Source organism: Schistocerca gregaria, chromosome 4, assembly GCF_023897955.1.
Source record: "Schistocerca gregaria isolate iqSchGreg1 chromosome 4, iqSchGreg1.2, whole genome shotgun sequence".
Lineage (NCBI taxonomy): Eukaryota > Metazoa > Arthropoda > Insecta > Orthoptera > Acrididae > Schistocerca > Schistocerca gregaria.
This window is the reverse complement of record NC_064923.1, coordinates 446,675,022-446,963,379: the sequence shown is the minus strand read 5'-3', so window position 1 is coordinate 446,963,379 and position 288,358 is coordinate 446,675,022.

Sequence of the window (288,358 nt, the reverse complement as noted above, 5' to 3'; positions counted from 1 at the left end):
TAAAATTTTGAAGAGTGCAGTCCAGTCAACATTTTCAAAAGCTTTCCTTTCTTCAACCCGTCTTCTAATATAAGTGTAGTCAATATTTTTTCTCGTCTTTTCTCTGACATCTAAACTGCTTTTTTTAGGTCGACTGCTGTGAGTTTTTACATCCTTCTGTAAATAATTCGATTTACTGTTTTGTGGTCATGACTTTATCCGCCTGATAGTTCGGCAATATTGTCCCTGGTCACGGCTCGCGCGGATATCCCCCCCCCCCCCCCCCCGTCGAAGGTTCGAGTCCTCCTCGGGCGTGTGTGTGTGTGTGTGTGTGTGTGTGTGTGTGTGTGTGTGTGTGTGTTGTCCTTAGCGTAAGTTAGTTTAAGTTAGATTAAGTAGTGCTTAAGCTTAAGGACCGATGACCTTAGGACAAATTTCCAAATTTTTGACTTGTGTCAGCACCTACCTTCCTTGAAACTGGAATTATTACATTCACCTTGAAGTCTGAGGATATTTCAACTGTCTCATGTATTCTGCACACCAGGTGGCACTGTTTTGACACAGGGATGTCACTAAGGGAATGCCAGACACCTTGCTTGTAATTATGTCTTTCAATCTTCTGTCAAACTCTTCTAGCAGTATCATATGTCCCATCTCATATTCACCTATTTTCTCTTCTATTTCTACGATATTGTCCTGAATTTTGGTTTCCTTATATAGGCCCACTATATATTTATTCAGCTTTTCGACTTTCCCTTCTTTTCTTAGAAATGTCTTGTCACATGTGCTTTTGATATTCATACAGCTGCTTCTCTTTTCTCCAAAGATCTCTTTTATTACCCTGAAGGCAGCATCTACCTTTCTCCGACTTATGCGTACTTCTACTCCCTTGCATTTGTTCTCTAGCCATACGTGTCAGCCATTTTCTACTTTCTACGGTCTCACTTTTTGTACGTCTGACTTTCCTTCCACCTTGTTCTTCTACTGCGTTTATATAATTTCCCCTTTCATCGTTTAAATTCAGTATCCCCTGTGTTATCCAGGGATTTTTTAGCAGACTTCGTCTTTTGACCTATATAATTCTCTGCTACCTCCTCTCAGGGCCATGCATTGTTATTCGTGCACAAGTACTTTTTGTGCAGTTACGTCTGACACTCCGCATAATGGCTGATGATAATGGCAATAGATGGAAATTTGTTTACGGTTACTCCCATAATTCATTGCGCCGAGTGTCAACTTGGAGTGTGCGAATATAAAGTGTCTGAACATCCAGGTTTAATACTTTCAACGTCGCAGCCCAGTCAGCAATCGTGATAATCTAATATAATGGGTGATCAATAGGTCAGTATGAATTTGAAAACTTAATAAACCACGGAATAATGTAGATAGAGAGGTAAAAATTGACACACATGCTTGGAATGACATAGGGGTTTTATTAGAACCAAAAGAAAAACAAAGTTAACAAAATGTCCGACAGACGCGTGAAAGATCTCTTGCGCGCGTTGTTTGGTGATGATCGCGTGCTCAACTGCCACTTTCGTCATGCTTGGCCTCCCAGGTCCCCAGACCTGTGTCCGTGCGATTGGGGTTACCTGAAGTCGCAAGTGTATAGTGATCGACCGACACCTCTAGGGATGCTGAAAGACAACATCCGACGCCAATGCCTCACCATAACTCCGGACATGCTTCACTGTGCTGTTCACATTATTCCTCGACTACAGCTATTGTTAAGGAATGCTGGTGGACATATTGAGAATTTCCTGTAAAGAACATCTTCTTTGCTTTGTCTTACTTTGTTTTGCTAATTATTGCTATTCTGATCAGATGAAGCTCCATCTGTCGGACATTTTTTGAACTTTTGTATTTTTTTGGCTCTAATAAAACCTCATGTCATTCCAAGCGTGTGTGTCTGTTTGTACCTCTCTATCTACATTATTCCCTGATTTATTCAGTTTTCAAATTTATACTGACTTTTTGATCACCCGGTATATGAAACTATCAGCCTCGATTGCGGCAATGAAACCAGCGTTGGTTTCATTACCGCAATCGAGGCAGATAGTTTCTTATATATCCAATGGTTTGATTGGTTTCCCTTAATCGCTTAAGAGGAGTGTCGGAATGGTTCCTGTGGAGAGACTACTGCCGATTCTCTTCTTCATCCTTGTTTAATCCGAACTTAAACTCCTTCTCTAGTGACATAGCTGTCGTCGGGACGTTAAGCTTTAACTTCCCACCTTTCTGTTTCGGTGTTTGTTAGAAGTGGAGCCCTGGCATAAGAGAACATAGCAACACGACACCGCAGGATATGCTGGAATTCCTCGCGACACACTGGCACAGAGCACAACAAATAGCGGTGCTTCCGCCCTCGTGTCGCGGCGAGTGAGACTAATAATGTAGGGGTGGGTACCCCGGCGTGCGGCTTCTGCAAGATTCAGGTGGCACGCGAGCCGACCCTTCCGGATCTCCACTGCTCCTGGGGGCATGCTCAAAGGCCGCGCAGACACGATCGGCGGGAATTTTGCTGTCAGAAAATCCGATATTAGATGCCCTTTGTGAGCGGTCCGGGAGAGGTGGCCCTTCTTAAACCAACCCTTGAAAAGCTTCCGGCCTTATTTATTCACTGCCCGTCACTCCGGAACCTCTTCGATTCTGACAAGACGTTTAAGCACGGAAACTAAGGTGATCCGAATCTATTGTTCAATAATACATGCTCTCATTACAGTCTATCTCGCTCTCGTTTGAGGCGCTTTAACTAGCATCTTTGCTGAAGGAATATTCCCATTCCTCGTCTGCTTAGGCTAGCCACAGATTTGTGGTCTGTCGCGGCCGGTGTCTTCAAAGATGCTTAAGAAATAATTCGATCTCAAAGGACAACTGGGAATAGCAACTAGCTACCGCGACGGCAGAAGGAAGGAAAGCGGTCAATAATTGACAACCTGTTATTACATGGTAAAACCTCATCGTTTCTTCAGTTATTAGCACCGACACTGCCAACGTAAAGTTTTAGATCTTTCTCTCCGAAGTAATTCCACCCGCTACTCAACAGGTAACAATCAGAAAGCAGTAAGACAGGTCTTTAGCATTAATGAACTTACCGCGCTTACTCTAAATGTTTCAGACAAAATATATTCAGAACGGTTTGAATTTACTGTGTTATCGCATCAAACATTTTCTGTCAGCCGGACCTTTTATATGAACAGTCTCTTCCCTATCTACATAAAGTGATTATTAGCTGTGAAATTAAAACCAAAAGAAATTACTGTACTTTATATTACCAACTTCTCAGTGTCATGAGCACAATTAACTGGTTTAGAAAAGCCGGAAACCATTCTTGAAAGTACACCCCGTCATTCGTAGAGGGCTCGTTAAATCACTCATAATTTTTCAGCCTATGAAAATCCATAGTAGTTCGTTCAAAGGCATAAGACATTAGAACGAACCATGCCTTTTCCGTTACATGGAATGACGAATATAGCGACTGAGCGAACAATAAATTTATCGTAAAATGGGATGAATGGAAACAGTTTTCAGTTTCAAAAGGAAAAATTTATAATTTTAAGAATATATGCGAAAATCAAAAGTATATGTGATTATAGGTCTTGTGCCTAACTTTAAGCTGATAATTACGTTTGGAACTTAGCTCATGCTTTTATAACACATAAAAATGAAAACTTCGTGTTTCTATGCACCCCAAATAACACATTTTATATCACTAACTACTTTATTATAACATTAATTGATAAACTAGGTACGTTTACTAATACATTAGGTGACACTCATCATGTATAAAACTATGTGTTCGAAACTACAAGTCGTATCCCAAAAGGAACGAAGAGTTTTCGAACAACATCGTCTTCACTAAAAAATGACTCTTCATCTGATAAAATAAAAGTGTTGATTTGGGCTTCTTTTGTAGGAAACATATCAACATAGCCTCTCTCTTTAATACAAATTTTACATGGATAAAATGTAAATGACTGTTTACGTTTTTCAGTATACTTTAATCACAGCATAATCTCCTGGGTTGGGAACAGTGTCAGGAGGTTCTTCATTTCCGTCAAATTCTTGGTCTGCTTCTGAAGAAACACTTAAGTTTACTGTTTCTACTCATCCCACAAATTCCGAAAGGAAAATCCTGTGTTTTCAATTAGCCGAAACACAGATAAGGTTATATTATACATTAAAACTTAACTTTTGGTTAATGATACGTGATTGCGTATTTTCGTATCATCTACTTAAACTACAACAACACAAATTTAGGTTGGCGCTCACAAATACAGTTCGAAATAAGCACATTCATCACCACATCAAATGTTTGTTATTGAGTGAACAAAACATCAACTGACACTGTCGTCAATTTCGAAATTCGTAACTTCTCTATTAAACTGGCTCACTACCAACCTACACGAACAAACCTTTTAATTTTATGGCCATTTGTGTTCCGAAACGATAGCACTGAAATTTTTTGGAAGTTTCTATTCACTCTATTCTGTGTCTTCAGCAAATTTTGCAGTATTTTGTTAAGCAACCAGCTGTTGTGGACGTATATTGAGCACTAACAATGCTTAAGTGTGCCCATGGCGAAAGAGATAAACAAAAAAGTACCTTATTCAAAGATAAGAAGCAGAAATTTGGAAAGGTAATTAAAGTTCAGTGAGGAGATTTAAAAACGTTAAGACTTGCCGATGACATTGTAATTTTGCCATAGGCAGTAGAAGACTTGGAAGAGAAGTTGAACGGAGTGAATGATGTCTTGAAAACAATTTGGAAGATGAACATCAACAAAAATAAACCAAAATAGTAATGCAATATCGACGAATTAAATCAAGCGATGCTGTGGGAATTATATTAGGAAATAAATAAAAGTAGTCGATGAGTTTTGCTAAATGGGCAGCAAAATGGCTAACACGAATGGCCAGTGGACGAATAAAAGACAGTAGAAACATGTGTAAGTCGGGGAAAGATAGATGCTGCCTACGAGGAATTAAGAGAGATCTTTGGAGAAAAAAGAAGCAGCAGTGTGAATATCAAGAGCTAATATGGCAAGACGTTCCTAAGCAAAGAAGGGAAAGCCGAAATGTGGAATGAATACACAGGGCGTATCATAATTAATGGCGTAAACGCATGCAGTTGAAAATACAAGATATTAGAAGCAAAAAAGTCCCAGTAAACGTAGGGTCGAAAATGAATACCTTAAGAGCTATGAGCAATCTTCGATACTGTGAAGCAAATCTCTTCTACTGCAAACTCTTTGAATTCCACATTTGGGGAAGTAGTAGTATGGACCAAAACAAGCAAAAAATTTCCAGTAAACATTTGCTCTAAAATGCATACCTTAAAAGTTATGAGCAACTGTTCATTAGAAGAGTTGTGTTTCGAAGTAGCGAAGATGAGCACGTGCTCATAGCTCTTAACGTATGCATTTTAGAGCACACGTTTACTGAACATTTTTTTCTTCTTTTGATCCACATTACATTTCCCAAAATGCGGAAAGCAAAGAGCTTGCAGTAGAAGAGACTTGCTTCACACTATCGAAGATGGAAAAATTGCTCGTAGCTCTTAAGGTATGCATTTTCGACCCTATGTTTACTGAGACTTTTTTGCTTCTAGTATCGTGTACATTCAACTGTATGCCTTTACGCCATTAATTATGATACGCCCTGTACAGCTGGTCTTTGTAAGGAAACCACAATTGATGTGAGGTACGTAGTGCAGCAACTAACTCGTTTCTGCATGAATGGGATCGTGTAATATCTTGCTGAAGATACGTGGCATTTGGGAGAGGGAGAGGCGGGGACGGGGAGATGGAGAGCGGTACTGTAGGTGAAAAAATGGAATTGCGTGATTCGACAGTAAGTTTGTTTATTGTTCGCGAGGGAAAGGGTGGCAGGCGAGTCAGGTGTTCTACATTGATGAACGGAACACTATGACCACCGTTTACTGCAAGTCTGTGTGGCCTCTGGCGTTGGGACACGAGACGTAGTAAATGCAAAGACGAGCGATGAATCATTCTACTGACGATACGAGCGGTAAATGGAAAAATCCACTGGTGTAAACGACTCTGACAAAGGGCAGATTCTCATGGCTCGTGACTAGGGAAAGACAATCTCGGAAAAGGCGAGCTGGTCGGCTTTCCGCTTGCTGCTGTCGTGAACATCATTGGGAAGTGGTTTAAGGACAGTGAAACAACGAGTAGGCAACAAGGTGTTGGACGCTCATGTCTCACCAACATGGAGGTCGGAGGCTTGCCTGCTCTGAGAAAAAAAAAAAAAAAAAAAAAAAAAAAAAAAAAGTAGGAGGCGCTCTGTAGCGGATGTGATGACAGAGATCTACACTGGCGCGGGCACAACGTTCCGGTGTAACACCGTTCCGCGCAAATTATTGAACATGAGCATCAACAGCAGTCGACAGCTATCTGCTCCCAACGACGTGGAGTGGGCGCAGGGTCATCAAGAATGGACCGTCGATAAATGGAAGCTTGTCGCCTGGTCGGATGAATCTCGTATCTTGTTACATCAGGTCGATGGACGTGTCACGCAGGCCAGTGAGGGCAGAATTATGCTGTGGGGGACATTCACCTGGACTTCCACGGAATCTGTAGCAGAGATCGAGTGCACTATCCAAGCTGTGGATTACGTGAACAGTAGCAATCTATTAAACTTGGGGTGTGGAACCACATAAATCCTATTTCTTCTTCTAATATTTCTTCCATATACGTTTCAGGCATCTCCAGAGTGAGCCAACAAACTACATGTCTTTTTGGATGACCGCAGTTGTAACCGCTCTTTTAGCGAAGGTTACATAAATAGAAACGATATTTTAAAATACACAAAAACAGATAACAATATGAGATATTTAAGAAACACATTAGCAGACAACATTTATGATACATAAAAAATGATGGCTGTAAAGGATATGCGAATGCGTGGTTTCGTGGCGATACATAGTGATAAAATTCCCCCGAGTTTCCAGCCGTGTGAAGTGTTTTAAAATCCACGTGCTTCCGACCGAGTACTCCTCGGCCATTGCTATGTGGTTACTGTATTTTGGTTGCTACTGCCTTCCTTACATAGCCGCGCTGCCTTTTGTCACGCATTTGGTGCTCGCTCGGGCGCCATATAGGGTAATGTTTTCATTGCGCGCTCTCGTCAGCATTCCTACGGCCGGGTCCCAGCTATTTGATTGGACATATTTAAGTGCAGGAATAATATTTTAATCAATCTGACGGCGTCGCGAAGGGGAGGCAACAAGGTGTTGAGGACATCGTCCTTCACACGGCTCCTGCAACGATTAGTTGTTTTATAGTAGCGTCGGCGACATGTTCGTTGTCTCGTCTCATTGACGTGAAAAGCTGGGAGAACACATCAACAATATCCATGACAACATAAAGTTCCAAATGGAGTTACACACCGATGGTGCCCTGTCTTTCCCCGACCTCTTCGCTGTAAAACAACTGGGTATCTCAGCTGCAGTGTTTGCCGATAACCCACCCATACGGACCGATATCTGCACGCTGTCACCTCCCGTCATAGAAACTTCTGGTCTGAGGACCTTTGCGCATCGAGCGGAAGCCGTCTCAGATGCTGAAAACCTACCGAAGAAATTCAGCCACTTACGGGAAGTATTCAAGGAAAACGTCCGCCTGCTAAGCTGGGTGGTAACATGCTCGCCTTCGATGCAAGTGGGCCCGGATTCGATTGCCGGAACGGGTTGGACATTTTCTCAGCTCGGGGACTGAGTGTTGTGTTGTCCTCATCATAATTACATCCTCATCAGCGGCGCGCCAGTCTCCCAACGTGGCATCGACTTGCCGGCCGAATTTCCCCGGTTGACGCCTCCCGGCCAACGATGCCATACGCCCATTACATTTCTTTTTTTTTTCCTTCAAGGAAAACGGCTACAACAATGGTCAGAATTCGCAAGCCATCGTTCCGAAAACTAGGAAGCAGGAGGACTCTAATAAACTTGCGTGTTTGCCGTTCTGTGGCTCAGTAAGAGCAAACATTACATAGCTTCCAGAGAGCTAAAATAAGGTAAATCAGAGCTAGCATGGAAAGATATAGTTGATCATTTTATTCGCGCGCTGTTTGAGACTGTAATAATAGAGAACTTATTGTGAAGGTAGTTCGATGAACCTTCTGCCAGCGAGCGCCGCTACTGCCAGCAACATAAAAGAGTCAAACTACTGAAGGCACTAACTACTGATAGGCATAGTTAGCAAATGAAAGATTTTGATAAAGAACAAACAATGTATTTACCTTAATAGTGTTCAAAAGTCATAATATATATAGAAGGTCATGACATCCACTCTTACAAATGTACTGTTTCTGATGGACACGCATCCAGATCATCTCAAAAATCCGCCATCTCACTTCCCCACATCCACCAGTGCTGGCGGCTCACCTGCAACTGCGCAACGCTACGCGTCGCTAACAGACAACTGCCCAACGCTACAATGGCGAGTATTACAACAATGCAAACCAGCCACAGACTGCACACAGCACAGCCAGTGATTTTCATACAGAGCGCTACGTGGCGTTACCAACATAAAAAGCTAAACATATGACTTACTAAACTGCTGTGTGGGTTTCATGTCGGGCAGACTGCGCATACTTGTGAACCGCGGTGTGTAAAACACGAGATATCAGTGGTAGCGAAGCATGGTCTAGAAAAAGAACATCGTGCTGGATTCGAAGCGACATCTGTCATTACAAGGATTTGCAGTTTCTGGAATAGCGTAATTAAAGAAGTGATGGAGATAAAAACTAGTAACAGCATCCTCAGTAAAGACGGCGGCCTGCAGCTGAGCATGGCTTGGGACCAGACCATCAGAAGGTTAAAATAGTGCAGCGGGGGCGCAACGAAAACATTACCCTATATAGCGCTGGAGCAAGCAGCAGTGACGTCGCAGAAGTCAGCGCGGCTGTATAAGGATGTAGCAGCAACCGAAAGGCAGGCACCACTTGGCCACGATCGAGGAATACTTGGCCGAAATCTTGTGGGTTTTAAACCGCTTGACGCGGATGGCAGCCCGAGAGAATTTAATCAGGCGATAAAGGATGTTTTAATGGATAATATGATTTTTAAAACCGTTTGATGATAATGTGGATAATGCTATGATGAAATAGTGATGCTGCTGGTTCATGAAATTGATCATAGTCTTCATGTAGAGAGGATTATGAGTATGCCTAGGGAGCCCTGTGGAACCGAACGTAGCGACTAACAGCCATTGAGACGGATGAACGAGGAGGGGTGAAAATGGAAGCACGGAGTGAGGTTGGGCTGCAGCACTCGCTCCGTCCTTTCAAATTCGAAGCTCCCTCCACTACGCTTGAGGTCACATTAACACAAACACCAGTGGCATAAGGAACGACGAAGAGCAAAATGTTTCAAATGGCTCTGAGCACTATGGAACATCTGAGGTCATCAGTCCCCTAGAACTTAGAACTACTTAAACCTAACTAACCTCAGGACATCACACACATTCATGTCCGAGGCAGGATTTGAACCTGCGACCGTAGCAGTGGCGCGGTTCCGGACTGAAGCGCCTAGAACCGCTCAGCCACAACGGCAGGCGATGAAGAGCATATAATGAGACTTAAATCCATGGTTTTCCTGTCGTATGTGGGAAGCTTCAAATTAGTCATTCCTCGCCTTCCAATGGGTTTCGTCATAGATGGTGTTTGCAAGATTCTTTGAGAGTGTGGCCTTTCGTACATCGTTCATAAGACTGACATTTCGTGAAAGAGGGACGGAATACTGTAGGCCCACCCGGCTATTACAGCCCAAAAGAAATCAGCCGCGGCAGAACAATGCTTCAAAACTACCCACTCCGTGCTGTATGAAAATGTCGAAATTTTAGAGACGACTTCCTTTTTTTTTGACGGTGGTGAAAGAAACAGCTGAAATTCGTTTAACAGAGTAGCGCTTCCATCTTGGGCATACCATGGAGACCGCTCTGCCACTGCGGCCGACTAGAGCTGATGAAATTTCTGATTTTCTACGCATGAAGTTTATCCTTTACCTCAGGCCAGTATTTTGTGGTTCATATTCAAATGTCGGATGTTGGAATCGATTTCCTGCTTCGTTTTATCCCTTTCTGTTGTTCTGTGGATTTAATGTAGTGCTACACCCGTAATTTCATAAATTCTGATGACAGTAGTTGGTCGTTAGCAACCAGTCACAGCGCGTCTGTTCTCATTCAACTCCTTATCCACCTGTTTGGGATGTGTGGAATTCCGCCAAACTGGTGTTGCATATTCTGCTGCAGAAAAGCATATTGCCAGGGCAGATGAACGCACCACGTTTGGCTATGATCTCTAGGTGATGCCAGTAAGTTTACGGATGATGGTTACCGACAGATGCTTTTAGCTTTGTGTTTGACAATGATGTTTGAATGTGAGGCCTCGATCCAACCTTACTCCCACCTTTTTGGAGTATCGTTGTGTCATAGCTGTTACACTCTCCAGATAATATTTACTTCCTGCTTACAGGACTCGCAGATGGAAGGCATCTTTCCAGAGTTTGGGTTAGGTGATTATCATCATAATACTTGCTGAGATCTTTGAGGACTGCTGTAAGCTTCATCCCCATTTCTTGACAGGTTTTCCCTTGAATGGCACTTGATGTGTGATCAGCATAAAATTTTCTTATTCTAGAGTTGATTGGTCGGTTGATCGTTTGTGTAGATATTGTACAGCAGGGATGCCAATACACAATTCTGAGGGAGACCATTGTTGAATGTCCTTCATCGGCTCTTCGTATTATGCAGAGCGAGAAACACCTCCGGTTTTGCAGCAAACGCTGTACAAATTCTGTTAAACAGTAGTTTTTGTGACTGAATATAATCTTATAATCAGTTTTTGTGGTTGATAGTGTCACTTGTAGCTGATACATCTATGAATGTCCCTTGTAAGTTGACCTTTTTCGTATCCATCTTCTATATACTGAGTAATTTTAGTGATTTGACCTCTCCATGACTTTCCTGGGCGGAAATCTGGCTGCTCATTTATAAGGTTTTTATCAATAGGTTGTGAGATGAGATTGAGGATCATCCTTTCCAAGACTTTATACAGCTGGCGCAGAAGAGGAACTGGTCGGAAATGTTTAGGATGCGTTGGTTCTTTTCCAGGTTTCAGAAGTGCTGAGACTTTGGCTTTGCACTTTGCACCATATCTTAGGAATCTGAAATGCAAGCGTTCATTAAGTTTAAGATCGAAAATGGTTCAAATGGCTCTGAGCGCTATGGGACTTAACATCTGAGGTCATCAGTCCCCTAGACTTAGAACTACTTAAGCCTAACTAACCTAAGGACATCACACACATTCATGCGACCGTAGCAACAGCGCGATTCCGGAATGAAGCGCCTAGAACCGCTCGGCCACCGCGGCCGGCAAGTTTGAGATCCATCGCTTTGTTATTGGCCCAGGTATTTTATTTTGCTCTAATCTTAGATCATTTAAACCTGCAAGTTTCTTTATTCCTCGTAGATTGAAACGTCACTTCCAGTCCCCACTCCCCCCCCCCCCCCACTCATGGTGAAAGGCGTAACAACATAATCTTTCTCATCAGTATTTCTTTGAAACTTTCTACTTACGCTTCTTCTTTTAGTCTGTAACATGGGCATGCCATATTTATCTTCGTAAGTTATTGATGTGCGCGTCAGAGACAGAGAGAGATCGAGAGCAAGTTACGTCACTGTTAAACAATCTTTGGCCTTGTCGTGGCACAGTCTTCGGCTCTGTGCAGTCTGTTACATTCTTAGGTGATGGAAGTATTCAGTCTGCTGTGTTCACTTGGGACTGTATCTGTTAGATGACGAAAGATTTATTGTAAAGGACGACAAGGATGAATATATGTATTGAAATGCGAAAAGAATAAAAATTTTGATTCTTTTCAAGAGAAAAACTCTGAGGTAAGAGTGCAGCACTGCGCAGCTAGTTTGTCGAAATGATTGTCTGCTAGTTAGCTTTGTTCACTTGCTCAGAGCTGAGAGAAAGACCACCCCACTTCCCTGAACCATGCATTAAGATGTCAATTGATTAAGTTGTTAGGTTTTTATTGGAAATCTCTGTAAAATTGTACCCTTTTTAAATCATTGTTTAATTTCAGCATGGCATTGTTCAGACAAATGTTATAATTGAAGACCGTGCGAAGTTTTACTCCGTCTTTTCGGATAAATGCTTCATTCTAAATTCGTTGTCTTAGAATATCATTTCATAATAATAGTTACTCTTCTCATCTCATTGCTTAAAGAATGAGATCACGCATTACCACATTGCACCATGGGGTACGCAACAGTTTGAATATAGTTTTAAAATTTTATTTAAGAATAGAAATCTAGCTTGGCCGCTACCTGCTTGTTGGTTGTTGTTGCACTTTCAAGAAATCTGCAACAATGTTGACAAGACGCGAGGTAAGTGGAAATTTTGATTAGGTCACAGAATTTTTTTAATTCAGTTGCGCATTTAATATAAGGACAAGTTGTTTTCAGACCAATTACAGCCTAACTGAAATAAGATTTTCTTTAGTCGAAAGTTAACATACGAGCTTAAGTTGGATAACAATTTATGGGTACATAGTTTTGGTAATACGTAGACTTTTTGTAGAGTGGGAGGTAAATTTGGGCTAAATTTCATACAGGAGCGCCGGCCAGTGTGGTGGGGCGCTTCTAGGCGCTTCTGTCTGGAACCGCGGGACCGCTATGGTTGCAGGTTCGAATCCTGCCTCGGACATGGATGTGTGTGATGTCCTTAGGTTAGTTAGGTTTAAGTAGTTCTAAGTTCTAGGGGACTGATGACGCCTGATATTAAGTACAGTAGTGCTCAGAGCCATATGAATCATCATACAGAAACAAATAGTACGAAAGTTACAGGTTTTCCCAGTCAGTAGTACTTTATGTGTAATGTGATCAGGATTTACATGAAATAAGCTTGGAAGAACACATACTAGCATTGTAGCTGGCTGAATAGCCGACAGCTAATGGGTTAGTAAAAAAATAAATTAAAAGGATATTTCATCGGTAGGTCACCATTTCTTTCGAAAGTGAGTGCGTTTTTGTGTCAGTTGAGAAATGACGTAAACACGAACAGTTGTGACAATTTAAAATTTGCTCTGAAAGACAGCAATGCTCCGCCAAAGAGTAAGAAAATGTCATCTGAATAAATCAAACAAATATCTTCTCGATTCTACATTTACATGAAGCAGTGTCGTGTGCCACAGAATGCCCATATGTCACCACACAACCCCTCCACTTGACACGACAGTGGCGACTAGATCACTCAGCTGGGGCGACGTGGCGGCGTTGAAAGCGGGCGAATGCTCGTTCGCAGCCCAGGAAGCTGTTGACCCCGGGCTCGGCGTATGAATGGGACGGGAGGCGGCTGCCCCACGGCCCGCGCTCGTTGACCTCCCCCAGGATGAACCGGCCTTCCGCGGCGCTCGTCTCGCGTCAATGGACAAAAGCGACCGCGGGCCCCGCCCTGCCGGGGGATGCCTCTTCTTTGTGTCCACGCGAGTTGCGCATGCATTATTCACGCTTACAATGCCGGCAACTCTTCTGTTGTGTCGCTGAAAATGGGCACGGCGAGCCACGGGCGACTGGCACCGGCGCCCAGCAGGCCTGAGCTCCAGGGTCAGACCAGAAGGCACCCGCTTGCGGCAGGTCTTCCAGCCCGCGACGCTGCAGGGGAGGAAGAGGCCACACTACAGTGGCGACAGCGGACGCCTGTGCTGTGGCGCTGACTGATGACTCCAAGTGATACTCTCTTTCTACATCTACATCCATACTCCGCAAGCCACCTGACGGTGTGTGGTGGAGGGTGCCTTGAGTGCCTCTATCGGTTCTCCCTTCTATTGTTAGTGGAAAGAAAGACTCAAGGGATGCCTCTGTGTGGGCTCTAATTACTCTGATTTTATCCTCATGGTCTCTTCGCGAGATATACGTAGGAGGGAGCGATATACTGCTTGATTCCTCGGTGAAGGTATGTTCTCGAAACTTCAACAAAAGCCCGTACCGAGCTATTGAGCGTCTCTCCTGCAGAGTCTTCCACTGGAGTTTATCTGTCATTTCCGTAACGCTTCCGCGATTACTGAATGATCCTGTAACGAAGCGCGCTGCTCTCCGTTGGATCTTCTCTATCTCTTCTATTGACCTTGTCTGGTTCGGATCCCACACAAGTGAGCAATATTCAAGCAATGGGCGAGCAAGTGTACTGTAACCTACTTCCTTTGTTTTCGGATTGCATTTCCTTAGGCTTCTTCCAATAAATCTCAGCCTGGCATCCGCTTTACCGACGATCGTAAATCACTTCTAATGCCAACTCCCAGATAATTTATGGAATTAAGTGCTTCCAGTTGCTGACCTATATTGTAGCTAAATGATAAAGGATCTTTCTTTCTATGTGTCCGCAGCACATTAACTTGTCTACATTGAGATTCAATTGCCATTCCCTGCACCATGCGTCAATGCGTTGCGAATCCTCCTGCATTTCAGTACAATTTTTCACTGTTACAACCTCTCGATATACTACAGCATCATCCGCAAAAAGGCTCAGTGAAATTGCGCTCTTATCCACAAGGTCATTTATGTATATTGTGAATAGCAACGGTCCTACGATGCTCCCCTGCGGCACACGTTTCAATTTTGCGACCTTTACTTTTCGAACAGGCCTCGTATACACACGAGCCACCACTGGAAAGAGATAGTCATTTGCAACATGCCTCACGAGCTATCGAATGTATTTATCACGCTCCCTGTGGTTTTCTAGCGCTGTCTGCTTTCTGCTGAATGCGTATCCTTACTCGGACCTCACCCAATTGCGACATACTGGCTCGCTTCCTACTTCCGCATCTGTTTCTGGCATGTCTTTACTTTGTCTATGGCTATGTGACTAAGTTTTAATATTTTTTTCTAATTTCTACCTACCCCTTACTATTCTGTGCTATGACAGAAGTAACACTATCGAAAATTTCCTCACATGGTGGGAACTGGTAGTGGTGGTGATCCAACGACCGCCCACCCCTTGGATCAGCGCCTGAAAGTTAACTGTTTACGCAGAACAGGGAATTAGCGATCATAAAGCGGTTACTGCATCAATAATTTCAGGCATAAATAGAAACATTAAAAAAGGTAAGAAGATTTTTCTTTTTCGGAAAAGTGACAAAAATCAGATTTCATAGTACTTGACGGCTCGGCACAAAAGTTTTGTCTCAAGTACAGATACTGTTGAGGATCAGTGGACAAAGTTCAAAACCACCGTACAATATGCGTTAGATGAGTATGTGCCAAGCAAGAACGTAAGACATGAAAAGAGCCACAGTCGTACAACAACCGAGTTAGGAAACTGCTGCTTACTTCACAGTAAACACAAACATAGCCAAAGCCTTGCAGACAAACAAAAATTACGCGAAGCGAAATGTAGTGTGAGGAGAGATATTCGAGAGGCGTTCAATGAATTCGAAAGTAAAGTTCTATATACTGACTTGGCAGAAAATCCTAAGAAATTTTGGTCTTATGTCAAAGTGGTTGATGGATCAAAACAAAATGTCCAGACACTCTGTGACCAAAATGGTACTGAAACAGAGGACGACAGACTAAAGGCCGAAATACTAAATGTCTTTTTCCAAAGCTGTTTCACAGAGGAAGACTGCACTGTAGTTCCTTCTCTAGACTGTCGCACAAATAACAAAATGGTAGATATTGAAATAGGCGACAGACGGATAGAGAAACAATTTAAATCGCTCAAAAAAGGAAAGGCCGCTGGACCTGATGGGATACCAGTTCGATTTTACACAGAGTACGCGAAGGACCTTCCCCCCCCCCCCCCCCTTCTTGCAGTGGTGTACCGTACGTTTCTAGAAGAGCGAAGCGTACCTAACGATTGGAAAAGGACACAGGTCATCCTCGTTTTCAAGAAAGGACGTCGAACTGATGTGCAGAACTATAGACCTATATCTCTAACGTCGATCAGTTGTAGAATTTAGGAACACGTATTATGTTCGAGTTTAATGACTTTTCTGGAGACTAGAAATCTACTCAGTAGGAATCGGCATGGGGTTCGAAAAAATCTTGTGAAACCCAGCTCACGCTATTCGTCCACGAAACTCGGAGGGCCATAGACATGGATTCCACAAGGCGTTCGATACAGTTCCCCACAGGCGTTTAATGAACAGAGTAAGAGCATATGGACTATCAGACCAGCTGTGTGTTTGGATTGAAGAATTCCTAGATAACAGAACGCAGCATGCCATTATCAATGTTTAACCGCACTGAAAGAAAAGAACAACAAATCTGCAAGGTGTCAAAAGTTAGGGTTTCACGTGCCTTTGTGCTCTTATAAGCAGCCGTGACTATTTAATAAGTACACATGGCTAGGGACAGACACAGCAATTAACACCCTTTTACGTGAATATTCCAGACTAAGGAGGAGACATTCATTCATTACGAAGCGAGAGTTGTGTAACAGCCTCATGTTAGCTCCCTTTAAATACCCCATCTCTCGTCATGAGTTGATCATTGGGATTGATGGTATTCACAATAACAGCACTCTATGGCATGAAGACGATACTGTAATGAATCTATGTCCTAGATGGTCCAGCACAGTCTATGAACTTCTAACATTCATGGTGGTGTCTGTTTGTTCTATATCGTGTCTCCCTACCACTTTCGCGCAACGACGCTCTGAGCGTGTTTTTTAGGGAATTGACTAGTTTGAACCTGGGACCTGTTGCTGGTAAGGAGACGCCAGACCACACATGACACGTAGAATTCAGAAGAGTTCAGCGAGACTAGCGATGATATAACCAAATACTAAATGATCTCAGCGTCAGCTCCACTGCACTCCCTGTAAAAGAATTTTAATACTAACTAAATTTAGTGGAAGGGGTTCAAGGCTTTCCTATTTTTAGTTAGCCGGTAAAATAACGTCGAAAAAGCAGTTAAGTTTACTGTTGGAAACTTTATTCTACTCACAAAACATTGTTTATAAATTGCACTACTGACAAAAGGAAGTGTTTTAATACAGGATGGTAAAAACCAACTGCGTTCAACAAAAATGTGAACGAATATTCCCTGAATGGGTTTCCAAGTTCTACAATGGATCGAAGGATGACCTATGCCATATCATATCTATAATCTAGGTTTAAATTAAGTTTCACAAAAGAGGAAAAGCTATCAAAATGGTCTACAGTGACCCTCAATTATCTTTAATTACTTATCTAACATGTCGTAAATTACAGTGGCTGATGTGGCATCTCAATGTCTATATAACAGAAAAATCATCGCGTTTCAGATTTTTACTTCAAGTGGCAAATGTGAACACCATGAGCTTCAATTGGCGATCGACACTAGTATTACGCAAAAAGGAGGTGTAACAGATGAGACTTCTGCCGTTCTGAGTGAGGCTTTATACGCTCTTATGCGGCATCGCGTGCGTTCATTACCTTGTCGGTGTTCGTCAGGGGGCCGCGGCCGGCGCAGCAGCCATCCAGCTCGCCGTCTTGGAACTAACTCCCCTTCCTAACTTCTCCCTACTACCATTTACCGAAGTTGGTTTAAAAAAAAAACCATCTGGCTGTGTTTTCATCTGACCAATCAGGGTCTCAATGTTAACCTTAACCTCCGCCTACAAAAATTCTGTCTATCCAACGAGAAACGTTATACTTTTCGTGGTGGGGCAATGTTTTTAAAGTTTGCAACGTAACAGAGACGCGAAAAAGCCTCACGCTAAAACTTGCGGGTGATGTGGTCCTAGTGGTTAGCTGGCGACGTGGGTGTCCAGTCCGTCCCTTATCGTAGGGCCTTCTAGCTTAACACGGTTCTGCTCTCGGCTGCTGTTCTAGGTTCTCCCCTCGGAACTGCGTCTGTCTCACGGTGGGAAGGTATGACATGCATTTAGGCATCCTTGTGTTAGTCTGTGGTATTCCATTTGCTCACTCGTTACTCGTATTACTTTGGTTAATTTAATGTCACGATTTATTCGGAGCTATGTGACATACTACTGGATTTGCTTATCTTGTCAGGGTTTTCATGGAAGATGTTGAATTTGCCTGACACCTTACAAACTAGCCGAATATGTACATAAGAAGATGGTTATCACATGATGAGCTTAATGCCACTTACCGTCTACTGATGGAGAAACTATCCGTGTGACTGCAACACCACACCGCAGAATGCTGAAAGTGCCAGATTTCAACGAGGAAGGCAGCAATAGGGCCTTTTGGGGCCTAGGTTCCTGTGCAACACAGGTACCTGCGGGTGCTGAAACCTACTTGGGGTAGGGAGGAGAGCAACCGACCACACCAGGTACAGAGCGAGTGGGACGTCAAAAGTCATCTTAGAAGTCTGAGTGGGATCGAGTACACTCCAGCAGACAGCGCGAGAACCACTTTGTGCTGGGCAATGGCCGCCCCTGTTCGCCGCCAATCCTCCTTAGTGCCAGTGTCGCGACATCTTCTCCTGGGCCCACAATCGCTCAGCTGACTCGACGGACGTCAGCTAGAATCCAGTACACAGACGAATGAGCAAGAGCCGAGGCTGGTGCGAAAGAACGACGACTTTCAAACGTTTTGAATAAATATCTGAACTGTAATAAAGTTTTAGTGGCGTCATTGACGCTTCGCGGGTTCCGAATGACTATCCTAATTTCACGCAGAGGTGTCACCGGTCGGCCCGCTGTACTCCTGTGAAAGGAATTAGAGGGTGACCGTGATCGTGTGCTTTCGCGGATGATCCATGCAGGCAGAAATAAAAATATATCAGACCATCATCAAACAAGCGAGACATAGACCCTAACCAAAAAAATCACTTTCTAAAATGAAGAAAGTACTGAGAAAAATATATGGACCAATGAAACATAATGAACAGTGGAGAATAAGGAAAAACGGAGAACTCATAATTACACACCCTACCTGACATTGTAGCGAGCGTGAAAAGTAAAACGCTCAGGTGGTTCGGACACGTGAGGAGGAGAGGTGAGAATATGGTAATAAAGGCAGTGGTGGATGGCGAGGGAAAGAGACCACTAATAAGGCCGAGAATGGCATGGAAGACTAATTCCATGGTAGAAATGCAGACACAGGGTCTGGGAATGAAGACGCACCCGACGGGAGGGTGTGGAAGGCTGAAATGTGTGAGTGGATGATTGTGTGCTAATGGAAATTTACCGGAGAAAGTTTGGTCACCTGAAAGATTATTACTAAATAGGTGGTAGCAGTTATTTTGAAGTGAGTCGAACTAATGTTATTCAGTTTGTAATGTAATGTGGTATTTCATGCAAATAAAAGACAGTCGCAAGGCTAATTAGGTTAAGTGGTCCTGGGTAAATATCAAGTTAATCAAGAAGACTAACTGCTGTATGTGACTTTACTTGAGACTGAATTTTGTTTTATAAATTGTACAAGAAACGATTATTCGGTTCAGTAAGTGTTGGTAAGATAACTAGCCATGACCAACACAGACAGAAGCTTAATAGTTTGGTAACAAACTATCTCCCAGTAAGATATACTACCAGCTTTAAATCAGAGAAGTTAAGGTACATTACACAGTACCACTTAATGAGGGAGAAGAACAGTTTAGTTGGACATGAAGTGAGTTTAACTCTTTATTCTTGAAAGACAGTAATATAGAAATAATCATCAAAGTGTTGTGTTAATTAGCATGACTACTATTAGTTTACTGATAGAGCACGTACGTTTTGCGCTATATAGAATATGTTGTGTTCTTGATAGGCTACAGAGTCAATTATATTAACAAAAACACAAATGTCTCTAAAATTATAATATTTTCGTAAATATTTTCACTGTGAGAATTATTAAACTATTCAATTTTGGTAAACATTTTTGGAATACAGTGATCAATAGATTATTATATTTTGAGTAAAGTTCAGTCTTGATCACACCATTTATGTCTCAATGACATAGGTAACCGGTTTCGGTTATTTTTACATAACCGTCATCAGACCTGTGGATTAATTTTAGGAAATACTAGAAACCAATCTCTAAATAAAATGGAAGTGTCTAATGACGAATGACGTCAAAAAAATTTTTAACAGGACAAAATAAAATTAATTATACCCATAGTTTCCTTAGGATGGTAGGCGGAGCTCTCCTCAGCTGCTACGAAGTCAACTGATGGTTATGAGTGCTGAGCACTAGCTTAAGTATGCAGAGGCTCCGCCTACGTCCTGTAACACTACTTCACAACTGCCAATCAGCGTTCATAATATGACGCCATCGTCAAAGTATAAAAATAGGAAATACACTAATAACATAAAATTGACTCATTTAAAATGTCTGATTAACAGATAGTTAGTACGTGTACAGCTTATTTATATTTTAGATAAAAACCATAAACTACGATGTGTAATAGTTGTGCCCTCTATGGGCAACCTTAATACTATTACAGTGTCAGTTAGATGTGAAAGTCCTTGGAGTTTTGGTATATATTGATTATACCGAGTCGCCTACATCACAATTGCATCTTTGTTGGATGTTACAGAAACGTCTTACTTTAACTGTGTTTTCATAGCAATATTCTTTATAGCAGTAGGGTAGCAGCCAAGGGTACGTTCCACATTATGTATGTCTGAATAACTGATGAGACCGCTGATTAAATTTTTAGAACTCATCGATCTAATAGTTTTTATAATAATCAATGTCAATTTAATGACATTTTTATATGTTGTACAGCATATTTTCCATACATAGCTTTTGCCATGGGTATAACTAATCTTATATTTTAAAACAAAAGAGTAGGTGCTTTTATTATAAAATTTCGTCAAAAAGGTCGTAAAATTGTTCATTGAGCAGCATTGATGATTCGGTTTTCAAATGAGCATATATATCGATTTCTTCTAAGATATTCATAACTAAGCTTTTATTTGCACAATGAAGAACTTGTAAATCCTTTTCTACTGTCCCCTCATCATGGTTATTGAATGCTATATGATGGCCGAATACAGACTTTGTTCATGAGCTAACCGACGTATGTTCTTTGTACCTTACTGCAAAATGTCGACCTGTTTGGCCGATGAATATTTTCTCACAGTCTCTACATTGGATCTTGTACACTCCTGATCTGGTAAATTTTCCATTATCTTTACTTACAGTATGTCTTAATTTTTGTTGTAAAGTATTGTCAGTTGTTATTCCAGAATTTTTGAATAAATTAGCAATTCTATCTGATATTTTTCTCATATATGTCATCTTCATATATTTTGGATTACTTATTAGTGGAGTACTTTGTGATTGTTGCACTTTATTAAAAATGATATCTACCCGTCGTGTGTCGAAAGAGTTGGTTTTTGCAATTTGTTTTAAGATGGTCATTTCCTTTTTGGTCTCATTAGCTTCCAGCGGTAATTTTAGTATTCGGTGTATCATAGACTTAAAAAATGCTTTTTTATACTTGTCAGGATGACATGATGTGGCATTAATAATAACATCAGTGGTTGTAAGTTTCCTGTATATGGTGAAGAAATGTTTCCCATTGTTATTAGTTATAGTGAGATCTAGGTAGTTAATAGATTTTTGATTTTCATGCTCAACCGTAAATTGTAACTTCGGATGCATAGAGTTTAATTTTTTAGCAAGCTTCTCAATTTCATCTTTTGAACCATTATAAAGCAATGATGATGGTTACGTAAAAATAACCGAAACCGGTTACCTATGCCATTGAGACATAAATGGTGTGATCAAGACTGAACTTTAGTAAAAAAAAAAAAAAAATAAAAAAAAAACTATTCGTTCAGCATTAAGTGGGGTGGGAGTGAGGGGGGAGAGAGAAGACCCCGAAGCTGTTTATCTATTTAATAGGTATAGAACTACCATTTGAAAACTAACACAATTAAGATATATGCATAAATGGGAACATTAGAATCAGAGCACTATAACAAACCTGCAAAATAATGAATAACTGAGTAGGCTTTTCAATTGTAATGCTTTGCAAATACTTCTTATAGTCACAGTGATGTTCTGTAGCTTAAATACTGAGTAACTCTTTTGACAGGAATGCTAATTAAATATTGTAATTAGGCCTTTGTCTTTACAAGCATTCTACTGGAATACTTTAACTATTCTCTTGTGTTGACCACGCAGAGCCTTTTATAATGAGGACTAACTAAACACTTGAGGAAATTATCGCTCCAGGAAAGTTAATAAACAATGGTAGCGCAATAGTGATTCTGTAGTTCATTAGAAATCGGAAACTCGGAATTACATCACTAGGTGTAGGAACCTTCCAAGATACGTGACTGAGGACAAATCAACGTGCTGCCATAATAACGTCGGATATCTTTTCTCGTGAATCACCTGAGGACAAATGACAGATCCAGCAATGCATTGCCCTTTTATACCTTGTGTATGCGATACTACTGCCATCTGTACATGTGCATGTCGCTATCCCATGACTTTTGTCACTACAATGAACACTACTCTAAAAATAGTGGGACTAAGATTCCGACGCTCTACACATGATTTAAATATAAAAATAAGAATATTTTTATGTACATGGCAGCTGATTGCATCACTGCCTATAAGCGACGCAATGTTAAGACTTCACATTTTTTTCAGTGCTGCAGAACATAATATTACTCCACAAGTACGTAAAAATATACATTAAAAAAACCAATAGCTGAATATTCACAATCACACAATACCAAAACAAAACCTTATTATTAACATGGATACTGGCGCAGACGTGATTATCTCAAGTAACCTACACTTTTGCATCAGATTTGGCATGGTTGGTCGGTGTGGCTGAACGGTTTTAGGCGCTTCAGTGTGGAACGCACGACCGCTAAGATTGCAAATTCGAATCCTGCCTCGGGCATGGATGTGTGTGTTGTCCTCAGGATAGTTAGGTTTAACTACTTGTAAGTTCTAGGGGACTGATGACCTCACATATTAAGTCCCATAGTGCTCAGAGCCATTTGAATTTAAATATGGCACCCAAATCTAAATACTTATTAGCTAGTTTTATCATTAAGGCAAAGTCAGCATTCTTGTTCTAGGGTAGAAGTTCACCTCTTTTTGCCCTCAGGAACCTAGCTGCTATTTACCACTGTCTTCCTCTGATCTGCGAGTCACACCTTGTAATTCCTGCCTGGAGCTGGACTCCAAATATCAAGCATATACTCGCCTTTGTACAACCACTCTCTTCGTTTGCCTTGAACAACGTCTGTTGGACAGAATCCGTCATTATTTCGTTGCCTCTAATGGGAACAATAGCTCTTGTGATTTTGTGAACGGGTATTGCTGATCTCTCCACAACATTTCCACGTTCTTCCTCATCCCCATAAGAATTTTCTTACTGGTTTCTTCTTGCAGCAAAATGTTCTTCCTGCCGTCAGGTTACTAATTTTTTAAGACCTTAGTTGGTGCTGTGTTTGTTGAGTCACATGGCGGTTGGTTGAGTATCAATGCCAAATCTTTAAGAAACACATCCTAGGTGTCATATACATTCCTGAAAAGTCATTCTGCAGCATCGCAGAAGGAACACACAGCTTCTCGTAGCCGTATTACACGAACTCTTTCGAGCTCAGTGAGGTGTTGATAATGGTGTCTTTGTCGCCTTAGCCGGCTGAGTGGCCGAGCGGTTCTAGGCGCTACAGTTTGGAACCGCGCGACCGCTACGGTCGCAGGTTCGAATCCTGCCTCGGGCATGGATGTGTGTGATGTCCTTAGGTTAGTTAGGTTTAAGTAGTTCTAAGTTCCAGGGGACTGATGACCTCAGATGTTAAGTCCGATAGTGCTCAGAGCCATTTGAACCATTTTCTCGCCTTAAAAGCGTTCTTGACTAATATCAACTCACAACGTCCAGACTCAACGGTAGCTGTCGTTCACGTCGGTATTTAAAGCAAACCTGATTTTCATCCTCACAGTGGCCCAACTAGCGCCACTCTTACGCGACTGGAGCGAAATTTGAATAGACATTGTCTTTCAGATGTAGAAGCACTCCTACGAACTTTCGTTTATGTCGTACTAATCCTTCGTGCTGCGTTTTTGTTTTCCGCGAGTGTAGCAATGAAGAGAGAGTGAGGAAGAAATATCTGTATATATTGGCCATTCTGGGCTGATGCATTGAACACAACAACAAAGGTTTGCACTCACTCCCACTGCACTACATTTCTAAGACTTTGCGACGGGAGCTTATGAGAAACTAGAACGTAACACAACGCTGTGTGTGTGTGTGTGTAAGAGACAAAACGGGAGAAGCGCGTGCCGTGTGCTCGCTACGCAGGGCCCACACCTCGTGCGTCCCTCGCGGCAGCGGGGCAGAGGTCAGGCTCGCGCTAATGACAGAATGATTTGCGCGGCAGCCGGCAGCCGCTTTATACGGCGGGGGCGGATGGATCTTAATGGAGTAATTTCGCCAATGGCTTTGATCTCCGCGCTGTGCTGTGCGAGGCGCGCCGCCGTACGTAATTTGCGTTTCATCTTGTCGCGCCCCTTTCCGGCTGTGAGTGGCGGCCGCTGCCGCGGGCTCGGACCCTCCTTTGGCCTGGCCGGGGGATTAGGCGTCTCCCGGCTGTCGCTGACAATGATTCTGCCGGACCTCGCCGCATTAGCCGCTCTTTGCCGGCGACTCGCCTCCTGGTGTATGCTGGCTGAAGCGGCACTTTCCTGCTATGACGGGGCCAGTTTGTCGAAGGACACTCGGCCCGGGCAATCAGGATCCCAGTTTCCCTAACCGCTCTGCTCCACTCCTCAAGTCAGATACTACGAATATCACGAACTACAGTCCGATTAAAACTACTCGATAGTTGTCACTTCACATTGTCAGACGTGTATATTTCTACTGTCTATTGTCAAACCACAATTTATGAAAAAGATGTTTATATTTTACCAATAGGATTAAGTAGGAATAATTAATATTTGTCATGTTGGAAATAATTGGGGTAGCAAGGACCGCGTATGGATACATTTTAAGAAAAGAGCGGGAAAGACCGCGCATTGATACATTTTGTAATGGTAGCAGGGATTGTCTGCACCAGAAAGCATTGTTGGCAGGAGAGACCGCACTTTAGCGTTCGTAGGAAGTCAGTAGTAAGCGAGATGTGAAGCGAGTCGGTAGCAGGTCTGAAGCGAGAGGTTGAGAGGAGCGGTGTGCCTGCCAGTCACTAGCTATGATTCACAAGAGATTATGAACGGATATACAGAGACATCAGCTATCTATCATCATAAGAGGAAGTAATATTATTGAATTAATTTTTGAGAAACTCAAGGCTACTGAAGGTATGTTTGTGCAATCTTAGTTGTAAGATTATTGTAAAAAGTAAGTCCCATTTGAACGTTTGTAAAATCATGTCATTCAGAATATAATTAATTTTTGCCTGCAATATTGCATTACTGATTATAATCCATCCCAAAAACCATCAACGTAAAACTTTGCAAAATTTTATTGCTGTCAAGAAAAAGTTTAACTATGAATTACGTAACTTCAGTCAAATCGTCAGCTTTGCTATTAAAGAATAACGTCAGCTTCGGTAATAAATACAGCCACTTATTATGACAGACCACCAGCACCTAAAAGAGTATAGTAAAACAGAGTATGTATATTTATGTTGCAGTTCGATGTAGCACTCAGATGGCGATCCAGTAACAGTAAAAAAGGTAAGGAACAGTTTTGGGTTATTGCAGGTAACGACTGAGGGCTACGACGACGACACATTGTATGTTGCGTCGAAACAATCAGCAAATCACTTTTAATAAGCAGCATTTAAATTTGTAAGCGAAGATTGAGTAAGAGAATTAATTTCAAAGGGAAGATTTCATTTGTTATTAGTAAGCAAGAGGTAGAAATCCTAAGGGAAGGAATCATAGGTTATTGTAAAAGGGAAGGTTGCGTAACAAAAGAGATATAGAGGAGACGGGAAGGTTTCACAACAAAAGAGATATAGAGGAGAGGTTTCAACATGTTGTGGCTGGGTTCCTCCAATCAAAGCGCTCGACGTCATTCCCCGAATCGTTCGCCGTTGCCAAACTGACACACAAACACAAACACACGCACACACACAACACTACCATCACCACCGCCACCACCACCAAAAACAACTATAACAACGATGGTATGAAATACACCCGTTTCATGCGCAACACTAACCAGTCACTACCAAACCCTTGCCCGCCGCGGTGGTCTCGCGATTCTAGGCGCGCAGTCCGGAACTGTGCGACTGCTACGGTCGCAGGTTCGAATCCTGCCTCTGGCATGGATGTGTGTGATGTCCTTAAGTTAGTTAGGTTTAAGTAGTTCTAAGTTCCAGGGGACTGATGACCACAGCAGTCAAGTCCCATAGAGCTCAGAGCCATTTGAACCATTTTTTGAACCAAATCCTTCCGCAGAAGACGCGATTCAGCGTTATTTATATAGTTAGTTTAATCAAAAAGATCAGCTTACATTAGATAAGCTTCGCACGACACTGAGTGAAGCCGAATTTTTGAATGTTGTCAATTAAACGTTGTGACTGGGATACCAGAATCATAAACGTGCCACTCTTTTGCAGTGGGTAATGGCATAGCATATTAGTTAGTGGTTCAAATGGCTCTGAGCACTATGGGACTCAACTGCTGTGGTCATTAGTCCCCTAGAACTTAGAACTACTTAAACCTAACTAACCTAAGGACATCCCACACATCCATGCCCGAGGCAGGATTCGAACCTGCGACCGTAGCAGTCGCACGGTTCCGGACTGCGCGCCTAGAACCGCGAGACCACAGCGACCAGTTATTAGTTAGTGGATAAACGTAGTGTATAAAAGGTGGATTGTTCGAATCTCGTCAAAATCAGCACAGATTTTTATTTTCCTGAATCCAGTCAAAAGACTATGATTACCATTTTTATTCAGTTAACTGATTTAAGTGTTTTGTTGTTCCAAATACTTTTCGTCATCGTACTGGTTGTTTTATTTCCTCTTATTTTCCTTCCTGTCATCCTTTCTTCATTTCGAATATGTTTGGGTCGCCTATAAATTGCAACCAAGTGCCAACCTGGACCGCTCATAGGTTGGTAACGTGATATCCCACGTACCAAGTGTGAGGCTAGTTTCAGGTAACGAATGACAGCGAGAAATTACAGTTTGCTTTCAACGCTAAAACAGAAATTTCGCTGCGGAAGATGACTTTGCAAACAAACATATTACGAAATTTTCCTGTCTTCACTCTCCTCGTAGAGCTTACCCTTAAATGCTGTGAACAAAGCGATCGTGATTTTAGTTCTGCTACAGATCGTTCATCGCTGTTTTCTAGGGTACAGTGCCTGTCATTGGGTTAGGACAGGAGTTTGAGTTCAGGGCTGCGTAGCCCGTGGTCTGCCGTTGTCGAGTCATTGGTCACTTAAAATCGCCTGTCGGCAGAGCGTCTCCCGTTTCCGCCACACCCAGCGGCCCCCGCTTCCAACATTGCTTCGCGTTACACATTAACAGCATTTGTGAAGTGACCCGCCGTGTTTGTGTGTCACCTACAACAGAGTAACAGCCGGCAGCGGATGTTTCAGCACTGCAGCGGCAAGTGTTAGACGTCAACTGCCAGTAATTTTAATCGGACTATAGAGCAGTGCATGTCGTAACAGGTTCGTTACGTTAAACAAAAAGCGCCACGGAGTGCTTATTCACCTCTACCTACAAGGAGGCGTTCTGCATCGTGGTCTCGTTTGGCTTACTGTTAAAATCCCAGAACGTCACCCTCAGAAGTTAACCAGTATTTCATTTGTAAACGCATCGGTACAATCTCCCTCCCCCTCTCACCCCTATACTCACACCCTGTTAACTTCCACCAAGCAGTTCGAGAGAACGCAGTGCAAGTAGGTTTGGATCGTCGTTTGAGTCAAGTTAGCTGGCGCTTAAAACATTTATGGAGAGGGCACTTGTACCGACCGTAGCATAAAACGCGTCGACAGTCGATAATTACATCTGTTTTATATGAAGCGATACGTTGAGACAATAATTGGTTTGTAAAAGTGCGGTATGACATAGCCAAAGTGGAACAGTGAAATTTAGTGCAGAAAGAAACAGTACTCACCCAAAGACTGGTAATTAACAGTAGCGTCTTCAACAAGGAATGAAGTTCACTGAAGCGTCAAAGAAACTGACATAGGCATGCGTATTCAAATACAGAGAAATACAAACTGGCAGAATAGGGAGCCACGGTCGGCAACTCCTATATAAGACAAGTGTCTGGCACAGTCGTTAGGTTGATTATTGCTGCTCCAATGGCACGTTATCAAGATTTAAGTGAGTTTGGACGTGGTGTTATGGTCGGCGCACCTCCGATGGGACACAGTATCATCAAGGTAGTGATGAAGTGGGGATTTTCCCGTACGACCGTTTCACTAGTGTATCGTGAATATCAAGAATCCAGTAAAACATCAAATCTCTGACATGACTACGGCCGGAAAAAAATCCTGCAAGACCTACGACAACTGAAGAGAATCGTTCAACGTGACAGAAGTGCAACCCCTCCGCAGATTGTTGCAGATTTCAGTGCTCAGCCGTCAACAAGTGTCAGCTTGTGAACCATTCAATGAAACATCATCGATATGGGATTTCGGTGCCGAAAGCCGAAGGCCAACTCATGTACCCCTGACGAGTGCACGACACAAAGCTTTATGCCTCGCCTGGGCCCATCAACACGGACATTGGACTGTTGATGACTGGAATCATGTTGCCTGATCGGACGTGTATGGAGACAACTTCATGAATCAATGGACTTTGCATGTCAGCCGTGGACTGTTCAAACTGGTGGAGGTTCTGTAATGGTGTGGGGCGTGTTCAGTTGGAGTGATGTAGGACCCATCGTACGTCTAGATGCCACTCTGACAGGTGACACGTACGTGAGCATACTGACTAATCACCTGCATCTATTCATGACCGTTGCGCATGGTGTTAGGAAATTCCAGCAGGACAATGCGACGTCCCACACTTCCAGAATTGGTATAAAGTGGCTCCAGGAACACTATCCTTAGTTTAAAACTTCCACAGGTCATGAAACTCGCCAGACATGAACATTATTGAGCATATCTGTAATGCCTTGCAACGTGTTGTTCAGAAGAGATCTCCACCCCTTCGTGCTCTTACGGATTTATGGACAGTCCTGCAGGATTCATGCTGTCAATTCTCTCCCATACTACTTCAGACATTAGTCGAGTCCATGCCACTTCGTGAAGCGGCACTTCTTCGTGCTCGCTGGGCCCTACATAATAGTAGGCTGGTGTATCAGTTTCTTTGGCTCTTCAGTGTAATAGAATCAACACTGGATCAGAATCTAAATTTACTGTAAAGAAAATTTCATAGTGTTTAGTGACTGTTTACTTAACTTTACTAAAGATCTTGTGCACCGAAACATTTTCTCAAATTACCTGAAGTGTCAACAATGCAGCCAGGGCTCCTTTCAGACCGTATTTCCACAGAAGCTACATAATTATCATTTGGCAAAACCCCTCACCCCAAACCCTCCCTCCTTCAAACTCTAGTTGCCTTCCTTCAGCTCTTGGTAATACCATTGTGAAAAAGAGCTAGTTTTTGTTTCTTTCTTTTCTTTTTTTAAATTAACCTACGTATAGTCGTACAGTTCTCCGTAAATGACATAAATTTATTAGTCTTACTCCAGTGCTAAATGTTAAAAGAAGAAATAATTCAATTCCACTTAAGATCCTAGATCCTTAAAATCTTGAAAGCAGAAAGAAGTACACATATTGCATTGTTACAGCGTGAATAAAAGGGTGTTATCGCTTATATGGAAAGAAGTAAAATATAGAATTTCCGTTATATTTTTTGTTTGATAATGGGACTTTTTAACTGTATAATTTACAAATTATTTTACTTTGTTTTGGAAAGTAAGATATTGTCACAACAATCTGTAAAAAACGCACCAAATGTAACGAAAGCATGAAAACCGCCTGAAGATGAATCATAGCGATTCGAAACGGTTAACGGTACTCTTTGAATAAAGGAGCTGAAAATAAATTTGTGGCTGGTTGCTGTCTCAACATCATCAACATTTGTCTTAAAAGCTTCGAATTAGCTACGCTCGTGAGTGGTGCCAGACATTGATGGCTTAGTGGGAAGCAAAACAAGTAGAATTCATTGACATCCAGTGTTTTTATGTTTAACGTATGAATAAAATAGCCACTAAATACAAGCTGATGTCAATTTATGTTCCTCCGAGAATAACATTAGTAACAAATATCATGTTACGTGCTTAGCTGCTCCATGTTCTTCGCCTGATCAAATAAAAGAAATGTAAGTTACATTCCCTTATCAGTTTTCATTAATGTAGTGGCCTGAAGAAATCAGTTTGTCACGAAAGGTATTGATTAGCTGTAGAATCAATATCAGCGGTTGTAGAACAAAATGGTTGACCACAGTTTCTCGTGCCGAGCTGCCTAGGTTCGATTCCTCTTTCCCCTCCCCTAAGCTTCCCACCTTTTCCCCCACCATTAATGTCCGCAGGTCATGGTCTAGTGGCTGGCGTTGCTGCCTCTGGATCACGGGGTCCCAGGTTCGTTACCCGGCCGGGTTATAATCACCATCATCATTCGTGGCAGTGGCTAGACTTTATTGTGTAAAAATTGGACTGTGTACACATAGCGAATTTGTATGGGTGCTGATGACCGGGTAGTTGAGCGCCCCACAAACCAAACATCGTGTCCACCATTACCCGCCGAGAGCAAGCCTCTTGCTCACCACCGAGGCGTGAGTGGGAGCTAGCTCGCCCGAGTAGATCTGTGAACAGGCCTGCTCTAATGTATGACGACATGAGAAAAACGCAACTTGTGGTATGAGAGATGAGTACCTAAAAAGGTAAGTTTAAAAAATCCAGTGGCTTTAATATAAAAAATGAAACGCTTCTGAAACGTGTTTAAGTGCTATACTGCGAAAGGAAAAATATTTCTGAATTTATAAGACGAATTTTTACATAATCTCTGCAGAAAATGGCCACTCCAACAATCTTGTTGATGGGCGGTACGTTTCTCTGGATACATATTGAGGTGAATTTCTTTCAGATTTTACTCTTCTTGACGGGCAATAGGATGAGTGGCGCGCTCTGAAGCAACATCCGCGGCTGGTGTTCTGAAAACCTACCTCGTCATTTCTTTCGCACCAATACCCATGAAAGTTGCAGTCGGGACCAGGGAAAGTCTGGCAAGGGGGAGTTCCGAAATCTGGTTAACCGCCCTGCAGGACTACCCAGCAGGTAGGCAATCTAAAAAGTGAAGCACAACGTTATTACAGAGGCGCCATAAAACTCGTAATCTGTGATCGCCCTAGCAGTGGGCGCTGGCCCGGCCCTAGGTAACGAGAAGGGAACCGGCAGCCTCTCGCTCGCTTCGACTGCTGAATGCGTAATGGTCGCCGCCGTCAGAGGAAGACATTACTAATCCCGTCTCTTCGGCTGTTGACACTTTGCGATAGGAAATAAGCTCGTAAATGTATCGGTGATCCCCGGACTGCACCTCCGACCAGGGGTACATTTTTAATGGTCGCAGAGAGGGAGGTTTTGGGGAGGGGGTGGTGCTGGTGGTGGTTGGGTGGCGATGCGTGCAAGGGACGGCGGCAGCCCTCATCTTTTAAAAATCCTTCCGCGCCGGCGGCCCGTGTGTACGGACGCGCGAGTATTTGCTCGAGCTCCCGATATCGCATTTTGCTGAGTGCACACACGCCGGCATACCGGCCAGCGCGGACCTCGCTGGCAAATTCCATTAGCGAAGGGCGCGGACCGCACCGCGATGTCACGCCAGCGCAAATACTTTGTCGGCCGGCGGTGCGCGGAGGCGGACGTGCGCCCTGTCCTTTGGCGACGCCGCTCTCGTCCGGAGCGACTGTGTGTGTGTGTGTGTGTGTGTGTGTGTGTGTGTGTGTGCGTGTGTGTGTGTGTGTGTGCGTGTGTGCGGGCGCGCAGAGGACGTCCGCATTTGCTTTGCCTCACAGTCCGCTTTTATTTGTGCACCTGCGAACAAGGAAAAAGGAAAGCGCCAAGAAATAAATTAAAACGTAGCAGAGGCCAGCGCGTGTGTTCTGCGGTGTTACGCCGCCTCGCCGCCGCCGTGTGTACGTGTGGCGATACGTACTCGCACTGCATCCGTCATCGATGGCCGCGGCTAAGTTATCTGTCTGAAAGACGCTAGTCGCACTGTGTCTCCGAGAGCTATGTGAAGGGTGTTTGTTTAACTGACGTCACAGGTGAGGTACACTTATGCACACCGTAGAGTGGGGATATCTCTAGAGCATAGCGTTCTGCGCATGTTATCAGGATCTGAAATCGTTCAAATGGCTCTAAGCACTTTGGGACTTAACATAGAAGAACTACTTGAACATAACTAACCTAAGGACATCACACACATCCACGCCCGAGGCACAATTCGAATCTGCGACCGTAACGGTCGCGCGGTTGCAGACTGAAGCGCCTAGAACCGATCGGCCACACCGACCGGCTATCAGCATCTCCGGACGACGCCAGTTGACATTAGCCATCACGTCACGTCAAAACATTCCACAATGCATTTAAAATAGCGTCATTCGCAAAGGTTGTTAACGGAGCGTCACATCACGGCACGACACGGCACAGTTCCGTGGGGAAGAAAGTTTTTACGGTATCATCTGCTAACATCGTAAGTTAACCTATTTTCGCTGCTGTCACTCGTGTCATTGTAGTCAATTTTGTGCTTTTGTGTCTTCTTAATCTTTGTTTTATTATTGCGCTTCGTTTTCGTGGCAAACTGTAAATGTTCCCTGACGACTTATGATATTTTTTCCATTAAGTGGTCTCACTAGAGCGACGCCAAATATCTGAAAGTGAAAGCTATTTAGGTTTTACAATAAGAGAACAGAGCTGATGCCCATGATGTATATAAATAAGAACCTAAGTTGACGGAGCAATTTACATTATACAGCATATTAAGTGGTAATGTCAGCTTTAACGTTCAGAAAAATGCAATTGGTTATGACGTTATTAGTTATGTAGAAAAAGAAAGACATAAAGGATAATGTAACCAGGCCCCATTTACTCCTTTACAGCTATTGTTTGATATGTTTGTATGTACATATATTTCCCTAGCAAATGAATTTCGATGTTTTCAAATGATTCAAATGGCTCTGAGCAATATGGCACTTAACATCTGTCATGTGTCCCCTAGAACTTAGAACTACTTAAAGCTGACTGACCTAAGGACGTCACACACATCCATGCCCGAGGCAGGATTCGAACCTGCGACCGTTGCGGTCGCGCTTCCAGACTGTAGCGCCTAGAACCGCTCGGCCACACCAGCCGGCAATTCCGATGTTTCGAAATGTTGTTTCACGTCTCTTCACATTTGGTCCTTAGAAAATTTTGTCATTGTTAGCTCCTCAATTTCGATACTATACCTGACTTTTTGTATTACGAATAGTGACTCGTAACCTCATTTTGGCTGTTCGGGATTCCATGTATTAGATTCAATTGGTTATGGTGTCTACAAAACGCCTATATGAAATCCACAGTTCCTACGAAGAGAATCTCTCTTTACTAACGACATAATGACTTTCAAAATTAATGCCTTACGGACAGACCTATGCCATCTCGAGGTCACGTGACCACGGTGCCAATGTATGTTGACAACGCAAGATCATTTCTGCTCCCCTGTGTGTCCACTCCAGAGATATTTCTACTGTATGACGTAGGCTAGATAAAAGCTTTTTACCTTCTTCTTTACCTGAGGCGATCGTTGCCATTGACCCACAATCCAATCTCGAATATCCTCTATCCACTGCAATCGTAAGAGATGGTACTGTTGAGTCAACATACGAAAATGTTGGAGTCGTCAGTTACGGAGCGTCATGTTCAGTAATGTTTGCTGAACGGTGTGTTGCGAAACGTGCCTGCAAAAACATTGGACTCTAGTGACGTAGCGGCTTGCATCGCACTCATAGAAACCTGGAGGTTGCGAGTAGCTTCATACAGGCAGTGACGGGTCACATGACTTTAATGTTTAAATTAATAGTGTGATTTTTAAAATTTTTTATTAGGGCTTGCAAACACATGAAGTCAAGAGAGCACGTGAACACTTCTTTATTGATAATGATGACAGAAGCTGAAGAAATGGATTACAATTTATGCCACGGGCGAGACTTCAAGCCAGATTTCCTGCTTACTAGGCAGAAGTGTAAGCCATTACACCACCGCATGATTCGTGGAGCAACACCCATCCTCTCGTAGTGCGGTGGCAGTTGGTGTTCGGGTTTACCTGACGACTCCCTCTGCAGGGAGCGCGCGGTATGTGCCTTGTCAATAACGTGTCTGTCTGCGGTAGTAACCTGTCCCGATCTGCACCGCCAGATATCATAGGTGCCGTCACTTGTGCGTAACTAATTGGTGGAATCGAAGGAGGAACATGCTCATACCGCTTCTTCTGATGGAATCTGGGTGATCCGCTGCTGCAAACAATCAGAGCGAACATGACCGCCCTGTGCGTAACTAATTGGTGGAATCGAAGGAGGGACATGTTTATACCGCTTCTTCTGATGGAGTCTGGGTGATCTGCTGCTGCAAACAATCAGAGCGAACATGACCGTCCTGTTCGCATCCTGAGCATGTGCTCGGTTGTACATCGTAAAAGGTAATTACACGACAACCGGTAACATATTTGAAGGAACACGCTTCGTGAGTTCGATTTTGACCTGTCTTACTCCATTGAGTAAGGTATACGTTGTAAAAAGTCTCCCGCTCCTCAGCCACGTGGCTAATGACAGTTCTCTACGCTTAAGAGAGGAGGTAACGGAATCGGAGGATGCCTCAAAGGTAGCTCAAAAACAAGGAGGTTCCTCTTGTCTTGACCTGCGTGTTCAACGGTAATAGTGCCGATATGTCAATTTGTGTGCCTAAATTGGAGTTTGTCGGCAGCCGGTAACCACCTTCATGCACTCTTTTTCGTTAATCATCTTAACAATGACGACGCTGGCCGTGATAGAAAACTGAATACCAATGCTTAATTCCTGTGGACCTAGATGTAGTTTATCACGAAAGAAATTTTCTGCTACATATGCTCGCGCTCGTGGGTATTCGGCTTGTAACGTAATTTTGACAGTGCTTTTCCTATAGGAGTTCAACATGTTACTTCAATGAACTTGTAGTAAGCGACACGCGTTCGTGGGAAATAAACCAACTCGTGTATGCCACTATACCGACGGGACGCTAACCTTACGTCCTGGCCGCTCCTTCGCTTAGGCCGGTATTACACTATCAAACTTCTTTGTCAAAGATTTGATCAAAGATATGATGAAATATTCGTCAAATTTATTTGGCAAAGGTCTTTGAAGTGGCGCTAAAAAGGGGTATCACACTGTCACCATATTTTTTGTCAATGTTCAAGATGGCTAGCAACAACAACGTGTTATTAACCACAGAAGGTGCATGTACCACAATTGCACTGTGTGCACATGTGCGAGAGAAGCAGGGGAAAAGAAGGAAACATGCCGGGTGGAGCAGTGGTTTTTACGACAGGACGATAAAAGCATTCAACAAAACTTGTTATGTGAATCTGTAGCAGAGGACTTCAAGTCGTACATAAATTACTTAAGAATGGATCAGCATACATTTCAGTATTTGGTCAGTAAAGTGTATCCTCATATTACAAAGCACAATATTAACTTGAGAACGGCTATATATGCAGAAGAAAGGCTTACTGTAACACCCCCATTCCTTGCTACGGGAGAGAGTTATGTTAGGTCTCCAGTCTTACTAATCTATTTTTGTGTTCAGGGTGCCTCACGTTGTAAAGCACCTCATCAGCTTCATACAACTCTATTAATTTTGTGGTTTTCGGTACACACCAATTGTATTTACCAGCCATGTTTATAAACACACTACTGACGACAGAAAGCTGGAGCGATGCTAGTGCTCCACTTGGTTACGTGTCACATTGCACTGGAGAAGACAGGCGACTATTATGATCAGATCTACAGCGAGACCCTAGATTTGATCAAATTTCTTTGAATACAGACAAGATTTGACAAAGTGTCCTATTACACCATCAAACTTCTTTGACAAAAATATTTGAAATGGCTCTGAACATTCTGGGACTTAACATCTGAGGTCATCAGTCCCCTAGAACTTAGAACTACTTAAACCTGACTAATCTAAGGACATCATACACATCCATTCCAGAGGCAGGATTCGGACCTGCGACCGTAGCGGTAGCGCGGTTCCAGACTGAAGCGCCTAGACCGGCCACTACGTCGAGCCTAAAAATATTTGACATATCAGCCTTGACAAAGTAATTTGATAGTGTAATACCGGCCTTACCCCCAACCTTCCCTAGCAAAACAGGTAATACTGCTGCAGACCACCCTAATCCAATGCCCTCCGTATCACAAACTTCATTCACACCTTTGCCTATTCTCCCCTATTATTTGGATCGATTACTACTTTCGACCAACAATCTAGCCATCTTCAGATCTAAGAAATAAAACACACTTTTTCTCATGTTAACACCATATAATAGCTTACAGAACAGCGCGTAATACGGTAACAGGGTTCAATAGTATATACGCGAATTAATTACAGAATACATACCGTAAAACATTCTTCATTAGTACTGGTGCCATTACGGCTTCATACATCGTTAAAAATCTTTGTTAAAATGACAACACCAATACATGACATAATTAAAAACTTCTTTTCATCGCTCATGGCCAGTGTAATTGAACGACGGTCATAAAACTGAAAGTATACATTAATATAGAGAAGAGGAAGTGAAAATAAAAGAATAATATTTGAATAAGGAACTATCCACTAAAATGACTAAATGTAAAAGTTCTCGTCTTACCAAGGACGTTATTCGGTTAAAATTTAGCAATTGACACAATCAGTATTTATACCATTTCATAATATATATATATATACAGGGTGTTACAGAAAGGTAGGGCCAAACTTTCAGGAAACATTCCTCACATACAAATAAAGAAAAGATGTTATGTGGACATGTGTCCGGAAACTCTTAATTTACATGTTAGAGCTCATTTTAGTTTCGTCAGTAAGTACCGCCAGTTGGTCCAATTGAAGGAAGGTAATGTTGACTTCGGTGCTTGTGTTGACATGCGACTAATTGCTCTACAGTACTAGCGTCAAGCACATCAGTACGTAGCATCAACAGGTTAGTGTCCATCACGAACGTGGTTTTGCAGTCAGTGGAATGTTTACAAATGCGGAGTTGGCAGATGCCCATTTGATGTACGGATTAGCACGGGGCAATAGCAGTGGGGCGGTACGTTTGTTCAAAAATGGTTCAAATGGCTCTGAGCACTATGGGACTTAACATCTATGGTCATCAGTCCCATAGAACTTAGAACTACTTAAACCTAACTAACCTAAGGACAGCACACAACACCCAGCCATCACGAGGCAGAGAAAATCCCTGACTCCGCCGGGAATCGAACCCGGGAACCCGGGTGTGGGAAGCGAGAACGCTACCGCACGACCACGAGATGCGGGCAATACGTTCGTATCGAGACATATTTCCAGAACGAAGGTGCCCCGACAGGAAGACGTTCGAAGCAATTGATCGGCGTCTTAGGGAGCACGGAACATTCCAGCCTATGACTCGAGACTGGAGAAGACCTAGAACGACTAGGACACCTGCAATGGACGAGGCAATTCTTCGTGCAGTTGACGATAACCCTAATGTCAGCGTCAGAGAAGTTGCTGCTGTACAAGGTAACGTTGGCCACGTCAATGTATGGAGAGTGCTACGGGAGAACCAGTTGTTTCCGTACCATGTACAGCGTGTGCACGCACTATCAGCAGCTGATTGGCCTCCACGGGTACACTTCTGCGAATGGTTCATCCAACAATGTGTCAATCCTCATTTCAGTGCAAATGTTCTCTTTACGGATGAGGCTTCATTTCAACGTGATCTAATTGTAAATTTTCACAATCAAAATGTGTGGGCTGACGAGAATCCGCACGCAATTGTGCAATCAAATCATCAACACAGATTTTCTGTGAACGTTTGGGCAGGCATTGTTGGTGATGTCTTGATTGGGCCCCATGTTCTTCCACCTACGCTCAATGGAGCACGTTATCATGCTTTCATACGGGATACTCTACGTGTGCTGCTAGAACATGTACCTTTACAAGTACGACACAACATGCGGTTCATGCACGATGGAGCTCCTGCACATTTCAGTCGAGGTGTTCGTACGCTTCTCAACAACAGATTCGGTGATCGATGTATTGGTAGAGGCGGACCAATTCCATGGCCTCCACGCTCTCCTGACCTCAACCCTCTTGACTTTCATTTATGGGGGCATTTGAAAGCTCTTGTCTACGCAACCCCGGTATCAAATGTAGAGACTCTTCGTGCTCGTATTGTGGACGGCTGTGATACAATACGCCATTCTCCAGGGCTGCATCAGCGCATCATGCGACGGAGGGTGGATGCATGTATCCTCGCTAACGGAGGACATTCTGAACATTTCGAAACGCAACATTCGCTATATGCTAGTACATATTATGGCAGTTGGCTACATAACTTACATAAGATCTACATGTCCTAATAACATTTTTATGAACGAGATGTAAATGTATTTGAAATTAAACAGGTGACATAAATACAGCTCATCTGACAGCTGAACCAACAGGACCTTAACGACAGAAAAAGCCGAAACTTGTAACCCATCCAAAAAAAGATTTAGTTTCCAAAGTGGACTTCATGGATTTTCAACGAAAATAAAAAAAATTACAGTATATCGCGTAATCTCTTATCTCCTGGTTAACAATGTCAAAAACTTGATTAGTACGAATGATGGTGTGAAGGCACGGTAATAAGATAAACGAATGTTGTTGTCTCTCTTAACTGAGTAAATGAGAGTGTGAGGATTTTATCCGGGCAGCGGGAGTGAGTCATATACTTACGAAAATTTGTAATGTGTAATGCGCCAGTTTATGGTACCGGGTAAACAGTAAACATACAATTCAGTTAAGTAAAGAGGCAATTATTTTGATATTTGTTGGTTTTTTAAATTATTTCGTTTAGTAATTTACTCAGAAATGATATTTTGCGATCGAAAGACGCTGGACTGTGCGATTTAACAATGATAAGTGATTGACTATAATGCTTCTTAGCCAATCCGAAGAGAGAAAAGAGAAGATCTGTGCGTAACTTTTGGAGCTAGAGAATTATTTTTGGAGTCGATAACTCATTCTAGGTTCAGCTCTCATCAAGATCGAGCGCGTTTGCACGAGCTCTGCGGAATTATTGTTTTATACAGGTCGTCAAGTGCCGTAATGGGTCAATAGACGAACGAAAAAACTGTGCGAATTCCGGATTTTCTGTGTGAGCTGCGATTTCATGAGAAACGTAAATCAGCATGGCATATTATACGAGTTTCAACTGGGAAGTATATCTTCAGATTGACTATTCGTGTAATATGGACCTAGCATTCTATTTTACAAGACAATCCGTTTGCAGTCCTTCTGGTAACAATATTAAGATGCATACCTTAAGCTGTCTATTACGAGTGATCGACTGCGTGTGAATGACGAAACTGTAACTCCAGATTAACACGGTCTTAGCAAATAACTTGTGTCAGAGAAGTAAGGCTTCACTGTGACTAGTTTCCACTACAGCTTTCTCTAGCCGAGGAACATTACTCGTATTCTCACAGATCAGGCGTGGACTGCAGAAGAAGGATAATCCCAAGATAAGTAGGAACGTGGTGAATAATTGACCGGGAAACAAAAAAAGCTGTAGTATGTGCAAACCGCGTTCGGGAGGAATTTTGAAAGAGAACAGTGTAACTTAGTGAACGAAAGATAGCATGGTATGGCGCACAAGAAAACGCGATCGATGCTAAGAGAACTGTATTTTTAGAGCGGAAGCGGATGGCGAAGATCATCCATCCGACAGGGGACTCAGCGTAGAATTGGACGACGAGGCGGCAGATGTTACAGTTGCGGCCGGTAGAGCGTATCAGCGCTGACAACTTGTGTAGAGGACGGTGACCCGCAAAACAGATACCTAGCAGAGGGTGCAGTATGGACCGGCAAAGACACACCGCATCTACGGCAGACAACGGGAGATACGTTAAGTTTCTTTGCTCTGCTACGTGCTCATATTAAAAGACTTGCCAGGATGGAAGAAAGTCAAAGTTCTATAATTGTGATGCAAGATGGTGAGGTTCAATTCAGTGTGTCAGTCAGACAATCACTCCTGAGAAAAGACCAGCAGGAGACCTAGTGAAATATGATGTTTCAGTGGAAAATGCTGGATGTAGTCCTGTGGAACGGCTTGCCATGCCATTTCCACCTGGCGCCTCAGTTGTACCAGCGTTCGTGCTGGACGTGCAGACCGCGTGAGGCGACGCTTCATCCAGTCCCAAACATGCTCAATGGGGGACAGATCCGGAGATCTTGCTGGCCAGGGTAGTTGACTTACACCTTCTAAAGCACGTTGGGTGGCACGGGATACATGCGGACGTGCATTGTCCTGTTGGAACAGCAAGTTCCCTTGCCGGTCTAGGAATGGTAGAACGATGGGTTCGATGACGGTTTGGATGTACCGTGCACTATTCAGTGTCCCCTCGACGATCACTAGAGGTGTACGGCCAGTGTAGGAGATCGCTCCCCACACCATGATGCCGGTTGTTGGCCCTGTGTGCCTCGGTCGTATGCAGTCCTGATTGTGGCGCTCACCTGCACGGCGCCAAACACGCATACGACCATCATTAGCACCAAGGCAGAAGCGACTCTTATCGCTGAAGACGACACGTCTCCATTCGTCCCTCCATTCACGCCTGTCGCGACACTACTGGAGGCGGGCTGCACGATGTTGGGGCGTGAGCGGAAGACGGCCTAACGGTGTGCGGGACCGTAGCGCAGCTTCATGGAGACGGTTGCGAATGGTCCTAGCCGATACCCCAGGAGCAACAGTGTCCCTAATTTGCTGGGAAGTGGCGGTGCGGTCCCCCTACGGCACTGCGTAGGATCCTACGGTCTTGGCGTGCATCCGTGCGTCGCTGCGGTCCGGTCCCAGGTCGACGGGCACGTGCACCTTCCGCCGACCACTGGCGACAACATCGATGTACTGTGGAGATCTCACGCCCCACGTGTTGAGCAATTCGGCAGTACGTCCACCCGGCCTTCCGCATGCCCACTATACGCCCTCGCTCAAAGTCCGTCAACTGCACATACGGTTCACGTCCACGCTGTCGCGGCATGCTACCAGTGTTAAAGACTGCGATGGAGCTCCGTATGCCACGGCAAACTGGCTGACACTGACGGCGGCGGCGCACAAACGCTGCGCAGCTAGCGCCATTCGACGGCCAACACCGCGGTTCCTGGTGTGTCCGTTGTGCCGTGCGTGTGATCATTGCTTGTACAGCCCTCTCGCAGTGTCCGGAGCAAGTATGGTGGGTCTGACACACCGGTGTCAATGTGTTCTTTTTTCCATTTCCAGGAGTGTATTAATGGCAGACTAGGCATTGGATGGAAATTTCCTAGTTCGGTTGCTGCCAGTCTTTGACTAATGGTGTGGGATGACACAGAATGTTGTAGGGAGTCCAATGCTTGGTCTCAGAGGGTGGGCATAGAGGTGAAGGTGTTACGATGTACTTACTTCACAATAAGGCGATCCTCCTTAGTAGTGGTCAGATGTGGTCTACCAGAATCTTGAATGCGTATGTCTGCAGTCAAGTTCCCTTGCAGCCCAACATCGAGCCACTGTCACTTCTGAATGCCCCCGAAATCTGGATACTGCATGATTTGACCAGCTGTCCTAACGGACCTCTACAATGAGGTCCCTTTCAAAATGTGTCAGGTGGGTGATAAACTTATCTTACAGTAGTATGCAGGAAGGAAGGAAGGAAAATAGACGGAGCAGACGCCCGGATTGGTTCAAGGATTAGGAAGAAAACCGGCCAACCTCTACCAAAGGAACCATCCCAGCATTTACCTGGGGGATTTTGGCATATCACGATACATCCAAATGTGGATGGCGGGACATGGATTTAAAGTGTCGTCTTCCCAAATGAGAGTCCAGTCAGTTGTACCACCACGTACTTCATAGTGATCGTACAGAATCTGCCGTTATTCAAGCCCTCACTTACTGTACCAGTCCTGGTAAGAACACTAAATATGAAAAACACTATTACACTCTGGTGTGAGTTCTTTTGTCAACACAGAATTGTAGCTACAGTCATTTGCATACCTGTCGATGGCGTGTCCGAGTACGCCGTTACATTGACACCAAATTGTGTTCCCTGGGTGCTTTACTTTTCTTAGACAACTGTGGCATGTTAAAAGCAGTGGTTACAGCACGTTATATCTTTTGGGGAGGGGGAAATTGTAACAAACTGTGACCCCTCACTGAGAACCGAATCGTGGATCTGCCCCCACCCCCTCCTCTGGCTCTCCCTCATATTCTCCTGACATGGCTACTAGTGATTTCTTTGCCCATCCTCGGTCCGACACACAGTTTTAATCTGTCAGGAAGTTTCATATCAGCGTCCATTCCGCTGCAGAGTGAAAATTTCATTCTGGAGGCCTAAATGTAGGTTTCTGCACCCAAGATCTCTGGCAGTTCATCTAACGCTGTGAAAAGTGTGTCGCATTCAAGGGTGAATAGACGGGGAAAGATTAATACCGACACTGAGTTTTATGCTCGCAACTGACTGTACTCGTACAGCGCCCGAGGAGGTCTTGAACCTGCAAGATAGCAGACAGATAGCCGGCCGTATGCGTGGCACGCACCCGCGCCCTTCCGGCAGCGAGCGAAAGGATTCGCAGTCGGGTGGAGGCGCGCCTAATGCACCTCTGGGCGTCCCACGGGGAGACAATGTAAGTCAGCCGGTGGCACCATTAGCGCCTGCACGAGGAATCACTGCGCCGGCTGCTGGATATTTCATGGCCGGGGCCTCGGCGCCGCGCTCCACGCTTCTTTCCTGCCACGGCAGCGCCGGCGCCAGCGTGGGGGGTTGCTGGGGGATGCCGGCGCACGGCCTGTCAGCCGACGCGACGACTCCTCCCGCGCCTTCTGCAGGTGGCTGCACTCGCTACGGAACCAAACAAAAACGTTCCTCTCCGTCGTAAAAGTTCTTGGCTAATATTACCAGGTTATTTGCAGAATTTTCTGATCTGAGGGAGCGCACTTCTCTGGGACTGTACCCGTGATGACCCATATCACAGGCAGGAGCTCTTCAGCCATATGCCAAGCAAGATGATAGTGGGGCAGACGGAGTGGCATTCAAACTCTCCCAAGTACACTGAGGTGACAGATGTCATGAAATACCTCCTAAAGCAGCAACTCGACGTAGCATGGACTCAGTAACTTGTTATCAGTCTCCTACAGAAATATTAAGCCTTACTACCACTATTATTGTTACTCTTGTGGTCTTCAGTCCTGACACTGGTTTGATGCAGCTCTCCATGCTACTCTATCCTATGCAGGCTTCTTCATCTCCCAGTACCTACTGCAACCTACATCCTTCTGAATCTGCTTTGTGCACTCATCTCCTGGTCTCCCTCTACGATTTTTACCCTCCACGCTGTTATCCAAAACTAAATTGGTGATCCCTTGATGCCTCAGAACATGTCCTACTAACCAGTCCCTTCTCTTTGTCAAGTTGTCCCACAAACTCCTCCCCAATTCTATTCCATACTTCATCAGTACTTATGTGATCTATCCATCTAATCTTCAGCTTTATTTTGTAGCACCACATTTCGAAAGCTTCTATTCTCTTTTTGTCCAAACTATTTATCGTCCATGTTTCACTTCCATACATGGCTACACTCCATACTAATACTTTCAGAAAAGACTTCCTGACACTTAAATTTAAACTCAATGTTAACAAATTTCTCTTCTTCAGAAACGCTTTCCTTGCCATTGACAGTCTACATTTTATATCCTCTCTACTTCGACCATAATCAGTTGTTTTGCTCCCCAAATAGCAAAACTCCGTTACTACTTTAAGTGTCTGATTTCGTAATCCAATTCCCTCAGCATCACCCAACTTCATTCGACTACATTCCATTATTCTGGTTTTCCTTTTATTGACGTTCATCTTATATTCTCCTTTCAAGACACTGTCTATTCCTTTCAACTGCTTCCAAGACCTTTGCTGTCGCTGACAGAGTTGCACTGTGATCGGCGAACCTCAAAGTTTTTATTTCTTCTCTATGGATTTGAATACGTGCTCCGAATTTTTCTTTTATTTCTTTTACTGTTTGCTCAATACACAGATTGAATAACATCGGGGCCCGTCACACAGTTTTAATCTACCAGGAAGTTTCATATCAGCTCACATTCCGCTGCAGAGTGAAAATCTCATTCAAGATTAGAGTATACCATGCGTCGACAAGGAGGTCATTAGAGACGCAGACAAGTTAGGATTACGGAAGGATGGGGAAGGGAGTCGGCCATCCTCACATGAAAAAAACCATTCCTGTATGTATATTAAGGGATTAACAGTACTCACGGTAAACCTAAATCTGGATGACCGGATGGGAATATTAACGACCTCCTCCCAGGTGCGAGTCTAGGCAGCCGGGAGAGGCGCACCACCACGAACGTGGCACCATGTTGTCATTTCAGAAGAGCACCGCTACTGCATATACCAACAGGATGGAAGTATTCGCGTGTGCAGGCTCCGAGGAGAATAAATGTAACGAGACTGCATACATCATCATCATCATCATTATCATACTGGCCCAGCACCGGGGGTGATCGTATGGGACGCTATTGAGTAAACGACACGATCACCTCCAGTTTACGTTGCCGGTGATTACAACAGCAGGCATTAAACTTCCAGCCAGTTAATGACAGCTACTGTGTCTAATCTTTGAGATCTCCGTGTAGTTACCATTCAAATAAATAATTTTAGATCTTATGTTGCCCTTACTGTCCAGACCCAACTAGATAACGATGATACCAGGGTCAGCACCTTCTGCAAATCTCTACTCCACTTAAAACACTCGGGCTTAGGTTGTCAAAAGACTGACTCAACACCACCACTCACTACCCACCACGATTGAAGAACTATATACCATAGTTCAATGATATGAAGGTTGTTCCTACTTGTTTCTGGTTATTGCACTGACCACAGTCAAGACACAGGGTGGCGTAATTTGTAGCTGAGAGAAGTGGTTATTCAGTAGTCGCTCGCTATGTGTCGTATGTTGCTTCACCGTTGTCAGCAAGGTAGTTACCGAGACTCGAACTCGGGACCTTTGCCTTTTGCTGGCAAGTGCTCTCGCTCCGGCACACAGTTTTTAATCTGCCAGGAAGTTTCATATCAGCGCACACTCCGCTGCAGAGTGAAAATCTCATTCTTGAAACATTCCCTAGGCTGTGGCTAAGTCATGTCTCCGCAATATCATTTCTTTCAGGAGTGCTAGTTCTGCAAGTTTTTCACTCCAGATATCTGAAGTAAACAAGTCTATAAAGGAGAGCACAAACTGGTAAAGCACCAGGCTTAGATTACATCTATATGGAGCAAATTAAGAATATCGGCCCAGCGACAAGAAAATTGAACCTGCAGCTTTCCAACAACTGCATGAACCAGTCCCAGATATCAAAGATCTGGGGACAGAACAGGGTCATAGCTCTTCTGAAACCTGGAAAGGAAGCAGATCATCCCAAGAATTTCAGAGCCGTTAGCCTTTTGAGCCACCTTTATAAACTGTTCGAACGTATTATTCTGAATAGAATCTTATCAGTAATAGACCCTCTTCTCATACCCTAACAAGCAGGATTTCGACCAAACAGAAGCTGCACAGGGCAACTTTTGAATCTCACTCACTTTATAGGGGACGGCCTTGAAACCCGACAAGTAACGGGCGTGGTCTTCGTGGATCTCACAGCAGGATATGATACTGCTCATAATCGGTTACTCCATGCAAAATTATACAGTATAATCAAGAGCACCTACCTAATTAGATTAATCAGCACCGTCCTCCACAAACGCGGACTTTTGTTGAACTTCGAGGGCAGCGCAGTCGCTGGAGAGCATAGAAAAATGGTCTACTTCAAGAAAGCGCCTTGGACGGACTTCTCTTCATCATTTATACCAACGACGTGACATTGTCCATGGGCACGAGGAGATTCTTATAGGGAGATGACCTAGCCCTAGCTACCCAGAGCTCATGCTTTCAAACAGTGGAAAGAAACCTGACAACGGCACTTAGAACACTGTCAAGCTACTACAATCGGAACCAACTCAGACCAAACCATTTGAAGACATAGGTGTGTGCCATTGACCTACGGAACGGGGAAGCTAATAGTGAGCTACATGTTGAATGGTCAGGCATCCAACTGCAGCATCATCACGCCTTTAAATACTGTGGAGTCACTCTCGATAGAACTCTGACATTCAAAACCCTCCGCAAGAACATCAAAATGAAAACCTCCTCTCGAAGCAACCTAATTTGCAAACTCTGGGGCTCACATTCACAAACTATTCGCTCTTTTGCGACGGCACTGTGCTTCTCTACTGCCGAATATGCTTCTCCCGTCTGGTGCAGGTCATCTATTGTCAGACGAGTAGATACTGCTCTCAACGAAACCTGCTGGATGAGCACGGGTTGCTTAAGACCTACCCCAAACGATAACCTTTAATACCTGGCTGCAATAGCGCCACCATGGGTACGCGATGTCTGCCAACAATGAGAGACTAAAAGTGGAACAGAATAGCGCCCATCCACTGCATGGACATAATTCACCACAGCAACGGCTGAGCTCGCGAAAGAGCTTCCTGAGGACATCATCAGAGTAGGCAAGTCTGGAGTTATGGTTCAAATGGTTCAAATGGCTCTGAGCACTATGGGACTTAACATCTGTGGTCATCAGTCCCCTAGAACTTAGAACTACTTAAACCTAACTAACCTAAGGACATCACACACATCCATGCCCGAGGCAGGATTCGAACCTGCGACCGTAGCAGTTGCGCGGTTCCGGACTGCGCGCCTAGAACCGCTAGACCATCGCGGCCGGCGCTGGAGTTATGGAAGAAGTTGACGCCTCACCTGCGCGGATGGATATCAGAAGCTGAAGAACTTCCACCTGGACACAATGAAGTCTTTAAACAGATTACGATCAGGAGTTTGACGATCCAGAGAAAACCTGAAGAGATGGGGCTTCATAACAGAAGACAAATCCTGTGATTGCGGGCAAGGACAAACTGCAAGCCACATGCTTCAGTGCCCTTTGTACCCTGAATCCTGCACGAAGAATGATCTCCTGCAAGCCACTTCAATCGCCTTGGATGTTGCGAAGTACTAAGCACATATATATATATATATATATATATATATATATATATATATATATATATATATATATTGATGTGTATGGCTACTGTAAATCTGTATGTTTCTGACTCGAAAATATAATAATATTGGCAACCAAAGGTCGTTGCATATTTAGTCCACCGAGCACTACCATCAACTCCATAACTTTATTCCTTGACACTGAACCATCACTGAAACATATCAGAGCATCTGCCCACACAATTTCAAAGTATTTAGTCTTACTGGAATAGTTTTTGGTATCTGTTTCCACATACAGCTGTTAAAACTTTCATTTAGATTTTGATACTTCCATTATAGCAAAGGCACTGAATGCTTTTGTTTGTTGGTCTTGCCTTGACAACAGCCCTCTGGTAGCAACACCTTGACTCACTGTCAAGTGAAGGGGGTGGGGGGGGGGCGGAGTGCATGACACAGGTTGTCATCTGTGGATGTTTCATGAAAGAAGATAGCCTATTCTGTCTTTTTCATTCCATTACGTTGTTTTTATTTTGCCATATGACTTGCCCATAATAATACTGCAACCTATTTATTCCTCATCACTAATCCGACCATGTCCACTAATACACTTGCCGTGAGCTAATATTTTTCCTTCAAATTTCTCTTCAAATTTATCAATCTTGCACCTAACCTTCTCTGAACATGCCCAACACATTCAATTTTTTTCCATTTTTATGTCACTGTAACGTTTGGACTCTCAAACTTTATGGTATCCCTTTGAGTTTCTCCCACATAAGACGTATACATCACAACATACCCCTCACTGCCCTGTGAAATGCCTTCACAACGTCTTTAGACTCCATCCCTCCACTATAACCACTTAAAGTTATCAAATATTTATGATTCATGGTGCCATTATTAAAGCCATGATATAAATTGTTTATACATTCCATACTTTACCATTGTCCAAAGTAGCTGTTTCTAAAACATTTAGAGAACTATGGCCTCTTCATTGCCAAGATGCATCCAGGGCTGCAGTCTTGCAATTATTGCCATCATTCATGACGACAATTTCTTGAACAATATTTTTCATAGTATGATTTACTACTTCTAATAAACTCTGCAGCATAATTCTATTGCACCTGTCAAACCTTGATGGGAGAGGTAAGCATATAAGAGCACGGAACATTGGTGCACTTCTGTAGCCTCTACAGCTCATAACATAAGTATATATACTCTCTGACTGGTTAAACAACATGTATAACCACATTAATTTAAATTACAAAACTTACAGACAAAACTTACAGACAAATCTTAATTCTTATAGATAACCTTTCTATTCCGTCAAGTACTTGCAGACCACAACTACCACGTCCCTTAAACTGTCAAGCTTTGTCTATTGGTTTAGACAGAGCAATATGTTCAACAATTACACAACTTGAATCAATAGTGGTCATCTCTAAATTATCGTCATTAGTATTGACAAGCCAAATATTTTTAAATTTAAGTTTTTGTTTCGAAGCTCTTGATTATTTTGAAGCTGATTCAAAGTTTACATCATGTACTGATTCAGTGTTAGCCGAGATAATCTGTTTGATAAACCTATTTCCATAGAGTTCAGGTTGTTTAACATCAATCTTTTTAATTCCTGCTATATCTCTGAAGGAGAAGAAAACTTGCACGTGCACAATGACTTGTCCATAATAATACTGCAACCTATTTATTCCTCATCACTAAGCTGACCATGTCCACTAACACACTTGCCGTGAGCTAATATTTTTCCTTCAAATTTATCAATCTTGTACCTAAACTTTTCTGAACATGCACAACACATTCAATTTTTTTCCATTTTTATGTCACTGTAACGTCTGGACTCTCAAACTTTATGGTATCCCTTTGAGTCTCTATCTCCCACATAAGACGTATACATCACAACATACCCCTCACTGCCCTGTGAAATGCCTTCACAACGTCTTTAGACTCCATCTCTTCACTACAACCACTTAAAGTTATCAACTATTTATGATTCATGGTGCCATTATTACAGCCATGATATAAATTGTTTATACAGTCCATACTTTACCATTGTCCAAAGTAGCTGTTTCTAAAACATTTAGAGAACTATGGCCTCTTCATTGCCAAGATGCATCCAGGGCTGCAGTCTTGCAATTATTGCCATCATTCATGACGACAATTTCTTGAACAATATTTTTCATAGTATGATTTACTACTTCTAATAAACTCTGCAGCATAATTCTATTGTACCTGTCAAACCTTGATGGGAAAGGCAAGCATATAAGAGCACGGAACATTGGTGCACTTCTGTAGCCTCTACACCTCATAACATAAGCATATATACTCTCTGATTGGTTAAACAACATGTATAACCACATTAATTTAAATTACAAAACTTACAGACAAATCTTAATTCTTATAGATAACCTTTCTATTCCCTCAAGTACCTGCAGACCACAACTACCACATTCCTTAAACTGTCAAGTTTTGTCATTGGTTTAGACAGAGCAATAAGTTCAACAATTACACAACTTGAATCAATAGTGATCACCTCTAAATCATCGTCATTAATATTGACAAGCCAAATATTTTTAAATTTCAGTTTTTGTTTCGAAGCGAAGTGGTCATCTCTAAATCATCGTCATTAATATTGACAAGCCAAATATTTTTAAATTTCAGTTTTTGTTTCGAAGCTCTTGATGATTTTGAAGCTGATTCAAAGTTTACATCATGTACTGCTTCAGTGTTAGCCGAGATAATCTGTTTGATAAACCTATTTCCATAGAGTTCAGGTTGTTTAACATCAATCTTTTTAATTCCTGCTATAGCTCTGAAGGAGAAGAAAACTTGCACGTGCACAATTACTTCACTGTAAACACAAATGTTAGCGGCAAAACTGCGTAAAACGAAGACCAAAAAATCTGTATAAACAACAGCAAAGCCACCATGATGCTTTGACAGGTTGGTCAACAATAGAGACTAAAACCTTGTGAAACTCAAACGTCTGAGAAAAAATTCTGTTTTTGTAGTGCTTTCTGCGTGACAGAGGGGCGTCGCCATGTGTGCAGCCACTTTAAATGACATTAATTTTAGGGCTTCCTTCACTCAAACTTCCTTGAAGTAAACTTTTTCTTGTTCAGAAAATTACAGAGAGTTTTTAAGTCAATTTTTTAAAAATAAATTCTTTTATATTTATTCACATACTAGTCCCCTTACGTAATAGTGTCCTAACTTTGCAATGTGATATGCTGGAACACCTGTAAGATTCCCCCCCCCCCCCCTCGCCCACCTTTTTTACCAAACCTCAAGAAGGGTCCCAGTTTAGTTAGTGAATCTGTAGAGGGCGGCATAAGCGGCGTACAGTACGACTGGCTGTGGTTTCTCATCTGGGATCTGTAGAGATTGAGGCAATCAGCCCTTGGATTATCTTAGTGAGTCGTCAAGTAGGATTTCTCCCTACATGTTTTGCTGAAATGCTCTCGTAGTTGATGTCCCCTGCAGAAGCAGTATCAGCAAGGTTGGATTCTCTGGGAAGTGTAACTCTTCATCCTGTAATTTCAAGTGATGAAAGTTGGAACTAGGTTAGCTGAAATAGTGTTGTTAGATGCCCTCATGATATGTGTATTTACAAAAACATCGTTATCTGACAAAAATGGTACAATCCCTCTCTTTCAACTCGAAATTAGCTGTTTCGTGAGAGCCTGGTCTCATGACGAAACTAGATCGAAAGGCATCCTAGTGGCGACTGGCAACTGTGACGCACAGCCTAGATCTTGTACTTACAGTTGTGAAACTTCGTAACTGTAGTACAATTTTGCCGGCCGCTGTGGCCGAGGGGTTCTTAACGCTTCAGTCCGGAACCGCGCGACTGCTACGGTCGCAGGTTCGAATCATGCCTCGGGCATGGATGTGTGTGATGTCCTTAGGTTAGTTAGGTTTAAGTAGTTCTAAGTTCTAGAGGACTTTACTTTGTGTTGTAATGTTGTTGTAAAATGTGTTTATAACCTTTACGCTATTCCTTATATCTGCTGTGGAAAAAGTTTTTTTTTATTTGTAAATATTTGTGAAACAAAATCAATTTCTTCACACCAGAACGGCTGTGGTTTCCCTATGTATCACTCATTGGTCTAACAGACCTAGCACCTGACCTCCATAATCTATCGGCAACGCCAGATGGTCCCGCAGCTACATCAGTCAATGTGGGAACTGCAATCTTACTGTGTGGTATGCATTCGGCAGTGCTGTTTGACCTTATTGAATGCTACTGATATCTGAAGATACGATGTAAAATGTAAATATGAAAAATAAGGCAATAAAATATAATCTGATAATACGGTTACCTGACACACTCTTGAAATCAATAGCTGGCTTCATTGGAATATTGTACTTACGTGTTTTGGGTTGGCTTCTGATCATTGATGCTGTATGTTTATGTACTAAGTTTTGTTTTTATGTTTTTGTATGGTTTTGACATCGGTTAATGTATATTTCAGTTTTGTTTAAACATGATTCTTTTGTTTCACTCATATATTCCTGTTTATCCATGAGGATTACAACGTTACTTTTGTCTACTTTTGTAAGTTTGCCTCCCTTTTCCGAATATTTTCTTTGTTGTTCATTATCAATGTTAATTTGGTATCTTAGTTTTTGTTTGTGTGTGTTTTCTAGTTTCTGATTAACCCATTTACGTTTTGGTATCAGACTCTGATTAGTCCTGCGTTTATACAACTGCCTTGGTGTTTTCTTCTTGTACTAAAAGTAATTGTTTTTCTAGTATAATGTCCCTAATGTCTTCATTTTGTAATTCACTCTTCTTAATGTTGTATCTTTCTCTAACAAAAGTTGTTTCCGCTTGATTCAGTTATAAGTCAGTGAGATTCGCTATTGTTGGGCAAAATGTTTGTTTCTTGAGAAAACAGCTGCAGGATAGATTATTTAGCGTTCAAGCAAATAAAGAGAAACTTCCCTTAATAAAAAGAATTTTCTTAGAAGACTTAATGTATATGGAGAAAGATCTTTACTTCCTCGATATAATTTCGTCAGTATCAAAACTAATTATCTTTTTTGGGCTCAAGGAACGCCTGTAATTTGGTCGCCCTATTTGCCTACGATATGACACATCGATCTGGCACCGTTTCAATGTTTTAGACACCATGATTTCAGACGAGTCTAGTACAATCTCCAAAAAATTGTATTTGTGGACATTATAATTGCAACATCCTGGAGGTAGGACGGAAAAAAAGATCGAATTGACATGAAGTGCAGTAAGAGCTTAGACGTGTAAGTGATTAGCATTTCAACGCAACCATGCAATGTATGCAAGAGTAATTCCACCTACATTCTGTGTATAAGGAAAGAGTATGCAACCGAATTCCCACGCAGGAATGGCATTTGAACGTCATTTATATGTGAGCAGATCTCGTTACGCTCCATGTAGGAAAGAGGAATATGTCACATTTCGAAAGCGACATGAACGAAGGTTTTCGAGAATGTGTGATTCATCGTTTCGTGATTTTCTTACTCGCATCGTTTGGAACCTAAAAACTGTCAATTGTATATGCATACTATGGATTAAGGCGATCCATACCGAATGCGATTCAGGATCACAGTAGTCCCACACGAGTAGCACTCTAGAGGAAACAGGAAATGGATCTGTTTTCAACGAGACAAGTCATCTATGGCCAGTGCGACGACGTGCGGAGTGCTGTCAGCACGGCGGACACGGTTCCGGCTTCTCCTTTGGCGATGGCCATGAGAAAGAACGGAAGAAAGATTAGAGTATGAAACTTCCTGGCAGATTAAAACTGTGTGCCTGACCGAGACTCGAACTCTGGACCTTTGCCTTTCGCGGGCAAGTGCTCTACCAACTGAACTACCCAAGCACGACTCACTCCCGGTCCTCACAGAATTACTTCTGCCAGTACCTCGTCTCCTACCTTCCAAACTTTACACTCACACCAGAAAACACTTCAACGCAATACGGCATACCGCAATGTACCACAATCGACTCACAAACAAGATGACTAACATTTTCAAAAAGACGCAATTAATATGTACTTCAAGACAAATTGCACAATACGAAGGAACTAAAAACTCTGACAGAAAAGAAAGATAAATACAGCGTTTCCGGAAGACAATAATTAACATGTGATAGTTGCAACTCTAAATATAATGGGATGACTGCACAAAATTTTAATATCAAGTACAATGAACATGCAATATAAGGGAACTGAAGAGTGTTTGTACCCGCTCCACATATGTAGAACATCTTATAAAATAAAATCTGTACCACACTGAAATAAAACAGACATAACAGTCTTTGCCATAACAACAAAAGAAAGGAAATGTTCACCCTACAGAAAGAGTGTCACATACAGATTCCATAAATAAAAATGTAATATGCTCAAGTACCAAAAGAGCTAAAGCAGAAGAATATTCGAACTAATTCATAGTTTACAATAAGAAACCGGAGAAATGCGAGTAGGATTTGCACTCTGAGGCTGCCGCACAAAAAATAATTTCGTGTGGCTCAATTGCTGGGTACCGACTAGGATTCGATCCCACGACCTCTGTGTTTCGAGACACGCGCTTTACCACTTTCTTAATTTTTTCTTTTGATCTCTTTCTTCGTTGTTTTTCATCAGTGGTTCTGTGTGGATGTCACATGACTTCCTTCAGACTCCATTGATGATACCATACAGGTTCTTTTTTTTCGGCCGGGGTTGCCAGGGCCCTGACTGAACACTCTGATCTGCTGTTCCGGCAGGATTAGACCACCAGGTTCGACATGTATATAGGTACTTCATCAACAGGTTTTGATGAGTACTTCAGCGAATATAGAAGTATGTGATATATGTGGGCGTATCTTTTGATTGCGCTGACTAGGAAGCTTTAATTATTCACACCGCCAAAGCACTTTAGTTTTTGAGATAAATTACATCTTGATATATTTACCCATTCCTGAGAAAAAGTGGTCTTAATAGGGGGACGGACAACAAATACCAAAAAAAGTTAATGTGATATAATTAAATTAACAATATTGGAATTTTTCCTTTACTTGCACAATGAAATCTTACATTTTGTCGAATTTCATGATTCTAGGTCACCGGAAAGCATCCTACAGGTTCTGATGAGTGTGTTCGCGACTATCAGTTATGCGACGTAAATAGCCGTATCTTTTGATTTCATTGACTTACAAGTTCAAATTTTCTGCACCGCCAACGGACTTTAGACCTTAGAATTTGACAGTAGTTTCAACGTGATATTTCTACACGTTCCTGAGAAAAAGGACTCTTTAACAGTCGGATAGACAGAAGACAACAAAGTGGTCCCCGCCTGAGGTACGGAACCGTAAAAGAATAGAAAATTGAGGTACACACACACAAACGCACACACACACACACACACACACACACAGACACAGCGCCGCACAATCCACCTTCCCTCCACATCCACATCCACTCTCAATAACCCACTCTACCCTCATCGCTGTACAACTCCCTAAAGTATGTGACCAAGAATATGTGTTGTAGGACAGTATAGATTACCTACAGAGAAATATTTAAATATGACATATCAGTTGTAATAAATCTGTACCATAAGCGTCTAGTACATACAGAACAATAAATGGATACCTCAATGGAACATAACATGAATGTAAGTGTAAAAAATAAACACAATCATATAGTTGTAAACATAAATAGATTTTAATGAGTAACCGATGTTCACTACAGATCTTATATTAAAATATGCACAATATACTAATTTTCTTTCTTCGTTTTATAGACCATTGAAGAGGAGAAATATATATTGGAACAAACAAACAAATTCTTTTCCATAAGACAGAATTTTTCTTGTACATATGATAAAGCACAACTATTGAGAAAGTTTTAAATTCGGATTACATGCAACTGTGCAATCGGAAATACGCCTAGAATGAAAAGATGCCCTTATAGGTACAAAATTTAGAACCATGAATTCATATGGTACCGCTATCTGACTGCGTCTATAAAGATATATCACAGAAGAACAGGTGAAACTTACTTTATGGGTAGACTAATAATGGTCATAAAACAGACACTTGACTGAATTTCGTAAGCTATTAAGTATGAACATGGGAATGGCCTGATTTGTAAGTAATTTAGCTTATGTCCAAATCACGAGCTATGGTCATGTCTGCGCAGTCTGTGAGCATAGCCTCCCTATTCAGAAATCTGAACCTTTGCAGACACAAGCGATTATATCATACAAAAAACGACGAAACACCCGTGCCTTGTGGGACGCTAACTGATGATTTACGTCCTGTACAGTAAAAATCATACGCAGAAAAATAGATGAAGCATGTTGCTTATGGGTGTTTGAAGCACATGTATATTGATCGCAATGATAACTCAAGAGAACTACTGCTTTTGCTAAAGGCCCGATGACTATTACATGAAATAGTTCGATGGCAATTCCTAAATAGAGTTCGACCGCAAAGACATCAGAATTACAAGTGACAAGGTATCATGAATGAACACGAGAATATTTTAGTAAAAGATATTTAATTGTGTTTAAGCGTGAGTAAAATCATCATGGTGCACACAATGATCCGTCCGCAAATCACATGGTACAAAGAATCACCACAGGCAGAGTATTTCATCGCAAAGAAATCGACTTGTTTCCGGAATTATTGAAAAATTCTTTCCAAACCGTGATCTGAGAATTCAAATGTCCTGATATTCAGCTGGGTTAACATGAGCCGGATTCTGTACTGTGCTTCGACGTTCACACATCTCACCAAGCAACGGGGTTGTCTCGACACACACAGTGCTCATTAAAGTTCTGAAATTGCGATTATAAATCTTGCAACATGAAGCAGAAAAAAACGCACGCACTTAGCATAGTATCTGCAAATGTACGACGGAACGCGGACTTCCGTTGCTTGTAAATCTTATACAACTATGGTAATGTTTTAGCACACATGCATCTCCCGAGCATCAGCGACCGGCTAGATGTGTACCCTATCCATTCAAATCCAAAAGTTCTCTACCAGCCACGTGCCGCCTTAGGTTTTGCCTGGTTCACCGTAACCGACACCCTCTAATAGTATCTTACTGGCTACTTACTGCGCGCGGACAAAGACACACATGCTTTCAAAGATCGACAGCTCGATACAGAATAAATTTTGGCTAAGCATCTGCGATTTAACAACACCCGAAAGTAAATCAGCACTGAAAGTTGAGGATGTGTCAGACAACTTTCTTCCTGACAAATGAAGCAGGGGTTAATAAATTTATTATGTCTGCGTCTACCCTGCGGTGTTAAAAGTTTCTTTCATGACTGCGCTCAGCGAGGTTCCCGCACACAGCTACGCAGGAGATGTCACGTTTACAGCTCCCACCAGCGCGCCGACGACGACCTCGCTGTTTCACCTCTCGCTGTCTCTGATGGGGGGTGGGGGGTGGAGGGGGCGGGGGTGGTGCGCATATATGCCACCAGAGGATGCATAATTGTCATGAACTCACTGCCTGCGACTTGATTGGCCGGCAGGTCTTTTCAGGCAGCCGCAATTTAGAGCTTCACCGCCAGACTAAGTGAATTTTCTGCCGCGCGGAATTAGCCGAACGGTCTCAGGCGCTGCAGTCATGGACTGTACGGCTGATTCGGGCGGTGGTTCGAGTCCTCCCTGGGGCATGGGTGTGTGTGTTTGTCCTTAGGATAATTTAGGTTAAGTAGTGCGTAAGCATATGGACTGATGACCTTTTTGAATTGAAAAGGGAGGGAAGGAACCGTAGTAGGTGAATATGGATTGGGGGGAAGAAATGAATGAGGAAGCCGCCTGGTGGAATTTTGCACACAGCATAACTTAATCATAGCTAACACTTGGTTCAATAATCATAAAATAAGATTGTATACATGGAAGAACCCTGGAGATACTAAAAGGTATCAGATAGATTATATAATGGTAAGACAGAGATTTAGGAACCAGGTTTTAAATTGTAAGACATTTCCAGGGGCAGATATGGACTCTGACCACAATCTATTGGTTATAAATTGTAGATTAAAACTGAAGAAACTGCAAAAAGGTGGGAATTTAAGGAGATGGGACCTGGATAAACTGAACAACCAGAGGTTGTACAGAGTTCCAGGGAGAGCATAAGGGAACAATTGACAGGAGTGGGGCAAAGAAATACAGTAGGTGAAGAATGGGTAGCTTTGAGAGATGAAGTAGTGAAGGCAGCAGAGGATCAAGTAGGTAAAAAGACGATGGGTAGTAGAAATCCTTGGGTAACAGAAGAAATATTGAATTTAATTGATGAAAGGAGAAAATATAAAAATGCAGTAACTGAAGAAGGCAAAAAGGAATACAAATGTCTCAAAAATGAAATCGACAGGAAGTGCAAAATGGCTAAGCAGGGATGGCTAGAGGACAAATGTAAGGATGTAGAGGCTTATCTCACTAGGGGTAAGATAGATACTGCCTACAGGAAAATTAAATAGACATTGGGAGAAAAGAGAACCACTTGTATCAATATCAGGAGCTCAGATGGAAACCCAATTCTAAGTAAAGAAGGGAAAGCAGAAAGGTGGAGGGAGTATATAGAGGGCCTATACAAGGGCAATGTACTTGAGGCCAATATTATGGAAATGGAAGAGGATGTAGATGAAGATGAAATGGGAGATACGATACTGCGTGAAGGGCTTGACAGAGCACTGAAAGACCTGAGTAGAAACAAGGCCCCCGGAGTAGTCAACATTCCATTAGAACTACTGACGACCGGGGGAAAGCCAGTCCTGACAAAACTCTACCATCTAGTGAGCAAGATGTATGAGACAGGCGAAATACCCTCAGACTCCAAGAAGAATAGAATAATTCACAGATGTGAAAATTACCGAACAATCAGTTTAAAAAGTCACGGGTGCATTATACTAACGCGTATTCTCTGCAGACGAATTGAAAAAGTGGTAGAAGCTGACCTCGGGGAAGATCAGTTTGGATTCCGTAGAAATATTGGAACACGTGAGGCAATACTGACCCGACGACTTATCTTAGAAGCTAGATTAAGGAAAGGCAAACCTACAGTTCTAGCATTTGTAGACTTAGAGAAACTTTTGACAATGTTGATTGGAATACTCTATTTCAAATTCTGAAGGTGGCAGGGGTAAAATACAGTGAGCGAAAGGCTATTTACAGTTTGTACAGGAATCGGATGGCAGTTATAAGAGAAGAGGTTCATGAAAGGTAAGCAGTGGTTGGGAAGGGAGTGACACAGGGTTGTAGCCTATCCCCGATGTTATTCAATCTGTATATTGAGCAAGCAGTGAAGGAAACAAAAGAAAAATTCGGAGTAGGTATTAAAATCCATGGAGAAAAAATAAAAACTTTGAGGTTCGCCGATGATATTGTAATTCTGTCAGAGACAGCAAAGGACTTGGAAGAGCAGTTGAACGGAATGGACAGTGTCATGAAAAGAGGATATAAGATGAACATCAACAAAAGCAAAACAAGTTTAATGGAATGTAGCCGAATTAAGTCGAGTGATGCTGAGGGAATTAGAGTAGGAAATGAGACACTTAAAATAGTAAAGAAGTTTTGCTATTTGGGGAGCAGAATAACTGATGATGGTCGAAGTAGAGAGGATATAAAATGTAGACTGGCAATGGCAAGGAAAGCGTTTCTGAAGAAGAGAAATTTGTTAACATAGAGTATAGATTTAAGCGTCAGGAAGTCGTTTCTGAAAGTATTTGTATGGAGTGTAGCCATGTATGGAAGTGAAACATGGACGATAAATACTTTGGACAAGAAGAGAATAGAAGCTTTCGAAACGTGGTTCTACAGAAGAATGCTGAACATTAGATGGGTAGATCACATATCTAATGATGAGGTATTGAATAGGATTGGGGAGAAGAGAAATTTGTAGCACAACTTGACTAGAAGGAGGGATCTGTTGGTAGGACATGCTCTGAGACATCAAGGGATCACCAATTTAGTATTGGAGGGCAGCGTGGAGGGTAAAAATCGTAGAGGGAGACCAAGAGATGAATACACTAAGCAGATTCAGAAGGATGTAAGGTTGCAGTAGTTACTGTGAGATGAAGAATCTTGCACAGGATAGAGTAGCATGGAGAGCTGCATCAAACCAGTCTCAGGATTGAAGACCACAACAACAATAACAACAACTCCAATCCACCTCCCTAGGGAAGACTGCAGTGAGTAAATTACATCGACGTACAAAGATAAGCATTACTATGTGTTAGTGACTTATCAGATTATATCAGCATTCACGACTACTTGTTTCTATCACGAACGTCACTCATACAATGTATAACTCACGATGACAAAACGGCAAGTGCCATCAACCGACTTCCCAGGAACTTCGCTCAGTGGAAGAGGAGTCAAAATACGCCATCACGTATCTCGGCCTATGCATAGACTCTCGATCGTTCCTGAAAAAATGAAGACCAAAGTTTTCGAGGTACTGTACATGTCTTTTAAAGGGTGATATTGGGTTGGGTTGGATTGTTTGGGGGAAGAGACCAATAAAGCGAGGTCATCGGTCTCATCGGACTAGAGAAGGATGGGGAAGGAAGTTGGCCGTGCCCTTTCAAAGGAACCATCCCAGCTTTTGCCTGGAGCGATTTAGGAAAATCACGGAAAACCTAAATTAGGATGACCGGACGCGGGATTGAACTGTCGTCCTCCCGAATGCGTGTCTAGGGCGATATTCTCAGACGAAATGCTGGTACAGTGGTAGGAGTCCTACATTCTTAATTTTGCGCCCCATGTTCGAAACCGGATTATTGTTTATTTACTTTATTTTTATTGTTTTCGTTTATCTACCCCTGTCTGTATAAGGTTACTACACGAATGTTTCGTATTAAATCAGGGGATACAAGGGCGTCATATCAACGTTTATTCTTCAGGAAGATTTCGTCATTCTCTTGGATGGCAGTCATAGAAACATTCGAAACACAAATGTTCCGAATACCACGAGCAACGCTTTAAGCAGGTTTGCCACAGTGTGTACGAATATCACTCGGGAATGAAACATAGTTAAGACTGATGAAGATTTAGCACGTAGGTGGTAATTTCGCAACAAACGTGCATAATATTTTCGAAAACTGACGCTCGCAACTGATTATAAATCGCACTACAGGCATTTCACCGAAAACAATTTCAAATAATTTTCTCATTTTTTTTCATTTTATTCATCAGACATGCAGTTGGTAGATGAATGAAGACAGAGTTATCACTTTTGAAATAATCGTCTACAGACCATTGTGCCACCAATACATCTGTGGATATGGCGCTGCGAAAGGCACGTAAAGTACCACGAAAATACCTTGAAGACTTTGATCATCGTTTCTTCAGGAACGATCGAGTATCTACGCATAAGACGCTACTCGAGTTCGCTTATTTTGACCTCTCTCCCACTGAGCGAAGTTTCTGGGAATTTTGGTTAATGGCACTTGCCTTGTTCTCCTCGTCGGCACCACAAAAGAATTTCAAACTTACCGGTAAGCCAGTTGTTAAGCGTAGATTGATTGATGAGGCAAAACATTATGATCTCCAGGTCACTCTAAGCTCATTAGCCCAAAACATCGGGAATCCGTACCATCTCTTATCCTAAATGGAACAAATATTAACTTCTCTCCCTCAGAAAAGAGTTTGGGAGTAATAATTGATGAAAATCTAAATTGGAGAGAGCACGTGTGCAAAAAAAGCATCAGCATCCCTTCATGTCCTACAAAAATATAAAAAAAATTCCCTTTCGATCTGAAAAAGAAATTAGTACAAACGCTTATACTCCCAATCATTGACTACAGCGATATTATACTAGAAGGCCTCTCTCAGGAAAATTCGCGATGTCTGGAACTGGTCATGAATGTCTGCGTCCAATATATCTGTGACGTTCGACTTACTGATCACATTTCACCACCATATGCAAAATTGTCCTGGCTGGGCGCAGACAAACACAGAGATTTCCATACACTCTGTCTCATCTACTGCCTTATAAATGTACACTGTCCCTCATATCTCTCCTCGTCCTTAACGCTTATGTCGGAACAACATGATGGAAACACACGTTACCATCATAATAAGATCCTCTCTGTTCCACTGCATCGCTCAGTCATCTTCTCCAAGTCCTTTACAGTAGCGGGAATCCGACTCTGGAATAACCTCCCTCGTTATGTTAGAGAACTTAAAAACATGTTCGGCTTCAACAAATAGTTAATGACGTATCTACTTACGCAACAGTAATGCCTTCCTCTGTACATGAATGCACTTCTCCTCATTGCTTCCCTCTTTCCTCCTCCTTAAGTCTCCCTTCCCCAAAACTCGCTATACTAGTAAACATCTACTTTACACACGAAGATATTAATGTACATCTGCAAAAATCTTCATTACAATTGCCAATTTTTCTCATGTTTATCATTATTATTTGATTTTTTTACTGTTATCATTATTGCTTTTATCATAATTTGTGTGTATAGCACCTGTTGTAAAAATACTGGCAGCATTTACTTTATTAGGTCTTAGTTACTACTCTTTATTCATATTGTCGCTAGAGTAATCTAATTTTCTTATTGAAACTATTGCCATGATGTAACCATGCTGCATATGAGAAACACTGGTCCGCTGTAAGTGCGGGCCTGATGGCCCTGATCTGATCAGGTTAAATAAATAAATAATAACGTGTTTGAGCTTATTTGGAACGAAATATGCCACTGATTGTGCCTGTGAGGGATCCGACAGATTGTTCGCAGCTTTGTGAAGGTATGTGGCATTAGGTGTCTTCGGACAGATCATGTAATACGCGTAAATAACGGACCGCTGATATGCGTAAGCGGTGATGGCGCCCGATAGCGACCAAGAAGGTTCCATAGGATTTGGTCGCCGAGACATCAGGGTGAGTTCACAAGCACCCTCCTCAAACCACTGTAGCACAGCTGGGGCTCCGAGGCACAGACAGTTATACTGCAGATAGATGACATAGCCGTCGGGGACTACATCTAGCATGAAGGAATCCAGGTGATTCACAGCTGTCAGCATGTCTTTAATTACTACCACAAGTTCCATGCAAGGGCAGGAGAATGTTTCCCATATCATAACACTGCTTCCACCAGTCTTTGTCTGTAGCACGTGAACATTAGATGTGACCAGTTTCACCGTTTTCAAGATAGTTGTTCACAGACTCTATGTTACTGGTCATAAAAATTGGTACACAAAGAAGAAATCCAGATGATAAAAGGGTATTCATTGGACAAATATTATACTAGAACTGACATGTGATTACATTTCCACGCAATTTGGGTGCATAGATCCTGAGAAATCAGTACCCAGAACAACCACCTGTGGCCGTAATAACGGCCTTGATACGCCTGGGCATCGAGTCAAACAGACCTTGGATGGCGTGTACAGGTACAGCTGCCCATGCAGCTTCAATACGATACCACAGTTCATCAAGAGTAGTGACTGGTGTATTGTGACGAGCCAGTTGCTCGGCCACCATTGACCAGAGGTTTTCAACTGGTGAGAGGTTTGGAGAATGTGCTGGCCAGGGCAGCAGTTGAACATGTTCTGTATCCAGAAAGGTCCGTACAGGACCTGCAACATGCGGTCGTGCATTATCCTGCTGAAATGTAGGGTTTCGCAAGGATCGAATGAAGGGTAGAGCCACGGGTCGTAACACATCTGAAATATAACGTCCACAGTTCAAAATGGAGTCAATGCGAACAAGAGGTGACCGAGACGTGTATCCAATGGCACCCCATACCATCACGCCGGGTAATACGCCAGTATGGCGATGACGAATACACGCTTCCAGTGTGCGTTCACCGCGATGTCGCCAAACGAGGATGCGACCATCATGGTGCTGTAAACATAACCTGGATTCATTCGAAAAAATGACGTTTTGCCATTCGTGCACCCAGGTTCGTCGTTGAGTACAGCATCGCAGGCGCTCCTGTCAGTGATGCAGCATCAAGGGTAACCGCAACCATGGTCTCCGAGCTGCTAGTCCATGTGCTCCAAACGTCGTCGAACTGTTCGTGCAGATGGTTGTTGTCTTGCAAACGTCCCCATCTGTTCACTCGGGAATCGAGACGTGGCTGCACGATCCGTTACAGCCATGTGGATTAGATGCCTGTCATTTCGACTGCTAGTGACACGAGGCCGTTGGGATAAAGCACGGCGTTCCGTATTACCCGCCTGAACCCACCGATTCCATATTCTGCTAACAGTCATTGGATCTCGCCCAAGGCGAGCAGCAATGTCGCAATCGCAATAGACTAGAATCCGACCTTTATCAAAGTCGAAAACGTGATGGTATGCATTTCTCCTCCTTACACGAGGCATCACAACAACGTTTCACTAGGCAACGTCGGTCAACTGCTGTTTGTGTATGAGAAATCGTTTGGAAACTTTCCTCATGTCAGCACGTTGTAGGTGTCACCACCGGCGCCAACTTTTAGTGAATCTTCTGAAAAGCTAATCATTTGCATATCACAGCATCTTCTACCTGTCGGCTAAATTTCGTGTCTGTAGCATTTCATCTTCGTGGTGTAGCCATTTTAATGACTAGTAGTGTAAAAGTAATCTCCCCTTTGTCAGAGTCACTTATCTGAACGGAGTTCCCTATTTGCAGCCCTATCATCGCTAGGGCGATCCCTCGTCCGTGTCTGCTCCTCTTAAACACATTTTTACCGCGTCACGTGACATCAAGTGGTGTCTAACTCCTAGGTGAGCAGCGATCATAATGTTTTGGTTTATCAGTGTATTGTAAATAAACCTACTGTCTTTTTGTAGATGTCTTACTGACTTTATTGGCCACTTCAACTACCGACACATCATATACAGGGTGTTTAGAAGTGAATATCGGGATTTTAACGATTCATAATATTTAGTACCTTAAACTTACAGCTATAAATGATGTGTCAAATGAAACAGTAACTCAAACAGTTGTGTTTGGCACCAGTGCGCATGTGCAACGTGCAATGTTTCCGCCGCAATCCGCTAGACAGCGGTAGTTACGAAGATGTTGACTAGTGAACAGAAACCGTTTTGTGTTTTGCAGTTTGCAAAGACAGAATCTGTAGTTACTGTGCGTCGTCCGTTCCGGCTGAAGTTCGGTTGTCTTCCTACAAGTGATAATAACGTTCGTAGATGGTGTCATCAATTTGAAGATACCGGCTGCCTTTGTAAAGGGAGTAGAACAGGCCGACCAAGAATTAGTGAAGAGACTGTTGAGGGAGTGAGAGTGTCGTTCACTCGTAGACCAAGGAAACCAGTCCGGAAGGCTAGTCGTCAATTACAAGTTCCCGTGTCGACTGTTCGGAAAGTTTTAAGAAAACGCATGCAACTACGTTCTTACCATTTACAGTTATTACAGGCTCTAAACTTGGCAAACCATAGATTACGTGCCAACTTCGGAAACGATGAAGATTTTCTGGATCATGTTGTCTTCAGTGCTGAATCGACCGATCACATTAGTGGACATGTTAACACTCACAATATGCGCATCTGGGGCTCAGAAAATCCTCATAAGGTGGTACAAATGCAACGAGACGCCCCTAAAGTGACTGCTTTTTTTGTACCGTATCACGGCGGAATGTTTATGGGCCTTTCTTTTTTGGTAAACCTACTGTAACTGGCAGTTCTTACATTGATACACTATAGCAATGACTCTTCCCTCAGTTGGAAGAAGATGAGCCTGAGAACTTCATTTTTCAGCAAGATGGTGCGCCACCCCACTGGCATAGCGAAGTACGCGATCGGTTGAACTTCACTGTACCCAAGCGCTGGATAGGCCGCAAGGGGCCCAATGACAGGGCTTGCTTTGCATGGCCTCCACGCTCACCCGACCTAACGCCATGCTATTTTTTCCTTTGGGGCTTCAGGGGTCGAGTGTAAATACCTCTACTACCAGCAGATCTCCCTGAATTAAGAAACCGGATTGAAGCAGCTGTTGCTACAATCACTTAAGGCACACTTATCAACGTTTGGGAAGAACTTGACTATAGATTTGATCTGTGCCGTGTGATGAATGATGCTGAATTGGATATTTATAAGGTTCTTGGTGAAACTGTTTGAGTGGCTCTTTCATTTGACATATCCAATATAAGTGTAAGTTTAATATATATTATAAAGCGCAGAAATCCCGATATTCACTTATGTAGACCCAGTACGTCTTAAAGTACAGTACGGTGTGTGGCGGAGGATAATTCTGTTACTCTTTCCCCGTTCGATTCGCGAATAGCGCGCGGGAACAATTATTGTCGGTGTGGTTGCTTGTGGAGTATGTACGTATTTGTAGGCGTAGGTACACGAAGGGAGAACTGTGTCACGTTAACCGCTGAACGAGATCACAGAAGGCAGTTTTCCTGCAGCGTGTGTTGCGCCAGCTTAGGAGCGCTATCAATCAGTGTTGCGTGCCGACTGGAGCCCGCGCTTGTACTGCACAGGGTCCCTCCAGGCGCTTTGTTGCTGGAACCGGGGGGCGATCAGAGGGCCGTGACGGGAAGGCCGGCAGTCGCAACAACGCCGCCCCCACCCTCCAACCACAGCCCACAGCGCCGAGACAGGAGCGCCGCCGCTACATTATTGAGCAGTCCCAAGCCGCGACCGTTTCCAGCTCAGATTATGAAAAATGGCGACAGCGTTGTTCGGCAAGCGGGAAAATAAAAAAAAAGGGGTTCGGGAAGGAGGGGGGAAGGGCGAGGAAGCGGCCGGCAGTCCAGTCCGCGACCGGTAAAGCAACGTAAGCGGCTGCGGCCGCGGGCTCTGGCGCCATCCATCTTGTGGCCGCCATTACCGAATTATTCATCCGCCGGACGGCGGCGCACCTGCCCGTTCTCGCCGGCCGCCTCGCGTCCACGTCACTGTCGCCAGCGCCCCGCTCTTCCGACACTGACCGCTGCCAGCCACACGCGTTAAGTAACCTGCTTCACCCTGCTCAAAATACACTGACGAAAAAATGACAACACCAAGAAGGAGTTGTGCGACATAAACGATAGTTGGTAGACGTGTTTCTACGTCTGAAAGGGGACGTCTGCTCAAATTTTGCGCCAGTCGTGTAAGGGTGGCGCTAGTAGTGGCACTACGAGCAAGCAGATCACGTTTGCTTTACATAAACGCCGTAAAGACGTCGGCACACGGACCGAGCATCTGAACGTTGAGCGTTGAGCGCGCCGAGATTCTGACTTCATAGCGTGGAGTCTTTCCGAACGTGCAGAGCAATAACTGGCATGTCAGATATTCTGAGCGTGCGTCTGAGCGTTGACCAGTGAAATGGAACAACGCCACCTATGCCACACGCACGCCGTCTCCCTTCAGTACAGAGTTGTGAGGCGCCATATTGACATTCATTTCAAGCCTAAATGTATACAGGGTGTTACGAAAAGGTACAGCCAAACTTTCAGGAAACATTCCTCACACACAAGGAAAGGAAATATGTTATGTGGACACGTGTCCGGAAACGCTTACTTTCCATGTTAGAGCTCATTTTATTTCTTCTCTTCAAATCACATTAATCATACAATTGAAACACACAGCAACAGAACGTACCAGTGTGACTTCAAACACTTTGTTACAGGAAATGTTCAAATTGTCCTCCGTTAGCGAGGATACATGCATCCACCCTCAGTCGCATGGAATCCCTGATGCGCTGATGCAGCCCTGGAGAATGGCGTATTGTATGACAGCCGTCCACAATACGAGCACGAAGAGTCTCTACATTTGGTACCGGGCTTGCGTAGACAAGAGCTTTCAAATGCCCCCATAAATGACAGTCAAGAGGGTTGAGGTCAGGAGAGCGCGGAGACCATGGAATTGGTTCGCCTCTACCAATCCATCGGCCACCGAATCTGTTGTTGAGAAGCGTACGAACACTTCGACTGAAATGTGCAGGAGCTCCATCGTGCATGAACCACATGTTGTGTCGCACTCGTAAAGGCACATGTTCTAGCAGCACAGGTAGAGTATCCCGTATGAAATCATGATAACGCGCTCCGTTGAGCGTAGGTGAAAGAACGTGGGGCCCAATCAAGACAGCTCCAACAATGCCTGCCCAAACGTTCACAGAAAATCTGTGTTGATGACGTCATTGCGAAATTGCGTGCGGATTCTCGTCAGCCCACACATGTTGATTGTGAAAATTTACAATTTGATCACGTTGGAATGAAGCCTCATCCGTAAAGAGAACATTTGCACTGAAATGAGGATTGACACATTGGTGGATGAACCATTCGCAGAAGTGTACCCGTTAGGCCAATCAGCTGCTGTTAGTGCCTGCACACGCTGTACTTGGTACGGAAACAGTTGGTTCTCCCGTAGCACTCCATACAGTGACGTGGTCAACGATGCCTTGTACAGCAGCAACTTCTCTGACGCTGACATTAGGGTTATCGTCAACTGCACGAAGAATTGCCTCGTCCATTGCAGGTGTCCTCGTCGTTCTAAGTCTTCTCCAGTCGCGAGTCATAGGCTGGAATGTTTCGTGCTCCTTAAGGCACCGATCAATTGCTTCGAACGTCTTCCTGTCGGGACACTTTCGTTCTGGAAATATGTCTCGATACAAACGTACCGCGTCACGGCTATTGCCCCGTGCTAATCCATACATCAAATGGGCATCTGCAAACTCCGCATTTGTAAACATTGCACTGACTGCAAAGCCACGTTCGTGATGAACACTAACCTGTTGATGCCACGTACTGATGTGCTTGATGCTAGTACTGTAGAGCAATGAGTCGCATGTCAACAGAAGCACCGAAGTCAACATTACCTTCATTCAATTGGGCCAACTGGCGGTGAATCGAAGATACAATACATACTGACGAAAATAAGATGAGCTCTAACATGGAAATTAAGTGTTTCCGGACACATGTCCACATAACATATTTTCTTTATTTGTGTGTGAGGAATGTTTCCTGAAAGTTTGGTGGTACCTTTTTCTAACACCATGTGTATGCCGTTTCTGAGCACCACCAAATTGGGAATCACTGGAAAACCCGTTGTTATTTGTGTGATTCGATCCAATAAAATAATGAGAAACATCATATTCGAAGCCAAAGAATTATTATAACTTGCGTATTGTGAGAGTAGGCTATTTGAAGGCAGCGACACACTGGAGATCCACCCAAAACGCATTGTTCTTGGTACATTTTGTTATAATTAAATTTCAATAAGTCACATAATTATCTACGATTAACGTTGTTAGCGAGGGGTAACATAATATGATTAAATGCATGGAGCCTGTTGTTCGTTTAGCATAGTGAGTAGTGTCTCTGTCCATCCATGAGATGTTGATGGGGCGATGGTTCGCGTCGTAACACTTCCAAACTGTTTCGCTAACATTCGCGTTTTTATTAGGTTCTGATACTTTATTATTAGTTTATTATACAGAGTGTTTCAAAAATGACCGGTATATTTGAAACGGCAATACAAACTAAACGAGAAGCGATAGAAATACACCGTTTGTTGCAATATGCTTGGGACAACAGTACATTTTCAGGCAGACAAACTTTCGAAATTACAGTAGTTACAATTGTTAACAACAGATGGCGCTGCTGTCTGGGAAACTCTATAGTACGATATTTTCCACATATCCACCATGCGTAGCAATAATATGGCGTAGTCTCTGAATGAAATTACCCGAAACCTTTGACAACGTGTCTGGCGGAATGGCTTCACGTGCAGATGAGATGTCCTGCTTCAGCTGTTCAATTGTTCCTGGATTCTGGCGGTACACGTGGTCTTTCAAGTGTCCCCACAGAAAGAAGTCACAGGGGTTCATGTCTGGCGAATAGGGAGGCCAATCCACGCTGCCTCCTTATGCTTCGGATAGCCCAAAGCAATCACACGATCATCGAAATATTCATTCAGGAAATTAAAGACGTCGGCCGTGCGATGTGGCCGGGCACCATCTTGCATAAACCACGAGGTGTTCGCAGTGTCGTCTAAGGCAGTTTGTACCGCCACAAATTCACGAAGATTGTCCAGATAGCGTGATGCAGTAATCGTATCAGATCTGAAAAATGGGCCAATGATTCCTCTGGAAGAAATGGCGGCCCAGACCAGTACTTTTTGAGGATGCAGGGACGATGGGACTGCAACATGGGGCTTTTCGGTTCCCCATATCCGCCAGTTCTGTTTATTGACGAAGCGGGCCAGGTAAAAATAAGCTTCGTCAGTAAACCAAATGCTGCCCACGTGCATATCGCCGTCATCAATCCTGTGCACTATATCGTTAGCGAATGACTCTCGTGCAGCAATGGTAGCGGAGCTGAGGGGTTGCCGCATTTGAATTTTGTATGGATAGAGGTGTAAACTCTGGAGCATGAGACGATACGTGGACGTTGGCGTCATTTGGACCGCAGCTGCAACACGGCGAACGGAAACCCGAGGCCGCTGTTGGATCACCTGCTGCACTAGCTGCGCGTTGCCCTCTGTGGTTGCCGTACGTGGCCGCCCTACCTTTGAAGCACGTTCATCCGTCACGTTCCCAGTCCGTTGAAATTTTTCAAACAGATCCTTTATTGTACCGCTTTTTGGTCCTTTGGTTACATTAAACCTCCGTTGAAAACTTCGTCTTGTTGCAACAACACTGTGTTCTAGGCGGTGGAATTCCAACACCAGAAAAATCCTCTGTTCTAAGGAATAAACCATGTTGTCCACAGCACACTTGCACGTCGTAAACAGCACACGCTTACAGCAGAAAGACGACGTACAGAATAGCGCACCCACAGACTGCGTTGTCTTCTATATCTTTCACACCACTTGCAGCGCCATCTGTTGTTGAAAATTGTAACTACTGTAATTTCGAAAGTTTGTCCGCCTGAAAATGTACTGTTGTCCCAAGCATATTGCAACAAACGGTGTATTTCTATCGCTGCTCGTTTAGTTTTTATTTCCATTTCAAATATACCGGTCATTTTTGAAACACCCTGTAAGTATATACTATAATACACTCCTGGAAATTGAAATAAGAACACCGTGAATTCATTGTCCCAGGAAGGGGGAAACTTTATTGACACATTCCTGGGGTCAGATACATCACATGATCACACTGACAGAACCACAGGCACATAGACACAGGCAATAGAGCATGCACAATGTCGGCACTAGTACAGTGTATATCCACCTTTCGCAGCAATGCAGGCTGCTATTCTCCCATGGAGACGATCGTAGAGATGCTGGATGTAGTCCTGTGGAACGGCTTGCCATGCCATTTCCACCTGGCGCCTCAGTTGGACCAGCGTTCGTGCTGGACGTGCAGACCGCGTGAGGCGACGCTTCATCCAGTCCCAAACATGCTCAATGGGGGACAGATCCGGAGATCTTGCTGGCCAGGGTAGTTGACTTACACCTTCTAGAGCACGTTGGGTGGCACGCGATACATGCGGACGTGCATTGTCCTGTTGGAACAGCAAGTTCCCTTGCCGGTCTAGGAATGGTAGAACGATGGGTTCGATGACGGTTTGGATGTACCGTGCACCAGAGGTGTACGGCCAGTGTAGGAGATCGTGTGTGCCTCGGTCGTATGCAGTCCTGATTGTGGCTCTCACCTGCACGGCGCCAAACACGCATACGACCATCATTGGCACCAAGGCAGAAGCGACTCTCATCGCTGAAGACGACACGTCTGCATTCGTCCCTCCATTCACGCCTGTCGCGACACCACCGGAGGCGGGCTGCACGATGTTGGGGCGTGAGCGGAAGACGGCCTAACGGTGTGCGGGACCGTAAGCCCAGCTTCATGGAGACGGTTGCGAATGGTCCTCGCCGATACCCCAGGAGCAACAGTGTCCCTAATTTGCTGCGAAGTGGCGGTGCGGTCCCCTATGGCACTGCGTAGGATCCTACGGTCTTGGCGTGCATCCGTGCGTCGCTGCGGTCCGGTCCCAGGTCGACGGGCACGTGCACCTTCCGCCGACCACTGGCGACAACATCGATGTACTGTGGAGACCTCACGCCCCACGTGTTGAGCAATCCGGCGGTACGTCCACCCGGCCTCCCGCATGCCCACTATACGTCCTCGCTCAAAGTCCGTCAACTGCACATATGGTTCACGTCCACGCTGTCGCGGCATGCTACCAGTGTTAAAGACTGCGATGGAGCTCCGTATGCGACGGCAAACTGGCTGACACTGACGGCGGCGGTGCACAAATGCTGCGCAGCTAGCGCCATTCCACGGCCAACACCGCGGTTCCTGATGTGTCCGCTGTGCCGTGCGTGTGATCATTGCTTGTACAGCCCTCTCGCAGTGTCCGGAGCAAGTATGGTGGGTCTGACACACCGGTGTCAATGTGTTCTTTTTTCCATTTCCAGGAGTGTATTTGATGTTATGTGAACAATGTTCACCTTTTTTGAGGGGTGACTGTTCGATTGGCTTAATGTACAGTACAGCGTGCGCTACTTGTATAAAGATATTTTGCTCCCTTTTCCTTTAAGCTTCATAATTCACATGTTGCAAAGATTCTGCTACTGTGTAAGAACAGTGATCAAGTACGGGGTTTTATTAAAATGTGGAATGATGAAATAATGTTTATTTTATGCGGAGAAGCATTCCAAATTTGTACCGCACTATTTGTAATGGAACTTTTATAAGCCTGTGTTCTTATTGATTGGACATGGTACTTTCCTTTTCGTGGACGATGAAAGAAATGTGCGTTTTAATAGAGTTAACGTGGGAATTTTACGCGCGCCCGTTGAGTAAACAGTGTGATTTACGAACTAGAAACATCCCTCAACTGCCGCTGGAGAGCGTTGCTAACGCGTATACCACGGTGGGGCCCACGTACCGTATGCACGAGTCGCATCGTTACTGAGCGTTCAGCATCACTTTGAACTTGGTACGCTCAACGTTAACGTTCGACAGCACGGTCCGTGTGCCGACCGCTTTACGGTCGTGAACGTTACTTACCTTTGGTATTGGACGTGGTGGGTTGATGTTAGTAGTTCGGAACCGTGCTGCTGCTACGGTCGCAGGCTCGAATCCTGCCTCGGGCATGTTTGTGTGTGATGTCCTTAGGTTAGGGGCTGATGATCTTAGATGTTAAATCCCATAGTGCTTAGAGCCATTTTTGTTGATGTTAGTCAAGAATGCCTTTAGGGCGACAAAGACGGCATTATCAACACCTTGCTGGGTTTGAACGAGGTCGTGTAATGGTACTTCGAGAAGCTGTGAATTCTTACTGCTGTACTGTAGACAGAACTTGGCAGGAATGTAGCCACTGAATATGATTGCTGACGGCGGTGGTGAAGACTTATGAGAATATATGGTTCCAGCAAGACTAGGCTTCGGATTTCCAAGTGGTACTACCGAGATGGGAGACCATCGTGTTCGGCATATGATTCTGGTGCAGCATACTGCCTCTGCAGCAGCAATTTGAGCAGCAGTTGGCAGTACAGTCACACAACGAACTGCTACAAATAGTATACTTCAAAGATATCTCCGAGCCAGACGCGCTGTAGAGAGCATTCCACTGACCCCAAAGGACCGCCATTTACGGAGGAGGAGGAGAATCTTAGTGTTTAACGTCCCGTCGACAACGAGGTCATTAGAGACGGAGCGCAAGCTCGGGTGAGGGAAGGATGGGGAAGGAAATCGGCCGTGCCCTTTCAAAGGAACCATCCCGGCATTTGCCTGAAGCGATTTAGGGAAATCACTGAAAACCTAAATCAGGATGGTCGGAGACGGGATTGAACCGTCGTCCTCCCGAATGCGAGTCCAGTGTGCTAAGCCATTTACGACTTCAGTGGTGTCAAGTGAGAGCTCATTGGAGGGCATGGTGGAAGTCTGTTCTTTTTTTTTTTTTTTTAAGAAAGCTGGTTGTGTCGCGGTGCCATAGACGGCAGTGTTTTGATTATGTGGAAGCCTGTCGAAGGCTTGCAATCAACCTATCTGCGCGCCAGACACACGAGCTATGGTCTGGAGTGCGGTTTCCTATGACAGCTAGAGCCCTCCCGTGCTTATCACAAGTATCCTGACTGCAAATTTGTACGTTAATCTGGTGATTCGTCCTTTGTGCTGCAATCCTATGAACAGTATTTCAGGAGATGTTTTCCAATATAATAACGATCGCCCACAAACCGCTGTTGCAACCCTTCGTGCACTAGAGAGTATCGACATGTTTCTTTGGCCTGTCTGATCACCAGGTCTGTCGCGAATCGAGCACGAACGGGACATCATCAGCGTCCGTCTACTGATCGACCAAGTGCCACAGGCAGAGAAATCCCTCCCACAAACTGACATCTGGCACCTGCACAAAACAGTGCATGCACGTTTGCAAGCTTGCATTCAACATTATGGCGGCTGCACTAGTTATTAATGTACCGGCGCTTCTCATTTGCAACGGTTTATCTGGCGCTTACATTAACCAATGATCTTGCCATGTTAATCACTTAAATACGTGACGTAGGCAGATGCATTTCCGAAATTTTGTTGCTCTACATTAATTATTTCTTGGTGTTGTTTCCGTCAGTGTATTTCAGCATTTAAGTTGGATGAACATCACCGAAGATGCAAATACAATGCATTTAATTCAAGGTCCAAATTGCTTGGAAAATGTATACAACCGCCGTTAGACTACCAGATCAGAAGTGTCAGATATTTATAACTGGGCATTACGCCTAATAACTCATGGGTTGTGTCCACCCTTCGCCTTTATGGTGGCTTGAACTCTGCTGGGGACACTTTTAGATGGGTGTCTGAATGTGTGGAGAATTGGTATTCTGTTCTTCCTGTAGATCAGTTGATTTGGGCGCTGGGGTCCGCACCGAAGTCATTGTTCTAACTCAGCCCCAAAAGTTTCCGTTTTGTTCAGATCGGGACTCTGGTCATGCCAGTCCATTTCAGATTGGTTGTTTAGTTGATTTGGGGGAAGGGATCAAACAGCGAGGTAATCGATCCCATTGGATAAGGGAAGGATGGGGAAAGAAATTGGCCGTGCAATTTGAAAGGGACCATCCCGGCATTTGCCCAGAGCCATTTAGGGAAATCACGGAAAACCTAAATCAGAATGGCTGGACGCGGGTTTGAATCGTCGTCCTCCCGAATGCGATTGCTAACCACTGGACCACCTCTCTCGGTCCCATTTCAGGCATGTTACTGTCCACAAACCAATGTCTCACAGAAGCTTACTTACAACAGGGTGCATTGCCAAGCTGAAACAATCATCGTCTCCGGACTGTTCCTCTACTATAAGCAGTAAACAATGTTGTAAAACGTGTTCACAACCTTTCGAATTTAGCCTTTTCTTAAGCACAATAACGGGACCACATCCTAACCATGGAAAACAGCCTCATACCGTATAACCAACCACCTCTTCCATTCATCACTGTTGGCATCATGCACAGTGACAGGCAACAGTCTCCAGCCAATCGCCAAACCCAAAGACACAGGGTATAGTATCATTCCAAATCACTTCTTACCAGTCATCAGCTGCTAATTGACGTAGCTCTTTACACTACCTCAAGTGTCGCTTAACATTGGCTAGAGATGCACTTCGCTTATAAGGAGCTGCTCGACCATTTTACACCAACATTTTCAACTCCCTACCGCACAGCGACTGTGCTAGTTGGGCTAGAACAGTGGAATTCACTAGGGATCCGCTGTTGTTGTGCTCTTCACTACAGAGACTGGTTTTCAAGCTTCTTCATCTCAGATTGACTATCGCAACCTGTATCCTTCTGAATCTGCTTAGCATATTCATCTCTTGGTCTCCCTCTACGATTTTTACCCTCCACGCTTCCCTCCAGTACTAAATTGGTGATCTCTTGATATCTGAGAACGTCTTCTAGTCAAATATGCCACAAATTCCTCTTCTACCCAATTGTGTTCAATACATCCTCATTAGTTACGTGATCTACTCGTCTAACCCTCAGCATTATGCTGCAACACCACGTTTCGAAACATTCTGTTCTCTTCTTGCCTAAACTATTTGTCGTCCATGTTTCACTTCCACACATAACTACACTCCATAAAAATACTCTCAGAAAAGACTTCCTCATACTTAAATCGATAGTGGATGGTAACAAATTTCTCTTCTTCAGAAACTTTTTCCTTACCATAGCTAGTCTACATTTTATTTTTTATCCTCTGTACTTCGACCATCATCAATTGTTCTTTTCCCCAGATAGCAAACTTCATCTACTAATTTAAGTGTCTAATTTCCTAATCTAATTCCCTCAGCATCACCTGATTTAATTCGACTATATTCCATTACCCTCATTTTACTCTTGTCGCCGGCGGGTGTGGCCAAGCGGTTAAAGGCGCTTCAGTCTGGAACCGCGTGACCGCTACGGTCGCAGGTTCCAATCCTACCTCGGGCATGGATGTGTGTGATGTCCTTAGGTTAGTTAGGTTTAAGTAGTTCTAAGTTCTAGGGGACTGATGACTTCAGATGTTAAGTCCCATAGTGCTCAGAGCCATTTGAGCCATTTTTTACTCTTGTCGGTGTTCATCTTACAGACATAAAAAAGTTTTGCATCGTCCTGGTTCCCAGAACACCTGAAGATACTGATTGACTGTGGATATTGTATCACAGACACAGTCCGTTTGAGTGTTCAGAGATGTCATTAAAAAAAGTTTTGCATCGTCCTGGTTTCCAGAACACCTGAAGATACTGATTGACTGTGGATATTGTATCACAGACACAGTCCGTTTGAGTGTTCAGAGATGTCATGCAACCCGCGAAAAGATGTAAACAACCATACATGAGCAGCGCCTATTAGACGGAGGGGGCTAGACAGCCGACCAGTTCCAGTTATTGCACCAGAAAGGACGTACACGGCTCGTGTTGTTTGTAGTTAAACCATACCTAAACGGTTAATACCGCGGTGCGATCGCGTCCGCTTTGTTACTTTGTGCCAGGATGGGCTCTCAACAAGGGAAGTGTCCAGGTGTCTCGGAGTGAACTAAAGCAATATTTTTCCCACATGAAGGAGATACAGAGAGACAGGAACTGTCGATGACATGCCTCGCTCAGGCCGCCCAGGGGCTACTACAGCAGTGGATGACCGCTACCTACGGATTATGGCTCGGAGGAACCCTGACAGCAACGCCACCATGTTGAATAATGCTTTTCGTGCAGCCACAGGACTCCGTATTACGACTCAAACTATGCGCAATAGGCTACATGATGCACAACTTCACTCCCGACGTACCCAGTATCACATGTCCAATTTCATCTTCACCTACGTCCTCTTCCATTTCCACAATATTGTCCTCGAGTACATCGCCCTTGTACAGACCCTCTATATAGTCATTCCACCTTTCTGCTTTCCCTTCTTTGCTTAGATCTGGTTTTCCATCTGAGATCTTGATATTCATACAAGTGGATCTATCTGAAACTTTCCAGTGTCTCCAGGCCTCTTCCACGTATACAACCATCTTTAATGACTCTTAAACCAAATGTTAGCTATGATTAGGTTACGAGCTGCGCAAAATTCTACCAGGCCGCTTACTGTTTCATTCCTTATTATATCACCTACTACTTTTCCGTCTCTTCTTTTTCCTACTATCGTATTCCAAGCCGCCATGTCTATTAAATTTTGGTCTCCCTTAATTATCTGAATAACTTCTTTCATGGCATCATACATTTCTTCAGTCTATTCATCATCTGCGGATATAGTTGGCATATAAACTTGTACTACTGTGGTAGTCGTGGGTTTCGTTGGACTCGCATTCGGGAGGACGACGGTTCAATTACGCGTTTGGCCATCCTGATTTAGGTTTTCCGTGATTTCCCTAAATCGCTCCAAGAAAATGCCGGGATGGTTCCTTTCAAAGGGCACGGCCGACTTCCTTCCCCGTTCTTCCCTCATCCGATGAGACCGATGACCTCACTGTCTGGTCTCCTTCCCCAAAACAACTCAACGTGGGTTTCGTACCCATCTTGGCTACAATAATGCGTTCACTATGCTGTTCATAGTGGCTTATCCGCGTTCCTATTTTTTTATTCAATATTAAACCAACTTGTGCATTACCACTTTTTGTTTTTGTGTCTATAAACCTGTGTTCACTTGAGCAGAAGTCTTGTTCCTCCTGCCATCGAACTTCACTAATTCCTACTATGTCTAAATGTAACCTATGCATTTCCGTTTTTAAATTTTCCAACCTACCCGCCCGATTAAGGGATCTGAGATGCCACTCTCCGATCCGTAGAACGTCAGGGATGCTATTTTTACAACCACCCTCCGCAATGTCCGTCAGTACATGACGTCTACCAGGCCTTGATTTAGCTGTGGTTGTTCTGACACGTTCCTACGATACAATCCTATCAGCAACAGTTGACTTGGGCAGCTTTCGATGGATTCCCTCAATGATGTATATCTCAGATGACATTCAATGACTAGTCCACGTTCAGAATCAGTGAGTTGTTTTTGCTTCTCCACTAACAACGCAATACTCCCCGCTTGCTTTTAGACGAGGAGTTCGCCTCTTGTGGCACCTATTGGTCATTTCCTCATTACATCCTCGGATACTTTTCGTTTGATTCTGTATTTACTTACACTGAGGGGACAGAAGTCAGGGGAGACCTCCTAATTTCGTGTCGGACCTGCTTTTGCCCAGTGTAGGGCAGCAACTCTACATGCCATGAACGCAACAAGTCGTTGGAAATTTCCTGCAGAAATATTGAGCCATCCTGCATCTACAGCCGTCCATAGTTGCGAACGTTTTGCTGGTGCAGGATTTTCTGCACGAACTGTCCCATGAATATGCGATGGGATTCATGTTGGGTGATATGGGTGGCCAAATCATTCGCTCGAAGCCACCAGAATGTTTTTCAAACCAGTGGCACGTTAACGTGGCGCATTGTCACCCATAAAAATTGCGTCACTGTTTCGGAAATGAAGTCTACTTTGTTGACAAACTGAATATACGGCTTCTTGGGGTCTGCTACACACTCAAATCCTACAGTCAGCTATTACCAATCGAAATCAGGATCATCTGACCAGGCCACCGTTATTCAGTAGTTCAGGGTCCAACCGATACGGTCATGAGCCCAGGAGAGGCGCTGCAGGCGACGTCGTGCTGTTAACAGAGGCAATCGTGTCGGTCGTTTGCTACCATAGCCCATTAACAGCCCATTAACACACTGCTCTAGCTGATACTTCCGTCGGACGTCCCACATGGGTTTCTGAGTTTATTTCACGTAGTGCTGATTCTCATTTAACACTGATCATTCTATGAAAACGCCACTGCTCCCGGTTATTAAACGAAGGCCGTCGGCCACTGAGTTGTCAGTGGTGAGAGGTAATGCCTACAATTTGGCATTCTCGGCACACTCGTGACACTTTGGATCTCGGAATACTGAATTCTCTAACGATTTCCGGAATGGAATGTCCCACGCATGTAGTTCCTACCGCCATTCCACGTTCGAAGTATGTTAATTTCCTTCGTGCTGCCATAATCACGTCGGATACATTTTCATATGATTGACCTGAGTAAAAATGATAACTCCGCCGGCAAATTGCTCTTTTATATCTCAGGTACGCGATACTACCGGCACTTACATGTTGCATATCGGTAGCCCATGACTTTTGTCACCTCAGTATGTACTGCTGATAAAATATTGTACACAACTTGCTAATTGTATTATTGTAGCAAACAATTTACGAATTGTATAAACATTATGAAATCTGAAGTAAAACGAAATATATGTGTTGGGAGGAGGAGGAGGAGATTAGTGTTTAACGTCCCGTCGACAACGAGGTCATTAGAGACGGAGCGCAAGCTCGGGTGAGGGAAGGATGGGGAAGGAAATCGCCCGTGCCCTTTCAAAGGAACCATCCCAGCATTTGCCTGAAGCTATTTAGGGAAATCACGGAAAATCTAAATCAGGATGGCCGGAGACGGGATTAAACCGTCGTCCTCCCGAATGCGAGTCCAGTGTGCTAACCACTGCGCCACCTCGCTCGGTGAAATATATGTGTTATTGTTAACAGCTGCTGTACATTTGTTTTAGTACGATGTATATAATAAAGAAAAAATTAATTTAATCCTCATAAATTAATGACAGCGATTAAACTATCAATTGTGTCTAAAAAGGGCTATAACTAAGAGATCAGAGAGTATCTATTTGCAGGATTTTTTTCTTTTTTACCATTTTACTTTGTATTTCCTTGCTTTGACCAAGCTAATTGATTATGTCACTGAATTCAAATCTAGCAGCTGTGTCATATTCGCCGGCCGTTGTGGCCGAACGGTTCTAGGGGCTTCAGTCTGAAACACGCGACCGCTACGGTCGCAGGTTCGAATCCTGCCTCGGGCATGGATGTGTGTGATGTCCTTAGGTTGGTTAGGTTTACGTAGTTCTAAGTTGTAGGGGACTGATGACCTGAGAAGTTAAGTCCCATAGTGCTCTGAGCCATTTGTCATATTTTGTTGAAAAGATAGTTAATTTAACATTCTGCTTTCACCTATTCTCGACCATAAATGTAAGGGGAAATCAAATGAAAACGACACAAGCGGAATTTAAAATTCTCCTTTCATGTATACTTGATTATAAATATAAGGGGCAATCAAATAAAAACTACACAAATGCAATAAAAATAAGTCAACTGTTTCTTATTTCAAAAGCAATCGCCATAACTGTTAATATTTTTTCACTGCCTTCGTAGACGGTCTTTGTCTTCATAGAAAAATTTTTGAGGTTGAATGTGTCCAGGCGTCCAGGCGTGCACCACATCGTCCGAAGCAAATGGGGGGCCACGAATCTCTTTCATCACAGGTCAATAGATTTGGAAATCGCGTGGGGCGAAATCGGGACTCTATGGTAGATGTGGGCGGGCACACATGTTGCCAAGATTGTTTCAAGTACACTGCAAAAGTTTATCTGGGAAGCCCTTACACGTCATCCATACAGTCCCGATCCCTCTGCATGTTGTTGTTGTTGTGGTCATCAGTCCTGAGACTGGTTTGATGCTGCTCTCCATGCTACTCTATCCTGTGCAAGCTTATTCATCTCACAGTACTCACTGCAACCTACATCCTTCTGAATCTGCTTAGTGTATTCATCTCTTGGTCTCCCTCTACGATTTTTACCCTCCACGCTGCCCTACAATGGTAAATTTGTGATCCCTTGATGCCTCAGAACATGTCCTACCAACCGGTCCCTTCTTCTGGTCAAGTTGTGCCACAAACTCCTCTTCTCCCCAATTCTATTCAATACCTTCTCATTAGTTATGTGATCTACCCATCTAATCTTCAGCATTCTTCTGTAGCACCACATTTCAAAAGCTTGTATTCTCTTCTCGTCCAAACTATTTATCGTCCATGTTTCACTTCCATACATAGCTACACTCCATACAAATACTTTCAGAAACGACTTCCTGACACTTAAATCTATACTCGATGTTAACAAATTTTTCTTCTTCAGAAACGATTTCCTTGCCATTGCCAGTCTACATTTTATATCCTCTCTACTTCGACCATCATCAGTTATTTTGCTCCCCAAATAGCAAAACTCCTTTACTACCTTAAGTGTCTCATTTCGTAATCTAATTCCCTCAGCATCACCCGACTTAATTCGACTACATTCCATTATCATGGTTTGCTTTTGTTGATGTTCATCTTATATCCTCCTTTCAAGACACTGTCCATTCCGTTCAACTGCTCTTCCAAGTCCTTTGCTGTCTCTGACAGAATTACAATGTCATCGGCGAACCTCAAAGTTTTTATTTCTTCTCCATGGATTTTAATACCTACTCAGAATTTTTCTTTTGTTTCCTTTACTGCTTGCTCAATATACAGATTGAATAACATCGGGGATAGGCTACAACCATTTCTCACTCCCTTCCCAACCACTGCTTCCCTTTCATACCCCTCGACTCTTATGACTGCCATCTGATTCCTGTACAAATTGTAAATAGCCTTTCGCTCCGTCTATTTTAACCCTGACACCTTTAGAATTTGAAAGAGAGTATTCCAGTCAACATTGTCAAAAGCTTTCTCTAAGTCAACAAATGCTAGAAACGTAGGTTTGCCTTTCCTTAATCTTTCTTCTAAGATAAGTCGTAAGATCAGTATTGCCTACGTGTTCCAACATTTCTACGGAATCCAAACTGATCTTCCCCGGCTTCTACCAGTTTTTTCCATTTGTCTGTAAAGAATTCGCATTAGTATCTTCCAGCTATGACTTATTAAACCGATAGTTCGGTAATTTTCACATCTGTCAGCACCTGCCTTCTTTGGGATTGGAATTATTATATTCTTCTTGAAGTCTGAAGGTATTTCGCCTGTCTCATACATCTTGCTCACCGGATGGTAGAGTTTTGTCCCAAGGCCGTCAGTAGTTCTAATGGAATGTTGTCAACTCCTGGGGTCTTGTTTCGACTCAGGTCTTTCAGTGCTCTGTCAAACTCTTCACGCAGTATCGTATCTCCTATTTCATCTTCATCTACATCCTCTTCCATTTCTATAACATTGCCCTCAAGTATATCGCCCTTGTATAGGCCCTCAATATACTCCCTCCACCTTTCTGCTTTCCCTTCTTTACTTAGAACTGGGTTTCCATCTGAGCTCCTGATATTCATAAAAGTGGTTTTCTTTTCTCCAAAGGTCTCTTTAATTTTCCTGTAGGCAGTATCTATCTTACCCCTAGTGAGATAAACCTCTACATCCTTACATTTGTCCTCTAGCCATGCCTGCTTAGCCATTTTGCACTTCCTGTTGATCTCATTTTTGAGACGTTTGTATTCCTTTTTGCCTGCTTCATTTACTGCATTTTCTCGTTTCATTAATTAAATTCAATATTTCTTCTGTTACCCAAGGATTTCTACTAGCCCTCGTCTTTTTACCTACTTGGTCCTTTGCTGCCTTCACTACTTCATCTCTCAAAGCTACCCATTCTTCTCCTACTGTATTTCTTTCCACCACTCCTGTCAATTGTTCCCTAATGCTCTCACTGGAACTCTGTACAACCTCTGGTTCTTTGAGTTTATCCAGGTCCCCTCTCCTTTAATTCCTACTTTTCTGCAGTTTCTTCCGTTTTAATCTACATCCCTCTGTATGTGGTTTCCATATTTTTGAAGCTCTGAAGGGAAACATTCTTGGCCTTTGATATGCTTCGGACAAAGAGATGCACGAATTGGTAGGCAAACGCGAACGTTTTTCCATAAAGACATCGACGGTCTTGTCTCATTGTGGGATAAATGATGATCAATACTTTTGAAACACTTAGGTTGGAGCTTAAATAGTGGCAACAGTGCTGTGGAGACACTATGCAATGGAATCTACTATTGTCGCTGATTGCGACACGAGTTAAGTTAAAAAAAAATAAGATGATCATTACTGCTTTTTATATGCAACAGATAACTAGGATGAGCACCTTCTCATCACTTAACATGCATGTGGAGTAGAGGCAAGATGATTTCTTTAGCCGTGCCATTTTTCTGATTGTGCAACAAATTCACTTTCACAATACCACACTTGCCTTAACTCGTAACGCGACTAAAAGCAAACTTCTTAGTTGTACTTTGGGGTCTCAGGCAGAAAAGAGGAATTATGGATTATGGGGATGTGATAAATTATTAGGAGATTCAGTAGACTCAAGGTGAGTGTATTCAGCAATTATGGTTCAAATGGCTCTGAGCACTATGGGACTTAACTGCTCAGGTCATCAGTCCCCTAGAACTTAGAACTACTTAAACCTAACTAACCTAAGGACAACACACACATCCATGCCCGAGGCGGTCGCGCAGCTCCAGACTGTAGCGCCTAGAAACGCTGGGCCACTCTGGCCGGCTCAGAAATTATGAATCGTGAAATAAACGTGAAAGTGGTCACGGGATACAATCCCACAATACACGGACACAATGGAAAAATACTATTCTGCTAAGATCCTCTAATGAACGGTTATAAAATACTAAGAGTAGTGTACGATGTTCAAAGATGTGGAAACATTACTGGAAACGGAAGTGCAGAAATTAACTTATTCGTGTACAGATACATGCAGGGCCTCAGCAACTTCAATTCTACAGTATGCCAGCTTACTAAGACCCAGGGATTGTGTGGGAGAGCCAGGGGCCTGCATCTAATGCTGCACGCTGTATCTAGGACCATCACATAAATTAGGGTGAATATATAAAAATCAATAACTAATATCTAGGATATTTTGTTTGAACATTTTTCTTTGTTTCGCCACAGATGGCGGAAGAATAGAATGCTACACAATGGTAATTTACGACATAGTACCCAGTGGCCCTTGAATATCCGTGAAGACGACGGTTCAAACCCGCGTCCGGCTATCCTGATTTAGGTTTTCCGTGCTTTCCCTCAATCGCTTCAGACAAAAGCCGGAATTGTTCCTCTGAAAGGGGATGGCCAACTTCCTTCCACATCATTCCCTAATCCTCGCTGTTTGTTCCCCTCCCCGAATCAACCAACCAACCTTTAATTTCCAACAGCACGTGGGACGTCTCCTCGTTTCTGCGAGGGTAGGAGAGGACAGTATTTCATAACTTCTAATTGGAAACGCCATTCGCAACGTTGTCTTCCTCCAACAGGTGGCTACTCGACACGTCACTGTGGCTGTGGCTCGAGGCGAACGCTATTCTACTTTTCCAACAAGAGGCAGAGTTCACACGTAGTACCGCCAACACCAATACACATATTGATCCGCTTTTCAAATGACCGTACACAGGATAGAAGCTTATCTTCGGGAATGTCAGCACAGGAGTTTCTGATGCAGTATTCACTGCCTGTTCTACAGTAACTTGTCTTTTGAATAACCCACAGAAAGAAATCCGGCGACGACAGATCCGGCGACCTAGCGGGCCAATTAATATGGCCAGCTCCGTCGATCCACCGCCCAATGTAAACACAGTCTAGGACCACCCGTGCTTTAATTGCCTAATGGGCTGGGAAACCGTCAAGATGAAGCCACATACGTCGTCGAACATCCAGAACAACATTCTGCGGTAGTATCGGTAGTTCCTTTTCCAAAAACGTTCATATCTGCGTCCTTTCCACTTGCCGTCCATAAAATAGGAACCGATGAGTTTATTACCCATGATGCCACATTGCACATTAACCGACCAAGGACGTCGATGGTCAACTTGCCGTAACCAGTGGGGATTGGCTAGACTCCTGTGAAGCATGTTATGCCGGTTAAAGCTACCACGTTTTGCGATTGTAGACTAATCGTACAAAAGTGCGTGGGGGCCGTTTGCATTTGTTGACGTGTCCATTCACGAAACACTACCCGGTTATATAAATCGGCGCCGTGAAGTTCTCTGTGCAGTAACACGTGGTACAGGTGATACTTATGAGGGTGCAGTATTGTGCCAACGTTACCTACCGACATCCCGGAATCGCGGTGTAACTGCCGGGCGCTTATCTGCGGGCTGTAGTGCGTTACTACTGGTACAGCTATTTCATTACATTCTCTTGTAATACGTTTGCTTTGTTTTCTGTTGGCGGCCTCTCCACTGCAATCAAATATAAAGGCGTTCAGAACCGTGTAAAAGAACGAACGAGAGCGTGTTTTCTCTGGAAAACGCTCGGCGTATAAGGCAACAGCAGCCTCAACATTTCTCGTACATTTTACGAATTGCTGTGTGAGTCAAATTGCAGAAAGAGTAGACACTGCCAGCATGCTAAAGCGCAAGGCGCACTGTTTATGAAAAGCATTCTGTTGCCCCGTTTCGAGTGTTGGATGAAATGAGATATGGAAGAAATGGGCCTTTTGCGAAGTCGAACGGACTTCACTTCGATCTACTAAAATTCTTTTAACTGTTCTTTTAAAGGTCTTACCGAGAGGGCGAGTGGCCTTGGAAGGGTGTATATTGACTATTTCACATCAACTGTCCACTGAGAAATTTAGCCGAGTAAGCTAAGAAATGACAACGTTTATTAGTTTCTTCATCTGTGGGTCCACCACCTCGACGTAAGTTTTCACTGATGAAACTATTTGAAATATCCACTACAGGCTGTCAACTTCTTTACGTAAGATGACCTTCATTGTATGTTGTGTTACACTACACTGAGGTGACATGTCATGGGACAGCAATATGCACATATACAGATGGCTGTAGCATCGCGCACACAAGGTGTAAAAGGACAGTGCATTGGCGGAGCTGTCATTTGTACTCAGATAATTGACGTGAAAACGTTTTTGACATGATTATGGCCGCTCTACGGGAATTAACAGCTTCGAACGTGGAATGAAAGTTGAGCCTAGATGCGTGGGATAATTCATTTCGGAAATCGTTATCGAATTCAATATTCCGAAATCAACAGTGTGAAGAGTGTTGCGAGAACACCACGAAGAAAGCAGTGGCCGACGGCCTTCATTTATGGACTGAGAGCAGCGCTGTTTGCATAGCGTTGTCAGAAGAAACGCAACACTGAGTGCAATAAACGCATGTGAGGTGTCCAACGAAACGGTTATGGCAACAGACGATCGACGCGAGTGCCTTTTCCAGATGGCACGACATGGCCTGCAGCGCCTTTCCTGGGCTCGTGATCATATCGGTTGGACTAAAGACGACTGGAAACCCGTGGCCTCGTCAGATGAGACCCGATTACACTTGGTAAGAGCTGATGGTATGGTTCGATTGTGGCGTAGACCCCACCAAGCTATGGACCCAAGTGTCAACAAGGCACGGGGTAAGTTGGTGGCGGCTCCAAATGGCGTGACTGTGACTACATGGAATGTACTGGGTCCTCTGGTCCATCTGAACCGATCACTGATCGGAAATTCTAATGTTCGGCTACTTCGAGACCATGTGAAGCTATTCATGGACTTCATGTTCCCAACAACGATGGAATTTTTATGGATGAGAATGTGCCATGTCACTGGGGCACAACTGATAGCGACTGATTTGAAGAACATTTGGGACAGTTCGAGCGAGTGAATAGGCCAATGAGATTGCCCGACATGAATTCCATTGAATATTTATGGGACATAATCGAAAGGTCAGTTCGTGCACAAAATGCTGCACCGACGACGCTTTCGCAATTTTGTACGGCTGTAGAGACAGAATTCCTCAATATTTCTACAGGAGACATCCAACGACTTCAGGACGAGATTTTCACTCTGCAGCGGAGTGTGCGCTGATATGAAACTTCCTGGCAGATTAAAACTGTGTGCCGGACCGAGACCCGAACTCAGGGCCTTTGCCTCTCGCGGGCAAGTGCTCTACCATCTTTTTTTTACAACAAACATAAATTGCTTCTAGCATTTTTTTTAATATATAAGATGATGACTTCATAAAATACAATTATTCTGGGAAACGTAAATAAGTGGACTTTCCATTTTTTTACATAAGGGTGAAAAAAAAATCCTGCTTCTGTCAGGACAAAACAACAACGGTCTACGTTCCTCTTTCAGGCGCGTACCTCGCTAATCCCGTCATACCTCGCGTTGGTGCCGGGTACGTCTTCACGTGTGTTTGTGGATCCTCTCCACTGTCTCCTACCCGGGACACCCCAACTGGTTGGGGGATCAAGCAAGGCACTCCCTAAAAAATTTGCGTAATATGTTCGATATCTCGGATGTCTCATAAGCTGTGAGTGATGTTCCTGTAATAAGGCCCAGAAGTCAAGCACATTCTTACTGCCGTCTCGGAAAAGATAACGCACAGTCAAACCTCGAATCCAAGTCACTGCGTTTGTCTTTGTTCGGGGATAATATGTCCTATCTGGGAGAAGTAATGTGCGTGGTTCTACTGTTTGCGGCCCCACCCGAAGGAGGAAGGCGATCATTTTTTTGACCAAACACCATACGTCCGCCGAAGGACCGTATATCAGGCGATGCTCCTCTGTGTCTATAACATTGCACTGCGGACACAGTGGCTCGTCCGCCATATGAATTGTATCCAACCTGGAACGAGTCACGTATTTCCCATTTACCACCTGATACCACAGTGCGCTGGTTCCCGTATCACGGTGTGGATGGTGCACTGTACGCCATACCACTGACCACGTAACTGTTCGTTGACGGCGCTCTACGGCATTGTTCGGCCGTCGTCGAGTCAAGATGTGATATATATCACGTGCCGTTGCCGTTCTGGTAGTCGGTAGTTCCATATGTACATAACTGTGCATATGGGTAAGCGATGGTGAGAGTGAGCCACCGCTATCGGAGCCGAACGAGAAGGTGGAGCGAGTTCGTCTACCAAGGTGCCCGTCAGACAAGTCTGGTGTCGTGTCCAAATCTTTATCATTGTGGTTACATAAATAGCCACTGCTCGGTCGCGTACGTGGATTAGTCCAAGACCTCCACGACTACGAGGAAGGGTGAGGGTTTCGTATCCTACCTTAAAAAGGAGACCCGTGCTCACAAAATATCGTAGTGCCGCCAGGATTCGGCGGGCCAGCACCACCGGTATAGGAAGAACTTGTGCCAGGTGGGGGATGCGAGAGGCGAGATAAGTGTTGGCAAAGGTGACCCGTTGTATCATATCCAGTGCCCTTAACCTGTGACTTCGGACACTCGCACGAATTGTTTACAGAAGATGTCTGTAACTCAGTGCCGCCGTGCGTCGAACGTCTGTAGTGAAGATAATTCCTAGGCATTTCATCTTGTTGATCGCCTGTAATGGCGCTACACTTCCTGTCGGGAGTCCGCTCCCGATGTTCATCGCTCCCGACTTTGCCATGTTCAGACGACTTCCCGTAGCCATACAATACAAATGAATCCAATGCAAGGCCGCTCTTGCCTCGTCGCCTGACCGTGCTGAAAACACTAGGTCATCTGCCTATGTTCGGCATATAAACTTGTTGTGCCTTATCGTCATTCCTTGGAGTCGATTCCGGAGCCCGCAGAGCAGCGGCTCGACAGCAATGGCATACAATATCGTTGACAGCGGGCACCCTTGTCTGACCGATCGTGAGATGGTGATGGGCCCCATCAAACGTCCATTGATGAGCATTTTGGATGCGGCTCCGTGGAGTAGTCTCATAACGACGGCGACAAAACTTTCCGGAAACTTCATTTTTGTCATCACGTCCGTGAGATAAGCACGACTCAGCCTGTCAAATGCGCGATCGAAGTCTATCGATACCAATACACCCCGGAGACGACATGTTGATGCTAGTGCGATAACATCACGGTAGTCAGTGAGTGCCGTTTGTATATTGCTGTCTCCTCCTAGCTAGGTTTGGTCTGGTGAAATCACTTGGCGTATTACGCGTTTAAAGCGTGCTGCAAGTATCCTGGCGTAGATCTTGTAGTCGCAATTAAGAACGGTCAGTGGCCGGTAGGCCTGTATCCCTGTGCCGCCAGATGGTTTGTGGATGGGGATGATCATTCCTTCCACGAAGGCGGGTGGAAGAGGCACGTTGGGAGACATCAATTCGCAGTACATGGCAGTCCATCGTGGAATCATGAGATCTTTAAATGTACGATAGAACTCTAACGGGCCCGTGGGGCCCCGGCGATTTGTGCGACGCTCCCTTATCAATCGCTTCCATTACGTCGTCAACTGTGATTTCACCTGTTAACTCCAGGTTGGCCGACTCGTCGAGACACGCGGAGAGCGTTCGTCGGACCTCATGAAAGGCTGGCTGATCGTGTTCCGCTTCTTCATAGAGATGACCGTAGTGTTCCACGAAAGCGTTAACAATATCTTTTTGCGTTGTCATGCGGCGACCATCTGGCAGTACGACCGTCTGTATTAAGATTCTGCGGCTACGTTGTTTTTCTCTGATAACATGATAGATCGACGGTGATTCTCCACGGACTCGTTCAAAGGCCCTTGCACGGATTGCGACTCCCTCCAGACGGCGGCGCGTTATGGAAATTATTTGGGCCTGTGCTCGTTTTATATCGGCTCGACGCTCCTGTGAAGGTGCTTGTACAGAAAGTTCGCGGAGCATCGTGAAATAAAATTCTGTCGTGTGTCGCCTCCACATCATCTGCTCTCTTCAGTACGCAATTAACGCTCGGCGCAATGCAGGCTTAACGCATTCCAGCCACCACTGCAACGTCGTCGGATATGTCGGGAGGCGTCGTTCACACACGTGCCAAGCGTCTTCGACTATGCGTCTGCACTCAGGTTCCCTGAGGTGTGCTGTATTCAGTTTCCAAACACGGCGACTCCTCCAAACTTGTTGACGACTCAGGGAGACCGTGCAAATATATGCTATGTGATCTGAAAAGGCGACAGGCCACAATTCCGCATCGAGGATCGCAGGTTCGAGACGACGTGTTACGTAAATGCGATCGAGACGACTTGCAGAGTGACTCGTGACGTAGGTGTAGCCACGTCTGTCACCATGTATCTTCTCCCATTTATCAATGAAATTCATGTCCTGTATGAGTTGTCGCAGCTCCGGGCATGAAGTATAACGTGGGTGTTGATCTTTTGGTGCGAGCACGCAGTTGAAGTCGCCTCCAAATAAGACATGTTCATACCGAGCTAAGAATAGTGTTGCAATCTCCTCTGCGTAAAATCGGGATCGGTCGCGCCGTCTGTCGGACCCCGACGGTGCATAAATGTTAACGACCCGTACTCCCAGCATTGTGAGCGCGTTCTCGCGCTGACGGCAGGTACACCACGTCCTCGGCTACTATGCCGCTACGTAGAAGTATCGCTGTTCCGCTGCCGCCGTTGGTAGTAGGTGTAATGTATGTATCGTACTCATAGAGGTCGGCGAAGGTCTCAACACATACTTCCTGCAGCAGAACGATGTCGACGTCTGACGCATGCAACATGTCTCGTAATAATTGCAATTTTACAGGCGCTCTGATCGTATTAATATTAATAGAGGCTGTTCGATATGCCTGCCGCTGTTCCTCAGTGCGTAAAGCGCACATGAACGCTTATGTTAATTTGTGTGCTGTTGCCCGGTGACCTGCTGTCTGTGCGTCAGTCTGCATCTTCTGCGCGGTTAACATCCGGTGGACGCAGCACTCGCCATTGCGGATGCGTCGTCAGTGTGTGGGTCAGCATCGGATTTGTCGGCCCAGTTACTGTGCTGGAGGTCCAGCTCCCGTCGCGTTTCTACGGCCGGGCTGACCGAAGGCGGTGGCGTGGCTGCGGTGGGTGGAGAGTCTCCTTCCGTCGGCTTTCCGTCCGGTGTATCTGTATTCAACCCCTGTCTAGCGTGATTCTCGTCGTACTACTGTGTGGGGGGTAGAACCTCCCGTTGCGCATCCGGATGCACTGTATCAACGTTACACCCAAGTTCGTCTGACATGGACTGCAGTAAGCAGGTATCTGACGGCGCTAGCCGTCGTTTCTTGTGGAGCTTCGGCGACCGTTGTTTGCGCGTGTGCGACTCCGCATCCGAGTGCGGAAGTGACTCCAGGTGCTCAGGGACGAAAGCAGCTGTCGGCACAACCGCAGGATCAATTTCCATATCTCCTACCGATCCTTTCCGCTCGGTTAAGGGCGTCGTCGGCGCCGGAGTGGCAGAAGTGTGCGTCGTTTCGTCACTGGTGGCGGTCTCTGCTGCAGTCGGTTGCCATAAACTGTCAGGATTCTGTACCTGGTCATTCTTCGGGATGGGGTCTGTTCGAAATGCGTCCGCATACTTTAGTGGCATCGGCGTCAATGTGGACGTAGGTACGGGTTCGCCATTTGGAACTTGCACTATCCTCCGCTGCATACATTCGGAACGCACATGGCCCTCTTTCCCGCAGCCTGAGCATGTTTTGGGTTGTCCATCGTAGATGACTATAGCTCTGCATCCGCCGATGAACAAGTACGAGGGTACATGTTGTGTCAGTTCTATTCTGATTTGACGCACCCCATTGAGAACGGGGTAAGTCGTGAAGTTGGACCATTTTTCCTCGACGTGGCTAAGCACTCTTCCATACGGGCGTAAGGCGTCAACGACCAAGTCAGACGGAACCTCGAAGGGAAGTTCGAAAATGCGTATGTGTCGGAAGCCCAGTCCTGCATGATCAATAGTTACTTCTCCAACATGTCCATGAGAGTGACGAAATTTGAGTCCATGTTTAGTATCTCGGATGATTCTCTCACATACTGCATCGTTAATCAGCTTAACGTAAACGACACTGCTCACTATGGAGAGTTGGATTCCGATAAGTTCGTTGTAGTCAAGTTTAACTTCGTCTCGTAGGAACCTTTCTATTTCGTAGGCTTTCGGTCTCGCATGTACATTCGAAAAACTAATCTTGAGAGTCGACTTTCGGTATGCATGTGCCATTATACACTCCTGGAAATGGAAAAAAGAACACATTGACACCGGTGTGTCAGACCCACCATACTTGCTCCGGACACTGCGAGAGGGCTGTACAAGCAATGATCACACGCACGGCACAGCGGACACACCAGGAACCGCGGTGTTGGTCGTCGAATGGCGCTAGCTGCGCAGCATTTGTGCACCGCCGTCGTCAGTGTCAGCCAGTTTGCCGTGGCATACGGAGCTCCATCGCAGTCTTTAACACTGGTAGCATGCCGCGACAGCGTGGACGTGAACCGTATGTGAAGTTGACGGACTTTGAGCGAGGGCGTATAGTGGGCATGCGGGAGGCCGGGTGAACGTTCCGCCGAATTGCTCAACACGTGGGGCGTGAGGTCTCCACAGTACATCGATGTTGTCGCCAGTGGTCGGCGGAAGGTGCACGTGCCCGTCGACCTGGGACCGGACCGCAGCGACGCACGGATGCACGCCAAGACCGTAGGATCCTACGCAGTGCCGTAGGGGACCGCACCGCCACTTCGCAGCAAATTAGGGACACTGTTTCTCCTGGGGTATCGGCGAGGACCATTCGCAACCGTCTCCATGAAGCTGGGCTACGGTCCCGCACACCGTTAGGCCGTCTTCCGCTCACGCCCCAACATCGTGCAGCCCGCCTCCAATGGTGTCGCGACAGGCGTGAATGGAGGGACGAATGGAGATGTGTCATCTTCAGCGATGAGAGTCGCTTCTGCCTTGGTGCCAATGATGGTCGTATGCGTGTTTGGCGCCGTGCAGGTGAGCGCCACAATCATGACTGCATACGACCGAGGCACACAGGACCAACACCCGGTATCATGGTGTGGGGAGCGATCTCCTACACTGGCCGTACACCTCTGGTGATCGTCGAGGGGACACTGAATAGTGCACGGTACATCCAAACCGTCATCGAACCCATCGTTCTACCATTTCTAGACCGGCAAGGGAACTTGCTGTTCTAACAGGACAATGCACGTCCGCATGTATCCCGTGCCACCCAACGTGCTCTAGAAGGTGTAAGTCAACTACCCTGACCAGCAAGATCTTCGGATCTGTCCCCCATTGAGCATGTTTGGGACTGGATGAACCGTCGTCTCACGCGGTCTGCACGTCCAGCACGAACGCTGGTCCAACTGAGGAGCCAGGTGCAAATGGCATGGCAAGCCGTTCTACGGGACTACATCCAGCATCTCTACGATCGTCTCCATGGGAGAATAGCAGCCTGCATTTCTGCGAAAGGTGGATATACACTGTACTAGTGCCGACATTGTGCGTGCTCTGTTGCCTGTGTCTATGTGCCTGTGGTTCTGTCAGTGTGATCATGTGATGTATCTGATCCCAGGAATGTGTCAATAAAGTTTCCCCTTCCTGGGACATTGAATTCACGGTGTTCTTATTTCAATTTCCAGGAGTGTATATCGAGTCGTCTAAACGCGCGAGTACGCCGAAGAGGTAAACAACCGCACGAGCGCGAACTTCTCCGGCAGGGACGTAAACAGACGTCCGTGCCGTAGCACTGCCGTAGGCAGACTGTTATCTGGGCTACCCAAGCACGACTCACGCCCCGTCCTCACAGCTTTACTGCCGCCAGTATCTCTTCTCCTCTTGGGAGGCGGTAAGAAGGGGCCCTTGCTTCCCCTCTGCAGTACAGAGTTTTTATTCATTACAGTAGTCTCACACACTTGTAGAAGTAATTTTCGTGATTCTGTAAAACCTCTCGCTTAGCCAACTGTAGCGTTATGTGGCTGATCGCAGTGAAATAATATATGCTGGCCCACCAAAACCGGCCCCGAGTACAGACTACTTGCCAATTACGCACGATTTGTTGCTCGCTACGAACAGAATAGATAAACGTGTAATAATTAGGCAGTAAAGAAATAACAAATAAGCTAATGCAAACAGTAGCTTCAAAACAAGAGATAACGATTGGTGGGCGACAATGAGCAGTTTAGTACTTGGGGTCGATTTTTCGTGCGCCACGCTGTAGCACTTAAATAATATTGTCAGGTTATCATTAGCTCTTTACAAAATGTCACCAGAGACTCGATTATGGAGCGCGGGTTGTAAATAGGTCTGCCTTCGATATCAATGAACATGCTGTTTTACCTTGGATGAAAAAAAGACGGAAGATGGCACTCGTGTGTGTCGTGCCGACTTCCTTAGTACGTGTAATAACAAAATAACTTGCTTTTTTATGTCTTCGGTTGTTTATCAAAATAGTGAAGCAAGCTGATATGTCCTTCCGTTACCTGGAAAGATGTGTGATTACATACAACGTACTTTTTATGTAATTTACGTAATTATAAAACACATTTTAATTACTGGTCGTGGACGCCGAATAGAATACGAAATAACCAGAAGTCGAGAGTTCAAAAAAAAGTTTGAAACAGATCTAGAATGGGCGTGCGCAGCGAACGTAACGAGCAACAACTCGATACTGAACTAACTAGGAGCAGTCGGCAGTGGTTCAAATGGTTCTGAGCACTATGGGACTCAACTGCTGTGGTTATCAGCCCCCTAGAACTTAGAACTACTTAAACCTAACTAACCTAAGGACATCACACACATCCATGCCCGAGGCAGGATTCGAACCTGCGACCGTAGGAGTCGCACGGTTCCGGACTGCGCGCCTAGAACCGCGAGACCACCGCGGCCGGCAGTCGGCAGTGGAAGTGAGACGAGTGGCCATGCGGAGAAGGACGAGTCCGGCCGAGGGAGACCGACCTTTTCCCGTTCCCGGGAACTGTAAGTAGAAAGCCGCGACCGAAGTGAACTATGAAACACAGTTACTTATAATTCGTTACTCGCTGCTTCAGTTCATCTTGGTGAACCGTTCCTTTGGACCCGTTACTTCGCTAACGACCCATCTCTAGTTAGCAACTCTGAGACTTTGGTTGGCTATACTACCTACAATGTGTGCTCATGCATCTCCGGTGGCGAAAGTGTTTATCTGGCGGTGGACAGAACACGGAAGGCATCATTCGATCGCTGTCGGAGCCACGTGAGGAAAGGCGGTCGATTGATCGCTCGGGAGGAGCTGTTCCGCAAACCGTCAATGCCGATTGTTTGTGGGCCGGCGGCACACACAGCGTCAGCGGGTCTGCTGTCGTGTAGTGTCTGGAAACGGTATATCAGGAGCTTCCGCCAGTGACTACAGTATGTCTGCTGAAGTTTGAAGCACAAAAATTCATATATACTCTTGACTGAAAACGGTACTGTGTCTTGATATGTGCGTATCACCATTTTGTGATTTTTATAGGTAGTGAGCCAACAGACTTTGTTAACAGATTTTGACGACACATTCTGCCCTCTGGTTCTATGTAGCCATAGACTTCGCATGACAAACAGTTGTATGATTACCTTTAACGTCTATGAATGAGACGAATGTTTTGATATTGTATTCTAAATGTTCGATAATTGTTCTCCAACCGTAGCCTTGTACGACGGCAGGTGGTTGATGTGCAGTCGGCTTGTTAAGCTCCTATAAAGTGCGCTATACTGTCTGGCCATACCAAGAATTTCTACTTTCCTACAGTTAACACTCAGTTGTTGCTGGGTATTCTGTAAACTATCCTTGTATCTGCTGGGGGACTGAGTTTCAGTACTAAGGCCTATGTGACGGCTGTATTCTGACTGGAATTATCTGGGTTTCTGCCAAGGCATCATTCGTAATTGTTGAATTTATTGTAATTATTTTCCTTAACTGCTTGATATTTTTCTTCATTTGTTGTTTAACATGAAGGAAATATTCATTCTCTCAAATCAATGCCATTCTGACCCTGATGCACCATTTTGTCTTTTGCACTATAATTTTGAAAACGGTGCCAAATTTTAATTATTGTTATCTCTAGAATTTTGGAGGAATGCTATGTGTGAATGTAACTGCCGTTCTGAGTTTGCTGTAGCAACTTGTTGTTTAATGCTGTAATATAGTGTACGGAGCAAAAATTTTTCATTTAGTGTTCTTTTTTCATTGTTATTCTCTTGGGCTTATATTTTCATGAGCTGAAGCACCGTAATTCATTGTAAATCAAATTAAAAGTTTTTTGTTGTCAATAAATGGAAATTTTTTCACAGTTAATCAGTCGATTCAATCTTTTCATGTTTCCTGTGGGCCTGTGTACCATAACCACATCAGTAAAGCATTAATTTAAAATACAAGTAGAAAAAATATAACTGTATTAAAAGATGGAGGCCGCCAAGTGGAGGGAAATTTTGCTGTCAACATTTTTGGAAAAGAATGTTTCAGATCGTCTGCTAAGAAACTGAGGGCTGTCAGTGAGCTTCCTTTTCCTGGGTCCTGGGAATGCCGTGGCCAGAAGACTGATGAACATGCGGTGGAGTCGCGGGACAAAGGCCCAAACATCAAAGAGACCACAACTTTGTTGCAGTGCCGAAACAAGAAATTTCTTATAAAATGCATTCGTGAGTCATAGTTTTGTAACTTATTTGGATCGACGTAATTACGTCTGCGCCATGCTAGAGATATTGCTATTATTATTAACATTGTTTAAAACTGTTGGAAGGTTAGTATGATGAGGTGCAGGGCTTGTAATTTTCTTTAAAGAATATTCCGTTTTGTTTGTTCCCGGTATTACGTCCTTCCGTCGAAATGTTGGAACACGTGAGGCAATACTGACGTTACGACTTATCTTAGAAGAAAGACTAAGAAAAGGCAAACCTACGTTTCTAGCATTTGTAGACTTAGAGAAAGCTTTTGACAATGTTGACTGGAATACTCTTTTTCAAATTCTAAAGGTGGCAGGGGTAAAATACAGGGAGCGAAAGGCTATTTACAATTTCTACAGAAACCAGATGGCAGTCATAAGAGTCGAGGGGTATGAAAGGGAAGCAGTGGTTGGGAAAGGAGTGAGACAGGGTTGTAGCCTCTCCCCGATGTTATTCAATCTGTATATTGAGCAAGCAGTAAAGGAAACAAAAGAAAAATTCGGAGTAGGTATTAAAATTCATGGAGACGAAGTAAAAACTTTGAGGTTCGCCGATGACATTGTAATTCTGTCAGAGACGGCAAAGGACTTGGAAGAGCAGTTGAACGGAATGGACAGTGTCTTGAAAGGAGGATATAAGATGAACATCAACAAAAGCAAAACGAGGATAATGGAATGTAGTCAAATTAAATCGGGTGATGCTGAGGGAATTAGATTAGGAAATGAGACACTTAAGGTAGTAAAGGAGTTTTGCTATTTTGGAAGTAAAATAACTGATGATGGTCGAAGTAGAGAGGATATAAAATGTAGACTGGCAATGGCAAGGAAAGCGTTTCTGAAGAAGAGAAATTTGTTAACATCGAATGTAGATTTAAGTGTCAGGAAATCATTTCTGAAAATATTTGTTTGGAGTGTAGCCATGTATGGAAGTGAAACATGGACGATAACTAGTTTGGACAAGAAGAGAATAGAAGCTTTCGAAATGTGGTGCTACAGAAGAATACTGAAGATAAGGTGGATAGATCACGTAACTAATGAGGAGGTATTGAATAGGATTGGGGAGAAGAGAAGTTTGTGGCACAACTTGACTAGAAGAAGGGATCGGTTGGTAGGACATGTTTTGAGGCATCAAGGGATCACAAATTTAGCATTGGAGGGCAGTGTGGAGGGTAAAAATCGTAGAGGGAGACCGAGAGATGAGTACACTAAGCAGATTCAGAAGGATGTAGGTTGTAGTAGGTACTGGGAGATGAAGCAGCTTGCACAGGATAGAGTAGCATGGAGAGCTGCATCAAACCAGTCTCAGGACTGAAGACAACAACAACAACAACATTACGTCCTTGTTCTGTCAATAGAAAAGGTGGCAATTAAATACAAACAGACGTCTACAATAAGTTTCATTACGCAATGTACACTTAACAATTGTGTTATAAATAACAGGGAATGTTGTAAGTTCTTCTGTGGTGCTGAGGTGAACCGCCTAAAACTTGCACCGCATATATTGTGAAAATAGAAAGTGCTATCGATGTGCAATTTTCACAGAATGGATTGGTAGTTAGAGACGCGTATTGATAGCCTATTAACAGGTTATAATAATACTTAGAAAGTGAATTTTTTGTGCAAACATAGACTACGATTTCTTAAATAGAACTGTACCTATTGACATCAACAAACTAAAATTACGTTAACTTAGAATGTCAGTGAGAGACGGTTGTTGCAGGATTCTAGTGGGAGTCGTTTACGAGATTATGTAATTTGGAAAATTCCCACACCGATTCGTGTTCAATATCTGTGGTAACACACACTAAAGAACTACATGAAACGTCCCCTTAGAAAAATTATACAAGACTGTGCTTAAACTGACGCACAATATTTTTTAGCGCAACGCAATCTGATTTTCAAAAATCGCTACAAAAAATGGCCCTAACATTAACCTATACGTTTCACAAATCGCTTACCTCACAAAAATCGTGGTTACTCGAACTACTACAATACAGCGAGCGCCACTACTGCCAGCTAAATAAAAGATTCAAACTACGGAAGGCACTAACTACTGATTGGGATAGTTAGCAAATGAAAGATTTTAATAGAGAACGAACAATGTATTTACCTTAATAACATCAAAAGTCATAATATATATAGCAGTTCATGACATCCAGTCTTACAAATTTCAAAACTCCGCCATTTCTCTCCCCACATCCATCACTGTTGGCGGCTCACCTCCAACTGCGCAACGCTACGCGCTGTTAACAGCCAACTGCCCAACACTACAAGCCTACTTACAAGCATAGCTGCATATACTGGTTACATGAATTCTGATCAGTATCGAGACAACTGACCAGCACAGACTGTGTTCAAAATGACCACCGGTGGCGGCAATACACGCTTCCAGTCTGGTATGGAACGATTGCTGCACACGTGCTAGCATTTCAGTGAAGATGTCCGAGCGGGCTACAGTAATTGTCGTTGCTTATCATCGGGTGTAATTCGTATGTCCTTGTACACAGCGTCTTTCTGCTTTCCCCACAGGAAAAGTCTACAGGCGTCAAATCTGGGGAACGGACCGGCTATGGTACAGGTCGTCTGCGCCCAATCCAAAGATTTTGAGACAGTTCGCGAAGGCATGTTGTAGTTCTTCGTGCACTATGGGATGGACGTAGGTGATGTTCGTACCACAAGTCCCTCCGATCCTGCAAAGGGATGTCTTAGAGTATACGTGATAGAAGGTCTGTTAGGAGGCTGCGATACTTGTGCGCGTAGGGTTCCGCCTATGAAAAATGGGCCAAGCTGATGCATCACTCTCCCAAACCACACGTTTACACCTTTTGACTTGTCTGCTCGAAGCTTTGACTATTGCCTTCTCGCAATGTAACTTTACGGTTGCTAAAATTTCATTCTGATGAAGACATCCTTAGAGGTGTTGAAACCTAGCTCAATGTATAGAAAAAAAGATATGCATCCAGTTGGCTATGGTATTTCTCTATATACGGCTGACGAAATAAATCTCGGGTGAACAGCCTGGTATGAGTGTGCATAGGACACAATATTTCGGCAATCCACCACGTTGCCGTCATCAGGTGCGCTGAAGTACTGACCGACGGTATATATATATGACAATCCTTCTCCCACTCCTGCCTGAGGCGCTTCCTATGAGTCGGTGCAGTCCGCCCCGGGTCCAGTTGCAGCGTCCGTTCTCCCGCCGTCTGAGCGCTGCGTCCTAGGCGTTCTCGTTAAGGGGGGTCTGCCGGCACCGCTCTCGGTATTCTTCCCTCCTCCCCCAAAGTCGGTACACTCTGGGAAATATTCTTTTTCTTCTTATTTCACGTGATCGTTGGATCCCACGCCTTACTAAGGATGTAACCAGTGTCACGATTTAGCTGTGGCCCCTTTACTCTAATCTCTATGGCTTCTTTGATGACACAGTCCCAGTATTTGGAAGTCTGTGTTTGATCATAATCGATGCTGTCGAGTTCCGATAGGCAATGCTCAGCGATTGCCCACTTACTGGGCTGTTGCAGTCTAGTGTGCCTTTGATGTTCTCGGCATCGGCCCTTAATGGTACGAATGGTCTGCCCTATGTATACACTACCGCACTAGCAAGGTATCTGATAAACCCCTGATTTACGTAAACAAAGGTTTTGCTTGGAGGACTGAAGATGGTTTTCACTTGGTATTTACGTAAAATGCGTCCAATTTTTCCGGATAAGGCCCCACAAAACGGAATAATAGCCAAGTATACGTTAATGAAAGTAGTTATAAACATGAAACCAATTCCAAGCAATTGCGTTTCTTTCCCCAATTGAAAACTGTACTGAAGCAGTTTGTCTTAAAATTTTTCGAATGCTGATATATTTTAGCATATGGCAAAGTTGAGAGGAGTATTTATCATGTATTTATATGTTGTGATGTCCGGAATTAAAAAAAGAATTGGGGGGTGGTAATTTTTTGTTTTTGTTTTGTTGAAAGGAAAGAAAGAAAAAAGGGTGAATAAAGGTGAAGGGAAGTGGTTCTATTTTTACTGGAATGAACTTATTGATGGACATCACAAAAATTTATTTTACCTATATTTTTTTTTTTACTCATCGAAGAAGACAACACAACACATATAAAAGAAATCATCACACTAATATTATCCACAGAATGATCGTTTCACAAGACACTTTCTAGCTCGACTGACTCTTAAGACTGAACAAGACTCGACTGACTCTACTCTCTCTCTGGACCACAGCCTCTTCACGTCCCTCTGGACCAGAGATTTCGACTGTGATTAGCACGCCGATTATTTAATTAATCGTACAGCCGCTGGGCGCGCGCTTGGCGCGTCATTTAAATGGGGTTAAACGCACACCGCGAGAGGCGTGGGCTAGCTGTGTCTTACAGGTATCGCCACAATGTGTTTATCATAAACATACATACACAAACTGGATCATACTTAATCCAATTTTCTATATAATAAGGGTAGGACGAGTGACAATTGAGATATTTTTATAGTGATTTGGTCACTGTGAAGGAATCTGTACAAATAACATAACCTTCAGAGAATAAAGTTTTTACTACAGCTCAACAAGTAGCAAACCCATCTTAAAGCGCACAAAATTAATGCTGCTTGAATGATAGACGAAACTATAAATAAAAATTCGTTTCACTGTAGACTAACATGTAACTCCTGCCCCCCCCCCCCCCCCAATTCCCCCATACAATAAAAATGCCATATTTCTTAAAGTACCCACTTAGGATTAAAAAATAAACACCACTTTTACAGGTACCTATACACAGGTAAAAGGTAATGACTAGGCGCAGACTGTTACTGCGTAACACTCATATTTGAAGACATTGGTACCGATTTCTTAACTCATTACATTTAATATTTACAAACTATCATGCAAGTTTCTATAGCTGAGTAATATTACACTTTAATTTTTCTTTTGTATGAAAAGTGTGGGATCTGGCCCACTCGACTCGTTTAGAATGCCTAAAGAATGCAGCGTTCTCGGAATGCCATATAGCAAGTCAAGCAAATCACTTTAATATTTTGTATTACAATAAAGAAGACTGACAATACTTAATTTTGAGTTTACATCGGTGTCGCAAGCGATGGACAACATGTGAACAAGCCAGAGTCCTTTACTACATACAAGGTCCACGTAAGCTATTGATATGGATTACACGTCACTGTTATCGTAGCGCCGGTCTACTTCTGTGCTAATACTGTCCGCCAGAGGCTGGCAGGAGCGGCGCTTGTGTTCTCTTCGGCTACAAGGCTGTGGTGGTGCCGTCCTGTTCAGCATGCTATTGGCTGACGTCTTCTCGCCGCCTTCTTTGCTCTTGCGACCTTCGTCTTCGTGTCGGGCTTGTCGAGAGGCCGGAACAGAAAGGGAATTCTAAAAATCCCTATAAACAGTAATTATTGTTCCATACATCTCATACATGCAGTATCAAGTATTTTGTAAGAAATATTGTAAAAAGTTGCGTGAGTAGGTTAATCTCCCACAAGGTAAACACTACCAAATCCTCGGAGTTGGGGAAACATGGTGGACGATTCAGCCTATTATATAGCAGCTCTATGTCCACGAAGATCACGTCGATACCGCACTCGTTTACGTTAAAGTGAAATCATGTTATTTCGAATTAACTGCAGCGTGGGCAGTTTCTTTTTTATTAATTGCTGCCTGGAATTAAGACAGCTAGTTATACTTTGTAGCGCAGTTGCAAACAACGTGGCAGCATTTGAATCCCTCTTTGATTCCATGCCACAACGTCTAGTGTAGTTTCTGCACGTGGCGGCATCACACCGTACTGAATTTTCACGGCCCAAGTACAATTGCAAAAAAAAAGGGTCAAATGGCTCCGAGCACTATGGGACTTAACATCTGAGGTCATCAGTCCTCTAGAGCTGAGAACTACTTAAACCTAACTAACCTAAGGACATCACACACATCCATGCCCGAGGCAGGATTCGAACCTGCGACCGTAGCGGTCGTGCGGCTCCAGACTGAAGTGCCTAGAACCGCTCGGACACACCGGCCGGCAATTCAATTACAGTTCTGCAACAATGCTAATCATTTTTGTGTAGTCATATACCTAATCTGTGGGGTAAATTTCATGGTAATCTTATGTCTTCTTCTTGGTGCTGTAATTTATACAAACAGTATTGTATATCTACGAGGCAGATGTAACATTTGGATACGAAACTTTTGTTTACTTATGTATCCTACATTTCGTGACAATTATTTACGGATAGCGTATCTTTTTCAACAAATGGAGAAGAACACTACAAATAATTTTGCTACGTATTGGATTGCTTTTGAAATATTCTAAGGTTAGAGGTGCTTTGACTCCTGCACTGGATAATACGCGTGTATTACTGCAGTTTTATTTTGTCAGTAAATCATCTTTATTGTGAGGTACGGTAAAGCAGTTGAAAATGAGCTATCGATAGTAGGTAGCCCGGTGCGATATCGTGACGGAATCGAGTGGATGATATCCGCTTCCATGTGACGTATCCCTGCTAACATACTGAAAATAGCACGGTAACTGTATTGATACGGGCAGCAGGTGGACAGTGATTAACGGTGAATGAACTGTGAACTGTTTTATGTAACTAAATGAGTAACTACACTTTTTTGAGTGCTACGGTGTGACATAATGCATATGCAATGGTGCTCCATAGAAACATGTTTGGTACGTGTTCACACTTTTTGAGACTCGAAGCAATGATGCGAACAATCGAATGAAAATAATCGATTCAGACCGTTGTTGCGTAACAATCGACTCATTCGGTTGTAGTATCGTCTCGACTATTATTCATTCTGTAGGGTAACACCGTTCTATGGGAACAACAGAATGAAAACAACCGATACAGTCAGTTGCTTTGCTTAGTCACTGGATTACTGATTCTTTCTTTTCAGGAGAAGTAGTTTTTCTGTCAGTTGAAACAAGTATTCGATATTTTTTCAGCTGAAATGACTCTTATGTGAGTTACTTGTCTATGCTATCCACTCATCCTTTTGAGCGAAAGCACTCTTCTCACATTTAATGTTTATTAATATATTTCTTTGGGTTAAGTTCGTCCAAATGCAATCAACACACATCTAATGAAGCTAATATACTGTTTGGGTACAAACTAGAGCATAGAGGTTTCTTTCAGTGCGTAAAGAAGAAAGGAGTATTGTCAAATGCCAAAGCTCCCTTACGGGTACGTCAAGAACAAAGGAACATTGCCAAATTTTAACGACTGTTTGCGTTCTTTTATATGAAAAGATGTGCTAACGCCAATCAATTAAAAATTATCTGAATCTAGCATTTAAACACTTTTTCAGCTGTATATTTGTGTGGAAGATGAATACCTTGGGCAGAAAATTACGTTACGGATACGTACGTACAAATTATATCCATACACACAAACCCACGTCTTTACATTTTACAGTCTTTGAAAGTAGCAAGTATAGTACTTCATTAACATGAACAAATACCATTGACGTTCAGACATTAGTATTTCAATTTAGTAGCTAAGTATTCCTGTCTTCACCGCTGTGAACAATCTGCAACCACGTTCGCACCTCCCTGGACCGCTGGGAGCGACAATTGGAGTCGCCTCATATCCGGCGCATTTACTTCTAAAGAGGGAACATTCGATTCTTTTGGCACTGTTTAAATTATCGTTATTGATGCCCTCTGTTATCGTCCGTTTTTATATATTTTTTACACTTCTAGTTCCATAGGAACAAATCTCATACTCATCGAACGAGCCTTTGTCATTGTTATTGTTGTTCCGATATTCACTAATAATTGAGAGCCACAAGTAGCTTTTAGTGCACTTTTTTGTCCATGTTTGTGAATATATGTTTACTTAATAGTGACCTTTGTGTCTGTATCAAAATGCTGAAACGTCGGAGTGGCGTTCGAATGGAGAAATCATGACTGAATAAAAAATGATTAATTAATTTAAAAAATTAAAAGAAAATTAACGAATGAGGACAGGTACTTCTCGAGAAAAATATTCACTTTCTATAAGTGCATATGCTGAGAAAGCCAGTGATTAAGTCACCAAACAATTTAAAAATTTAATTTAATTTAAAGCATTTATGACGAGAGCGTTATCAACTACGGTTTCAAAGCACTGAGAAGAGAGAGAGATTTGATAAATTTAAATTAAAAATGTAAATGATCATCTATTTAAGAACAAATTTCTAATGTAGCACCACTTAGTAAGCTATTAAATCAAGCAAAAATCTGTATTTAAAGTCAGAAGTACGACAAAATAGTGTTCGAATCAATAACTACACGAACTTTTGTAACTGCATCATTTTTAGGACTATACTTTAAAATAAGGGAAGTTATTTGTCAGCCTGGTCATTGAAAAACATGAAATGATCGTATGGCATTTATTGGCCGCCGTATTGGAAGTATTTTAGCTGACGCCACTTCGGCGAATTGCATGTCAATGATGATGAAAACGATGATGAGGAACTCACAAAACCCAGTCCCCTGCCGGGAATTGAACCCGGGCCCCCTTGAGTGGTAAGCAGTTACCGCTGCGCTACGGAGGCGGACACTCTGGTCATTCTTCGTATATAAGTGAAAGGGATGAAAAAGTGTGTAAGTAAAATGACTCACCCGACAAGACTGAATGAAAACATTTATGCAACTGACGCGACTGTCGGAGATAGGCCTATAGGTTGTCTCAAACTGACAAGGGCAACACAGTATTTGTCGCTCTCTGACACAATTGACCCTTCACATGGTGGAAGAACAGTGGAAATAAAAGGACACTTCTTCTCTCTTGATGCCAACACTCAATAATTTCCGAGAAAATGACAGTCCAAGTTTTGATGCTACTTCATCCGATTGCACGCATGGCATTAAACCAAGCGAGTCTGTTACATAGTGGCTGAATGTACAGTTTCGAATTTTTGCGGTCCGTGTTCAAATCCAGTCACATGTTGTTCCTATTTTTCCCTTTGCTGTCGCAGAAATATGTAACGTCAATGTCATACATATTTTTTGTGACATCGAGAAATACAATTCGATTATTGCTGAAAGAAAAAAGCATTTCAGATCTTCTTAAGATGTAATCTTCTGAAATTACCAGTAACCGAAAATGAAAAACATATATATTATGGTACTTAATTGTTTTCTTTTATTTTTTACTTTTATTTTTCAAGAGAACCACTGCAATCCACAGGGTGATATACGAGGGGCATTTGAAAATTCTGTGCAAAAATAAAAACTACTTACTTGTTTGGGGTAAACCTTTTTTATTTTTCGACATAGTGCCCTTTTACACTTAAACATTTTGTCCAATGCTGTTCTAATTTGTTGATCCTTTCCGAATAATATGAATTGTCCAAGTCTGCAAATTAGCTATTAGTTGCTGCAATCACCTCCTTGTTTGAATAAAATCTTTGTCCTACCAGCCGTTTCTTCAGATTGGGGAACAAATTGTAGTCCGAGGGAGCCAAGTCTGGAGAATAGGGGGAATGTGAAACGAGTTGGAGTCCTATTTCCATTAATTTTGCGACCACAACTACTGAGGTGTGTGCTTGTGCATTGTCGTAAAGGACTTTTTTGCGGTCCAATCGCTGGCGTTTTTGTTGCAGTTCTGTTGTCAAACGGTCCAATAACGATGAATAATATGCACCTTTAATTGTTTTACCCTTTTCCAGATAGTCGATGAGGATTATCCATTGCGAATCCCAAAAGTCAGTCGTCATAACCTTTCCAGCCAAAGGACTGGTCTTCGCCTTTTTTTGGTGCAGATTCTCCCTTGGTGACCCATTGTTTAGATTGTTGTTGAGACTCAGGAGAATACTAATGTATCCATCCACAGGGACGAAACGATGCTTAAAGTCTTGCTGATTCTTCCTGAACAGCTGAAAACCATCCTTGCAACACTTCACACGATTCCGTTTTTGGTCAAGCGTGAGCAATCGCGGAACCCATCTTGCGGGTAGCTTTCTCACGTCCAAATGTTTATGCAAAATATTATGTACCCATTCATTCGAGAAGCTTACAGCGCTAGCAATCTCATATACCTTAACTCTTGTCATACATCACCATATCATGGATTTTGTCAATGGTTACTGGAATCGTAACCTTCACAGGGCGTCCAGAACGTTCAGCATCACGTGTGCCCATATGGCCACTCCGGTACTTTTGAAACCACTTATAAATCGTTACAATCGAAGGTGCAGAGTCACCGTAATGTTTATCAAGCTTCTCTTTAGTCTCCTGAGGCGTTTTTCCTTTCACAAAGTAATGTTTAATCAGCACATGAAATTCTACTTCGTCCTTGTTTTGACAATCACTCGACTTCCTTGATTCACACGAATGCCAAACACAAAGAAATAGACCAATATGGCTGAAACTTGTGTGCGTTCTCTCCAAAGATGCTACTAACTAAACATGGCCTCGATACGCGCCGGTGGTGCCATCTCTCGGACTTTGCACGGACTATTCAAACGCCCCTCGTACATCATATAAATATTCAAAGCATACAAATTCAGAGCACCACGAGCAACGCGCAAAGGAACGTATGCCACATTTTTTAGTGCGAATGTCGTTAGGAAAAGCAACCTCGTTAACACTGCTAAATACCTCGCACTGTGGCGAAAATTTCATGGCAAACCTAGCGTATCAAAGCATTTCTCGAAAGCTGGAACCTGAAAATGATTAAGGCTGCCGGCGTGTATTTTATTAATTGCATCGCTTCTGTTTGGAATTTTCATTTTGTGTGCGATGGAATAGGGTACTTCTGTAGTGGGCGGTAAAGTACACGTCGTAGGGTTAACATAGGGTTAACAATACGGCAAACACTTTGGTTGAATTACTTTTAACGAACACGTCGACATTCCGATTTCATCGACAACTGGGCCGTTGTATCAGGGCGGATAGCTTTGTTAATCCCATGAGTAAATAACATACAGTAACGCGTCCATTTTTACGCAAGGCTGCAAAATTTTGTCCAAAAACTTATGATAGAATATTTGTTTCATTTGGGCGACAGCTGTTTCTGTAACTTTCTCATTTCAAAACAATGAGGTTCTCTTACTAGTGTAGTGATACATTCTCTGTGATCCACGCTTATAACAAATTCAGAGTAGAATTCAGGAATTATAGTGGAAGTTTGAGGTTAGGTTGGTACAGTGTTGTTGTTCCCAATAATTCATCAGACGTACGCCTGTGCTTGTTACTGATGTACTTGGTGAAATGACGCTGCTGATTTGTGTGTTTCCCCTTTAGAGAACAGCACCAGGTGTTTCAGGCTTTGTATTCAGAACCTTCCTACAGCAGTGAAGCCGCAATGTTCGTTTAGAAACCACATGTCCGTTGTTTCTAGCTTCTGTAAAACGATCGAACGCCCTTGAGTCGATCGTTTTATATTAATCTCGATGCGATCCCGCTTGTCACTTTGGTTCTCTGACGTGATAGGTGTTCCGTATTTGCGAGTTTACGCTTTCGTATAGTGCCAGTACAGATTAACACTTTCTGGAAAACTGTTACCACAGTTTTTGTTTGTCTCCAAGACGTTAGTGGCAAATATAGTCCTCGAGTCCAACAAGGCGTAAACCAATAAGCGGAACGACATCGTAATGTATCCGCAACAGCTACAAAGTCTCTAAAGCTCGCAAAACTACCTATCATCAGTGTCTGGACAGTTTTGTGACCCATAAAAATGAAGACATTTCTGCACATTATTGACTTGTCGGATAAGCGAAGGTATGCCTCTTTATTCGACTGTGGTGTATGTGTCTTCACAAGTTCTCCATTATACTCTGAATTTTTATGCTTTGAATGTTTTTGTGATATATATTAGCCTGAGGATTGCACTAGTTCTGTTGAAGTGTACAAATAAAAAGCCGAAGAAAACAAGGAAACGCTAGAATTTATATGTTTTTCACTTTCAGTTACTATTAACCGTGTAAGGTCACATAAGTTTAGTGATTATAAAATCTGTTTTAGTGTGGTTTGAAATGCTTATTTCTTTTGCCAGTAATCTCAATGTATTTTTCGAGTTCACGAAAAATATGTCATTATCTTGGTAAATATTGAGGGTAGGCACACAAGAGATAATAGAAATCCCTTTATTTTCCCCCTTGGTTCACCATGTGCTGTGTCGGCTGGTGTGGGAGTGAGCTATGGCGGATTCCCTTTGTGAGTGAAATCTCTTACTCCAGGAAAGCGAGGCAAGAACATACATACAGCTGTCGCGGCCGCAGCGATTAGTTGCATTCGATTGGAAAAACTGACTGTATAAAAGAAAAAAAAAGAATTGTCTGGCCATTCAGTTGCTAAAAGAGACAACAGCTGGAACACTACGTGAAACAGACAGACAAAGAATCGAGGATCATCATTTTCCGCACCATGATTGTCAAAAGCCTGCTTCACGAGTCACAGTTAACACGGAAGCTTGGAATGTGTGGCAGGGGGTTGTCTAAGTTCACTTTCAAAGATGGTTTTTCTGCGTGTTGTTGTCGCTCGGAAAGGGAATACGCGTGAGGCAACAATTTCTATTTTGTGTGATAAGCAGCTTCCTCCCATTATAAACCCTCCATCCAAGTATAATCTCATCAAATATGAGTGTGTGGATGCACTGATTCAAATGTGCCGTCGAGGAAAACGGAGATTTTCTTGTACCCTGTGGTAGTTTAATGCGAACCTTGATAATATTCTCTGCAGAGTTCTGACAAAGTTCCTTCTTATCGATTCAGGATTTTGCTGCTTTTTCCCACAAACTATTGCCTATGAAATCTTTTACCACGTACTTAAAAAAAGTTGATCTTCACGGCAACCGCCGCTGGCTGGCGTTTTAGAGAGCCACTTTGGGATTCCGCCACCAAGTTGGTAGGAATGATTGAACCTCGGAACGTAATCTTGTGCGATATCAAATGGTTCAAATGGTTCTAAGCACTATAGGACTTAATATCTGAGGTCATCAGTCCCTTAGACTTAGAACTACTTAAACCTAACTAACCTAAGGACAGCACACACATCCATGCCCGAGGCAGGATTCGAACCTGCGACCGTAGCAGCAGCGCGGCTCCGGACTGAACTCCAAGAACCGTTTGGTCACAGCGGCCGACATGTGCGATATCCATTAATACAGATACATTAAGGTAGATGTCTTTGTGAGGATATCGCTTAATTAATTTTACTAAATGCTTAGGCTTTTTCTTATTTCAAATCGTGCAATTTTCCTGATCATTTTCTCTAGTGATGTTTGAAGTTGAGTTCTTCCTCTGTTCATCTGAATATCGCCGATATGCCACCAACACTGGTGTCTCTTTTCCTGGGAATCTTCCAGCAATTTTATTAAAAGGAGCGTTTTCTTCAATTTGCCAGTATAACGCTGCTGATATAAATTACTTTCCTCCAGTATAAGCAACTGAGGATTTCGTGTGTTGATCCTTGTGCAGAGCAAGATAAAGTCTGCAACTGCTTGGTGAAAGCTATCGCTTGCAGTGATACGCTCGTAGTCTTGATGCGTATTTACATAAATATGATCACGGGATTTGAAGTTATTTCTCTGTTTCTGACGTAGTGTATTTTGTGTATGGCAGGTCCCCTATGTGTGAACAAAGTAGAGATATTGTGAGCACAGACGTCATTCCTGTAGTGGAATAAATGATTTTAAGTGGAATGAATCCCAATTTTCATAATGTATTTCAAATATAAAGGTTGTTACGGAATTTTTTAACTTTAATGGAAATGTCCTGACACTGGCAGCAGGCATTTTGTAGCACAGTCTCTTTCACCGATGTGGTTCAGTGGTGGTGGTGAAGGAATTCTCCCTTTTAGTCACTATGACGTGGGTCATAGTGGCCTCCTAGTTTTCACGGCCTTGCCTCTGAAGTCATAGGCGTTGGTTCTCCCCTGTAATTTTATTGGAGTATGGTTATAATACAAGTAAGGGACAGTTTTATGTGGATTGTCGATCTTTATAATAGATCACCAGCTGTAATCAAGGTTGCTTTCCAAATATTTGCCCTCGTTATGCACTCCTGCAAGCTTTAAATGTTCCGCTGAAAGATAAGGAAAGCCTCGCGGGATTAGCCGAGCGGTCTGCGGCGCTGCAGTCTTGGACTGTGCGGCTGGTCCCGGCGGAGCTTCTAGTCCTCCCTCGGGCATGGGTGTGTGTGTTTACCCTTAGGATAATTTAGGGACTGATGACCTTAGCAGTTAAGTCTCATAAGATTTCACACACAAAGATAGAGAAAACAACTCCTTTTCGACTCAAAATAATATTTAGTGAGATTTCATGTGTAATGGGTGTTTATAAGATGTGTGCTACATCTCTGTATAGTCGAATTGCATCACACGGACTTCATAGCTGCAATATAAAAAAAATCAGGGTTTTCGCATGCCATCATAAAGACTTCCTACACTAGGAATGGATTGTAAACCATGAAGCAAAAGAAGATTGAGAAAGAGATGGCGAGACAGAACAGACCTTAGGCCCAAACCTGGAGTGGTACAAGAATCTACATTTGCACGTACATGGATACTCTGCAAAATATCATTTAAGTGCCTGGCAGAGGGTTCGTCGAACCATTCTCACAATAATACTCTATTATTCCAAACTCGTACAGCATGCGCAAAAAACGAATACATATACCTTTCCGTGCGAGCTCTGATTTTTCTTATTTTATTATGATGATCGTTTCTCCCTATGTAGGTCGGTGCCAACAAAATACTTTCGCATTCGGAGGAGAAAATTAGTGATTGAAGTTTCGTAAAAAGATTCCACCGCAACGAAAAACGCCTTTGTTTTATTGATGTGCACCCCAAAGTCTGTACCATTTCAGTTACACACTCTCCCCTATTTCGCGATAAGACAAAACATTCTGCCCTTCTTTGAACTTTCTCGATATATATCGTCAGTCCTATCAGGTAAGGATCCCACACTGCGCAGTAGTGTTCTAAACGGGACCGGACAAGCATATTGCAGGCAGTCTTTTTAGTAGATCTGTTACATTTTAAGTGTCCTGCCAACAAAACGCAGTCTTGGTTAGCCTACCCCACAACGTTTTCTGTGTGTTCCTTCCAACTTAAGCTGATCGTAATTGTAATTCCTAAATATTCAGTTGAATTTACGGCCTTTACATTTCATTGATTTATGGTGTAACCTAAGTTTATGGATTACTTTTATCACTCCCAAGGACGTCCTCTCACTTTACATTATTTAGGGACAATTGCCAATTTTGCACCATACAGATATCTTTTCCAAATCGTTTTGCAATTTGTTTTGATCTTCTGATGACTTTACTAGTCGATAAACGACCGCATCATCTGCAAACAACCTAAGACGGGTGTTCAGATTGTCTCCTAAATCGTTTATATAGATAAGGGACAGCAAAAGGTCTATAACACTACCTTGGAGAGTGCAAGAGCATGCTGCCATTTTTACACGTATGTCACCTTTTCCTAGCTAAACATTGAATGATGACTTAAAAAGCCGAACTAGTTGTGAAATGATAAAAAAGTCAAAATGAACAACAGACTAAGTGGAACAACGCTACATTCAGTCTCTATCTTCATAAATAATTCCTACTGAGAAGTATCTAACTCATCACTGATTCATACAGGACAATGATTTTCTACACTAGTTTCGCTGCAAAATTATATTTTGCCTAATTTAATGCACATAAACTTCGTGAGTGTATAACTATAAGTCCATCAATGGCTAGTACATATTGCCAAATGCTTCTTTGTAATGTGAGATGGCATCAAAACTTTATTTAAAAATGAATTGTTCTTGCAGTCATTGTAATTAATCTCCACTATTATTACGTACTCTGCCAGCAAAACCCACCGCAAAATTTAAACTTTCTCATTTGAAATCATACAACTTTTATGTCAGTTTCTAGGAAGAACACGTGCACTCTATCACTTAGTGTAAAATACAAAAACTGCCAGGTTGCGAGTTTGCGCCAATAAATATTTTCACTTTAGAGGCAAATAAAACTTCTGTCCACCTCTAACCGCTGCTCCCGATAGGCTATCATAAACCGTGTCTTATTGGATGTGAGCTGCAACAGGCACCGTATTCAAATTTGACAGGTCATGGACAAACGTTTGACTGTTGCTGTTTATATATTTACACGAGCTGTTTATCTTTTCCAAGTAACTTAAGATCACTTGTGATTGCATGAAACCATATTATCGATCTGTACTTGTGCTGTATCTCTTTAGCTAACTAAATTTACCGTCACTGCATAACATTTGTTTAATTTTTTGTTTCTTTATTTTCATGAGTGACGGACTGTTCTGATAGTCTGAGTTAGAGTGTAGAAAATGTGAGAGAATCAAGTTTTAACATTTCATTTTTTGTTGGCGAGGAACCCAACCAGCCAGCATTAACAGTTCTCACATTCTATGATGATCAAACTTTCAGTATTCATAAAACAGTTCATTTTTTCTTTCATTTATGGGACATCATCACTTTGATTAACATATTTAGCTACTTTCATTCAACATAAAAAACCAGCTTAGGTCACCGTCTACAAACACTGTCAGTTCCGTCATTAAAATTAGGTTTACCATTCACTTTTTGATACGTGCCCCGTAATCGCTCTCGTGGGTTAGAGGTGGATTTGAAGGTGCGTGCTGTATTAGGCGCGTGTATTGCTCTTTGATAGAGATAAAACTGAATGTCGAACGCTCTGGCGTTGATTAATAGTTATTTTGCGGAAGTTTAGAACAATACAGGACTGCATTTCTTTGTGTTTATTGTGGACCAAACATCAGTTGTTAATTTATGCCTAGACTTCATAGTTTCATAAAATAGTAACCTGTTCCCTGTAGGAATAGCTAATTAATCCTATCCCCGGGGGGCAAGAAAAAGTTGTAAGCAGCTTTATCACTGGATAGAATACAGTAGCTGGACTCATCCCTTACTACCTGGAAGTCAGCATTTCGATCGCTGCCGTCCATAACTGAATGATTACGTAATTGTACATTTAGTGCTGCACGAGCTCTAGAATAGTTAAGCAGCAGCACGGCTAGCTCAGGTCAAGTATTTATGATTTTCAGAGAAAGCCAGTAGGTGCAGGGCTGCAGAGTAGAAAAAGTAATAATATAGCATTCAGTTTATTAAGTACTAGACTGGCCGTTTAATGAAATTAATGGACTAGAGCAATAGTTGCTTAGAAATACGGCACTGTTTGCTATTTACGTTTCTCTTTGTTCTGTTCATAAGTCGTTAAAGGTCTTTCACACCTACTATCGTTTCGTTTCGTTGTTTCTGCTTTATTTTTATATCGTATATTTAGTAACTTTCGGTCTGAGTTATACAACGAAGAGCAAAGAAACAGGTAAACCTGCCTAATATCGAGTAGGGCCCCGCGAACAAGCAGAAATGCCGGAACATGACGTGCATGACTCGATTAACATCTGAAGTAGTGCTGGAGGGAATGGACACCAAGAATCCTGCAAGACTACCCACAAATCTATAAGAGTACGAGGGGGCAGAGAGCTCTTCTGAAGAGCACGTTGCAAAGCATCCCAGGCACGTTCAATAATGTTCATGTCTGTGGAGTTTGGTGGCCAGCGGAAGTGTTTAAACTCTGTTTCTGGAGCCACTTTGTAGCAATTCTGGACGTGTGGGGTGTCGCATTGTCGTGCTGGAATTTCCCAAGTCCGTCGGAAAGCACAATGAACATGAATGGATGCAGGTGATCAGACAAGACGCTTACATACGTGTCACCTGTCAGAGTCGCATCTAGAGGTATCATGGGTCCCATACCACTCCAGCAGCACACGCCCTATACCATTACAGAGCCTCCACCAACTTGAACAGTCCCCTGCTGACATGCAGGGTCAATGGACTCAAGAGGTTGTCTCCATACCCGTAAACGTCCATCCGCTCGACACAATTTGAAACGAGATTCGTCCGACCAGGCATCAATGTCGGTGTTGACGGGCCCGGGCGAGGTATGAAGCTTGGTATCGCGCAGTCATCAAGGGAACACGAGAGAGCCTTCGGCTCCAAAAGCCCATATAGATGATTTTTCGTTGAATAGTTCGCACACTGGCTCTTGTTGATGGCCCAGCGTTGAAATATGCAGCAATTTAAAGTAGGCTTAAACTTCTGTCACGTTGAACGATTTTTCTGCAGGCGTCGTTGTTCCCATTCTTGCATGATCTTTTTCTGCCCTCAGTGATGTCGCAGATTTGATGTTTTACCGCATTCATGATATTCACGGTACACTCGTGAAATGTCGTACGGGAAGATCCCCACTTCAACGCTACCTCGGAGATGCTGTGCCCCATCGCTCGTTCAAACTCACTTAAATCTTGATAACCTGCCATCGTAGCAGCAGTAACCGATCAAACAACTGGTTCAGATACTTGTCTTATAGAGGCGTTGCCGACCGCAGCGCCGTATTGCGCCTGTTTACATATTTCTGTATTGAAATACGCATGACCATATCAGTTTCTATTGCGTTCGGTGGATTATTTATAGATACATCAATTATAAATGTTTTTGTGATTCATTATTCAGGGATTTCTCTAGTATAACTAATTAATACTGTACCCACTTTGCAACTGTACATGTCAGGTTAAAGTGAATTCGGGAATTAAAAAAAAAAAGAATAACGGTGAACATTGGACAGAATGATCTGAGGTAGTGGGGCTACGGGTACGGAAATTTATTACTTTCGCAGCGAATGGCAAATAGTTTCGAGATTGCACGACAAATGTTTCAGGGAACACTTATCACTAGTCGGTATTCATCAGATTCTTTGCTTCCTCTAAACTGATACTGGGGCAAGATGCGAGTTCAGTGCGTAAAGGTTATTTTCCTCTTGAGGTGGCACAACTGCTATCGATGCCACCTCATCTCCACGCACGCCAGTCAGTACTGGATACGCCCATGGTAAGCATTATGTCGAAACTATGCGGGGTTTGTTTAGTACTTCTCCTACACGTGAAACAAATCGAGTGACTAATAGTCTGCGACTACTTGCTGCAGAATACGCGAAACTGTCGTCGTTGAGTGATTGTAGGAGGATACAGGAGGAGGAGATTAGTGTTCAACGTCCCGTCGACAGCGAGGTCATCAGAGATGGAGAAGAAGATCAGATGGGGGAAGGCTGCAGGAGAAACCATCCCGGTATTTGCCTTAAGCGCGTTAGGAAAATCACGGAAAACCTAAATCAGGATGGCCGAACGCGGGATTGATTAGTACGCGAATATGGGTCCAGTGCGCTAACAACTGAGCTACCTCGGTCTGTTAGGAGGATAAAGGATTACTTGAGCAGAACTTCTATTTTGAATTATGAATCTCAACTTTGGTCTAAATGTGGAGAAATGGAAGTTGATGCAAATGAATACGAAAAGCCGTCCTTTAATATTAGAATACAGTTAGACTGGCATGATGCTTTCCTTGTCGACTAAATATCTGGGTGTGACGTTGCATACCACCACCAAATGCAATGATCATGTAAGCTCGATTGTATGGAAGGCAAATGTTCCAGAAATTGGGAGTATTCTAGGAGGGTGTAGCTCATTCATAACGGAGGCCGTCCACAAAACACTTATGCGACTCATTCTTGGGTACTGCTCAAGTGTTTCTAATTCCCACCAGGTCGTGTTAAAGGAAGGCAATGAAGCATTTGAGATGCATGCAACTAGTTTTGTTAGTGGTTGGTCCGAACAATGGGAATGCTCCATTAACTCAAATGGAAATTTCTATAGAACATTACATTAATTAGTCTTTTTACCATGGATCCCACGGCGAGTGGTCTCTGGGACCTGTCAAGAAGTCAAGGATGTAAGTTTAATTTAAGGACAAACCAGTGAAGTGACGTTGCAGTACAGTATTACAGTGCTAATTCTAATTTTGCGTTAATTTAAAACACTAAATTTAAGAGTTCACTGGAATAGAAGGAGTTGCTTAATAGAAAGAGCTTTAATTTAGTCTTAAACTACACTACTTTATGCACATGACATTTAATGTTCTCCGGTAGTTGTTGAACACTTTTGTACTCATGTAAATACGTCCTTAGCCTCTAGAGCCGTTGTAGAGGTCTTAGCGTCATGTTTATGCTTTTCACTATTTTTTATTCTGAACAGAGTAACGACAAAGGACATTAATGAATACACAATGTGTGACAGCCAAGACCACCCCAAATATGTCAAATATGAATAAACATATAGACTTGCGGCTTTCGGCAATCTATACAGGACAATATGGCGAATTTCCTGGCGTTCGCAAGTAACTTTTTGTCGTTTATAATCTTCGAATTATGGCACGCATTTTTTTTAGTGGAACTGTTACTTTTTTTCTGACATTGGAAAGAATCTTCTAAGAGAACTTCAACAACAAATCCCATGATTTAATGAAATAGTATCAAGATAAAAGCGATGGTAACCACTGTCCCGTTGTCAGGAGAAGAGGTACCACAAACGTCTGCCCCATTATATCATACGTAAAAAAAACGTAACTCAGGTTAATATGATTCTTCTGTTTACCTGCGCCCTTGAAGCCCATCATTCTGTGTTCTGCTGTTGTGAAAATCGGGTAACTTACCCGCTAAGCTATTGAGACATTCACATTGTATATGACAGTCGAAAAAGTATCTTATATGGCGAAAGTTGCGAAACTCCTGGAGCAGCGGTGCGCTTCTATACTGGAGAGTATCCGGACCACGCCAAGCACTCACGATCTGTCTTTGCAAACAATATAAACAAATGTCCTAGGAACAGGAAGTATGGAGAATAAAATACGCCAAGGAAAAAGAGAAGCAACCGATGAAAGTAATGAAACTAACATTTTAGCAACAGTAATACACAGTGGTAACGTCACTAAGAGGCCTCAAGGAAGTAGGATAGGGATCAACCAAACGAGTGTTCTGCGGAAACTACATTCCATCGTATTTCATCGTCTTCGCATTTTGCTGAATCTACAACTTCATGGTAATGACTGTCATAATTGGTTAAAGTTCTCCGAATGGCATCTATGAAAAATGCGGAGTGATGTGGCATACCTATGCAGAATTTTGTTTTAAGGAAGAAGTGTTGCTAGCCAATCTTCGCAATATGCACTAATCGTCAGCGAAAATCTGTGCTGATTCAAAGAAGTGGATAAAAAAACCACTCTGTATCAGTGTCTGGTGCTTGTTTTTCAAAGTCGCTGATTTATTGATGGGAATATAAATAAAATCAAGTATCTCGAGTTCCTAAGATATGCTGTTTCCACAGTTACTGGAAGATATCCCACTGTACATAAGGCAGTTAATATGATGCCAACATGACGGATGTCCCTCCCATTTCTCACATGTAATGACAGATTCTCTTACGAGAGCATTTGGAGAGCATTGGAACGTCGGTCAGGGAACGCAAAATCCTCTGCACGGTGGCGAAAATTAAAATAAGTTGTCTGTTAGAAAACAGCGACGATTCACACAGGCATGAATTGCCTTCTGACACGGACCTGTGCTGTCGTTAACTGTAGATGAAGCGCAACGTACAGTATTGTTCTTCCATAGTAACTTTATAACTTGTAGCAACGACGAAGATCAACATTTTGAGCATCTGGTACGACAGCTGTGATAATATGTGCAGGAATCATACCTAACTACATGTTTGCTTACATTTCGTATAACAGGGCGGACATTTGTGGAACCTCTTCTCCTGTAGGAGGGACAATGGTTTTCTGCGCTGTTGCCTTGGTGCTATTTGATCAAGTCCACTATATGTGATGTCGTTGGAATTCTCTTAGAAGCTTCTTTCAAATGCCCCAGAAGAGGTATATACTTCAACCAGAAAAAAAGGCGTGTTGTAATTCGGAGACTATAACCGATAAAAGTTACTTGTGAACGTCAGGAAATTTGCCATATCATCCACTATAACTTGGCGAAAACCGCACTTCGATATACTTGTTCCTATTGAACGTATTTGGAGTGGCATGTCTCAGCTGCATCATCCTGCACATATTATGAAGCAGTTACCAAAGAACCCACCTTTTTGAAGAGGTCTCTTCAGGACGTTCTTGGATTAGCGCCACGTATAATTCTGATAACACGTGTCTGTATTCCGAAAACAGTAGCATGCTACCCAGGTAACTTGAATTTTTCCAGAAAATGATCCCGCAACTCATTCATAAATGGAAAATCGCTGAATAAGCTACTTCCTTCATTCTTAAGTCACCTATGGCAGTAATTGTGCATACTGCAAACACAGCAAGGCGATTCATTAATTTTTGGCACTGGGTTTTTCAACTGGAGTTGTGATCTACCTGTAGTCTCAAAAACTTAACAGTCTCTAATTTTTACATTCCACTGTTTGAAAAACTCTCTTGTAGCTTATAGAATTCAGCATGTATTGAGCCTTGTCAAAATTCAGTGATAATCAATTTATCTGGAACAATTTCTTCATATTTTAAAATATTAGTTAGTTGACTTTTCAATAAGAGAATTGGCACTACCATTCATACCTGTACTTATATCATCTTCAAAAAGTATAAAATTTGCATCTTCAGGAACTGAAAACGTAAGATCATTAATGTACATTGTAAATATCAGAGGACCCAAAATCGAACTCTCTGGTCAGTATGTCTACTTGCTTCGTATTTTGACTGCCTGTCGTTATATGATTGGCATGGAACTGATACATGTTGCTTTCTGACATTCACAAAAGATAAAAACGATGAACTTGTTCTATCTACTATTCTTACTATTCTGTAATATTTAAATTCTATGTTTACATATCATAGACCACAAATCAGTATTTGGAATGGTAGCAATTACAGAATTTTTTGTTTCTAGCATGTCAGCTGTCAAATAAATACAAGATTTTCAGGTGATAGGCCCATCTGGAATTCAAACTGTTTGCTGCTGAATATGTTTTCCTGTACTATGTGTGTATATAAGGTCTATAGCGCCCACATCAAAAAAAGTTTTGCATCACCTCAGTTCCCAGAGTTTCGAAACCTGTAGAGAAAATTGGAATAGAGAGCAACATAAACATCATTTCCGTCCTTTTTATTGCTCATGAAAGCCACACAATGGATCTTGTACCACCACACAGCGAGATCTTCACAGGTGGTGATCCACATTGATGTACACACCGCCGGCCGCGGTGGTCCCGCGGTTCTAGGCGCGCAGTCCGGAACCGTGAGACTGCTACGGTCACAGGTTCGAATCCTGCCTCGGGCATGGATGTGTGTGATGTCCTTAGGTTAGTTAGGTTTAAGTAGTTCTAAGTTCTAGGGGCTAATGACCACAGCAGTTGAGTCCCAAAGTGCTCAGAGCCATTTGAACCAATGTACACTCCGGTACCTCTAATACCTAGTAGCACGTCCTCTAGTATTCATTCATGCCTGTATTCGTCATGGCGTACTACCCACAAGTTCATCAAGGCACTGTTGGTCCAGATTGTCCCACTGCTCAACGACGATTCGGCGTAAATCCCTCAGAGTGGTTGGTGGGTCACATCGTCCATAAACAGCCTGTTCAATCTATCCCAGACATGTTCGATAGGGTTCATATCTGGAGAACATGCTAGCCACTCTAGTCGAGCGATGTCGTTATCCTGAAGGAAGACATTCTCAAGATGTGCACAATGGTGGCGCGAATTATCGTCCATGAAGGCGAATGCGTCGCCAATAGGCTGCCAATGTAGCTGCACTATCGGTCGGAGGACGGCATTCACATATCGTACAGCCGTTACGGCGCCCTCCATTACCACCAGCAGCGTACGTCGGCCCCACATAATGCCGCCCCAAAACATCAGGGAACCTCCACCTTGCTGCACTCGCTGGAAAGTGTGTCTAAGGCGTTCAACCTGACCGGGTTGCCGCCAAACACGTCTTCGACGATTGTGTGATTGAATGCATATGCGACACTTATCGGTGAAGAGAACGTGATGCCAATCCTGGGCGGTCCATTCGGCATGTTGTTGGGCCCATCTGTACCGCTCTGCATGGCGTCGTGGTTGCAAAAATGGACATCGCGGTGGACGTAGGGAGTGAAGTTGCGCATCATGCAGCCTATTGCGCACAGTTTGAGTCTTAATACGACGTTCTGTGGCAGCACGAGAAGCATTATTCAACATGGTGACATTGCTGTCAGGGTTCCTCCGAGCCATAATCCGTAGGTAGCGGTCATCCACTGCACTTGTAGCCCTTGGGCGGCCTGTGCGAGGCACGTCATCGACAGTTTCTGTCTCTCTGTATCGCCTCCATGTCCGAGCAACTTTGCTTTGATTCACTCCGAGACGCCTGGACACTTGCCTTGTTGAGAGCCCTTCCTGGCACAAAGTAACAAGACGCGATCGAACCGCGGTATTGACCGTCTAGGCATGGTTGAACTACAGATAAAACGAGGAGGAATGACTGTAACTGATCGGCTGTGCTACCCCGTCCGTCTAATAGGCGCTGCTCTTGCATGGTTGTTTACATCTCTGAACAGTCAAAGAGACTGTGTCTGTGATACAATATCCAGAGTCAGCGTCTATCTTCAGGAGTTCTGGGAACCGAGGTGATGCAAAACTCTTTTTGATGTGAATACATTAACTCCTAGATTTTTTTTGAATAACTGATAGTAACCAAATAGATTGGAATTATTTAGTAACTATTGTCTACATTTTTGTGAAATGGCTCTTGACAAAAGTATTTTTTCTCCATTTCTCTAAACTACATCTGCAAAAAGATTCATTATACAAGTAGCTCAATATATTATTATGTTCAGCTGAACAACATTTCATTATTTTACTTCTGAGTTTATCACAACCATTTGTAAATTTGTTACTAACTGTATTGGTAATATAAGAAACTTATTTTCAAGATGTTGAATAAAGTTGAATTTTGTCAAACTTGTTTTGAAACGTTTTGTTAAGAAGTGAAAGTTATCTGTAAAAGGAAGCGTTCAAATATAAGCGACCTGCTGCTCACAAAAAAAGTTATCAAAATATCTAAAGTTTTAGAACTGTCTTTGATGAGTTCAACACCTCCTTTAAAAGAATTTTCTTCACTCTGTTGACTTTTTCCTGCAACGTTTTATCTATGTTTCAAATAGGTTTTATTTTGTTGCTCCAAGGGTTTATTCTATCTTAAAAGTTCCTTGATGCCATTTATAGTCTTCTTTCAGTCTTTTCTGACATTCTGGTTCAGTTTGCAATTCAGGGGTTATTTGCAATTAATCTACTTCTGTTTTCTTAACTTCTTTCTAGCACGTATTTCCCACATTCTTCTTGAATTCCTCAGTCCGTTTTCATTAATTACTTTTGTGGAATGCGTGTGCTCTACGCTATTTAAATATCATATCATTCTGTTAGGAAGGCAAGAATTTCAATAATGCACCAGGTTGTTTCATAAGTAATTCATAATTGCCAGTTGAAGACCTGTATATTTTTACTATTATAAGATTTACCCTGAAAATCTGATCTAGAGCACATGCTTCAAAATGCTGATCACTGCAAAATCTCTTGCTCTCGATGTTTTGTAAGTATGTCATTGTAGTGTAAGCAACAACTTCTCGTTTCTGGATACTCAATCTACAGTAACTGGATGCTAAATTATATCTATCCATATTGAGGATTTTTACGTCTGTTGTCAAATAATATTCATAACCACATGTAGCTTCTACACGATTTGCAGGCTGCGGTTTACCTACAGAATTCAGAAGTTCATAGCTTTCATATAAGCGTCTAATGTTCTGATGTTTGTTTCGACATATGTTTTGGCTTCACGTTATTTAGGCTCAAAATTTTCGATTATATTTACTATTATTATACGGATAGCGTCGAGTGACCATATAAAACAAATTTTAGCAGAGTAGCTGCCAGGCCATTGCTAGAAGAATCTTAAGGAATTGTAATACATCTGCGAAACAAGTGGCTTACATACCAGTATTTCGAAAGATCCTCGTGTATTTTTCATCAGGCTGGGTTCCTTACCAAATAGTATTAGTAATGGAATCCAATAAAGCGGGGCATTTATTCGGGGGATCGTCTAGTCGGTGCGAGAGCGTTACGGAGATGCTTTATGTTCTCCAGGGGCAGATGCTACAAGAGAGGCGTTCGAAATTTCCAAAAAGAATCGGAAAGCTTATTACTTCCTCCCAAATACATTCCACGAAATGATTACGATCAGAAACTCAGAGAAATCGGATGTCATACTGAGTTTTATTGTCACTCATTCTTCGCACGCGCCATTAGTGAACGGAACAAGAAAGAGGGGAAAATATGAAGCTACCAGAAGTACTTCGGCCACACACAATAAGGCAGCTCACGGAGTATAGAAGTAGATGGAGAGATGTGGACTGCGTGAGGATTAGTCGATGCTGGTCAGGGAGCGAGCTTGAAAAGAGCGTGGTTGTAAGTTGCCTCGATTTTAGACATTCCGTCAGAGAGATTTCGTCGTTCAGTGATTTCCTCTCGATATTCTTTTTCTTCAAATGTCAGACTCAATCACCATTTTCATTGTGATAATGTAGATGGCATTTCTATTACTTTTGGTAATAGGTGACTATATCTAAATAATGAAAAACTGCACCAGTTGCGTAATTTTTCATGCCCAGCACAACGTGTTTGGAGAATTTATTCTCATTTTCAAGTAAATTTGCTTACAAAGTATTTCAGTGACGTTTACAAGTGTGATTTTCTGCACGTCTTGAACTTCAATTTCCTTTTTGAGGTTATACTGCAATCTTAAAATCGTATAAAATAAAACTTTGAATGTTTCATATATGCTAATGTTAGAAATGTCATTTTTGTTGGTTGGTTTGTTGATTTGGGTTGGTGTACCAAAATAGCGAGGTCATTGGTCCCATCGGAGTTGGGAAGGATGGGGAGGGAAGTCGGCCGTGCGCTTTCAAAGGAAACATCCCGGCATTTGCCTGAAGCGATTTAGTGAAAGCACGGAAAACCTACATCAGGCTGTCCGGGCTCGGTTTGAACCGTAGTGCTCCCGAATGCGAGTCCAGTGTGCTAACCACTGCACCACCTAGTTCGAAGGTACTTTTGTCCTCCGTAACACAAAGTGCCACATACGCAAATCGTCACTTACATTTTCTGTTTTTCTAATTAAAACGTGTTATTGATGTATCACTACAACAGAATTTCACAGTGTACAATCAGAGTTATTACACTTTCTGTGGATTACATTATTTGCATAAAGTTGAAAATTACAGAATTTAATTAACTATTATTATTGATTGTATTTATATTCTACCCTGTTGTACATGTTGAATAGAGTCTATGAGGAAATGAACATATTTATGGAAACTACTGCTATAATGGAGGAGGGAAAATACTTGTAAATAGATAGACAGAAATACTGTTTCTAACATTAGCATTCAATAAACTTTCTACGGTTTATTCTGCCCGATTTTCAGGTTGCAGTATATCCTAAAAAAACTGCAGTGCACGACAGCAGAAGATCTTAAACGCAGATGCACAAAAAGTATTTTTGTAAACAAATGCACTTCAAAATAAGAACAAATTCTCGAAACGTGTTGTGCAAAGCATGAAAAATTAGGAAAATGGTGCCGTTTAAATCATGAATGAGATACCTGCAGGCTTTCATAATAAATCGGTTATGATGTATGAAATTAAAAACTATGCTTCAAAGGTTTGTGCTATTTTGAGAGGTCTAGTGTAGGTGAGACGTATTCGAACAAAGAGGTTTCTCTTCTGCGTTACCCTGCAGCTGCGGCCGAGCGGTTCTAGGCGCTTCAGTCTGTAACCACGTGACTGCTACGATCGCAGGTTTGAATCCTGCCCTTGGCATGGATGTTTGTCATGTTTAAGTATTTCTAAGTTCTATGGGACTGATGACCTCAGATGTTTAGCCCCACAGTGCTCAGAGCCATGTGAACCATTCTTCTGCGTTGACTCCCAAAGCGCATATCCTGCTATAGAGCAGGCGAAAGTGCTGCACCAAGAGGTTAGTGCACACAGGAACACATGGTGTTTTTTGGCCGGTAATTCAGCCTAGTAACAGATTTTCCCCCATCTCCTACAGTTTGTGTTGGTGTTAGACATGAGGCATTTATAAATATTTCTGTTTCTATACATGTGACTGCTGTGTATTATGTTACAGCTGTTTGGAATATATTGTCAAGTCTTCAGATACAGAGTATCATGAAGAGTAAAATGCTGTATTTAGAACTATTTATGTAGCACGTGGACAGTTAAGCCATTCCTCATACGTCGTCCACTATCTTGTATTCTTGTATTGCATGGCTACTCTACATAATCCACATCCACAAAACTCAACAGCCCTTAAAATGGCAATTATTGTTAAATTATTCGACAGTTCTATCTCGATTTGAAGGAATAAGGTTCGGCGTGACTTCGTCCCTTCTCCATTCTTGTGCACTGCACTTCTACTTGGTGTTACTGCGCCGCCTAGCTAATTCTGACTGCGACCCGGAGGTGAATGTGCGTCTGAAATATTGAAAGGGTGCGCGGCTGTTCGGAGGAACTGCACGGCCGAGTAGAAGCACGGCGCCGCGAGAAATTGTCGGCGGTGGCGGGGCGAATGTTCTGAAGAGTGCTCGCCGGCCGCCTTTTCCCGGATTTTAGTTTCAATTTTTGCGCTGTTTGGGCGTCGCCATAAAGCGACGGGGGTGTGGGGGTGGGCGACCCTCCACCCCCGCGCGGCGCGGCCCAGGACTTCCACCCCCGCCCCGCCCCGCCCCGCCCCACTGCCGCTACCCCCGGCAAGACAAACTTTTTTACCTGTCCACTGAGAGAACGTTATAAAATTTCACGAGCGGCGCGCACGCTCGCGCGTGCTCTCCGCGTTAACGTACACGGCGTTAAAAGTAAATTTAAATTATGCACCGAGTCCTGTTCTTATCTCTCTCGCATATACCGGCAGTCTCTTGATGGCTAAGACCCGAGGCCCTTAATGTCGGATGAAAAAGAAGTGAAATAAAATAAAAAGAGGGCGGAAACTTGGGAGGTGGAAAGGGCGCCCCTGGCCGCCTCGCGGTCCCTCCTCCCACGCTGCGGAAGGTGTCGGCGAGACTGCATATTTCATCGGCCGGGCGCGAATTATTAAGGAGTCGCCCGTGAATGTGTGGATCCCAAAACGACAACTCAATTAGCTCTTTCATCCGGCATGTATTATTAGCGGGCGCCCCGCTGCAGGCCTGATAAATAATACAGGCGCCTCCAGAAAAGTAAAGCGCTCTGACTGACGCCTTCTTTCTGCTAATGAATTCTGCTCGCGGGTTTAATCTTGCCGCCGCTGCCACCGCCGGACGTAAAAAAGAGGCAACTGCCTGCCGGCTTACTTAAGGAATTAGCCGCGGCTCCGATACGCCGCCGCAGACGGACTCTCCCTCTCTCAGCGACACTGCGGGGTCAGCCGCAACTGGGACTCATTACTCAAGATATCTAACTGTAAACTGGAGCAACTGCGTATGCAACCAAGACGGACAGACTGAGCAGTACGATGGGATGAAGACCCATTTGTTTCAAGATCTGAGACCGAATGAAGATTATGATTCAATGTACTGTCGACAACGACGTCATTAGTAACAGAGCTCAAGCCTGAAAAACACTACCGGAAAAAAAATCAGTACACCTGGAAAGATGACGCCGATTTTGATCCGATGACGACGTATGCCACCTGGGGGACAGTAGACGTACTGATAATGGTTTCAACGTCTTCCGCCAACAGAAAGCGTAGCGGTGTAGCTACCAGAGCGTCATCAGTGGCTACCTGAGGCGCGGCACGTTAGTTTTTACCGCCCTGCCAGTGTCCAGCAATGTTCATTTGTCTAGTTAAAAGCTGTAGTAGAAAATACTAGACCACTACTGTCTATTGCAGGTCGCAACGTACATAGAATTGTCCGGTAAACGGGATGTGGCTAGGTACTGAAATAAAAGTTTCAACTTGGGAATGTAAATTTTCAGGTGTATTTTTACGATAAAGATCACAGTTAATACTGCCAAGTCCGTACTAAGTGGCAACACAATGTAAAGTTCACACGTACACCACAATTACACACGTAGCCAGTTTATGGTGTTTACACCCTTTACCGAAGTTAATAGAGTTCAGCGGATCGTGTGGTTATGAAAATGCTTGCTCAAATGTTGTGCACTCTGCTCTACAAGTAATACCTTTTCCAGTCTTAGATCGCACAACACGCCACGCGGTTTTAACTAACAGTCAAAAGCAATAATATTGATATTCCGTCCAAAATTGCACACGACTCCCACTATACCGCTCACTTAAATTCACTTTGTACTACTTCGCGAACTCGTAATTAGCATTTTCCCGCTATTTTACAGTACTTTCGTCGGACGTGCTTTCAATGAGATGTTACTAGTTTGAACCCTCAGCTCCGACTCCCCTAGATCACACCAAAGGCTTTGTTCCCAGCATAGATTGGCGCAAGCCTGCATTTTTCTGATTGGCTGATGTCACAAACAGCAAATCAGGTTGCAGTATTATCCTACGCTAACCCGCGCTTTACTTCAATGACCAATCATAGTGAAACATTTTTCTATGGCAATTGCTAAATAAATAAATTTAGAAAAGTATCAAATATAAAATACTCACGATTTATTAGTACCATAAACTGACTGCATATTTAATTATAGTAAATCCCCTGTATAGTTTAACTGGTACTTCGTGAATAAACAAAACAATTTTCATTTACTTCTGTTCTTCTTCACTCATACAACACTCACACTGCTTATTACTACACATTTAAAACAATTGTAATTATGCAAATACATTAAATATTAATCAAACGTAACTTTACAACATTGTTTTAACTACTACTGCTAGCCCTGTCCGTCAACTGGTGACCTCTGCCACCTACTAGTGCAACTACGTGCAGCTCTGTAACTCAGGTCCATGTCTGCTGGTGTCATCTGCGATGACTCATGCCTATAACGATATCGTCCTAACAAGTGACAGGAGCGACGAGAAGGCGCTGCGCCTCATACCCTTTAGTAGGAAACGCTGACAGCCACAAGGCTCTCAGTGTCTTGCAGACGTATGAAGCAAGCAGGCAACTACTTACTTCATGGAGTCACACTCGTGGCTCCTACCGCCAAATGAGCGAATTTGAAAGGGGTCAAGTTCCGGTCTTCCGACTGCTGCGTTGGTCCTTTCGCAGAACCGTCACACAGGTTGGACGTGCTGCGTCAGTGGTCACGTGAACATTCTCACACCGGTGGATGAGGTTCTGGACGTACACGCAGCACAGACGACGGCCAAGATCGTAGTACTGTAAGCGCAATAGTGGCGCATCGTACAGCTACCGCACAACACATACTGGGCTCGTGAGCCCAGATATGTCAACATGAACTGTTGTGAATTGGTTTCAGAAGTGGGACTAAGAGCATGCAGATCTCTAGTCCGTCTTCTACTCACGCCACAGTAATGACTTGCTCGGCTCTTCAGACGATCACTTGAGAAATAGAACGGCGCGCCGTTGTGTTCAGCGATAAAAGCAGATTCTGCCTACAAGTGATTGTCGTTCGCACAAACGACGTAGACATGTTGGGCACTGTCTCGTAGAGGGCATTCGTCCAAGACACACTGGTCTCAGGCCTTATGGTCTGGGGTGCAACAAGCTACAACGCTTGGTCACCTACGTTATGTCTGGAGGTGACACCAACCAGCGTTCGGTACGCGCACAATGTTGTTAGACCCCTTCTTGGAACAGATTAGGTTAGAGTACATTAGTTTTTCGTTCCATAGATCCGTGCTGAGGAGATCCTCGTGGATGTGGAACATGTCAATTTTTTTCGTTGTTTCGTTCTTTTAAAGCTGAAATAACAATACTAATAGTAAGAGTATATGCAATACATCATTTTTTTTAAGCTGAAATAACAATACTAATGGTATGAGTATATACAATACATAATTTATTTCTATTAAAAAATTCGTCAATTGAGTGGAAGGAGTTGGCCACTAGTAAGTCTTTCAGACTCCTTTTAAACTGATCTTTATTTTTTATGTGTGCTGGCAAATTATTGAAGATGAGTGTTTCTGAGTAGTGGACCCCTTTTTGAACTAATGTAAGCGCTTTTAAGTCCCTGTGCAGATCATTTTTGTTCCTGGTATCGTAAGTATGAACTGAGATGTTTGTTGGAAAAAACGATATACTATTTAGGACAAATTTCATTAAGGAGTAAATATACTGAGAGACAGTAGTTAGTATAGCCAGTTCTTTGAAGAGGTTTCTACAGGACGTCCGTGAATTTACTCCACAAATAATACGATTATGTGTTTTTGGACTCTGAAAACTTTTGTTTGACTTGAAGAGTTAACCCAAAATATTATACCATATGACGTTATGGAATGAAAGTAGACAAAGTATGCAAGCTTTTTCATTTTTATGTCGCCTATGTCTGCTATCACTCGAATTGCAAACACAGATTTGTTAAGGTGTTTCTGCAGTACTGTAGTGTGCTCCTCCCAACTGAAGGTGATGTGTTGTTCCAACAGGATAGTGGTCGACCACACGCTGCCCATGAGATTCAATGTACTCTGCAAGACGTGCAGCATCCTGCCTGTCCAGCACGATCTCTAGACTTGTTTCGAGTCGAAAATATGTGGGATATGATGGGATAAGAAGTGACTCGTGCCAGTTGCCAACCAACAACTCTCACCGAAATATGTGAATAGCTCGGGCAGGCGTGGCATAACGTATCCCAGGGCAGTATTCGCCATGTTCGGTAGACTAAATGTCAGAGTCAGCGTCTGCATTGCAGCCAATGGAGTCTACACCGTGTACTGATGTGGGCGTTTCAGCAGGGGTCGATATCTGGTACCTCAGAACCACCTGTTCTGTTGATCTGTAAATGTAGTCGTTTCATGTACTCCATATGAACTGTTACAACAATACATCTTAAGCGAATTGGAAACCTCTAAAGGGGTGTACTAATTTTTTTCCGACAGTTTGTTTCAAGAACGGGAAAGAAAATTGGCCGCACTGTTTCAAAGGAATCATTCTGGAGTATTCTTGGAGCGGTTCAGGGAAGTTACGGAAAACCTAAATAACGATGGTCGGACAGGAATTTGAGAATGCGAGTGCTGTTTGCTGCCCACTGCGTCATCTACCTCGGTAAAGATCTATGACCGCATAGGTGTCACTCCTTATGTCTGAGCTATGGGGCTGATGATGGTTTGACTACAAACTGAGTGCTACTATTCCAGCGAGAGGAAATTCCTGATAACACGACAGATGAAGAAATGGGTCTATGTAGAGAATGTAGTGGATCCAGTATAACAGTCGGAGTTTAAGAGAGCTTTGGAAGGCTTGCAATCAGATTAGGTGGAAGAACGTTCAAATGGCTCTAAGCACTATGGGACTTAACATCTGAGGTCATCAGTCCCCTAGACTTCGAACTACTTAAAGCCAACGCAACCTAAGGACATCACACACATCCATGCCTGAGGCAGGATTCGAACGTGCGACCGCAGCAGCAGTGCGGCTCCGGACTGAAGGGCCTAGAACTGCTCGGCCACAGCGGCAGGCTATGCGGAAGACATTTCTTCAGAATTTCTATATCGTTAGGTGAAGTGGCAACCAAAAGACAGTTCAGACTGATGTATATCCGCCACGGGATACCATCAGGCTTTCAGAAAAATCCCATCAGCAAATTCTCGAATAGAGCAATTGCAGAAAAGTGCGAAAACTATCGCACAATAAGCTTAACAACTTGTCTATGTGTTTTGCTATCAACAACGTCATACAGAATAATGGGAAAAAATTGAGGATTTGTTACATGACGATGAGTTTGGCTTTCGGGAAGGTAAAGATACCAGAGAGATAGGTCTGACGTTGCACTTGATAACGGAAGCAAGACTTTTTTGAAACACTATGGAGAAGCTGACGCAAAGGCTCTGAGATGAGCACCATGGCACAGGAGTGCGTTAGCAATCTCGACTACGATGGCAAGTAAGAACATGATGAACTGAAGAGATAGAATGGGTGCATTCATATTGTAATACGAATCGAGGCTGAAAACTACAGCTGCAGAAGGTGGAAGGAAAGAGTCGCGTGACAGATCTAAATATGTGAATGCAGGCAAGATTGTTCATGATGTGGGATGTGGCAGTTATGTTGAAATGAAGGGGACAGCTGGCAAGAAGCAGGGATGTTAACTTGGCCTGCATTAATTCAGTGTTAGGGATTGCTGACTCAGATTGCTAACCGAGTGGGTCTGATCAGCTTGCCCTGTGATGTTATCTGAATCTGTCTTCAACAGCTGCCTACGAAACGATATCGCACTTCAGAATGCGAAGGTTCATTCGATTTTGTTAGCGCAGGTGAGACCTACTCGAACTGTGATATTTTCTCATCTGTTCTGACTCCCAGAGTTCATTTCCACTTATGTAGGAGCTTATGGGCTCTTTATAGGCCTTTATTTTTTGCACCGACTTATCTGTGCAGACAGTATTTGCAGAGACATATCGTTGCTGTGAATCAATCACCGAATGAAAAATTTACCTGCATTACGGCCTGTGTTCGGCCTGTGCCAAATCTGGCGGCGCTTGAATTGAGACAGACCAGATGTAAAAACCAGATGAACTGCTTTAGTGCTTCATATATGGAATGACATCTAACCGGAATAATACGGCTCAACGATAAAGGTGATGAAACAGAGAGAACTTCAACTCATATGCTTGTTTATGGGATACTAAATACTGCTTCCGAATATATTTATTCCTTAATGAAATTTGTCATTAAAATATATCACTTTTTCAAACGAACGGCTCAATTAATGGAAAATACTAGAAATGAGAATAATCTTCAAAGCATTTAAAGCCTCTTACTCTTGTACAAAAAGGTGTGCATTGTACAGGAACACACATTTTCAATAACTGCCCAGCAGCCATAAAAAACTTAACAACTAATGAAATTCGTTTAAGAGAAGCCTAAAGGATTTATTAGTGGACAACTCCTTCTACTCCACTATGAATTTCTCAGTAGAACCAATTGATTTTGTGGGTGAGTGTCTGTGTGTGTGTGTGTGTGTGTGTGTGTGTGTGTGTGTGTTTTGTGTGTATAATGTACAATATAACTTCTGCACCATTTCAGTACAGTAATGTGTTCATTGTAAATAACAATTGTAGTAACTACATTATATGTTTATTACCTTATTTATTATTATTATTTTAAATTCAGTGCATTAATGCGATCTTAATAAATGAGTGTTGTAAAATGATTCTTTCATATAGGCTTCATTAAAAAATGACGATCATTCCACTTGGGACCTATGGAAGGTACATTAGCTTATTTGTTTTAGTTGTAAATATTTGTCATGTATTATTGTTTTTCTGACATGTTCTACATTTTGAAGCAACTCCTCACTATAGATCAATTGGAATGAAAGTAAATCTAATCTAATCTAATTTAATGACCTGCCTTTTACAGACGACCGCTTACTGTATAAATTCGATGAACTATTCGAAGTGAAAACAGTTTTCTGCAACTGCAATATGAAATAAAGCAGTGATTTAATTCCACAAGCTCAGACTGTGTTTTAATATTTAAATGCAAGCAGTGTTCCAAAGAATCATTTATTAACCGCATTCTGTAGTGTTACATATAATTATAACTGAATGGACTTATGCTGCTATAGAATCTGTGTAAAAATGCTATTCAAAAATGGGAACAAGGTCTTTGTTTCGTTCGCAACGCATGCATGGATGCATATATTGATATGTCAGGCTTTCTGCTAGTTTCTAGAGTAGAAAATATGGACTATTATTAGAACAATTTGCCCTTTTCGTGTGAAAACCACCTTGTCATGTTTGGTAGCAGTTTCGTAGGGGTAATGATACTCTCGACTTATCTAACAAAGTAGATAAGAGCGCAGTTTCAGAACACTGCCATGAGGAACAAGTCTAAGTTTAATTCAGGTTAACCAGAGACCAGCAAACTGTAAAAAACATATAATATCGGCACTGAAAAATATGAAAAGTAAATTTTTAAAAAATAATTACAAGATAGACCACTTCAAGGATGTGTTATAGCTAAACAGGAACCAAGCACAAGTTTTTTATATTTTGTCACGTTAATTTTTGAAATTCTTTACTCTCTTTGGGAAATCACTGTTATCAGCAGTGCAAAACATTCACATTGTTCACATTCTGTAGCGGTCATCATTTTTATGCTAGAACTATAGTATACTTTATTCATTAATATAGCTTAAAATTAACGCTGATAATGCTTCTTCTATGTAATTAATAACTTTAAGGAAATAATTTGCGAAGACTCAGTATCTTTCATAGCTTTTAAATGTGTTACTTGTGAATAGATCTAATTCCACGTTATGAATGTGGGTAATGGCTTTGAAGCAGGCCAGTCTCTTCATAATTTTTTGCAGTTGTCTCTTCCTTGTTGTCCAGCTTCAATAATTTCTTCTCGCTCTTTTTCCCTTCAAGATTCATCTCCATCCTACATGTACATGCCGTTTGTGAGCTCTGCTTCAAGCATTTCACCAAACTGTCGATTCTAGGACGATCTTTCCAATAAAATTATTTATTTTGTAGTTCCACTCTACGACAGCATCCGTCGTTCGTAGCGTTGGGGAAAGCGTAACTATGTAGACAGCATAAAGTAATCAAAAGATTTAGAAAGCCTTTTGTTATCAGGAACTTGCCCATGAATATCAACCCATCAATTAATTACGTCCTTAGGTTTTAAAAATACCCGCGCTGCACATATGCAGACTTGGAGTCATAAATCTGCGTTCTGCCGGTCCTCGTTAGTTAAACCAAGATCTTGACCTTTTTTCTATAAACTCTTCTCCAGATGCAAATAATATCCACAAATTTCCATTGAGGTGGAAACTTAAAGGGCCGATATGGTATCTGCCTCAAAATCAACATTCACTCACTACTGACGAACTGATTGTTTAATCAGACGAAACAGGCGAACATAGATGTATTTCTTCTTATTAGGGAGCACAGCAAATACAATGGCAAAAACATATGTTTCGTGAAAAAAGTACTTGCTGCAGTTCTTTAATGTTCCATCCATAAAAACTGGGAGACTTTTTGAGCTTTCTGTTCCTCTGCTTCCACTAATGATGATTATTTTCTCCTCTGACCTAAGGTCTTCTAGAAGAAATCTACTGCCAACGCCGATTCTTAAGCGATCTTCATGAAGATCGTTGTTGGGCTCTTGTTGGTTACCAGACTCCGTTGACAATGCAAGGCATTTTTCAAATTTTCTGGGTGAGGCATTATCATGACAAAATCAAAAACCCTTATCACGAAGATTCCCCATATCATCCACGTGATTCTCCCATAACTGGTAGTTTCTTAAGCAAGAAGGAAGATCAGGCTTTTTAATGATCTGTCAACATCATTAGGGGCGGAGTATAAGCTCTGATAGTTTCAAGCATATGTCAAAGAAATCTGTTGTTTCAATGGGATCATCCTGGGATTTAACTGGAACGATTTGGGGAAATCACGGGGTAATTTCCCCCCAACTTTCTTCGTCGTCTACAGTTGTTTCGCTTCTAGAGTTGCATTGTCAGTCCTTCCATAGAGGTGTTCGGGTACGTAAATCACTTCTCGTCATCGAAAGCATCTTACTTTTGCAATAATCGGACTTTTCACGAATTCATACCCATGTAACAACACTTTCTTTAGATTCCCTAAATTTATGATACGCATAAATGGTGTAATGAGCAGAAGGCCTGCCTTTAGTCGTTGTAAAACTTCCGCAGCGATAGGCACACTGCGCATTCCGGAAGCAATATATGTAAAGGCGCCGGTCAAGTTTATCAGCCATGTTAAAAGAGAAATGTTAGACGCCGTTTCACTAATTGTTAGTAAATGTGACAGAATACTGTCTAATTTTTGTTTGTTTTAAATATCTGTGAAATCTTGTTATGTCACGTGAAGAGTAAAAAAAGAAAATGTTTATTCACCAAGATATTAATCGATATTGATAGTACCTGTACCCGATCGTGACTGGGGCTCATCTTCAAACCTGAAGACAATATTCGTTTCAGACCTGTAACATACTAATTGTTAAATGTGAAACTGTGCAACACTTGAGGAGCGCACACGTACATATCCGTATTAATCACGCAGGAACGAGCTAGGAATTCACTGCTGTGTGTAGATCAAATAATACTTCTTGCAGCTGCTCGAGGTGCATATTATTACGTTAAACTACGTGACCGCGTATCTCCTGTGTCCGTATATGTCCAGACACTTTGTTTCTGACCTTCTAGTTAAATGTTAAATTTAAAATGTAGTGTGTTCTGAATGTGGCTGGCTTACTACATTTTTATGCATATGATCAGTGGTCCACAAAATCCTGGCATTATTTTCTCTTACTGTGCCTCTAACGAAGAGTTTTTGGGGACGGTTATAGAGTGCTGAAGATTTTATCGTCATTCAGCGTTTTACTGAAGTCGCGGATGATCACGGTTTTGTGTACCCTAACTGTCATTCAAACCATACTATGGGAGTCACAAGGCTACACAGAGTTTCAGACGAATAAGATTGAAATGCTTGTCCGGGAATACTGTTTCAGCTGTTACAGGGTTTCATAAGTGGATTATTTTTCAAAATTCATTTCAGGTGATACGTTGTTGCCGAGATGAGCTAATGCTCCGTCCTTTCCCTAATAACTTACACGTCAACGACAAGTTAAAGTTTGATTCTCCTTCCCGTGGACAGGTAACTGGGAGTCCGATTATATCTTTTCTTGACATACTTGTAATAAAAACTGTAGCCCTGTACCGATTTTGTTTTCACTTTCGTTCAGTGCAGTAGCAGAATTTGTTGTTTGGTCACCTTCACTACTGTATCTCGGAGAGAATACAATGACACCACTTAGTACAGAGAGTATCGCTGGACGTCCACAGATACTTTCTATGAATTGTAGTGTGTATAAGATGGCAGAAAATAAGGAAGCTTATAACACTAGTGTCTGTAACCGCTGTACCATAACCTTAAAGCAGGTTGTGAAATAAAACAATATTATTAAAGCAATTATGGTATAACGCAACAGAGCAGTGTTACCCTCTGAGAGGAATTTTGTTGTGTTGACCGTGTTGTACCTAACGGAGGAGGCTTATCGGAAGTGAAAGTCAGAATTACGGAAATATTTGAGCAGTAACAAACAAAATTTTGCCTATCTGCACTGTCTAACAGGTAAAGAAAACGATCGCCAGCCTAATTAGGCAAGAGAATGATTAACATTCTCGTTCAAGAAAATAGTTATTTGTAATTTGAATGGATAAACACAACCTATACTTTGTCACACGCGAGTGCAGTGAACTCTAGACACATACGCATGTGTACGGTAAGACTGAAAATGATAGTTAAAGCAGCACAAACTATTTGCAAAATTATAATAGATACCGAAACACACTATTACTTTCAGGGCTTACACAAACTGAATGGTCTTTATAACGTTATTATTTATATTAACTGCAGAATCATTAATTGGATATAGGTTAAGTCTCTCTCAGTTAAATACGTTACTATTTAAAATGAAAGTTAATTTGAATCCACTTACAGGTTGCTCCTCACTATCATTTGACTACAGAAATTAAGGTTTTCCTAATTAGTGGTCTTTCCGTTACTTGTTACCAAGCATTAACCCAATAGACAAACTGTGGATCCTGGCATACTATTCATATGCACTTCTAACACACAAGAGAGACAAACACTTAGCAAACATGAGTATATAACGTTTACACACTGCAGTTTTCTACTTTTACTACATTGAGAGACAAAATTAACATATATGTAAGATACTGACTCACCTTCTGCGATTTACAACAGGCAGTAATGTGATCATTTACTAAGGAAAACTTTATAAGCCTCAGTCTTCAGAATTTTTAATTTGAAGTTGGCAACAACACATTAATAAGCAGTTTTAATAGAAAAATTATTTTCTGCAAGCATCAATTACTTTAGTTCACTTTCTTGCCACTTTAACTTTCTTTTTACTATGTTCAAGAAGCATCAATTAGCAAAACACAGGGCTTTAATGTTCTTTCAGTAAGGACAGTCGGAAATGACTTTAGTTCAAACGGAGAGGAACCTGAGAGGTGTTATGACAAGGAGAAAATTCAAGGTAGGTCCATAAATGCAGTTATAAATTACCTTATATTTGAGCGCACTAACACATCCATTTAGCTGATCCTTCACTGTACATCATTATAGTATTCCTTTACAGTGATTGCGCAATGTGGTGGCGATTGCATGTCGGTAGGTGGAATTGCAGGTAGAATTGCTGGATTCTGTCATTTCTTGGTGGCGATGATAGATACAAATCCCAGAATAGTTCCAGCTATTTATCCATCCATCCGAGGCATTGGGAAGTAGCAGAAAAAAACCTCTCTCGGAACCAGCACAGTATGCAGCATTTACATGGCAGTGCACAATTTGGTAGCTCGTCCCCGACTGGTGCTCGCCCCCGACTGACTCTTGTTCCACCTTTTCCACCTAGGCCAACCACAATTTGAGCGCGCTACACATTTCCGTTCCCGAGGGGAACCACAACATCTTTTACATACAAGCTAACTAAGAACCCAAAGTGAGGATCAGCAGTTTACATAACAGCAACCAAATTCATTCAATAAAACAGAATATTTGCACATATTGACATTTCTACAAAAAAAAAATATTCACACAGAAATTACAATTATATACAGTAAGATTTGTTCCCTCCAAATGGGACAACGAATTTAAATGACAGATACACTACTTTGCATAGAACCAAATCACGACATCGAAGATTGTACAAAGAAAGGAGTATACAATTTTGTGTTATCAATTCAGTCAAACACATTTACAGACGCTTAACGACGTAATATTAAATGAAACAAAAGCAAAATAAATCCATACAGCATAAGAGCTGTGGTGTTACAAGCTGGCCGTCAAAGGAGCACTGAACAAGGGGTCAACCTGCATGCTACTTTTCATGTTAGTGAACACGCTGTGCAGGTGGAGAGATGGCAGTTGAAGTCAGTGACAACTGGCGGGTGACGGAAATGGCCGAAAAGAGCCCTCATCGAATTTGTGTGAAATTTTTCAGTAATGAGATCCGGTTATGATGCAATGCCTTACGAGCCTGATCGAACAACGTAAACGATACTGGAGAGTCATTCTGGAAACAATGGCTGTTGACTATGGTAGTTTCCAGACGAGTCAACGGTCGGTTAACTTAAGTGAATTTAAATGCAGTTCTAAGAAAATGATGGCTATAACCAATGGAACAATGGAACGGAAGTCTAGTGAGAGCAGCTGCAATAATATTGATAATGCTACTAGTATGCCTCTTATAGCACCTGCCCCACTCTTCCCGTATTAAAGTCTCCACCCCATTCTCCCTGGCCCTGCTTATTATTCATTGTATCTGTCTCTCTGACTCGCCATCGCACAAGCTAAACACCTCAGATGTGAAAAAGCGAGCAACTCATCAAACATACACGCAAAGAAAGAAATGACTATCATTTAGCTATAACAACACGTGAAATGGTGGCAGAAACCTTGTGTTTTTTCTGATAGAATATATTAAATGCTGCAGAACAGCTAAAAAGGAGAATAGGGAAACAGTTTCAACAAGTCACAAACAAGGACAGTAAGACAACAACATCACAAAACCGTAACTAACACGCTAACGTAAAATTTTATCCCCAGTTACACTCCCTTGTGTATGTAAATAGCTTTAAGCCGAAATTATTTTTACCTCCACAATATAACATATAAAAGAGCTCTGAAAATAACGCTGAAAGATGCTTGAGTACAATAAAATTAATCAAAAGGTGTCTTACGTAAGACTGAATTTTGCTCCGATAATGACGGTAATAAAATGGTCTTAGCCATGATGTAAGTGAATGGCACTATTTTAGTAACAGCACTGGTATGTAGCGAGCAATAATGCATTAAAATGAGGTTCACTCATGGCTGTAAATTCTACATTCGAAGGAACAAAAGTTAGGATTTAAATATCTCGTCGAGAACGAGGTCCTTAGAGACGGAATGCAAGCTCAGTTTGGGAAAGGAGATGAAAGGAAATAGATCGTTTGCTTCTAAAAGAATAATCGTAGAATTCACCTTAAACGTATAAACGAATTATTTTGTGCTGGTGGAGTTGTGCAACCAGTTGTAGCCTAGGTGGAGAAGCTGAGAGGTTAGTGTGACTGCAGGGTTGGGTGCCGGAGCCATTGCACAGTTAAGCTGGAAAAGGGCCGTGGATATCTCTGGCTACAGCCTCTACTGTGGAACGAAAGAGTAGTTGCGGTGACTTCGCTTTAGGATACTCGGACGGGGAGAACTGGAATGAACAGGTGTGTCCTTGCGATATTCTGTGTGTAGAGCTGTCCGAATATACTTAGTGTTTAATATTTAACAACCTTTGTTTCGGTCTTTCGGATATTAGGGAGAAATTATATTAGTTATTTTAGGCGGACTATCGGATTTTGGTTTACCATTATTTTTTAGGCTAACTATAGAAGTTGATTTACCATTACTTTTGGTACGGAATACCTTGTGTGTGTGTGTGTGTGTGAGAGAGAGAGAGAGAGAGAGATAGAGAGAGAGAGAGATAGAGAGAGAGAGAGAGAGAGGGGGGGGGGGGTACCACAAGTGAAGCAGTACACGGGAGATTTACTCTTGCATGTAGTTAGTAAAGGGAAATAGTTTTCAACATGTAGGATAAATTCACAAAATGTAAGTGCGAAAAGTGCAGGGTGCCACTTTATATTTTTCGTTAATTTTAGGGACTTGAAAGAAGAGGGCTTTGTTCAACTATAGTACAATGTTGGCGTTGGTGGGATTTAAGTCTATTCCTGTTTTGGCTTTCAGATAGCTCTTGCACCTTCAGTCCTTGAGTAAAGTATGTGGAAGCTTTTAAATGTAAGTTAATTTTTTTTGGGAATAAGTGGGTTTCCTTTGTATGGATCACGTCGTGCCCATGTACGCGTCCGTTTTATCTCGAGAAGATTTTGGACAATGTGTGGATACAAGCGGCCCCGGTAACGAGGAACATTATCTTGTCCTAAAAAACAACCAGTGCAATTACTGCCCAACATCCCTTGTCCTAGCACGTTAGGCAAGATAGTTAACCCTCACGTGGCCCATGAACACTCTCCTTTGTATTAATGGACTGAGATCCGCCTCGATTGCGAAAAAACACCTAGTGTTTACCTAGGTTTCGGTGTAGATAACTACACCTTCTTCAGAACAATAAACTCAAAAGTGTCTATAAAGACCTTTGTCAATAATTAAAAGCTCAGCATAGCTATATATTTATAAAAGAAAAAGATGACACATAAAAGTACATGTGAACAAAGTCAAAAGAATAACTTAACTTAATGGTGTACCGTTTGGTTGCCGCAGTTTGCGACGGGACACGGCCCATCGAACACATGCTGATGTGAGGTGGAGTGTACACCATTAAGTTAAGTTATTCTTTTGACTTTGTTCACATGTACTTTTATGTGTCATCTTTTTCTTTTATAAATATATAGCTATGCTGAGCTTTTAATTATTGACAAAGGTCTTTATAGACACTTTTGAGTTTATTGTTCTGAAGAAGGTGTAGTTATCTACACCGAAACCTAGGTAAACACTAGGTGTTTTTTCGCAATCGAGGCGGATCTCAGTCCATTAATATATTAACAAACGATTGCTGACGCGCTGCAATGTTGAAGGTTCTTATACTCTCCTTTGTACCATTTCTTACATCTGCGAAGTGGATAGCTGATCTCAATCAACAGGTGCGGATGCGAATTTTAGTATTTTTTTCACTCTAGCATTGTTTGTTGGGAACACTACTTTTCACATGTGTTTTACCATTTATCAGAGACTTCTTTATTCACCAGATTCCTCTCTTATACACATTTATGTGCTCTCTCTCTTCGAATACTCTCACCTAAATATTTAATGACAAGTTCATCTGCTTTATAATCTTCTATGTTGTATCCATTCTGTCATATAGGTGTTAAGATTTTAACCTGTGATTGCTTGTGTCACATTGTTTATTTTCTCTCTGTCTGTCTCTCTCCCCCCCCCCCCCCCCCCTCTCTCTCTCCAAGGTACACTTCTTGCCTGTTATGGTTGATTATGATGGTATGTTATTTATAACTAATATAAGGTGTATCTACATTTGATATTTCGTTAATGCTAATTATCATGTTTACTATTTGCCACACATATGACTTAGCTCTACATCACCCTTACTTATAAGCATTCACTATGTCTGGTAAGCCATGTCACTCTAACCTGTTCTCATTTGCCTCAGCTATGATTTATATTAACTGTGTATTGAGTGAACATAAGAAGTTTAATACGATATTGCAGTGCCTGTGTTGCTCTGAATTACGATGCAATGTTCCTCGGACATTTATACATGTCTGAAGGAACAGGCACTGCGGCAAGTACATATGTTATAAAATACATGAAATGTGTAGTTGCGAATCTGGACAACCGTCAGTTGTATAGTGGAATGACAACAGCGAAAATTTGCGTCGGACCGGCACAGGGATGCCGGTTTCCCGCTTATTACGAGCGGTCGCCTGTAGGCGCCATAGACTCTGTTCCTTCGGACAATCGAGCATGTTCGAAGGAACATAGAACCGCAATTCGGAATAACACAGACACCGCAATATGTATTTATACGCCGATACATGGCAAGCAACTTTCAAGTGAAATTTCTCCCCTGTACTGGAATGTCAGTAATGGATGTACGAGTACAGATTATTATAGATGCATGGTTGACGACGTATGGAAGTTTTGGTCCAGCCGTAAGCCATGCACGGATAGCCAAATGCGCAGTCGGCTTTCAGCCGTGACACCGTGCGGGCGGGTTTGACACGCCGAGCAGCAGCGCACCGCAGGCGTTGTTATTCACCAGTTACAGCCCGGTCGTGCGATGTTGTACTGACTTATAGTCCCGGTACCTACCCTCAATCGTGTTATCATATTGATAAGCTACAATCAAACAGTTCAACCCATCGTACACGAGACCGAAGGTCCGTGAAATAGAACGCTATCTTCGAGACGTGATGCACATAGAACCGCATTTGCCTATTGTTTCCATCATAGCGTGTCTCAAAGTGACTGACGAAAGGCCTGTGACAAATTTCTCCAATGATCTACCAACGGCTTCCACTTCTACCACGGTGACGGAAATATGAGGATGGAAGTAGTTGACCATGATGGTCTGGGAGTGCGTAACGTACGCATCTTTGTACTGCCATTCGAAGTTCCCACCAACGCGCTTCGGCCATATGGCACAGTTTTGGGTCACGCAGAGGAGAAATGGAATACATTTGAAACGTACCAACTTCTTAACAGGGTACGCCAACTGCGCATAGAACTTAAGAAGTACGTTCCATCATATGTTGGCGGCTGCAGCGCAGTTGTTATATACGATGGCCAACTGAGAACCTGCTCCGGCTGCGGCCAGGAGGGTCATGTCCGAACTGAGTGTTTGCAGCGCCGCTTCGTCAAGGTGCCCCGCACTGAACTTTCCAAGGTCAGGTCTTGGAGTGTGGACGAGTGGGTGCAAAATGGGAAGTCTATATTGACAGGTATAGTCAATTTCGTGATGCAGGTGCGACCGTGCAGAAAACATCAGGTAAAACAATTATGTAATGTGTTTGCGGGAAGAGAGTTACACGCAGAGAAAAGAAACATCTAACCCACTGAAGTGGGTACCTATTAAGCTACCAGTCATCACAATATGGGTACTTATAACCCTAACGCTCTGTATACACTCACAACCTGATCAAAAGTATCCAAAAACATCTATGTAATGTGTAACTGAAGCAGTGGTATAAAATGAGGTAGGGAAAATTGTGTTGCCAATAGGAATGCAGTAATAGCAGAACTGGTCGGTCACGAGAGCTGAGTGAGTTCGAAAGCGGACTAGTCGTCGGATGTCACTTGAGCAATAAATCCGTCAGGGACATCTGAGCACTACTGAAGGAGCCCAGCGGCGTGTGATTAGCATGGGTGTGTGTGTTTGTCCTTAGGATAATTTAGGTTAAGTAGTGTGTAAGCTTAGGGACTGATGACCTTAGCAGTTAAGTCCCGTAAGATTTCACACACATTTGAATATTTGAAGGTGCCCAAGTCGACTGTTGGTGACGTGATCGAGAAGTGCAAACGCGAAGGAACGACCACAGCTAAACCAAGAATAGGAGACCTTTACTTACTGATGGACAGGGACTGTCGAGGATTGCAGACTGTGGTTCTAAAAAGTCGAGCGAAATCAGCACAAGGAGTCACTCACGAGTCCCAAAGTACTACCAACGGTACAGCTAGCACAAAGATTTACGTAATGAGTTATGAAGAATGGGGTACAATGGTCCAGCGGCTTCGCATAAACCACGTAATTCTGTACATCAGTGCAAAACAACTCTTGAGGTGATGCAAAGAGTTACGCCAGTGCACAGTAGATTAGTGGAAACGAGAGATTTGGAGAGATGACGTGGCAATCCGATGGAAGGGTTTGGGTTTGCAGCACACCTGAAGAATGTTACGTGTCATCATGTCTAATGCCAACAGTGATATACGGAGTTGATGTTACGGTAAGAGTGTTTTTCGTGGTTAAGATATGGTCCCCTTGTTGCGCTTAAGAAAATAATATACGCAGAAGAATGTGAACGCAAGTCAGAGCGTTGTGTCCTGCGTCGAGTAGATGAAATGTATGAAGACAATGATCGTTTTTATCAGCATGAGAATACACCACCTGAGATACAGCAACCGGCCGGTGTGGCCGTGCGGTTCTAGGCGCGTCAGTCTGGAACCGCGAGATCGCTACGGTCGCAGGTTCGAATCCTGCCTCGGGCATGGATGTGTGTGATGTCCTTAGGTTAGTTAGGTTTATGCAGTTCTAAGTTCTAGGGGACTGATGACCTCAGCTGTTAAGTCCCATAGTGCTCAGACCCATTTGAACCATTTTTGAGATACAGCAGCATTTGCAATATATATATATATATATATATATATATATATATATATATATATATATATATATATATAGAGAGAGAGAGAGAGAGAGAGAGAGAGAGAGCTGCCCCTACCCAACCATCGATTTTTATGCAAGTATCAACGTCTTTGAATAGTATGTACAAGTTTTCATATTCTCTCTATTGCTATGTGCAAACTGTTAGTCCTGCAGAAGAAGTGAGTGGGATCTTATTCTAGTTAAAAGAGGCCATAGTTTTCGAATTATTTGTAGAAAAAAGAACAAAAATGATCTTCAGACGCTTGTTTGTTGAATGACTTGAAAACTGTGGCCTCCAGGGAGAACATATCCCTCTCCAAAATTAGGTTTCATCCAATTTCCTATAAAAAGGTCCTGTTCATTTTTTCTGTAGGACTAATAGTCCATAACGAACAAGAAAATATGAAAGTCTGGTGTGTGGTTTTTGAAGAGGTGCTGTGGGTTGAATGAATCCTGTCGATAGGGGCAGCTCAATTAACCTCTAGTTCTTAGATTTTAATGTAAACAACATAAAAAATCAACAGCCTTTGTACTTTTTCGCCTTTTAATAATATTTGCTTCGGCTTTGTTTGTGCAGCATTTTTGTAGCTCGCCTTTTAATAATATTTGCTTCGGCTTTGTTTGTGCAGCATTTTTGTAGCTCTTGGATGAAGAGTGGAATGTTGTATCGCTGAGGGCCCACCCCGTCACATGTAGGGCGAGGGAGATGAAATGACAATTAGGAAAATAACGTACCCCAAATGCTGACTACACGTATAAATAGTGGCCGGTTGTGTGGCCTATGTTGCGGAGTGTAATAAATTAAAGAAAACGAAACATTGCACACATTACGGTTTCCGGATAATCAGCAGCATACGTGCTGGGATACGGTGCACGGCTGGCTGCCGAGGAGGCGGCGAGCGGCCGCAAGTCTGGGCCAGGACGCTCCCCGGGCGCCGGTGTCGTCGCGGCGACTCGCGGCGCCGCTTTACGGCTGGGGCCACTTGCCACTTGCTACTTCATTTGCCGGATGCACGCCCATCGACGCGGCGCGCTTTATTGCTGCGATATATCTGCCGGCCCGGCAGAGCCGGGCGAAAAAAATAAAAAAGCGAAGCGAGCGCTCGCAGAGGAACCTCAGAGGCGGGCGGACCACTACACTCCCGGGCCGGGCTGCGCGCGATACACTCGCGCCCGTCACACTTGTTCCTTTGCCGTTCCGCGCTCCGAAGCGGCCAGCCAGTGAAAAAAGAGGGATTATTACTCTCCGGGAGATACCGGTGGAAGGGGACGGCATTACTTTTATGCGTTGTTGGGCGGCGGGATGGCGCCCTCAGAGCAGGCTTCTGAAGGGTCGTCGTCCGCTTTGGCGCCGGGTAATTGCTTTTGCCTGCATGTGTAATGCGGCTGATGCAATCTGCCCCCTGGCGACAGGTGGACGCGTGGCGGGCACACTCGGAATTCGGGAGGAGTGCCGGCGCCGGAGCACAAAGCGCCGTCCGCGGCCCTCAGCGCCATCAGACGGCCTGCGCTGGGCTGATGTCATCTGCTGGCGGAATTGGCAGTCGGCGCCCGGAGTCCAGGACGGTCACTGCCAGCGTAGCCAGGTGCGGCAGTGTCACGAGCATAACTGAAAGACCACCACGTCTTACACGTTGACACGCTTTCAGTGCTATGACGAGTTCGTTGGCGTACTCATTTTCGCAGAAAGTGTACAGGGTGATGGAAAGCGACCCCCAAAATTTCCTTTGCTACAGTTGAGGCGATATGCAAATGAATTATTTGCTGAACTCGAAATTCTATTATAAATTTCTCCTACGCAATACATGCCTCTGTTGAAGAATCGGACTGGCTCAGGTTGCTTGGCTCGAAGAAATTAGTTGTGGTTGTAAATTATTAACATCAAGTTAACATCAGAAAAGAATATTTGACTAGGCTGTAGGATAGGGTTGATATATCAATGTAGGTAGTCTGAAATATTGGGGCCGGCCGGAGTGGCCGTGCGGTTGTAGGCGCTACAGTCTGGAACCGCGCGACCGCTACGGTCGCAGGTTCGAATCCTGCCTCGGGCATGGATGTGTGTGATGTCCTTAGGTTAGTTAGGTTTAAGTTCTAAGTTCTAGGGGACTGATGATCACAGCAGTTAAGTCCCATACTTCTCAGAGCCATTTGAACCATTTTTTTTTTTTTGAAATCTTGGGAAAGATAATCAGATTTATCCCATCTGAGAATTTACATATGCCCATACACTGAAGAGCCAACAAACTGGTATACCTGCATAATATCGTGTGGGGCCCCCGCGAGCACGCAGGAGTCCAGCAACACGACGTGGCATGGACTCAACTAATGTCTCAAGTAGTGCTGGAGGGAACTGACACCATGAATCCCGCAGGGCTGACGGCAAATCCGTAAGAGTACGAGGGGGTACAGATCTGTTCTGAACAGCACGTTGCAAGCCATCCCAGATATGCTCAATAATGTTCTTATATGGGGAGTTTGGTGGCCAGCGGAAGTGTTCAAACTGAGAAGAGCGTTCCTGGAGCCACTCGGTATCAACTAACGACGTGTGGAGTGTCGCATTATCCTGCTGGAATTGCCCAAGTGCGTCAGAATGCGCAATGGACACAAATGGATGCAGGTGATCAGACAGGATGTTTACGTACTTGTCGCCTATCAGAGTCGTATGTAGACGTATCAGGGGTCCCACATCACTCAAACTGCACACGCCCCACACCATTACCCAGCCTCCACCAGCTTGAAGAGTCCCCTGCTGCCTTGCAGGGTCCATGGGTTCATGAGATTGTCTCCATACCGGTACACGTTCATCTGCTCGATACAATTTGAAACGAGACTTGTCAGACCAGGCAACTTGTTTCCAGTCATCAACAGTCCCATATCTGTGCTGACGGACCCAGGTGAGGCGTAAAGCTTTTGTGTCGTGCAGTTATCAAGGGTACACGAGTGGACCTTCGGCTCCGAAAGCCCAAATCGATGATTATTCTCTAATGGTTCACACGCTGACATTTGCTGATGGCTCAGCAGTGAAATGTGAAGCTATTTGCGGAAGGATTGCACTTCTGTCACGGTGAACGATCGTTGGTTCCCTTCTTGCGGAATCTTTTTCCGACCGCTGCTATGTCGGAAATCTGATCTTTAGCTGGACTCCTGATATTCACGGTACACTCGTGGAATGGTCGTATGGGAAAATATCCACTTCATCGCTATCTTGGAGATGCTGTGTCCCTTAGCTCGTAATACCACGTTCAAATTCACTTAAATCTTGATAACCTGCCATTCTAGCGGCAGCAACCGATCTAACAACCGCGCCAGTCACTTGTTGTCTTATGTAGGCGTTGCCGACGGCACCGCCGTCTTCTGTTTGGATACGCATGCCTATACCAGGGTTTTGGCGCTTCAGTGTAAATCGCATTAACAAGGTGATGTATCTTGAATGTGGGCAGATTAATAACTTAATAAGGACAAAGGAGTATAACAAGAATCTACAACTATGCAATCTAGCGATGCGGGTGGCATTTCCCTTTAAAAGATTCAGAGCACAAGATTCTAGGTCACGTACTTTCCATCTGTATCTAATCACAGTAATAATGCGTGAGTGGCTGCGATGCTCAATAGGTCAACAGCTACACGTTTTACTTCTGTGGACCGCAGGGATGATTGTGCTACAGCCGGAGCTGCTCGTATTACCTACTGTCCTATTCCATTCCAAGACAGGGTTCTCAGCTGGCTGTTGACGTCGTGATGTTATGCAGATCAGATGTGACATCTCTGCAACCACAGCGGCGAGCGTACGCGACACAATCCCTCGGAATTATCAAGAGTTCCGGATAAGGTACACAGCTACTCCGCAATCACTCTGTATCACCTGTTACGGAGTACTGCATCTTTCTGAGATGGAAGCTGAAATGCAAGTGTCTCCTTTCTACCAAAACCTAGTGCGGCGTGCCGCTGCGCTGGTGTGGCTGTCCTGTCCCAACATTTTAACAAATCTTTCACCAATGAGCACTACTCCCACTCGACCGTGAGAGCGCGGGACACGCCGCGTACGTCATGTCGATCTGTCCAATCACTGTCGCCTGTGAGAGCTGCCGTTCGTCCGAAGAACTTTCCATTCGTTTCCTTGGCGCTAGCGTCTAAACGGACAGATTCCACTCCTCTGTCCCACGCTAAAAAAAATATGGAGTGGGGGACTCGCAGAGGTACATTCCTTGCTGGCAATAAGCCCGCGACGCTTTTGTGAGCCCAGGGTGACACGGCCGAGGGGGAAACGACGTCTCCCTGCGTTATTCACTTTGGGGAGACATTCTGCTTGCCTCGCAATGCTTTGTCGGAAATACCGTCTACCTGTCGGCCTGGATCAAAACCCTGACATTGGAGACCACACAGATGGTGCCGATACCTTCTGGGTTGCTGGAGGTTGTAAAATTCGACCTTTGGGCTTACGCACTGCTGGTTTCCTGCCACCGGCACTCTGAGTACAATAGCACATCAAACTCTATCTCCAAACAAAATTTGAACTTAATGCAATGCCGCACATTCTCACTGCTCATCCCTTAGCCATCTATTACTAGCATAGCGCGATGAACCGCAAATTTTTTCATGCAGCTATTTTTTATTACTGCTCTAATTAGTTATACAAAAATGAAAAGTGGCGATTGATGTGGACGTTGCACTCCCAGGGCATAGCCAACATACGTTGCCACCTTGTAGTGTTCTTATTGCTGTTGTTGTTGTGGTATTCAGTCGAGAGACTGGTTTGATGCAGCTCTCCATGCTACTCTATCCTGTGCGAGCTTCTTCATCTGCCAGTAACTGCGACTTACATCCTTCTGAATCTGCTTAGTGTCCTACCAACCGATCCCTTCTTCTAGTCAAATTGTGCCACAACTTTCTTTTCTCCCCAATTCTATTCAATACCTGTCATTAGTTATGTGATCTACCCATTTAATCTTCAGCATTCTTCTGTAGCACCATATTTCGAAATCTTCTATTCTCTTCTTGTCTAAACTATTTACGTCCATGTTTCACTTCCATACATGGCTACACTCGATACAAATACTTTCAGGAAGGACTTCCTGACACTCAAATCTATACTCGATGTTAACAAATTTCTCTTCTTCAGAAACGCTTTCCTTGCCAGTGGCAGTCTACATTTTATATCCTCTCTACTTAGACCATCATCAGTTGTTTTGCTCCCCAAGTAGCAAAACTCATTTACTACTTTAAGTGTCTCATTTCCTAATCTAATTCCCTCAGCATCACCCGACATAATCGACTACTTTCCATTATCCTGGTTTTGCTTTTGTTGATGTTCATCTTATATCCTCCTTTCAAGACACTGTGCATTCCGTTCAACTGCTCTTCCAGGTCTCTGACAGAATTACAATGTCATCGGCAAACTTCAAAGTTTTCATTTCTTTTCATGGATTTTGATTCTTATTAACGTTTAAAAAACCACAAAGCAAAAGTCGTTCTTATTTTGTTTCTTTTCTTATGCCAAGTCTCTTTTATTGCTTATGGACTTTATTTAGTAAAGAAAACGTAGGTCTTGTACTGGTAGCGACGCAATTAGGAAGCTTTGAAATAAACCAGTGGAGAGGGTAAATCTTACCTCAATGTAAACTTATATCTATCTAAGCCAATGCAAAAAATATTGCCTGCCACAAGCAAGAGTCGAACCGAAAACCCTATGTACTACAGTCACGCACGTTGGCCCGGAGTCACACCGCCGTTAGTACTTGGGTTGCACTGATCAGGAACGACACGCCGACAGGCTCAAACGCTGCACGTGTGGCCAGATACGTCACGTGATGACACCACTTATGCAACATTTGTCATCAACGTTTGGGGTATTTCCTGACATTTTCATCTCCATGTGTCTTATGTCAAATTACTTGTCTCACTGTCGTCTATGTCGCTTAGAGGGCTTTTAAACGTTAATACGAATCACCCTGAATAAATATTCATTCTATAAGTGGCGGTCAAAAGGTTTCCGTTCGAAGTATGTACAGCCCAGAATCGGTACGCGACTTATGAATATCGCCATGAGCCATGACGCTTCAAGACCTTTTTTAAGGGACCGAAGGCGAGATAATCGCACGGAGGAAAGATCTGGAATGTAGGGCGGGTGCTCTAGTGTCTCTCACTTGAGTTGACGTAACTTGTGCTTTACGACATTTTCGTTACGATGACGTTCGTTATCATGAAACAGCAGCACCTTCATAACGGCGGTTATCGACAGACATGATGTCCCATACACATTGTTCATACTCCGATGGGTATCTACCGAGGTTTGTCCTACGCTAGCCAAGAAAAGAATAACACAACGTTAGTCCTGTTTGGATGCATTTGCTAATAACATCTTCATAGTTCACGTTTCCACATTGACTGCACGCACGTTGAAAATACAGGAATACCACACTAATCCCCTGATTACATGTCGGTGCTTATATAGTCGGGGTCGTGCTACTTTGCACATATGCTGCAGCAACCTCCTCAAACGGAAACTTTTTGATCGCTCCTTATATGAACTAAAATGCCTCGCCTACAATTATCCTTTGCCAGTTGATCTCTTTTCTCCAACTCCTCGCCCACATTGAACACCTCTATACCCACGGGGAATGCAACAGGAATAGGGAAGCAGAAAAATGCAACACATTACCAGGTAGGAAACCCGTTGGCTATCGAAACAGCCTCTCGGAATGGATAAAAACAGATGTTGTATGTTTTTCAAAGGAATCTTATACCATCCTTTCTGCAACTTTGAGGCAAGGTCAGGTAATGAACATGGAGATAGCGACCACGCATGTTTATCTCCAGAGTACACGACAATGAATTAATACTACTGAGATCTGGTGACTGTGGTGGACAGGGGAGATGCGAAATTCATCCCCGTACTCACAAAAGCTGGCCTGGACGATGCGAGTTGCACGTTACTTTGGAGCACAGTATCACCATTGGCAACGGACATTATACCGTGGGGTGGACTTCATTAGCCAGAACGATCACATAATCCCTGGCGGTCATGCAAACTTGTACAGTAACCATGGGGCCCATGGCATATTATGATATGTGTACTCAAATTGTCACCGAACCGCCACCATATTTCACCCCTGGAACGTAAACTCGACCACGAATTCGAAACAGTGTGCAACAAGATTCCACTGACTAAATGACATTCTTCCAATGTTCGATAGTCCAGATTTCATAGCATCGGCATCACGTTTTCCTGTCACGGCTTTGCGTCACTGATGAGTGGTTCTGGAATGTCAGCTCTCCGTACAATCGCTGCTTGTGGAACTGCCTTCATGTTTTGCTGCTGTTCGGGTTTGCGAGTCGACATTCTGTGCTGCAGCGACTTTTACAGCTTTCGTCCTCTTATTTGTCGTTACAGCCCACTTCAATGATCGTCTGTCACGACCACCCAACAGCACTTTCGTTCGAGTTGTAACGTAGCGGATTATGCTTATTTCCGCTTTTCCTGTATGTGGTATAAATCTTTTATACAGTACCTCTTGAAGCAATAAACACTTCGGCTACTCTGGTACGGAAGCACACACCATACGAGCACCAGCAATTTGCTCATGTTCGAATTCATTTAGATTCGACATCATCCACTCACAAGTACATCGAACAGTGGGTCGGGTAGCATTTACGTTCAAGGTATAGACGTGGGCAAGGAGAGGTGGGGGGCGGGGGGGGGGGGGGGGGAGGAGCAAGCGGGAAACTTGCTCCCTTCTAGAATTTGCGTGCAGTTTTTTTATTCGTTACAGAATTGTCTCGAATTTCTGGCAATCCTCGTCTGCGACTCCACTAAACTGCAGATTTAAAGATGGCGACAACGACCACAAATACTGCAGCTTTTTCAATCAATACGTCTCATTTTTTGTTAATTGTCACTCTGTTCACGAGTAATCATCTCGAGTCATGAGTGCAACTACGGTTGAGGTACTGGTCTACTATCAAAATGGTTTCGAACCTTTATATAACAGTGCTGAAGAACAATCTTTTTCTGTCGCTTCAGCGTTCAGCCTTTACCGAACTGCACAAAAGAGCCGGCCTAATACTGTGGAACGACGATTCCATACCTGATTCCCAACACAATAAATGTCGCAGAACCACACGTGTCAGTCATCCGTCCCTGATTTCCACAAGGAAGGACATCCCCTTGAAGCACAACGGAATAACAACAATACTTCAACCAGTTCTCTGTGGAAAAACAAAATGCGTGACGACTGTCTGGTTCTGAATTCAGTTTTACACAGCAGAGGTATTGTAGAACATTCGGAAGAACACCGCCATACTATACTAAGTGATCAAAAATATCCCGAAACCTGGCTGAAAATGACTTACAAGTTCGTGGCGCCCTACGTCAGTAATGCTGGAATTCAATATGGTGTTGGCCTACCCTTAGCTTTTATGACAGCTTCCACACTCGCAGGCTAACGTTCAGTCAGGTGCTGAATGGGAGCCCATTCTTCACGGAGTGCTGCACTGAGGAGAGGTATCGATGTCGGTCGGTGAGGCCTTGCACGAAGTCGGCGTTCCAAAAAATCCAGAAGGTGCTCTATAGGGTTCAGGTTAGGACTCTGTGCAGGCCAGTCCATTACAGGGATGTTATTATCGTGTAACCTCTCCAACACAGGCTGTGATTTATAAAAAAAGGTGCTCGATCGCCATCAATATAGGCCTGTGCTGTGATAGTGCCACGCAAAACAGCAAGGGGTGCAAGCCCCTCCATGAAAAATACGACGACACCGTAATATCACTGCCTCCGAATTTTAATGTTGTCACTATACACGCTGGCAGATGACGTTCACGGGCAATCGCCATACCCACACCCTGCCATCATATCGTCACAGTGTCTAACGTGATTCGTCACTCCATACAACGTTGTAACACTGTTCAGTCGTCCAATGTTTACGCTCCTTACACCAAGTGAGGCGTCGTTTGGCAGTTACCGCCGTGACGTGTGGCTTATGAGCAGCCGCTCGACCATGAAATCGAAGTTTTCTCACCTTCCGCCTAACTGTCATGTTACTTGCAGTGATACTGATGCAATCTGGAATTTCTGTGTGATGGTCTGGATAGATGTCTGCCTTCTACACTTTACGACTCTTTTCGACTGCCGGCGTTCTCTGTCAGTCAACGGACTCTTGCATGTGACTAGGGAGCTTCACCGGGACAGTCCAAAAGTGAATGTGTGGTGTGGAATCATGTGCAACCGAATAATTAGTCCATTTTTCTTCAAGGAAACAACAATTACTGCTAATGTTTTCCTCGACCTTCTGACCTAATACGTAGCACCACAATTGATAGACTGACAACCAACTATCGTTTTCCAGCAAGATGGTGCACTAACACATTGGGGACTGCATGTTCGTCGGTTCCTCAATGAAACATTTCCAGGCAGATGGATTGGGAAGGATGGGCCAGTTCCTTGGCCACCGCGTTCGCCAGATACCACACCTCTGGACTTCTTTTATGGGGGTATGTAAAAGATATCGTGTATCAAACACAGATACGGAACATTGCTGACTTGAAGCAAAGGATTCGTAATGCTATTGCCACCATTGATGACTCTACGCTGCAGCAAATATGGCAAGAAGTCGAGTACTATCTTAATGTGCTTCGTGCAACTAAAGGTGCCCAAATCGAAGTCTATGAAACACTGGCAAAAACTTCTGTAAACACTAATTACAATAAAAGAAATGTTGTTAAAATATTTCAGCAACTGCCATTGTAATAAAATTTTGAATTTGTAAAGGGCCTTTATGGACACCCTCTACTTCGCTGTTCAATGCAAGTCTCTGTCGGTAGTGCTAACACACTCGTCCACCAGTTGGGATTCTGAAAGGTGTGTGCCCGCAGGGTTTCTCGCCGCCTGATAATTTTTTTTTCGAACATAGTCACAGACGATGAAACTTCGGTTCATCATTTTGAACCGGAAACGGAACGTCAAAACATGTATTGGCGCAACATCACCTCCCCTCCGAAGAAAAAGTTCAAAGCCGTACCCTCATCTTTTGGGACTCGGATGGAGTTAGCGGTTTTTGTCCTCCCTCATGGTGCAACGACCGACTCTAAAGTTGAAGAAATGACTTCAGGGTGTTCGTCGTCACAGAAATGCAAATGAAGTTCTTCTCCCAGAAAACGTAACGAGTCAGACAAGTTTGCGCACCCTAGAGGAGTTCCAAACCTCACTGGACTTTTCTCCATTATCCACCCGACAGCCCGGATCTCGGAGTTCCCGCCTCCCATGTGTCTGGCGCACTCTGCAGGACGCAGTACTTGGGTGATGGGGATCAACGTCGATCATTAGGGTGGTGCCATGCGGGCATGTAGGCCCTGTAAGTGAGATGTCGTAAGGCAGTCGCACTGAGCAGAGATTATGTTGAAAAATAGTGTTTTGTTACCAAAAGGGTGGGGAATAATACAGGGTGATTCAAAAAGAATACTACAACTTTAGGAATTTAAAACTCTGCAACGACAAAAGGCAGAGCTAAGCACTATCTGTCGGCGAATTAAGGGAGCTATAAGGTTTCATTTAGTTGTACATTTGTTCGCTTGAGGCGCTGTGCCATTTCAGCCAATAAAGTTTTTGGTCCCTTTTTCTTCGAAGGTGCTACTGTAACTGGACTACAGTATCTGGAGATATTAGAGAATTGGCTGTTCCCTCAGCTCGAACAAGAAGCACAACAATTCATATTTCAGCAGGATGAAGCGCCACCACATTGGCACTTATCTGTCCGTAACTACGTGAACGTCAACTACCCGAGGCGATGGATCGGCCGCCAGGCAGCCCGTGACAAAGCACTTCATCACTGGCCTCCAAGAAGCCCTGATCTTACCCCCTGCGATTTTTTCTTATGGGGGTATGTTAAGGATATGGTGTTTCGGCCACCTCTCCCAGCCACCATTGATGGATTTGAAACGAGAAATAACAGCAGCTATCCAAACTGTTACGCCTGATATGCTATAGAGAATGTGGAACGAGTTGGAGTATCGGGTTGATATTGCTCAAGTGTCTGGAGGGGGCCATATTGAACATCTCTGAACTTGTTTTTGAGTGAAAAAAAAACCTTTTTAAATACTCTTTGTAATGATGTATAACAGAAGGTTATATTATGTTTCTTTCATTAAATACACATTTTTAAAGTTGTGGTATTCTTTTTGAATCACCCTGTATTGTGTATTGGAATTCTGGATAAAAATAACCTGCTTTCAGAAAAAAAGTGTTACATTACTTACAAGACAATCTTCGTATATGACGCCGCACAGTTGTAATTCAGTTGCACCTGTGGAAGCGGAGAACAAAAAATGCGTTTTGTTGCTGTGTTATGAGCATGTCGGCTATAGACTCATTATATAACGAACGAGTGAGTGAATAAGCTAGCAGTATCAGGGAGACCGCAGCATATTAGCACTGGAGCCAAAATTTAGTTTTGGTTTCGATGCGTAAGGTAAAATTCACCGTAACTTTCTGTCGTCTTTGATATAGGAGACAGCCTTCTGAAATGCGACGAATATTTTTAGAAATTCTCTGTTCAGCAGTCCAGAAATTAAGTTGAAACTGACTGCAGTTAGACGTTTTCATTTTTCTGCTTTTTTATTTTTGCTCCGTGGAAGTTAATAGTTCTATCAACGACGGGACGGAGACGGAGGCGTTCATTACTTACTGCAAAGATAGGTCTGAAAATGAGGTAGTTATTACTTACACTGAAAATATATTATTGCGTGAAAATTACAGTTCATTCGGGATTAGAAATATGTAACAGTTTAATTCAGTACCGGCATATTTAATTTATTCCAGATGATTTTGTCGGATTTGTACTACCATCGTTTTGCTCTGTTCTGGAATACTTGAGCGAGGTAAACAGAACAATTACGCACACTGAATTAATTATTCACAATCGTGGCCAAATTTTGATTTATTTAAACAGATAATCAGTTCCGGCTATACAGCTATCATCGAATCTTAAAAAACAGAAGTAACGCGCTGGAAGGGTAGTCATGAACTGTAATCGCAATTACAATATTATCTTCGGGTTCCGAGAAGAGCAGAATCCATAATAATATTGTAAATATAAAAGTAAATCTATGTGTTACTTTTAGATTGGTAACCTGTTGTATAGATTTTAATGACATTTGGTATGGAGATACCTTGAATGACAAGGAGGAACATAGAGTAGTTTAGAACGTGTGTAGTACAAGGTACTTCATAATTTGAAGAATATAACGCGAAATATCGAACAATAATGACTCTGATAAAAGTTATTTAATCTTTGACTTCTGATCTTTGTCATACTTCTGAAAATGCTTTTATTGTTTGGTATGTTCTGCGTACTACGGCTGAAAGTAAATGAGTAGCATGCTTATACAGTCCTCAACCTGTTTAATCCATACTCTCATACTAGAATCAGCCGCAGGCCCGTTGCATTCTAACCTCTGTTCCTCACGTGTCTTTTTTAGGGTCTGAGACGCTTGAGGAGTCACAGCGACGACGTCACTTAAATGCTGTACGACAGACAGAGATATTTCGTGCCTTTACATACAAAGCGTGGGAGAGGTTTAGTGAGGCAGCATCTGATTATAATATGCAGACACGTCAGCTAAATGGCGTTACTGCACGTACAAATGCAAAATTTACGCTGTACTGAACTACAAATTAATTATTTTCTTTCTTCGTTATTTTAACGCTATTTAATGATTTTACAGTCCGCAGTTCGTGGTATTGCGGTAGCGTTCTCCCTTCCCGCGCACGGGGTCCCGGGTCCGATTCCCGGCGGGCCAGGGATTTTCCCTCCCTCGAGATGACAGGGTGTTGTTATGTTGTCATCATCATCACTCGTCCCTATTACGGTCGGAGGAAGGCAGTGGCAAACCACCTCCGCTCGAACCTTGCCTAATCGGTGGTGCGGGTCTGCCGCATCTTACCCTACGCTCCTCGGAGTATGTGACATCATCATCATCAATACTTTTAGAAAGACCGAATTATTTTATTATCGTCACGATCACACGTCATATCACAACCTCTGATGTTCTTAAACAGCTCCTGGTACTGTGGTAGGTGTTGATGCCCCTCGTTCACGGGGTCGTGGATTCGATTCCCGGCCGGTTAGGATTTTCTCCGCTCGGTTCAAAAATGGTTCAAACGGCTCTGAGCGCTGTGGGACATCTGAGGTCATCAGTACCCTGTAACTTAGAACTACTTAAACCTAACTAGCCTAAGGACATCACACACATCCATGCCCGAGGCAGGATTCGAACCTGCGACAGTAGCGGTCGCGCGGTTCCGGACTGAAGCGGCTAGAACCGCTCGGCCACACCGGCCGGCTTCTCTGTTCGGGATTGTTTGTGTGTGTGTGTGTATGTGTGTGCGTGCGTGCGTTCGTGTGTGTGTGTGTGTGTGTGTGTGTATGTGTTGTTCTCGTGATCATCATTGACGCTTAGATCACCGAAGTGCCGTAAAATAAAAAGACATGCTGTAAGTTGCCGAACATCCCGAAGTTGGTCTTCTGGCCAATAAAGCCATGGGCACATCCTATTTCATTTTAGTGAGACGTGAGTGAAGACGCAGGTAGCAGGTAGAATACAATGCCTACATAAGCCTCATCTTGTTTGATCCATAATTCTATCCAATATTATTAAATGCGAAAATATCTCTGTGGGTTAAGTTTTCACGGCTAAACTGTTAAATCGATTTTAATGAAATTTGGTTTGGAGATAATTGTAACCCTGAGAAAGAACAGTGAGGCTACTTTAGAAAGAAATAGAATTGTCCCCGATCGGGGTGAAGTAAGGAACTGTACATATTTTTTTACGTGTGAACACAGACCGTGTTAAAAAGTTATTAAATTTGTTACATAATATACACTATGTGTATATTTCCAGACCGGTCGGCAAACGCTGCTCAGAAGCGGCACGGCGAGTGAAGTGTGGTCGTGTAGTAGGGTAAGCGAGCGGCCAAGGGGTGCACATCACAAGCTAGGGTCATCTGAACAGGCAAACACGTAAGGGGAGCTAACGTTATTCCACGTACTAGAACTTACATACTCACCATCACTTATTGTAGCAAAACTATTGATATGTGAGATTAGCCACGGGTAACAGCTAGTTCTTATTATGAAATGAGATGCTGTTAAATTAGCAAAGTATGAAAATGGAACTGACTACAGGTTACTGGTACAGCATTTGATGTTGTTACTCCTAAAACTTTTCTATGCATACCCTGAGAGGAAATGATGTGATAACTGGTCTTGCAGCATTAGACACATTACTGTGCTTGAGAAAACAGATATAAAACAGATAAACATAGAGTAAGAAAGGATGTGAATAAGAAACGTCTGCATTTTGTGGAGCAATTATATAATGAACAAATAATTTTTGTACCTTTCGCTAACGGGGTACAGCGAGAAATGCGCACGATGTCGTAGAATCCGTGGTGTCTGGCAAGACAGCACAATGACTCGTGACGTCATAGATGTCCCACGACCACCATTATTTTAGTAGGTAATTCTAAAGCCGAATAAACGAGGGCTTTTTTTAAAAAAATATAAATGCATCCTTATAAAAAATATATTTTTCTTGTAATAATTATACTACTTACAACGAGAAACAACTCTAGAAAATTGTCACGATCTCTATTATAGCATTATGAGGGATATCTCCGACGTTGTAGAGCAGTACGCATAACTGCAACGGCGACTATAACTATCATATTAGGTGAATACCACAAATTTCATAACGCACTGATTTCACGTCTAATGATATAGTGGTGGTGGTGGTGGTTAGTGTTTAACGTCCCGTCGACAACGAGGTCATTAGAGACGGAGCGCAAGCTAGGGTTAGGGAAGGATTGAGAAGGAAATCGGCCGTGCCGTTTCAAAGGAACCATCCCGGCATTTGCCTGAAACGATTTAGGGAAATCACGGAAAACCTAAATCAGGATGGCCGGAGACGGGATTGAACCGTCGTCCTCCCGAATGCGAATCCAGTGTGCTAACCACTGCGCCACCTCGCTCGGTCCAATGATATAGTCAGTCCAATCCCTGAATACATGTCCTGCTTCCTTGTAACTATAATAAATATTTTGGCTCCTGCTTCACTTATTATGTGAACCGATACGGTGCAGAACAGCTGACCTATCACAGATGGGGCAGTTTATTTTCTTTTTGAATGTTTACATTCGCCCTCTGGAAACCAATCCACAACGCATAGTAGGTGCTATTGCATCCCACACTGTTTTTTCGTGGTCCGTCGCGTCACGAACAACGCAGAATTTTGTGTCTGTATATTTCCACATGCGCTGTAATATTCGTTATGTCGTTGTTACTCGCCGAATGATACTCGTGTGAATGCAGTACAACTGTTTTATTGTCTCTCCGAAATACATGCTCCCTGAATTTACCCAATACGCACAAACCATATAAATAGAAAACAGTTATTGTTATACCAGTATTTGGCGGGCGAACATCAAACAAGACATTATTGTAAACGAACAGCGAGTAATTAAGAAATGTTAGCACCAGATCTACAATTCTATCTGAAAGACAGACACAAATTACTGAAATAACAACTTAATAAGATATTCCTATCTCAGATGCCTAGCCAGAAAAAGTAAAAGAAAAAGCAAATGGACTTTTGAACACTAATAGGTTTATATTGCCAGCCTTTTTTAAATTTCAGTCATAGACGTAATGACAACTGGAAAAAGTCCACCAAAACTGAATTGTAATTTTGTATTTTAATGCTGTCTACTGCCGTAAGTATTTTTACGTTGACCATTGTATAAATAAATGAGATAATAGACTACTTTAAAAGACATTACTCTGACTAAAACAGTTTGTAGAATTAAAAGTTTGGGGTGGAAATCGTAATAAAAATGCGTTCAACACTGTATAGACGCTATGTTTTGTAGGTCACAACCGCATAAAAATCCGGACAGAATCTTTTGTTTTTCCTCAGTCTTATTTGTATATTATTACTCTCACTGCTCAAGTGTAAATCTACGTACTATGAAAGAGTTATTGACCGTTTACATGACTGCCAGTTTTTGCATAATTAGTGTTCCAGTGGGTTTAATTTAATTCCATATGGAGAGCTAAGAAAAGAGAGAGACAAATCTGATAAGTGGTTTCATAGTCAATCTTCCACCAGGTACTGAATTCTCTAATAAACGGATATTCCTGTGCGTGGTATCCACTGTGTCATCAGCAACGATTAGTTTGCGCTGTAATTACAATAGAAATAACGAAGCCGATCTGTCGTGGTGACTGTTAAACAGCTTATTTGATTTAGTTCACAAATTGCAACATCTTCATAACTTTTCATTCTAATTAAGGCCACAGGAACATAGCCTTTTTTTAATATACTTCTGACTGAATGCGATTCTACTTTCATAATGAAATATTCTCATAAGACTTTTCGTCCTCTATTTCCAAAAACACTATCCGAGATGTCAAACACCAATTTTCATAGATAGAACTTTAAAAACGATTTAGAAGTCCTTTTATAATGATTTGTGAAAAAAACGCCCACTATTTCACCCTCTTAGGTGGTGAATTTTCAAAAATGCTTATACATGTATTTTTTTTGTTTGTAACCCGGAAACCAAATACCAGCTGTCGTAGTTCTAGCTTCAAAATTCTGTTAATAGCGACGTATTTTCAAAACATCTTTCAGCCCCTATTACATCTCCTTGGCGGTGAAAATCTCATCTTAACGGATGCCTACACTATAAGAGCATTAACCTATGTGTTTTAATACAAACAAATATTTTCATAAAAATTTTCGTCCCCTATTGCACCCATTAGAAGTTGGATTTCAAAAAAACAAGTATGTTTTTTTGTTTCTAACCGGAAAGTAATATACCAATATTCATAGATGTAGCTTTAAGAAAGCTGTAGTAATTGTTAAACAATGACTTATTAAAAAAAGTCTTTCAGCCACAATCCACCCCTTACAGTTTGAAATACCAAAAATGCTGAAGCACGCATTTCCTTTTATTTAGGACAGAGGAACCAAATACCAGTTTTGGTAGTATAGCTTCAAAATTGCCATAATACCGATATATTTTCAAAAATCCTTTCATCACATATTTGACTCTCTTAGGGATGGAATTTTGAAAAATCCTTTCTTAAATGATACCTGCAGTATAAGATAACGCAGTATAAGACAATACCGATATATTTTCAAAAAACCTTTCATCACATATTTTACCCTCTTAGGGGTGGAATTTCGAAAACTCCTTTCTTAAATGATGCCTGCAGTATAAGATCAAAACACTCTCCAAATTTCAACTTTCTATTCTTAGCGGTTTGGGCTAGGCGATGATGTGTCTGACAGTCAGGAGATTTTCTTTTAAAGGTACAGGTAGCTCTAAGATCAGCTTCGCTTGTAAGGGTCTGGTCAAGTGAACAGACGACGGTCTTATAAGCTTGGTTTCTGTTTATGTCTATTCTTCAGTCGTTTTTCCTCTTTTGTAGTCTTTGTTTTGCCACATACATTTCATTAAACACTACTTCTCACTGAAAAAACTTTGCGCGCCAACTTACAGATTTAAGACCTGCAGAGAATGGCTTAAAATAGTGATTAAACATATTTACGCTCTACCTCCCCCCCCCCCCTCCCCACTCTCTCTCTCTCTCTCTCTCTCTCTCTCTCTCTCTCTCACACACACACACACACACGAACGAGCGTACATGCACGCGCTAGCGTGTGTGTGTGTCTACGTTTCGTGGTGTGTAACGATAGTCTTACTGATCGAACGGATTTTTCTACAACCTTCAGGAGACCGTGGTTCGTTGCTAGCGTGCTACGCACTTGGACTCCTGTAATTATCGGCCTCAGTTTCTCTGCCGCCTGACTTCTCGACGCAAAGAGGTAGTAAATTCTTAATAAGACTTTCCCTATAAGTAACGAGAGCTGGGTGTATTTGATGCATCAGAACTTATTGTGTTTTTCAGAAGTAATTACTTTTGACTTCTCCTAATTAAAGAGCGCCGCTTTTACGAATGATACTTTCAATTGTGGATTTGAATTACAGAGTCCCTTACTTGTATCCGACTTGCTATGAAATTTCCTTGTTTTATTTGCGTTTATTTCCATTGTTCTCTTAAGGACAGAAATACAAAAGAAAGAAAATCAAGAAGATAACTCTCACTGTTCTTCCACTCGGCGATATAATAGTTACTGACATTTAGGTTTCATGTTCTGTGGTCAGGCCACAAGTAAAGAAAAACAAGAAAGTATCATGGGTGCAATAATTTACGGTTATCAGCAGATTATAATTTTGGATTACCTTAAATATTCTTCACAATCAGCCAATTTGCAAACATGCCGTGTACATGTACGTATTTTTCTAACTGTAGAAATGAGGAAAGAACAACCAGAATAATTTAGAAAGGCAACGGTTAATTGCACAGAAAAGATGAAAAAAAACATTGTCTTTTGAAGTGACGAACATCGAATGAGACTGAATTTTACATTCCTTTCTGCGACTTGTATAACTCTTAACATTACTATGAAATGTTTGCTATGAATAATACCTTCACCGAGGTAATTATTTACCGGCTTTAAAATTCATAATGATTACGTAGCTCGCTTCGAAAGTTGGACGTCATTATCTCGTGCTTTAAATATTTAAAACCGAATGATTAATTTTCTAGGAATGCCTCTGTCTAGCTGACTTAATCACAGGCTTAAAGCGCATACTACATTTACAGTGAAGCAAAATTGCTGATGTAATTAAACTTTAATTAATCAGGCTAGTTTGCTCATGCGCAATAAATTACTAACGCCTGATTTTACACTTCGTGTCTATCATTGTGTACATGATATTCGTTATGAAACCATAAATAATCCTTTTTTTTCTAGATTTGCGAAATTTCTCTTTTCATTTTTCTGAAACGGTGTTACCTTATTTGGATACCAGTTGCTAACGACCCACATGTGACATTTCGGTATGGCTGCCTCATTTGGCAAATCATTCTTGTTACACTAGCGCCATTTTCTCTAACAAGAGCACCGCACCCTATGTTATCGTTTTAATGTTTTCGCTAGGTCAGTTAGCCGCAGGTTACATTACAGGTACCACTGTCACTTTTATAAGTAATAATTACTACCTCTTATTAATTTCACCGCTTTTTGTGTTTTGGATTTTCGAGATGTACCAAAGATATTCTATTAAAGGATCAATTTAGGTCTTCTCATGGAAATATTATCCTTATATTCGTTAACAGATTAACCCAATAAGTTAAACAGAAAGCAACAAGGAGAGTGTTTCCTTGTTAAAAGTATAGTGAGTGATGTTACTTTATTTTGGAAAGTAAATACAGGAACTCTGAGCTGTTGTGAATCGTATTATTCATATTAGAAACAGGTACCTTTCGCAAATGTAAGTAGATATTAGTGTGACTAAATATTTGTAATGAAGGGTAACGTCTATAGAATATTTTCGTAAATTTTAAGGAACAATTTAAACGTATGAGAGAATCAGTTCCTTTTCCTTTTATCTGTCTTAATGCATAGTTCATGGTCTATTCACCCCACAAACATTCACTGGCTACCGATCCTTAGTGATATACCACTTCCTGTGGACAAAGAATACAAGTAACCAAAATTATCAATACATTCAGAATTTGCATTATTAGTACTCCATACAACAGAGTCTAATGAACCGTCACTACAACATGAAAGATGCTTGGAATACTCAAGGCAGAGTCAAACTTTCTTGGTGCCTCATAAACTAATTAAAACTCCTCGGGTACAGCCAGCAGGTTTTTATCTCCCCCGGCGACACTGGTGCGTACTGAATCGGATGAGAACTGATCGGAATGGATTTGGAGCATTGCTGCAGACTTTCTCCTCAGTATGACTGCAGCGAAGAGCAGCAAAGTGTACACCACATAACATTGAATCTTCCCTTGGATCATTCAAAGGGATAATTGAACATATTCAGACTTTATCTACAGAAGCTTCCGGTTGGATTTAAATCCTGAACTTAGGCCTATGAACCCATTACGAACTCGAAACTGTGTGAATCTGTGTAGAGATATGTACATTTGTCGTAAATAGTTGTCTGGTATTTTATCCCGTCAGAACACGATAAATAAACAGATAACACTGTAGTTTACGTTCGGAGCAGGTGATTAACTCAAGCAGAATTCTTCACAAACTGAAAGCCTCCACACTTATATTCCACTACCCACGTATAACGTAGTGCATGAGATGGATTTAAATAGCTTTCCACCTTTCTTGTTCAGTTCGCAAAGCGTCACTGTCGGAAGCATTATCGGTACCCTAATGTATACAGTAGAAGTACTTTGACTTTTCTTCCGAGGCCATTACACGAGATGTAAGTTGCAGGAAATAATATGTTCATTGAACGTGGGCAACTGGTCCTTTGGGATTTACAGCTCCTCCTAAGCTGTATAGGCTTTTGGTTTGAAGTGTAATTTTATGGAAAATAAAAGTTATTTACTTCGAATAATTTTGTTAATATAGAGCAGGCCTTGAGGATAAATAGCATCGTCAGGCTGGAAAGTTTCAAGTCTGTGACACCAACAACGATATTTTGTAAACAGTAATATTTGTTATTGTTGACCGCAGAAGAATGTGCTCACATGTGTTTTCGCTGGCATAATATATATGCTTAAATGTTTTCTGTAATTGTAATGCCTTAGAAGAACAATTCTTTCATATTTCGGAAAATTTTAACTACTTTAGGGCTTTTTTGTTAAAAAATCTGGCGTTAGAGGGTAGTAGGTAATAAACTTGTGTTAACCTAGAATTACTGTTGCCATCTGAACAATCCTGAATTCTAAATGTGATGTAACGGGGTTAATAATAATAATAACAATAATAATATTAATAATAGTAAAAATAATCCAGAGCATCGTAACTTTTGCAATTGACATTATCAAAAGTGCTTCTGAACAGAACTGAAGGAACTTTAGACAAAAAACCGGAATATCAAGATGGTTTCGAAAGGGAAGATCATGCAGGGAACAAATTTGTAACTGAAAGCACGTGAGACACAGTAGACAAAATCGCTAGAGTATTTGGTGTAAAGGCAAAATTAACAAACGTAATTCATGAAATTCTAACAAATACGATACCTAAAATTAAATTTACGATGGAGGTATCTCATTTATTTGAAATAAAAATTGGTGTTAGACAACGGATGGCTATCTAGTTTCACTCTGTATTAGAAAAAAAAATTGCACGGCTCCAGAATTTTGAGCTAAAAGATACCAAAATATACCAACAATTGTGGGAAAGAAAACAAATGGAATTAAAGAATACTGCCTGGCTTCTGCAGACCATTTTGAAATACTTTCAGGAAATCTGACACAAGCAACTACTCAAATAAGCTTTCTGAAAAAAAAAACAATGAGCAGAACTGGTCTCGGCCGGCCGCGGTGGTCTCGCGGTTCTAGGCGCGCAGTCAGGAACCGTGCGACTGCTACGGTCGCAGGTTCGAATCCTGCCTCAGGCATGGATGTGTGTGATGTCCTTAGGTTAGTTAGGTTTAAGTAGTTCTAAGTTCTAGGGGACTGATGACGACAGCAGTTGAGTCCCATAGTGCTCAGAGCCATTTGAATCATTTTTTTGAACTGGTCTCAAAATTCTGCTGAAAAAAAAATGACAAGTACAAAAACTTCCACAAAATCCTTAGAAACACAGTTACGTAAAAACAATATCTAGTTAATAAATTGAAACATCTTAAAAAATTCGTAATAGATGTAAAAATTAATCAAACGGAGGAGCAGATGTTTTGAAACAAAAAATTCGCAACAAGAAACGCATATCTAGAAAAACAAAACTAAGACGCTCTATCACGTGATAACACCGTAATCTTTATATGCACGAGAGTGCTTGACCGGTAACTACTGTGTAAGTTGAACAGAATACAGGTACTGAAAGTTTGATTATTAAAAAAATAATGGATGCAATACGAACTGCAGTTGGTTAAAAATGTGAAGTAACGAGAAGATCTGAGAAAATATCGTAAGTAATGTCAAAGTGAAGATTACTCTTCTGATCCACTACTGCTGGCGGCTCACCTTCAACTGCGCAACGCTACGCGCTGTTCTCATCTAACTGCCCAACACTACAATAGCAAATATTCCAACAATGTCAACCAGCCACAGATTGCACACAGCACAGTGATTTTCATACCGAGCGCTACGTGGTGTTACCAACTTAAAAACCTAAACAGCCCACTTACAGTTAGTGCGCAATCCCAGCTGGGCAATGCGAAGATTAAAATAATAATAAAATTAATAATGATAATAGCAGGTTGGAAGATAATGCCAGTGCCCGAACAGTGTATACTATCATAAAGAACTATGTCTCGCTAAAATACAGATAACTGGAGGATGGATTTGGGCGACTTTACCAGTTATACGACGGCAATAAATGCAAAAAATCCATGCGAGAATAAAGGAGAACACAGTAAATAACCCAAAAAAATAAACACCTATGTGATAGTCGAAACACACTAAAACAAAAAATTTGTGCTTAATGATAAAGACTCAAGAGATATATAGAATCACGATAAGTTATGCGACACCAATCAAGTTATTCTCATTTAGTCTGCCGTGTCAATAAACATGACGAAAGTCTACATCAGTTTATGACATCCAGTCTTACAAATTTACTCTTTCTGATGGACACATGTCCAGATCATCCACTCTCAGAACTACGCCACCTCTCTCTTCGCATCCACTACTGCTGGCGGCTCATCTCCAACTGCGCAACTCTACGCGCTGTGTCAATATACATTACATATTTCTATAAAAAAACTAATACAACGTACACTAAATAATGTTCCTACGTAATGTACTACGGTGGTACTATTCCGGCTGCGAGTACCATCGATGATGCGCTACTGTTGATACGACAACGTTCTTAGCTGAAAAAAAAAAGAGAGGAGGAACTATGTTTTCTTGTAATTGTGGGAAATAAGTAATGACGACTGGGAATTGTGTTTTTTTGTCGGAAATAAGTTTACATATAGAAGTAATGTGAAGTGCTGAGGTCAACATGTAATCAAGATTATCAAGAATGAAAACTGAATTTGCAAAAGCGAAATATCGTTTACAAACTTTTATTCGATGTTGGATCCCCGGACCTTCATAAAAACTGTTAGTATGTTTTGCAATACAGTGTACAGTTATTTCTTGGCGAATTAACAATACTCGGCGAATCTGCTACTATCACGGCCCGAACGACGTGCAATATTTTGCCGTCAGCTTGCGTGTTCAAGACGTTCCATAAGCGTACAGTTTGTTAGTCAGAAGATACCACACTGCCACTGTCTGTTCAGCCTTCTCAATTTGAAAGTGTTTTCCAGAAAATCTTACGACGACTGTGAGTACTTTTGTGGCCAAGAGAGAGACGGAGTCTTCATTACGAGTTGTAGCAGTTTTCTCCAAACTTGCCTGGCGTTCTCTAACTGTCGCTCTACCTGTCGAAGCCAGCGAGGATTGTCCACGGACCAGTAATGCATGTTTCGTAAATTCACTGCACCGTGGTTTGTGAAACCTGCTTCATCAGTAAACAGGTAGAACTGCACCGCACTCTCTGTTAATGGTTCAGAAGGCTCCGAGCACTGTGGGACTTAACATCTATGGTCATCAGTCCCCTAGAACTTAAAACTACTTAAACCTAACTAACCTAAGGACATCACACACATCCTTGTCCGAGGCAGGATTCGAACCTGTGACCGTAGCGGTCAAGCGGTTCCAGAGTGAAGCTCCTACAACCGCATGGCCACTCCGGCTGGCCTCTGTTAATGCCCATTGACAGAAATTCACTCGATTATTAAAGTCATCTCCATGTAATTGCTGATGCAGGGACACATGATACTTGTGAAATTTGGGACGTTGAAGTATGCGCATTACACAAGTTTGACTCATTGCACTGCCTCTTTCAATGTCACGTGAACTCATGTGTGGGTACACGGCAACAGCTGCTAACACACCAACTGCACCTGCTTTTAGAATGAAATGAACATCCATAGCTGCTTACAGGCCTTGACATACGTCAACGGGGACAGATGAAAATGTGTGCCCCGACCGGGATTCGAACCCGGGATCCCCTGCTTGCATGGCAGACGCTCTAACCACCAGAGCCAGAGACCTTAAGCATCCAAACTAAATATTCACCTTGACTCCAGATTTAAGCTGCCAGATCGTACTGTTGCGGTAGTTCAAATATTCAGATGTGTGTGAATTCCTAAGGGACCAAACTGCTGAGGTCATCGGTCCCTAGACGTACACACTACGTAAACTAAGTTATGCTAAAAACACCACACACACCCATGCCCGAGGAAGGACTCGAACCTCCGGCAGGAGGGACCGCGCAATCCGTGACATGGCTCCTCGAACCGCAGCCACTCTGTGCGGCCCGTGGCGCTAGCTCCCTCGCTGTCATCACGTACCAGGATGTAATGAATGGAGCGTATGATTTCGCTTTACACTAGTGGCCTCAGACGTCTATCAATGGGTGCAACTTTTTTGGGAAGGTTTGTGAAATAGCCCTCATATATTGTTCGTCCTCCTACAACTTTCGGTGAACGTTGACGCTGCCTCACAACAGCTGTTAGTCTACTGACTTCAGAATACTCGCAAAAATATTGGAGGAATTCGACTACTGTGTGAATGTCTAGTTAACGTGGAGGGTACACTGATATTTGTGAAAGGCGAATAAAAACTTTAATATTAAACTGAATTGTAAAAAGTACCTCAAGGTTAGACACTGGTGTGTAACACTTATGGACGAAAGAAACTTTCGCCTGATGAGTCACTGATAAATAACGACCATGTTGGACTGCGTGCATTACGTGTTCCCACTCTCGACATACAGTAAACGTACATCTATCATTGTCGAACATGATCGTTCTAGTGGTCCAGGTGTTATGGTGCGGGGAGCCGTAATACTGCTTGGGCATATTGACCTCGAAATCTTTGAACACGCTGCACTCACAGGTCAACGCTATTGTGACAGTGTACTCCTTCTCATGTGCGTCTTTTCATTGTTGTAAACGACAGTGAGTGGCCGTATCAAACAGCGCATGGGGAAGAGCTCTTGTAATGGGAAGATATTCGGCGAATGAATTGGCCCATGGTACTCCCACTATATCCCATGGAATATGTGCGATGCGTTGGGGTAAAGTATTGCAGCAAGTCAACAATCGCCAATTGCCATCCAGAAGCTGTCAGTCAATCTTGCGGAGGAATGGAACGCCTTACCCCAAGAACTCCTTACTAATCTTATACAGATATGGTGTCTCCTCTTTCGGACATGCCCGAAAGAACAGACACCATATCCATATAAGTATCGAGTTCTGGCAATACCGGCCATGAACTTCCTCTTCTGTGCGGATGCACATATATTACCTGATCTCTTAAAGGACTTGGTAAAAATGTCTTCCGCGAGTAATTAGTGTGTTGGGTAGGAACACTACGAATGTAGTGTGTGGGTCTGTAAGGTGAGAATGTGGATCTCTCGGGAGGCTTGCGCGAGATAGTCCCTGCCCTTACACTATCCTCCGTTCTCTCGGTGGCTCAGCTGGATGGAACGTCTGCCATGTAAGCAGGAGATCCCGGGTTCGAATCCCGTTCGGGGACACATTTTCACCTGTCCCCGTTGGTATATATTAACGCCCGTCAGCAGCTGATGGTATATATATATATATATACAGGGTGTTTCAAAAATGACCGGTATATTTGAAACGGCAATACAAACTAAACGAGCAGCGATAGAAATACACCGTTTGTGGCAATATGCTTGGGACAACAGTACATTTTCAGGCAGACAAACTTTCGAAATTACAGTAGTTACAATTGTCAACAACAGATGGCGCTGCGGTCTGGGAAACTCTATAGTACGATATTTTCCACATATCCACCATGCGTAGCAATAATATGGCGTAGTCTCTGAATGAAATTACCCGAAACCTTTGACAAAGTGTCTGGCGGAATGGCTTCACATGCAGATGAGATGTACTGCTTCAGCTGTTCAATTGTTTCTGGATTCTGGCGGTACACGTGGTCTTTCAAGTATCCCCACAAAAAGAAGTCAGAGGGGTTCATGTCTGGCGAATAGGGAGGCCAATCCACGCCGCCTCCTGTATGTTTCGGATAGCCCAAAGCAATCACACGATCATCGAAATATTCATTCAGGAAATTAAAGACGTCGGCCGTGCGATGTGGCCGAGCACCATCTTGCATAAACCACGAGGTGTTCGCAGTGTCGTCTAAGGCAGTTTGTACCGCCACAAATTCACAAAGAATGTCCAGATAGCGTGATGCAGTAATCGTTTCGGATCTGAAAAATGGGCCATTGATTCCTTTGGAAGAAATGCGGCCCAGACCAGTACTTTTTGAGAATGCAGGGACGATGGGACTGCAACATGGGGCTTTTCGGTTCCCCATATGCGCCAGTTCTGTTTATTGACGAAGCCGTCCAGGTAAAAATAAGCTTCGTCAGTAAAACAAATGCTGCCCACATGCATATCGCCGTCATCAATCCTTTGCACTATATCGTTAGCGAATGTCTCTCGTGCAGCAATGGTAGCGGCGCTGAGGGGTTTGCCGCGTTTGAATTTTGTATGGATAGAGGTGTAAACTCTGGCGCATGAGACGATACGTGGACATTGGCGTCATTTGAACCACAGCTGCAACACGGCGAATGGAAACCCGAGGCCGCTGTTGGATCACCTGCTGCACTAGCTGCGCGTTGCCCTCTGTGGTTGCCGTACGCGGTCGCCCTACCTTTCCAGCACGTTCATCCGTCACGTGCCCAGTCCGTTGATATTTTTCAAACAGATCCTTTATTGTATCGCTTTTCGGTCCTTTGGTTACATTAAACCTCCGTTGAAAACTTGGTCTTGTTGCAACAACACTGTGTTCTAGGCGGTGGAATTCCAACACCAGAAAAATCCTCTGTTCTAAGGAATAAACCATGTTGTCCACAGCACACTTGCACGTTGTGAACAGCACACGCTTATAGCAGAAAGACGACGTACAGAAAGGTGCACCCACAGACTGCGTTGTCTTCTATATCTTTCACATCACTTGCAGCGCCATCTGTTGTTGAAAATTGTAACTACTGTAATTTCGAAAGGTTGTCCACTTGAAAATGTACTGTTGTCCCAAGCATATTGCAACAAACGGTGTATTTCTATCGCTGCTCGTTTAGTTTTTATTGCCGTTTCAAATATACCAATCATTTTTGAAACACCCTATATATATAATTCCTTACTAATCTTGTTGGCAGGAAGGGAGCACGTCGAAGCATTGTAACTAGGCTGTTTAGGTTTTTATGTTGATAACGCCACGTAGCGCTCTGTATGAGAATCACTGGCTGCGCTGTGTGCAGTCTGTAGCTGGTTGGCATTGCTGGAATATTCGCTATTGTAGTGTTCGGCAGTTGGATGTGAACAGCGCGTAGCGTTGCGCAGCTGGAGGTGAGCCGCCAGCAGTGGTGGATGTGGGGAGAGAGATGGCAGAATTTTGAGAGCAGATGATCTGGACATGTGTCCGCCAGGAAAAGGAAATTTGTAAGACTAGATGTCATGAACTGATACATATATATTATGACTTTTGTACAGTATTAAGATAAATACATTGTTTGTTCTCTATCAAAATTGTAAGTAGGCTGTTTAGGTTTTCTTATTGGTAACGCCGCTTAGCGCTCGGTATGAAAAATCACTGGCTGTGCTGTGCGCAGTGTGTGTTTAGTTTGCATTGTTGTCTGCTATTGTAGTGTTGAGCAGAGGCAGCTGGATGCTAACAGCGCGTAGCGTTGCGCAGTTGGAGGTGAGCCGCCAGCAGTGGTGGACGTGGGGAGAGAGATGGCGGAGTTTTGTAATTTGTAAGACTGGATGTCATGAACTATCATATATATTTTGACTATTAAGGTAAATACACTGTTTGTTCTCTATTAAAATCTTTCATTTGCTAACTATACCTATCAGTAGTTAGTGCCTTCCGTAATTAGAATCTTTTATTTAGCTGGCAGTAGTGGTGCTCGCTGTATTGCAGTAGTTCGAGTAACGAAGATTTTTTCTGAGGTACGTGATTTGTGAAAGGTATAGATTAATGTTAGTCCGGGCCATTCGTTTGTAGGGATTTTTTGAAAGTCAGATTGCGTTGCGCTAAAAAATATTGTGTGTCAGTTTTAGCAGTCGTGTATAATTTTTCTAAGGGGACGTTTCAAAATCTTTCATTTGCTAACTATGCGTATCTGTAGTTAGTGACTTGAGTAGTTAGAATCTTTTATTTAGTTGGCAGTATTGGCGCACGCTGTATTGCAGTAGTTTGAGTAACGAAGATTTTTGTGGGGTAAGTGAGTCATGAAAGGTATAGGTTATTGTTGGTCAGGGCCAATCTCTTGTAGGGGTTATTGAAATCCAGATTGCATTGTGCTAAAAATATTGTACGTCAGTTTATTGGTGATCTTAATAAGTAAAGAGAGAAATGTCTGTGCACGTTCAGTTTTGCTCATCTGTTTGAAATCAAATAACGTGAGGGGTTTATCAGCACAATAATTCATAAATTTTTCTAAGGCGAGGTTTCAGCATGTATCACCGACTGTGGTGATTACATACCCTCCTAAGAACCTCCTTTTGTTATTTCCAGGGGACCACCATGAATCGCGGTGACTTCAGTATAATTAACGTCTTTCAATAACAGTGACATTTCCGTGCGCCTCATTTCTTAATACACTTAGTTACCTTCTGTGCTATATTGCAGCACTTACTTCCATGTATGGTCTAAGTTCCACCGATCTATGTTACTTGGGAGTGAAACGTTATGCGGAAGTTATATTTGTCCTTGAGTTTTGCACACCATCGTGTGTGGATGCATGTAAATGAAATGCATCTTCGCGATCCGAACCAGATGGGCTAAACTGGACATGACGACTGCTGTGTCATCTTCTGTCTATGGCGTAATTTGGAAGCAGTTTGCAGGGACATGGGGTCACCACTTTCGCTAAATTAATGAAAACAGTTTGTAATATGGATGAACTTTCACTTTTTTTCTGTGACAGGTAAGAAACGCCCAACTGAAGATGAAAGAAGGTGCTGTAGGGGAACTACATATAGAACAATGCAAGGGTAGTCATCGACATCTTAGAATAATAGTAGCAAAAATGCAATAAAAAGAGGTACGCTAGAAGTTTTAAATTTAGTCCAAATTTCGGCGAACAGACAGAAAAACTTAAATGTTTCACTGTAATTTGCATAACACAGTTTGATCTATAATACAGCATTGTTGTTATCAAGAAAATGAAAAAGAATTCAGAAATGTTATATAAATATATTTATATATGTTCCACGTCTCCTAAACCACTGACCGACTTCCACCAAAACTGCAACACACATTACATAACGTCTGGAAATCATCGCTTTCTGAATAAGAACCACCTACCTAGTAGAGGTGTGAAGGTGGAAAAGCAGTGTAGGCCACGGCGCGCGAATACCCATGATTAAGTCATCCATTATTTGAGAATCAGAGCGCTGAGAGACCTGCAACACACTTCACTCATACTTTCAAACCTTTACAAAACTTTTTCTTGCTGACAAACCACATCAAATCATGCAAAGAAAACTGTTTACAGTTTCCTACATTTTCACTGTTCGTAGCAGTACATTTGGAGCACGACGTTTTGGTTAATAACGTCTTTACTACTAATTGTATTCGCGACACATTTTGCAGACAGTATTCGCATATACGACTGAATGTACCAGAAATACTGTATTATTGTGCGACTCATAGTTCAGGAGGTATGCTGTCATGAAAACTGAGATGCATGAAAAACTGCCTCATCACGCAATACGTTTAAATTTGTTACTTCGTTACTAATAACTCTATTAGCAACACTTTTCGCAGACATCGACATTTGCCGCTGAGTGTACTTACAAAAATATATCATTGTACGTGACATAATCCAGGAGATCTGGCGTCAAATACTGAGATCCGTAAAAATTTTCTGCATCGTGTATAACATTTTAACTTATTAGTTGTTTACTGCTAACCCTGTTCGCAACATACAATGTAGATAGTATCCACATATCTCGCTGCAAACACCTACAAAAATATGTTACTGTATGACTACGAGACATAGTGTAAGAGACATGAAATCAAATACTGAGACAGGTGAATTACATTTTAATTTATTACTTCTTTACTACTGACACTATTCGCGACTCATCTCACAGATAGTATCCAAATATGCCGCTGGATGTACCTACAAAAACATATCAATGTATGATACAGAATTTAGGACGTATGACGTCGTAAACAATGAGATGCGTGAAAAACTGCCACCCGTGCGGGACGTTTCAATGAGTTATTTCTTTTCTTATAATTGTATTCACAACACATTTATTAGACAGAAGCCACATATACCACTGGATTTACCTGGAAAATTATATTATTTTACAGCACGTAGTTCAGAAGATATGACGTCATAAGCATTGAGCTACCGACAATGAAACTGCAAGGTGAAATTAGCGAGAGATGTAGGTAAAAAACTCGTATGTGTACGAATGTCCGTCACCTTAGCTGAGTAGTCAGCTCATCTGATTGCTATGCAGCGGGCCTGGGTTCGTTTCCTGGCAGGGTGGTAAACTTTTCCGCTTAGGCACTGGGTGTTGTGTTGTCCTCATCATCATTTCATCCTCATCACCGGCGCGGAAGTCGCCCAGTGTGGCGTCGAATGAAATAAGACTTGCACTTGGCGGCCGTACTTAACCGAATAGGGGCCTCCTGGCCAGCGATGCCTTCCGCTCATTTCATTTCCATGACATGTTCGTACATAGGCAAAGCCACAGGTAAAAAGATCATCCTAAACTCGTGGAACGGTGCACATATTAGTTACAATCTGGAAAGAAATACTGGAGAGATAGAAACTACCAGCGTCGTATTATGTGAGCCTGATAAAGTGTAAAGAGAAATGGGAGGAGAGATGGGCAGGCAGCAAGGGAGGAGGTGATGGATAGAATGGGAGGGAAAGGGACAGAGAGAAGGAAGAAGGAAACATTAGCAGAGAGGAGAGGATGGGATGTACAGAGAAAGGAAATCTGAGGAGACGAGCACAGAGATGGAAGGACGAGGAGATTAACATACAGATGGGGTAGGAGGAGTTGGACAGATAGAGGTGGAGGAGAAGATGGACAGAGAGAGGTGAGACAGAGATGGATAAAGAAAGGGAGAGGAAGAGATGGAATTAGGGAGGCATGAGCAGTTTGACAGGGATATTGGGAGGAGGAGATGGACAGAGAGAGGGGGTGGAAGAGATTAACAGAGAGGTGGTGAAGGAGGAGAGGGGTAGAAAGAGGGGGGGAAGGGGCAGAGAGACTAAGAGAAGATTGCAATAAATACACACCAGGGCAACGCTGGCTTCTCAGCTAAAAAATAAATACACCTGGGGGCCGCTACGTGCCATTCAACCAGTTTGTCAATTAATTGGCACCAATAGGCTATTTGTCATTGTTGTTTTATTCTTTCTTTTGTACGGGAGAGTGCTTCTCTGCGCTCATCGCATGACGTATCTCAAAGTCTTACGTTGAAAACTTCACTCAGTTTATTTTTTAAACACAAAAGCCGGCCAGCCCCGGTTGCGGACGCGCTGGGTTACCATGCCGGTACTGGTGATCTACAGTCGAGGTCATATAAATTTTAGTTTCTCTCATGTTCAGTGCTTCATTTTCACAGTAAATGTTTATGATGTGGGACGAGCAATTTTAAAATAAAATTTAAAAAAAGTTTGTAAATATGGCTACATGGTGCCAATTTCTTTAAATACGCTCATGTCCAGAAAAGACGAACAGCTTGAATGGCTAGAGATAGGACATTCATATTCACAGGACATGCACATTAGTATGTTCTGCAGAACTACCTAAGATTTCAGTCACCTCGGTTCTGCTTGTGTCCCGTTGCCTAGCCGTCACAGGGTCCGGAATGAGCCCAGCTATGAGACCGTCGATGATTTATGGCATAGACACGTATGAGGCGCGAATGGAGTCCTATGGTAGAGCCATTCATACTACATTCATCCGGTTCCAAAGTTCAAAGTTCATCTGCGGTGGCTGTCTTTGGGTCAAAGTGCTGCCCCTATCGTTTCACCTTAGCCTCACACATTTTCGATTAGTGACACGTCAAGAGACCCATTGGGCCAGGGCAGAAGGCTGACATGCTGTAACTCCAAGAAGGCACGTGTTTGTGCAGCAGCATGTGGTCGTGCATTGTCTTGCTGAACGTGTATAGCGTGTTGTGCAGAAAGGGTATGGCTACAGGTCGCAGGATACATTCACTTAGGTCACACTGGTTAAAGTGCCGTGGACAGCCGCAGACTGCGATTTGTGGTTGTGCCCAATGGTACACCACACCATAATGCCTTGAGTTGATGCTCTATGTCCTGTGCGAATGCAGTAACTGTGATGTCGCTCCCACTGTCTGTGGCGAACCAAAATGCGTTGATTATTTTCAAACAAACAGAACCTGGATTCCGAAAACACACTATGATGCTATTCCTGTCCCCGTTGAAGCCGTCCAATACACTATTGCCATCTAGAATGTTTCTGCACGTTCGTAAAAGGCGGGTGGAGAATTTGGCGACGCGCACGTAACCCGTACCGTAATACACGGCGACGGAATGTCACCCCCGGGTGTGTACGATGTGTTACACTGTTCCACTGTTACGCCAGAGCCGAGGAGGCACAGATATGTACTACAATAGCATTCTTATGGGATGTCAATCTTCTCGGGAGGTTGTCTGGGTGGTGCGACCTCACCCATCTCGCCGTGTTCTATGGCCTGTAGTCTGCATACACTAGTTGCATTACCGAAACACTACGACCCACAGGAGCAGCAGTTTCCCCGACAGATGCATCACATTCTCTCATGCCAATCACGCGCCCTCTTTCAAACTCAACTGATTTGACGGCACGATTCGAGCATACGTGCATCCCACTCGTGTGCTCAAGTCACACTGATCCACTATCTTCGCTTTATAGCGAAACGTCCGCCCCCGGTATCTAAGTGGTCAGCGTGCGGAATGTCATGCGTAACTGCCGGGGTTCGATTCCCGGCTGGGTCGGAAGTTTTTCTCCGCTCAGGGATTGGGTGTTGTGTGGTCCTTACCATCAGCATTTCATCCCCATCGACACGCAAGTCGCCTAAGTGGCATCAACTCGAAAGACTTGCACCAGGCGAACGGTCTACCCGACGGGAGGCCCTAGCCACAGGGGATTTCCATTTGCATAGCGAAAACGAGAGCCGCACACACATTTTACCGGTAGGTGGTGTTGCGCCACGATATCGATGTTAACCTTGAACTGCGGGCTAACATGGTTCAAACACTAATCATTTCTGCGGAGCATACTAATGCACATATTCTGCGAATTTGAACGTCCTAACTCTGGTCGTTTTTCTGAACATGAGAGTATACAGATTTCTCCCCACCATATTTACACATCACGGTAACAGTATTTTTTTTTTTACGCAGCAGAAGGAGTGCTCAAGGAGAATCTGTGTTTGCTATACGTTAGACATTTTATGTCACTGGCTAATCGATCAAAAATTTTGGTTGCAACGTTGTGCGTTCCTTTTTATCCAAATGACAACCTTAATTTGCAGTAATGTAAAATCAGATGGCTCTCTAGAAAATAATAACTTCGTAGCATAAGTTTAGATTCATCGCAATTTTATATCATCATACATGTAATTAATATAGTCTCATGACACCAGATGAATTTATTTGAAATGCGCATTCATATTATTTCGGTCAATCCTTGCCCGGAAAGCAATATTTTTGATAACGAAAGAGGCGTTATAGCTAAATACAGGGCTACATCGTGCACAAGGTATGTGTGCTGATAGTATGTGTACGAATGCTACGCCGTGTGGAGGCAGCGGGTCAGGAGCGGAGCAGCAGGCTGCTGCGCAGGGAGGTAAACTGCTCCTCGGGCAGCAAATTCGCCGGCCGAGACGGACGGCGTTGATTTCGCCGCTGTCAGGCGGCGCTGCAGGGATAAAGTCGGCGACTATATTAAGCGTAGGCGGGCGCCAGCGAGGAAAACCTAATTCAGGTGCGCACCGGCGCCGGCACTGGGGCCGGAGCGGGCCGGCCCACTGGCGCCAGCCGGTATTTATTGGCGCCAGCCCGGCTGGAACTGCCGCTACCGGGAGGCGGGCGCGCGACTTATGGACGGCTGGCGGGATCGCGCGTCTAGGGTTATGTAATCTAATATAGAGAAAATAAATCCACATTTGAGCGTCCCAGAGGGGTCTGGATGGGATCGGGGAGGCTAATTCTCCCCTCCTCCCCCGGCCAGCCGTGCGGGGGGAGCGCGCCGTCACGAGAGAGCAAGACAGCGGGCGAAGCCAGCAGCCGGCTCGGCTAAACTGATCAGGACGCAGCGCGCAGCGCTGCCTGGCGTCTTCATTTGTCTGCGACGGGTCGCGTCCGTGCACTGCTACAGGGTTGCGAAGCGTCGGCGGTGCACGGCGTTCAGTCGACAGCCTGGTCATCAGGGATGCAGCAGTTCTACCACAAACTCAAGAACGTTTAACCCCTTGTACGTGAAATTCATTGAAATTTGACATTTTCCCTTATCCATAATGTACTTTGGACTTTCCCGAACATTTTGGTATGTGATACATTAATATCACACAATTGTGAGACCTTCAAATAATATTTTGAATGTTGACGTGTGACTGTCAAATTTCGCGGCTACGCGTATACTGCCACAGTTGAGCAGTCATATGACGGGAACTACACGGTCTAGAAGGCTGTGAATTGCATTGTTTTGTGCCTACTGCTACCTCTAAGAAGTTGGTATTACGAGCAAACAAATCAGTCCTTTGTTTCTGATACTAGTTTTCGTTGAAAGTAGTGTTGTTATCGGCTATTTTGTAGTAAGCTAACTTCTACTGCTTTTTATATATAAATAAAATAACTAAGCGTAAAAGTTACTTCAAGAAACGTAAATTTCGGGGTAACAGATATGTGAGACCAGAATTTTCTTTTGAAGTACTTGAAAACACGATGAAAAGTCATGTCATGCTTTGTGTCCACCTCCACGAAACACTTGGGGCAAATATAGGCGGGCTGAATTTTCTGGACCCTGCATGAATTTACACATAAAGATTCTCTTTCTTAGGCAGTAATGGAGACCATCAAACCTATTTACAAAGATTTGGCGAATCCTGAGCTACTAGAGAAGTGTTTACATGGGAAGACCCAGAATGTGAATGAGTCCTTCAATAATGTAGTGTGGTGCCGTGTGCCTAAAAGTGTATTTGTTGGCCTTATGACTTTAAAGTTAGCAGTGTCTGATGTAATAACTTTTAATGGTGAGAAATATGAAAGTATGAAAGACGTAAGGTTCTGAAGAAGTTAGGGGTAAGATTTGGACAGAACAAAACTAAGGGACTACAGCCGCTGGATGAACTTCATGTATGTGAAGCAGAGTTAGCTGCTCAGCAAATGACAAAAGAAGCACGAATGAAAAGGAGGAGGCAAGCACTGGGCTGTTGTGACACTGAAGAAGTCACAGACTCTGGGCCACCCCAGTTCTAGTGCACAAAAGACGCACAAATGTAAGTCTACATAAGAATTTGTAATTTAAAAAAAGTTTTAAACCTGAATAACTCTGAACTACATTTTTTGTAATAAATGACACGTTTTCTAAAAAAAAGTACTGATGGTAGAGACGAAATTATCAGAGCATGCCACGTGTGGGATTCAACACCTGTGGAACTAGAATAATTAAAATATCCTGAGTTGTTTTGGTTTTATGTTGATTTATTTACAAAATTGTGTAAAAAAAATTGAGTGTTTCAGAAGGAGAAGAAAAAAAAACATGCCCCACAATAAAATTTTAGCTATAATTCTGCTTCACTGTATCTAGAAAGATGCATTCAATAACAATGGAAAATTGTAAGTTGGTGTCTTAAAAGGTTTCCACAATAATGGGTCACAAAATTCGATAATTTAACATTGGCTGCATAGGACATACAATGCCCCCTTAAGTGCAGAATGTTTTATCCCTCACATCAGCGAAATACGTCTCAGAATGTACTCTTTTGGAACACCAATTAATAAAACTTCTGAATTATTATGTATTTCTAAACCATACGGTACTGTCTCGAGCAGTAGCTTACTTTATGTCTACACGACGCTTCTTCGTTGGTGCTCCAGCGCAGGCGCATGGGTACAAAAGCGCATATGAAAAGGTTATTAGCCAAAATCTCGAAAAGTTCTTGACCAATTTCCTAGGAAGTCTTACACGATACTCTACTGATCATTAGGATGGACATATGCCTTATATATTTTTAATTATAGATTTTATGTGAATATATATAACAGGGAAAAATTGTTAGCAAAAACCTCGAGAAGTTCTTGACCAGCTTAATCCATATGTTTAAGCTACAATATAATAAAAAAATATTTTCTTGAATCAAAACTGTACAGGTTTTTTTTGTTAAAACCGACTGCGAGAAACGAAATGTTGTTAGAAAAATTGTTTCTCCCAAATACTTTCTTTACCTTTATTTATAATTTTAAACAAAGTTGTTTGCATACTTACGTGCTGTTTTGTTTTCTTCCTCGCACTCGTTTTTAATAGAAGAGATAAAACCTCTATTCATGGCTTTTCAGCTTACGATTTGCTTACTATTTTAAATCGTCCGTTACTTTGCAATCCTCCCTGTTAGCACGTTAAAGCTATGCGAGATACTGTAATTGAAGCTGTCGTCCTCACAGATACGTCAGCAAGAAAGGTCTGTCATATTCCATATTCCAATGACCCCAGTTGATATGCCGATTCATTTGAAGTGACTTCAGCTCTCAAAGTTTCATTGGCAATAACAACAAAAACAGCCTCAAGTTCAGAGAGAGGGGAAAGAGGATATGGAAGGATATGGACAGACAGCGATAGGGGAGTAAATGGACACATAAAGAGGAGAAATAAGGAATTGGATAGAGAGGGTGGAGGTGATAGATGGACAAAGGGTTGAGGAGGAGCAGATGGACATAGAGAGGGAGGATGAGAAACAAAAACGGTGAGATTTGCTGATGACATTGTAATTCTCTCAGAGACAGCAAAGGGCTTGGAAGAGCAGTTGAACGGAATGGACAGTCTCTCGAACAAGCGATTGCCCATTTAGTACTCGGGGGAGGCCAAGAGATGAATACAACAAGTAAATTCAGAAGAATGTAGGTTGCAGCAGTTATTCGGAAATGAAGAGGCTTGTACAGGATAGAGTTGTATGGAGAGCTGCATCAAAGCAGTCTTACGACCGAAGACCACTAGAACAACATTTAACATAGAAACTCAGTTCGTTTATCATCATCTAAAATTTCTAACAATATTACCAAAATATTTAAGTTATGTAGTAGATTTCAGCAGGTGTGCAGTATCTTTTAGCATAGTGTTGCCTTTGTCTTACTTCTATTTGTCAAGTCAAAAAGAATCACTTTTCTCGTTTTAAAATTTTGATTTCAAAATTCCACAACCACGCAAAAGTAATATTCCAGAACTGCGTTCTAACAGAGCGATCTGTTTAGGTCTCAACAGCTGATTAATCGGCGCAATTAAATAGCAAATCCGGACGCCTGTGTTACAAGATGCAGGAATTTCTAATTGGGTGACAGCATCTGCAAGATTCTGCGAAAGTATCACAACCCGTCCAGAAAAGCTATTAGTTTACGTTCTTTCTGGAAAGAGTGGCTTAATTTTTTGGTTTTCGACTTCTGAACTTCATATCCTCCGACTCGGGGGCTCAGTGACAGACTACCAGTGCAGAAACTCAAGGATGAATCCTAATAGTTTATAGGACTTTTGTGTCGCTTATCGCTTCTTTCACTCTTTCAGTGATTTTTCTAATGGGAAAAATTCCAAACTGTAGCGTGGTTTGGAGTCCCTGCTCAACTGTGAGTCCCGCAATAATTGACTGCGCCTGTCACTTCAGAGATCATATGAAAGCAAAGGCTCATCAGTACCAATAGTATCAAGCGTAGTGAAACATTGTTGTGTTCAGACTAACCACTCGGTTGAACATATTACTTTTTACTACAATGTTTTCTTGTACATTGTTAAACAATAACTGTCAGACAGCAGTTTTAGTTTCAAATAGCTGAGCTATTGTCTGCCATATATTTTACATTAGTTAGTGAGTTTGTTAGTATTTAACAGATATTTGTTAATTTGGTTTTAACTCCAAATTCACTAGTTGTTTTTTAATACTTTTTCTTTCGACTAAGTCAAATTAATTTACGACGAATTTTGTTAGGAAATAAACGTACTACAAAAGAGCGCTAAAAGGCCTAACACCTTCGAGAATGTCTACCAACATGTTTTCAGATGAACGTACATATCATTTAGTGTTTTCACTTCGTGTCATCGGTGCACTATTTCTATGTGGTGCTTTACCCAAGAAAACTGTGTCTCAAGACATGAATGAGGGGGAACGTGCAAATAATGTTAAATGTTGAATCCTTTGTTCCTGAATCTGAAACGCATCGACTACTAGAATGCCGACAGATTTCGTAACTCGAGTTAGATTGAGCACCTGCACACTATAAAGACGAAATAGATTATGTAACTGTAGAAATAACTAGTAATTTTGACTTAAGACATTTTACATGACTTTCTTTCTTAACCAACCTGGTAACTGTAGCCGAAATCCTCACTTAACTTCCTTCAGTAATCACGTCGTACTTTCAAAGGAACCGAGTAGTATAGTTTTGGTTCTGTGTTTGCACACACAAGACTTCGGGAAAAACTTTGTGAGGCACCATTCAGCTGAGGTCTGCCTCTCAGTGGGTGTGGGAAGGGGAGGCTGTGTAGTGTGTAGTGGTGGGATCACTCATGAAAAAATTTCTGTAGTAGTTGGTGTTACATCTTCACCTTTTTTAGATTGAAGTCAGCTTACAGGTATTCCCGCTTAAAGGAAGTCCCTCTAACTAAGGAATCACCTTCAGAGGAGGTGAAGAGTCCAGGTACAGAAGGAATCAGCATATTTCATCAAAGGATGAGAGGTATTACAGATAAAGTTAGTGAACTGCTTATGGCTGTTGACTCTGACATTAATAGTATATTGGAGAATCACTTAAATAATTTGACAATTCAAAGGCTTCCTTTACCAGGATACAGATTAGCTGGCTGTTTTTCAAGGAGTTCCTTGTGGAGTGGGGGAGTGCCCATGTGCGTAAAAAACAGTATTCGGTTTGAGTCCATAGAGGTATCACGGAACTGCACTGAACAGATATTTGAATGTCGTGCAGGGGCAGTTGAATTTAGTGAAACTAATCTTCTAATTGTTATTGTTTATAGGTCCCGTAACTGTGACTTCAGGGCATTTCTGTTCAAGCTATAGAGAGTTCACTTTATAGGAAGTACCAAAAATTAGTTATATGTGGTGACTTAAACATTAATTTTGTATATGATTGTGCAAGTAAAAGGATGTTAGTAGATTTCCTAAACTCTTATGATCTGATGCAGATCGTGTTTCATCCAAGTAGGGTGCAGGGGAACAGTAGCACAGCCATAGACAATATTTTTATTCATTCTTCATTACTAGGTGGGCATTCTGTTAGTAAAAAGGGAAATGGCCTTTCAGATCACGATGCACAAATTAGAACAAGAGTGGCAGGATATCTATAGTGCCGTTAACATATATGACAAATATAACGCTTACCTTAACACATTTCTCATGCTCTTTGAGAGTTGCTTTCCATTAGAACGTACTAAACGGGGTACTAGCAGGAGAAGACAGCCTGACAGCCTGGGAGGCTGACTTCGGCGGGGGGGGGGGGGGGGGGGGGGGGTTAGGATATCGTGTACAACAAAGTGGGAATTCTATCGAAATGTTAGAGTAGTTATAATTAGGCTACAGTAGTCCATTACAAACAGTATTGTAAGGTGCTTAAAATGTTGTTAGGAAAGCAAAGAGTACGTGCTAAGCAAATAAAATGGCTAATTCACAGTATAAAATTAAAAAAATTAAAATCATGTGGTCAGTTGTGAAGTAAGTGTCTGGTCAGCAGCACACTGTCGACAGTATAAAGTTTGTTTGTAGTAAAAATATTTCTATTGCTGATAAGTTAGATATATGTACAGTGTCTAAGAATCATTTTCTGAGTATTGCTGGTAAATTAAATACAAACTTAGTTTCCAAGCTAATCATATAACTCTTTTGGAAAATGCCTTTCTGAGATTTGATATCTGAAATACACCTCTGTGGTACTGACAAGGGGGAGACTGAGTCAATAATTAAATGACTGAAGACTAAGGACTCTCATGGGTATGATGGAGTGCCTAGCAGAATATTAAAGTACTATGCTGCACATGTTAGTCCTTTAATTAGCTGTGTTTGTAATTTTTCCTTTAAGAATGGTCAGTTTCCTAAACAATTAAATTACTCAGTAGTAAAGCCGTTTTACAAAAAGGGAGAAAGGAATAATGTAGACAATTTTAGACCTATTTCTCTGCCATCAATGTTTGATAAAGTTATTGAAAAGGATGTGTATGTAAGGATAATTGATAATTTCACATCACATAATTTGCTATCAAATGTACAGGTCGGAATTAGAAGTCGTTAAACAACTGAAAATGCTATACTCTCTTTACTCTGTGAGGTACTGGATGGATTAAACAAAAGGTTTCGAACACTAGGCATATTTTTTGATTTAACTAAAGCGTCTGATTGTGTTCATCATAAAATATTGCTCCAGAAGTTGGGCCATTACAGAATACAGGGAGTAGCTCACATTTGGATCACCTCTTACTTGAAAAAATTGAGTTTGGCTGTGGTATGGGGTCTGAGTGGGGTATGGTCAAATGGAGGACGCCTCAGGGATCATGTTCCTTATTTATATAAATGATATGTCCTTTAATACTATAGGGAATTCTAAAATATTTCTGTTTGCTGATGACACTTCATGGTAAAGGATGTTGTGTGGAACATTGGATCTGTTTCAAATAGTGCAGTTCATGACGTAAGTTCATGGCATGTAGAAAATCGCTAATGCTACATGACAGTAAGATTCAGTTTTTACAATTTCTAACATACAATTCAACAAAACCTGACACTTTAATTTTATAGAACGGGCATATGATTAGTGAAATGGAGCAGTTCCAATTTGTAGGTGTTCAGATACATAGTAAAGTGTCATGGAGAGCCCATCTTCAGGATCTTGTTCAAAGGCTTAATGCTGCCATTCTCACTATTCGAACGGTATCTGAAGTAAGTGATCGTTCGACGACAATTAGTCTACTTTGCTTATTTTCATTCGCTTTTGTCGTGTGGTATTATATTTTGGGGTAACTCTTCCTCTTCTAAAAGGACATGTTTGGCTCAGAAAAAGAGTTCGCGCAATAAGTGGTGTAAGTTCGCAAACCTCTGTCTGGGTGTTTTCACACTGGACTCTCAATATATATATTCTTTACTGTAATTTCTTGTTAACAACAGCCGCCCGCGATGGCCGAGGGGTTCCAAGGCGCTTCAGTCAGGAACCGCATGACTGCTACGGTCGCAGGTTCGAATCCTGCCTCGAGCATGGATGTGTGTGGTGTCCTTAGGTTAGTTAGGTAAGTCCCATAGTTCTCAGAGCCATTTGTTAACAATATCAGCTTATTCCCAAGAATTAACAGCGTTCACACAGTTAATACTCAGCAGAAATCAAATCTGTATTTGGATCGGACTTCCTTGACGTTTGTGCAGAAAGGTGTGCAGTATACTACTGCATCCATTTTCAAATAAACTACCACAAGAACTCATAAATCTTAGTGTTAATCCACGCGCTTTCAAATCTAAACTGAAGAGTTTCCTCGTGAGTCAGTCCTCCTATTCTGCTGAAGAGTTCCTTGAAAAATTAAGCTTGTTCTTATGTTATACGGTTGATTGTGTTTACTAAACTTATTACGACTTTTTTTGAATTCATAAACATTTTATTTTATCTGTTATTACTTTTCTGTTGTAATTTCATGTACTGACACATTCCATGACCTTGAAGATTTGCTCCCCAATTTTGTCCTACGGAACTAGACGTGTAAATGAATAAATAATTCTGTTTAACTCTCTGGGAGAGGAACCTGCACTCAACAAGGGACACACTTGTTTTTTGAGAAAGCACGGAGGCGGGCGCTTAGGCACTCCGACTATTTAGGTATAATTGGTCTGATCAGTTACAAGGTGTTACGTTTCCTGCAGGCATTTTGAGACGTTGACTAAATGCTTTAATGGGATGTTATTTTTCGTCGTGAACTACAGGAGTGTTTTTGCTTATTATTTCCTGTAAATTGCGGACTTCATTGTTCGAGTTCCTGATACTTTCTTTGTGTACTGCACCAGGTGATTGTACGTCATTTAGATACGCCACCAGCTGAGTATCTTAATTTCGCTTCCTTCACCCTTAAAAGTGTTACAGAAGTGTTTGCTTACTGTTTTGATATGAATTTTTGGTTTAATTGTTCGATTTTCCGATACTTTTGGTGCATTTAACCATGTTCACGTAGGTCACTTGTATGAGTCACAAATAGAGTCAGTGATTTCATAGTGCTTCTTTACTCTTGAAAATGTTACAGAAGTGATTCGATTACTAGCTTGGTTGGAAATTGCCTATTTTAAATGGCTCTGAGCACTATGGGACTTAACATCTATGGTCATCAGTCCTCTAGAACTTAGAACTACTTAAACCTAACTAACCTAAGGACATCACACACATCCATGCCCGAGGCAGGATTAGAACCTGCGACCGTAGCAGTCACGCGGTTCCGGACTGAGCGCCTAGTACCGCGAGACCACCGCGGCCGGCAATTGCCTATATAATTGTAAGGTTTGCTTATACTTTTTGTGTACTGAACCACATCGTTGTAGCTTAGTTAGAATTCGACAAGGTCTTCGTGTCTCTTTCACTATTTAAAAAGCATTACTGATGTGGTTTGCTTACTCTGTCCGAAAATACACAAGCTTTTACCACGTGAAAATTCAGGGGTGCAGTAATTTCAAATTTAAATGCAACCCTGTGCTATCTCGGCTTATGTTGGATCAACGGAGCTGTTGTGTGTGCAATACTTTTTGTTTCGAATGCTCCCCTACAACAGTGGTCCTATAACAAGTCATATCTCCAATCAAAGACAAGTATTTAAGGACTGCAAAAGACTCTTGTATCTCAGTCGTCCCTGCCCCGTTTATTTTTCCCTTATTACTAATACAATGTTTTCTTTACCTCTGACTTAGTAAGATGGTATGATTCTGCAAGTCAGTGTAGAGATGTGCGCCGGTTAGGGATCGAACCTGCCTAGATGATTAATGTGCTGATACACCGGCTGGCTTGGATGTGGTTTTTATTTGGGTTCCCACACATCACTATGTGAATACCAGGCTGATACCCACATCCCGCCTCAGCTACAAAATTCTCGAACATATTGAAAACTTCATTCGCTTTTAGGCAATGTGTCTAAAACTTCATGGAAGACAGCTGAATTATAGATATCCTGTTCTGGGTGGTTGTGGGGTGGTGACAGAAAAGACATCGAACCGCACCTAACTTAACCATGCCAAATCCGTTAATAATCATGCTGACCCTGTACCAACGTGGAAAGAAGGCACTCGGAAAAGAAGAACAAGGCTTTTTACGTGAGTGGCTTGTTACTACAGTTTATGTTCCTTGTTTTTTGTATCCAATATCGAATTATGTGTTGATGTTCCATATACAACAAACGTTACAACAAATTTCGCTGTTTTACTGGTCAACCAAGTCCCAATGCACCAACCCGAGAATAAATACTGATCCAGTTTTTTATTACGTTCGAATCCAAAAGTGCTAGATCAGCTAACCTACGCGATATGTTTTGTTTATGAACGAGATGTAATCGGAGGACTGGAATGTACTAATATTAGCTCGATATACTACTGATTTAATTTGCAGTTTACATAATTATTCTCTATGACTAGATTTTTTATGTAAAGTAGTTTTCCACAATTCCTTCCTTTTTATGATGTATGTAATAACACTGGCCAGTTGCATAAACGACTTTCCTTGTAGTGTTTATTATTATTACTTCGGTGTTTATTGTTGTTATTATATTTAAGCAAACCAAGCAAGCTACTTAAAAGCTAACTAAAATATTTATAGTAAAAACTGCTTAACTTAGTAGTTAAAGTAGGTTACAAATGTTTTTCTAGATTTCAGTTTTACATCAGTATATCTAAAAATTTGCTAATCGCCTTGCTGCAGTTCCCATCAGATCACCAAAGTTAGGCGCTTGGAGGAGTATAGCCTACATGGTCATCTGATATATTAACTTTTAGTGTTATTGTATTTGTTGCGAGGAGTTGAATACACTGCATAGTGTGTATGTGTGTGTGTGTGTGTGGGGGGGGGGGGGGGGGGGTTATACCCTAGAAAATGCATGAATCCACTGTACCAAGCATCATAATGTTATTAAATACTACAGTTTGTAGAAATTAGACGAACAAGTTGTAAGTGCCCATTATTTAATAGATCCGTTCCACTTTTTATGTTGGTAATATATAGCTATCTGATGTTGAATTGAGATTGAAACCAGACATTAATATTAAAAATGATTTAAGTACAACTCGTTTTTCCGATTTTAATATGTTCTTTCTAAATCGCTTAAAAATTATTTGAAAAATATTGCTGATAATTTCTTCTGTTATTTTCTCTCTAACATGCATCATTTGCAAAAAGTAATCTTTATTGATATACGGTATGTGGAATGTCAGATGTATATACTGTGCCTGACAGAATAAATGAAATGCCCAGGTGACACCCTCAGGTGTTCATGTAACTTCATAGACCTTGTAATAAGTATGAGATCCTTAGAAAATAGTAATTATATTATATCAACAAAAGGCGAATGCATTTAATCTCATGTACCGAAAACTAACATAACAATTTATATCAATATGGACAACGGTATCGAACAAACAAGTTAAAGTGGAACACATTTTCGAGACGATCCGGGCAGGTGGTTAATGATTTCATAAAACTCCCATTTAGCAAGAGAATGGCCAGCTTCAGTGCAGAAAGGGATAGGCCAGAACAATACATTATTCCTTTTAACGTAAAGAAGGCCAGAACCGAGGGTAAGTGGCTGCATGTCATTCAGTAGGGTAGGCTGCGACACAGCAAGAAAAAAAATGTTTGTTCAGCCTTAGCGAGACGGTGATTGGCTGAAGCCATAATTGGCGACACAGACGCGACACAGTGGGGAGATCCCCATTATCTAAAAGCATTTTGAGACCTAAAATCTCTATCTCTCTCTCTCTCTCATCTCGCAGCGGACCACACAAGTGTGTGGAAATAAGCAAGGGCATTGACAGCTTTGATTTCTGCGAAGTGAGACAGATAGCAAAGGGGTAGTTAATTATTCCTGCGGGAATTTTTGCGGGCAAAGAAATTGTGCATGTCACTCCAACCCATAGCGAGTCTGCAGTAGCCATTATTTCAACTAGGGGAAGTTTAACGTTCTACAGAGTACAGGAGAGTTGCGACTGAGTGAATTCAGTCAAGGACAGAGCAGGTAATTAACGTTTCAGATCCAGCATGGTGACAACGTCGTTGCAGATGCCGCTTGGCAAATTACCATCGTATATTAGGCCACAGTAAATGTTGCGTCTAGATTTTGCTCATTCCAACTTTTGTATGCTTTGACCATTGAATACCAAACGCTAGGATACTAACCTACCCTCACATTGAGTACATGAGAGTTTTTTCATTGGTTCAAAAAATAAATTTATCCTCCACCAACTCAGTGCATTGACCAGCTGTGACACCTTAGATTTAATGAGCTGATGAGGATTTTTAATAATAATTTTTCGCTGTGAGGAAAAATTTTCACGTGTGCAGATAACGATTTTAATAATCGTCATTTCAAAATGTCCAAGAATTAAACATTTTGTTATTGATTGTCAAAAGTAGCTGAAAATGATTGGTGTGTATCACTTGACCCCTAAAAGCACAATTGATAAATTATATGTAGAATAAAAAAGGAAATAATTGTTTTGTCTTTCTAGAATAGACCCCAAAATTCACTTGCAGTAATTCACGCATTCTAGGCACGCGACAGCAGCCTTTCTAATGATTTTTGTTACGATCCGCACTTTATTAGCTCTGTTACAGGGCCATGGTCATTTTTATTTAGAATGTCTGCTTCACACCCTGGGCTTGAGAAGACAGTTCACATGTTTTGCACATTTGCGTGCTAAGGAGTAAGCTAAGTTTGCACACATTAGTACACTCAGTGTACAGATACAAAGATCAGATGTACAACAATGTACACGGCATGTCTGTTATAAATAGAATGGTCACCCTAGCATATTGTAGTTGTTCGTTTTGAGGCATGGTAGGGTATATAATGTGTGTGATCAGTGTCAGATGTTGAGGGATCACTGTGAAGGACAGTGAGATGCTGTGTACTCGTGTAAGACAGCGTTATCAGCACCTGACAGAGTTTGAAAGAGGCCTTATTGTGGGTCTCCATTTTCTGGGTTGGTTGAATCATGCAACATTCAAATTTGTGGGGCATTCATATGTGATAGTGGCCCATTGTTGGACAACTTGGTAGCTTGAGGCAGATACTCATATCAAGCTTCCGGTCAACCACGTCTGACCACCAGAAGGGAGGATCACCGCATTGATCACCAAGAACGTCGTAATCCCCTCACATCTGTGCCTGTGACATTGTGTCATCCCGTACCATATGGTTGGAGATTTACATATTGACTAGGCAATTACTGTCCCATGCATAAGCTGCTGTTAACACCACAAAACAAAAGACTGCATTTGCAGACGGGCCAAGACTGGAAAGCATGGATTGATGTTGAATGTCGTCGAGATTTGTTCGGTGGTGAATCGTTGATCTGCACTTCCCCCTGATGACCACCATCGCCACATATGGTGGCGACCTTAAGATAGGTCCCATTTTCCTAATTTTGTAGGAAGGCACAGCGGTTTTACCTCTGGCATAATAGTGTGGTGAAACATCGGATGTGACTTCAGTGACAGCTGGTAATGAGTGAGGGAACTCTGACAACACAACCAAATGTCACGGCCAGCGTGAATCATAATTTGTTACCTCTCATGCAACAGCATCATGGTGCCATATTTCAAAGGATGATGCTCTTCCACACGTGGCACGTGCTTCTATCACTTGTGTGCGTGACGCTGAAGTACTTCTATGGACAGCATGTGCCCCAGATCTGTTCATGATGGAGTATCCAATACCAACAAATCTGTGCATGCACCACGGCCAGAGGAGCGCAACGGCACGCTTCACAAGTCGCCACATATTGCCCAAGTTCTTGTTAATTTGATCGGATTTTTTAATCAACGAAATAACATCACAGGTCCTCTCAATTCGTGTAACTTCATGTCATTTCCTACTCCATTTCCGGGTGCTCTACTTTTTTTGTCGGTCGGTTTATATGGAATAGCAGTGCAACCCAAACTGAACTGATATCGAACTCCCTTTGCATCACCCTAGTGCCCAAAATTCTGTCTGTTTCCAGTATTGTTCAATCGTAAATACAGAATATTTCAAACGTGTGCTGCTATTTCGAAATAGAACGGTCTTATGTAATAATTTCCTCATGAGTCCAAAAACGTTCGAGACTGGATCAATAAAAAATAGAGAGAAGTTGATATGGTGGTTTTAATGCTTAAGATGTTGTGCATACTCTTGAGCGTCCATATAACGATGTGAAACTATCTGAAAAGTTCTTCTTAGGGCTGCTCAAATAGCGCGTCACATTGGCGTGCATGTCAGCTATGTCGTGAGTGTGTTGAGTCTTCAAAAAAATTTCTGTGCTCTCTCGTTTTATGACAGCTTCGCACTGGTAACACCAAGTCTTGTCACCCTTGATGATATTTTTCCAGGAAGGAATTGTCCGAGTTTCGTATTTCTGTCAGGTCACGGCAAACAACCACGCGTCGTTGTTTATGTTCGGGAGTGAAGTGGGAGACGTACATTGCACCACACTTTTCTCTTCTTCAAAACATTCTGGATACTCTGTTGATCACTTGATTTAGAGCTGTTGCTTCATTGCGATTTGTGACACAACAGCGCTGACACTGCACGTTCATACTTAACACTGCCTGCTCACGACTGGCTAGTTGAATGCACATCTGTTGTTTACAGTTGTCAGTTCAATCTACCACCCTGCTTAATGCGATGATTCCTGTGGACATATAGTTGGCACGGATTCAGAAATCATCGTTCTTGTGGAGGATTACTAGCTCTTTATTTCCACGAAACAATGAGTGCTATCGACAGGGAATCTGAAATTGTTTCCAAATTTCTAGATTTCCAGGAGGCTCTTGACAACGTACCTCACAAGAGACTTCTAATTAAATTACGTGTCTCTGGAGTATCGTCTCAGTTGTGCTACTGGACTCCCGATTTCTTGTCAGAAAATACGCTTGACGTTCCCAGGGGAAGTGTTGTAGGCCCTCTGCTGTTCCTAATGTATGTAGGAGACAATCTAAGCAGCACTCTTAAGCTGTTTGCAGATGGTGCTGTCATTTACTGCCTAGAAAAGAAGATCAAAACTATTTGCAAAATGATTTAGACACGAATTCTGTATGGATGCGAAAAGTGGTAGTTGACTCTAAATAAGGAAACGTTCGAGGGCATCCACATGAGTAGTAAAAGAAATGAATTAAATTTCGGTTACTCGATAAATCACACAAGTCCAAAGGCTGTAAATTCAACTAAGTACTTAGAGATTACAATTGCAAATACACTACTGGCCATTAAAATTGCTACACCAAGAAGAAATGCAGATATTAACGGGTATTCATTGGACAAATATATTATACTAGAACTGACATGTGATTACATTTTCACGCAATTTGGGTGCATAGATCCTGAGAAATCAGTACCCAGAACAACCACCTCTGGCCGTAATAACGGCCTTGATACGCCTGGGCATTGAGTCAAACAGAGCTTGGATGGCGTGTACAGGTACAGCTGCCCATGCAGCTTCAACACGATACCACAGTTCATCAAGAGTAGTGACTGGCGTATTGTGACGAGCCAGTTACTCGGCCACCATTGGCCAGACGTTTTCAATTGGTGAGAGATCTGGAGAATGTGATGTCCAGGGCAGCAGTCGAACATTTTCTGCGCCCAGAAAGGCCCGTACAGGACCTGCAACATGCCCTCGTGCGTTATCCTGCTGAAATGTAGGGTATCGCAGGGATCGAATGAAGGGTAGAGCCACGGGTCGTAACAAATCTGAAATGTAACGTCCACTGTTCAATGTGCCGTTAATGCGAACAATAGGTGACCTAGACGTGTAACCAATGGCACCCCATACCATCACGCAGGGTGATACGCCAGTATGGCGATGACGAATACACTCTTCCAATGTGCGTTCACCGCGATGGCGCCAAACACGGATGCGACCATCATGATGCTGTAAACAGAACCTGGATTCATCCGGAAAAATGACGTTTTGCCATTCGTGCACCCAGGTTCGTCATTGAGTACACCATCGCTGGCACTCCTGTCTGTGATGCAGCGTCAAAGGTAACCGCAGCCACGGTCTCCGAGCTGATAGTCCACGCTGCTGCAACGTCGTCGAACTGTTCGTGCAGATGGTTATTGGCTTGCAAACGTCCCCATCTATTGACTCAGGGTTTGAGATGTAGCTGCACGATCCGTTACAACCATGCTAAATAAGATGTCTGTCATCTCGACTGCCAGTGATACGGGGCTGTTGGGATCGAGCACGGCGTTCCACATTACTCTCCTGAACCCACGGATTCCATATTCTGTTAACAGTCATTGGATCTCGACCAACGCGAGCAGCAATGTCGCGATACGATAAACCGGTATCGTTATAGGCTACAATCCGACCTTTATCAAAGTCGGAAACGTGATGCTACGCATTTCTCCTCCTTACACAAGGCAGCACAACAACGTTTCATCAGGCAACGCCGGTCAACTCCTGTTTGTGTGTGAGAATTCGATTGGAAACTTTTCTCGTGTCAGCACGTTGTAGGTGTCGCCACCGGCGCCAACCCTGTGTGAATGCTCTGAAAAGCTAATCATTTGCATATCACAGCATCTTCTTCCTGTCGGTTAAATTTCGCGTCTGTAGCACGTCATCTTCGTGGTGTATCAATTTTAATGGCCAGTAGTGTAACTTAAACTGGAATGATGACATAGATAATGTAGTGAATACAAATTAAAGAGTGTGTTTTACGTTCAAAACACTTATAAGACGCAACAAGTCTACTAAAGATAATTCCTGTATGCATTTTTTCGTCTTTTGCTTGAGTATTGCTGTGTGATGTGGACTTTTTGCCAGAGGACTGACGGAGGATATCAGAAAGTCGAAAGGAGGACAGCTCGTTTTTTATTATCTTGAAATAGCGGAGAGTGTCACAGACACAAGTTGAGGTGGCAATGATTAAATCAAAGGAGTTTCTCGTTGCGAAGAAATCTTTTCACGAAATTTCAATCACCAACTTTCTACCCTAAATGTGAAAATACATACAGGATGTATCAAAAAGAATCATCTGATTTCGTACGTTTATATTTCTGAAACTAATGAACACATAGAATGAATTTCGTTTTTTATGAACAGAAATCTGAAAAAGGTTTTTTTTAACGTACCATTTCATACGTGTTCAATATGCCCCCCTTGAGACGCATGACATATGTCAAAGCGGTGTTCAAATTGTTCCCACTCTGCAGCGAGCATGTCTTGAGTTATAGCTTCCACAGTTGCTCTTATGCGATGTCTTAGTTCATTCATTGATGTCGGCAACGGAGGCACATAAACAGTGTTTTATAAACCCCACAAGAAATAATTACATACAGTCATGTCCGGTGATCTCGGAGGCCAGTAATAAAAGGTAGAATCATTTGAATCAATGCGACTGATCCTTAGTTCAGTAGCCCTTTGATTTAAAATTTTACGCACTTCCAGATGCCAGCATGGCGGTGCTCCATCCTGTTGGTAAATGAAGTCGTTCGGTAGTCTCCAAGAAAAGGGGAAAGAAAGTTCTCAAGCATATTGAGATATGTGCTTCTTGTAACAGCGTTCTCGGCGAAGAAAAATGGACCATACACCTTTTCCCGTGAAACTGTGCACAACACAAATTAAATTTTGGAGAGTCCTAAATTACAGTTTCATGTGGTTGTTCCTTACCCTATATTCCCACATTATGACGATTCACCTTTCCATTTAAATGGAATGTGCCTCGAGACTAAACATTAATCATGGAAGAAAACTGTCATACTTCATCTTGCCAAGAACGAAATTACAGAAATCCACACATTGTTGTCTGTCACCTTCACGAAGAGCTTGGAGTAACTGAATTTTGTATGGTTTCACGTGTAAACGTCGACCCAACACAAGCCGTACGGAATATCTTTCGAGCTGAACGGCGAACTGATTTTTTGCGGATGCGTTCGACGTCTGTGTCAGACACTCGGGGACGGCCCAGAAATTTACCTATTTCTCGGAATTGTTCATGACATCGTCTAATGCTCTCTGCTGTAGGCGGATCCACAGCATTGCTGGTACGAAAGTCACACTGAACAGTTATTACTGACCCACATTGCGCAAGAGCTATAACACAAAGCGCTTTCTGTTGTCCCCATTCTTACAAGAACTGAAGTGGGCGCATACTACTGCTACCTAGTGGGAACCGTGTAAAACTCGAGAGTTTGCTCTTTCCAAAAGCACGTTGTTCAAGCACATATCTCAAATACACTCCTGGAAATTGAAATAAGAACACCGTGAATTCATTGTCCCAGGAAGGGGAAACTATTGACACATTCCTGGGGTCAGATGCATCACATGATCACACTGACAGAACCACAGGCACATAGACACAGGCAACAGAGCATGCACAATGTCGGCACTAGTACAGTGTATATCCACCTTTCGCAGCAATGCAGGCTGCTATTCTCCCATGGAGACGATCGTAGAGATGCTGGATGCAGTCCTGTGGAACGGCTTGCCATGCCATTTCCACCTGGCGCCTCAGTTGGACCAGCGTTCGTGCTGGACGTGCAGACCGCGTGAGACGACGCTTCATCCAGTCCCAAACAAGCTCAATGGGGGACAGATCCGGAGATCTTGCTGGCCAGGGTAGTTGACTTACACCTTCTAGAGCACATTGGGTGGCACGGGATACATGCGGACGTGCATTGTCTTGTTGGAACAGTAAGTTCCTTTGCCGGTCTAGGAATGGTAGAACGATGGGTTCGATGACGGTTTGGATGTACCGTGCACTATTCAGTGTCCCCTCGACGATCACCAGAGGTGTACGGCCAGTGTAGGAGATCGCTCCCCACACCATGATGCCGGGTGTTGGCCCTGTGTGCCTCGGTAGTATGCAGTCCTGATTGTGGCGCTCACCTGCACGGCGCCAAACACACATACGACCATCATTGGAACCAAGGCAGAAGCGACTCTTATCGCTGAAGACGACACGTCTCCATTCGTCCCTCCATTCACGCCTGTCGCGACACCACTGGAGGCGGGCTGCACGATGTTGGCGCATGAGCGGAAGACGGCCTAACGGTGTGCGGGACCGTAGCCCAGCTTCATGGAGACGGTTGCGAATGGTCCTCGCCGATACCCCAGGAGCAACAGTGTCCCTAATTTGCTGGGAAGTGGCGGTGCGGTCCCCTACGGCACTGCGTAGGATCCTACGGTCTTGGCGTGCATCCGTGCGTCGCTGCGGTCCGGTCCCAGGTCGACGGGCACGTGCACATTCCGCCGACCACTGGCGACAACATCGATGTACTGTGGAGACCTCACGCCCCACGTGTTGAGCAATTCGGCGGTACGTTCACCCGGCCTCCCGCATGCCCACTATACGCCCTCGCTCAAAGTCCGTCAACTGCACATACGGTTCACGTCCACGCTATCGCGGCATGCTACCAGTGTTAAAGACTGCGATGGAGCTCCATATGCCACGGCAAACTGGCTGACACTGACGGCGGCGGTGCACAAATGCTGCGCAGCTAGCGCCATTCGACGGCCAACATCGTGGTTCCAGGTGTGTCCGCTGTGCCGTGCGTGTGATCATTGCTTGTACAGCCCTCTCACAGTGTCCGGAGCAAGTATGGTGGTTCTGACACACCGGTGTCAATGTGTTCTTTTTTCCATTTCCAGGAGTGTAATATATAGTTATGGTATTTTTGATACACTTCATATTTTATTGACGCCAACCTACATAGGGAGAAATGATCATCGTAATAAAATTAAAGAAATAAGAGGTCTGACTGAAAGATTCGAGTTTTAGTTTTTCCCAAGCGCTGTTCGAAAATGGAACGGTAGGGCTGGTTTAGCTGTTGGGGGAAGAGACCAAACTGCGAGGTCATCCGTCTCATCGGATTGGGGAAGGATGGGGAAGGAATTCGGCCGTGTTTCCTCAAAGGAACCATCGCGGCATTTGCCCGTGTAAGTAGGCTGTTTAGGTTTTTATGTCGGTAACGCCATGTAGCGCTCGATATGAAAATCACTGACTGTGTTGTGTGCAGTCTGTGGCTGGTTTGCATTGTTGGAATTTGCTATTGTAGTGTTGGGCAGTTGGCTGTTACCAGCGCATAGCGTTGCGCAGTTGGAGGTGAGCCTCCAGCAATGGTGGATATATATTTTTGTACAGTGTTAAGGTAAATACATTGTTTGTTCTCTATCAAAATCTTTCATTTGCTAACTATGCCTCTCAGTTGTTAGTGTCTTCAGTAGTTATTCAGCTGGACATGTGTCCGCCAGGAAAACGAAATTAGTAAGACTAGATGTTATGAACTGATACATATATATTATGACTTTTGAACACTATTAAGGTAAATACATTGTTTGTTCTCTATCAAAATCTTTCATTTGATAACTATGCCTATCAGTAGTTAGTGACTTCAGTAGTTAGAATCTTTTATTTAGTTGGCAGTATTGGCGCACGCTGTATTGCAGTAGTTTGAGTAACGAAGATTTTTGTGAGGTAAGTGATTCATGAAAGATATAGGTTATTGTTAGTCAGGGCCATTTTGTAGGGATTTTTGAAAGTCAGATTGCGTTGCGCTAAAAATATTGTGTGTCAGTTTAGTGTTGATCAGAATATGTAAAGAGCGAAATGTCTGAGTTCGTTCAGTTCTGCTCAGCCGTTTGAAAACCAAATAATGTAAGAGGTTTATCAGCACAGTCATTAATAAATTTTTCTTTTTTGGATGTTTCACCTGGAGCGATTTAGGGAAATCTCAGAAAATCTAAATCAGGATGGCCGGACGCGGGATTGAACCGTCGTCCTTCCGAACAGTAGGGAAATAGCCTGATGGTGGTTAGATGAACCCTCTGCCGGGCACTTCACTGTGATTTGCAAAGTAGTTTTGTAGACGTAGATGTACATGAAACGCCGGGAGTGACGGTGTAGCAAGTGGTACACACAATACAATTGGAAGATCACGTTACATGAAACACACATATTGACGTAATGGACTTGTCAGTGTATGCAGGACAATGGTAAGGACCATTCGGACAAAGTAAGTATTGACGGCGTCCGCACACAATGTACGACACTGAGTGGCGCTTTATCCTCTAAAGAGAGGGCAGAAGCGACGGGAAATCCGAACAGAGAGGAGCAGTCTCATCGTTTCAGAGCTTACAGCCCCCGGCACGTTCCCGCGAACGTCGCGGGGGGAGCAGCGCGAGCCGGCGCTCCCTGGGGACGGAAGCTGGCGGCACCGGCGAGGGGCGGCGCTGGCGGCGGAGGCTGCGTGCGCTATGCAGATCCGCGGGCGAGCGCTGCGCTTGCCGGCAGCTGCTGCTGCGTGCCTGCATGCAGAGGCTCTGCAAAAACTCTGCTGTCCTCTCATTGTCTGGAAACACCAGCGATACTAGATTTATTTTATTTTATTTATTTAGCGTATGGCTCATAACATCACAATAAAAATTACAGAAACAACACGATTGAAAAAATCACATATGTATAAACAGAGCAATAAATAACAGTTTGTATATAAGGACACCGCCAATTGTAAATTTACACTCACAGAAGAGCAATCACAAGCAGACGCCCAGCTTAGATAATTAATAGTCGATTGCCTCTTGAGTCTCCATTAGGAAATCCTGTGGGCCACCCTCGTATGCCCTTAGTGGGTATTCCTACACGATGTGTTTGACCGTCTGTCTCTCAGCGCCACAGTCGCAAGCGGCCGAAGGAAGTTTACCCCATCCGTGTAAGGAGTCGGCGCATCTCCCACAGTTGGTTCTGATGCGATTAAGAGTTGACCAGACTTTGCGAGGGCAATCAAATCCTTGTGGTTTACTAAAGATGCATGGCATACTGTGGCAGTTTACTGCTGTTCTGCTCTCCCATTCCTCTTTCCCTCGGTCAATTATTTTAAAGTTGGTTTGGTGCAGAGCCTGTGCGGTCTTTAGTGGAGGATGCCTAGACCGGAGTCGGTTTCCTTGGATGTCGTGAGTATCTTCATGGATTTGTAATTGAGGGTTGGTCATGATTTTTTGAAATTCTCTAACCAGAGCGTGTTCACGGCGCAGATTAGGAGGGCCTATGTTACTGAGAACGGGCAGCCACACGGTAGGAGTTGGCCTGATTCTGCCTGATATAATACGCATTGTTGCGTTAAGTTGGCTATCTACCATGTGTGTGTGTTTGCTGTTGAGCCACACTGGGACACAGTATTCTGCCACCGGATAAACCAAGCCAAGTGCGGGTGTTCTTAAGGTAGATGCTGTGGAGCCCCAAGTGGTGCCACAGAGCTTCTGCAATATATTGTTGCGTGTTTTAAGTTTCGCTGCAGTTTTCGTCAGGTGTTCTTTGAATGATTTGGAAATCATTCGTGAAATGGCGCTGAGTTTAAGGAATGTCGCTAGAATTGTACGTAACAGAGACTGGTTTTAGGCAAACGGCACCATTTGTATAGCCGTATCCACGTCATTTCTCGAAGAATGCACACCTTCAGCAAATGAAAGTTAACTTGTGAGAAACGTCGTCGCTTTTTCGACAAAAGCGTCGTCAAGAGTGCCTCAGCGAAATCTGATGGATAAGGTGAGCAGCAGCTGCAGTGTACACGAAAGTGTAACTGATCTATGAAAGAGATAAAATATGGAACAGTAGTCCGACTCATTCTTGAGTAATGGTAGAGTGTTCGGGATCCGTACCACGCCGTATCAGTTCAGAGGTGTGCTGGTAGATTTGTTACCAGTAGATTCGTAAATCTACATCTCCACCTACATCTACATTTACACTTCGCAAGCCACCCAACGGTGTGTGGCGGAGGGCACTTTACGTGCCACTGTCATTACCTCCCTTTCCTGTTCCAGTCGCGTATGGTTCGCGGGAAGAACGACTGCCGGAAAGCCTTCGTGCGCGCTCGAATCTCTTTAATCTTACATTCGTGATCTCCTCTGGAGGTATAAGTAGGGGGAAGCATAAGATAGCTCATCCAGAAACGCACCCTCTCGAAACCTGGACAGCAAGCTACACCGCTATGCCGAGCGCCTCTCTTGCAGTCTGCCACTTGAGTTTGCTAACGCTATCACGCTTACCAAATAACCCTGTGACGAAACGCGCCGCTCTTCTTTGGAAGTCCGCGGGAATTGAGTGGTCATCTTGTGAAACCAAATGTGGATCCCTGGTAGGCCGATGATATTCTTTTGGCGAAACACTACTGATAAATTTTAGAGAACTGGTATCTGTTGATCACTGCAGCCGCCGACGTACTTTGCGTAAGAACAGTAAAGACAAGATAACAGGAATTTGATCTCGTACGGAGGCATATAGACAGTCCATTTACTAGCAGTACAGGAAAGGGAATGACTAGTAGCCCTACAACATATCCTCCGCCATGCACTAGACTTTCATAGTATGTATTTAGATGTACAGGGATTGGCCAAAAAATAAAAATAAAATAAAAATGGGAACGCAGCGAGAAATGCATGCTCGAACATAAATGCAGATGCTAGCCGAGTCTGCATGTTGTGCTGTTGTATTTGACCGCCTACGGCACAGGAACAATGTTCTCAATACGCTACAAGTGTCAGTCGTAGTTGTAAGTTCCTTGTGTAGAAGCAGTCCGCAGCTCGTGGTCTCGCGGTCGCGTTGTCGCATTCCGAGCACAGCAGAGGCGCCCACCAAACATCGTGGAGGCCAAAAACCCTCAGGTTAGTTGGAAGGTGGAGTGGCGGACGATACACACGTTTACAATGGGTACAGACGTGCGATCCGCATGGTACATCACAGTCAACGGTAAACAAATCATCCGATCACGCCTCCACAACATAAATATGGCGGACTGGCCTCTGTGTGCAGACTGCGGAATACCGGACACGAACGAGTACCGTCTTACATATGGCGCGGCAGAAGACGTATGACGCTTGGTGCGACAAATTTTGTCGTATTTTCTACGACTGACTCCGGAAAACATCACATCTCGGCCTCTACTATTTCATGATGAACAGTATTTCCCGCGCACCAACGCAGTCACATGGGACCGTGGGCATGCTGTACAATACTTATTTCACGATGTACCTAAGGATGCACACTGCTTTTGGAACCAACTACAAGAACGTCATTGCAGGATTGTACGGAACCTAAAATGTGGACAATATTTTTCTAATTACTTAGGGAGTGCCCTAAGCGACCCTCCGCGCAGCTGGATCTTCAACAGATAGAGTAAGATACCCATTGACTGAACTGACAAGAACATGTCCGATTGACATGCATGAATACGTACCTGGATGATGAAGAGTAAGGAGAGCAGCGACACACCCTTCTGCATCGTGTACGAAGCACATTTTTCGTTGCCCCATATACATTACCTTGGTGTAGGAAAGTACCGAGATATTTGTTTTGTTTACTCTGAGCACCATCCCTGATAACCTGACGGGCGAGGGGACACTGTGGCCAGGCCTCGGGTTACGACTCCTGCTCACTCTGCTCTCCATTCCCTCCCTTCCATGCCTCCTAACAGCGAAAAAAAAAGTGGCCATGGTGTTGGACGGCCAACCTTTCGAAATTCCTTCGTGCCATTAATTTTTTTTTTCCACATTATGAACTGTCCGTCCGGTCATTGAAATGTTTGTTCTCGTTCTGTAGTCTTGGCAGTTGTCATACGATACACTGTTTATATGCTGAGAGTCATGTGGTAAGAATACCTTAGCGTTGCAAGTAAATGTGTTGAACTGTGGGAGAAGGCGAGACACCATATAGACGTTTCACAGAAATGAAAACAACAAATAAACGGGTGTGAAATAAGTTGCAACCAAGGAATTCAATAATGAAGATCTCCAAAAGGGAACGCAGCTTCAAAAATGTTAGAAACATAAATTTTGACAGAACACAGAGAAACTGTGTGTTTAATTTGTTGCAGCTTATGTGACAAACTATTATGTTTTCATCATTTCATTGGGACTGATCACATTCACATTCAAACGAACAGCTATATCGGCGGAGGAGGCGTATCTCACTCACTTACCAGCCGTACAAATTAGGTGCGTCGATAAGAGATTCCTGTCATATGTAAAGTCATGTACGACACACCAGACCCGTTTTCCGGTGGAGGATTCTGTTGACTTGTTGCCAGTAGTTGTGCAGAATAAACTGTCATTATAGGACCCTACCATACATCTCGCTGTTGCAAACGGAATAAGTTATACACCACGACAGAGACATAACTTTGAATAAAGTGATGTTGCGCTGTCCACTGGGCTCTCTTACCACTAATTGTAAGTCTGAGAGGCGCGCTATGGGGAGCCTCCCTTGTCAGAACCCTTCCACACAACTGTACTTCGCCCGTAGGGCACTTGCTCGCGAAAAGCAAAAGTACCGAGTTCGAATCTCGGTCCAAATCACAGTTTTAATCTGCCAGAAAGTTACATGTCAGTGCAAACTCCGTTCCAGGGTGAAAATTTCATGCCTGCCGCAGGTAACTGCTTCCACAGAAACGAATACGTTGCAGGAGACACCCTGTCGCGTGTTCTTAATGTGTTGCGGGACGGGACTCTGAGGCTGTCTATTGCAGCATCAAGACACAAATGGAACTAATTTGTTTTAAGGTATCTAAATTTAAACGGCAATAAGAAAAGCTATGTTATAAAAATTGAGTAGCTATTCCAGCAGTGTCCAGACCGAGGTGAACAGTGGAAACTGGATTTTCTTTTGGCGAATCATAACCTGTTGTTGTTGCTGTGGTCTTCAGTCCTGAGACTGGTTTGATGCAGCTCTCCATGCTACTCTGTCCTGTGCAAGCTTCTTCATCTCCCAGTACCTACTGCAACCTACATCCTTCTGAATCTGTTTAGCGTATTCATCTCTTGGTCTCCCTCTACGATTTTTACCCTCCACGCTGCCCCCCAATACTAAATTGGTGATCCCTTGATGCCTCAGAACATGTCCTACCAAGCGATCCCTTCTTCTAGTCAAGGTGTGCCACAAACTTCTCTTCTCCCCAATCCTTTTCAATACTTCCTCATTAGTTATGTGATCTACCCATCTAATCTTCAGCATTCTTCTGTAGCACCACATTTCGAAAGCTTCTATTCTCTTCTTGTCCAAACTATTTATCGTCCATGTTTCACTTCCATACATGGCTACACTCCATACAAATACTTTCAGAAAGGACTTCCTGACGCTTAAATCTATACACGATGTTAACAAATTTCTCTTCTTCAGAAACGCTTTCCTTGCCATTGCCAGTCTACATTTTATATCCTCTCTACTACGACCATCATCAGTTATTTTACTTCCTAAATAGCAAAACTCCTTTACTACTTTAAGTGTCTCATTTCCTAGTCTAATTCACTCAGCATCACCCGATTTAATTTGACTACATTCCATTATCCTCGTTTTGCTTTTGTTGATGTTCATCTTACATCCTCCTTTCAAGACACTGTCCATCCCGTTCAACTGCTCTTCCAAGTCCTTTGCTCTCTCTGACAGAATTACAATGTCATCGACGAACCTCAAAGTTTTTACTTCTTCTCCATGAATTTTAATACCTACTCCGAATTTTTCTTTTGTTTCCTTTACTGTTTGCTCAATATACAGATTAAATAACATCGGGGAGAGGCTACAACCCTGTGTCACTCCTTTCCCAACCACTGCTTCCCTTTCATGCCCCTCGACTCTTATGACTGTCATCTGGTTTCTGTACAAATTGTAAATAGCCTTTCGCTCCCTGTATTTTGCTCTTGCCACCTTCAGAATTTGAAAGAGAGTATTCCAGTCAACATTGTCAAAAGCTTTCTCCAAGTCATAACCTATTACAAAAATTTGTAGGAGTGTGAAACATAGGCCTGTTATTTTATTATTAGAAACGATTCTGCAGCAGTGTTATTTTAATATTAGTTCCTTCATGTTTGGATAATACTGATACCACATTCGCAGCTCACTTTATACAAGACAGCCACATGGCACATAGTATAGGTTGTAATACTTCATACAATGAAAAAGGAGTACTATATAGACACTTATGAAGAGACAGAAATTCACAATCACTTGAAAAAGGCTAAGAAAAAGAGGCTTAATAAATAACACACAACAAGGAGAAACAATTTCTTCGATGTCTGCTGCTCAGTTAGTGACAAATTCCTTTAAAGCTGTTCTGCAAGTTCGCACCTGTAGTTAGTTGTTTGTAAATATACTACTGTAAGCAATCGACGATGTTATGCTGGAGCTATGATATGCTGCTGCTCTCATCAGGTCCGACGGCTCAAATTTTACCCGTCAAAGGTTGTACCCTACGCTGGACGTGGACATCTTGTTGATTGCTACTATTTTACACGATTACAATTTTCTTTGATCTGTTTCTTTGCAGACTGCGCTTCAAAATAGCCAGTAAGGCCGAATTTGGCCAACCGTACAATGTAGACTATAATAAATTGAATACTTGCGAAAAACAGTCGAGGTGGAAAACTTCGAAATGATCTTTCCATACAATTACTTCCAGCATTTTATTTGAAACATTCAAACGTAATACTGAAATATGTCAGAAAATTACATTTTTAAGCTAAAGTATCTTGACAACTTTAATGTGTAGAACTCTATAGTTTTTACAATTGCGATTCGCCCTTTTTTTCATGTTGCCAGTAGGCTCGAATTATTTTAAATCTAATTGACTGTTACTGTTTTACCGTTTACTATTAGCATTTTATCTGAAAAACATGTACTCTAATTTTTAAACATGTCAGGTAACTCTATTTTAGCTAAAACATGTTAACAGTGTTCAGGTATTGGAGTGCACAATTTTATAGTTACGACGCGGCCGTTTCCTCATGACATGGCTGGGTGATTAACTTTTCTTTTTTTAAATCCACTTGACGTTTAATATTTTTTTTCACTTGACTTTGGTATCTACAGTATAACGTAATTTGAATATTCTTTCTGCAATTGTACTGTACATATACAGGGTGAGTCACCGAACATTGCCGCTGGTATATTCCGTAAACCACATCAAATACTGACGAATCGATTCCACAGACCGAACGTGAGGAGAGGGGCTGGTGTATTTGGTTAATACAAACCATAAAAAAATGCACGGAAGTATGTCTTTTAACACAAACCTACGTTTTTTTAAATGGAACCACGTTAGTTTTGTTAGCACATCTGAACGTATAAACAAATATGTAATCAGTGCCGTTTGTTGCATTGAAAAATGTTAATTACATCCGGAGATATTGTAACCTAAAGTTGACGCTTGAGTACCACTCCTCCCCTGTTCGATCGTGTGTATCGGAGAGCACCGAATTACGTAGGGATCCAAAGGGAACGGTGATGGACCTTAGGTACAGAAGAGAATCGAACAGCACATTACGTCCACATGCTAACACCTTTTTATTGGTATTTTTCACTGACGCACACGTACATTACCATGAGGGGTGAGGTACACTTACACACGTGGTTTCCGTTTTCAATTACGGAGTGGAATAGAGTGTGTCCCGACATGTCAGGCCAATAGATGTTCAATGTGGTGGCCATCATTTGCTGCACACAATTGCAATCTCTGGCGTAATGAATGTCGTACACGCCGCAGTACATATGGTGTAATGTCGCCGCAGGCTGCCACAATACGTTGTTTCATATCCTCTGGGGTTGTAGGCACATCACGGTACACATTCTCCTTTAACGTACCTCACAGAAAGAAGTCCAGAGGTGTAAGATCAGGAGAACGGGCTGGCCAATTTATGCGTCCTCCACGTCCTATGAAACGCCCGTCGAACATCCTGTCAAGGGTCAGCCTAGTGTTAATTGCGGAATGTGCACGTGCACCATTATGCTGATACCACATACGTCGACGCGTTTCCAGTGGGACATTTTCGAGCAACGTTGGCAGATCCTTCTGTAGAAACGCGATGCGTGTTGCAGCTGTTTGGGCCCCTGAAATGAAGTGAGGCCCAATGAAGTGGTCGCCAATGATTCCGCACCAAACATTTACAGTCGACGGTCGCTGTCGCTCTACCTGTCTGAGCGAGCGAGGATTGTCCACGGACCAGTAATGCATGTTCCGTAGATTCACTGCCCCGTGGTTTGTGAAAACTGCTTCATCGGTAAACAGGTAGAACTGCAATGCATTCTCTGTTAATGCCCATTGACGGAATTGCACTCGATGATTAAAGTGATCACCATGTAATTGCTGATGTACTCGTGTGTGGGTTCATGGTAACAGCAGCTAACACAACAGTTGCACCCGCTTCTCCTGTGACGGGTCTGTTACGGACCCGTTTGCGTGCTACGACCATACCTGTTGCATACAGTTGGCGGTAGATGTTTTGCAATGTGTGGCACGTTGGATGCTCTCTGTCCGGGTACCGTTCTGCATACACCCTGCAGGCTTCAGCTGCATTTCGTCGACACTCGCCATAGATGAGTATCATCTCCGCCTTTTCAGAGTTCGAATACACCATGGTCACAGTTCCTACAACACTACACTAACACAGACGTCTGGTAACACGGTGTACTACAGTTGGTCAGCGTGCGGAGACGAATGCAGAATAACAATAGCAGCAAGCGCTACATGCAGACACTGCGACAGCTAGACCAAACCACAACAGTGCACTACAGCCACACTCGTAAACACGGTCGTCATCGTAAACATGTCCCTGCAGATGCTGCTCGCCGACCGTGGCCCGTGTTTGTTACAACGCGCAACTGAAAGTCGGAGGTTTCAAGAGTCAACTTTAGGTTACAATATCTCCGGATGTAATTAACATTTTACAATGCAACAAACGGCACTGATTACGTATTTGTTTATATGTTCAGATGTACTAACAAAACTAACGTGGTTCCATTTAAAATAATGTAGGTTTGTGTTATAAAACATACTTCCGTGCATTTTTGTATGGTTTGTATTAAACAATTACACTAGCCCCGCTCCTCACGTTCGGTCTGTGGAATCGATTCGTCAGTATTTGATGTGGTTTACGAAATATATCCAGCGGTAACGTTAGGTGACTCATCCTGTATAAGTTGATCAGAAACAGCCTCGAAAGCTGGTTGTGTTGAGAAATAGTTGTTAAGGAAACAATTCGTTATCTTCCGCCATTTCCCGGTTAATTAGCATTGAAGTTGGCCAATCAGGTCGTTGCAAGCGCAAATTCAAGTGGCCCGCTGTTCTCGAACGTAGACGCACGAGACTGCTGAGCCTTTGACTCTGGTTCGATCCTTACTGCCATACGATGTCCTGTTTTCGTTTTGCTCTCTTGTTCAGTTTTAGGAACTCAAACGAACAATAGGTTTGACAACATTGTCTATGGAGGGCTGCAAGAATTTTACCGCGCAACGGCCTGACTGGCTAACTTCAGTGCTAATAAACTCGGAAACGGCGTAACGTATCGAATTATTTTATTACCAATTATTTCACAGCACAACCTACTGTGCAACACCCGTACAAGTTTTTCAGACTGTTTCAGACTACCGTGCACAAGCATTGTCTCTCATCTCCCGTTATGTAAACGATTATTTACGCATCGAATTATACATACATAAAAAATATTATGCATCACCTCGGTTACCAGTAAACCTGAAGACATTGTTCACAAACGTAGTCCTTTTGACTGTTCAGAGATGTTACTAAACCCGCCCAAAGATGTAAACAACCATGCATGAGCAGCACCTATGAGACGGACGGGGAACGACAGCTGTCCAGTTCCAGTCATTCCACCGGGAAGGGGGTACACGGCTCTATAGTTCAACCATGCCTGGACGGCCAACTCCGCGGTTTGATCCCTTCCGCATTGTTACTTTGTGCGAGGAAGGGCTCTCAACAAGGGAAGTGTCCAGACGTCTCAGACTTGTTCGGACATGGAGGAGATACAGAGAGACAGGAACTGTAGATGACATGCGTCGATCAGGCCGTCCAAGGGATACTACTGCAGTGGCTGACCGCTACCTACGGACTATGGCTCGGAGGGACGCTGACAGCGATGCCACCATGTTGAACAATGCTTTTCGTGCAGCCATAGGATGTCGTGTGCGCAATGGGCTGAATGATGCGTAACTTCACTCCTAACACCCATGGCGAGGTCCATCTTTGCAACCACAACAACATGCGGCGCGGTACAGATGGGCCCAACAACATGCCGGATGGGCCGCTCAGGATTCGCATCACGTTCTCTTCGTCGATGAGTGTCGCATATGCCTTCAACCAGAGCGTAATCGGAGAAGTGTTTGAAGGCAACTCGGTCAAGCTGAACACCTTGGACCTACTGTCCAGCGAATGCAGCAAGGTGAAGGTTCCCTGCAGTTTTGGGGTGGCATTATGTGGGGCTGACGTACTCCTCTGGTGGCCGTGGAAGGCGCCGACACTGCTATACGGTGTGTGAATGCCATCCTCCGACCGATAGTGAAATAATATCGCAGCATATTGGCGAGGCATTCGTCTTCATGGACGACAATTCGCGCCCACATCGTGCACATCTTGTGAATGACTTCCTTCATGTTAACGACATCGCTCGACTAGAGTGTCCAGCATGTTCTCCAGACATGAACGCTATCATACATGCCTGGGATAGACTGAAAAGGGTTATTTATGGACGACGTGACCCACCATGCACACTGAGGGATCTACGCCGAATCGCCGTTGAGGAGTGGAGAAATCTGAACCAACAGTGCCTTGATGAACTTGTTGATAGTGCGCTACGACGAATACAAGCGTGCATCAATGCAAGAGGACGTGCTACTGGGTGTTAGTGGTACCGGTGTGTACAGCAATCTGTACCACCACCCCTGAAGGTCTCGCTGTATGGTGGTACAACATGCAATATTTGGTTTTCATGAGCAATAAAAAGGGCAGAAATTATGTTAATGCTGATCTCTGTTCCAATTTTATGTACAGGTTCCGGAACTCTCGGAAAGTAGGTGGTGCAAAATTTCTTTTGATTGTGTATTTGGCAGCTTGAGAGACACTTGATAATGCCCAATATAAAAGCCAAAACCGGTCGGACGTGGTCTGAATAAAGTTCCAATTAAGCATCTAGAGCGCTTTTTCACTATTATTTTAATAGTTACGTCAAATATCGCCCATTCCTAACTAACAAATATTAATTGCTATTGCTCACTATATCTAGTAGGTCTCCAAATCACAAAACATGAAGTAGGGCACGGATACACTTACAACAGTCAATGTTGGGAAGGTGAAGCACAGTTCAGCACTGGCTCAGAATCAGCTTCCCCGAAACCAGCAAGTCTCATACGTCAATATTGTGAGTCCAGTGGAACAAATGCTCCGGTGCAGTGATTGTTACACCACTTGCAGGCAAACGAATACGAGTTGGATGTTACATACTGTACAGTAGCTGCTATAGATCTTGCAGTATATCAGTGTTACGCTGATCATTTCATTGTTTTCCATCAGGACTATTATGCACCTGGTCTTCGAGCAGGTATCCCTAATTATATACGTAACTGTTGTGTTGTAAACGTTCTGCGGTAGGTAATGCAAATCAGGTTGCTGGAGTACTCGGAGACAATGCTTTCTCACACAGACCAATTACCTTTTGGCGGCAGTAGTTGATACCATGTGCGTATACATCTCGGATCGTATATGTAAAGTGAACATCCCACGACACAGGCTGAGTGTACGAGTTCCTACAGTGGTCGAAGGAAGAAGCCTAAGGTTAGCGTCTTTTCGACAACAAGGTCATCACAGGAATTCGCATGAACGCCTATGCTAATATTCAAGATTCATCTATCTTTTTTATGCTGTTTTATGTTGTTTCGCATCAGTTCTCACTTATCTGCCAGAATTCGTGATTCAATACTTATTTCAATTCGTTACTCGTACTTCCCTTAAGGAATACATTGCTACGTACTTGACAGCGGCTGTTTAGCTAGTGACCATTTTTCCTTAACAGGAACGAAATATGGTACAAATGGCTCTGAGCACTATGGGACTTAACATCTGTGGTCATCTGTCCCCTAGAACTTAGAACTACTTAAACCTAACTAACCTAAGGACATCACACACATCCATGCCCGAGGCAGGATTCGAACCTGCGAGGAACGAAGTACATTGGGCTCAGTTAGCCTTGCTTTCTCATATTATATTTCAGAAGTAACTAATCCGTTGGTGATAGAAACCTATAACCAAGAAAAGAATCCCATATTTCCCCTCCGGCCGCGCTGAGTAGCCGTGCGGTCTGGGGGGGGGGGGGGGGGGCTGTCAACGGTTCGTTCGGCTCCGCTGTAGTTTGCTGTTCAGTTAAAACTGTGTATTCGCTCTTGTTACTACTTCCTGCTCGTTAAAATCATTTCCTCTGCACCGGTAAATTAAATAAACGTTAAAATAACTTACCAGCACGGCCTTTCATAAAAGGCAGTTTTTTAAATAATATTTCGTGCTGCATTGCACAACATTATTAGACTTGAAGCTCTTGTGCCCCGGTTAAAAATCGTGGCACAGTTATTACGAGCCTGCACAGTTACTACGGCTATGAGGTATGATTCAGGTGTGGTTCCTGAATGCTGTGTGGATGTGCTGATACGCTTTTGTGAGAGAACGTGTTTAATTTCTTTCCCTTCACAGCTTTAGAAGTAATATGATTTAGCTGTGTTGTGTGATCTGGCTGGGTTGCTATTCAGTGTCATAATCAAGTGCTCCGTGATTGATTAATTATTTATGTCTATAAGTGTTTCTAAATTAAATGCATACATATTTTGGAAGGGAATTCCTTCATGATTCGTTGTGTAGTGTTAGGTAATGTCCTCGCTGGCAATCAGATAGCTAATATATGTCGTAATCACTCCTATTGGTGTAAAAATGAAGTTTTGGTCTACTTGGCGGTGAAATAAACTTAAAAGCGTCCGTCTGCACAGCAGAATTTATTTTGTAGGCAGGCCAGTAGTGAGGACCGTTTGTTGTAGGGCCATAGTCTTGTGTGGAACATTTAAAGCATATGTTACGTACTACGATCTATAACTAAGTTCGGTAGTGCATTCCTTGCTTTAAGTACAACCTATTTCTAAATCACAGAGCCGTTCCACTGCAAGTTGTCCAAGACATAGCGTTTTTACAATGACGTGCGTGGTTTCGCTGACCTAAGGCCTGCTGAATGTAATGAGTAGAAGACTACCAGTAAAAGTCCCCGATTCATTAAAGAATCCAGGTCTCATGTATAAAACAGTCAGACGTCTGATTACTTTACAAACAAGAGAAAGAGTTAAGGACGTAAGAGGAATGGTTTGGAGAAGCTTTGAAATTACGCTTAAAGTTTGTGGAAGCCGCTAACTGCTGCCATTATGAAGCACCGAACGAATATAGTATTTCTAATTTTCGCTCTATTTTAATCACAATTGGTTTTTCACTCATCTCAGTCTTTATGAGGCTGTACCTCCCGAACTACTCGTCGTACAATGATGTAGTTTTCAGCAATCAAATAAATCGACATGCTTAATGCTGTAGTTTTACTGTGTGAACAATGATTATGCAGTAAGTGATAAACCTTTTAGGTTTCATCATTTTGTGGGGTGTGTCAGCGAGAGGTAGTTTCATAAAGGAGTGAAGTTTGTTGGAAGTCCCTCCGTGCTTTCATTCTCAACTCTTAAGTTTATCGCTTCTGAAATCGGCATATTTTAAGTGATAATGAGAATTTCAACAAATGCTAACTCATGAAACTACAGACGTCAGTGCATTACCGCATGTTAGTGCGTGCAATTGCTTGAGTTTGCGCGCTCAACGAAGTGTTTGGCTAAATTCAATGCTAAATAACTCGGAAATAGCGCAACGTATCTATTTTTTTTCTCAGACACTGTTTCCGACTATCAGTCCATCAGCCAAACCACCCTGTGTACCGAGCAAGACGACGCAGCTATAACAGACTACACTCGTATTTGGGAGAATGGTTGTTCATATACCCGTCGGCCAACAATATATTAAGTTTCCACGCTTTCCCTAAATGACGTAAGGCAAATTCCGGGATGATTTATTTTGACTGGGACACGTCTTATTTCTTTCCAAGCCTTCAACGTTTCAAAGTTACGCCCTGTCTCTAATGAACTAGTCCTTATCAGGAAATTAAACCTTAATTTTCCTTCTTTTCTTTTCAAACTACGGAACTACCGTTTCTATCTGTACAGGAAATGTAGACGAAAATTCCACAGGAAGTGATCCAGTACCTTAGTGATCCATTGGATGACACTACTGAGCAATGGAAACTCATTTTAGTTTGTTAAGGTCACTCTTCATAAAGAAAATTGTGCTAATGTGAAGTCAAGGAAAACTGAATGTGCCATCATCGCATGAGATGGAAACAGGCATGTGTTACCATCATTTGAAGCTCTGAATGCTCGTTGACTTATGATATTGCAGTTTGCATTTTCTTTTTTTGTACATCCCTGCATAAAGTACTACTTTCTCCTCTTCCAGGGCTTTTGTCGCAGTGGTCCGCACTGTTTTCGATCAAGGTTGGTTCGCATTCAGGAACGATTCGTTAGAGAAGAAATACTGCTCTTCGACTCAACGTTGCAATTACTACCGACTCTTTGTTGTGGCGCGAAATGACTTCATTTATTTCAGTTCATCCCGACACGAATTTCAGGGATAAACTGCGAGGCTATTTTTAAAATATACACAATTATGAAATTCCTGCCTGTCGTTCCCTGATACGTATTGTTCACATGCCAACTGGTATACACCAGCTCTCTCTTCCCTCTTCCTCTCTCCCTCCCTTCCTCGCTCCATCGGTCCCTCTCTCTGTCTCTCTCTCCCCTTCTCCCTCCCTCCCTCCCCCCCCCCCCCCTCTCTCTCTCTCTCTCTCTCTCTCACACACACACACACACACATACACACGGGCGCGCACGCGCGCGCAGAAATTCCTGCGCACTTATGCAAAGAATAATGTACTCACAACAAAGCATCACACACACACGCACACACAAGTACACATTTAACAACTCAATAAATAACTAATTACACATAGATGACACCAAATAAAAAACACGAAAGATAAACCCACGGCAGCAAATGGTAACACTGCACACTGTAAACACAAACATTCAATACATAGTGAATAGCGGAAGGGAAGTGTTGGAATAAAGTGAAAATCGATCGACCTTCTGGAGCAGGAAGACCGACTAAATAGATCTCCAGGAGGATGCACACTGGTTATCAACATCATAAATGGTAGGCAATATTACATGATAATTTAACCTCTCGAAACTTGGGCTGCAATAGTGCCTTCTAACCTGAAAAACTGCTCGTATTTATCATATATGTTACTTTAAAAGTAACATGATTGCAAAATCCTAGAATTTACTGATCAAACCAAACATCTGCGATAGCTGTGTGGTATCAGTCCAAAATTTCTAATTATATGCTTACGTTTCCAACTTTTAGCAAGAGACTTTGGTATATCTTAGGATTTACCAATGCGAACCGGTGACGGGTGTATCGAAGATATCCACTTCCGCCTTGCATGTTCAGACATGTTTCTTTATTGGCAATTTTCTGTTCTCAGTCCGCTTACCGCTGCGTACCTTCAGTCTGTGTCGAGTGTCGTGTTCTAGTGTTTCCTGTGCTGATTTGCATCAGAATGAACGATGTTATGCGAAACGGGTTTTATGAACAAGTGAATAAGAAACAGGGCGACAATTTTTATGTAACTACTGAGCAATACAATATTCTGTTAACTGAAGTGAAACATGCAAAAACCGTTGCTAATAAAAAATCTATTCACTACAGACGTTTGAAACGTTATGATATTCGCAACACCGGTGGTGAAGATAAACTCATAGATGCAGCGTCTGCTGGAAAATAAGAAAGTCGTTATTACATTTGTTTCAATGAATGGTTTAACGTAATACTGTGCAATAGGCCATGGCGACCGAACTCGGATCATTATGAAATTTAATTGTACGAGTAAGTACAAGAACGTGACTGTTGAATCAATCGTTACTTATTTGTGGTTATGTGGATCATGTCAGAGAAATAACACGTTGGAAAGGGGTCTTGTAGTGAACCTGTCATACATGGTAAAATGAATTCACGAGGCCAAATTGACATAATCGACATACAGGCAAACACAGACAATAAGTCGAAGTTCATAATTGTATGCTAGGATCATTTGACAAAATACGTTATTGTCTGAACATTAACTTTTAAAAGGGCTGATGATGTAGCTTACCATATTTTGAGTATTTTCACCGCAGACGGTGCCCCAAATATCCTTCATTCTATAATCGTACAGAGTTTTGTGACCAAGTCAACCAATGTTTATGTGCTTCTAATAATTTCCGGGTATGCAGCCGGACCACGTCAACATTTTGCCACGATATTTCGTGCACAAAACGAATAACACTGAACCACTTAAGCACAAACGACGGCACACACAGAAACATGAGGCGTTGATCTCCGGCACGCAAATGTTCACTAACCATGTAAGAGTCCGGGGACCTGCCAAGAGAGGAGGAGTGGGGAGGGGTGGGAGAGGGAGAGGGAGAGGGAGAAGGAGAGGGGAGAAACGATGCCATGGGCAGGGGAGACATGGGGAGGGGAGAAGGGGGGAGCCCGGGGGAAGAGGGGTGGAGGAAGGGGATGGGGGAAAAGTAAAGAGAAGGGAGGGAGGGTGCCAAGAGGAGAGGCCACAGGAAGTGGGGGCGGGGAGGATCAAAGTTGATAGGAGGGGTAGATGGAGGGGAGGAAGACATCATCAGGGAGGGGGATCTGCCGGAAGCCACCTTGGGAGACGGTAAGGAGGGCGGAGAGATGGAGACCGGGTGTGACGTGGGAATACAGGCGCGGCAGCGGGCAGGGGTGGGAGAGGATGGGCGAGAGAAGCGGGTGAGGAGGGTCGAGTTTGCGGGAGGTGTACAGGATCCGTATCCTTTCAAGGAAAAGGAGGATGTGGGGGAAAGGAATGACATCGTACAGGATCCGCGTCGGGGAGGGGAGACGGATGTGATAGGCGAGGCGGGGAGCATGGCGTTCTAGGATTTGGAGGGATTTATAAAAAGTAGGGGGGGCGGAGATCCAGGCTGGATGGGCGTAACAGAGGATAGGGCAGATGAGGGATTTATAAGTGTGGAGGATGGTGGAGGGGTCCAGACCCCACGGACGGCCCGAAAGCAGCTTGAGGAGACGGAGTCGGGAGTGTGTCTTGCCTTGGATTGTCCGGAGATGGGGGGTCCAGAAGAGGCGACGGTCGAGGGTGACGCCAAGGTACGTGAGGGTGGGAGTGAGGGCGATAGGACGGCCATAGATGGTGAGATAGAAATCAAGGAGGCGGAAGGAAGGGGTGGTTTTGCCTACAATGATCGCCTGGGTTTTGCAGGGATTGACCTTGAGCAACCACTGGTTGCACCAAGCAGTGAACCGGTCAAGATGGGATTGGAGAAGGTGCTGGGAGCGTTGCAGGGTGGGGGCAAGGGCAAGGAAGGCGGTGTCATCAGCAAACTGGAGAAGGTGGATAGGGGGTGACGCGGCGGCATGTCTGCCGTATACAAAAGGTACAGAAGGGGGGAGAGGACGGAGCCTTGGGGCACACCGGCGGAGGGAAAAAAAGTGTAGGAATCCGTGTTATGGATGGTGACGTAGGAAGGACGGTGGGAGAGAAAGGAGCCGATCAGACGGGCGTAGTTAATGGGAACGGCGAAGGTTTGGAGCTTGAAGAGGAGACCGCAATGCCATACACGGTCATAAGCTCATTCGAGGTCCATGGAGAGGAAGATAGCGGAGCGATGGGAATTAAGCTCGTCGGAAAGGAGATGAGTGAGGTGAGGAGAAGGACGGCCGAAAGCCACACTGGGAAACCGGAAGGAGGCGGTGCTGGCGGAGATGCTGGTGGATGGGGCAGGAGAGGATAGATTCCAGGACCTTGCTGAAGACCGATGTAAGGCTGATGGGACGGTAGGAAGAGACGGCGGACGGCGGTTTGCCAGGTTTGAGGAACATCAGGATACGGGAGGTTTTCCACAGGGTAGTAACTGGTGGACAGTACTACATTGTAGAGCCTGGCCAAGGTGGAGAGGAAAGAGGCAGGAGCTTCACAAAGGTGACCATAGGTGACACGATCGTGACCAGGAGTGGGGTTGCATTTGGTGCGGAGTGTAGCAATGAGATCCTGTGTAGTGATTGGGGCATTGAGTTCGTGTGGGTAATGTTGTCCAAGTACTGGAAACAAGGTGCGAGGGGAGGGATAGAGGTGTCAGTTCGATCGCGGACATCCGGGAAGAGGGAGTAATCGAACTGGGGATCGTCGGGGATGGGAAAGACATCAGAGAGGTAGGAGGCAAAGTGATTAGCCTTACTAAGGGTGTTAGCGAAGGGGTGATCATCATGGAGAAGAGGATAGTAGGGGGAGGGTTTAGTTCCGGTAACGATACGGAAGGCGGACCAGAACTTGGATGAGTTGATAGGGAGGGTAGCATTTAAACGGGTGCATGTCTGTCGCCAGTCCCGAAGTTTCTTGGCCACAAGCAAATTACGAATGTGTCGGAGTTGCCGGTGGCGTCGTAGTGTGTCCGGGTCATGCACGGTAGAGACGGCGGGATACACAGAGGAGGAGGATGGCCTGTGGGGGTAACGTAGGACGGTGGGGATGGATAGTGACAGTAGGGATGTGGGCCTCCACTGCCTCAGACAAGGTCTGCTGGAGAGATGTGGTGGTATGGGTTACATCATCAGGGTGACGGTAGGTGAAGGGGTGGTTATCGATCTGGGTGGAGAGGGTATCCCAGTAGGCATTCCAGTTGGCACGGGAATAGTCATGGACATACTTAGCGGAAGGGTCATGACGAAGGTCGGGGAGGGGGCGACGACCGTCTGAAATGGTGAGGAGGACAGGGAGATAGTCGCTACCAATAGGTTCCAGGACATCCACCGTTATGCGGTCAAGGAGGTTGGCTGAGGAAAGGACAACATCAGGAGTGGAGTTGGATTCGGGACGGGTGTGCTGGGGGATGGGGATGAGGTCGCCTTGAAGGGAGGAGAGGAACCGATGCCACCGCCGTAACTGGGCAGCGGAACGACTGTGAATGTTGAGGTCGGCGGCGATCACGTAGGAGGAGAAGGTATGGCCAGTGTGGGAGAGGAAGTCGAAGGGAATAGGGGCGTTAGGGCGGACATAGATGGTGGCGCAGGTAACAGTAAGGCCGGGGAAGAAGAGACTAAGGATCAGGTGTTCGGTGGGGTTGGGAAGGAGAGGTTGGAGCCGAACAGGGATCTGGCGGTGGTGACCAATGGCAACTCCGCCACGTGCAATCAGGAGGGGATTATCAGAACGGTGAAGGAGGTATGGCGAAGTGTGGACGGTGTGGTGGGGTTGGAGGAAGGTTTCATTGAGGAGGAAGACATCCACACGGTGGGTGGCAGGGGTGTGCAGGAAGAGACTCTTGTTGTCAGGAAGGGAGCAGAAGTTGTTGAAAAGGATATGGTGCTGTCGCACCATGACAGGGATTTAGACAAGGATGTCAAGGCGAGAGAAGGTGAAATGGGCCTGGTTGTTGGAGTAGGTGGCGTACATTTTCAGGTGGAAAATGGAACGGGCGGCGAGGGATACCTGTTGGAGGGTGTGGGGGCGCTGAAAAGGATGAACATTCTGAAGGACGATGGTGAGGAATCTGATGATGTCCTCAGCGGTAGGGGGTGGACGAAGGGAATTGTCGGGAGGAGTGGGGGCGTCCAGAGGGCGGACAGGAACGGTGAGCTCAGAAGTGGTAGGAGGGGGTCGGGCTTTACATTTCTAGGAGTAGTGGAGTGAGGGAGGTTACAGGTATTACAGGAGGGGGGCTGAACATTGGGGCACTGCCTGAGAAAGTGGGCTTGCCTACAGTAAGGCCAGGTGGGGGCCTCGCGGCACTCAGATGTAGGGTACACATTATACCGCAAGCACCTCTGGCAGCGGAGGGATTGAGGAGGGGGATGGGAAGGGTCAACTGGGTAGCTGTGGTGAAAGAGAAGGGCACCCTCCTTCAGGAGACGGTCGATGAAGGGGGCGTGCTCGGAAAAGACCCGCATAAGGCGGGTGGGGCTGGCAGAGTTATGAATGCGGCGAACTGCACGCACCTCCAGATGGGGATTGGCCTTGAGCTCAGCTAACACCTCCTCCTCCGTGATTGCCGAACTAAGCCGAGTGATCATGGAGGTGAGGGTCGGTGGGCGACGCGGGGGTTGGGGTTGGTTGGAGGGAGACGGGGAAGGAGCAGGGGTGAGGGAGGTATTAGGCCCAAAGCAGGTGACAGGGATGCGGGAAAGGAGGTCCGTTTGGAGGGTAGGGCTGTGGGAGGAGATGAACAACGAATCACGGCGAGGAGTAAGGAGGGAGATGGGGGCACCAGGAAAATTCTGGCGAAGGAAGAGGGTGAGGTTCCGGGCTTCAAGAAAGGAGGGATCAGAACGGGAGAGGAGGTAGCGGTAGGAGGGGGTGGAGGAGGAGGAGGAGGAGGGGGGGCAGGCGAGGAGACATCCATTGCAACATGAGTTGGGGAAGGGGGACGAGGTAGAGCGTTTTTGGGAGTAGAGGAGGCAGGGGTGCCACTGGGGGGCTTGACGGCGGCGGAGGAGGTGTGGGAACGATGGGAATGTGGCAGGGAGTGACAGATACCGGTGCTGGAGTCTGCGCCGGAGAACGGTGAGGGTGACGGCGAAGGCGACGGTGAAAGTGATGACGACTAGGGCCCAGGGGGAGAGTTGAGTGTGAGCTGTAGCCCTCCGGGCAATCACCCTAGCGGGGGCCGCAGTAACGGAAGGAGCAAGGGGAGGGAGGGGAGGGAGGGGAGGGAAGGGATCAGAGGAGGCACGGGAGGGAGGAGCCGGGGATGGGGCGAGTGAGGAGTGGGGGGATGGACTGAGGGGAGAGTGATGCGGCACATCATGTGATAGTGGTGGCAGCGGCTGAGGGGGAGGTGTAGACGATGTCAGTGGTGGTGGCTGAAGAGGAGCTGGTGGGGTTTGACATTATGATGAGAGGAAAAACACAGGGCAAGACAAGGAAACAAACGAGAGACGGGCAGGGCGACGAGAGACACAGAGTAGAAGGTGACAGAGAACGACGAAGGACGAAGGAGACTGGGGCCGAAGCTCCACTCTGCTGTCGCTGGCGGCGACCCGGCTGGCTGGCCGGTGGTGACGCCTCCGCTGCTGCTGCTGGAGGCAGCTAGGACCACCGCTGGCTGCTGGCTGCGACCAGGGCTGGCGGGGACCGGCGCTGGCGGGCTGCTGGCGAGACCGCTGCTGGCGGGAACCGGCTCTGGCGGGAACCGGCGCTGGCGGGGACCGCTGCTTCCGGGAACCGCTGCTGGCTACTGGTTACTGGCTGCTGGCTGCTGGTGGGGACCGCTGAACGTCGACGGACGGACGGGCTGGCTGGCTGGCTGGCTGGCTGGCTGGCTGGCTGGCTGACACCTGCAACACCTATCACTTCGATTGGTACCGCAACAGCACAGTCGAAGGGCGGTATTCAAGCGAATTCCCGCGGAGAATGAGGAGCCCAGGTGCAGTCGCGGTATTTATGCCGAATCTCGCGCATGCGAAATGTACTGGCATCCTACAGCGCATGCGTCACGTGATGACATGCGCGGCATAGCCGAGTTGTACGTGCTGCCCTCGGTGGTGAAAGTAAAAGATCATCTAGTCATTGAGTATCGAATGACGCTGTCTATTCCGCTGTGATCTACGTACCGCCAGAAGACCGTAGGCTTTAAGACAGCAGACTCAAGTGCTTTCTCCTCAAAGTCCTCCATAAAGAGATTAGCTACCACAGGGGACAAAGGGCTCCCCATGGCGACGCCGTCTGTTTGTTCATAGAATTCGTCATTGAATAAAAAGTACGTTGTGGAGAGTATATGTTCAAACAAGGCCGTCAATTCTGCACTGAATAAGTTACCAATAAGATGTAACGATTCCGTTAAAGGCACTTTGGTAAATAGTGAGACCACATTGAGAATGCCAAATAAGGAAGGCCATGCGCAACTGTCATAACAAGAAGCAAGGCACTGAGCACGCTGATGATGACTTTAAATCAACTGCGTTCCTTCCATACTCCGGGAATGTGTCGTCGAAAATAGGCCGATTACTGAAGAATAATAAAATCAAGGTTATCTTCCGTCCACCAACAAAGAACCGGGCCCTAGTTGGATCCGTTAAAGACGATTTACAACTGAAGAAAGCAGGCGTCTACAAAATTCCCTGTGAATGTGGCTCTGCATATATTGGCCAGACGACAAGAACTGTCCATGAACGATGTACAGAACATGAAAGATACACCCGTCTGCGGCAACCGTCAAAATCGGCAGTAGCAGAGCACTGTATTTCATTGGGACATTCAATGGGATACAATGGAACAAAAATTTTAGCTCCGGTTTCCGGATTTTGGGATTCCGTAATCAAGGAATCAGTGGAAATACGTCTTGCCGATAATCTTATAAATCGTGACAACGGCTTTCAACTGGATAAAAATTGGAATCCTGTTATTAAAATTATATAATCGCAGCGGAATAGACAGCGTCATTCGATACTCAATGACTAGATGATCTTTTACTTTCACCACCGAGGGCAGCACGTACAACTCGGCTATGCCGCACATGTCAACACGTGACGTATGCGCTGTAGGATGCCAGTTCATTTCGCATGCGGGAGATTCGGCATAAATAACCCGACTGCACCTGGGCTCTTCAGTAGTTGTGTACTCACCTGATGATGGCCGGACGTCTCTGGGCCGAAATATCGTGGCAGAATGTCGACGGGATCCGGCTGCATACCCGGAAATTATTAGAAGAACAAATACGCCGGGAAAATTTCTGAAGTCACACAATGTTTATGTGGGTTGTGGAATGATGTAAAGTTAGTCCTTGGGAAACTGAGGCAGTCAGTTTCACGGATGTGTCGAAAGAGCAAATGAAGACACTGAAATTATGTTTTCATTGCGGATGCACCCAAATAAAACATCAGTTTTGAAGTTTTCGAACTGAAGAGTTTGGAGAGTTTGAAGACGATTTGGTCTGAATGGTTAAGGTTTGTGCAAGCAATGAAAAATTGGACTTATCATGAAGGGATCTGATATTCTCCATATAAAGCCATGTTTGGTGTTCCAATGAAAATGGGCATTGCCAGCTCAGTTATTCCACGCGATTTAATAAAGAGGTAAACATTGAAGAAGATTTGAGAACAATGTCAAACACAACAAAAAAGAAAGGGAAGCTATCCGTCAAGGAATTGATTCCGTTGAATTAAATACTGGAACAGAAGCAACACAGGTAGAGAGTGCGGTTACAGCAGATGGAGAAGCACCAGAGACATAGAATTTGACGACAGTTAACTCTGAGACACCAATATCAACTCATGGTTGTGACGAGGTGCTGACAACTTACAGCTGTCGGGGATGGCTGAGCGGTTCTAAGCGGTACAGTCAGGACCGCGCGACTGCTACGGTCGTAGGTTCGAATCCTGCCTCGGGCATGGATGTGTGTGATGTCCTTAGGTTAGTTAGGTTTAAGTAGTTCTAAGTTCTAGGGGACTGATGACCTCAGAGGTTAAGTCCCATAGTGCTCGGAATTTGAATTTTGACAACTTCCAACATTGTTAGTTAAGAGAATCGGGTCCGAGAGGTTGCCAAAGAAGATCTTCAATTGTAAGAAAAGAAAATGAAAGCAGCCTCATGTAAATAAATTCCAAAGCTTTCTGTTGTACAGAATGTGAGAATCCACGTACTGGGCGTAGACCAGGAAAAATTTGATATAAGATTAATAGTAGCAGTGGTGATAAATATTCAGGATGACGAATTTCATCGGCTTGGTACTGAAGTCATTGCACACTAGGAACGAGTTTACATTGTGCAAGGAAAATTTTATTAGCGTCGAAGAAGTACGAAGAGAAAAAGTTAGTGCTCGGGAAGTGGTTGCCAAACTATCTTTCGATGGAGGACAGGGGTTCAAAAAAGTGCAAATCGTCCTCCGCGGTTTGTAATTCTTAATGGCATTACAGACATCATTGTTGTAACAAAAATTGACATTTACAAGGTAATACACTCCTGGAAATGGAAAAAAGAACACATTGACACCGGTGTGTCAGACCCACCATACTTGCTCCGGACACTGCGAGAGGTCTGTACAAGCAATGATCACACGCACGGCACAGCGGACACACCAGGAACCGCGGTGTTGGCCGTCGAATGGCGCTAGCTGCGCAGCATTTGTGCACCGCCGCCGTCAGTGTCAGCCAGTTTTCCGTGGCATACGGAGCTCCATCGCAGTCTTTAACACTGGTAGCATGCCGCGATAGCGTGGACGTGAACCGTATGTGCAGTTGACGGACTTTGAGCGAGGCCGTATAGTGGGCATGCGGGAGGCCGGGTGGACGTACCGCCGAATTGCTCAACATGTGGGGCGTGAGGTCTCCACAGTACATCGATGTTGTCGCCAGTGGTCGGTGGAAGGTGCACGTGCCCGTCAACCTGGGACCGGACCGCAGCGACGCACGGATGCACGCCAAGACCGTAGGATCCTACGCAGTGCCGTAGGGGACCGCACCGCCACTTCCCAGCAAATTAGGGACACTGTTGCTCCTGGGGTATCGGCGAGGACCATTCGCAACCGTCTCCATGAAGCTGGGCTACGGTCCCGCACACCGTTAGGCCGTCTTCCGCTCACGCCCCAACATCGTGCAGCCCGCCTCCAGTGGTGTCGCGACAGGCGTGAATGGAGGGACGAATGGAGACGTGTCGTCTTCAGCGATGAGAGTCGCTTCTGCCTTGGTGCCAATGATGGTCGTATGCGTGTTTGGCGCCGTGCAGGTGAGCGCCACAATCAGGACTGCATACGACCGAGGCACACAGGGCCAACACCTGGCATCATGGTGTGGGGAGCGATCTCCTACACTGGCCGTACACCTCTGGTGATCGTCGAGGGGACACTGAATAGTGCACGGTACATCCAAACCGTCATCGAACCCATCGTTCTACCATTCCTAGACCTTCTAGAGCACGTTAGGTGGCACGGGACACATGCGGACGTGCATTGTCCTATTGGAACAGCAAGTTCCCTTTCCAGGAGTGTATAAAACAAACACCTATTGAAGGTCACTGAAGATGATTCTGAAATAAAAGAAGCGAAACGTGTGGGGGGATAAAATAAGAAACTGTATTTAATTTAGTTGCAACCTTCATGAATTTTGAAGCGTAGGAAAAAACGGAGTAAGTTAAACGACCTATGCAGTTTTGTTACCCATTTAGCTTTGTTTCCGTTAAAATACCTTCACAACACACGCACACACAAATACTTTGACACGCACGCGAGCACACACACACACACACACACACACACACACACAAAGAAAACCTGGGTAATGCACCAACCCTCAAATGGAACACCTACAACATTTATCACAGTGTATTCAGTCTTTTGTGTCAAGTTACATTGCACTCGTACAGTGCATATTGTCAAATCTTCATTAACAAACCTGTCCCAAATGTCACAGATCACTGTTGATGCACAACTGACATCGCTGGAAAAACAAACCTGAGGCAGAAGCATGGAGTTCTAGATTCGAGGTGAAGAGTAATGTGGGCATTCTTGTTGTCGTCATCAAATAACACAAGTGAATGGAACACGTTTCATTCCAGAAAACCCACTCAACACGTGCAGTCGACGCCTGAACTACTGCGCAGATATTTTTTGTGAGACACAGATTCAAAGCTAAATCAAACGAAATTTAATCACTCTGCAACGGGCTATGGGAGACCACGCTTTCTCAGTACCAAAACAGTTAAGAAATAACACTGAATAACTCCGAAATGTTGTTAACGGTGATCGATTTCAGCCCGTATCAAAGGGATCGCTGATGAAGCAGGACGCATTAGTTCTGCTGAAAAAAAGATACTAGCTCTCAACGTAAGAGGAATTACGTACTGCATCAAATTAATCTTAGGTTTTATCACCCTCCCAGCAAGAACAACAACAAAAACCGTAACATTCGTGAAAAACATAAAACATACATTGTTTCAAAGTGTATTAAGACGTAAAAGTAGTAAAAATTGTACCATGCTTAAAAAAGCATCAGTAGCTAAGTACACTGTTGGCCATAGAACCAGCGTTGCTAAGTGTAACTCAGATCTATAGACATAAATGAAAAAATTCTTTGAGTTTACGTAAAATCTTAATAGTCTTTAAGAACATACAGTATTTATAAGAGTATTAAAACATGAAAACAGTAAATGTACCGTGCTAACTGATGAACCTATACCCAAGTATAGTACAGGCCGCATTATCATTAGTAAGCGTAGCACATCAATAGTAAAAAGTTGCTCAAAGCATTGTTATTAACTTTCAGACCCAGCAGAAGATGCTTATTAATCAACCAAAAGGCCAATCAGAAAATCCTAATTTTAGTTATTTTCTCTTGGGCCTGCAGCATAGTAGATGTCTTGTAATGATATCGTAATCAAAAAATGCATTTCTAGTTGGAGGTGACTTTAACCTTACCGAGACAGACTGGAATGTCTATGGATACATTGCAGCGGGTATAGACAAACCGACATGCGAAGTACTTTTGAACACGTTCGCTGAAAACTGTCTTGAGCAGCTAATTCGGCAGCCTACACCTAATGGAAATATCTTAGGCCCTCATGCTACAAGTAGGTTGGACCTTATCGATAACGTCAGCATGGAAACGGGGATTAGCTATCATGTCATGATAGCAACTATCGTTACGGAAGTTAATAAATCAGTCAACAAGGCTAGGGGAGTATTTCTGCTAGAAAGAACAGATAAGCAGTTGTTAGCATCTCACTTAGGCACTGAACTGACATCATTTAGTTCCAATAAGATGGGCGTAGAGGAATTATGGGCAAAGTTTAAGGAGACTGTAAATCGTGGTCCAAAGAACTGCATGTCTAGTAAGTGGATTAAGGACACAAAAGACTTGCCATGGGCCGGCCGGAGTGGCCGAGCGGTTCTTGGCGCTACCGCTACGGTTACAGGTTCGAATCCTGCCTCGGGCATGGATGTGTGTGATATCCTTAGGTTAGTCAGGTTTAAGTAGTTCTAAGTTGTAGGGGACTGATGACGTCGGAAGTTAAGTCCCGTAGCGCTCAGAGCCATTTGAACCATTTGAGTCACCATGGTTCGATAACGTGATTCGGAAATGCTGAGGAAGTAGATCCTGTTGTCCTCTCCGTTCAAATGAGAATGCGCACATGACGACAAGCGCAGGTTAGCAGAGATTCGTGCGTCTGTGAAAAGATCTGTGGGCGCAGCACACAGTTATGACCACTGTGATGCGTTAGCAAAAGATCTGGCAGAGAACCCGAGAAAATTCTGGTCCTATGTAAAATCGCTAAGTGAGTCTAAAGCTTCCGGCCAGTCACTTATTGACGAGTGTGGTATTGCAGTGGAAGATAGCGAAACGAAAGTCGAAGTTTTAAATTTCACGCTCAAGAAATCTTTCACACAGGAGAATCGTGCAAACATACCGTTGTTTGACCATCGAACAGACTTCCGTATGGACGACGTAATAACAACCAACCGTGGCGTACAGGAACAACTGAAGGAGTTGAAAACAAATAAGTCACCAGTTCCAGATGGAATCCCAGTTTGGTTTTCCAAAGAGTACGCAACGGCTTTGGCCCCCTACTTAGCCAGCATTTATCGCGAATCTCTCGCCCAGCACAAAGTCCCTAGCAAAGTTAATTGCGCTATTGTTATGTATTAAGACAGTAGAATAAAATTCTAGTTTTTAGTTTTTATATGCACTAAATCGTCATTTAAAACTTTCTTGCACGATGCCTTTATTTTTTCTATAAACTGTCTACTTAATATTAACAAAAGAATTTGCCACATGCGTTTATATTATCAATTACTGATTCCATCCGTCTTCGTGCTGAAAGTGTGCCGTGATCTGTCTTTTGCTCTCGAGGTAAAAGTTTTCGGAGCAGTGCTCTGCTTTAACAGTAACAACGGGTACCATTATTGAACCCGTCACTACCATCATGGCGACGTCGCTGTAAACCTTTAACTTTGTATTTGTGGACAGGCGAGCATGTTAGATAACAAGCCCTCCAGTTATGTTCGTTTTAGAATTACGAATTACTTTTAAGCACTGTTTATGTACAGAGGTCATATTGACTGCACCATCTTTGAAACAATTTTAGATACGTTGTCAACACTGAACATTGAATTTTTCCTATTTATCTCCACCTGCGTGCCTCGCTTTGATCACGTGACCACCACGCATGGGTTCACCGTAACACAACATGCTGTTCTCACATTATAGTCAGCTGAGCACAACACTTTTTGAACAATTCCTTTTTTCGTGGTACCTTCATAACCAAGGAATGCAGTCAAAGAGGCAATGAGTTTAGGGAAAAATTAAGGTATTAATTTACTCATTAAAAATTAATAAATAAACTTAATAAAAATGTGACGCGACATATGTGGTGTCCGAGGATATACTGCATTACAAGGTGTACCCACGAGGCAGCATCAGATTACATTACTGGACATTTGAGGAAGAAGCTACCGAAACTAATGATATTACGTCTTTTGACAAGTTCATAGTTAGAAAGAAACTGTAGTTCGCACATGATAATCATAACGGTTAAGCTAGCGCTCTAATCCTTAGATCTAACACAGAAAAGAGAGAGTTCGACCTTTATCTTCCGTCTCGTAAAGCGTATTAAAGATGGAAAGTACCCAGGGAATTAAAGACCTCTTACTAAATGTTATCGGTAATTACTTGCTAACTCCTAAGTAAGCGCCAATTAAAGGACGCAAGTTAAGATTTTTATAGGCTATTTCTCTCGCATTTTTCTTTCACAGAGCCCATGAAAGAAACATGATGCATAAATAGCGTAAAGAACTTCTTAATCTCGTTAGGCCCTCTTCCGCGCGCTCTACACGAGCTTAAAAGTCTACAAGACCACTCCCGGAAATTCAAATACTGTTAAATATTCAGATCTCTCACTCGGCAGCAAAGATTCATTTTGCGCTGATCTCTTTGCGCCGGCCGCGTTTATTTTGGCACGCTGCTTATCCGCCTAATGTAATTCGGTGGCCGGAGCGCCTCGGCGGAACCGCAGCCACCAGCTAGCAGCCCGCTCACCCCCAGGGCCGCGCGCCGTGGATCATCTCCGGCGTGACGGTACGTCCACCTCACGATGCGAATCATGAAAAATTCACCCGCCGCGAACACTTGTTGCTGCGGCGGCTAATTTTCGACTCTCATACTAAGAGTTCTTAGAAATTTCGAGCTAAATTTATTCGTGCCCCGCTTGATCTTTTATTTATCACCCTGCTCCAGAGGATTTCATTGGCAGTGCCACTTTTCTTGCTCCAGCTGCCACTGCCGGGTTCGCTGCGCCACATATCGGAAATAACTTACACCAAACAAACCAACGCTTAGGCACGAAAAGAAACTACAATAGAGCACTGATTACCCTAAAATAACGGTGAAGGACGCGCTTGTACAACCGATTTTTCGGGTAAATGAAAATATATTGCACTAGTATTAAATAGGAAATACTCCCTTAACGTCCTGCAAAATGTCATTTATTTAGTCACGTACCGGCTCTCAGCTTCTTAGACCACCGTCAGGTGACAACTGAATGCCACAAACATTGCCAAAATGACGTGCGACTTGCACACATATTGCATATACTAAAGAAGAAAATACATAAAAATTATAACATAACTTGTGTTTGGAAAGGATAAAATGACATTTTTTGTCGCGTACAAAATTATTTATTCGTGTCAAAAGCGTTGTTTAAAAAATCGACAAAAGAAAAGACGCAGACTAAATATATTGTTGAAAAATAGACAAAAGTGAAGACGCAGACTAAATATACAATGGAAATAGAGACACAATGTGAGGCAAATAGAGCCATATTAGTAACAGTAATAGTAATAGTAATAGTAAATCGGAGAAAGACGAAGGTAATGAGAAGTAGTAGAAATGAGAACAGCGAGAAACTTAACATCAGGATTGATGGTCACGAAGTCAATGAAGTTAAGGAATTCTGCTACCTAGGCGGTAAAATAACCAATGACGTACGGAGCAAGGAAGACATCAAAAGCAGACTCGCTATGGCAAAAAAGGCATTTCTGGCCAAGAGAAGTCTACTAATATCTAATACCGGCCTTAATTTGAGGAAGAAATTTCTGAGGATGTACTGGAGTACAGCATTGTATGGTAGTGAAACATGGACTGTGGGAAAACCGGAACAGAATAGAATAGAAGCATTTGAGATGTGGTGCTATAGACGAATGTTGAAAATTAGGTGGACTGATAAGGTAAGGAATGAGGAGGTTCTACGCAGAATCGCAGAGGAAAGGAATATGTGGAAAACACTGATAAGGAGAAGGGACAGGATGATAGGACATCTGCTAAGACATGAGGGAATGACTTCGAGGGAGCTGTAGAGGGCAAAAACTGTAGAGGAAGACAGAGATTGGAATACGTCAAGCAAATAATTGAGGACGTAGGTTGCAAGTGCTACTCTGAGATGAAGAGGTTAGCACAGGAAAGGAATTCGTGGCGGTCCGCATCAAACCAGTCAGTAGACTGATGACAAAAAAAAATAGTAATAGTTATACATAAACAGATTATGAACATTACATATAATCAGACCTAAAATTAACGACCTCGACGACATTGTTCGTGCCCCGTACAGGACCACCAGCTTGCAGGAAATTGGGCACAGCAGACAGTTGCAGACAGTTGTATAGGTGCTTGGTGGTTTGTTTGGCTCCACATTCGCATACAGTTGACGGGTCCCCAAGATAGTTCCATTTGGCCATAACACTTATTATTCTATTGAGGGAAATCCAGTTTTCCATTGCAGGCTTTCGCCTGAGAGGTGAGGGAGGGGGGGGGGCGGCGGGGAGAGCCTTCGAAGGTGAGATCCATGCGATATCTGCACTTTTACTTGTCCACAGGTTTTGTCGTGCCATTGGTAGTGACGTACTGAAATGGTTATATTGAACTAAAAATGAAAAATTAGTTTTTATGTGAATATCGTCATGTTCAACGATAAATGGAAGATGAAGTTGAATTCTGTAGTGCCACGAAATTGTCTGTGACACTCCCTCGCGACTCAATTCAGGTACAAGGCATTATACGAGTTGTGTTATACCATAGTCTAACATAATAGTCGCGACATCGTCACGTTCTTGCTACCCACTGCAATAGCAGCGCTCCAAGCGGTTACCAACCGATGCTTATGATCACGATATCGGATGAGGGCGAATTCTATCGTTTATATCGATTTGTAACCTAGTTTTAATGATACGGAGCGTATGTAGTGCCATAAAAATCTTCAGTCACTGAAAAATGACACACATTTGTCAGTATTTTACCTTCCTAAGTACTACGGGAGCTATAATGTAGTGCACTCCAGGACTGTTCATTTACGATTCTCTTTATCGAACAGATACTTACTGAAGGATGTCATTTTCCTTTCACAAAAAAATCTACAAGACCTGCCCTTTCGCAGAAGGATGCCGTGTATATACCCAACATCGCGAAGTTTTCTTCGCTACAGGTACACTTCCAGCCAAATCAGTGAATCTGGAACGTAGGAATCTTGTATGGAATGTAATACCTACATTATTTAACATACTAAATGAGCCACACCTTTAGCGGAAGGGGAAGCGGCACATAGGTCATAATAAAACGTCAAATGGCAATGAAACTGTTTCCCAACAAAGAAGAAACCAATTCCATAATTGTTGCTGCATCTGAGCCATAAACGGTAAAAATCTTCAAGATATTCGCTTTAGAAGCTAAAGTAATAACATTTACAAAAATATTCGTGCCTCATAAAGTCGAATGTAGTGCGAGAATGGCCGAAACAATAGACTCAATTTTAATTTTTTAATTTTTTGCGTGTCAAGGAACTTGCTATCATAATAACAAGTGAAACATGTGCTTCCTTACAGTCAGCCGGGTAAGTTGCAATTACGCAGATAATCGAAAAAATCTCTTCATGAAAAATTGTAGCTTATGTCATCGAATCAGCGACATTCTGCCGTATTTCATTTATTCACCGATAATGGTAATTTGTTAATGCATGTAACGCAAAGTAAAAAAACAACATACATTATCCTTACAACACATGTCACTCTCCACTTTCTCACCGCTTGGAGCGCTAGTATCGCTCCATCTGTCAAACGGCAACAATTTTCACAATAGAGAGTATAACGACTGTATTAGACTGTGGTTATAGCATAAGATGTGTGTTTGTTATTTAACTACAGAAAGCGTATTTTTCTCTTTTCACGTAAACGGTTGGTTACGCTGTCGAATACCTGGTCACAAGCAGTAATGCGTCGAAAGCCATGGTCCTTCGGAGCAAAGATCACATACTGGCCTTACTCTTTGCGTGAGACTTTCATGGCAGTCTAACATACACAGGCACAATACTCGCTGGTGTGAAAATTGTTACCGTCAGACCGTTTGAATATCACTAGCGCCCCTAGCGGTGAGGAAGACGCAAAGTAAGTTTAATATTTTTAAAATTATTTTTCTAGTTAATTAACTGAATAGCTGAAAAGTAAAGTTTGGATGGAAGGTAGGAGACGAGGTACTGGCAGAAGTAAAGTTGTGAGGAGGGAGTGACAGTCGTGCTTGGGTAGCTCAGTAGGTGCCGGAACGGTATCTCAGCGTGTTCGGTCAGAGCTGACTGTCCTCTGTAATAAAGAAACTGAGTGAAAAGATCAACAACGAGCTTGGACGGATGTCATGTGACGTCCGCTACGGCGAAATACAACGAACCATAACGAACAAAATTAAAAAAAAAGTTGGTGGAGCACTTGCCCGGGAAAGACAAAGGTCACGAGTTCGAGTCTCGGTCCGGCACACAGTTTTAATCCACCAGGAACTTTCATATCAGCGCACACTCTGTCGCAGAGTGAAAATCTCATTCTGGAAACGGAATAGTTATATTTTGGTGCTCCAAGCATTAGTAAATTTTCAAGAGACGTGAATTATCATGAAATGAATATAAAAACAGCCGAATCTCACCGATTTCGGTGACATACGATACCACTTATCCATGAAGAAATACTTTCGAACATGAGTATAATATCAGCTAAGTCCGTCTAAAGCAAGAGAATAAGAACATATATGTTATATATGAGAAGCATATATTTCTGTTGTGTCTGTTCTTATTATGATAGATACTTCCTCTGGCACAACAATTTTGCATGGAATCTAATGATTCGCTCTTTCTTCCACTGCACTGGATTTTCTAATACAAGAACATCTTTCTAAACGTAATTACTTTTGCTACAAAGGCAAAAAAGTTTCTTACCGTTTGTGGCTCATATGTAGCAACATTTGTGGAATTGGTTTCTTCCGTATTGGGAACCAGTTTTATTTTTATTGACCTTTTGTTGTCACGTCTGTGTTGTTCTTCATTCGTTTACAGTTTTGGCGTCTTATTTGGTACGTTAAACAATGTAGGTATTGTATTCCATACAAGTTTCGTACGTTCCACATCCACTAACTTCACTGGATATGTAAAGAAGTAAACTTCACCTTACTGAGTACACATACGGTGTCTTTGAACAGACGATAAGGTTTTCTGGTGTTTAATAACAATTTTTTGTTCTTAAAAGAAAACTATATCCTTCAGTAAAAATATCTATGTTACGGGAGAACCACAAATGAACTGTACTGTAATGTAACGCTTCATACCTTCCAGGATAGATAAGAAAGTAATAAAGACAGATGTGGACTCTTTTCGTAGTTATAAGTGACTCTTTCGTTGGCGCTACGTGCGCTCCAGTTTGCGAAGTCTATGTTAAAAATCAATATAAACAATGCTATTCGCACTCAATCGGTATCGTATTTAGAGGTATAGCTTTTTGTTCGATTGCAGCTCTGTTGTCGCAGTGTATAACGAAAATAAGCACGAGTGTCGTGACTTATGCGCTAGCTGTCCTTTTATCATTAACTTTTGTAATTTATTGGGAACTGAAAGGATTTTTGTTAAGTTTTCCTGAGACTGGCTTGTAAATTCTAACGCACAAAGCTTTCAATATCAACACATATTTATTAAAGTATTAAAGCTAATGAAAAAGTTGTTCTGTATTCACGTATGTTGAATTTTGTGGAAGAGACGACTGACACTCCACTCTTTTCACTTGTGTCAGACATCAGCTAAAACACCCTGTGAGTGCGTTACCGTCACTAGAATAAATTACTGGGTTTAGTAGTGGACCAATATTCTATGACGGAGCACATCGGTATTTAGCTGTACACAATTTGTTTAATTTCAGAATTATTGTCAAAGAAGTACACGAATTTACATAGATTGTGACATGACATTTACAGGACAATTGTAATATAACGCATTACGTCCTGTTTAGCGGAAACACTGAACACAACAATATCCAATTAAAATAGAAGATTCTCCACAAAAGTGTTCTTACTTATACACTGTGAAGTTGGCCAATATTACGACAAATCATCCGATTCTGGTTCTAAGTTCGGTACTATTTTGGATGACAATCAAACCTGTGGAGGACGGTTAACTTTTGTGACAAGATAAGCAAAAGATTACTCAAGTTTGCTCGAGTTCACAGTGGACGCAAGTTGGTGAACCAAAAAGTTTACGCCTCTGCCAGTGGCATTTACCTTTCAGCTGTGATGTGCTGTGGACTGCAAGGGTGCTCTCGCCATCTGAAAATCTTATAAAAACTAATTAGAATCTTTAGTGATTTTATCAGCTGAAACTGTCCTACGTTTCTCGTTAGGCGAGAAAACATGCACTCATCCCTAGTCTAAAAAATATGGCGAGATACACGTGCACAGATCGTGCAGCGAGTATACTTCAATTCCCTCTCAGTTCTCGCAAGAACGATTAAGTATGTGGCTGTTTCGTTTCACTGCTAACGGAGCTCAACAACTCTTCAGCTAATTTCTAGCTGAGTGTCAGCCAAACTAAACGCAATGTTCACACAAAATTCCTCTTTTGGCGTCGAACAGATCGTGATGCATCCTGTTCTGCACTTGACGCTGGTTCAGACGAGAGTCATCTAAGTTTTCGGTCTTGCCTTTTTCCTAGCAAGCTGTCTCCCACCTGTGTCCTTTCGTGCTTTGCATCACAGCTTTTTCAGATCAATGGGAGTGTTTCTTTCATCTTGTGGAAACTACCCCTGCCAATCGCGAAGGGCCTACCTTTAAACTGCGTCGAAATATCGCCCCTTTCTACTCCTTCTGAGTTTATTTCAGCTAATCGGACATTTTGTGCACACTCCTGACGCCTAAAAGTTACACGCATACATCATGAGCGCACCACGGGCATTTGTCGTGATCAACTGCAGTTTTCTAACCAATTTCTGCGTTATACGCAGCGCTGCGCCGCTACCTGCTCCCCTCGATGTATCACCCTACTCGTTCGTTGTCCCTCTCGCCACAGGTCACCAATCCTTTTTAGAAACGTTCCGTTGTACTCGGGCTGTGACGGTACAACTCACGTCTGCCCCAAAGATAAAACGTTTCTTCCAGCAGATACTTTCACCTTTTGCCCATTGACATGCACGATTTGGGTTCGGTCTGTTAATGCCATCAAATCGAGTGTCATCCATTTGCATTGCATTCTGTACATTTTGAAGGGAAAACTGTTCATTATTGCCGAAGTAAGTCAGGTGACATCTTCATCTGCTTGTTACAAGATATAAAATCTCATGTAAGGTGCGAAATTGACATTCATTCAAGCTGCCACCTCACAGACGGAAAATAATGTTGTCGGAAGAACGAATTACAATCTTGTAAGCAGTATGAGTCGCACGACAAAACGTTAGTGAAGTATCTAGATATTATGAAAATTTTGAGAGAGGAAAATTTGATTTATTGTTTTTGAACAGTAATGTAAAAGCTCTTTGCTGCTAAGTGAAAATTTAATGAATGTCATAGATGACAGATAGATATGACGTTTATCACAGTCGTCGTCCCTGTTCAACATATCCGACTACCTTCTCTTTTTCACATTCTAGAATGCTGATCATGAAAACTCAAAATTCGAATTTAATATTATGAAACAATTAAGTATTTCGGTAGACACCAGAGAACATAAAACATGGACAGGGATTCTTTGTTGTCTGAATTGCGTTGGTGGATTCCACAGTCTTAGAAGAGAGAAAGTATAGGGTGCCCCAGGGGGAATGCTTATTATTCATGGATATGGCAGAAATGATCATCTGGAGCAATAAACTTCACATGGAAATACCTCCTAGTCTGAATGATTTTCGAGGCAGAGCACATTTAATGTACATTGTTATTTTTTTCTATATTATTCAATATCCATCCATGCTTACACATGTGTGGATCTGCATAGTTAGGAAACATTACATCTACATCTACATCTCATCGACCACCTTTAAAATATTTCTCTAGCGTTCCACATTCTAACAGCACGCGTCGGAAAGAAAACGCTTAAATCTTTCCGTGCGAGTTATGATTTCTCTTTTCTAATTGTTGTTGTTGTGGTCTTCTGTCCTGAGACTGGGTTGATGCAGCTCTCTATGCTACTCTATCCTGTGCAGGCTTTTTCATCTCCCAGTACCTACTGCAACCTACATCCTTCTGAATCTGCGTACTGTATTCGTCTCTTGTCTTCCTGTACGATTTTTACCCTCCACGCTTCCCTCCAGGACTAAATTGGTGATCCCTTGATGCTCTAGAATATGTTCTACCAACTGATCCCTTCTTCTAGTCAAGTTGCACCACAAATATTCCTCTTCTCCCCAGTTCTATTCAGTACCTCCTAATTAGTTACTTTACCTAACTATCTAACTTCAGCATTCTTCTGTAGCACCACATTTCGAATGTTTCTATTCTCTTCTTGTCTAAACTGTTGATCGTCCCTGTTTCACATCCATACATGGCTATCTCATAAGGGTCTATTTCTTTCTATGTGGATGGGCCCCAACAAAACATTTTTACACTCTGAGGAGAAATTTGGTGACAGGAATTTCGTGAGAACATCCTGCCGCAACGTAAAACATCTTTGTTTTAATTATTGACACTCCAATTCACGTATCGTATCCTTGGCACACTCTCCCCTGCTCCACTGTAATACCGAATGAGCAGTCATCTATTCATGCGGTGTACTGAAATCTCTGGCAAACTGTCTACGATCAGGAATTTGACGTGTCGGAAACCGTAGATGGTAGTCTTCGGCAACAGCAGGAACAGTAATTAATTAGTGCGTAAGCTATAAATTATGACTTTCTTTGAATGAAAGATGGGGGTAGTAAAATTTCCGATGGTTTAGTGACAATGTGACATTTTGCCCCCTTTAGTGTTTTAGGGTAAGAGCTACTTCTTCAGACTTTCTCAGCAGACGTTTCAGAACAGTTTTCGTCTAAGTATCTGCCAGTTTCTTCCTCAACTCCGTGACACCCTTCCATGGGTCAAACAAACTTCTGACCATTAGTGCTGCTCTTCTACGTATACCTCAGTTTCGCAGTTAGTCCTACATGGTATGGGTTCCACACACTTGAGCAATATTCTAGAATGGTTCACATACTTAAGCAATATTCTATAATCGGTTGACCGAATGATTTGCAAGCAATCTCCTTTGTAGACGAATAGTGTATCCCTAGTATTCTACCAATAGATCGACGTCTGTCACCTGCTTTACCTACAACTGAGCCTATGTCCCTACAAAGTGTTACAGCTAGGTATTTGTTTAATTTGACCTATTGCAACTGTGATCTGATGATACTTTGGTCATGAGATACTACATTTCTTTGTGAACCCTGCAATTTTACTTTCTTGAACATTTAAACCAAGTTTCCAATCTTTGCACCACTTTGAAATCTGTTCAAGGTCTGACAGTTTGTGTAGCTTTTTTGGGAAATTATTTGATTATAGATAACTGCTTCATCGGCGGAAAGTCTGAAGTCACTATGAATATTGTCTGCTAGGTCATTAATATATAACATGGACAGAAAAGGGTCCCATAACATTTCCCTGGGGCACACCTGAAGTTATTTATACATCAGTCAAAAACTCTCCATCGAAGTTAACTTACTGCCTTCTCCGTGCCAAAAATATCCTCATTCCAGGCACATATTTCGCTTGATGTCTCATACGATAGTAATAAGCGCTGATGTGGTACTGAGGCAAATGCTTTTCACTCGAAAAATATTGCTTCTGTCTGACTGCTGTAATCCATGGCTTTCAGTATGACACGTGAAAAAAGTACGAGTTCTGTTTCATGTGATCAGTATTTTCGGAATCGACGTTGGTTGCAATTAAGGACGTTATTCTGCTCGAAATACGTTGAGTTTGCGTTCAGAATATGTTCTAAGATTCTACAACAAGTGGACGTCAGGGATATTCGATGGTAGTGTCGTGGATCGTTTCTGCTGTCCTTCACGTAGACAGATGTGACCTGTGCTTTCTTTCAGCTCCTGGACAGAATTTTATAGTTAAGAAAGCACATTCGGTATAGAATCTGATAGGAATTTCATCGATGTTCAGAGTTTTCTTCCATTTGAACGATATCAACCGTTTCCAAACGTCACTGACGCTAATATTTGCAGCAACACAACAGTAAAATTTCGGTACTATCTCTGGATTTTTATTTGTAAAAGAACATTTGAAAACCGACTTCATCGTTTCTGATTTTGTGTTGCTACCTTCAGTTTCAGTCCCTGTCTGTCCTTGAGTAACTGGACACTAACTGTGGTACCACCAACAGCCTTTACATGCGACCAAAAATGCTTTGTGTATTCTAAGAGATCTGAATGGAAAAGAACGTACTTCAGATCGACGGCAAAGCGCGAGGTGTGGAATGTGACATAGCTGCGTATCTTTACGATTGCCTCAGTGTCTCTTTGTTCCACATCTTCGCTATCAGATTGCCCACCACGGGTTGGACTGTGTTTATCATCCTCAAAAAGTTCCCTTGGATCGGTATTCCCCTCATCTGCGCCTTGTGGTGCTAACAAAGCCAATTCTTTCTCGTCCCATAGGCTTTCTTGACTACCCTGTATATCTGCCTTATCTATATTATTACAACTAGTGATCTGCTGTGCTACTAAGCGCGCTTTCGCCCTAGTTATCATGGACTGATCCCTGACAACAGTTCTCTCTTAAAAGTAGACACAATTTAAACGACCCACATTTATTATGTAACGGGCATGTAACATAAAATATCTACAACAAACGAGCTAAACTAATGGCAACGTTGTGAACGAGCAGTGTCGTTCCAATACAAACAAAATACGACGACAAATGGCATAACATAAATATCATTAAGTTGCAGCTAGTGGGCTGAAGCGTAACGCCTCTGAAAAGAAATACAATAAAATATACAAATATTATTTTTAATGTGACTTTACCCCTGCAAACGATACAATCAAGCTGGTGATCACTATCAATAACACCTAAACATTATAAATGAGAAAAACAATTGAAAATTTCTGAGGTTTCAAAGCACTTTATGACTACTATCACAAGACTCTACGCAGGGTCCAGCCATATCCAAGATGCTGCTCCAGGCGGATGTAAAATGAATGTGCGCAACTGAAAATACTGAACGCGAAAATGAAGATTTGGCCGTATCTGACTACGCAGGTCTTAGGATCTCTTAATTGTGATATTATTTCCTCCTTCTTGCTCTTTAACATATAAATTACAACCTAAACATAAACGAATGATTAAGGGAACTAGTAACTAGTAGAAATTGAAGAATCACAGTAACTACTAAACGATAAATGTTGTTTCTGCTTATAAATTTATTGTAGATTAAAAACCCGTTTACATTACAAATGTTTATATTTCCTAACTAATATTACTGATCGATTGCCCACATCTGCCCCTTTTTATGGCTACGCGATCTAATATGAATAACGCGAAGTGAATGATATCATCTACGTACCAAACACTAAAAGACACTACTTTCAAAGATGATCTACAGGTGTGTGCAACCTCAGCGGACGTAAAACTTGCGTGATTACTGCTGTTCAGTCTTATAGCCCTAATAAGCCGAAGCAATCAGCAATATCACCATATGTACGGCGTCCGGAGCGTCGGAGTGATGGTTCTCATACATGTGTGTGACGATGCAAGAACTCCAGCCACAAAATAAACTCTTTCAAACACTAGGACGGCAGAAGGCCGTCTGACTAGTATGATCTAATACTGTCTTCTCCTCTCTTTGTTCTATAGACAAGAAACGCGAACTCCCAGCCACAAGGACGGAATTCAAATAACGTCACCATGTGAGTAAAGAGAAGAAATGCTCTCAATCACAGAACGCTGCGTACTCGACGACGACTCCCCACCCGGATGCGAAGTCCAGAATCGTATAAGTTCGCACCAGTACAGTGCCTAACCGTTCTAACTATAAAATCTCCTGAGAGCAAAGACACCAACTCCGTCTGTACCAACAAAAGCTGTTACTGAGCGACCATCAAACACGGGTGCTCGAAACGGAAGACCTCTCTCTCTCCACTGCTGGCTTCCCAGAAAAGCTCAGCTCCCCTCCTCCGTAACTGCACAAGGCGAATCATATTCTAAACCACGGAATATTCTCCCTTTCTGCAGATACTTCCGAGCACCGACCAACCATATTTTAGTCTTTTGACGTCCAGGGCGGAAAGTTTGCGAGGAAATACCTATCCCCATTAATTAGAAATACATACAATAGTACGCCTCTCAGAGTAAAAATCATCAGAAATAACCCAGCCTGCGTGATTTTGAGGTAACGCTTCCTCGTTCCTCTCTCCTGCGTCCAAGATTTTCAGAGCTTCCGAAGTATTATCCAGTTATACTCCCGGCCCCGCTATAAACCGGCCGGCCGCCGCTGTATTGTGCTTCAGCGCTTGGCTACTTCCTGTGTTAAGCAAGACTTTTCCACCCAGGGCTTGAATTACGCTTGCTGCTTCATTTCCGCTGGCGTTCCAACCTCTTCTAGTATAGGCAATTACTCCGTTTTGATAATAAAGACACTCCGTCACCTTTCATGCAATAAGCGTTAACAACTATTACAAGGTGTACATGACAATGTCAGTCTTTTTTAAATATTCATATAAATCATGACAAAGTATGTAGATGAGTACTTGTAAGGTGCGAAATTATAGCCACCTTACAAGTGCCACACGGGTGTCCATTGTTGGCGTGTCCCTCTCTGCTACCGCGAGGAAAGCGGCAACTATGTTTGTCGTGGTCACAGTTCATAGTCATAGTCCTCTAGATGTTGTCGCATCTGGTACAAATAAGAATATTTCCTGACTTAAGATACGTGGCGTGAGTATGTGAACCCACATGGCCAAGCATACAATAAGCCTGTCATCTCGTGCTTTAGATTCTATCGCTCAACCAGAGGCAAAATGAGTCATCTTGAGTCGACTGATACAGCAGCAATATTGTCGCTGCTGATGAAAGAGAATTACGACACGATGTTCCAATTTATCAGTATGATGGGGGGTTTGCTTTTGTATCCTCTAGCGATTTGCAGCGGTAGGGTAAAATGGCACAGGGATTTCAGAGAGTTCCAGGCCTTGAGTCGTGCACCTAGAAGTATATATACTTGAATTTACTTTTCCGAAGTTATGGCTGAAACTTTATGACACCCTCATAGACTCTTGCATGAAGTTTTCGTAATGAATGAAATTAATTTCTCAAGATTCTTACCAACAAATCTTACTCTTCAATTTCAATATTATTTATTTGAACAACGGAACCAAGATCGAAAAATTTTTAATATTATTATTACACATTTTTGCCTCCAAGACATTGATTAACTTGGATATTATATGATTATTAATTTTTTTTGGTTATTCTTTTTTTCTCTTCCCAAAACCTCTTCACTCTTTGGTTGTGTTTCTGTTTCCTTTCTCAGTCCATATTCTGCCTGTTTTCTTTCTTTCTTTTACTTCAGATTTCGTGGTCATAATTTTGCTTCTGAATTCCTCTCTTTCATTTATCATTAAAATACTGAGCCCTGCATGTTTTAGGTCTTCTTCTATTTCTCGAAACCAATTGATTCTTTTGATTGAACTATTTACTGTACCAAAAATACTCTGTGTGAGTCTGTTGCCGTTAATGCCATGTACGTGTCCATAGAATGTTACTCGGCTTTCTCTGATTATGTCTGTTGCCCTGTCTGTGTGTTCATATAATTCTTTAAAATTTAATACTCTTAATAATATTAAACAAGAAACATATCCTAATAATCTACAAAATTATCTTTATTTGCTCACGAACCAGCTATCGGCTCTTTAGACCGTTTTCAGGTGACAATTGGATGTCGCAAACACAGATAAAATGATGTGTGACTTACACAGATATTTTTACAGAAGATAGAAAATTGACGTGGAGTGTTTACAGATGAAAACATTAAATTCTTGACACGTAGAAATTGTTAAATTAAGTAAAAAAATGAAGAACCAAGTGTAAGGAAACTCAATTTAACAGTTTGGAATAAGCAAATTTAGTGTGATCGTTTAACAAAAATATGGCATTCTCTGTCATATGTTTGTTAATTTACAGGAGGGTCATTTTCTGCTTTTGTTAACAGAATGCAAAATCTCACGTTCTTTCTTCGTGAAAGAGTCATACCTTCGACAATTTAACTATTTATGTGATGCGAAGTGCAAAGTTCTACCGTCTGCTAAGAAAAACAGAACATGACTCTACCGAAATCATAAAAAAATTGTTGCAGAATGCCAGCTTAGTATTAAATTATCAGACTCAGTTTACTTTACCCCCTTTATTAAATTAAGTTTACGTTTTAAATACTACATAAAAACTGTAAATTCGACTTATTTATCATCGGTTATGAAACACATCTGCACATAAAAAACCTTTTTTCCCCATTTTCAGTAAATGTAACTATTTTTATAGGACAAAAAATTGTAATGTTATCCGACGTAAACACTCTACGTCACTTTTGTATCTTTTATACAAATAATATCTGTGTTTGCGACATTCAGTTTTCACCTGATGATGACCTATGAAGAAGAAAGTCGGCTGTCACCAAATAAATATAATTTTTTAACAGAACGTTAGGAAATGTTTCCTGATTAATATTTTATCATGTTCTATTAAGCATCGCCGGAAATTGCAGTTACTACTCCATAATAATCTACCTATCTTTAATTACCTACCTTCACCTGTTTATACCAGTATCTTTCTTCTCTCTCACTCACATTGTAACATTTCCTTTTAGTTTGTAACGGTGTCACCAGATTACATTTGCTCTGCTGCAGGGAAATGGCGACATCGTCAATCAAATGCTTGACCTTCGTCTCTACATTTTCCACAACAATAAAATACGCGAGATTTGATTAACACAAAGAAAAGATGCGATGTTTATTCTAAGAGGACACCTATTTTGACAGAGATATTATATACAGAATGCGTACTTTTTGTATGGTGTCTAGAATACGAAAGACGACTACCTTCTCTCCATCACACAAAATCAAAAAACCGGAGTAACATACAACTGCCTTAACGTAACATCCTACCCGAAAAATATCATCATGAAACAACGATCTAGTGCGTAACAATGCACTCCACTAATTGTAAGTCGAAAAACTATTTGTAATATTCTGCATTTCCTTACAATCAACGATACCGTCATGTCATCAACACCATCATCATCAAATAATCCAAATGCTTTACGTATACTCGTAACGTTATCGGTTCTGTTCCACTTCCTTTAGAATACGTCTGCTGTACGTTTGGTCTCCGTTGAAGATTCGCTGTGGAGTGTAATCTATGAGATTTTGTCAGCAAAAATTCTTTGCGCTGGCTCCCAGGTAGATGCTATTTTCCATGACTTCCGGAAGGCGTTCTATACAGGTCTGCACTGTCGCCTTATAAACAAAGTAAGAGCCTACTGAATATCAGACCAGCTGTGTGGCTGGATTGAAGAGTTTCTAGCAAACAGAACACAGCATTTCGTTCTCAATGGAGAGACGTCTACAGACGTTAAAGTAACCTCTGGCGTGCCACAAGGGAGTGTTATGGGACCATTGCTTTTCACAATATATATATAAATGACCTACTAGATAGTGTCGGAAGTTCCATGCGGCTTTTCGCGGATGATGCTGTAGTATACAGAGAAGTTGCTGCATTAGAAAATTCTAGCGAAATGCAGGAAGATCTTCAGCGGATAGGCACTTGGTGCAGGGAGTGGCAACTGACCCTTAACATAGACACATGTAATGTGTTGCGAGTGCATAGAAAGAAGGATCCTTTATTGTATGATTATATGATAGCGGAACAAACACTGGTAGCAGTCACTTCTGTAAAACACCTGGGAGTGTGCGTACGGAACGATTTGAAGTGGAATGATCATATAAAATTAATTGTTGGTAAGGCGGGTACCAGGTTGAGATTCATTGGGAGAGTCCTTAGAAAATGTAGTCCATCAACAAAGGAGGTGGCTTACAAAACACTCGTTCGACCTGTACTTGAGTATGGCTCATCAGTGCGGGATCCGTACCAGGTCGGGTTGACTGAGCAGATAGAGAAGATCCAAAGAAGAGCAGCGCGTTTCGTCACAGGATTATTTGGTAAGCGTGATAGCGTTAAGGAGATGTTTAGCAAACTCAAGTGGCAGACTCTGCAAGAGAGGCGCTCTACATCGCCGTGTATCTTGCTGTCCATGTTTCGAGAGGGTGAGTTTCTGGATGAGGTATCGAATATATTGCTTCCCCCTACTTATACCTCCCGATGAGATCACGAATGTAAAATTAGAGAGGTTAGAGCGCGCACGGAAGCTTTCCGGCAGTCGTTCTTCTCGCGAACCATACGCGATTGGACAGGAAAGGGAGGTAGTGACAGTGGCACGTAAAGTGCCTTCCGCCACACACCGTTGGGTGGCTTGCGGAGTATAGGTGTAGAAATAGATGTAGACATATCCCAGAAGATGACCCATGTCGCCAGTTAAGTTGTATCCCAGCAGTAAAGTGGTCGTGTTCACATTCAATTGTTTATAAACACACATATACATAAGGAAAAAAGACGCACCACGAAGGAATTAACTGAATGAGGTGGAAATCGGTAGATGTGCAGATGAACAAATGACAGACGAAAATAAATGATTTTTTCTGGAGAAATAGCTTCACAAATTGAGCAAGTCAATAACGCTTTGGCCCACCTCTGACCTACATGCGAGCAATTATTGGGTTTGACATTGCTTGATAAAGGTGTTGGATGTCCTCCGAGAGATATTATGCCAGATTCTGTCTAACTGGCGCATTAAGCGTCAGAATATCGACCTGGTTTGAGTGCCCTGCCCATAATTCTCCAAACGTTCGTAATGGAGGAGAGATCCAGCGACCTTGCTGGACAAACACAGGGTCAGACAAACACAAGACAAGCAGTAGAAGCTCTCGCCATGTGCAGGCGGGCATTGTCTTGTTGAAGTTTAAGCCTTGGATTGTCGACCTCGTACACAACGGTAAGGAGAGGAGGCGTAGAGAGTGGTGTGAGAACTGTCGTAGTAGGAGAGCTGGAAAGGAGCGGAAATGATTAACGAACAAGTTAAGGCAACAAACAGATGATTCACTTAACTCGCATTTTTGCAAGTGTGCGGAACTCCTTAGAAATAGTACAGCAAGAAACAAGAGTCCAGCTATCACAGTGTTAACAATGATGAGGCTCTCTGTACTAAAGCACGAACGATGGTGTTGGAGCCGCGACTAGGCGGCGTCTGCGTGGCGTCCGTGGCGTCAGGTAGCAAAGAGGCTTCAAGTGTGAGTGGACCGTGTGGCTGCCGCCGACCGTCCTTTATGGCAGCTGCAGAGGGCGCCAGAAGTCAAAAGCCGCTGGAGGCGTGGCTTAGTGGGCGTGCTCCATTGGGCCGCCAGATCCCGCACGACCGCTGTCGCTATCAGACAAGAACTTGCAGTTCTGTTGCAAACTGAATTGTGCCCGTGGGGTGGTATGAATACTTCACATCACAAGCGTGGCTTGCCATAAAGGGCAACAAAATGCGCAATGGAATATCGTTGAGTTTCGGCTGTGCTGTATGGTGTCGCGGGTCACAACCAAAGGAGGCCTGACACGAAGAGAGATGTCTCCCCAGACTCCTCGTAGTTGGACCATATGGCGAGCGCCAGTCAGGATGGTATCCCACCACCGTCCGAGGTGTCTCCAGACATGTCTTCGCTGATCATCAGGAATCAGTTAGAAGTAGGACTCATCACTGAAGACAATTCTACTCCAAAATGAAATTTTCACTCTGCAGCGGAGTGTGCGCTGATATGAAACTTCCTGGCAGATTAAAATTGTGTGCCGGGCCGAGACTCGAACTCGGGACCTTTGCCTTTCGCGGGCAAGTACTCTACCAACTGAGCCACCTAAGCACGACTCACGCCCCGTCCTCACAGCCCGCGTAAGCTAAACATCCTGAGTTCGAGTCTCGGCCCGGCACACAGTTTTAATCTGCCAGGAAGTTTCAATTCTACTCCAGTCAACGTGATTCTAGGTCAGTGACGTGTCTGGAGACGCCCTGGCCAATGGCGGGATACCACCCTGACTGGCGCCCACCATATGGTCCGACTACCAGGATTAACGGTCAGGGGTGCCATTTTTTGCATTGAAGGACCTCCTTGGTTGTCATCGGTGGCACCTTTAGAGCACAGTGGTAAGTCGACCATATCCTACGCCCCATATTGTTGCTCTCCATGGCGAGCCATCCTAGGCTTACGTTTTGGCGAGAGTTCTACTGCTTGTCTTAGAGTCTGCCAAGCACTACCTTTGCAGACAACGTCGCTGGATCTCTCCCCAACTAAGATCTTATGGAGCATTATAGGCATGGGCCTCCACCCAGCTCGAGATTTTGACGATCTAAAGCGCCAACTGGATAGAATTTCGTACGTCATCCATCAGAAGGACACCCAGCAACTCTATCAATCTGTGCCAAGTACAAAGTCGAATAATTGCTTTAAGAAGGGCCAAAGATGGACAAACACGTTGTTGACTTGTTCAGTTTGTGAAGCTCTTTTTCTTGAATGAATTATCCAATTATCCTGGAATTGTAATCATTTGTTTGTCTACATTAGATCACATCTACCAATTTCCGTCCAATTCCGATAATTCCTTCGTGCTGCTATGTTTCTGTTTGTTGCACTACCTGCGAATACTATGCTGGGGAACTGTATACGCCAATTAATATATAATAATTAGAGTGACTGTTCCAATGGGGCAAATCCGATTTATTGATAACACTCAAATGAATAATGAAATCAATTTTTACATGGAAGTAAAATACAATCAGAGCATGAACACAGTTTACGTGACTTGTAAGTAAATCTAATACATTTCCCACACTGAACCATTTTCTTTCTGTTGCTCTTCCTGGAACAAACGCAAAAGCGTCCTGCTGTAGTAGTATTCTCTTTTGGGATTATTTTCCCGTAAACATCATCATCGAATATCAGACCCTCTTCGACCGATAATCACGTCTACACTCATCTTCGTCAGAAGCATTGTCTCCATATTGATCTCCCCCATCTCCATAAGTTCCACCTTCACAATACGGTATCCTCAGAATCTCTTCGTCTGATAATATTCTTCTCGACATTTTCAGCAAATACTGATAAAATAAAAATAAAGTGCTATGGACCTCTTGGACTGGTACCATTTTTAATAAGGAGGGCTACAATTGTGATTGCTGTTATTTTTATCAGTGGAACAGTAGCACGGTTTTATACAAGTTGTTTGCTTCCTTAAGAGCGTGCAAAAATGTAATAGTACATAGAGAACGCTCCACTGAACAACTTGAGGTAGTGAACCTGGGATGGGAGAAAGGAGCTTCAGGAGACATTGCGGCCCGGGGTAGCCGCGCGTTTTGGGGCGTCTTGCACGGTCCGCATGATTCCCCGGTCGGAGGTTCGAATCCTCCCTCGGGCATGGGTGTGTGTGTGTTGTCTACAGCCTAAGATAGTTTAAGTTACATGAAGTAGTGTGTAAGCTTAGTGTCCGATGACCTAAGCAGTTTGGTCCCATAGCTCTGACCACTAATTTTTAAGGAGATATTGAAGTAAACTGGTCTACTACTCTCTCTAGCATGGCTGTTTTCCAGCATGTTTACAAGTAACATGCGTACAGGTTTACATGTACTATACTGCTTATTTACATATACATTCTTTATTTCCTGCAAGGAAACGAGGACGAACCTGATTACTGGGAAGTGTTTCCTGGTTATTGAACTGAAAGGGGAGGTCCTATTCCATGGCCTGCGAGGTTACCAGACCTGAATCCCTTTGATTATATCCTATGAGGTATCTATAGTCACCTGTGTGTGAGACACCAATGGACACGGAGGAATTAATTGCCAGAATTGTAGCTGCATTTCACGGAATTCGAAACACACCGGGGTGTCTGTCAGGGTTCGTCAGAATTATGTTTGCTGATGTCATGCTTGCACAGAGCTTGGTGGCCGTCAGTTTCAGCACCTTTTGTAAAATACAGTACAAGCAGTATGTTCATTGTGCCCGGGATGGTATTTCCAGTTAACTGTAACTAATGTAAATAAAGAAGTAGACAGTACTGTGATTTTATTCCTATTACCTCCTTAAGCTGGCTGCTCCGCCCCTAGGTTCCCTAGCTAAATTGTTCAGTAGAGCATACTCTATGCCTTGTGAAGTTTTTGCACGCTCTTACGGAAACACCCTGTGTAACTATAAAAAAAACTCATAAAATGGAAACGTGGAAAGAAAGGCTTAGAGTGGCACTATAGTAGGGCACTTGACGTTCCAGCAGTGAAGCTAGCGGAAAAGGCAATCACGTCAAACACGTTTGGGCCTTCTATTCAATAGATATGTACTTGTCCAAAGATTAGCAGGAATCTGAAATAACAAAGTCCTGATTTGTCTAAGAAATATTTAAAAGAAAAGGGAGTGGTAAATAACGTAGCCCACCAAGGTATTCCAGAGTTAAATAGACAGCGATTCACCGTCTCTGCTGCACCGACACCGGGAAAAGAAATCGGGACGTGAGTGGCGGGCCATTAAAAACTGACGAGCAAGTCGGACGGGGGGCAGGGTATCGACAGACAGACGGGAGGCGCAAATTTCACTGTCCACCGGCGAGCATCAATAAAACACCTTGAGCGGAGCGCGGGGCCTGCGCGCCGTTTCGGATATAATGAAGCATATATGCGCGTGCATTAGGCCGCGGGCACATTAGCCGCTGCGAATCACGGCCAAGTGTCGCGAGCGCGCGCGCCGCGCCCAATATTCCGCTCTGCGGTTTGTCAAATTGAACGCATTAACGAAATTGCCATATGATGCAGTTTGCATCAGCAGTTATCGTCGGCGGGGCGGCCGGCGCGCTCCCCGGGCCGGCAAAACTAGGAGCGCTCAATTATTCACGCAAACTGCATATTGGCCCAAATTAGCCGCCAGCTCAACTACTCGGCCGCTGCCGCCGCCGCAATCAAGCAGCGACCCACCTGCTCGCCTCCGCGCCGGCGCTTCCACTTGCAAGACAACGCCGTGTAGCGACGCCACACAGCTACCAGCTCTGCCTGTGGCCGCCCGCGGCACACAAAACTGACGTCCCAGTCTCTTCTGCATCTACGTCTATCTAATGAAAAAAGTTGGAATGATTGTGAGTGCGATCTAGCGAAAGCATGACTGGTGAAGGTGGAGTCTGGTAAAAGTCGAACTAGGAGCATAAGTTAAAAAAATAGTACGGTATTTTGTACTTTAATCAAGCTTAATAGATTTTATGAAGTCTACGATACCATCTGGTATCGATCTCTTCACATAAATTTAACTGTAAATTTGTATAAAAATATATCTTTTACACTTGTGTGAACTTCCATTTCATAGCATACATATTTGACATATGTGTAATTAAATTAACTAAAACACAAATTCACAAATTTTGCATAAAAGTCGGCCGGAGTGACCGAGCGGTTCTAGGCACTACAGCCTGGAACCGCGCGACCGCTACAGTTGCAGGTTCCTGCCTCGGGTATGGATGAGTATGATATCCTTAGTTTAGTTAGGTTTATGTAGTTCTAAGGTCAAACGGGACTGATGGCCTCAGAAGTTAAGTCCCGTAGTGCTCAGAGCCATTTGAACCATTTTTTTGCATAAAAACACAGAGGGGAAAAAGTTAAAAAAATGGCTCTGAGTACTATGGGATTTAACAGCTGAGGTCATCAGTCGCGTAGAACTTAGAACTACTTAAACCTAACTAACCTAAGGACATCACACACATCCATGCCCGAGGCAGGATTCGAACCAGCGACCGTAGCGGTCGCGCGGTTCCAGACTGTAGCGCCTAGAACCGCCCGGTCACAACGGCCGGCGGAAAAAGTTTGTGCACCCTTTTAGACGTTTCCATTTCACTCAATATCTATTGTTGCAACAGTGCATATGGTGTGTAGACCGCCCCGTCAGCTGAGTAGTACAGCAGATACAAGAATATGGCGACAAACATCTGGTATCTGATATAAAGGAAGATCTTGAACTCCCTATGGATGAGTTTAGAAGGCTGGAACTGACAAAAATAACAAGGCAGAGAAGGATTTTGTGATGTCGCTGTTCGAGACTGCTCTTCTGTCCACGTAGTTTACCCTGGAAGGAACACACGTCAAGGATACACTGAATGATTAATTTGGGTCTGGGAAATGATGATGAGGAACCTCAGGCTGCAGAAGAAGGAAAAGGGCATGCTGGACTGCCACCAGTTGGAGGTGACAGTGTTAATTTGTGCTACTGCTAAAGACTCATTCTTTGAATGCTGTAATTTATGATTGCAATTATATGTCACCTTAGTTATGTCATTTCATTGTAGTCATTTTTGTTACTGTTTTTGTGGAATAAAAAAAGGTGGTCAGCATGACGGATTGCCGTCTTACGGGCCCGGTTTTGATTCCCGGCTGGGTCGGAGATTTTCTCCGCTCGGGACTGGGTGTTGTGTTGTGTTCATCATCATTTCATCCCCATCCGGCGTGCAGGTCGCCAATATGGCTTCGAAAGTAATACTACCTCCACCAAGGCGGCCGGACCTGCCCCATAAGGGGCCTCCCGGCCAATGACGTCAAACGCTCATTTCATTTCCATATGGAGTGTAAACTTTCATGGCCAGAAATTTCACAATTAATAAAGTGTCTAGGGCTATTATGCTGTGGTCTAACTGTGAAACCCATTCAACTACGGCATAATAGCCCAGAATACACGAAATGATGACATTTACAGATCAACAGCTCAAACCGTTCCAAGGGACCAGGTACCGCCCCATGTTGAAACTCCCATATCCGTACGTGGTGTATATCCACGGGTGGCAATGCAGGCGCTGTCTCTGGCATCCAGTCTATCATACAGATGGTGAATGCTGTCCTGGGATACGTTATTCTACACCTGCTCGATCTGTACAAGTAGTTCTGTAACTGTTGTTGGTTAACGAGTCGCACGAGCCTCTTACCGTCCCATCACGTGCTCGATTGGATGCCGTAGATCATGTTCGTCGGAGAAGTTACCGCCCGCCTTGCAGAGAATGTTGAGCTTCACAGGAGCTGTGTGAGCGCGCATTATCTTATTGGGACAACACATTAACTTTCCTGTTGCACGGCCGGCGCTGTGACCGAGCGGTTCTAGACCCTACAGTCCGGAACCGCGTTGCTCCTACGGTCGCAGGAATCCTGCCTCGGGCATGGATGTGTATGATGTCCTTAGGTTAGTTAGGTTTAAGTAGTTCTAAGTCTAGGGAACTGATGACCACAGATGTTAAGTCCTATAGTGCTTAGAGCTATTTGAACCTGTTGCAAGAACGGCAAAAGATCGTTTCTAACAACATTCTGCACGTACCGAGCGCTGGTCAGTGTCCCCTCCAGAGAAGCCAAAGGTGATTGGCATTTGTAGCTTATCGCACCCTAGACCGTAAGGCACAGGTGGGGCCAATGTGTCTTGGACGAATGCATTCCGAGAGAAAACTCTCACCAGGTCTACGTCGTATGCGCAAATTACCAGCAATTGCGTGCAGGCAGAACGTGCTTTTATCGCTGAGGACAAAGGTGTGCCATTCCTTTTCTTCTGACCGCACCAGTCGAGCCATGCTTCTTGATGCCGTGGCGTGAGTGGAGGTGTGTGTACCAATAGTCCCACTACTAACAACCGGTTCGCAACATTTCGTGTTGACACGTATGGGCTCACAATCCCTCTTATCTGTACTGTGATAGTTCTACGATATGCCACTGCTGCTCTTACAGTGTACGATCCCGGCGGGCATCTGTACTGCATGGATATCCGGACCCTCGTCTCAAGGTGTGAGAATGCTCACGTGACTACTGATACCAAAATCCTTGCACAACTGACGCAACATGTCCAACCTGTGTGGTAATTCCGCGAAAGGACCATCGCACCATTCGGAAGGAAACAATTTCACTCGTGTCAAACCAGCTTAGTTGGCTGTAGGAAGCACGAGTGCGGCTCCGTGGTATCGTTACCTGCTTACTTCACACATTTGTACCACACTAAGGCATCTGACTGTGAGGATTCCATATTAAGTAGTAGACACAGATGACGCTCTGCTAACTATGCCACTGCTCTGTTGGCAGAGGATACTGAAATCACCGAGCGAGGTGGCACAGTGGTTAGACACTGGACTCGCATTCGGGAGGACGACGGTTCAATCCCGTCTCCAGCCATCCCGATTTAGGTTTTCCGTGATTTCCCTAAATCGCTCCAAAAGCCGGGATGGTTCCTTTCAAAGGGCACGGCCGACTTCCTTCCCCATCCTTCCCTAATCCGATGAGACCGATGACCTCGCTGTCTGGTCTCCTTCCCCAAAAACAAACCCCAACACAAGATACTGAAATCATTATTAGTACATATACTACCCCGATAGGTGGCGTATGACGTCATCGGATCAAAATCGACGTCATCTTTCCAGGTGCACTAATCTTTATTCATGGCAATGTGTCATGCAGCCCACATAACAGAACTATTGAGCAGTTCCTTCTTCATTCCAGTTCCCGGCCGCACACTGCAGGGGCAATGAAGACGGTCCTGCAGCGTGTCCGATGAGAAGTGTTTGATCACCCACAATACAGTCCGTAATTGGCTCCCCATGAGTCTCATCTCTGCTCACAAGAACCGCTCGCTATGACGACAAAATTTTTCCACAGGCAACGAGCTGCAGACCAGTGCAGATATCTTGCCGAAAGCACAGGCGGCTGCTTTCTATGACGAGGATATTGGAAAGTTGATGCAACACTACGACAAAACTCGAAGTTGGAGTGGAGACTATTTAGAGAAGTAGGTGCAAGGTCTACCCAGCTGTTGCAGATAACATTTTTTTGGTTTTCACTGTGGTTTCCATTTCGTGGCCGACCGGAACTTACTTTCTGGACAACCCTCGTATTTAGACCAAGATTTATAATATTTAAATGTCTATGTACTAAAAAAATTTAGACATTTCTATTAAATATCTGTGATGATGAAGGGTCTTTCATTAAGAGTGATACTTTTTACAATAGTAATTTTCAGTTTCTTACAGATTTCTTTGTGCGCTTCCAGGTGTGAAAATGTCCAGTACAATTTTCAGTTTCATCATGTAGCGACTGACGTTTCTGGGCGTTTAGAAATCATTAAAAACGTTGACAGCTCAACTGTGGAGTCTCGTCGTTCGTTCACTAAAGAACTGGGTCACCATAACCGTTATTCTATACTGGCAATACGCCGCACTGCAGTCGACTTTGAGCTGGAGTTCACCCTGCACAACGAGAAACCACCAAGAAGACAACATAAATCGCGAAATGAGGAACATGCAACCATCAGTCACAACGTTAAGACCACCTTCCTAATAGCCGGAGCGTCCACCTTTGGCACGGGTAACAGAGGCGACGCGTCTTGGTATGGAAGCAATGAGGGGTTGTTAGATCTCTGGAGGGAGTTGGCACCACATCTGCACACAGAAGTCACGTAATTCCCGTAAATTCCGCGAAGGGAGGCGAAGAGCTCTCTCGCAACGTTCAATCACATCCCAGATGTCGTCGATCGGGTTCAGATCTAGCGAGTTGGGAGCCAGCACATCAAATGAAGCTCGTCACTGTGTTTCTCGAAGCACTGAATCACACTCATTTCCTTGTGATATGGCGCATTATCTTATTGAAAAATGCTGCTGCCTCTGGATAACATGATATTCATGAAGCGGCCTACGTGGTCTGCAGCCAGTGTACGATACTCCTTGGCCGTCATAGTGCCCTGCACGAGCTCCACTGGATCATTGAATGCTCACGTAAATATTCCCCAGAGCATAAACTGCCAGTTTGTCTCCGTCACGCAGTACAGATGTGAGGGAGCTGTTCCCCTGGAAGGCGACGGATTCGCGCCCTCCCATCAGCATGATAAAGAAGGTATCGTGATTCATCAGGCCATGTAACACTTTGCCACTGCACCAACGCCCAGAGCCGACGGTCACGTGCCCATTTCAGTCGCAGTTGCCGACGTCGTGACGTTAACATTGGAACATGCATGGGTCATCGGCTGCGGTCCCCGTCATTAGGAGTATTAGTTGCACTGTGTATTCAGACACACTTGTACTCTGTCCAGCATAGCACGCTGAACACAGATACAGTAGTGGCGGCCGATATTAGCGAACATTATTGGCAGCCAATAAACTGGCCGGAGCATTAGGCTTACCCACGAAGATAGTAATGGCTTCCAGTGATATTGTTCTACTGGCAGCCAGTAACTAGTTTGTGTGTGCACATGGTGAGTGCAAGATTGTCCGACGATGTGTGAGAACACGGAAGAGATCGATGAAGAGTACTAGAAAGCTGTTCATGATGCTGTGAGTGAAACTGGACATTGTTTAAGTGAAGATCTTCAAGAAGTATTAATCAAAAGTAGGTTGTGCTGAGTTTAAGACTGGGTGTGTCGTAGAGATCAGCTGGGAGCTTCGTCTGCAATACTTCGGGAACTTGCCGAGGACGATCCTCTAGAATAGAAGAGAATTATAAGAATGAGTATAGAGCAATTTAAAGAACAGTATAATTTAATTGAATGTAAAACGTGAAAAACAGATAGCCTATTTAGAAACGCAGTTTCTGCTCATCCAAAACTAAAAGCTGCCTTACAGTTTTTAGCTACTCGTGATAGTTACCAAAATCTAGCCATCATGTTTCGAATGTCAGATAACAGCATTTCAAGTGCTATGCAAGAAGTACTTGTAGTAATAAATATAGCGTTACAATAACGCATGAAAGTAAGGTCTCACAAATAACTGCTTACTAACGCGTTAATTTATAGTGTGAGGTAGAAGAAAGAGTGGATCTGTCTTTGTATATGATGCAATAAACATTTTTCAAAGAGGAACACATTATTAGCAATACCGATGCGTTAAAAGTAAATAGATGCAGAAATGTGCATGTATATTTTGAGGTAGTCAGTCCTAACGACTACGTCAACCATAGAAGAGGTGATTAAACAAAATATATGTATTTCGTTTAGTACAGTTTATTATTAAATACTGGATATAGAAGAAAACTTGTTCGTCGGACAATGACATTTTACTGTAAATGTCTGTAAAGAAATTCTCCTTCAGCTATAAATTCGTCCTCTGAGGCATCGGCGTTGAACGACGTTCCGCTTAACGTCGGAGGAGTTAAAAGTTGTGGGTCTTCCAACAATTTGAGTTTCTCTTTTCTCAGCATTGATTGAATTTGGCGCTGGCACGTCAGTCTATTTTTAAAAAGTCCCTCAACTTAGCTGCAACGTATTTCTGAAATAAGTGAACCTCGTCGAGTTGAGGTCTATTTGAAATTGATGGACGATTCTCGCGTATCTTCTATAGCTTCTCAATGGCACAGTCATCTTTTGCCAACTTGCTTTGAAGCCGTTTTCTCCTGATTTGGTGTTGGAAGAGTAGGCACAAGTGGGGGTGGAGATGAGCCCTCTACACCCTGTACGATGTCAATGGTTTGAGGATCAGATGCGCCAGTTTTGTCATCTGCCTTATCGTAGTCAGCAGTAGTAGCTGGCGTAATCTGAAATTAAAAGACTACCAATAATTAACAGCAATCACGGATGTCAACGTTTGTGTTTGTACGCAGTTACAAATTTTAGTTTGTAACTAATGCCCGTGCTGAGCCTCCGGGCTATCGTAATCCGCCCTCGGTCAAACTCAGATAGATCGTACGCCTTCAAAAATGGTCCAAATGGCTCTGAGCACTATGCGACTTAACTTCTGAGGTCATCAGTCACCTAGAACTAAGAACTAATTAAACATAACTATCCTAAGGACATCACACACATCCATGCCCGAGGCAGGATTTGAACCTGCGACCGTAGCGGTAACGCGGTTCGAGACTGAAGCGCCTAGAACCGCTCGGCCACACCGGCCGGCCCGTACGCCTTCCCCATTCTACACACGGACAGCATGCTCACTGACACTACATGCATCGTGTGCATTTCTGACTAGCAGTCATTCCTCCTCAGGTGACGCTGCTATCTCCTGATCGGGTTTAATACGGTAGTAGGTCGTGGTCATAACGTTCTGGCTGATCAGTGCATAGCGGCAGTGTTGAGGAAGAGCCGAAGGTGTCAGTATCAAGACGATCTGAACGGTTGCGGCTATCTGAGACATCAAACTGGCGACTCCTGCGAAAGGATTTGGACCTGCGTCCATAAAAAGTTGTACTGACTCAAGAGTTAAAGCCAAACGATAGAAGACTGCTTCGTGAGCTCGCCAACTGAGCCGTAAGGCAGTTGGAAGTTGATCCTGATTTCAGTGGAAAAATCATCTTCTCAGAAGAGGAGTACCTTTTTTCTTAAGTGGTCCATGAGTGTCATGGCATTCAGAAAAACTTGTCCTTTCAGGTGAGGCATACTTCTGTGTTAGTGGCTGCATCTATAATCAAAACTGTAGTTATTGGGGCGAGAAGAACCCACAAGTGTTCCATGACGTACCGTTACATTTAGAAACTCAGAAAACTTATTTCTCTCTAGATGATGGGAGAAGAACCGTTACCTTAATGCCAACCGCTGCGGATCCATCTTGCTCGAATTTCTGTGGACGGACTTGAGGTCGCAGGTGCTGAAACCGCTGATGCCTCAGAATGTGACTTACCAACCGATCACTTCCTTGAATCAGGTTGTGCCACAAATTCCTCTACTCCCCAATTCTATACTGTACCTCCTCATTTGTTACGTGATCAACCCATCTAATCTTCAACATTCTTCTGTAACACCACATTTCGAAGGCTTCTATTCTCTCCTTGTCTAAACTATTTGTCGTCTACGTTTCACTGCCATACATGGCTACACTCCATACAAATACATTCAGAAAGGACTTCCTGACACTTAAATCTATACTCGGTGTTAACAAGTTTCTCTTCTTTTAAAAAAAATCCTTGCCATAGACATTCTACATTTTATATCCTCTCTACTTCGACCATCGTCAGTTATTTTGCTCCCCAAATGGCAATACTCATTACTACTTTAAGTGTCTCATTTCCTAATCTAATTCCCTCAGTGTCAGATGATTTAATTTTACTACATACCATTATCCTCGTTTTGATTTTGTTGATGTTCATCTTATATCCTCCTTTCAAGACACTGCCCATTCCGTTAAACTGCTCTTCCAGGTCCTTTGCTGTTTCTGACAGAATTACAATGTCATTGGCAAACCTCAAAGTTTTTATTTCTTCTCCTTGCATTTTATTCCTACTCCGAATTTTTCTTCTGTTTCATTTACTGCTTGTTCAATATACAGATTGAAAAACATCTGAGACAGTCTAAAACCCTGTCTCAACCACTGCTTCCCTTTCGTGCCCCTCAACTATTCGAACTGCCATCTGGTTTCTGTACAAATTGTAAATAGCCTTTCGTTCCCTGTATTTTACTCCTACCACCCTTAGAATTTGAAAAAGAGTATTCCAGTCAATGTTGTCAAACGTTTTCTCTAAGTCTACAAATGCTAAAAACGTAGGTTTGTCTTTCCTTGACCTATCTTCTAAGATAAGTCGTAGGGTCAGTATTGCCTCACATGTTCCAACAATTCTACCGAATCCAAACTCATCTTCCGCAGGGTCAGCTTCTACCAGTTTTTACATTCGTCATCAAAGAAGTAGTGTTAGTACTTTGCAACCATGACTTATTAAAATGATAGTTCGGTAATTATCACACCTGTCGGTGCTTGCTTTCTTTGTGGTTGGAAGTATTATATTCTTCTTGAAGTCTGAGGGTATTTCGCCTATCTCATACATCATGCTCACCAGATGGTACAGTTTTGTCATGGCTGAGCCTTCAAAGGCTATCAGTAGTTCTAAAGGAATGTTGTCAATTCCCGGGACCTTTTTTTGACTTTAGTCTTTCAGTTCTGTGTCACATTCTTCACGCAGTGCCATGTCTCCCATTTCATCTTCATCTACATGCTCTTCCATTTCCATAATATTGTCCCAAAGTACATCGCCCTTGTATAGACCCTCTATATACTCCTTCCACCTTCCCGCTTTCCCTTCTTTGCTTAGAACTTGTTTTCTACCTGAGCTCTTTATATAAATACAGGTGGTTCTCTTTTCTCGAAATGTCTCTTTAATTTTCCTGTAGGCAGTAACTATCTTACCCCAAGTGATATATGCTTCTACATCCTTACATTTGTCCTCTAGCCATCCTTGCTTAGCCATTTTGAACTTCCAGTTCATTTCATTTTTTAGACATTTGTATTCCTTTTCGCCTGCTTCATTTACTACATTGTATATTTTCTACTTTCATCAATTAAATTCTGTCTCTCTTCTGCGACCCAACAATTTCTGCTAGCTCTTGTCTTTTTACCTACTTGACCCTCTGCTGTCTTCACTATTCGTTACTCCAAGCAACCGATTCTTCTTCTACTGTATTTTTTCCTCTGCATTTCCCAATCGTTCCCAAAGGCTCTTCCTGAAACTCTGTACAACATCTAGTTCTTTCAGTTTATGCAGGTCACATATCCTTAAATTACCACATTTTTGCAGTTTCTTCAGTTTTAATCTACGGTTCATAACCAATAGATTGTGGTCAAAGTGCACATCTGCCCCTGGAAATATCTTACAAGTTAAAACTTACTAAATATCTGTATTACCATTATATAACCGACTTGAAATCTTCCAGTGTCTACAGGCCTCTTCCACGTTCACAACTTCCTTTCATGATACATAAACCAGGTGCTGGCTATGATTAAGTTATACTCTGCACAAAATTCTACCAGGAGGCTTCCCCTTTCATTGCTTACCACACGTCCATATTCACCTACTACTTTTCCTTCCCTTCCTTTTCCTACTATGGAATTCCAGTCCCCCATGACTATTAAATTTGCATATCCCTTCACTACCTGAATAATTTCTTTTATCTCATCATACATTTTTTCAATGTCTTCGTCGTCTGGGGAGCTAGTTGGCATACAAACCTGTACTACTGTTGTAGATGTGGGCTTACTTGCGCTCTTATTTTTTTATTCATTATTTAACCTGTGGTTCATGGTGTGGGTTCCTGTAGTCATGTCCTAGTTCATGAACCACGGGCAAAGTATGAGTGGCCAAGTAAGTGGTCCCAACTGTCGGGATACCAGTTACTTTGGAAAAAGGCTGAGCGTCTCGGACATATTCTGAGTTGTGGTCACCTTTTTTACTCATACGGCAAAGACTAGACTACCAAATCCACCGGTTAGTCCCTCAACCGTTAGGGGTAAAACTCAATGGGACTCGGAGCAAGTAAGGCTAGCAACCTGCTTCCCTGGTACTTTAAATATGATGCTCGCAACAATCAGAGCAAAATGTCTCGGACCTTTGGAGGTGACGGAGTCCCACCTCTAACTGACAAACAGGGACTCCTAAGATACGACTCGGCAAACAAATGGTAATGAGATGGGGAGCTATTAATATCAACGGGGGCTACTCTGGGAAGAAGGTGGAGCTGGCAGAGGCTGCAAGTAAGATGGGGCTGGATGTTTTAGCTGTTAGTGACATTCGGGTAAGGGGTGAGAAAGAAGAGGAAGTGGGAGAATACAAGGTCTACCTGTCAGGAGTCAAAGCAGGAATAGCACAATGGGGTGTAGGGCTTTACATCAGGAAAGAAATGGAACCCAGCGTAGTTGCAATAAGGTATGTAAACGAACGACTGATGTGGATAGATTTGACAGTGTCTAGCAAGAAAATTAGGATTGTGTCAGTATATTCACATTGTGAAGGGACAGATCAAGAAAAGATGGATAGTTTTTATGATGCACTCAGTGATGCAGTTGTTAAAGGACAAGGACAGTGTTCTGCTCATGGGTGATTTTAATGCCAGGATTGGAAATCGAACAGAAGGGTATGAAAAGGTTAGGGGTAAATTTGGAGAGGATATGGAGGCCAACAGGAACGGGAAACAACTCTTTTATTTCTGTGCCAGTATGGGCTTAGTAATCACGAACTACTTTTTTAAACATAAGGACATTCACCAGTATACTTGGGAAGGCAGGGGAACCAGATCTGTTATTGACTATATAATAACAGATCAGGAATTCAGGAAGGCTGTGAAGGACACACGTGTATTCAGGGGATTCTTTGATGACACTGATCATTATTTAATCTGCAGCGAAATTGGTATTGTGAGGCCTAAAGTGCAGGAGGTCATGTCCATATGTAGGAGGATAAGAGTGGAGAAACTTCAGGATAAGGAAATCAGGCACAAGTACATAACAAAGATCTCAGAAAGGTACCAGTTAGTTGAATGTAGTCAGTTACAGTCATTGGAAAAGGAATGGACAAGGTACAGGGACACAGTACTAGAAGTGGCTAAAGAATGTCTTGGAACAGTAGTGTGTAAAGGTAGGATGAAGCAAACAGCTTGGTGGAATGACACAGTGATGGCAGCCTGTAAAAGGAAGAAGAAGGCGTATCAAAAATGGCTACATACTAGGACTCAGGTAGACAGAGAAAGTTATGTTGAAGAAAGAAACAAAGCCAAACAGATAATTGCAGCATCCAAGAAGAAATCTTGGGAACACTTTGGAAACAGGTTGGAGACTATGGGTCAAGCTGCTGGAAAACCATTCTGGAATGTAATTAGCAGTCTTCGAAAGGGAGGTAAGAAGGAAATGACAAGTATTTTGGACAGGTCAGGAAAACTGCTGGTGAATCCTGTGGATGCCTTGGGCAGATGGAGGGAATATTTTGAAGAGTTGCTCAATGTAGGTGAAAATACAATCAGTAATGTTTCAGATTTCGATGTACAATGGGATAGGAATGATGATGGAAATAGGATCACATTTGAGGAAGTGGTGAAAATGGTCAATAGATTGCAGTGCAATAAAGCAGCTGGGGTGGATGAAATTAAGTCGGAACTCATTAAATACAGTGGAATGTCAGGTCTTAAATAGCTACACAGGATAATTGAAATGGCCTGGGAGTAGGGACAGGTTCCATCAGACTGGACAAAAGCAGTAATCACACCAGTCCTTAAACACGGAAACTGAAAAGGTTGTAACAGCTACAAAGGTATCTCTTTAATCAGAGTTGTGGGTAAAATCTTCTCAGGTATTGTTGAAAGGAAAGTGCGAGTATTAGTTGAGGACCAATTGGAGGAAAATCAGTGTGGGTTTAGGCCTCTTAGAGGTTGTCAGGACCAGATCTTTGGCTTACGGCAAATAATGGAGAAGTGTTATGAATGTAACAAGAAATTGTATCTATGCTTTATACACTCCTGGAAATGGAAAAAAGAACACATTGACACCGGTGTGTCAGACCCACCATACTTGCTCCGGACACTGCGAGAGGGCTGTACAAGCAATGATCACACGCACGGCACAGCGGACACACCAGGAACCGCGGTGTTGGCCGTCTAATGGCGCTAGCTGCGCAGCATTAGTGCACCGCCGCCGTCAGTGTCACCCAGTTTGCCGTGGAATACGGAGCTCCATCGCAGTCTTTAACACTGGTAGCATGCCGCGACAGCGTGGACGTGAACCGTATGTGCAGTTGACGGACTTTGAGCGAGGGCGTATAGTGGGCATGCGGGAGGCCGGGTGGACGTACCACCGAATTGCTCAACACGTGGGGCGTGAGGTCTCCACAGTACATCGATGTTGTCGCCAGTGGTCGGTGGAAGGTGCACGTGCCCGTCGACCTGGGACCGGACCGCAGCGACGCACGGATGCATGCCAAGATCGTAGGATCCTACGCAGTGCCGTAGGGAACCGCACCGCCACTTCCCAGCAAATTAGGAACACTGTTACTCCTGGGGTATCGTCGAGGACCATTCGCAACCGTCTCCATGAAACTGGGCTACGGTCCAGCACACCGTTAGGCCGTCTTCCGCTCACGCTCCAACATCGTGCAGCCCGCCTCCAGTGGTGTCGCGTCAGGCGAGAATGGAGGGACGAATGGAGACGTGTCGTCTTCAGCGATGAGAGTCCCTTCTGCCTTGGTGCCAATGATGGTCGTATGCGTGTTTGGCGCCGTGCAGGTGAGCGCCACAATCAGGACTGCATACGACCGAGGCACACAGGGCCAACACCCGGCATCATGGTGTGGGGAGCGATCTCCTACACTGGCCGTACACCTCTGGTGATCGTCGAGGGGACACTGAATAGTGCACAGTACATCCAAACCGTCATCGAACCCATCGTTCTACCATTCGTAGACCGGCAAGGGAACTTGCTGTTCCAACAGGACAATGCAAGTCCGCATGTATCCCGTGCCACCGAACGTGCTTTAGAAGGTGTAAGTCAACTACCCTGGCCAGCAAGATCTCCGGATCTGTCCCCCATTGAGCATGTTTGGGACTGGATGAAGCGTCGTCTCACGCGGTCTGCACGTCCAGCACGAACGCTGGTCCAACTGAGGCGCCAGGTGGAAATGGCATGGCAAGCCGTTCCACAGGACTACATCCAGCATCTCTACGATCGTCTCCATGGGAGAACAGCAGCCTGCATTACTGCGAAAGGTGGATATACACTGTACTAGTGCCGACATTGTGCATGCTCCGTTGCTTGTGTCTATGTGCCTGTGGTTCTGTCAGTGTGATCATGTGGTGTATCTGACCCCAGGAATGTGTCAATAAAGTTTCCCCTTCCTGGGCAATGAATTCACGGTGTTCTTATTTCAATTTCCAGGAGTGTAGATATAGAAAAGGCATATGACCGGGTTCCTAGGAGGAAGTTATTGTCTGTTCTACGAGATTATGGAATAGGAGGCAAACTTTTGCAAGCAATTAAAGGTCTTTACATGGATAGTCAGGCAGCAGTTAGAATTGACGGTAAATTGAGTTCATGGTTGAGAGTAGTTTCAGGGGTAAGACAAGGCTGCAACCTGTCTCCACTGTTGTTCATATTGTATATGGATCATATGTTGAAAAAAATAGACTGGCTGGGCGAGATTAAGATGTGTGAACACAAAATAAGCAGTCTTGCATATGCGGATGACTTAGTCGTGATGGCAGATTCGATTGAAAGTTTGCAAAGTAATATTTCAGAGCTAGATCAGAAATGTAAGGACTATGGTATGAAGATTAGCATCTCCAAAACGAAAGTAATGTCAATGGGAAAGAGATATAAACGGATTGAGTGCCAAATAGGAGGAACAAAGTTAGAACAGGTGGACAGTTTTAAGTGCTTAGGATGCATATTGTCACAGGATGGCAACATAGTGAAAGAACCGGAAGCGAGGTGTAGCAAAGCTAATGCAGTGAGTGCTCAGCTACGATCTACTGTCTTCTGCAAGAAGGAAGTCAGTACCGAGATTAAGTTATCTGTGCACCGTTCAATCTTTCGACCAACTTTGTTGTATGGGAGCGAAAGCTGGGTTGATTCAGGGTACCTTATCAATAAGATTGAGGTTACGGATATGAAAGTAGCTAGGATGATTGCAAGTACTAGTAGATGGGAACAATGGCAGGAGCGTGTCCACAATGAGGAAATGAAAGAAAAACTGGGAATGAACTCTATAGATGTAGCAGTCAGGGCGAACAGGCTTAGATGATGGGGTCATGTTAAACGCATGGGAGAAGCAAGGTTACCCAAGAGAGTCATGGGTTCAGCAGTAGAGGGTAGGAGGAGTCGGGGCAGACCAAGGAGAAGGTACCTGGATTCGGTTAAGAATGATTTTGAAGTAATAGGCTTAACATCAGAAGAGGCAGCAATGTTAGCACGTAATAGGGGATCATGGAGGAATCTTATAAAGGGGACTATGCTCCAGACTGAATGCTGAAAGGCATAATCAGTCTTAAATTATGATGATGGTGATGATGATATTAAACTTTCTCCAGCATTACCCCTGTTTGATTCTGTATTTCTAAATCTGTATTCACCTTACCGTAAGTCTTCTTCGTCCTGCCACCGAACTTCACTAATTTCCACTACATCTAACTCTAACCTATCCATTTCCCTTTTTAATTTTTCTAACCTACTTGCCAGATTAAGGGATCTGATATTTCACGCTACGATTCGTAGAACGCCAGTTTTCTTTCTCCTGCTAGGTTAGCCATAAGATTCACTAAAATCTTCAGCAATATATGCGAAATCGTTACAGAACTGTTCTCATACTTTACACTGGAGCAAGGCAACTTGCATTCCTACTTCCCTTGAGCTCCATTGCAGTAAGGAAAGCTGTACAACTACACCAATTACATGTTATGTGGATGTTTATAAGCACCTCATGGCTTTCTGAAGACGACTATGTGAAAACGAAAACAGATATAGAACATAGACACATATCAGTCAATGGAGGATCTGTCCAAGTTAATAAATCACACTACAGGTGATCAATATATCCAACTTTTGTGACGTGGTAAAGATCAGTATGTGTCTGCGGCTTTCTGTAGTCGCTGCTGCTGAACTGGGAAAGTGGAATGACGGTAGCCTGGTTTGGAAATTTATTCCTTGTGTTGCCTGTCTGCAGACGCAAAGTAATGTGATGGGAGAGTACGGAGCCGTTGTTAATATGATAACGATGGAGGTATTCCTGCATTAGCTTAGTATTACAAGGCTCCAAACTAGTGGTCCGATCAAGAAAGTGTAACTTGTAGTGTACGTTCATTATTACACGTTTCAAAATAAATGCATTGGCGTCCTAAACTTATGGACGAAAGTAAATTTCGCATGACGTGTCACTGCCAAGTAATATAGCTCTATGGAACTTTTTGGACCATATACGACTGGTGTTTGGAAAGTAAGGAACGATAGGTCGCGGAATGGAAACCTCAGTGAAAATCAAAACTGCTTTATTTGCAGCAGTTAGCTACAACGTCCAGCTACTTATCTCCATAGCCGCAGGATCGACTTAGGCGTTTGTCGTAGCGTTGTACCAATTTTTCGATACCCTCTTTATAGAAGACAGCCGCCAGTGCTTTCCACCAATTCTCTACGCCGGCCCACAGCCCGCTGTCTGTGCCAAAATTGTTGTCTTCATAGCCAGCGGTTCATATGAGCAGAGATGGAACTCAGAGGGAGACAATTACGGGCTGTATTGTGGGTAATCAAACATTGCCCTTGCAGAATGCGGCTGAGAATTGTGTTGAAGAAGAAAATGCACGACAGTTATGTAATGTTGGCTGCATAGCTTCAGGCGAAATTTATCACCAATCCCTCGCACTTGTCGGGAGACACTATTGTTCTAGGTATCTTTATGTCCTCCCTGTGTGCTCAGAACTAAAAAGGACGACGTAACGCGGTCGACGGGCATACTAGAGACACTACCCAACACACCTGTGCAAAACGTTATCGGATTTTCACTGTGGTTTCCATTTCACGACCGATCGTTCCTTACTTTCCGAATAACCCTCGTATAACAGAGCTTCTCCAATATAATACAAAAAGCAACTGAAATAAATGCACAATGAGACGAACAGGAATGACACTTTCGTTCAAAGACAATAACTGCATTGGATTCTCCGCGATTCGTGATGGTTTCCTAGACGATACAAAAGACGGGACATGGTTCTAAATAGACGCGTGATCACCACAAACGGCAGTGCATGATCTGCAACGTGCTCCCATGCTGACCACAAGGTTGGTAAAGAGTTCTTGTGACAGGGCGTTCTATTCCTTCACCAGCACTATTGACAACTGATGGATGGTCGTCGGCGCATGTGGACGTGCTGCAATCCATGCTCACGTGCTCGGTGGGATTCAAGGCGGGGAAACGCGCAGGCCGATCCATTCGCCAAATATCCTCTCGTAATATAAGCTGCTCCGCCTGCACTGTTCGGAGTGGTCGCGCTCTGCCGTCCACAAGGGCCCATTCAGACGTACTCACTTAGCTGCGCTGCCTGTGGCGGATGCTGCAGGTAAATGAGCGGTTTCACACGCAGCCGCCGCCACTCGGCGGTCTGCTTCGCCGCGCGGGGCGACCACAAAAGGTGGTTCCACTCGTAACTATGCAAGGAACGTAATGGCAGCGTTCTGACTGCGCCACAGCACTGTTTCGAACGCGCGAGCGTTGCGTTGCAAATGCACGAGTTCGCAGAAGAGCTTCTGTAAAGTTTGGAAGGTAGGAGACGAGGTACTGGCAGAAGTAAAGCTGTGAGTATCGGGCGTGAGTCGTGCTTCGGTAGCTCAGATGGTAGAGCACTTGCCCGCGAAAGGCTAAGGTCCCGAGTTCGAGTCTCGGTCGGGCACACAGTTTTAATCTGCCAGGAAGTTTCATATCAGCGCACACTCCGCTGCAGAGTGAAAATCTCATTCTGGATGTTAATACTGATTTCAGATTTGATGTACATTCAAGTAATTTCCATGTCTCTCCATTCATGTAGTAATCAGGAGAAGCTGTTCGGAGGTATTTAGTAGCGTTTCCAGGTGTTAATCGGTCTGCTTGCACCTCATCCTCCACTCCACATCCTCTTTCCATGACTAAGTTCTGCACAAGGCAGCAGGTTTCTATTACGAGGGTTGGAACTTAAATAGTGCCAACTATTTATTCACAGCCGATACATAAGAGTTACATGTTTGCACCTGTTACTGTCCTTCAAAGTACTCACCAGCGTTGTGTAGAACCTGTTGCCATAGATGTGGAAGGCGTAGTATACCATTAGCAGAGCCTGTTCTGTTGATGGTGCGAATGGAACGGTCTACTGCCTGTCGAATTCCTGGAACAGTTCTGAAGCGAATGCCACAAAGTGGTTCCTTCATCTTCGGAATCAAGTCAAAGTCACAAGGACTTAAATCCGGGGTGTATGGTGGATAGTACAGTACTTCCCAGTCCCATCGATCGAACAAAGCAGCCACAGCTTGCGCTGTATGCGCCCGCGCATTGTCGTGCAAAATGATGGGTGGGTTGCGCAGAAAGTGTCGCCGCTTCTTTGGCAAAGCTGGTCGCAGATGATGCTCCAAAAACGAACAGTAATACTGTACATTGGCAGTCTACCGTGGAGGAACGTAATGCTTTAGGATAACACCATCACAGTCGTACACGAGAATCACCATAATTTTAGACCGCTCCACTCGCACCATCAATAAAACAGGCTCTGCTAACGGTATGCTACGCCTTCCACATCGCTGGCAACGGGTTCTACACAATGCTGGTGACTACTTTGAAGGACAGTAACGGGTGCAAACATTTAACTCTTTTGTATTGGTTGTGAATAAATGGTTGCCACTGGTTTAAGTCCCAACACTCATATAATTTCTCCCAAATCTTGTTGTACGTTTAATGAAATGCCCTCTAGTTATTTCTCACTACTTTACACAAAGTGAGTAGAGCTTGCAGCGCCATTAAGGTGCCTTTGCAGCGCCAGTGCTGCGTGTTTGGAGTGCCCTTCACTCTTGGTAACAGCGCCACTAACATTAGTGAAAGCGTAACTTGTAAATCGCTGAGCAGCGCTAAAACCAGCATTAAAATGAAGCCAGCCCGAAATCACACCTGGAAAACGCACGTATTGTACAGAGTCTACGCCAGACAGATTATTCTGTGATGGATTCTCCGAAGGATCTTAGTAATTCTGCGAAATATTTTTTGCACTAACAACTCTCACATCTCATCTTCACCTACGTCCTCTTTTCATAAAATGTTTTAACAATTTGATAGCTTTCCACATGAACCTTGTCGTTTCCTAGAATGCCAGATATTTTTATGGATTTTTTATGTTTTTTGATTAAGAAAAAACATTTAACTGTGACAATATTTTATGAAAGCTTGAAGTCTCTTATCCAGGACTGTATATTTAGATCTTCTATTTTTTTCCCTTATATTTTAAAGAGTGATAGGTTTTTAAAAAAATATAACAGTCTGTGAAAAAATTTTGACACCTATTCTCTCCTTACAAAGTGCTATTCTACTTTCAACAACTGAGAACTACAAGTCTAAAAAGCTAATTTTAAATTATTAGGTCACCTTGAAACGTCCCCTTTGAACAATTATACAAGACTGTGCTTAACTGACACACAATAGTTTTTAGAGCAACGCAACTGACTTTCAATAATACCTACAAGAGAATGGCCCTGACTAACATTAACCTATATGTTTCACAAATCACTTACCTCACAAAAATCTTCGTTACTCGAACTACTGCAATACAGCGAGCGCCACTACTGCCAGCTAACTAAAAGATTCAAACTACGGAAGTCACTAACTACTGATAGGTATAGTTAGCAAATGAAAGATTTTAATACAGAACAGACAATGTATTTTCCTTAATAGCCATAATATATATGATAGTTCATGACATCCAGTCTTACAAATTACAAAACGCCGCCATCTCTCTCCCCACGTCCACCACTGCTGGCGGCTCACCTCCAACTGCGCAACGCTACGCGCTGTTAGCATTCAGCTGCCGCAGCTCAACACTACAATGGCAGACAACAATGCAAACTAAACACAGACTGCGCACAGCACAGCCAGTGATTTTCATACAGATCGCTATGTGGCGGTGGCGTTACCAATAAAAAATCCTAAACAGCCTACTTACATAGCCCCCATGCTCCCCACAAAAAAATTTACAAATTGTTTTGGGTAGTGGCCAATATAGAATTGAAAAACTTTTTTTATAATTACAATAACAAAGAAATGAAATGCACACACTTATCGATACAATGTTGGTCAAAAGCTAAAATTTTCTCACAGTCCATAAAGACAGTCCTGATCATTCATCAAAGTAAAATTGCTGTGTTTTTCTCAGAGTCTGAGTAGTAAAAGAAAATGCACATGGAAGTAGTGTATTTCCATGCGGGCTTGAAGAAGTAGTGTTGTCCTTCCAACGGAAAGACAGTGCTGACTCTTGATATGCAGACAGGTAATGGGCCACAACAGAGCAAACCCACAGCAGAGTCAGTCGAAGTTTTAAAGAATATTGGTAGGTAGGTCGTCACAGAGTAGACCCCTTGTAGTCCTGGTAGAGATTACGGTATTGGTGGGCCATCAGAGATGCAGACCCACTGCAGTCCTTGTAGAAATAATGGTATTGGTGAGTCATCAAAGGTGTAGACCCACTTCAGTCCTTGTAGAGATAGCCAGCAGCCATCTGTTGCGACTGTGCAGGTGCACAATCAGCATCGAAGAGTCTTGTGGAGAATATAGCAAGTCCATCAACCACCACTTGTGCATGCACAAAGTTTTTGGAATTGTCCTTAGAACCAGCAATGCTGTTATCGAGTCCCTTGCTGAATTATTAACACACGTGCAAACACTATCAGTTCCTACTTCTCACATATTATCCACATACTATGACCAACAGAAACGTGTGCAGTGGAATGTAATTTACAAGTTACTTAATTTGATGAACTGCTATCAATTACAATTTTATAACATGAGAATACAATGACAAAGGTACAAAATATATCACTAAAGAACCTAATAGTACAGATAACATTTGCAGTAATACAGGCTTTACAAAAGAATAGAAAGAAACATGCACATCTGTCTTACAAAAATTATGACATAAGTACATACATAAAGATCAGAATAACTTTTGAAACATCAACTTCACATATGAGCAACAAAACAGAACAGATAAATAATGTCTAAATATCTTTACAAAGTAAATAACATATTATTTATGCAAATTATATTTGAGGATAACAGTATTCCTCATCATACTTCATGTAGCTGAGTATTAGAAAAATTCTACAACATAAGTCTTATCAGATGAACATATAAAGACAAGAAGAACATAAATACACAAGGGTACACAAACACATAGTGGGATAACACAAGGAAAGGGCAGGGTTTGTTTTACTGCAGTATTTTCCAAACAAAACTTTCTTTACTTCTCGGAGATCTCCCTTCGTTCTTCATTATTTCCAAAAAGTCCTATCTATACCTGCTTTCTGTACTTTTCTCATATAACCTCTCAGTGCATTTCTTCAAATTCATCTCAACTCATTCTCTTATATAGGTTACCCCCTCTTAAGCTAACTTAAATCTACTGAGCTCAGATGCTTAACTAAGGGACGATTCAATGCAGCAGCACAAAACAATTTACACAAACAGCAATGATAAAAAATGGAAATTGGCAAAAAAAGGCAGCAATATTACAACTAATATAAGGCAATGCGCAGCAAACAAGAAAAATAAATCAGTAATAAAAGTGGCTTAACCTAGTAATACAAAGTGACATTCAGTAGCACTATGAATGGCAAACAGCCGCAGCAAATGCTATACCTTATACCTAAACATGACAAAGCTCAAGTAGAAAAAATGTTACACTAAAGACAACAATGCAGATAAGGACAATGTCTATTCACATCTTAATGTCTATGCAATTAAAGTGGTGCACCACAAAAAACTAATGCTACAACAAATTACCAAGTACTTGAAAAGAAAATTATATATACAGTTACTGTTATTAGTCGCTTCTTATTGCTCTTTCCATTCCAAGAGCTCCTTTTTCGAAGAATGTGGATCATGAAATAATTATTTAATAGATCTGTTGACAGAAAGTGTTCACATTAGCAAATGCATTTAATTTTATTTTATAAAACCAATGCTGCAACACAGCTAGAAACCAGATATCAAATGAAATAAGCAACTATGAAAGGCAAAGCATAAAAATATCATTCAATAGTCATGTGACATTTCATAAGTTAGTATAAATTCTCTCAACTCTCGTAGAAAGACGCTTGTCATTATCAGGTGTGCAGAAGTAAATAAGTATCTTTTCCAAGTAATGAGCGTGTCGTTTTTGCGATGCTTTCTACAAAGGAATGTCAATAGCGAGGATAATGGCCTCCCTCTTTTTTTTCTTGTGCCTCTGAAAGGCACACACTAATGGCTTGTTTCCTGGTGGCTGTCGCACAGCTGGGTGTCCACGACGCATTACGTGCAGGTGGTCACTTACCTTTCTTACTGAAAAAATTACGACAGCAGTTTCGGCTAGAGTGACAGTCTCATACAAAAATATTTTCACAGGTTGAGAATTTGCGTTACAAATCTGTAGAAACAAAATCCTTTAAATATAATAGTGTCCAAAAAAGTTCCGTCGGCATTGTAATACATTCACGCATTTACATACATATCATAACTCTTAAAGTACGATTCTTGGTTTCCAACCACCTTTTTCATAAATCAGAGTCCCTAACCACTACTCATTATTCCTTACATTATTCGTCGACACTTCTTCAATATTTCATCACAAAGATACGTAGCATAATCAAATTCCTCATATAGCATCAGCTTAAACATACCACAACAGCATAATACACATAGTCATCGTAATAATAACATCATAACACCACAGTCAAATTCTCAAAATCGTGGTAGCTTCCTCCAATAATTTCAAAACCTAAAAAAATTCTCTGCTCATGTCAAAAGTGTCATCTACCTCAAACGTACTTTAAAAATCGTGATCCCATACCAAATACATCATTCAAAGCTCATAGTATCACAATGGTTCCGAAAAAATATGAACATTTCACAAAGTACAGACAAAATAGAATTTCATAAGTGTGAAATTATCCAACTGTGTGATTGTGTAAACATGTGTCACTGACGTAATAAAAAAAATATTTGTCTCTCAGTTAAATGATCAGATAGTTGTGTAATTTATGTGTTCGAGAAATATGGTACCGATGTGTAAAGTTGTATAAGCAAATACCATATTAGCTAGGGCTCCTTGTGCTTGCCAAACACATGATACACAAAGTAAGTGTGTACCCCCCTGAGGATTAATGTAATTATATCCTCAGGTGTTACAGATTACAGCAATGGAATGAAATGTATCACGGAAAACCTTTGTATCATTGAACTTCAAATATCTTTAAAAATAAATGTTTTAAGTACAAAATTAGTCGCTCAAACACGCGTACTGTAGCACTAAACTGTGCGTCTTGTTGTAAGATAATCTCTGTGGAAGTGTCGTAGTTATCGTCCTCTGAAAGCTAAGTTCTGCAGAAGTCAATGTACTGACCTCATGATAAACAAAAGTGAAATGCTTTGCGTATAGATATCGTAGTTACTACGCATATTGCTGTGATGAAGTAAGTACTGTACTGTAAGGTATTGTTGTGCTACAGAAAAGGCAGTCTCATTGTAGCTATACCACAAAGTTACTACTAAAACATGTTTTCCTTTCCAGAAGAATTCAGAAAAACTGTGCAGATATAAAACAGATACACCGCAAAAGCATAATGGAAATTGTGTCATTAGTAGCGTCGTAATATAATCGTGTAGCTATCAAAGAAACCAAATGCTAAGTCATCTTTAATCTCACAGAAAGTACTTCAAATAAAGAATGTCTTTTCAACTAAACCAAAATGTTGCATTAAAATCTCATTAAAAGTATATGTTGTAAGTATGTAAGCCTTATAGTCGTTACGTAATCGTGCAACTAACAAGCAAGAATGTACACATAACAACACTGGGTCGTCTGTTCACTATAACAATGCATTCGTAATTTATGTTTAAATAAGTTCTCTTGGTTCTAGACTGAATAGTTAACTTCAAAACATTGTTGCATGTTAACAGATTCTTAGTGTGACAAAGTATACTAGTGACGTGATGTGAACAGCTCTATGGCAAACACAAAGTTAAAAAGCAGATTATCTTTCAATAAACGGTTTTACATGTGAAATGTGGTGTAAACCTTTACTCTTCCTACTATGCAAAGCTCGAGCTTCAACGGGATTATCATGTCGTATACGTCGGTAAAGAATTCTAAAATTTTTCTCAAGGTTAGCGTCTGTGTTATTTTTCTCTGAGCCAGCCGGCGCACGCGGCTGCCTGGGGTGTGAGTCATTGTCTGTCTCTTTGTTGGCGCGCGCCGTTATTGGGATTCACCTTGACGAGAAGGCCCTGCCCTGTTTGAATCCCTCCAGTTCTGATACAATTCAGGTCTGTCGTTACGATCATATCGTCTGTCGTCATGTCGGTAATTTCTGTAATTAATTTCTTGTCGGTCACGTGGTGGAGAATTTCTCCCCGAATCGTAACTGCGCGCTGAACCGTTGCGTCTGAAGTTATTCCGTCTCCCGTGATAATAATTGTTTTGGTTTCCATATTGTCTGTTTCTCTGATTGTCTCTGTGATAGTCATTACCGCGGAGAGGTGATCTTTCCCTGTAATAATTACTACTCTGCCAACGGTTGTCATACGGGTGGTGTCTGTTTTGGTCACGATTTACGTTGTACGAATAGCCTTGTCGTGTCCAGTTATTGTTTCTGTCGTCACGGAATTGTGACGGATGTGAACTGTAGTGATTGTTTTCCTGTTTTCGCATTCCACGACTGTCTGTGTCAATTTCTAATTCTTGTAAGAGTCCCTGAAAAGCTTCAATGTCGTCTTTGCAACGTCCTGCCAAAATAATATGTCGTAAATGTTGAGGCAATTTCATTAAGCAAATGTGGATGAGTTCTGTGGGGCTGTATGGGTTTGAAAGATATTTATTCTTATGTAACATGTCTTCAAAATATTTGACAAGACTGGAAAATTCAGATTGTTCGAAATGTTTCATCATTATGATGCTATGTTTTACTCGGTCTTGTGTGGCTTGAGACCAATATGCTGAGAGGAAGGCATGGTAAAATTCTCCTTCACTGTGGCAAGCGTGAATGACCGATCGCATTCTTACAGCTGGTTCATTCTCTAAATAGCCACACATAAATTCTAATCTGTGCTCTAATGACCAGTTAGGAGGAAAACAATGAGAGAATTGATGGAGCCACGCTTGTGGATGAACGTCGTTGCCAGAATTCTTAAATGTTTTGAATTTACGTGCCGTAATGAACAGCTTATAGTCAAAATCATCGTGTCGGCGGGTAGCTTATCGTTCATTGTTACGTCGTGTCGGCAGTTCCATCTCAAAATTCGGTGCACCTTGCCAATTTCTTTCACAATTTCCGAAATGCCCTGTGTTATTATTTTGTGGCTTTTCCGTATTTCTAAGTCACTCTTCCCGTGTTGGAGCGCGACTGTCCTCTGAAATACGTAATTCTTGTATTACCTGTGTCAGCTGATCTTACACTTCCCCGATTTCTCTTTGGTGTTGTGTATTAATTTGATTCTGATTTTGTTTGAATTTCCTAATTTGTTTGCACTCTTCTGTATCATTCAGATCATCATCTACCTTTGTAGATAAGTTAGTGAACTGATCTGAAAGTTCGGCTACTTTCTCCGATAGTGAACACATTTCCTCAGTGTGTTTTTCTGAACCAAGTTTCAGAGTGTCCATTTGTGTTGAAATCGAATCTACTGTGACCTTTAAGTTTCCCTTAGTTCTTGCAAGTTGCGTAACCGAATCGGTGGATGCAACTGAGTCCATTTTAGCTTGCAAGGTGTCGTGATTTTCACGAACAATAGTTTGCAGTTCTTTTATGGCTGCTTCATGATTCTGTAATGCATTTTCATGCCGCGAAAAAATAGGTTGAAAATGCTCACAAATGTGTGTTTTTACGTCATTACAGATTTTTTGGCATTTCGATTCAATGTTATGTACCTCAGTAGTTAAATCTTCACGTGTTTGTTCAAGTGTGGTGTCTAACTTCCAAAGATTTTGTTCCATTGTGTCTAACTTTTGAAGCTTTTGCTGTGTTTGTCTTTGATTTTGTTCCATTGTGTCTAACTTTTGAAGATTTTGTCCCATTTGTTTCTGATTTTGTTCAAGCGTTGTGTCTAACTTTTGTAGCATTTGTCCCATTTGTTGCATTAACTGTAATAACAGTGCACTGGTGTCTGAAACATGTTCCTCAGTGCTTTTCGGCAGTGCATTTGAACCGGCAATATTCGCATTTTGAGAAGCAGAAAATGTGTCTTGATTTATTTGAGAAAACGGTGAGGACGCAAAATCTGAATCTACAGTATTTGCAAGATTGTGTCCTGTCATTTCGGAATCCTGAGGCGAGCTGTTGCCGACCGATCGATCGATAATGCTTCCCTGTTCACTAATTGTTTCACTGCCTACACCATTATTTGCAGCCCGCTCCATTTCCCTATGCGCTATTACCAAATTACTACTTTGAACGTTAGTGAATTCATTACATGGTGACGCTAACACACTGCTTTCGTCTTCACTGTCATTTCTCAGTTTACTTTGGAACCTAGTGTTACGTTTTTCACACGCCATTATTATCACAATTTTTCACACGTCAACACAGAAAAACACAATTTGAAGAACAAAAATAAGAGAACACATTAACATAGCACTGAAAATAATATCTACTTAATTGCAAGCGCAGCTGCGAAATACTTGGTGCAAATCTACATGCATGCCACAACTGTTTTACTGTACAACAATGAAAGACTGCAACTACAAAGGAAATTCTCTCTATGATTACGCGCTAGCAATAAACAAAGGCTACACTAACTACACAAACTACAAGAAAAAATCAGAAGATTCCAGTGAGGTATCCGTGGCTAAGGGTCGACATATGAAACGTTCCCTTAGAACAATTATACAAGACTGTGCTTAACCTGACACACAATAGTTTTTAGCGCAACGCAATCTGACTTTCAATAATACCTACAAGAGAATGGCCCTGACTAACATTAACCTATACGTTTCACAAATCGCTTACCTCACAAAAATCGTGGTTACTCGAACTACTACAATACAGCGAGCGCCACTACTGCCAGCTAACTAAAAGATTCAAACTACGGAAGTCACTAACTACTGATAGGTATAGTTAGCAAATGAAAGATTTTAATACAGAATAGACAATGTATTTACCTTAATAGTCATAATACATATGATAGTTCATGACATCCAGTCTTACAAATTACAAAACTGCGCCATCTCTCTCCCCACGTCCACCACTGCTGGCGGCTCGCCTCCAACTGCGCAACGCTACGCGCTGTTAGCATCCAGCTGCCGCAGCTCAACACTACAATGGCAGACAACAATGCAAACTAAACACAGACTGCGCACAGCACAGCCAGTGATTTTCATACAGATCGCTATGTGGCGGTGGCGTTACCAATAAAAAATCCCAAACAGCCTACTTACAACCTTCACATGCCACAATATTTTGTTCGATAAATTCTGGAGTATGGCACTGTCCATATGACGATTATGTACTTGCTACACTGTTATAGTCCATATAGTGTACCGAGACTGGTAGACAGATGACAGATGGCAGGGCATACGTAGGGAGAGCAGTAGTGGTGGGGGTTATGGGTAGGCGCCACAGGGAAAATGCCGAGAGCTGGAGGGGAAGTGCGGTTCTAAACTGTAAATATTAAGTGGAGAGCTGGAGGGGAAGTGCGGTTCTAAACTGTAAATATTAAGTGGAGACCTTCCACTCCCACATTTGCATGCTGTCCATTTAAAAAGATCTGTTGTCACATCCACTTTGTTTAGTATCTAAAAAGAATCCAGCTGCAAATACAGCCATTTTTTTTACCTGGGTTGTTAATCAATTGTAACTTTCAGAGGAGCGCCATTAGTGGCAGATTTTGAGAAAACCTAAGTTTTCTCTGGTTTCCATGTTAAAATTTGCTCCTTTTATCAAAACACAATGGAGTTTGCGCAGTGTCACTGTGCAGAGACAATTGTAAGAGACTTATGGAACCGTGGTTTACTAAAGTAACGTTAGCAACTTATGAAAAAGCACATCCGCGGCAGAAAAAAAAAAAAAAACTGCTGTTGTTCCAAAACCCATGGCATTTATCGTTTCACCAGCTGTCGATGGTACTGAAAAATTACATTCTTTTACCGAAAATGTCTGTAGTTTGTGGAATAATACTGTCGATAACGAAGTTTTCCATAATAACGATATGGCAATATGCTCTCCTCTTCGAGTGCTATCATGTGCCAAAATCTCATTTCGAAATCAGAAATCATTTATGAAATATGAGGAATGTTGTGGATATTTCTCTGTGGCTTTATCGCTAGCACGGTGCGATCGCAAATGAGTGTGGTGCGCCAGATCAATTTTCTCAATATACCTCCATCCAAGTCTAGAGAAAAATTTAATATGTTACCTCAATTTCATATGCAACAACATATTATGTAATATGCACCAAATGCAAAATCATAGAGACCTCTTCTTTTTTTTTCATTGAAAACTTTCCTGAATTTCAAACATTGTCTTCCTTTCACTTAAATATCAGAATAACTATGACCATTGACGTAATTATGGGCACATCGTCATGAACCTGAAATATAAAGCTATAAGTAAAGCAGAACTGAAATCTTTTTATCAAATATTTTCTCCAAAATCGTTTGAGAAAGACTGCAGTGCGTGTTCCTCGATTCTCTCATCGCTGACCGGCCGAAAGGTGGAAAACACTTGTCGAACTCCCCTTCTCAAGAACGAATGAACTCGCCCAGCGCTTTGGGCGAAAATTGGTCACTGTGCATCAGCCACTGTATCCTGTGCGGACTTTTCTACGTGGAATCTTTCCTTTAGGCTTTCTTGTTTTCTTTTTTGCCTTCGGCTGAGCATACACGGCACGTTCTGTGGAATCTTGTTTTACCTGGAGCTGTTGCATTGCTACACCGAGGATATCTGCTTCTAAGTTACTCAAGTCAGCAGCAGTTCTTGATTCGAGTTCTGTAATATTTACTTCGTCTTCTTTGGTGAATGAATGTCAGGAAACGTACTTAGTAACTATCCACTTTAGTGGCATTCTTAACCGTAACATTACCATGACTATAGCGCAGTGAAGGTATCGATTGTGTCTTGCCGCTGGTTGCATCTCCTTGGATTTTCTGCCAGTTTTCGAAAGAGAGTTTCGTTGTGGAAACTATTAAAAACACAAAGTACCTTCTGCGACAACTGTAAGGTGGCTTGCCTACTGTATATAGAGAAGTGGAGAAATCGTACCCTGTCAAATGACGGTACTGGCAGTCTACGAAAATTTGCGCGTCCTGTGAGTAGATGGGATTGACAGTTAAGGTGTTAACGGAGTGTTAGGGGGCATTAGGCCTCTCAATTGTCCAACTGGAATTTGTTTCGAAGTATGGCTGATCGCCTGAGTGCTCCACCCAAACGAAACTCCGTGGGCAGAGAGTTAGAGGCGCAGGCCGACAGCCTGTGTGGGTTCGGCGGGTCAGGTGTCGCGCGAGCAGCCCGCCGTGTGCACGCTCTGCACGCGTCCTGTGCACTCTTACTTGTTGCGGTCACGTGGCAGGGTCGCACCCCTACTGCGGCCGCGTGGCGTGCACTTCCTAGCGCAAATGAACCATCACTCTCACGCAATAATTCGAGACCGGATTAACTGCACTGTACTGCACCGGGTGGATTGAAGCTGTCAGTGTGTGAAATACTGCGCCATAGTTGATTGTGGATTACGACTTGTTGTATAGCGGAACAGCTCCTTAAGAGGAGTATGGCTGGCCTATCCTGATAATGTTGAATTTTCTAATTTCATGACTCATTTTCTCAAGAAATATGTCGTGCTGCTGATTCTTCTGCATGTTACTTGTAGACTGAGGTGACAAGAGTCATCGGACAGCGATATGCACATATACAGATGGCGTTAGTATCGCGTACGTTAGGGATTAAAAGTCGGTGCATGGGTGGAGCTGTCATTTGTACTTAGGTAATTCATGTAAAAAGGTTTCCGACGTAATTATCGCAGCACGACGAGAATTAACAGACTTTGAACGCTGAATAGTAGTTGGAGCTAGATGCATGGGACATTTCTTTTCGAAAATCATTAGGGAATTCAATATTGCAAGATACACAGTGTCAAGAGTGTGCCGAGAGCACCAAATTTCAGAAATTACCTCTCACAAAGGACAACCCAGCAGCTGACAGCCTTTATTTAGCTATCGAGAGCAGTGTCTTTGCTTAGCGTTGTAAGTGTTAATAGTCAAGCAATACAGCGTGAAATAACCGCAGAAATCAATGAAGGACATCTATATCTACATTTATACTCCGCAAGTCACCCAGCGGTGTGTGGCGGAGGGCACTTTACGTGGAATATTACCTCCCTTTTCTGTCCCAGTCGCGTATGGTTCGCGGGAAGAACAGCCTCCGTGTGCGCTCGAATCTCTCTAATTTTACATTCGTCATCTCCTCGGGAGATATAAGAAGGGAGAAACAAAAAATTAGATACCTCATCCAGAAACGCATCCTCTCGAAACCTGGACAGCAAGATACACCACGATGCAGAGCGCCTCTCTTGCAGTCTGCCACTTGAGTTTGCTAAACATCTCCGTAACGCTATCACGCTTACCAAATAACCCTGTGACGAAACGCGCCGCTCTTCTTGGATCTTCTGTATCTCCTCTGTGAAACCGACCTGGTACGCATCTCACACTGATGAGCAATACACAAGTATAGGTCGAACGAGTGTTTTGTAAGCCACCTCCTTTGTTGATGGACTACATTTTCTAAGGACTCTCCCAATGAATCTCAACCTGGCACCCACCTTACCAACAATTAATTTTTTATGATCATTCCACTTCAAATCGTTCCGTACGCACACTCCCAGGTGTTTTACAGAAGTAACTGCTATCAGTGTTTGTTCCACTATCATATAATCATACAATAAAGGATCCTTCTTTCTATGCCTTCGCAATACATTGCATTTGTCTATGTTAAGGGCCAGTTGCCACTCCCTGCACCAAGTGCCTATCCGCTGCAGATCTTACAGCATTCCGCTGCAATTTTCGAATGCTGCAGCTTCTCTGTATATTACAGCATCAACCGCGAAAAGCAGCATGGAAGTTCCGACACTATCTACTAGGTCATTTATATATATTGTGAAAAGCAAAGGTCCAATAACACTCCCCTGTGGCATGCCAGAGGTTACTTTAACGTCTGTAGATGTCTCTCCATTGAGAACAACATGCTGTGTTCTGTTTGCTAGAAACTCTTCAATCCAGTGACACAATTGGCCTGATATTCCGTAGCCTCTTACTTTGTTTAACAGGCGACAGTGCGGAACTGTATCGAACGCCTTCCGGAAGTCGAGGAAAATGGCATCTACCTGGGAGCCTGTATCTAATATTTTCTGGGTCTCATGAACAAATAAAGCGAGCTGGGTCTCACACGATCACTGTTTCCGGAATCTATGTTTATACCTACAGAGTAGAGTCTGGGTTTCCAGAAATGACATGTTAAGCGAGCAAAAAACATGTTCTAAAATTCTACAACAGATCGACGTCAGAGATATAGGCCTATACATTTGCGCAACTACTAGACGATCCTTCTTGAAAACTGGAACAACTGCGAGGATCTTATCCGTTAGAACCGTGCGTCAAAATTTGGCGTTAGTGGGCTATGGCAGCAGACGACCGACACGAGTGCTGTTGCTAACAGCACGATATCGCCTACAGCGCTTCGCCTGGACTCGTGATCATATCGGTTGGACTCTGGACAACTCTAAAATAGTGGCGTGGTCAGATGAGACGCGATTTCAGTTGGTAAGAGCTGATGGAAGGTTTATAGTGTGGCGCGATCCCACGAAGCCACGGACCGAAGTTGCTAACGAGGCACTGTGGAAGCTGGAGGTGGCTTCTTAATGGTGTGGGCTGTGCTTACGTGGAATGGACTGGATCCGCTGGCCCAACTGAAACGATCATCCACTGGAAGTGTTTATTTTTGATACTCGGAGACAATTTGCAGCCAAAAAACCATGGAATTTCACTGGATGACAGTGCGCCATCTCAATGGACCACATCATACGACATGAATCCTATTAAACATTTGTGGCACATAATCGAGAGATCACTTGGTGCCCTAAACCTTGCACCGGCAACGGTTTCGCAATTATGGATAGCTATAGAGACAGCATGGCTGTATATTTCTGCAGGGGATTTCCAACGACTTGTTGAATCCAAACCATGTCGAGTTGCTGTACTACATCGGGAAAAATGAGGTCCGACACTGTATTATACCGTATACCATGACTTTAGTTACCTCAATGTACATACTTCGTGTACTTATTACTCTAGTTTGAACTGAAGTATATATCCTTGGAGTTAGGATGCAAGTTATTCTTTTATATCTTTTATTACATTTTTCCCTTGAAATTTTGTACACTTTGCTGGAAATATACTTGCTATATCTACCGTTCAAAAATGGTTCAAATGGCTCTGAGCACTATGGGGCTTTACATCTATGGTCATCAGTCATCTAGAACCTAGAACTACTTAAACCTAACTAACCTAAGGACAGCACACACACCCAGCCATCACGAGGCAGAGAAAGTCGCTGACCCCGCCGGGAATCGAACCCGGGAACCCGGGCGTGGGAAGCGAGAACGGTACCGCACGACCACGAGACGCGAGCTATCTATCGTTCCAGAGGTATTGTGTCATAAGGGTATTGCAAGTTAACTGTAAAAGAATCTGTTGTTTCTGAGAACACGTGCCATTCGTCTGAGAACATTTCTGTTCTCAGTGATTTCAATTAAATATTAAGTGAAATATTAAATATTAACTTTTTAATAGAAACAACAGATAAAAAGCCCCATCACTATAATCCCCATCATCTTCTACACTGTCCAAATGCATCCTCTTCTTCTTCTTCGTAGGTCTTGCCGGTTTGAAAACTTTTTGGGCTTGTAACTCAGCTTTGTTGACGCGTTGCCTGTCGAGTTCGTCCAATACGGCTCGCGTATTCCAACAAGCCTTCGCTTCCAGTTCCTGCAAGACTTTCGAGCGATCAGTGTTACCCTCGTTAAAAGTGAGGGTAGCATCAGACACACCAAGGTTCAAATATATGGTACCTCAAAGGCAAATTTTTAGGTATTCTTGCCTACACTATGTCGTTGAGCGAATCATTTTCAACAGATCTGGATTTTACAATTCTCTATCATCTGGTTTAATAGTTAATAAGGAGCGCCAGGTAAATAGTTCTTGGGGACAAACTTACCTAAAGCTCCAACCGATTCCTCTTTTTTCGTTTTTACGCCACTTGCCTGAACAAAAGTTGTAGATGAGCTTGTCATTGGTTTATTTTTTACGGAAAAAGATCGCTCTCACACTTTTTTTTCATACTATCTTTTTTATTTTCGTGTCCTGGACACATATTTTCTCTTGTCATAATCAAATGTACTCGAACACAAAGAATGAAGTACTTAAACAAGCTATGCCGAGAATATCGCATCCACAATTAAAGAAGAACCACAACTGTTATGCCACTGCTACTAACTTCCACCAGAATTTAAATCAAACCACGCCCATCTAGACCTTATGGTTCTTGAGATATTAATTTTTAACTGACCAGTGGTTTATGAAGTCTTAAAAATGTTCTATGCAACTAATTAAATCAGTTGAACTAAATGTACTTATCATCAATCAAATTTAATAAATTGTACACCAAATTAATCAGCAAATTACAAACAATGTTTCTACCCAAAGAAAACAAAAGTTAAAACTTTTCATCAAATTCGGCATTTATACTCCACTTCAGCGACTTAGATTTACGACTTTACCGTGAAGTTCTTCCCAAAAATAGCTTTCACTGTATCTAATCAAAAGTATTTGGGCATCTCTGTGTAACGCAGAATTGACCACCAGACATCACGAGAAGACGACCAGTTAGTATAAAAGGAGCTTTCGGGGATACGCTTTAAAGATTTCCTATTTGTTTACGTCGTACGTTCTTCGTTACTGGCATGTCCAGTAAGTACGAATCTAATTTTATGAATTTTTATACCATTCATAACATATTATGGTATATACGATGAAAGCCGACACAAGCCGTAGAATCTCACGTCATTTTATTCTTTTTATTGTTGACTGCTGGTGTGTGTCCAGCACCCGCAACCACTTGGAAACGATCATAAGGCCGAACCTGCAACAGTATATGTTGTGATAAACGTACAATCGATGGCAAATATGAATTCAATTGAAAAATTCAACGAGCGTATGAGCCCTCAACAAATTTAGTTTTGACACTGTATTATTGTTCTATAGTGAAATTTCTTTTAATTTTGTTGTGAACTGACCTTCGGGTTTCTATACAACCGTTAGACAACTTAAGACTGATCATCCAGTCCTCTCAACATCAATACGAGTTTCTAGCTGTAGAAAGATTGATGACATTTGACCTTTTCGCAAATATAAGAACAACACAAAACGGCAATGCTTCAATTTCATATGAGTACAAAACATGGAATATTCAATAATGATTTACTGAATGTTTTAGACTTTAAAGACGTGGGTATAAATCCCGAAACCCAATGGTCAGCTGACCTAAGCATATTGTACTATACAACCTGTACAGAGTCTCTGGGCTACACAGAAAGCCTATTGAAATACGCTGATAAGAAGAAATGTGTCAATAAACCTTGTGTTACATTACAAGCAGAGATTCAAAGCATATCAACAGAAAGGACAAGATGCTGCACCAGGTGAGCATTGGCACGAACTACAGTTAGATAATTTACAACGAGTGTTTCATCTCATGGCGAGAGTAATACTAAGTGGCTGGTGCTACTGCAGCAAAGGGAGTAATGGGCCTTCAGTAGACCATTAACGGCTAAGTCGGGGTTTTTGTCACTGGAATTTTTTTTTAACTTACAACTCCTTCCATTTTCAGTCAGTCGAATAGTTATGCAGTCCAGTGGTTATACTCCTACCTGATTGACAGCCATATACAATGACCCACAAATTGCAGGAAATCCTATAAATGCCAAGCTGTTCTGTACGTGGAACTTTGTCTTTACTGTTAAATAGAATGTGGGTAACGGTATTACCAGTATACAAAGGTTGTGTATATGTCCTAGATTTTGAGTTGCTGGTTGGTATCTGTAAAGTCCTGCCCCCATATGACTGAAGGGCCCATTTGGTGCTAGTATGAGTTAGTGCCTCCAGAGGAGGGGACACGAATATAGTTTCTCTGTCGACTCTTATTTTTCTGCAGTAACAAAAGTTCCAATAAGAAATTATCGTGTTCAGCCGTCACCGGTCATCCTCAGATCATAAGAATGTAGTTGTGCCGGAAAGTAAATTGTTTCCAAAATAAATATTTGATTATGTTAACCTCTGTTTTAAATTAATTATTGTTCGCAGTTGCCTGTTATTAGGACTTGTTGTGGCCTGTTCTCGTAAAAACAATGAAAGCATAAAAAAGAAAATAAATTTATTGCAACACTTGCTCATAAACGGAATTCAGTGAGCGCATATCGTCCCAAAGCTGGTTCACAATACCGACCGGCACGTGACATAGGAAACTCTCAGCGAAACTATCACAGGAATCAGGGCAAAAGGCACGAACACATTCATTCATGCACCCGAGTCAGCAAAAATCCGTCACTCATTAGTTAGCACTGTTACAGCTCCGTATACACTAAATGTTAATCAGAAATAAGAAAGCCAACTATTTAAGGGCGATGCAGTGGGTAAAAGTAAATTTTGATTTGAAATGCAAGAGCAAGGTGCAATGAGGTATGATTCTGATAAATACTTTTAAGCCACAAATCGGCAGGCAATTTCTCGTATCTGATTTCTTAGATAGACATTTTGATTATGAGAGCGGTAATTGCTCGTGTTTTTCACTGTTATTCAGGATGAGGAACTGTTTTCAGGCAGAGAACAAATTCTTCACGTGGATGCACAAAGTTGAAACCTTTATTGCAGTCACTATAATATGAAGTAAAGTGTTTATCAAATTACTCCGTGAGCAATATACAAATAGAGTTGGTCATAAGTGACCAACAGGTAACTCCACCAACAATACCTTTGAGAGTAATTTGGTCAGCCCAACAAATTTCAACCCCGAAGTAAAACTATACAGCGGTCGTAGCCGGAAGGGTCCTTTTTTATATTATTTTTTTAAAGTCATGACGACTAATGTCACTCGTCTTTTTGTGTGTTTAGGAAGAAGAAACAGAACAGTTCTTTCCGCCTGTGACGAAATGATAGCAACTACAAATTTTAAAATGTGAGAGAGTTTTCATTCTATCCATTTGCTACGTTTGTCACTTTTTTTAGTTCTGGGTAAACAACGTCACATTTGTGACTGTAAAGTTATGACGCAATTCGAAGAAAATGTGGAATTCCATTAAAATTTCTTTCTTTACATACTTCCGTGCGGATCATGGCATACAGGAAGCATATAACGTAATTTTTGATAATGTTCACAGGAACGAAACTGTGTAGCTGAAACTGAAATAAAGTGTTTGTTTCAAACAAACAATAGTTTCAGACAAAATAATGACTTTTTTTTAAGGAAATTAATGCAGCTAGGGGACCATGAATAAAATTAATATTAATTAATGATGTGCTTCTGGATGTTCAATCAAGGTGTTGTTGGCATCTTATTTGTATTAAAAATAAAACTGTAAAGCCATCGTGTCTGTCTGTTTGAACATGCTAATCTACAAAACTACTTGACGAACTTTCACGGTGTTTTCATAGGTAGCTTGAGCGTATCTTTAGGCAACATTTAGCTATTATTTCATCAAAATCGGATTACGGAAAATATGTAGCATAATTTTATCTTCTGTCTTTATGTTTGTCTGAACGTGCTAATATCCAAAACAACGAAACTTATTTTCATAGAATTTTTGACAGACAACTTGAGCGTAACTTGGGAAACGTATAGGCTTTAATTCATAAAAATGGGAAGACGAAAAAAAAGGTAATGTAATTTTGTCTAAAATCATCTGCTCAGTTCAGTAGTTCGGATGTTAACTTCAATGACACGATCACTACGGCATAGTACACCAAAGGAACGATAGGCGCTGTTAGTTTCGTAGTACATCAAAGAAACAATAGAAGGCGCTTTTAGTTTTTCTGGCTCAGTGGCAGACGCATTTCCGAAATCTTACTTCAGTGACAGAATTAAGCTGTGAAATCTTATTTTTATGAATATAAACTAACAACGAATTTACTTGGATAGCATATGCCAATTTACTGATTTCGCTTTTCTCGATAGATTTTTTTTCGTTGTTTGCTAGGAAAAATGAATTTATAAAGCCTACTTTTTGATTTGGGGACCTTCTCTTTACATTTTGATTTCGTTTTCATCACGAATAAAAATACCGACAATATGGCGGAGTCTCTCTGAACACACCAGGACGCCCAAAAGGAAAATGTGGTCTCAAGAATTCACTGGACATTGTGAGGCGAGAATTGCAGCAGCTCGAGAACATCAAGCTTTAACTCGCTACTTGAAAACTCCTCCCAAAAGCGAGGTGCAATGTTACTTTAATCGAGAGCGTCATTCATTATCTCCCTGCTTAGCACTCTTCATTCACAGAGAAAACTGCCAAGTACAGTTGCTTCAAGGTATCTTCTGTGTTACTGAATCAAAAAAACTCTACGTTCGTGTCCCCCACCATATACACCACTGGAAATGGAAAAAAGAACACATTGACACCGGTGTGTCAGGCCTACCATACTTGCTCCGGACACTGCGAGAGGGCTGTACAAGCAATGATCACACGCACGGCACAGCGGACACACCAGGAACCGCGGTGTTGGCCGTCGAATGGCGCTAGCTGCGCAGCATTTGTGCACCGCCGCCGTCAGTGTCAGCCAGTTTGCCGTGGCATACGGAGCTCCATCGCAGTCTTTAACACTGGTAGCATGCCGCGACAGCGTGGACTAGAACCGTATGTGCAGTTGACGGACTTAGAGCGAGGGCGTATAGTGAGCATGCGGGAGGCCGGGTGGACGTACCGCCAAATTGCTCAACACGTGGGACGTGAGGTCTCCACAGTACATCGATGTTGTCGCCAGTGTGGAACGGCTTGCCATGCCATTTCCACCTGGCGCCTCAGCGTTAGTGCTGGACGTGCAGACCGCGTGAGACGATGCTTCATCCAGTCCCAAACATGCTCAATGGGGGACAGATCCGGAGATCTTGCTGGCTAGGGTAGTTGACTTACACCTTATAGAGCACGTTGGGTGGCACGGGATACATGCGGACGTGCATTGTCCTGTTGGAACAGCAAGTTCCCTTGCCGGTCTAGGAATGGTAGAACGATGGGTTCGGTGACGGTTTGGATGTACCGTGCACTATTCAGTGTCCCCTCGACGATCACCAGAGGTGTATGGCCAGTGTAGGAGATCGCTCCCCACACCATGATGCCGGGTGTTGGCCCTGTGTGCCTCGGTCGTATGCAGTCCTGTATGTGGCGCTCACCTGCACGGCACCAAACACGCATACGACCATCATTGGCATCAAGGCAGAAGCGACTCTCATCGCTGAAGACGACACGTCTCCATTCGTCCCTCCATTCACGCCTGTCGCGACACCACTGGAGGCGGGCTGCACGATGTTGGGGCGTGAGCGGAAGACGGCCTAACGGTGTGGGGGACCGTAGCCCAGCTTCATGGAGACGGTTGCGAATGGTCCTCGCCGATACCCCAGGAGCAACAGTGTCCCTAATTTGCTGGGAAGTGGTGGTGCGGTCCCCTACGGCACTGTGTAGGATCCTACGGTCTTGGCGTGCATCCGTGTGTCGCTGCGGTCCGGTCCCAGGTCGACGGGCACGTGCACCTTCCGCCGACCACTGGCGACAACATCGATGTACTGTGGAGACTTCACGCCCCACATGTTGAGCAATTCGGCAGTACGTCCACCTGGCCTCCCGCATGCCCACTATACGCCCTCGCTCAAAGTCCGTCAACTGCACATACGGTTCACGTCCACGCTGTCGCGGCATGCTACCAGTGTTAAAGACTGCGATGGAGCTCCGTATGCCACGGCAAACTGGCTGACACTGACGGCGGCGGTGCACAAATGCTGCGCAGTTAGCGCCGTTCGTCGGCCAACACCGCGGTTCCTGGTGTGTACGCTGTGCCGTGCGTGTTATCATTGCTTGTACAGCCCTCTCGCAGTGTCCGGAGCAAGTATGGTGGGTCTGACACACCGGTGTCAATGCGTTCTTTTTTCCATTTCCAGGAGTGTAGTTGAACTGTTCACAGTAGCACACTCTCTGCACTATCATCCTATTCATAATAATTCCTACTGCCATTATATCATTTTCTGCTGTTGTTGATATTACTCTATACTCATCTGACCAGAAATCTTTGTCTTCTTCCCATTTCTCTTCACTGACCCCGACTATATCGAGATTGAGCCTTTGCATTTCCCTTTTCAGAAGATTTTCTAGATTCCCTACCACGTTCAAGCTTCTGACACTTCACGAACCAACTCGTAGAACGTTATCCTTTCAATGATTATGCAATCTTTTTCTCATGGTCACTTCCCACTTGGCAGTCCTCTCCCTAAGATCTGAATAGGGTACTATTCCCGAATTTTTGCCGACGGAGAGGTCATCATGATACTTTTTCAGTTTCAAGCCACTTGTTTTGTGGATACACGTTACTCTGTAACTCGCACTTAAATTCCTCCCAGAGGGCTCATCGAACCACCTACACAATAATTCTATATTATTCCACTCTCGAACACCAAGCGCAAAAAGCGAAAACCCATGTCTTTCCGTGCGAGCTCTGATTTCACGTATTTTAATGTGATGATCGTTTCTGCCTAAGTAGGTCGGCGCCAACAAAATATTTTTTCATTCGGAGGGGAAAGTTGGTGATTGAAATTTAGTGAGAAGATTCCTCTTGCAACGAACAACGCTTCTTTGAACTTTCTCTATGTGCTCCATTAATCCTGTCTTATAAGGATCCCGCACCGGGCAGCAATACTCCAAAAGAGGAAGAACAAGCGTAGTGTAGACAGTCTCTTTAGTAGATCTGTTACAGAGTAGACAGTTTCTTTAGTAGATCTGTTACAGAGTAGACGGTCTCTTTAGTAGATCTGTTACATTTTCTAAGTGTTGCGCTTATACAACGCAGTCTTTGGTTTCCCTTTCCCACAGCATTTTCTATATGTTCTTTCCAATTTAAGTAGTTCGTGAATGTAATTTCTAGTTATTTAGTTGAATTTAAGGACTACAGATTTGATTGATTTATCGTGTTACCGAAGTTTAACGAATTCGTTTTATCACTCATGTAGATGACCTCACACTTTTCATTATTTAGTGTCAATCGCCTATTTGCGCACCATACAGATATATCTTCTAATTTGTTTTGATCTTGTGATGAGTTTACTAAACGATGAAAGACAGCATCATCTGGGAACAACCTACGACTGCTGCTCAAATTGTCTCCTAAATCTTTTATATAGATAAAGAACAGCAGAGGACCTATAACACTACCTTGGGGAAACACTAACGTGGGGAAACACTACCTCTGGGAACGCCAGAAATCACTTCTGTTATACTCGATGACTTTCCGTCAGTTACTACAAACTGTGACCTCTCTGACAGGAAATCACGAATCCAGTCACATAACTGAGACGATATTCCGTAAGTATGCAATTTCACAACAAGCCGCTTTTGTGGCACAGTGTTAAAAGCCTTCTGCAAAATTTAGAAACACGGAATCAGTTGGAAATCCCTTTCTAATAACACTCAAAACTGCGTGTGAGTAAAGAACTAGTTGTGTTTCACAAGAACGATTTTTTCTAAATCCATGTTGACTGTGTGTCAATGGGCCGTTCTCTTCGAGTTAATTCACGGTGTTCGGACACAATATATGTTTCAAAACCTGCTAAATATCGACGTTAATGATATGAGCCTGTTATTTAGTGGATTACTCCTATTGCCTTTCTTAAATATTGGCGTGACCTGTGCAACTTTCCAGTCTTTGGGTACGGGTATTTCGTTGAGCGAGTGGTTGAATATGATTGTTAAGTACGGGGCTATTGGATCAGCACACTCTGAAAGGTAAGTAGTTGATATATGGTTTGGACCGGAAGATTTGCTTTTATTAAACGATTTGAGTTGCTTCCTATTCCGAGAAGCCTTAGTCGAAGGGTGCGAAATATCGATCTTTCCGGATACTGGGTCAGCATAGAGAAGACTGCGATTTTTGGCTTCTGTTCCAGTCTCAACCTCTTTCTCAGGCTTCTAGGTTTTGGCTCACCTCCTGTTCAGTTTGATGACCTGAATGCCCATTCATTCGGAACAGTATTCGTAGGTGCTGTACTCCTTCGGTGACCCTCTGCTTTCTGAAAGCATTCTAGTCTATGGACCAGAGTCTTTAGCACACAATTTCTTTGTGACGAATAGCGATGGCTCGAGGCGTGGAAGAATGTCCAGAAGCACGCTATTAACTCATATAATTCAACAGGATGGAATATTTTACTATTGAAATTATGCTTTCCTGAAATTTCACGAGCAGTTCTTTATCTAACTGTTAGTGGTAATTTGCGTTATAGAAAAAGGTAAGGCTCGCCCACATTCTGCTGCATTGTCTAAGTGCTCATATTTTCTTTGGTATTTTATGTGGGAAGAAGCTTGATTATCAAGTTTATATTACTCCTCTGATTCGGTATTTTAATCCACCAATGTATCCTTCAGAATGTCCACATAAAATTCACAGCAGGTATCTTCCACATACTGCATGATTTTGTGAAAGTCCATCTTTTGCTTTTTAGTGGCAACTTTACCGGAAAGATAGCATACATTTGGAGATACTCAGCATGATCGCTTAGGCCAACATTAGAGGTATGTTTGACCAGACCATTGATGAATGGCGATCCCACAATACAGGCAGGGTTGTTGGAATCAGAAATTGAGTCATATAATGAATTCATGTTAAATTGAATTTTCTCATTCCTCTGTCCGAATGAAGTTTCTAGGGAGACAGCAGTTCTTTTATAGAACTGATTTAACTTAAGGGACAGAAATACTAAATAGTACGAAATTACCTGCATTCTCCACAAGTTATGTTGTCATCTACATCCATTCCAGAGTAGTTTTTGTAAGATGCTACCCTCAGTCTTGCTTACTTTATTATACTTCTCTTACAGCTTAGGGGGTTTCATTTTCTTCTCTCTCCAAGAACACATTCATCTGCATTGTGGTTAATGTGCTTTCAAGCAGTGAAAATGTTTACACAACGATACAGATTTTATAATTCATTGTTATGCTCTGAACTAACACGAGGTATGCATTGTCAACTAAAACGCATTGTTGTGCTCTCTACT